Below are 288,358 nucleotides of genomic sequence, written 5' to 3'. Positions count from 1 at the left end.
GGACAGAAGAGGACAGAAGAGGACAGAAGAGGACAGAAGAGGACAGAAGAGGACAGAAGAGGACAGAAGAGGACAGAAGAGGACAGAAGAGGACAGAAGAGGACAGAAGAGGACAGAAGAGGACAGAAGAGGACAGAAGAGGACAGAAGAGGACAGAAGAGGACAGAAGAGGACAGAAGAGGACAGAAGAGGACAGAAGAGGACAGAAGAGGACAGAAGAGGACAGAAGAGGACAGAAGAGGACAGAAGAGGACAGAAGAGGACAGAAGAGGACAGAAGAGGACAGAAGAGGACAGAAGAGGACAGAAGAGGACAGAAGAGGACAGAAGAGGACAGAAGAGGACAGAAGAGGACAGAAGAGGACAGAAGAGGACAGAAGAGGACAGAAGAGGACAGAAGAGGACAGAAGAGGACAGAAGAGGACAGAAGAGGACAGAAGAGGACAGAAGAGGACAGAAGAGGACAGAAGAGGACAGAAGAGGACAGAAGAGGACAGAAGAGGACAGAAGAGGACAGAAGAGGACAGAAGAGGACAGAAGAGGACAGAAGAGGACAGAAGAGGACAGAAGAGGACAGAAGAGGACAGAAGAGGACAGAAGAGGACAGAAGAGGACAGAAGAGGACAGAAGAGGACAGAAGAGGACAGAAGAGGACAGAAGAGGACAGAAGAGGACAGAAGAGGACAGAAGAGGACAGAAGAGGACAGAAGAGGACAGAAGAGGACAGAAGAGGACAGAAGAGGACAGAAGAGGACAGAAGAGGACAGAAGAGGACAGAAGAGGACAGAAGAGGACAGAAGAGGACAGAAGAGGACAGAAGAGGACAGAAGAGGACAGAAGAGGACAGAAGAGGACAGAAGAGGACAGAAGAGGACAGAAGAGGACAGAAGAGGACAGAAGAGGACAGAAGAGGACAGAAGAGGACAGAAGAGGACAGAAGAGGACAGAAGAGGACAGAAGAGGACAGAAGAGGACAGAAGAGGACAGAAGAGGACAGAAGAGGACAGAAGAGGACAGAAGAGGACAGAAGAGGACAGAAGAGGACAGAAGAGGACAGAAGAGGACAGAAGAGGACAGAAGAGGACAGAAGAGGACAGAAGAGGACAGAAGAGGACAGAAGAGGACAGAAGAGGACAGAAGAGGACAGAAGAGGACAGAAGAGGACAGAAGAGGACAGAAGAGGACAGAAGAGGACAGAAGAGGACAGAAGAGGACAGAAGAGGACAGAAGAGGACAGAAGAGGACAGAAGAGGACAGAAGAGGACAGAAGAGGACAGAAGAGGACAGAAGAGGACAGAAGAGGACAGAAGAGGACAGAAGAGGACAGAAGAGGACAGAAGAGGACAGAAGAGGACAGAAGAGGACAGAAGAGGACAGAAGAGGACAGAAGAGGACAGAAGAGGACAGAAGAGGACAGAAGAGGACAGAAGAGGACAGAAGAGGACAGAAGAGGACAGAAGAGGACAGAAGAGGACAGAAGAGGACAGAAGAGGACAGAAGAGGACAGAAGAGGACAGAAGAGGACAGAAGAGGACAGAAGAGGACAGAAGAGGACAGAAGAGGACAGAAGAGGACAGAAGAGGACAGAAGAGGACAGAAGAGGACAGAAGAGGACAGAAGAGGACAGAAGAGGACAGAAGAGGACAGAAGAGGACAGAAGAGGACAGAAGAGGACAGAAGAGGACAGAAGAGGACAGAAGAGGACAGAAGAGGACAGAAGAGGACAGAAGAGGACAGAAGAGGACAGAAGAGGACAGAAGAGGACAGAAGAGGACAGAAGAGGACAGAAGAGGACAGAAGAGGACAGAAGAGGACAGAAGAGGACAGAAGAGGACAGAAGAGGACAGAAGAGGACAGAAGAGGACAGAAGAGGACAGAAGAGGACAGAAGAGGACAGAAGAGGACAGAAGAGGACAGAAGAGGACAGAAGAGGACAGAAGAGGACAGAAGAGGACAGAAGAGGACAGAAGAGGACAGAAGAGGACAGAAGAGGACAGAAGAGGACAGAAGAGGACAGAAGAGGACAGAAGAGGACAGAAGAGGACAGAAGAGGACAGAAGAGGACAGAAGAGGACAGAAGAGGACAGAAGAGGACAGAAGAGGACAGAAGAGGACAGAAGAGGACAGAAGAGGACAGAAGAGGACAGAAGAGGACAGAAGAGGACAGAAGAGGACAGAAGAGGACAGAAGAGGACAGAAGAGGACAGAAGAGGACAGAAGAGGACAGAAGAGGACAGAAGAGGACAGAAGAGGACAGAAGAGGACAGAAGAGGACAGAAGAGGACAGAAGAGGACAGAAGAGGACAGAAGAGGACAGAAGAGGACAGAAGAGGACAGAAGAGGACAGAAGAGGACAGAAGAGGACAGAAGAGGACAGAAGAGGACAGAAGAGGACAGAAGAGGACAGAAGAGGACAGAAGAATCGATCCTACAACATAAAGGAAGAAGCAGAACAACATCTGCCATTACATCAAAAGGTATTTGAGAGGAAAGAGGAACACCATGTGGACCATCCTGCTGGGACCTCTCTGCTGATATCATCATACGGCAATACCGACTGGTAAGTAGAAATCCACCAAAGTAATAATCGCAGGATAGTAGTAATCTAGTGGTAGTATATCAGTATTAGTGTAATTTGAGTAATAATACTAGTGATAATAGTAAGAAAGTAATAAAATAACAGTAGTAATAGTAGTAGGTAGAATAACAGTGTGATCCAGGGTTCTAGGACTGATCGCCTTTTCTCGGGGTCAAGAAGGAATTTTTCCGCTGTGACACAAATTGACTGAAGGTGTCCTGAGGTTTTTGCCTTCTTTTGGATCAACACTGTAGGTATAGGGTAGTATTAGTAGTAATAGGAAAGAAGAATAATACTGTAATAAGATAGCAGGTTATTATTATTAATAATAAATATAAACTAGTTATATCTATAGAAAGAACAAAGAGTAAATAAAAATAATTATAGACGTAGTTCAATCAATACTGTAATATTAAATAGTTATAGAAAAATTAGAGTAGTACTTTAATAAGAAAGCAGGACATAAGACAAAATATATAAAAAAAAATTATATTAAAAACTGTAGAAGTACATTTAGTACAGTAATAGTAATTACATAACTAGTAACATAATTAGGTTTGATCCAGGGTTCTAGGACTGATCGTCTTTTCTCGGGTCAAGAAGGACTTTTTCCCCTGTAACACAAATTGGCTGAAGGTGTCCTGGGGTTTTTTGCCTTCTTCTGGATCAACACTGTAGGTATAGGGCAGTATTAGTAGTGATAGGAAAGAAGAATAATACTGTAATAAGATAGCACAATGTTAATAATAACCATCTCAAATAGTTAGATTTATAAAAACAAATTAAAATAACTCCAGTAGTACAATAATTAGCGTAATATTATATAACTTGTAATATTATTAGGTTTGATCCAGGGTCCTAGGACTGATCGCCTTTTCCATAGGTCAAGAAGGAATTTTTTCCCCTAGGAAACATATTGGCGTTAGGTGTCCTGGGGTTTTTGCCTACTTCTGGATCAACAGCTTTAGGCAAAGGGATTTTAGTAATACCATTATTAGAATCACAAGTATAATAAAAAAAATTGAATTAAATTTTTTTAATTAGTGTTATAACAGTTACAATTAATTGCATTATTGCAATAATAATAAGTAGCAAAAATGGTGGTAATAATAATACAAAAAACTAGTCCCAGTTACTAAGTTAGTGTAGTGTTAGTGTAGGGACCCATCTGAAGAGGTCGCCTTGACGTTGGCAGATGGGCTCGCACAATTTGCTCAAAATGTGCGCTAAGAACCTCATATTTCTATGTACAGGAGATCTAGCAGTAATTCCATTCAGGAGATAGATATCTGTGTACACACACACACACTTTGTTATATAATTTTGTGCAGCACACAGGGCAGGGATACAGGTACAGGGCGAGAGTGTTACAGTGATATTATAACTCGGCCTAAAGGATAAAATGCTGATAACTACAGATCCTGGAAACACATCCGAAACTAGACCTTGTAAGTAACTGGTTCCCAGCTAGTGGTGAGTATGGACAGGGCAGTCTGGTACCAAGATCCGCTCTATAGGACACATTATCATCAGGCAGGTCCTGTCAGGGCTCTTACAAGATCAGCGGCAGAAGTGTGGCTGTATAACACAGTCCTGCTCCTGCCTCAGCCACCGACAGTGGAGCCAACCCGGATCCTGGCAGCTTAATCCACTGTATGACACAGTAGGGGGCTTCCACAGCATTTAGGCACTTTAGACAGGAGAGGGAGGCGCGATCATGGTGCTGATGAGTTTCTATGGCAGCCGAGATCTAACAATGGACCCCATGACGGCCATCTTACTGCTCCTATTAGACCCCGGCTGAGGAAAGGTCTATGAGGACACCGGTCAGACTTATGTCGCCTGCTCTGCACATATTAGAAATGCCTAGGGCTGATTAGTTTGCCATTTGTAAATCTGATCCAGCAGCGCTGGGCTACCACTGACATGATCAGGGCTATTGAGCTCCTAGATTGGGCAGAGGAGCTCAGTCTTCAGCAGGAGCTGGCCGAGGAGAGCGGAGCAACTTGCATGGGGCAGCTGCACAAGAAGTAACTCAAAAGGTGGAGATTTACCCGGAGACGCGGTGCCCGGGCTGTGATCTGCTGTGCAGGCTGCATAGACGATGCCTCCTAGGACCCGAACTTCACCCCTAACAGGCACAGCAGAGCTCGGACCGACAAGTTCTTTTGCATTGGAGGAGAGACCCTTTTCGATATCTGACCAGGTCCCCTGGGCTCCCCACCCTCTGGGACTCGCATCTGTGGTAATTGTGCTAGTGACCCCAAGTACCCAGGGAACCCCTCGAGATTGGTGGCAGGATGAGCCTAACCTCTATAAAGATTTTACTGACCGGGGTGATAAGGACATCTTCCCTTCCAAGTGCCCCTTAAGAGAAACTTCATTATGTAGCAGATCCCACTGTAAAACCCTGGAATGGTATTGTGCTCACAGAACCCCTGGGAAGCACGATGTCAGGGTACCCAACAGGTACATTGCACCTCCAAGGGACATGACCGAATTTGCTATGGCTTTCTTCACCTGGCCCCTCATTTATTGTATTTTAGCTTCCGGGAGGTAGCATTCTTGAGATTCGCAATCCCCAAAAACTGCTGAACTGTCGAGTAATCTGGATCGTGTGCTCACGATTCCGGGCGAAATCCATGACACAGTGATGGCAGGGTGAGATATTGCGTGATCTCCCCGGTGTCGTCTCTGAGGAATCCCTGACGCTGCGCATTAAAAAGAATATTGCACAGTGACAAGATCCTGCTGAGCCACTGAGAGTTCGAATTGACAACCGACACATACGCAGAGTAGCAAGGACTAGCCCAGCCCCTGAAACAGGCATCACTGATGACGCTTCATTCAGGGTGGGGAAAGAGGCAGCAGCAGTGACCGCAGCCTCTGCTCCCTGATCACGTCCGTCTTCATATCCCAGGATGCACTGGGGATTTTCAAACTAAATGTTATCAAACAGGAAGTTGGTAAAAAAAACAAATATATATACACACACACACACACACACCCCAGTTAGATAAATTTAGATTAACTTTTAATTAAAGTATATTAGAAAAGCAATTACCGTATTTTTCGGACTATAAGAAGCACCGGACCATAAGACGCACCTAGGTTTTAGAGGAGGGAAAAAAAAAAAAAAAAAATTAAGCAAAAAATTGTTCATGATGCACTTTTAAGGGGGAGGGGGGGGTCTTCTGGTATAGGGGTAATACCCAATTCTGACAATATCCCCTATCCTGGTATATATGCCCAACCCCCTTCCTTTTATATGTGGCCATCATCCCCGTCCAGGTATGCACGGCACCCCTCATCCCCATCCTGTTTTGTATGGCCCCCTCATCCATACCCTAATATGCATGGTCCCCCTAATCCCCATCAGGCTGCACATAAAAAAAAAAAATAAATAAACACTTATACTCACCTTTCTTCTCTCTCCTCATGTCTGCCCGCACTGATCTCTCCATGTGAGCCGCACGTCACTGCCATGCGCGGCTCACATGGAGAGATCAGCTGCCGGAAGTCACTGCTCCCCACGCCGGGTCTGTGTGCGCGGGGAGCAGTGACTTCACTCTCCTTCATAGCCGGCACACAGCTTGGCCGCGCTGCGGCTCCTGCTGCTGCCGGGCTGTAGCGTGTGCCCGCTTATTAAAAGGCATGAATATTCACCCCCTCCCCACGCCCATGAGCGTGGAGAGAGGTTGAATATTCATGCCCTTTAACAGCGGGCACAGGCGATTCCGGCAGCAGCAGGAGCCGCAGCGCGGCTACACTGTGTGCTGCTATTAAGGAGCAGTGAATATTCATTTTCTTTAGCAGCAGGGACAGTGTAGGCTGCACCGCTGCCTCCTGTGCCCCGCTCCTCCACAGCTACCACTCCCCTCACAACCCACAATCTATAATATAACCGGGGATGCGGGTCTCTGTCCAAAGCCTCGATAGACTGCGCATGCGTGACGCGCAGTCTGGCTCCAGACAGAAGACCGCATCCAGCCGTTACAGGTAAGAGGTGTATGGCGTCAGAGATCGCGGTTGTGTGTAGGCACTGAACGCACACTGCGATCTCCGGCGCCATACTTACCTGACCGGGAAGAGCGTTGCCGCGGCGCCTCTCTTCAGCGGAGACCGGGGGCAGAGTGAGACGTTGGATCGGCGCGTGCGCATAGCGCTATCCGGCGCCATTTTTATGAAGACACATTTACAGTGTGTCTTCAGCAAATTGGCGCCGGTCGGCGCTGTGCTCTGTCGCCGCACTCCTCCCCCGGCCTCCGGCAGAACAGGACGCTGCAGCACTGGAGTACAGAGAAGAAAGGTGAGTATAACTGTTTATTTTTTTGGGGATGTGTGTATAGTGGGGGGGGGGGATTAGGGAAGCCACGCATACCGGGATTGGGGATGAGGGGAGCCACGCATAATGGGATTGGGGATGAGGGGAGCCACGCATACCGGGATAGGGGATGAGGGGAGCCACGCATACCGGGATTGGATGGCGGGGGCAGCACAAATACCAGGAGGGGGGCAGCACATACTAACATGGGAGACCATATACCAATAAAAATGCTCGCCACCCGGGCGTAGAACGGGTTCAATAGATATACACACACACACACACACACCATTCGGACTATAAGACGCACCCCCCCATTTTCCTCCAAAATTTTGGAGGAAAAAAAGTGCGTCTTATAGTCTGAAAAATACGGTAGATTATTAAATTAAATAGAGATTTAGGATTAAATAAGTGTAGGGTACGGACAACCCCTTTAATGTTAATTGAAATCAAAACAGTTCTACGTTGTATTAATAAGGCAGTGATTCCAACTGTATTACCACTGGGAGACCCCCAACTCACACTCCTATTTCCCGAGTGCCTTCCACGCCAAGCTTGGTTATGGAGGCTTTGGATTACCATCCATACTGTTCAGCACAGATCATGCTTCTTATGTCTTCATCGATCCCCCAGAACACAGCCCTGCATTACAGCATCCTTCAGGCTTTGTCCACTTATTTTCTCCAAATTTGTTTGCCGATCAGTGGCAAGAGGCTGTTGAGCTACTCAATCTCCTTGTTCCTTTGGAAAATTGGCACACTCTTGCATATAACAGTAGAGAATGGCCAAATCTTACGGAGACACTGGTAGATCGCAATGAAACATGGAGAGAGCAGATGTTCAGCGGTGAACTTGGAGTCTCCCTCCTCTATGAAGCTTTGCCGTACACATCTGACTTACTCGTGAGGACTTCTCGTAATTCACATGTGCAAAAATAGTTCAATCCACAACTAAAATGCTTGAACCAACTCGTGGAAAACTGGATAAAGATAGATAAAAGGCACATTACCTGTGGGGAGCCCAAGTGTGAAGTAATTGTCAGGTCCAGGATTGAACTGGGCGATGCGATTACTTATGTATTTTGCTGCCCATTCGCTGGCCAGGGCATAGTCATCAAGAATCACCAGCCGCATGATTGTGCCCACAAGCTCTCGCCTGGCAGCATGTGGCTAACAAACTGAAAAGAGAAGCGATACACAAGATAAGAGGTGACAATAATATACAAAAGAGGTAACACAATAATACACAGTCGTCAAGTTTGGAGACTGAAACACATTCTGGCTTTCATAAAGTCAATTTGCATTAACTGTAGATTGTTATGAAGAATGATCAGATGAATTGTTAAAAAAAAAAAAAAAAAGCATATAAATTTTTTCCCAAGGAAATTACTTAACCACAAAACCCCCATTTCCACAGTCATGCTTACTGAATTACAAGAGCAGGCTGGTGCTTCAAATCATGGTCTTCTGATTACCTTCAAGGAAACATGTGCAGTCATCATTGCTTTGCAGGCAAGGACATTGCTGCTTGTAAGATTGCCCCTAGATCAACCATTTATCGGGTCATTAAGAATTTAGTCTGCGGTGCATCATATACGTGCTGTGACGGATCAGCTCTTGGGTAGGTGCAGGTTCACACAGGAATGCAGTCCGCAGGTTCCAAAACAAACTGGTGGTTTATTAAATGTCCATAAACCAACCAGGAAAACAAAACATAACAGCTCTTTCAGCTGCTCGTAAAACTCGGCCCTTCAATCCGGGCCCACTAACTCCCTACACTATGTGTGCTGGAGCCTGCTTCTCCGGGTCCTACATCACCAAAGCTTGGCACTTCGGGGACTCATACCCCCCGTCCACGACCTGTCCGGCAGCAACCTTACATACCCCCCCTCTGCCCAAAGCAGGGGGGGGGCTTGGCACCTTCTGCCACCATACAATAGATACACAAAAGGTATAACGCAGTGTTTCCCAAACCCCATCCTCACAGACCCCACAGGTCATATTTTCAGGATCTCCTTAGTATTACACAGGTGATTGAAGTATCATCAAGGCATCAGGAATTCTCTCACCTGTGTAATACTAAGGAGATTCTGAAAACATGACCTATGGGGGTCCGTGAGGATGGGGTTTGGGAAACACTGCTATAACAGAACAAAACTAAAAATAACCAGTCCATACAGCACGTCATCAGCCGTTTAAATGTAGTGCTTTTCTCGGCCTCCAGCAGACTGAGCACCACATGCAAGGTTTGCTCACCTTGCACAACACACAGCACCACTGAGACAGGCGCAGCTGTCTTAAATCAGGCCTTCCAAGACCTGGACTGGAGGTAAGTGAGCAGCTGTTTTCCCCCCAACTCTTTCAGCTGCTCTTGAAACCCGGCCCTTTAATCCGGGCCCATTAACTCCCTCCCAGCACTATGTGTTCTGGAGCCTGCTTCTCCATGTCCTACATCACCGAAGTTTGGTACTTCGGGGACACATACCTCCCGTCCACGACCTGTCTGGCAGCCACCTTACATTGTGTTGCACTGAGTTAGACCAGAATTGAACCAGAAGATAACTGAAGGTAACTGCACAGCCAGAGTAAAAAATGTTTCTCTTTGTTTTCACTCTCACCCCTATAGTCCTACACGTTCTACTAACCCTTCTCATCCCTACACCTAGTAATGAACTGGTCATCTCTCCCTCCATCTCACCTCCTCCTCAGATCTGTTCCTCAACATACAATCCTCTGTCTCTAAACACAGACACCTCACGCTCTCTCCTGCTGCTCCTCACTGCTGGCGATATCTCTCCAAATCATGGCCCTCCTCACCACATCCCCACAGTCACTTCTACCTCTCATCCACAATCTATCAAATTTCGACAACCTTTCTAACCCTATACCCATTGCCCATCCCCCGCTTCCCCAATCCCACTAACGGGAGCTCTATGGAACGCTCTCTCCATCTGCAACAAACTTTCCTACATCCATGACCTTTTCATTACTAACAAACTTTCCTTCCTTGGCATCAATGGTACCTGACTCACCCCATCTGACATGGCGTCTCCAGCTGCACTTTCATACGTTGGATTCCACCTTTCCCACACCCCATCGGCAAGCATGGCAAAGGAGTTTGTTTTCTCCTGTTAGATAACTGTACTCTGCTGCCCGACTAATCCACCTGTCCCCCCCGCTATTCCCTGGCCTCTCCCCTCTGTCAATCCCTTCGCTGGCTCCCCATTATCCAGAGACTCCAGTTGAAAACCCTAACCATGACATACCAAGCCATCCACAACCTGTCTCCTCCATATAACTGTGACTTAGTGTCCCGCTACATACCTGCACTCAACCTCCGATCCTCACAAGATCTCCTTCTCTACTCCCCTCTTATCTCCTCTTCCCACAATTGCACATAAGATTTCTCCCATGCATCCCCCTACTCTACAACTCTACCCCAATATATCAGACTGTTGCCAACCGTGGAAACCTTCAAAAGGAAGCTGAAGATCCACCTCTTCTGACAAGCCTACAATCTGCAGTAACCACCGGTCCATCATACCACTGCACGACCAGCTCTACCCTCACCTACTGTATCCTCGCCCATTCATTGAAGACTGTAAGCCCTCGCGGGCAGGGTCCTCGCTCCTCCTGTACCAGTCGGTGATTCGTTTTTGTTCAAGATTATTGTACTTGTTTTTTGCTATGTATATCCCTTTTCACATGTAAAGCGCCATGTAATAAATGGCACTATAATAAATAATAACTTAATAGGGGGAGGTTAATTTGCTGTGAAGACTTCAGGACTCCGAAGAAAGTCCAGCAAGTCCCTGTATCACTTCCTACATAGGATTCAGCTATGGAATTGGTTCAACACCAGTGCAGAGCTTGCTCAAGAATGGCAGCAGGCAGGCGTCAGTGCATCTGTACACACCGTGAGGAGAAGGATTTTGGAGGCTGTGCTGGTGTCAAGTAGGGCAGCAAAGAAACCACTTTTCTCCATGAAAAAGATGAAGAACAGGATTATAAAATGCAGTAAACTACAGTGATTGGATTACAGAGGACTGGGGTAAAGTTATTTCCCTGATGAAGGCCCCCTTCAAACTGTTAGGGACATATGGAAGAATGAATGTCCGGAGAAGAAAAGCTGAGTGCTACTTTGAGTCCTGTGTTATGCCAACAGTAAAGCACCCGAGACGAGTCATGTGTGGAGCTATCCATCATCAAAAGGGAGTGGGCTCACTCACAATTTTGCCTAAGAACACAGCAGGAGCATTTTTGGTGATTAACAATGCATATATGAGCATGACGGAGAATATGTCACAAGGCAAAAGTGACAACTAAGTGTCTGGGTAACATTAACATTTTGGGTTCATGGCCAGTAAACTCTCCAGATCTCAATTCGATTGTGGTCACTCCTCAAAAAGCGGGTGGACAAACAGAAATGTATGTAGTGAGCTCCTAGCACTGATTAGACAAAAATTGTCCATCGTCAGTCAGGATTTGTACATAAAGTGACACAAAACAAGATACAAGACATAGGTAAAAAAAAAACTCCATCTTCTTCGTTACGTCAATCCGTGAAAAATGGGACTGCACTCAGATGTCATCTGAGTGCAGTGCGATCTTTTCCAAGGACTCATTAACTTGCATGGCAGAGCGTGATCCGAATATTAGATGAAACTCAAGCATAGTGATTTTTGTCCTCGGACAGACTGTCTATCGGGCCGTGCACATGTCCGATTTTTCTCCTTGGACAAACACTGGTCACAGTGCGATTCAATGTTTTGTCAGATCGCACTCCGACCGAAAACACTGCCATCTGCACCAGCCTTAACATTGCAACGCTAACAATAGTGATCGCAGCAAGGACTGCTGGGAGATTTCAGCTCAGAAGCCTGCAGATCTCTGAACGCAGCTCTAGACTATCACTGGCTGTAACTCAGGATTAGTAATCGATACGTTTTTCGAAAGTTACACAATAAACTATAATAAATTACTCTCATGTGAACACAAATTCTAAAGGAGAACTCTAACACTAAGATATTAACTTAAGGAGGAATTCACACATCCGTGGTGGGATCCGAGGACCCGGCCCGGCTCTCCGGACCTGATCAGTGCCTCATCTATTCCTAGGAGGTAATCACAGATCAGCACTGGTGACCCAGCGGTTGTCAGATCTGAGCTCGGTCCGTGGAGCACAGATGTGTGAATTCAGCCTTACAGAAGTTGTCCCAGAGTAGAAAGTCAGAGCTGTTGTATTACAGCGCCACCCCTGGGCACAGGCTGTGTGTGGCATTACAGCTCAGCACCTGTCACGTCACTAGACCGGAGCTGTAGTACCAGACACAACCTGTGGCCAGGACTGGCGCTCTGTGTTCCTTTTTCTCATGGACAAACCCTGTGCAGAAAAATACAGAATCCAGGAACCTCCAAACATGGCAGACATCGCCAAGTTCTAACAGTGCATAATGGGCAGAGCTCCAGCCATACTGTCAGTGACTGGAAACCTGGTTTATAGTCCAACTGCTGACAGGTGAGAGGCTGCGGCTCCCTGTAATCACCGGCTCTGACCCATCACCGACCATTGCTGCTCTACAGCAGTCTATGAGCCGCTCTCTATAGTGCAGGGGACTAACCACATCCACAGGAAGCCAGGGTGCCCCCCCGGACCGAGACTGCCCCCTGGGAGCTCAGTGTGAGGTGCGCAGTCATCCGCCATGTCTCCCCAATACTCAGCAGCCTCACCACCAACCACTCGCTCTGCAGCCTCCTCCCTGGTAAACGCTAGAATGTATGGGCTCCTTCCAGGTATGACGTCATTTCCGTGGGCGTGTCCTGACTGCATTATGGGCGTGTTCTAGTTTAGCACCAGACGCCATAGATTCATGCAGAAAGTGATACGGTGAAGCTTCAGGAGGAGGTCAGTGCTGGGCTCTGGGGGGGTGCTGCGGGCTTTGGGTGGTCTGGGATGATGATGATTGATGATGATGCACGCGTGTGGGGGCTCTGGGAGCTCTGTGGGGATGCTGCCGGCTGTGGTGGCATGTCTATGTCTATGGCTCTGGTGGGGGCTCTGTGGGCATGCTACGAGCTGGTGGTGGCTCTGGAGGGATGCTGCGGGTCTGTGGGGGATGGTGGGGGCATGCTGTGGGCTGGTGGGGGCTGATGATGCACGCGTGTGGGGACTCTGGGAGCTCTGTGGGGATGCTACGGGCTGTGGTGGCATGTCTATGGCTCTGGTGGGGGCTCTGTGGGCATGCTGCGGGCTGGTGGTGGCTCTGGAGGGATGCTGCGGGCTGGTGGTGGCTCTGGAGGGATGCTGCAGGCTTGTGGGGGCTCTGGAGGGATGCTGCGGGCATGCTGCTGGCTGGTGGGGGCTCTGGAGGGATGCTGCGGGCTCGTGGTGGCTCTGTGGGGGATGGTGGGGGCATGCTGTGGGCTTGTGGCTCTGGGGGCATGCTGCGGGCTCGTGGGTGCTCTATGGGGCTGGTGCGGGTTCTGTGGGAGCATGTTGCGGGCTCTGGAGGTAATCTGCGGGGGGGGGGGGTGATGCACCCGTGTGGGGGCTCTGTGGGGATGCTGCGGGCTGTGGTGGCATGTCTATGGCTCTGGTGGGGGCATGCTGCGGGCTGGTGGTTGCTCTGGAGGGATGCTGCGGGCTCTGGAGGGATGCTGCAGGCTTGTGGGGGCCCTGGGTGCATGCTGCGGGCTCTGAGTGCTCTGTGGGGATGCTGAGGGCATGCTGCGGGCTGGTGGTGGCTCTGGAGGGATGCTGCGGGCTGGTGGTGGCTCTGGAGGGATGCTGCAGGCTTGTGGGGGCTCTGGAGGGATGCTGCGGGCATGCTGCTGGCTGGTGGGGGCTCTGGAGGGATGCTGCGGGCTCGTGGTGGCTCTGTGGGGGATGGTGGGGGCATGCTGTGGGCTTGTGGCTCTGGGGGCATGCTGCGGGCTCGTGGGTGCTCTATGGGGCTGGTGCGGGTTCTGTGGGAGCATGTTGCGGGCTCTGGAGGTAATCTGCGGGGGGGGGGGTGATGCACCCGTGTGGGGGCTCTGTGGGGATGCTGCGGGCTGTGGTGGCATGTCTATGGCTCTGGTGGGGGCATGCTGCGGGCTGGTGGTTGCTCTGGAGGGATGCTGCGGGCTCTGGAGGGATGCTGCAGGCTTGTGGGGGCCCTGGGTGCATGCTGCGGGCTCTGAGTGCTCTGTGGGGATGCTGAGGGCATGCTGCGGGCTCTGGAGGTATTCTGGGGGGGGATGCTGCGGGCTTGGTGATGCACGCTTGTGGGGGGGGGGCGGATGATGCACGCTTGTGGGGGCTCTGGGGGGGATGATGCACGCTTGTGGGGGCTCTGGGGGGGATGATGCACGCTTGTGGGGGCTCTGGGGGGGGATGCTGCGGGCTGTGGTGGCATGTCTATGGCTCTGGTGGGGGCATGCTGCGGGCTGGTGGTTGCTCTGGAGGGAAGCTGCAGGCTTGTGGGGGCTCTGGGTGCATGCTGCGGGCTCTGGAGGTATTCTGGGGGGGATGCTGCGGGCTTGGTGATGCACGCTTGGGGGGGGGGCGGATGATGCACGCTTGGGGGGGGGCGGATGATGCACGCTTGGGGGGGGGGCGGATGATGCACGCTTGGGGGGGGGGGCGGATGATGCACGCTTGGGGGGGGGGCGGATGATGCACGCTTGGGGGGGGGGCGGATGATGCACGCTTGGGGGGGGGGGCGGATGATGCACGCTTGGGGGGGGGGCGGATGATGCACGCTTGGGGGGGCGGATGATGCACGCTTGGGGGGGCGGATGATGCACGCTTGGGGGGGCGGATGATGCACGCTTGGGGGGGCGGATGATGCACGCTTGGGGGGGGCGGATGATGCACGCTTGGGGGGGGCGGATGATGCACGCTTGGGGGGGGCGGATGATGCACGCTTGGGGGGGGCGGATGATGCACGCTTGGGGGGGGCGGATGATGCACGCTTGGGGGGGGCGGATGATGCACGCTTGGGGGGGGCGGATGATGCACGCTTGGGGGGGGCGGATGATGCACGCTTGGGGGGGGCGGATGATGCACGCTTGGGGGGGGGCGGATGATGCACGCTTGGGGGGGCTCTGGGGGGGGGATGATGCACGCGTGTGGGGGCTCTGGGAGCTCCGTGGGCATGCTACGGGCTGGTGGTGGCTCTGGAGGAATGCTGCGGGCTTGTGGGGGCATGCTGCGGGCTGGTGGGGGCTCTGGAGGGATGCTGCGGGCTCGTGGTGGCTCTGGGGGGATGCTGCGGGCTGGTGGGGATGCTGGGGGCATGCTGCGGGCTGTGGTGGCATGTCTATTGCTCTAGTGGGGGCTGTCTAGGCATGCTGCGGGCTGGTGGGGGCTCTGGAGGGATGCTGCGGGCTCGTGGTGGCTCTGGGGGGATGCTGCGGGCTGGTGGGGATGCTGAGGGCATGGTGGGGGCTCTATGGGCATGCTACGGGCTGGTGGGGGCTCTGGAGGGATGCTACGGGCTGGTGGGGATGCTGGGGGCATGCTGCGGGCTGTGGTGGCATGTCTATTGCTCTGGTGGGGGCTGTGTGGGCATGCTGCGGGCTGGTGGTGGCTCTGGAGGAATACTGCGGGTTTGTGGGGACGCTGGGGGCATGCTGCTTGCTCGTGGGGGCTCTGGGGGGGGCAGATGATGCACGCTTGTGGGGGGGCAGACGATGCACGCTTGTGGGGGGGCAGACGATGCACGCTTGTGGGGGGGCAGACGATGCACGCTTGTGGGGGGGCAGACGATGCACGCTTGTGGGGGGGCAGACGATGCACGCTTGTGGGGGGGGGGGCGGACGATGCACGCTTGTGGGGGGGGGGGCGGACGATGCACGCTTGTGGGGGGGGGCGGACGATGCACGCTTGTGGGGGGGGGGCGGACGATGCACGCTTGTGGGGGGGGGGGCGGACGATGCACGCTTGTGTGGGGGGGCGGACGATGCACGCTTGTGTGGGGGGGGCGGACGAGGCACGCTTGTGTGGGGGGGCGGATGAGGCACGCTTGTGTGGGGGGGGCGGACGATGCACGCTTGTGGGGGACGGACGGATGATGCACGCTTGTGGGGGGGGGGGGGCGTCCCAGCAGATGGCCCCCTGCAAACATTATATCCCCCCAGAGACCCCATAAGGAGAGTGTGCCCGCCCCCCTGCAGCCCCCTATTCAGCCCTGGCAGCCGGCAACATCACCATCCCCATGGCCTCATAGCTGAAATCATGGAACTTGTATTCAGCTTCCAAAAAGTCCATCAGCCTCACCTTCCAGGGCTCCTGCCTTTTCGAATAGCTAGATAAGATGATCTCTAATGCCATGGGGAGTAAGAGTATTTTGTTTCTGCAACAGAGGGCCAAATGCCCTCCTCCCAAGAGACGCACAGTCCAGTTTTGGTCCTTTCGGAAATTTTCAGTGTAGAAAAGCAACCAAAAGGACAACACTCCGGCCCACCAGGAAAAGAAGAGACCTTCCTTTAGGCTAGCCCCCTCCTGGCATCAACGAACCCACCAGCGCTGGTCTGCCAGGCCCAGATCTAGAAGATTCCCACCTGGGATGTTTCTCAGGGTGGGCGGCCGTCTCCTTTGGTTCCAGGATGAGAGGCTCTCAGTAGTCAACAACGCTTGGGTCTGAGATGTTGTCGACTACAGCCACAAAATAGATTTTTCCACGCTGCCTTGTTTTCGAGACCAATTTCCCTAAAGACCCCCTTCCCTTATTCCTGGGTTTTTCAAGGCTATTGATTTGCTATCCAAAGCAGCATCATGATCTCAGTTCCAGGACGCTGAGACATCAGACACCGGAGGCAGGCCGAGGGGTCGGGGCAAAGCCAAAGACCTTACCCACAATCCTCCCATAAATGCACTTTTATAAAATTAGAATTATTTCTATACATAATGGTAAAATGTTATTTCTATAATATTTCTACAATTAAACGTTTGAGATTTCTGTGGTAATGGTTATTTTGTTTCTTTTAAACCTGTTCTGAATGTAAATAAAACATTTCTCTGATTAAGTTTCCACATTGTATTTTAGCCTTTCATTTTACTCATAGGGCAGGAAAAGCCCATGATGCACCTGTGTAAACCATATAAAAGGTACTGTAATAACATGGCTTAGACAGGTAACCCACTTTTCAAACAATGAAGTTCACTTGTACAAGCTGCATAGATGAAAACCTGCTTTAGGCTGTGTGCTCACGATGCAGAAATGCTCAGGATTTTATCCTGTGAGTTTCTGCAACTCCCTGGCAGAAAAAAACGCATGCGGATTGTGCATGCGGATCGTCCATGCGGATCGTCCATGCGGATCGTCCATGCGGATCGTCCATGCGGATCGTCCATGCGGATTGTACATGCTGTAAGGCAGCGCTAGTCATCATCCTGGGGAATACTCGCTGCAGCGCGTCAATTAATGCACACCAGCAATGTCTTTCTGGTTTTCACACTTCAGCAGTTTATTATACTTCATAAACCGCAGTTCACACATATAATGTCCACGAGCTCAAGTGGCAGACAGGCCCACTTGGCTTCAGATACAGCCTTCAGCAAGGTAATACTATAGCAATGTCCATATAACAAAGTGTATTACCTTTGTCAGGTTTTAGCTGCTTCAGTCCATTTGGTTCCGCCACCACTGTGGCTCTACAGCTTACCACACGTGGTCTCCAGCCCTTATCCCGTCCAAGGCCACTGGCATCTCTCACACACACAGATCCAGGCTCTGCCCTCCAGGACGCTTATCCTCCAAAGCCTCTGGCTCTCCAAGGCTTACTGGCATCGCTTACACACACAAGGATCCAGGCTTCACCCTCCAGGAGTCCACCAAGCTTCATCAGGCCTCACACGGTGCCACACACACAGGTAACAGGCCTCAGGCCTCAGGCCTCACACCTATCACACCCCTTGCACCCCTGCATACTTCTGTCTCAAATTACCAGGGTTTTTATATCCTATAGAAACAGCCACAGGACCTGTGCTTATCTCACAGTCACATGTCCAGACCTTCTGTTGTGCAAAAGGACCTGTGTGATGTCACAGTCATGTGACCAGTCAGCTGAGGGAGGTACGTGGTCCGTCAAAACACACACTGAACCATTAAAGGGATGCCTGCTGCATCACAATGCGGATTGTACATGCGGATTGTACATGCGTTTTGCTGCCAGGGACAAGCGGAAGTGAAGCGTTCTTCACTTGCATTTCCGCATGCGGGTTGTCAAGCGCTTTCCAAGCGATTTTAGCATCACTTGGAAAGTGTTTGACAACTTGGTCACACTAAATAAATCCATGCAACCGGCATTGATTTATATAGTGTGACCGAAAGAATGTTAAAAAAATAAATATATACTTACCCTCTGATGGCCCCCGGTGTCCTGCTTTCCCTCCGTTCTCCCTTGCCAGCAGCGATACACTGAAGGACCTGCCGACGTCAGCGTCGCGTGACCTGTCACATGACTATAATGTCAGCACAGGTCCTTCAGTACATCGCGAACTGCCGGCATGAGAGGAGGAGTGCAGCGGGGGGCCGCCAGAAGGTAACTATATATTTATTTTTTATTTTATTCTTTTTTTTTTCTTTGCAGTTTTCTATGGTACCCTGGTCCGGAGGAGTCTCCTCTCCTCTATACCTGGGTACCATCCGCACACTAGAACTCATGGAATGCGCATCTACATATACAGTGATGCGTAATCCATACGATCTAATGCAAGTCAATGGGGGCGAAAACGCAGCACTTCCGCAAAATAATTGGTAGTGCTGTGTTTTTTTCCGCAATGATGATCCGCAGAGGAAATTTCCGCAGCATGTGCACAGCACATGCGGATTATCATTGGGGAACATGGCTGGCCTTCTACCATGTGTTTTTTAAGCGTTTCTGCAGCGTTTTTGCTTAAAAAATGCATCGTGGGCACACAGCCTTAAGGGAACCTGTCACCTGTTTTTCCCCATATAAAGTACGACCACCACCTGTATGACCTAGAATGCTGTAAAGAAGTCGGACGGTACTAGATAGTGCCTGCCGTGCCTCAGACCACACGGGAGGACTGTACTAGATAGTGCCTGCCGTGCCTCAGACCACACGAGTGGACGGTACTAGATAGTGCCTGCCGCTCTTCAGACCACACGGGAGGACTGTACTAGATTGTGCCTGCCGTGCTTCAGACCACACGAGAGGACGGTACTAGATTGTGCCTGCCGTGCCTCAGACCACACGAGAGGACGGTACTAGATAGTGCCTGCTGCTCTTCAGACCACACGGGAGGACTGTACTAGATAGTGCCTGCCGTGCTTCAGACCACACGAGTGGACGGTACTAGATTGTGCCTGCCGCTCTTCAGACCACACGAGTGGACGGTACTAGATTGTGCCTGCCGTGCCTCAGACCACACGGGAGGACTGTACTAGATTGTGCCTGCCGTGCCTCAGACCACACGGGAGGACTGTACTAGATTGTGCCTGCCGTGCCTCAGACCACACGGGAGGACTGTACTAGATTGTGCCTGCCGTGCCTCAGACCGCACGGGAGGACGGTACTAGATAGTGCCTGCCGTGCCTCAGACCACACGAGTGGACGGTACTAGATAGTGCCTGCCGTGCTTCAGACCACACGAGTGGACGGTACTAGATTGTGCCTGCCGTGCCTCAGACCACACGGGAGGACGGTACTAGATAGTGCCTGCCGTGCCTCAGACCACACGGGAGGACTGTACTAGATTGTGCCTGCCGTGCCTCAGACCACACGGGAGGACGGTACTAGATAGTGCCTGCCGTGCCTCAGACCACAGGAGAGGACGGTACTAGATTGTGCCTGCCGTGCCTCAGACCACACGAGAGGACGGTACTAGATTGTGCCTGCCGTGCCCCAGACCACACGGGAGGACGGTACTAGATTGTGCCTGCCGCTCTTCAGACCACATGAGAGGATGGTACTAGATTGTGCCTGCCGTGCCTCAGACCGCACGGGAGGACTGTACTAGATTGTGCCTGCCGTTCTTCAGACCACACGGGAGGACGGTACTAGATTGTGCCTGCCGTGCCTCAGACCGCACGGGAGGACGGTACTAGATAGTGCCTGCCGTGCCTCAGACCACACGGGAGGACGGTACTAGATAGAGCCTGCCGCTCTTCAGACCGCACGGGAGGACGGTACTAGATTGTGCCTGCCGTGCCTCAGACCGCACGGGAGGACGGTACTAGATAGTGCCTGCCGCTCTTCAGACCACATGCTGCAGATAAAAAAAAGAAATCAAAATATGACTGAAAGAGCACCACAGCAACAAAATATAGTACACTGATAAACAGTGTTATAATTATATCTATAATATAATCGGCTAAGCGTCCCTCTGTCTGAAGCCTCGATAGACTGCGCATGTGCGACGCGCAGTCTGGCTTTAGACAGAAGAACGCATGGAGCCGTTACAGGTAAGAGGAGTGTATGGCGCCGGAGATCGCGGTATGCCTAGACACTGAATGCATACTTATATACTTACCTGACCGGGAGGAGCGTTGCCGCGGCGCCTCTCTCTTCGCCGTAGACCGGGGCAGGAGTGAGGTGTCGGATCGGCGCATGCGCATAGCGCTATCCAGCGCCATTTTACTGAAGACACATTTGCAGTGTCTCTTCAGCAAAGTGGCGCCGGACAGCGCGGTATGGGCACGCACGTACTCCGGCGCTGCACTCCTCCTCCGGCAGAGCAGGACACAGCAGCGCTGGAGCACAGGGAAAAAAGGTGAGTATAAGTGTTTATTTTTTGTATGTGTGTGCAGCGTGAAAGAGATGAGGGGGCCACACATACCAGGATTGGGGGGTGAGGGACGCCATGCATACCAGGATTGGGGGGTGAGGGACGCCATGCATACCAGGATTGGGGGATGAGGGACGCCATGCATACCAGGATTGGGGGATGAGGGACGCCATGCATACCAGGATTGGGGGATGAGGGACGCCATGCATACCAGGATTGGGGGATGAGGGATGCCATACATACCAGGATTGGGGGGTGAGGGGCCCCATCCATACCAGGATTGGGGGATGAGGGGCCCTATGCATACCAGGATTAGAGGATGAGGGATGCCATACATACCAGGATTGGGGGATGAGGGGTGCCATGCATACCAGGATTGGGGATGAGGGGTGCCACGCATACCAGCATTGGGCAATGAGGGGGGCCACGCATACCAGGATTGGGGGATGAGGGGTACCATGCATACCAGGATTGGGGGATGAGGGGGCCACACATACCAGCATTGGGGGATGAGGGGGGCCACGCATACCAGAATTGGGGTGAGAGGTGCCATGCATCCCAGTATAGGATGATGGGGGCAGCACAAATACCAGGAGGGGGGCAGCACATACCAGCATGGAAGACCATATACCAATAAAGATGCTCGCCACCCGGGTGTAGAACGGATTCAGTAGTGTGAGAGAAAAGAATCCATCTTGTTTCTCTGTGGTATCCATTTTGTTTTCACTCTTATGTAATGGTCATCAGGTAACACTGATGGGCAGTGAGGTTTCACATTACTATTCACTCCCTTAAGGTTACTATTGGTTCATAGGTCAGAGGGAAACATTCCTTTGTCGCTGACCCTATTTAAAGTGCCACATGTGCTAATAAAGCAGAAGTCTTTTCTAGTCACCATACAAGGCTGTGCTGTATTGATTTCCCGAGCGCTCGTAAAACAAATCTTATTAATTTGGAGTTCGGAAGGCGTAGAAGAGAACGTATTTCGCTCACAGTAGCTAGTTTATTTATACGGGGCTGTTCACCGTATCCGGGACAGTTGGAACTAGAGCTGAGAGGATCAATTCTTGGGACGCTGGACAGGAGGCCACGAATCCCTTACCTATAGTGTTGCACGAGCATGCTCGGTTTACCCTTTCACCGTGCACACTCGGGTGCTGCCCGAGTATTTTCGGCGTGCTCGGTATCTATGCTCGGGCCGCTGGGGCTGTTAGACAGCTGTGACACATGCAGGGATTGCCTAACAAACATGCAATCCCTGCATGTGTCACAGCTGTCTAACAGCCGCGACACATGCAGCCGCGGCGGCTCGAGCATAGATGCCGAAAATACTCAGGCAGCACCTGAGCATGCTCTGTGAGAGGGTTAAGAGAACACGCTCATGCGTCACTACTAACCTTACCTCATCCGGCGTGACTTTTGATGAGGCTGGCATGGTGTCATCTGTGCGTCGTGCTTCTTTCACTTGGGATCTATGGATTTATTTTCTGTCCATTCAACTTTCTCATCTTTATGTAGCTTCACTATTTGACATTGGCTTTTTTGTATCTGCAAGGCCGTGTTCACATGTTGAATAAATACTGTATTTTTTTTTTGTTTTCTGCAGATGTCCACACCAAACTACACAATAACAATCTTCTCTGATTATTGCGTACTTGCTGCATTTTTTATGCCTTTTCCCCCTTATTTGATGTTTTTTGGTGCAGATGTGAAGCCGCATTGTTCATTTTTTGTTATAATACAGAATGGCTTTGATTCTGCACTTAAGGTACCTGCAGTCTTTTTACGTGCGTTTTCTCTCTTTTTCCACATAGAAGCCTCTAGACGTAAAATAAACCATAACCGTACAGATCAGCAGCGTCTTTAGACCACAGAGCCGTTTTCATGAAATCACATTCACTTTTCTTGGCCATTTAAATGCTGCAAAATGACTGTTCCAAAAAAGCAGCTGAAAAAACACAGCACTTATGCTACATCTGAACACGGCCTAAATGTGCAAGTGCAGTGGATGTGATTTAATGAAATCTACGCCTGCAGTGAGTCTAAAGACGCTGCTGAACTGTGCGGATTTCATGCATTTTATATATATATATATATATATAAGCCTCTGTGGAGCCTGTAAAAAAAAAAACATTTTTAAGCTCAAAAATCTAAGTTTTTCTGTAGTATTAAAAATGTAGATTCACAGCTTCACCAAAACACATTTTAAGGGGGAAAACTCAAAAGAAACTCAGCAAACACACAATAATAAGATTGTTATTTTGTTGTATGGTGCGGACACCTGCATAAAAAAATGCAGTCTTCATGTTGTGTGAACTTGGCTTTAGTGTTACATTTTATTCAACTTTTTATTTAATTTTTATGGCTTTAATAAAGACTAGCACACCTTTTCATTTTGTGGGATTGAAATTCAGCTGTTATACAGAGCTGAGTGCAGAACACAAAAATATATTTTTATAATTTGCCAGTGTGATAGCGCAAGCTATAGTAGCCCACCTTATCAGTTTTTGGGGGTGAAATTGATTTGTATGCACAGTAAAAAAAATATAATTTTTTTTCTGTTGCTAGCCAGAGTCCACCTAGTCCTTTTGTGGTGGTAAAATTCAGCTGTATGCAGAGACACCTCGTACACGTGCGGCTCTGCTCCACACACCTCGTACACACGCGGCTCCGCTCTGCACACCTCGTACACGCACTGCTCCGCTCCATACACTTTGTACACGCGCAGCTCCGCTCTGCACACCTCGTACACGCACTCCTCCACTCCGTACAGCTCGTACGCGCACGGCTCCGCTCCATACACTTTGTACACGCGCAGCTCCGCTCTGCACACCTCATACATGCACGGCTCCGCTCCGTACAGCTCGTACACGCAGGCTCCGTTCCGTACAACTCGTACACGCGCGGCTCCGCTCCGTACACCTTGTACACGCATGGATCCGCTCCGCTCCACACACCTCATACACGCGTGTCTCTGCTCCATACACCTCGTACACGCGCGGCTATGCTCCGTACATGAGTGGCTCCACTCCGCACACTCGTACACGTGCGGCTCTGCTCCGCACACCTCGTACACGTATGGTTCCGCTCCATACACTTTGTACACGCGCAGCTCCGCTCTGCATACCTCGTACATGCACGGCTCTGCTCCGTACAGCTTGTACACGCGCGGCTCCACTCCATACTGCTCGTACACGCGCGGCTCCGCTCCGTACACTTTGTACACGCACGGATCCGCTCCGCTCCGCACACCTCATACACGCGCAGCTCCGCTCCGTACAACTCGTACATGCGTGTTTCCGCGCCACAAGCCTCGTAACGCACAGCTACGCTCTGCACACCTCGTATACGCGCGGCTCTGCTCCACACACCTCGTACACGTGCGGCTCCGCTCCGTACACCTCGTACACGTGTGGCTCCGCTCCGCACACATCGTACACACGCGGCTCTGCTCCGTACACCTCGTCCACGCGTGGCTCCGCACACCTCATACACGCGCGGCTCCGCTCCGTACACCTTGTACACGCGTGGATCCGCTCCGCACACCTCGTACACGCATGGCTCCGTTCCATACACGTCGTACACGCGCGGCTTCGCTCCTTACACGTCGTACACGCGCGGCTCCGCTCCTCACACCTCGTACACACGCGGCTCTGCACACTCGTACTCGCGTGGCTCTGCTCCGTACACTTCGTACGCGCGTGGCTCCGCACACCTCCTTACACCTCGTACACGTGCAACTCCGCTCTGCACACTCGTACACGCGCTGCTCTGCTCTGTACACCTCGTACACATGCGGCTCTCCTCCGCACACCTTGTACACGCGTGGCTCCGCACCGTACATCTCGTACACGCGCGGCTCCGCTCCAGCTCCGCACACTCGTACACGCGCTGCTCTGCTCAGTACACTTCGTACACCCGCGGCTCCGCTCTGCACATCTTGTACACGCGTGGCTCTGCTCTGCACACATCGTACACGCGTGGCTCTGCTCTGCACACATCGTACACGCGCGGCTCTGCTCCGCACACATCGTACACGCGCGGCTCAGCTCCATACAACTCGTACATGTGCGGCTCCACTCTGTACACCTAGTACACATGCGGCTCCGCTCCGTACACCTCGTACATGCACTGCTCTGCTCTGTACACCTCGTACACGCGTGGCTCCGCACACCTCGTACACGCGCAGCTTCGCTCCGCAGACTCGTAATTGCGCGGCTCTGCTCCATACACCTCGTACACGCGCGACTCCGCTCCGCACACATCATTCAAGCTCAACTCCGCTCCGTACAACTCGTGCAAACTACTCTGTACACCTCGTACACACGCGGCTCCGCTTCGCACACTCCTACACGCGCGACTCCACTCCATACACCTCGTACACGCTCAGCTCCGCTCCGTACAGCTCGTACACGCTCGGCTCCTCTCCGTACAGCTCGTCCACGCGCGGCTCCGCTCCGTACACCTTGTACACGTGCGGATCTGCTCCGCACACTCGTACACGCGCTGCTCTGCTCTGTACACCTCGTACACGCTCGGCTCTGCTCCGTACACCTCGTACACTTGTGGCTCCGCTCTGTACAACGTGGCTTCGCTCCATACATCTTGTACACGCTCGGCTCCGCTCCAGCTCCGCACACATCGTACAAGCGCTGCTCTGCTCTGCACACATCGTACACGCGCGACGCCACTCCGTACACCTTGTACACATGATGATCCGCTCCGCACACTCGTACATTCGCGGCTCTGCTCCGTACACCTCGTACACACGTGGCTTCGCTCCGTACACCTTGTACACATGCGAATCCGCTTCGTACTCCTTGTACACAAGCGGATCCGCTCCGCACACTCGTACACCCGCGGCTCTGCTCCGTACACCTCGTACACATGTGGCTTCACTCTGTACATTTCGTACACGCCACGCTCCGCTCCAGCTCTGCACACTTGTACACGCTCTGCTCTGTACACCTCGAACACGGGCGGCTCCGCACACCTCGTACTTGTGCGGTCTCGCTCCGTACACCTTGTACACGTGCGGCTCCTCTCCAGCTCAGCACACTCGTACACGTGCTGCTCTGCTCTGTACACCTCGAACATGCGCGGCTCCGCTCTGCACACATCGTACACGTGCGACGCCGCTCCGTACGCCTTGTACACGCGCGGCTCAGCTCCGTACAATTCGTACATGTGCGGCTCCGCTCCGTACACCTCGTACACGGGCGGCTCCGCTCCACACACTCGTACACGCGCGGCTCTGCTTCGTACACCTCGTACACGTGCAGCTCTGCTTTGTACACGCGTGACTCTGCTCTGCTCTTACATCTCGTACACACGCGGCTCCGCTCCGCACACTCGTACACGCGCGGCTCCGCTCTGTACATCTCAAACACGCGCGGCTCTGCTCCGTACACTTCGTAAACGCGTGGCTCCGGTCCGTACTCCTCATATAAGCGTGGCTCCGCTCCGTACACCTCGTACATGCGCGGCTCCGCTCCACTCTGAACACTCGTACACGCGCTGCTCTGCTCCGCACACCTTGTACACGCACGTCTACGCTCCGTACACCTCGTACTTGCGCAGCTTTGCTCCGTACACCTCGTACTTGGCGGCGTCTCTCCGTACACCTTTTACACGTGCGGCTCCACTCCGCTCCGCACACATCGTACACGTGCGGTTCCGCTCCGTACACCTCGTACACGCGCTGCTCTGCTCTGCACACCTTGTAAATGCTCGACTCTGCTCCGTACACCTCATACACGTGCGGCTCCGCTCCATACACCTCGTACACGCGTGGCTCCGCTCCTTACACGTCGTACACTCGCTGCTCTGCTCTGTACACCGCGTACACGTGCGGCTCTGCTCTGCACACCTCGTACATGCGCGGCTCCGCTCTGCACACCTCATACACGTGCGGCTCCGCTCCATACACCTCGTACACGTGTGGCTCCGCTCCTTACACATCGTACACTCGCTGCTCTGCTCTGTACTCCTCGTACACGTGCGGCTCTGCTCTGTACACCTCGTACACGCGCGGCTCCGCTCCGCACACTCGTACATGGGCGGCTCCGCTTCGCACACTCGTACACACGCGGCTCTGTTCCGTACACCTCGTACACGCGCGGCTCTGCACCGTACACCTCACACATGCGTGACTGCTCCGAACACCTCGTACACTCGCGGCTCCGCTCCGCACACTCATACACGCGCAGCTCTGCACCTTACATCTCGTACACACGCGGCTCCGCTCCGCACACTCGTACACGCGCGGCTCTGCTCTGTACACTTCGTACACCCGCGGCTCCGCACACTCGTACACGCGCGGCTCCACTCCGCACACTCGTATACGCGCGGCTCTGCTCCGTACACCTCGTACACGCGCGTTTCTGCTCCGTACACTTCGTACACTCGCAGCTCCGCTCCGCACACTCGTACACGCATGGCTCCGCTCCGCACACTCGTACATGCGTGGCTCTGCTCCGTACACCTCGTACATGCGCAGCTCTGCTCCGTACCCCTCATACACGCGTGACTCTGCTCTGTACACCTCGTACACTCGCGGCTCCGCTCCGCACACTCGTACATGCGCGGCTCTGCTCCTTACATCTCGTACACACGCGGCTCCGCTCCGCACACTCGTACACTGGAGACTCTGATCCATACACCTCCTACACGCGTGGCTCCGCTTTGTACACCTCGTACACACGCGGCTCCGCTCCGCACACTCGTACACTGGAGACTCTGCTCCATACACCTCCTACACGCGTGGCTCCGCTTTGAACACCTCGAACACGCGCGGCTCCGCTCCGTACACCTCGTACAAGCGTGGCTCCGCTCCGTACACCTCGTACACGCGCGGCTCTGCTCCTTGCACGTCGTTCACGTGCGGCTCCGCTCCGCACACCTTGTAAACGCGTGGCTTTGCTCCGTACACCTTGTACACGCGCGGATCCGCTCCGCACACTGGTACTAGCGCGGCTCTACTCCGTACACTTCATACACGCGTGGCTCCGCTCTGCACATATCGTACACGCCCGACTCTGCTTCGCACAGCTCGTACACGCGCGGCTCCGCTCGGCACACCTCATACACGCGTGGCTCAGCTCCACACACATCGTACACGTGCGGCTCTGCTCCACACACCTCGTACACGCGTGTTTCTGCTCCACACACCTCGTACACGTGCGGCTCCGCTCCGCACACCTCGTACACGCACGGTTCCGCTCCGTACAGCTCGTACACTTGCTGCTCTGCTCCGTACACCTCATACACGCGTGGCTCCGCTCCGTACACCTCGCACACGCACGGTTCCGCTCCGCACACCTCGTCCACGGGCGGCTCTGCTCCACAACCTCATACACGCTGGGCTCCGCTCTGCACACCTCGTACACGCACGGCTCCTCTCTCTACAGCTCGTACACGCACGGCTCCACTCCTTAAATGTCGTACACGTGCGGCTCCGCACACCTCGTACACACGCGGCTCCGCTCTGTAAACCTCGTAAATGCGTGGCTCCGCTCCGTACACCTCGTAAACTCGCGGCTCCACTCCGTACACCTCATACACGTGCGGCTCCGCTCCGCACACTCGTACACGCGCTGCTCTGATCCATACACCTCGTACACGCGCGGCTCCGATCCGTACGGCTCGTACACGCGTGGCTCCGCTCCGTACAGCTTGTACATGCGCGGCTCCGCTCCGTACACCTTGTACACGTGTGGATCCGCTCCGCAAACTCGTACACACGCTGCTCTGCTCTGTACACCTCGTACACGCGCGGCTCCGCTGTGCACACTCGTACACGTGCGGCTCTGCTCCGTACACCTCGTACATGCACAGCTATGCTCCGTACAGCTAGTACACGTGCGGCTCCGCGCTGTACACCTAGTACAAGCGTGGATCTGCTCCGCACACTCGTACACTCACTGCTCTGCTCTGCTCTGTACACCTCGTACACATGCGGCTCCGCTCCGCACACCTTGTACATGCGCGGCTCTGCTCCGTACACCTAGTACACATGTGGCTCCGCTCCGTACACCTCGTACACGCGTTGCTTCGCTCCGTACATCTCGTACACACGCGGCTCCGCTCCAGCTCTGCACACTCGTACACATGCTGCTCTGCTCTGTACACCTCGTACATGGGTGGCTCTGCTCCGCACACATCGTACACACGCGACGCTGCTCCGTACGCCTTGTACATGTGCGGCTCAACTCCGTACAACTCGTAGAAGCGCGGCTCCGCTCTATACACCTCGTACACGCGCGGCTCTGCTCCGTACACCTCATAGACGCGCAATACCCCTCCGTACACCGCGTACACGTGTGGCTCTGCTCCGTACACCTCGTACACGCGTGACTCCGCTCCGCACACCTTGTACACTTGCGGATCTGCTCCGCACACCTCATACACGCGTGTCTCCGCTCTGCACACCTCGTACACGCACGGCTGTGCTCCACAACTCGTACACGTGCGGCTCCGCTCCGCACACCTCGTACATGCAAGGTTCCGCTCCGTACAGCTCGTACACGCGTGGCTCCGCTCCGTACAGCTCGTACATGCGCGGCTCCGCTCCGTACACCTTGTACACGTGCGGATCTGCTCCGCACACCTCATACACGCGTGTCTCCGCTCTGCACACCTCGTACACGCACGGCTGTGCTCCACAACTCGTACACGTGCGGCTCCGCTCCGCACACCTCGTACACGCGCGGCTCAGCTCCACACACCTCGTACACGCGTGTCTCCGCTCCACACACCTCGTACATGCGCGGCTCCGCTCTGCACATTTCGTACACGCGCGGCTCTGCTGCGCACACTCGTACATGCGCGGATCCGCTCCACACACTCGTACACGCGCTGCCATGCTGTGTACACCTCATACACACACGGCTCCGCTCCACACACCTCATACATGCGCGGCTCCGCTCCGCACACCTTGTACATGCGCGGCTCCGCTCCGCACACCTTGTACACGCGCAACTCCGCTTTGCACACCTCGTACACGCGTGACTCCGCACACTCGTACATGCGCAGCTCTGCTCCGCACATCTCGTACACGCACGGTTCCGCTCCATACACTTTGTACACGCGCAGCTCCGTTCTGCACATCGTACACGCACGGCTCCGCTCCGTACAGCTCGTACACGCGCGGCTCCGCTCCGTACAGCTCGTACACGCGCGGCTCCACTCCGTACACCTTGTACACACACGGATCCGCTCCAGCTCTGCACACTCGTACACATGCTGCTCTGCTCTGTACACCTCGTACATGGGTGGCTCTGCTCCGCACACATCGTACACACACGACGCTGCTCCGTACGCCTTGTACATGTGCGGCTCAACTCCGTACAACTCGTAGAAGCGCGGCTCCGCTCTATACACCTCGTACACGCGCGGCTCTGCTCCGTACACCTCATAGACGCGCAATACCCCTCCGTACACCGCGTACACGTGTGGCTCTGCTCTGTACACCTCGTACACGCGTGTCTCCGCTCTGCACACCTCGTACATGCAAGGTTCCGCTCCGTACAGCTCGTACACGCGTGGCTCCGCTCCGTACACCTTGTACACGTGCGGATCTGCTCCGCACACCTCATACACGCGTGTCTCCGCTCTGCACACCTCGTACACGCACGGCTGTGCTCCACAACTCGTACACGTGCGGCTCCGCTCCGCACACCTCGTACACGCGCGGCTCAGCTCCACACACCTCGTACATGCGTGTCTCCGCTCCACACACCTCGTACATGCGCGGCTCCGCTCTGCACATTTCGTACACGTGCGGCTCTGCTGCGCACACTCGTACATGCGCGGATCCGCTCCACACACTCGTACAGGCGCTGCCATGCTGTGTACACCTCATACACACACGGCTCCGCTCCACACACCTCGTACATGCGCGGCTCCGCTCCGCACCTCGTACTTGTGCGGCTCTGCTCCACATACCCCGTACACGCACGGCTCCGCTCTGCACACCTCGTACACGCTAAGCTCCGCTCACCCTGTAAATGCGTGGATCCGCTCCGCACACTCGTACACGCGCTGCTCTGCTCCGTACACCTCGTACACGTGCGGCCTGCTCCGTACAGCTCGTACACGCGCGGCTTTTCTCTGTACACTTTGTACACGGGCGGATCCGCTCCGCACACCTCGTACACATGCGGCTCCGCTCCATACAACTCATACACGATTGGCTCTGCTCCGTACACCTTGTACACGCATGGTTCCGCTCCATACACTTTCTACACGTGCAGCTCCGCTCTGCACACCTCGTACATGCACGGCTCCGCTCTGTACAGCTCATACACGCGCGGCTCCGCTCTGTACACTTTGTACACGTGTGGATCCGCCCCACTCCGCACACCTTGTACACGATTGGCTCCGCTCCGCACACTCGTACATGTGCGGCTCTGCTCCGCACACCTTGTACACGCGTGGCTCCGCTCCGCACACCTCTTACACGCGCGGCTCTGCTCCACACACCTCGTACACGCGCGGCTCTGCTCCACACACCTCGTACACGTACGGCTCTGCTCTGCACACCTTGTACACACCTGTCTCCACTCCATACACCTCGTACACGCGTGTCTCCGCTCCACACACCTCGTACACGCGCAGCTCCGCTCTGCACACCTCATACATGCTCGGCTCCGCACACTCTTACACGCGCGGCTCCGCTCCGCACACTCGTACACGCGCTGCTCTGCTCCGTACACCTCGTACACGTGCGGCCCGCTCCGTACAGCTCATACACGCGCGGCTTTTCTCTGTACACTTTGAACACGCGCGGATCCGCTCCGCACACTCGTAAATGCGCAGCTCTGCTCCATACACCTCGTACACGCGCGGCTCCGTTTCGCACACATCATACACGCTCGGCTCGGCTCCGTACAACTCGTACACGCGCGTCTCCATTCCGTAAAACTCGTACACGAGCGGCCCCTCTCCGCACACCTCGTACACGCGCGGCTCTGCTCCGTACACGTCGTACACACGCGGCTCCGCTCCGTACACCTCGTACTTGCGCAGTTTCGCTCCGTACACCTCGTACTTGCGCGGCCTCGCTCCGTACACATTGTACACGTGCGGCTCCACTCCGCTCCACACACCTCGGACACGTGCGGCTCCGCTCCGTACACCTCGTACATTCGCGGCTCTGCTCTGCACACCTCGTACACATGCGTCTCCGCTCCTTACACGTCGTACATGCGCTGCTCTGCACACCTCGTAAACGCGCGACTCTGCTCCGCACATCTCGTACACGCGCGTCTCCGCTCCTTACACGTCGTACATGCGCTGCTCTGCTCTGCACACCTCGTACACGCGCGGCTCCGCTCCGCACACCTCGTACACGCTCGACTCCGCTCCGCACACCCCATACATGCGCGGCTTTGCTCTGTACACCTCGTACATGCGCTGCTCTGCTCCGCACACCTCGTACACGCGCGGCTCCGCTCCGCACACCTCGTACATGCGCGGCTCCGCTCCGCACACCTAGTACACGCGCGGCTCCGCTCCGCACACCTCGTACACGCGGGGCTCTGCTCCACACACCTCGTACACGCGCGGCTCCGCTCCGCACACCTCGTACACGCGGGGCTCTGCTCCACACACCTCGTACACGCGCGGCTCCGCTCCGCACACCTCGTACACGCGCGGCTCCGCTCCGCACACCTCGTACACGCGCGGCTCCGCTCCGCACACCTAGTACACGCGCGGCTCCGCTCCGCACACCTAGTACACCCGCGGCTCCGCTCCGCACACCTAGTACACGCGGGGCTCCGCTCCGCACACCTAGTACACGCGCGGCTCCGCTCCGCACACCTAGTACACGCGCGGCTCCGCTCCGCACACCTAGTACACCCGCGGCTCCGCTCCGCACACCTAGTACACGCGCGGCTCTGCTCCGTACACCTCCTACACGCGCGGCTCTGCTCCGTACACCTCCTACACGCGCGGCTCCGCTCTACACACCTCGTACACGCGCGGCTCCGCTCCACACACCTCGTACACGCGCGGCTCCGCTTCATACACCTCGTACATTGTTGAGTTGATCAAAAATGTTGTGACGTTTGGTGTTTTCACGTCAGTTTTGCCCAGCTTCACCAAAATGGGCAGAGTTGGGGCAGGATGGAAGTGTGGCACCACAGCTTGTCTAATTCATAGCGAACTGTGGCTTCCCTTACACCAGAAATCTTACTCCAGTCCGTGACTGGAGTAAGATTTGTGGCAAGGTGCACACACCACTTGTCAGAAGCGCATAATTCATGCTCCACTTAATGAATCTGGACCGTCTGACTCCAGCGCGCTCCCTCATCAAGAGCAGCTTGAATATGGCCAGTCTTAATGAATCCATGTCCTAAGTGCTTCATTAGTTAAGGAATAACCGTTGTTTTCATTTTTGTTTTGTAAATTAATATTACACATGAAAATAAGTAATTTTATAATCTTATCAGAGAAGTCTTCTTTTTCCTGCTGGATTGATCTTTCAGTCTCAATTCGCGGTAACATCTGTAAAATCTGTATTCAGTGAAGACAAACTTTCCTATTAGTGAGATAGATGACAGTTAGTGCTATTAATACTCTTTACAGAAGGAAGGGGAGGAGCTAGCAGAAGGGGGAGGAGCTAGCGGAAGGCACAGACCTTCTGCTGCAAGTTCTCCTGAAACCACAGTTACTTCTCCATGGAAGATTGCAGCTGGTGTTTATACATAGAATCCTAGAACATTAGAATTGGAGGAACCTCCAGGGTCCTAGTGTCCAACCCCTGCTCAATGCAGGATTCACTAAAGCATCTCAGACAAATGTCTGTCCAGCCTCTGTTTGAAGACTTCCATTGAAGGAGAATTCACCGCCTCTCGTGGCAGCCTGTTCCATTGAAAAACGCACCAAATCTGCAGCGTGTGCACACAGCCTTGTTGTTCTTTTGGTCACAGGCAGGTCTTTGCACAGTCCTGAATGATAAGTACAGCACATACACGCTAAGGCTATGTGCACACGTAGCAGATTTACATGCATTTTTTCTGCCAGAGAGGTGTTTTTTCAGCATTTTTTCAGCGTTTTTTCAAGCACTTTTCCAAGTGATTTTGAGCATCACTTGGAAAAGTGCTTGACAAGTTGGTCACACAATATAAATCCATGCAACCGGCAACCGGCATGGATTTATATTGTGTGACCAACTTAGATGCTTTAAATGCTGCATCTATAGTAACAAAAAAAAAGAAGTTAAAAATAAAAAAAACCCTGTATACTCACCTCTCCAGTCTCCTCCCGGCGGCGTTCTCTCTCTTCAGCGTCCTGCGGTATACTGGCAGGACCTGCGGTGACGTCATTTAGTCAGCTGATGGTCACGCGACCATCACCTGACCTCTGACGTCAGTGGTCGCGTGACCATCAGCTGACTAGATGACGTCACCGCAGGTCCTGCCAGTACACCGCTGGACGCCGAGGAGAGAGGATCGCCGCCGGGAGCAGACCGGAGAGGGGAGTATACAGGGTTTTTTATTTTTAACTTATTTATTTCTTTTTTTCACCGCTTGGTAGCCGGGATGAAGAGGAGTTGTAGTCTCTTCTTCATCCTGGGTACCACACGCACCCCGATTACGCTGCAAATTCTCGGCCATTGAATTTAATTGAAACGCAGCAAATCCACATATACCTGCGGGTTTGCTGCTTTTCAATGGCCGCGTAATCGCGGTAGAAATGGTCATGCTGAGTTTTGCAACGCAATGCGAATTCGGCGCGCTAATTAGCGCATCATGTGCACAGCACATCCCAATTCACATTGCTTTGCATGGCAGACGGTTTTACATGGGCACATAGCCTAAGAGCGGGGAGCGGCTCTAGTGTCACCTGCTGGGATGGCACAATCACTGTCAGCAGGATACAGGGGACATTATCAGAAAGGAGGAGATGACGTCTCTTCCCTCTCGCCTATCAGAGAATAGATTGCTGTATACGGGGGGCCTTATCCTCCTCTATTACACAGCACTCAGCTCCTAAAGGGAATGATTTGACCATAATACAATATATTTGAGTGGGGCCAGTGCTCCAGGTTTACCTTCATAATGTTGAATGGAGATTGATCAGTTCCAGTGTGTCTGAACAGGGTCCGAGCCCACATCTCCTGAGCTCAGGCTTTACACTGAGCATCACTGTCACGGAGGTCAGATTAGAAGGGCATGGAGCACGATGTGGATGGTTGCCTCCGTATCCGCCATTACCTGGACTGCTAGCTTTACCTGGACGCTCTGGATCAGCTCCTCCGTCTTGTCGAGACCTCTAAGGGCCTGTTCACACAAGCAGATAAAATATCATTCAGAGTTTCATCCAGAAAAGTGGGAGAATTCTTTCCTCACTTGTCATCCATGTGCAGTCCAGATCTAATCTGGCTTTTTAACCATTTACAGTTTCCAGGGCTACAGGATTGCAATGTATCTGTAAAAAGCAGATTTTTTTCTGTACCCATAGACTTGAATGGGTGAATCTTGTCTGACGGATGAAACGAGGACATGCTGCCATTTTCTTTCTTTATTTTTTGCTCACACACAGATTCGATCAGTGACAAAAAAGAAAAATGACTCCTCTGCACTTTCCCATTGAATCCCATTGGTCTGAGTGCCGTCCATTTGTTCCACAGACAACTTTCCTACTGAAAATACATTCGTGTGAACGAGTCCTAAGAAAGACCTTGTAATTGGTTATTAGATGTTGACTGAAGTTTGGCTCTGAACATGCAGGGCTCTTAAAGACGTTCTCTAATGCTTTAATGCAGATGATTTATGCATAAAATAGGTGGTCTATATCAGATCGTTGTAGGTCCGACTCTTGGCTCCCCACCAATAAGTTGTTTATAGCTCTGGCAACGGCCGGATGTAACTTGTGAACAGAGCGCACCCCAGTGGCCACTGCCTGGTGCTGCAGATCACCTCCGGTACTCCTCAATAGCTGGTCTGCACCCGGCAGCGGCCGCAGTGTACGGAGCGGTTTTGTTCCACTTTGAACATTGCCTGCATCTTGCCAGAGGTGATGACAGCTGATCATCGGGGGGCCGATGGTTGGACCCCCACCTATCTTATATTAATGACCTTTCCAGTGGAGTATAAAAGTGTTAGATAACTCCTTTTAAAATCTTGTTTCCATCCCATTGTCTTATACAGCGTGTATCTGTGTTCTTTCTGTAACCAGATGGGCCTGACCTCTGATGGTTCTTCTAGGCCTCTATTACAGCTCTTACAGCCCCAGCATGCATCATTTGTGCTGGAGAGGAATATGAGGACGCAGGAGCAAATAGAAGAACAATTAGGAAAGCTTGGATTATTAGAAGAGCAAAAAATGCTCATAGTGGAGGTGAGACTATTATTATTTATTTATTTATTTTTCTTAACTTTCATTTTTATATTTTTTTATTTTTAGGACATTTGTTTCCTCTCTTCAGAAAATAACAGTAGATAAGATTGATTAAAGCTTCTGGAAAGGTGTTCAATAACGTCTGATCAGGTGGCTGGTTTGTAATGGTTGTCCCATCTTACCAATCCCTCTCTTCTACCATGAATGTGACATTGTGGGATGAATATATATATATGTATATGTGTATGTGTGAAAAGTTGTTTGCCCCTTCCTGATTTCTCATTCTTTTGCATGTTTGTCATACTTAAATATTTCAGATGTCAAAACAAATTTTAATATTAGACAAAGATAACACAAGTAACCACAAAATACAGTTTTTAAATGAAGATCCTAATTATTAAGGGAAAAAGAAATCCAAACCTACAGGGCCCTGTGTGAAAAAGTGATTGCCCTCTAAACCTAATAACTGGTTGAAGCACCCTCAGCAACAACAACTACAATCAAGTGTTTGGGATAATTGGCAATGAGTCTTTTACAACACTCTGGAGGAATTTTTGCCCACTCATCTTTGCAAAATTGTTGTAATTTAGCCACATTGGAGGGTTTCCGAGCATGAACCGCTTTCTTAAGGTCAGGACTTTGACTAAGCCACTGCAAAGTCTTAATTTTGTTTTCCTTAAGCCATTCAGAGGTGGACTTAATGGTGTGTTTTGGATCATTGTCCTGCTGCATAACCCAAGTGCACTTCAACTTGAGGTCATGAACAGAAGGCCAGACTTTCTCTTTCAGGATTTTTTGGTTAACCAGCAGAATTCTTGGTTCCATTTCCACAGCAAGTCATCCAGGTCCTGAAGCAGTATAACAGTCCCAGACCATCACACTACCGCCACCATATTTTACTGTTGGTATGATGTTCCTTTTTTAAAATGCAGTGTTACTTCTACACCAGATGTAATGGGACATACACCTTTCAAAAAGTTCAACTTTTGTCTTGTCAGTCCACAGAGTATTCTCCCAAAAGTCTTAGCGATCATCAAGATGTTTTCTGCCAAAACTGAGATGAGCCTTTGTTTTTATTGCTCAGCAATGGTTTTCGTCTTGGAACTCTGCTATGCGTGTCATTTTTGCCCAGTCTCTTTCTTATGGTGTAGTCATGAACACTGTCCTTAACTGAGGCAAGTGAGACCTGCAGTTCTCTGGATGTTGTTGTGGGGTCTTTTGTGACCTCTTGGATGAGTCGTTGTTGCGCTCTTGGGGTAATTTTGATCAGCCGGCCATGCCTAGGAAAGTTCACCATTGTTCCATATTTTTGCCTATTGTGGATAATGACTTCCACTGTGATTCACTGGAGTCCCAAATCTTTAGAAATGGGTTTAGAACTTTTTCCAGACTGATAGATCTCAATTACTTTATTTCTCATTTGGTCCTGAATTTCTTTGGATCGCAGCATGATGTCTAGCTTTAGAGGATCTTTTGTTCTACTTCACTTTGTCAGGCATGTCCTATTTAAGTGATTTCTTGATTGAGAACACGTGTGGCAGTAAACAGGGCTGTGTGGGGCTACGGAAATTGAACTCAGCTTCCCAAAGATGTGACAAATCACAGTTAATTTATGTTTTAAGGAGGGAGGGGCATCACTTTTTCACACAGGGCCCTTTAGGTTTGGATTTCCTTTTCCCTTAATCATAAAAACCTTCCTTTTAAAAACTGCATTTTGTGTATACTTGTGCTATCTTTGTCTAACAGGAGTCTGCTGCTGACATTGGTATTGGGGTAATGTCCCCCAATTCTGTTACTATCCTCCATCCTGGTATGTATGGTCCCTCCTTCCTGGTATATGTGGCCCCCATCACATCTTGGTATACGTGACCCTCATCCCCATCCTGGAATGCATGGTACCCCTTGAGCCCCCGGTATTCATGGCACCCCTTTGATCTACCATCCTGGTATGCATGGCACCCCCTGATCCCCATCCTAGTTTTCATGGCACCCCTTGATCCCCCATCCTGGTATACATGGCATCCCTTGATCACCCATCCTGGTATGCATGACACCCCTTGATCTCCCATTCTGGTATGTATGGCACCCCGTGATCACACATCCTGGATATATACAGTAACAGACCAAAAGTTTGGACACACCTTCTCATTTAAAGATTTTTCTGTATTTTCAATGACTATGAAAATTGTACATTCACACTGAAGGCATCAAAACTATGAATTAACACATGGGGAATTATATACTTAACAAAAAAGTGTGAAACAACTGAAAAAATGTCTTATATTCTATGTTCTTCAAAGTAGCCACCTTTTGCTTTGATGACTGCTTTGCACACTCTTGACATTCTCTTGATGAGCTTCAAGAGGTAGTCACCGGAAATGGTTTTCACTTCACAGGTGTGCCCTGTCAGGTTTAAAATGTGGTATTTCTTGCCTTATAAATGGGGTTGGGACCATCAGTTGTGTTGTGCAGAAGTCTGGTGGATACACAGCTGATAGTACAAATTCTATTCAGTAGGATTATGGCAAGAAAAAAAGCAGAAAAACATGTCCCCAGCATGAGACACCCATTCAGGGCCGGCGTAATGGCAAGCAGACTAGGCATCTGCCTGGGGCCTCCAGCCCGTGGCGTGCCTCTATAGGGTCCGTGAGTTCGTCCCCCCACATCGCGCATTGAACTGTATAGGTAGCGGGGGAATGACTGTGCCTGCAGAGTGGAGCTGCTGAGACGCTCTGCAGAGCATGGAGCAGCTGGAGAACGAGGAGAGGTGAGTATTGTATGTATTTGTTTTTTATATGTGGTGACCATAATACTGCAGAACTGGGGGGCTGCATTATACTGTATGGAGTGGCTGAATTATACTCTATGGTTGGGGCCGAATTATACTTTACGAGGACTATGGGTTGGGTTATATTATATGTACTATATGTTTGGCTGCATTATACTATAGGGAGGCTGCATTATACTCTATTAAGGACTGAGGAGAATGCATTATACTATATGAAGGACTATGGGGAGTGCATTATACACTATGAAGGACTATGGAGAGTGCATTATACTATAGGGAGGGCTATGGGGAGTGCATTATACTATAGGGAGGGCTATAGGGAGTGCATTATACTATATGGAGGACTATGAGGTGCATTCCATTATATGGAGGACTATGGGGAGTATATTATACTATATGGAGGGCTATGGGGAGTGTATTATACTATATGGAGGACTATGAGGTGCATTATACTATATGGAGGGCTATGGGGAGTGTATTATACTATATGGAGGACTATGAGGTGCATTATACTATATGGAGGGCTATGGGGAGTGCATTATACTATATGGAGGGCTATGGGGAGTGTATTATACTATATGGAGGACTATGAGGTGCATTATACTATATGGAGGGCTATGGGGAGTGTATTATACTATATGGAGGACTATGAGGTGCATTATACTATATGGAGGGCTATGGGGAGTGCATTATACTATATGGAGGGCTATGGGGAGTGTACTATACTATATGGAGGACTATGAGGTGCGTACTATACTATATGGAGGACTATGAGGTGCATTATACTATATGGAGGGCTATGGGGAATGTATGCACTATATTGAGGAATATGGGCCACATTATACAATATGGAGGGCTGTGGGGCACATTATACAATATGAAAGACTATGGGGAGTGCATTATGCTATATGAAGGACTATGGGGAGTATATTATACTATATGGAGGGCTATGAGGTGCATTATACTATATGGAGGGCTATGAGGTGCATTATACTATATGGAGAACTATGAGGTGCATTAAACTATATAGAGAGCTATGGGGAGTGTATTATACTATTTGGAGGAATATGGGCCACATTATACAATATGGAGGGCTATGGGGAGTGCATTATGCAATATGGAGGACTATGGGGAGTGCATTATACAATATGGAGGGCTGTGGGGCACATTATACAATATGGAGGACTATGGGGAGTATATTATACTATATAGAGGGTTATGGGGAGTGCATTATACAATATGGAGGACTATGGGGAGTATATTATACTATATAGAGGGTTATGGGGAGTGCATTATACTATATGGAGGGCTATCGGGAGTGTATTATACTATATGGAGGACTATGGGGAGTGCATTATACAATATGGAGGGCTATGGGGAGTGCATTATACAATATGGAGGGTTGTGGGGCACATTATACAATATGGAGGACTATGGGGAGTATATTATACTATATAGAGGGTTATGGGGAGTGCATTATACTATATGGAGGGCTATCGAGAGTGTATTATACTATATGGAGGACTGTGGGCCTCATTATACAATATGGGGGGGCTGTGGGGCACATTATAAAATATGGAGGACTATGGCATGTATTATACTAAACAAGCAAAATGCTGCCTATTCATCGAGTAATTGGATTGTTTATGCCAGAACAAAAATCCTTGTTCTCAGCAGCACATTGCCCGGTGTAACCTGCAGATGTGCTGCTGATAACATGATGCTGTATGGGGACAGATTGATCTATTAGTGATTGTTCTGTATCCATCATTCTTCCTCAGCTGGTGTAAAGAGGTCGGGAAACAAGCGTCGAACGGCTTCAGTATTGTGGATTTCGCTCGTTTAGCGGCCTGATCTCAGCGCATGTACATACAAGCTAAATGTTTGTGTGGTGCTGTATGTCAGCATTTGGGACCCCACTTTAAACTTTTCCCCAGGGCCCCACTGTATCTAAAATCAGCCCTGCACCCATTTAAATGGTTCCCGTCCGCTGCACAGACTGGGAGAGAGAGGGGAGACTATTTGTGGCTTATGTAGTGGCGCTCAGTTTTGTGGACATCGGAGGGAAAGTTTTCTTTTAATTTATGAAATTCAATTCATGTGCTAAATTTACAAAAATATTAGTAACAATTCAACTTTATTTTAATCCTTAGGTTATGGGTGAGGATCTTTTGGCAGAAAGAACAGAGGAAGGACAAATGGACACAAAAACCACTCAGACATTGGCCTCTTACATAATGCCGTCTGACGCCGAGTTCAGAGTCAAATGGTTTCAGAAAGCGACCACTTTCCTAATGAGCAGCGAGTAAAGATGATCAGCTCTCCGCCATCACTGACTGTCTGCCAACTGGAGCTTGTCCATCTCTAATCATTCCCGCTCAATGGGGGCCACAATATTTTTACTTCACAGTAATCACTGACATCTTTTCGGAGTATATTGTATACATAGTGATCTTTATACGGCTGGAGCACTTACAGTAGCCAATCAGATGGCATGCAGGTAGCGTTGTGCGAGATCCAGTATGCCGTCCTGCTTCTATCATTAGAGGGTCCTGCTAGAGAACAGCGGCCACACTATTATACTGTGTCCAGAGTTACAGGAGTCTGTCAGATGTGGACTGCTACGTTGCAAAAAATGCTTAATAAGTTCTTTTTTTTCAAACTGGATTGATATGCAAAATATTTTTAATAAAATCATTTTCTTATACTTGCAGGGTTTCTGCTTATTCAGTAATGTTGTAGCTGTTTGCTCTCACGCTGTGGATGATTGTAAATGAATACAGTTTCCTACATAATCATTGCAGCGGATCAGTTAAAAACGGGTGCCGTATGTGTTGTTCCCAGGGCCGGCATCACCACCCGGGCAAGTGCCTGGGCCCTGAGCGAGCAGGGGGCCCACTCACCCTCTGGGACACCAGCGCGCTATGGGGCCCATGAGTCAGCGGGGCCTGATGCCAGCGAATGGGCACTTGCATTGGGCCTTCCCCAGTGCTTTAAACTGTTTGCAATACTTACCTCTCCCTGTTCCTCTGCTGCTCCTCTGTCTTCTGCGTCTTCTTACTCTGTGACATCTCAGGGTAGAGGGCGCAATGACGTCACTACAGAGCGCCCTCTGCTGAGCAGTCCCAGTGCAGAGAGTCGGAAGACGCTGATGAGACAGGCCTGTTTCCAGCAAGGAGCGGTGAGTATTTGATTTTTTTTTTTTATGTTATGAGTATTATATGGGGCTCATTATGTATGGAGTATTATATGGGGCTCATTATCTATTGAACAATATATGGGGCTCATTATGTATGGAGTATTATATGGGGCTCATTATCTATGGAGCATTATATGGGGCCTATTCTTTATGGAGCAATATATTGGGCCCACTATTTAGGGAGCAATATATAGGGCCCATACTGTATGGAGCAATATATGGGGCCCATACTGTATGGAGCAATATTTGGGCTCCATTATTCTGTATGGAGCATTATATGGTACCCATTATGTATGGAGCAATATATGGGGCTCATTTTACTTTATGGAGCAATATATGGGGTCCATTATACTGAATGGAGCAATATATGGGGATCATACTGTATGGAGCATTATATGCGGTCCATTATTCTGTATGGAGCAATATATGGTGCCCATAGTACTGGACGCAGGACCATGTGCTGCCCATAATACTGTATGAAGGACCATGTGGTGTCCATAATACTGTATGGAGGACCATGTGGTGTCCATAATACTGTATGGAGGACCATGTGGTGTCCATAATACTGTATGGAGGACCATGTGGTGCCCATAATACTGTATATGGAGGACCACGTGGTGCCCATAATACTGTATATGGAGGACCACGTGGTGCCCATAATACTGTATATGGAGGACCACGTGGTGCCCATAATACTGTATATGGAGGACCACGTGGTGCCCATAATACTGTATATGGAGGACCACGTGGTGCCCATAATACTGTATATGGAGGACCACGTGGTGCCCATAATACTTTATGTGGAGGACCACATGGTGCCCATAATACTGTATATGGAGGACCACATGGTGCCCATAATACTGTATGGAGGACCACGTGGGGCCCATAATACTGTATATGGAGGACCACGTGGGGCCCATAATACTGTATATGGAGGACCACGTGGTGCCCATAATACTGTATATGGAGGACCACGTGGTGCCCATAATACTGTATATGGAGGACCATGTGGTGCCCATAATACTGTATATGGAGGACCACGTGGTGCCCATAATACTTTATGTGGAGGACCACATGGTGCCCATAATACTGTATATGGAGGACCACATGGTGCCCATAATACTGTATGGAGGACCACGTGGGGCCCATAATACTGTATATGGAGGACCACGTGGGGCCCATAATACTGTATATGGAGGACCACGTGGGGCCCATAATACTGTATATGGAGGACTACGTGGGGCCCATAATACTGTATATGGAGGACCACGTGGGGCCCATAATACTGTATATGGAGGACTACGTGGGGCCCATAATACTGTATAGAGGACTATATTGTCTGGTCTGAACTGTGCGCTGGGAGGATTCGCCGGTTTCTGAGCTGTTGTAGACTTTACAATAGATATCACTCATGTAATGTGAGAAGTCAGTGAAATCTTTAGCATTGTACTAGACCTATATTTCTGTGCATCATGAATCGTGGTAGGTGTGAAAGGGGCCCACTGAGACTTTTGCCCGGGGCCCATGAAATCCTGGAGCCGGCCCTGGTTGTGGCATCTATTTCTTTTTGTACTGTGTGCATGAGTTTTAATGGCGAATTTCTTTCAAAAAACAGTGGGATAAACCGTCATCTGAACTTGTCCCTTAACTTACATTGGTCTGTGAGGTGATCTGAAAGCAGAAAATCCAGTGCTGACTTCTAGAACATTTGGGGTAACTTTCCCGCATTGGTCTCTACATGATCTGTGAATTCAGGGAACTGCTAGATCTGCAGCAGATAAAAGAGGGATTATATCAAAATGCCATCATGCAGACCAGCAAGTGACACATCGCTGGGATAAGGTCCTCTGCCCCGACTTGTTGCTTTTAGATTACATAGCAAAAACCTGATGACAGTTTCCCTGTAATAAAATCCCAGAGCTTCTCCCATGGGAAATCCAGCGGGTGGCAGATACTGGCCTGGAATCCTGCAGATACACAGCACTGCCGTCGCCTATACACTGCATTGTGAAAGGATTTGGCCCCCTTGAACTTTTCTACCTTTCGCCACATTTCTGGCTTCAAACATAAAGATATAAAATTCTATTTTTTGGGGGAAGAATCAACAACAAGTGGGACACAATCGTGAAGTGGAATGAAATTTATTTGCTATTTTAAACTTTTTTAACAAATTAAAAACTGAAAAGTGGGGCGTGCAATATTATTCGGCCCCCTTGAGTTAATACTTTGTAGCGCCACCTTTTGCTGCGATTACAGCTGCAAGTCGCTTGGGGTATGTCTCTATCAGTTTTGCACATCGAGTGGCTGAAATTCTTGCCCATTCTTCCTTGCAAAACAGCTGGAGCTCAGTGAGGTTGGATGGAGGGCGTTTGTGAACAGCAGTTTTCAGCTCTTTCCACAGATTCTCGATTGGGTTCAGGTCTGGACTTTGACTTGGCCATTCTAACACCTGCATATGTTTATTTTTGAACCATTCCATTGTAGATTTTGCTTTATGTTTGGGATCATTGTCTTGTTGGAAGATAAATCTCCGTCCCAGTCTCAGGTCTTTTGCAGACTCCAACAGGTTTTCTTCCAGAATGGTCCTGTATTTGGCTCCATCCATCTTCCCATCAATTTTAACCATTTTCTTTGTCCCTGCTGAAGAAAAGCAGGCCCAAACCAAGATGCTGCCACCACCATGTTCGACAGTGGGGATGGTGTTTTGAGGGTGATGAGCTGTGTTGCTTTTACGCCAAACATATCGTTTTGCATTGTGGCCAAAAAGTTTGATTTTGGTTTCATCTGACCAGAGCACCTTATTCCACATGTTTGGTGTGTCTCCCAGATGGCTTGTGGCAAACTTCAAACGAGACTTTTTATGGATATCTTTGAGAAATGGCTTTCTTCTTGCCATTCTTCCATAAAGCCCAGATTTGTGCAGTGTACAACTGATTGTTGTCCTATGGACAGCCTAACCCACCTCAGCTCTAGATCTCTGCAGTTCATCCAGAGTGATCATGGGCCTTTTGGCTGCATCTCTGATCAGTCTTCTCCTTGTTCGAGATGAAAGTTTAGAGCAGTGTTTCCCATACTCCAGTCCTCACAGACCCCACAGGTCGTGTTTTCAGGATTTCCATAGTATTGCACAGGTGAGAGAATTCCTGATGCCTTGATGATACTTCCATCACCTATGCAATACTAAGGAAATCCTGAAAACACGACCTGTGGGGGTCCGTGATGACTGGAGTTTGGGAAACACTGGTTTAGAGGTACGGCCGGGTCTTGGTAGATTTGCATTAGTCTGATACTCCTTCCATTTCAATATGATCGCTTGCACAGTGCTCCTTGAGATGTTTAAAACTTGGGAAATCTTTTTGTATCCAAATCCTGCTTTGAACTTCGCCACAACAGTATCTCGGACCTGCCTGGTGTGTTCCTTGGTCTTCATGATGCTCTCTGCACTTGAAACAGAACCCTGAGACTATCACACAGCAGGTGCATTTATACAGAGACTTGATTACACACAGGTGGATTCTAGTTATCGTTACCAGTCATTTAGGACAACATTGGATCAGTGGATTCTAGTTATCATTACCAGTCATTTAGGACAACATTGGATCAGTGGATTCTATTTATCATTACCAGTCATTTAGGACAACATTGGATCATTCAGAGATCCTCACTGAACTTCTGGAGTGAGTTTGCTGCACTGAAAGTAAAGGGGCCGAATAATATTGCACTTTTCAGTTTTTATTTTTATTTAAAAGTTTAAAATATCCAATAAATTTCATTCCCACTTGTTAATTCTTCCCAAAAAAAATTCAATTTTATATCTTTATGTTTGAAGCCAGAAATGTGGCAAAAGGTAGAAAAGTTCAAGGGGGCCAAATCCTTTCACAATGCCCTGTATCTACCACTCGCTGACCTCCCTCTGTGAGAAGCTGATGGTTATTAATTATGGAATACAATGTTTTATTATAGCGGTGAGTGCTGCATTCACTTCTTACACTCATTCATGTGGATTTGTCTGATTAGTGACCTGCACCAGCTTATATCATGGGGCTGCTCAAAGTATAAAAATTTACCAAAAAGGTGTGGTCTGTTTATTTTCTTTTGGTTTCCATTTTGTTTTACTTTTTTTTTTTTTTCTTTACGTGGATCTTTCTGTAAAAAATAAATAAAAACTAAAATATAGTCAACCTCTGGTATGCTCTACTACCATGAGATCCCCATAATAAAGGCAGAATTTAATAAAGGGTTACACATTTATCCAAGACATTGAAAGTTATGGTTAAAAAGGTAAAAAGACTTTTCTTTTTTTGCAGCAAAATTGGCTACAATTGCCCAGACAGGTTATATTTGCCCACAGCGTGGGACTGGGGAGACTGGGGCCCACCCTACAGCTAGATGCAGATACCTGTTAGCCTTTATCCCCGTTATAGTGGGACCTCGACTGTAAAACACAGGCGGCTCCTGCACATCTACTGTGCGCACAGCACAACTGGGATGGACAATTACGGTAGTTTGCATTAACACTAGGACTACTGGACTCGTGACCCCGCCTAGAACTACTGAAAGGAGTCATTTTGACTCCTTGCTTGTTTTCGTTTATTTTTAGAGTTTCATTTGTGGTTATTTATTAATAATTATATTTTTTGTAATGTATTATTATTGTGAGATCCAACAGTAATGCTTTTGATTGTTTTTTTTCTGCTTTTCTTATTTTTCTACAGAAAATAACAATAATTATAATAGACGTTTTTCAAACATTTTTTTTTATTCAAGTGCACACATATAAACAACAACTGAAGAACAAAAAGCAGAGAAAATGTAGGTGGAGGAGCATAAAAATGAAAATATGGCGCAGAATTCACCTTCTAAACATTTGGTGTTTCGCATTTTAGGCATTGCCTTTGATTTATGGCAGTACATTGCCCACACAAAGACTTACCACAAGTCTTACAATTTCCGACAGATCTATTTTTCTTGCACTTTTCTTTGATCTGGCAAAATTTTGTTTGAACCATCACGTCTGAGCATGTAGAAACTTGGGACGTGGAACCCTTTTCCCTATCTGTGACATAAGGACCACTCAACTCTCTCACAAGCGTTTGCAAAAATGCCTTGCGTGACATTTTTTGGTGGGTAATCTACTTGAATATTATCCATGCATTTATACCCGCAAAGTCTAAGGCATTTTCAAATGCATGAACAGGCCATCTCCTTGTGCATGTTCGTGTGGTATATTTTCGTGCCATCTGATCCACTACATCTACTCCATATTTTGTTTCATTGTAAAACTTTACCGTTTCTGGAGTTTTTTTAGCGGAATCAGACGCAACAACAACATCTGGATGGACGGAACTCAAAATGACAACATTTTTGTTGGGCTTTCCTTGATATACTGTAAGTGTAAAATTGTCTTCATTTCTAAACACTTTAGTGTTGTACAATTCCTCTTTCATGGATTTTATTTCTTTAGGCACTTCTCGCCTTATCTTGTTCAGTGTTCCCACGATGGTTGTTCCTTTGCTTTTTAGCTGTTTAGCTAATTTTACTGAAGTAAAATAATTATCGGTTGTAACATTGCGACCTTTTTTCAAAAACGGGTCCAATAACTTCATTACCACATGGTCAGCTAAACGGTCCTCAGCACGGCGTGTGTCATCTTTGCCTAGATAAGGGAAGCCATTTGCCAGATATTTGCTCCTCTTATCAACAGCTAGCCAATATTTGTGGCCATATTTATCTGGTTTGGAAGGCATGTACTGCGTGAATGGACACCTAGTTTTGCTTGGGAAGAGTTGCTCATCCACCGTTATGTATGGGCCAGGTTTGTAACACGCAATACAATTTTCAATAAACCTGTCCCACACAGTAGAAAATAGAGCAAACTTGTCCGTTTGTAGTCTCTCCGATCGAGTAGATTTCTCATCAAATCTGAGAAACCTCATAATTTCAACAAAGCGGTCCCTAGACATTGTCGCTTTGCAAAACGGTATTCCCCAGTCATTACACCAAATACTGCTAATCGAGTGACGGTTCGTGCCAGATATTCCACGAGCATAGAATATCGCAATGAATGCATCTAGCTCCTCATCAGATAGAGTTTGTTCCGCATTACACAGTAATACAAGCAGGTAAAACACAAGGAAAATGTGAAAAGTTGACATGTAAATTGAACTACATCTATATGAACATCAGGGTAAATAAGACAGAGTGAAAAAATTATGCACAAAACTTTATAGCAACATTTAGTGACAAAAGGACCTCAAAATATAGTAGGGAGTCAAAATGACTCCCTTCAGTAGTTCTTGGTAAATTTTGAAAAAAACGCGCAAATTTTTCACCAAAATTATTTATTATCACAAAATCTTTTTTCACATCATATTTGAGGAAAAGTCACAGAGGAGAAATAAAAAACGAAAGGAGTCAAAATGACTCCATCAGTAGTTCTAGTGTTAAAGGGCTTCTTTGGTGAAAACAAGTTATCACCGATCCATGGGCTCCTCAGGATTGGTGATAACTTAATGATCGTTTGGGTCCGACCATTGGAAACCGCACTGATCAGAATTGGGAAGTTTTATCCCTGACAGGACACTTTTATCCCCATTTTAAAATGCAGCGGCAGGTGGGAGTCTGACCACAGATCCATTCATTCTCTTTGGGGCTTCCAGAAAAAAACAAGAGCAGCGCTCGCAGCCATTGAGGGAATGAATGGATCAGTGGTGAAGTCGCACATGCTGCTCCAGTCTAGTGGGGATAAAAGCTCCACATTCTACCAATCGGTGCGGGTCCCAGCAGTCAGACCCCCACCAATCAATACCTTATCACTTATCCTTTGGAAAGGTGATTACTTGTTTTCACAGTAGAATTCCTGTAAGTGCATCTTGTTCCAAGTATTTAATCACAAATCTAAATAAAGATTATTCTCCTAATTAATATCAGAGAGAACAATTGACTGCTGTACACAACACAATCCACTTTTTCAAGACCAATAATACCACATTCAAGGGAGAACTAACGTGACACTGTGACCAGACCACATATTACCAGCATAAAGCGACCGAATAATCCCACGTAGAAGGGAGAAATACAGCCACACCGTGACCAGACCACATATTACCACCACATAGTGACCGAATAATACCACATATTGTATAAGGGACAAATATCGCCACACCATGATCAGACCAGATTTTAGCAGCATATAGCGACCAAATTATTCCACATAGAAGGGAGAACTACCGTCACACCGTGAGCAGACCACATATGACCACCACATAGTGACCGAACAATACCTCATACTGTAAAAGGGACAAATATCGCCACACCATGACCAGACCAGATTTTAGCAGCATATAGCGACCAAATTATTCCACATAGAAGGGAGAACTACCGTCACACCGTGAGCAGACCACATATGACCACCACATAGTGACCGAACAATACCTTATACTGTAAAAGGGAGAAATATCGCCACACCATGACCAGACCAGATATTACCAACATAAAGCGACCGAATAATCCCACGTAGAAGAGAGAAATACAGCCACACCGTGACCAGACCACATATTACCACCACATAGTGACCGAACAATACCTCAGACTGTAAAAGGGAGAAATATCGCCACACCATGACCAGACCAGATATTACCAACATATAGCGACCAAATAATTGCACATACAAGGGAGAAATACCACCACACCATGTCCACACCACATAGTGACCAAATAATAACACATACAGGGATAAATACCACACCATGACCGGACCAGATATTACAACATAGTGACCGAATATTACAATACTGATCATTAATGAAATGTCCTCGGACGTACATTCAGTTGAAACCAGTGGGCCCCCTCTACGTCCTGCTCAGGGTCCTGCCAAGGACCCTGGCCCACCGGATAATCGTCCAGTGTCCCGGTGCTCCAGTCAGACCCTGTTTGCCCACCAAACTGATCCATTTAAATGTCTGATTTTAGAGTTTGCATTGTGTTCCTTTTCTTTGCTTATAAAAACATAATAATTATAGTCTATGGACCTTTTCTGATGCTGATGGTTCACAAAAGAAATTTGAGACATGTTTGATTGTAATCTGATTTGCAGATAAAGCTGGCCCATTCAAATGATTGGATTGCCAAAAAAAGATCCATTTGCATCCTTGTTCTGTGTGTTTTTCACTGACTAATGTTAGAAGTTTGTAAATCTTCATCACTTTTTTTCTCTCATCAATAGGTGGCAGAAAATGTCATTTTTCAACATGAGGAGAGAAAACTTCATTCCATCACTTTACCTGATGGGCCCATGTAGGGTCGGACTGGCCTGGTGTGATAAATTCCCGGTGGGCCCCGATGAGAGAGTGAGAGAATTGGTAGCGGAGGCTCTTAAAAAGTGCGGGCCCTTTAAAAGCGCAGCCGAAGGAAATGTAGCGTCGCGCGCGGCGCTCCTACTATTCAGTGGTGACAGCGGGTGACGCGCATAGTCACATGACAGGAGGACGTGATCTTGGTGGGCGGTGACACGCACCGCGCTTTGCTTTCCCGCTGGTGGCTGGCAGTTGTGTGGTGTCAGGTGACACGCTGACGTCACGCTCTCCTCTCCCTGCTCCCCTGCCGGCTTTTGATACGCCGACGCCGCGCTCTGCTCTCCAGTCCCGGCTCCTGCTCCCTTGGAATTGGCCTTGTAACACCGGCTCCCGTCCGGGTATGTAACACCGCACCAGCACCGCGCACCGCCCTCTTCTCTCCTGCTCTCTTGGCCTTTTAAGCCGGCTCCTGGGCTGAGTATGCGGTGACCTGCACTCTGCTCTCTCACCATCACTCTGGAAACAAGGCTGCAGGCCTGGCTACAGCTCTCCCTGCTTCAACTTCAAGTCAAGTGCAATATCCACGTTTTTCTGGGTGAGTGTTCCCAGCATTGGTCATCATCCATATATGGAGGGGTCGCAGGCTGGTCACATGGGGACATGGGGCTGAAGGGGGGACTGGCTGGACCCATGGGAACATGGATGGGGACATGGGGCTGAAGGGGGGCCTGGCTGGACCCATGGTGACATGGATGGGGACATGGTGCTGAAGGGGGGGGCTGGCTGGACCCATGGGGACATGGATGGAGACATGGGGCTGAAGGGGGGGCTGGATGGACCCATGGGGACATGGAGGGGGATATGGGGCTGAAGGGGGGGCTGTCTGGACCCATGGGGACATGGGGCTGAAGGGGGGGCTGGCTGGACCCATGGGGACATGGATGGGAACATGGGGCTGAAGGGGGGGCTGGCTGGACCCATGGGGACATGGAGGGGGACATGGGGCTGAAGGGGGGGCTGGCTGGACCCATGGGGACATGGATGGGGACATGGGGCTGAAGGGGGGGCTGGCTGGACCCATGGGGACATGGATGGGGACATGGGGCTGAAGGGGGGGCTGGCTGGACCCATGGGGACATGGATGGGGACATGGGGCTGAAGGGGGGGCTGGATGGACCCATGGGGACATGGAGGGGGATATGGGGCTGAAGGGGGGGCTGGATGGACCCATGGGCACATGGATGGGGATATGGGGCTGAAGGGGGGGCTGGATGGACCCATGGGCACATGGAGGGGGATATGGGGCTGAAGGGGGGGCTGGATGGACCCATGGGCACATGGAGGGGGATATGGGGCTGAAGGGGGGGCTGGATGGACCCATGGGGACATGGATGGGGACATGGGGCTGAAGGGGGGGCTGGATGGACACATGGGGACATGGATGGGGACATGGGGCTGAAGGGGGGGCTGGATGGACCCATGGGGACATGGATGGGGACATGGGGCTGAAGGGAGGGCTGGCTGGATCCATGGGGACATGGAGGAGGACATGGGGCTGAAGGGGGGGCTGGCTGGACCCATGGGGACATGGAGGGGGACATGGGGCTGAAGGGGGGGCTGGATGGACCCATGGGGACATGGAGGGGGACATGGGGCTGAAGGGGGGGCTGGCTGGACCCATGGGGACATGGAGGGGGACATGGGGCTGAAGGGGGGGCTGGCTGGACCCATGGGGACATGGAGGGGGACATGGGGCTGAAGGGGGGGCTGGCTGGACCCATGGGGACATGGAGGGGGACATGGGGCTGAAGGGGGGGCTGGATGGACCCATGGGGACATGGAGGGGGACATGGGGCTGAAGGGGGGGCTGGATGGACCCATGGGGACATGGAGGGGGACATGGGGCTGAAGGGGGGGCTGGATGGACCCATGGGGACATGGAGGGGGACATGGGGCTGAAGGGGGGGCTGGATGGACCCATGGGGACATGGAGGGGGACATGGGGCTGAAGGGGGGGCTGGATGGACCCATGGGGACATGGAGGGGGACATGGGGCTGAAGGGGGGGCTGGATGGACCCATGGGGACATGGAGGGGGACATGGGGCTGAAGGGGGGGCTGGATGGACCCATGGGGACATGGAGGGGGACATGGGGCTGAAGGGGGGGCTGGATGGACCCATGGGGACATGGAGGGGGACATGGGGCTGAAGGGGGGGCTGGATGGACCCATGGGGACATGGAGGGGGACATGGGGCTGAAGGGGGGGCTGGATGGACCCATGGGGACATGGAGGGGGACATGGGGCTGAAGGGGGGGCTGGATGGACCCATGGGGACATGGAGGGGGACATGGGGCTGAAGGGGGGGCTGGACGGACCCATGGGGACATGGAGGGGGACATGGGGCTGAAGGGGGGGCTGGACGGACCCATGGGGACATGGAGGGGGACATGGGGCTGAAGGGGGGGCTGGACGGACCCATGGGGACATGGAGGGGGACATGGGGCTGAAGGGGGGGCTGGACGGACCCATGGGGACATGGAGGGGGACATGGGGCTGAAGGGGGGGCTGGACGGACCCATGGGGACATGGAGGGGGACATGGGGCTGAAGGGGGGGCTGGACGGACCCATGGGGACATGGAGGGGGACATGGGGCTGAAGGGGGGGCTGGACGGACCCATGGGGACATGGAGGGGGACATGGGGCTGAAGGGGGGGCTGGACGGACCCATGGGGACATGGAGGGGGACATGGGGCTGAAGGGGGGGCTGGACGGACCCATGGGGACATGGAGGGGGACATGGGGCTGAAGGGGGGGCTGGACGGACCCATGGGGACACGGAGGGGGACATGGGGCTGAAGGGGGGGCTGGACGGACCCATGGGGACACGGAGGGGGACATGGGGCTGAAGGGGGGGCTGGACGGACCCATGGGGACACGGAGGGGGACATGGGGCTGAAGGGGGGGCTGGACGGACCCATGGGGACACGGAGGGGGACATGGGGCTGAAGGGGGGGCTGGACGGACCCATGGGGACACGGAGGGGGACATGGGGCTGAAGGGGGGGCTGGACGGACCCATGGGGACACGGAGGGGGACATGGGGCTGAAGGGGGGGCTGGACGGACCCATGGGGACACGGAGGGGGACATGGGGCTGAAGGGGGGGCTGGACGGACCCATGGGGACACGGAGGGGGACATGGGGCTGAAGGGGGGGCTGGACGGACCCATGGGGACACGGAGGGGGACATGGGGCTGAAGGGGGGGCTGGACGGACCCATGGGGACACGGAGGGGGACATGGGGCTGAAGGGGGGGCTGGACGGACCCATGGGGACACGGAGGGGGACATGGGGCTGAAGGGGGGGCTGGACGGACCCATGGGGACACGGAGGGGGACATGGGGCTGAAGGGGGGGCTGGACGGACCCATGGGGACACGGAGGGGGACATGGGGCTGAAGGGGGGGCTGGACGGACCCATGGGGACACGGAGGGGGACATGGGGCTGAAGGGGGGGCTGGACGGACCCATGGGGACACGGAGGGGGACATGGGGCTGAAGGGGGGGCTGGACGGACCCATGGGGACACGGAGGGGGACATGGGGCTGAAGGGGGGGCTGGACGGACCCATGGGGACACGGAGGGGGACATGGGGCTGAAGGGGGGGCTGGACGGACCCATGGGGACACGGAGGGGGACATGGGGCTGAAGGGGGGGCTGGACGGACCCATGGGGACACGGAGGGGGACATGGGGCTGAAGGGGGGGCTGGACGGACCCATGGGGACACGGAGGGGGACATGGGGCTGAAGGGGGGGCTGGACGGACCCATGGGGACACGGAGGGGGACATGGGGCTGAAGGGGGGGCTGGACGGACCCATGGGGACACGGAGGGGGACATGGGGCTGAAGGGGGGGCTGGACGGACCCATGGGGACACGGAGGGGGACATGGGGCTGAAGGGGGGGCTGGACGGACCCATGGGGACACGGAGGGGGACATGGGGCTGAAGGGGGGGCTGGACGGACCCATGGGGACACGGAGGGGGACATGGGGCTGAAGGGGGGGCTGGACGGACCCATGGGGACACGGAGGGGGACATGGGGCTGAAGGGGGGGCTGGACGGACCCATGGGGACACGGAGGGGGACATGGGGCTGAAGGGGGGGCTGGACGGACCCATGGGGACACGGAGGGGGACATGGGGCTGAAGGGGGGGCTGGACGGACCCATGGGGACACGGAGGGGGACATGGGGCTGAAGGGGGGGCTGGACGGACCCATGGGGACACGGAGGGGGACATGGGGCTGAAGGGGGGGCTGGACGGACCCATGGGGACACGGAGGGGGACATGGGGCTGAAGGGGGGGCTGGACGGACCCATGGGGACACGGAGGGGGACATGGGGCTGAAGGGGGGGCTGGACGGACCCATGGGGACACGGAGGGGGACATGGGGCTGAAGGGGGGGCTGGACGGACCCATGGGGACACGGAGGGGGACATGGGGCTGAAGGGGGGGCTGGACGGACCCATGGGGACACGGAGGGGGACATGGGGCTGAAGGGGGGGCTGGACGGACCCATGGGGACACGGAGGGGGACATGGGGCTGAAGGGGGGGCTGGACGGACCCATGGGGACACGGAGGGGGACATGGGGCTGAAGGGGGGGCTGGACGGACCCATGGGGACACGGAGGGGGACATGGGGCTGAAGGGGGGGCTGGACGGACCCATGGGGACACGGAGGGGGACATGGGGCTGAAGGGGGGGCTGGACGGACCCATGGGGACACGGAGGGGGACATGGGGCTGAAGGGGGGGCTGGACGGACCCATGGGGACACGGAGGGGGACATGGGGCTGAAGGGGGGGCTGGACGGACCCATGGGGACACGGAGGGGGACATGGGGCTGAAGGGGGGGCTGGACGGACCCATGGGGACACGGAGGGGGACATGGGGCTGAAGGGGGGGCTGGACGGACCCATGGGGACACGGAGGGGGACATGGGGCTGAAGGGGGGGCTGGACGGACCCATGGGGACACGGAGGGGGACATGGGGCTGAAGGGGGGGCTGGACGGACCCATGGGGACACGGAGGGGGACATGGGGCTGAAGGGGGGGCTGGACGGACCCATGGGGACACGGAGGGGGACATGGGGCTGAAGGGGGGGCTGGACGGACCCATGGGGACACGGAGGGGGACATGGGGCTGAAGGGGGGGCTGGACGGACCCATGGGGACACGGAGGGGGACATGGGGCTGAAGGGGGGGCTGGACGGACCCATGGGGACACGGAGGGGGACATGGGGCTGAAGGGGGGGCTGGACGGACCCATGGGGACACGGAGGGGGACATGGGGCTGAAGGGGGGGCTGGACGGACCCATGGGGACACGGAGGGGGACATGGGGCTGAAGGGGGGGCTGGACGGACCCATGGGGACACGGAGGGGGACATGGGGCTGAAGGGGGGGCTGGACGGACCCATGGGGACACGGAGGGGGACATGGGGCTGAAGGGGGGGCTGGACGGACCCATGGGGACACGGAGGGGGACATGGGGCTGAAGGGGGGGCTGGACGGACCCATGGGGACACGGAGGGGGACATGGGGCTGAAGGGGGGGCTGGACGGACCCATGGGGACACGGAGGGGGACATGGGGCTGAAGGGGGGGCTGGACGGACCCATGGGGACACGGAGGGGGACATGGGGCTGAAGGGGGGGCTGGACGGACCCATGGGGACACGGAGGGGGACATGGGGCTGAAGGGGGGGCTGGACGGACCCATGGGGACACGGAGGGGGACATGGGGCTGAAGGGGGGGCTGGACGGACCCATGGGGACACGGAGGGGGACATGGGGCTGAAGGGGGGGCTGGACGGACCCATGGGGACACGGAGGGGGACATGGGGCTGAAGGGGGGGCTGGACGGACCCATGGGGACACGGAGGGGGACATGGGGCTGAAGGGGGGGCTGGACGGACCCATGGGGACACGGAGGGGGACATGGGGCTGAAGGGGGGGCTGGACGGACCCATGGGGACACGGAGGGGGACATGGGGCTGAAGGGGGGGCTGGACGGACCCATGGGGACACGGAGGGGGACATGGGGCTGAAGGGGGGGCTGGACGGACCCATGGGGACACGGAGGGGGACATGGGGCTGAAGGGGGGGCTGGACGGACCCATGGGGACACGGAGGGGGACATGGGGCTGAAGGGGGGGCTGGACGGACCCATGGGGACACGGAGGGGGACATGGGGCTGAAGGGGGGGCTGGACGGACCCATGGGGACACGGAGGGGGACATGGGGCTGAAGGGGGGGCTGGACGGACCCATGGGGACACGGAGGGGGACATGGGGCTGAAGGGGGGGCTGGACGGACCCATGGGGACACGGAGGGGGACATGGGGCTGAAGGGGGGGCTGGACGGACCCATGGGGACACGGAGGGGGACATGGGGCTGAAGGGGGGGCTGGACGGACCCATGGGGACACGGAGGGGGACATGGGGCTGAAGGGGGGGCTGGACGGACCCATGGGGACACGGAGGGGGACATGGGGCTGAAGGGGGGGCTGGACGGACCCATGGGGACACGGAGGGGGACATGGGGCTGAAGGGGGGGCTGGACGGACCCATGGGGACACGGAGGGGGACATGGGGCTGAAGGGGGGGCTGGACGGACCCATGGGGACACGGAGGGGGACATGGGGCTGAAGGGGGGGCTGGACGGACCCATGGGGACACGGAGGGGGACATGGGGCTGAAGGGGGGGCTGGACGGACCCATGGGGACACGGAGGGGGACATGGGGCTGAAGGGGGGGCTGGACGGACCCATGGGGACACGGAGGGGGACATGGGGCTGAAGGGGGGGCTGGACGGACCCATGGGGACACGGAGGGGGACATGGGGCTGAAGGGGGGGCTGGACGGACCCATGGGGACACGGAGGGGGACATGGGGCTGAAGGGGGGGCTGGACGGACCCATGGGGACACGGAGGGGGACATGGGGCTGAAGGGGGGGCTGGACGGACCCATGGGGACACGGAGGGGGACATGGGGCTGAAGGGGGGGCTGGACGGACCCATGGGGACACGGAGGGGGACATGGGGCTGAAGGGGGGGCTGGACGGACCCATGGGGACACGGAGGGGGACATGGGGCTGAAGGGGGGGCTGGACGGACCCATGGGGACACGGAGGGGGACATGGGGCTGAAGGGGGGGCTGGACGGACCCATGGGGACACGGAGGGGGACATGGGGCTGAAGGGGGGGCTGGACGGACCCATGGGGACACGGAGGGGGACATGGGGCTGAAGGGGGGGCTGGACGGACCCATGGGGACACGGAGGGGGACATGGGGCTGAAGGGGGGGCTGGCTGGACCCATGGGGACACGGAGGGGGACATGGGGCTGAAGGGGGGGCTGGCTGGACCCATGGGGACACGGAGGGGGACATGGGGCTGAAGGGGGGGCTGGCTGGACCCATGGGGACACGGAGGGGGACATGGGGCTGAAGGGGGGGCTGGCTGGACCCATGGGGACACGGAGGGGGACATGGGGCTGAAGGGGGGGCTGGCTGGACCCATGGGGACACGGAGGGGGACATGGGGCTGAAGGGGGGGCTGGCTGGACCCATGGGGACACGGAGGGGGACATGGGGCTGAAGGGGGGGCTGGCTGGACCCATGGGGACACGGAGGGGGACATGGGGCTGAAGGGGGGGCTGGCTGGACCCATGGGGACACGGAGGGGGACATGGGGCTGAAGGGGGGGCTGGCTGGACCCATGGGGACACGGAGGGGGACATGGGGCTGAAGGGGGGGCTGGCTGGACCCATGGGGACACGGAGGGGGACATGGGGCTGAAGGGGGGGCTGGCTGGACCCATGGGGACACGGAGGGGGACATGGGGCTGAAGGGGGGGCTGGCTGGACCCATGGGGACACGGAGGGGGACATGGGGCTGAAGGGGGGGCTGGCTGGACCCATGGGGACACGGAGGGGGACATGGGGCTGAAGGGGGGGCTGGCTGGACCCATGGGGACACGGAGGGGGACATGGGGCTGAAGGGGGGGCTGGCTGGACCCATGGGGACACGGAGGGGGACATGGGGCTGAAGGGGGGGCTGGCTGGACCCATGGGGACACGGAGGGGGACATGGGGCTGAAGGGGGGGCTGGCTGGACCCATGGGGACACGGAGGGGGACATGGGGCTGAAGGGGGGGCTGGCTGGACCCATGGGGACACGGAGGGGGACATGGGGCTGAAGGGGGGGCTGGCTGGACCCATGGGGACACGGAGGGGGACATGGGGCTGAAGGGGGGGCTGGCTGGACCCATGGGGACACGGAGGGGGACATGGGGCTGAAGGGGGGGCTGGCTGGACCCATGGGGACACGGAGGGGGACATGGGGCTGAAGGGGGGGCTGGCTGGACCCATGGGGACACGGAGGGGGACATGGGGCTGAAGGGGGGGCTGGCTGGACCCATGGGGACACGGAGGGGGACATGGGGCTGAAGGGGGGGCTGGCTGGACCCATGGGGACACGGAGGGGGACATGGGGCTGAAGGGGGGGCTGGCTGGACCCATGGGGACACGGAGGGGGACATGGGGCTGAAGGGGGGGCTGGCTGGACCCATGGGGACACGGAGGGGGACATGGGGCTGAAGGGGGGGCTGGCTGGACCCATGGGGACACGGAGGGGGACATGGGGCTGAAGGGGGGGCTGGCTGGACCCATGGGGACACGGAGGGGGACATGGGGCTGAAGGGGGGGCTGGCTGGACCCATGGGGACACGGAGGGGGACATGGGGCTGAAGGGGGGGCTGGCTGGACCCATGGGGACACGGAGGGGGACATGGGGCTGAAGGGGGGGCTGGCTGGACCCATGGGGACACGGAGGGGGACATGGGGCTGAAGGGGGGGCTGGCTGGACCCATGGGGACACGGAGGGGGACATGGGGCTGAAGGGGGGGCTGGCTGGACCCATGGGGACACGGAGGGGGACATGGGGCTGAAGGGGGGGCTGGCTGGACCCATGGGGACACGGAGGGGGACATGGGGCTGAAGGGGGGGCTGGCTGGACCCATGGGGACACGGAGGGGGACATGGGGCTGAAGGGGGGGCTGGCTGGACCCATGGGGACACGGAGGGGGACATGGGGCTGAAGGGGGGGCTGGCTGGACCCATGGGGACACGGAGGGGGACATGGGGCTGAAGGGGGGGCTGGCTGGACCCATGGGGACACGGAGGGGGACATGGGGCTGAAGGGGGGGCTGGCTGGACCCATGGGGACACGGAGGGGGACATGGGGCTGAAGGGGGGGCTGGCTGGACCCATGGGGACACGGAGGGGGACATGGGGCTGAAGGGGGGGCTGGCTGGACCCATGGGGACACGGAGGGGGACATGGGGCTGAAGGGGGGGCTGGCTGGACCCATGGGGACACGGAGGGGGACATGGGGCTGAAGGGGGGGCTGGCTGGACCCATGGGGACACGGAGGGGGACATGGGGCTGAAGGGGGGGCTGGCTGGACCCATGGGGACACGGAGGGGGACATGGGGCTGAAGGGGGGGCTGGCTGGACCCATGGGGACACGGAGGGGGACATGGGGCTGAAGGGGGGGCTGGCTGGACCCATGGGGACACGGAGGGGGACATGGGGCTGTAGGGGGGGCTGGCTGGACCCATGGGGACACGGAGGGGGACATGGGGCTGTAGGGGGGGCTGGCTGGACCCATGGGGACACGGAGGGGGACATGGGGCTGTAGGGGGGGCTGGCTGGACCCATGGGGACACGGAGGGGGACATGGGGCTGTAGGGGGGGCTGGCTGGACCCATGGGGACACGGAGGGGGACATGGGGCTGAAGGGGGGGCTGGCTGGACCCATGGGGACACGGAGGGGGACATGGGGCTGAAGGGGGGGCTGGCTGGACCCATGGGGACACGGAGGGGGACATGGGGCTGAAGGGGGGGCTGGCTGGACCCATGGGGACACGGAGGGGGACATGGGGCTGAAGGGGGGGCTGGCTGGACCCATGGGGACACGGAGGGGGACATGGGGCTGAAGGGGGGGCTGGCTGGACCCATGGGGACACGGAGGGGGACATGGGGCTGAAGGGGGGGCTGGCTGGACCCATGGGGACACGGAGGGGGACATGGGGCTGAAGGGGGGGCTGGCTGGACCCATGGGGACACGGAGGGGGACATGGGGCTGAAGGGGGGGCTGGCTGGACCCATGGGGACACGGAGGGGGACATGGGGCTGAAGGGGGGGCTGGCTGGACCCATGGGGACACGGAGGGGGACATGGGGCTGAAGGGGGGGCTGGCTGGACCCATGGGGACACGGAGGGGGACATGGGGTGGAAGGGGAGGCTGGCTGGACCCATGGGGACATGGAGGGGGACATGGGGTGGAAGGGGAGGCTGGCTGGACCCATGAGGACATGGGGCTGAAGGGGGGGGCTGACTGGACCCATGGTGACATGGATGGGGACATGGGGCTGAAGGGGGGGGGGGCTGACTGGACCCATGGTGACATGGATGGGGACATGGGGCTGAAGGGGGGGGCTGGATGGACCCATGGGGACATGGGGCTGAAGGGGGGGGCTGGCTGGACCCATGGTGACATGGGGCTGAAGGGGGGGGGCTGGCTGGACCCATGGTGACATGGATGGGGACATGGGGCTGAAGGGGGGGGGGGCTGACTGGACCCATGGTGACATGGATGGGGACATGGGGCTGAAGGGGGGGGCTGGATGGACCCATGGGGACATGGGGCTGAAGGGGGGGGCTGGCTGGACCCATGGTGACATGGATGGGGACATGGGGCTGAAGGGGGGGGGCTGGCTGGACCCATGGTGACATGGATGGGGACATGGGGCTGAAGGGGGGGGGGCTGGCTGGACCCATGGTGACATGGATGGGGACATGGGGCTGAAGGGGGGGGGCTGGCTGGACCCATGGGGACATGGATGGGGACATGGGGCTGAAGGGGGGGGGCTGGCTGGACGCATGGGGAGACATATGGATGGAGGTATGGTGCTGAAGGGGGGGGCTGGATGGACGCATGGGAGGACATATGGATGGAGGCACGGGGCTGAAGGGGGGGACTGGATGGACGCATGGGGAGACATATGGATGGAGGCACGGGGCTGAAGGGGGGGCTGGCTGGACGCATGGGGAAACATATGGATGGAGGCACGGGGCTGAAGGGGGGGGCTGGCTGGACGCATGGGGAGGACCCATGGAGGTGAAGGGGGCCAAGTTGGGGACCTGGATGGACACATGGAGGTGAAGGGGGGCAAGCTGGACACATGGGGACCTGGATGGACACATGGAGGTGAAGGGCGGCAAGCTGGACACATGGGGACCTTCATGGACACATGGAGGTAAAGGGCGGCAAGCTGGACACATGGGGACCTGGATGGACACATGGAGGTGAAGGGCAGCAAGCTGGACACATGGGGACCTGGATAGATATATGGGGTGGGGTGGGATGCATATATGAGGTGGACAGGATGGATATCTGAAGGGGGGCGGGCTGGTCACATGGAGGCCCGGATGGATATATGGGAGGGGCAGGCTGGACACATGGAGACCAGAATGGATATATGGGGGGGGTCAGGATGGATAGATGGGGGGGCCACGCTGGACAAGGGACTTTATTACTGTTTAGGGGCCAGATTGAGGAACTTTATTAGTTTATGATGGCGAGTGGGGAACATTATTACTTTAGAGTCCAATTAGGGACATTATTACTTCTGTAATATAGCTTACTTTTTAGGAAACTGTTTTCCATAAGAGGGGACAAAAGGGGGGTCCTGTTACTGTGCAGGGCGCCACTATGTCGCTTTATTTCTTCAACTGGTGTAGTGTAGAAGCCTGGGGAAAAGTGGGAATGTGCTCTAAAAGAGATCAGTTATTGATAACTGTGTGTTATTTTCTGCAGAGATGATTCCTGGCTGGAAGAAGTGATGGCGGACTGTGCCAGATGAAGAAAAGCGAAGATGAAGAACTTCACCTAGAGACATCACTGGTAAGTCAGTGTATTACTGTACACTTACACTATATAGTATATTCAGAGCTCCTGTGTATGTCACTGCTGACCAGTGTATTACCTATATACAGAGCTCCTGTGTATAATGTCACTCGTGATAACTGTATTACCTGTACACTATATGCAGAGCTCCTGTGTATAATGTCACTCGTGATAACTGTATTACCTGTACACTATATGCAGAGCTCCTGTGTATAATGTCACTCGTGATAACTGTATTACCTGTACACTATATGCAGAGCTCCTGTGTATAATGTCACTCGTGATAACTGTATTACCTGTACACTATATGCAGAGCTCCTGTGTATAATGTCACCGGTGATCACTGTATTACCTGTACACTGACACAATATACAGAGATCCTGTTTATAATGTCACTGGGGATCACTGTATTACCTGTACACTGACACGATATACAGAGATCCTGTTTATAATGTCACTGGGGATCACTGTATTACCTGTACACTGACACTATATACAGAGCTCATATGTATAGTGACAGTGTTGTTAGTATTGTGGTTTGTATTCCTGATCAGTATTGTATTATTTGGTCACTATGTGGTGGTAATATGTGGTCTGGTCATGGTGTGGCGATATTTGTCCCTTTTGTATGTGGTATTATTGGTGTTGTTATAGTGGATTATGTTGTGTCATTTGTTCTCGCTGAGATTAACTAGGAAAAGATTTTTTTCCATGAGGCCACGGCTTCACTATCAGCATTTGGTCAGTATTTTTTCTCAGTAGTGAGAGGCAAAAGCAGGAGTGGGTGATAAATCCAGAATTGGTGACTTGTTTCTATTCTACCTTTTCTCTCATTGTTCCTCACCTGGTTTTGGCTCCCACTCCTGAGAATAATCCTGACTGAATACTGATAGTGGGGCTGTGGCCTTAGAGATGGAATACTTGGAGCAGAGCGTCTGAGATGCACTTACAGGGGTTCTCCGGTGAGAACAAGTCATCACCTCTCCACAGGATCAGTGATAACTTATTGATTGGTGGGGTCTGACTACTGGGACCTGCACCGATCGGCAGAATGTGGAGCTTTTCTCCCCATTAGACTGGAGCTCATGTGCGACTCGACCACTGATCCATTCATTCCCTCAGAGGCTGCGAGCGCTGCTCTTTTTTGGAAGCCCCCAAGAGAACGAATGAGGCTGTGGTCAGACGTCCCACCTGTCGCTGCATTTTAAAATGGTGATAAGTGTCCTGTCAGGGATAAAACTTCCCCATTCTTCCAATCAATAAGTGATCACCTATCCTGTGCAGCCCATGAATCTGTGATCACTTGTTTTAACCAAAGTAGCTCTTTCATGCAAACTCCAGAAATTGTCCATCCCTGTTCTAGTCTGTGCACAGTAGATGTGAGGAGCCGCCGGTCACTGCTCCACTATAACAGGGAGAGCAGAGAAAAGAGATCTGCATATTGCTGTAGGTGGCCCCTAGAGTCAATGTCCCCTGTGGGCCCCAGACACCCCAGTCCGACCCTGCTGACATCTGATTAAGGCCTAAGGCCCCGTTCACATGTCAGGTTTTAATCAGTGTTTTTTTTTCTCATTTTCATCTGATTTTGGTCAGTGTGGCAGTTTTTCTCCTCAGTGGGGCATATTTTTTTTATATGTAAAGTAAAAAGCTAAAGGTTTCCTAGCCTCGCTTGCCCGGCCTATAGACCCTGGAGAACAAGCAGTACAGGCAACATGGTTGGTTCTGGCCATTTTTCTGACAGACTCATTGACTTCAATAGATGATCTTTATCTACAAATCGGATGGAAATCGGACCGGTCTCAGTTCTGATTTACAGATCAATCGTCCACAAAAAATAGAGCTGTAAACCTGTCCCCGGTCTATAACGGAGCATATTCTACCTGTTAGAGAAATAACCAGACGTGAAAAGAGCCATGTGCTATTCTTACAGGGAAGGGGCCACCATTTTATGTTTTGTATTAATAATTATGTAATCAATTATTTTTAATACAAAATTAAATATCCCACTTTATTAGTTTTTTATGTATTTATTTTTACATTGGCCACTGGGGGCTGCCATTTTTATTTGGGGGGGTGTGTAAGAAGCGCTCTTACACACCTCATTTACAGCAGCCCTGGCCATAAGAGACAGTAGTCTGTCACCGACTCTATCTCTAACATTACAGGCCGCTCCTCCTGCCTCTAGCTGTGACCTGGGCACGCCCCCTTGGCTGTTCAGGTCGCAGCCGTGGGAGAAGATTGCAGCCATCTTTGTGGAGCCTGCAGTGTAAGCTGTACATTCCCCCTGTCGTCGCACGCACTGCTCAGTCAGAGCGTGCCATGACAGGAGCTGCCGGGGAGGAAATGCCTGGGAGTGGAGGCCCCGAGTGAGTATCTGCGGCGTCGCCGTGCGGTGATCTCAGCCTCTCTGCTGTTATCACTGCCGACATCCTCAGGCAACACAGACACAGCGCTGCGTGGGAACGTGGAAGGTGAGTAGAAGCGTTTATTGTTTTGTTTGTTTTTTTTCCTTTGCATTGAATATATGGGGGCATATACACACAAGGGTGTAGTTGGAGGCATATACCCACCAGGGTGGAGGGGGGGGGCATATACCCACCAGGATGGATGGAAGGGGCATATACCCACCAGGATGTAGGGAGTGTGCATATACCCACCAATGAAGGGGGGCATTTACCCACCAGGATGGATGAAGGGGGCATATATCCACCAGGATGGATGGAGGGGGGGCATATATCCACAAGGATGAAGGTGGGGCTTATGCCGACAAGGATGGAGGGGGGCATATACCCATCAGGATGGATGGAGGGGGGCATATACCCATCAGGATGGATGGAGGGGGGCATATACCCATCAGGATGGATGGAGGGGGGCATATACCCATCAGGATGGATGGAGGGGGCATATACCCACCAGGATGGATGGAGGGGGGGCATATACCCACCAGGATGGATGGAGGGGGGGCATATACCCACCAGGATGGATGTAGGGGGGGCATATACCCACCAGGATGGATGTAGGGGGGGCATATACCCACCAGGATGGATGGAGGGAGGCATATACCCACCAGGATGGATGGAGGGGGGGCATATACCCACCAGGATGGAGGGGGGCATATACCCACCAGGATGGAGAGGCGGCATATACCCACCAGGATGGAGAGGCATATACTCACCAGAATAGAGGGAGGGGGCATATACACCTACCCAGGATGGATGGATGGAGGGGCATATACACCTACCCAGGATTGATGGATGGAGAGGCATATTCACCTGCCAAGGATGGAAGGAGGGGCATATACTCCTACCCAGGATGGATGGATTGATAAAGGGGCATCTACACCTAACGAGGATGGATAGATGATGGAGCATATATACTTACCCAGGATGGAGGGAGGGGCATATACACCTACCCAGGATGGATGGAGGGGCATATACACCTACCCAGGATGGATGGAGGGGCATATACACCTACCCAGGATGGATGGAGGGGCATATACACCTACCCAGGATGGATGGAGGGGCATATACACCTACCTAGGATGGATGGAGGGGCATATACACCTACCCAGGATGGATGGAGGGGCATATACACCTACCCAGGATAGATGGAGGGGCCGATACACCTACCCAGGATGGATTTATGGATGGAGGGGCATCTACACCTACCCAGGATGGATGGATGGAGGGGCATATACACCTACCCAGGATGGATGGATGGAGATACATATACACCTACCCAGGATGGATGGATGGAGGGGCATATACACCTACCCAGGATGGATGGTTGGAGGGGAATATACACCTACGCAGGATGGATGGATGGAGGGGAATATACACAGACCCAGGATGGATGGATGGAGGGGCATCTACACCTACCCAGGGTGGATAGATGGATGGAGGGGCATATACAGCTACCAGAATAGACTACCCAGGATGGATGGATGAAGGGGCATATACACCTACCCATGATGGATGGATAGATGGAGGGGCATATACAGCTACCCAGGATGGATGGATGAAGGGGCATATACAGCTACCCAGGATGGATGGATGGAGGGGCATATACACCTACCCAGGATGGATGGATGGAGGGGCATATACACCTACCCAGGATGGATGGATGGAGGGGCATATACACCTACCCAGGATGGATGGATGGAGGGGCATATACACCTACCCAGGATGGATGGATGGAGGGGCATATACACCTACCCAGGATGGATGGATGGAGGGGCATATACACCTACCCAGGATGGATGGATGGAGGGGGATATACACCTACCCAGGATGGATGGATGGAAGGGTATATACACCTACCCAGGATGGATGGATGGAGGGGCATATACACCTACCCAAGATGGATGGATGGAGGCGCACATACACCTACCCAGGATGGATAGATGGAGGGGTATATACACCTACCCAGGATGGATGGATGGAGGGGCATATTCTCCTACCAAGGATGCATGGAGGGGCATATGCTCCTACCCAGCATGGATGGATGGAGGGTCATCTACACCTAACCAGGATGGATGGAGGGGCATAAACACATACTAGAATAGACTACCCAGGATGGATGGATGGAGGGTCATCTACGCCTACCCAGAATGGATGGATGGAAGGTCATCTACGCCTACCCAGAATGGATGGATGGAGGGGCATATACACCTACCCATGATGGATGGATGGGCCGATACACCTACCCAGGATGGATTGATGGATGGAGGGGCATCTACAACTACCCAGAATTGATGGATGGAGAGGCATATACACCTACCCAGGATGGATGGATGGAGAGGCATATACACCTACCCAGGATGGATGGATGGAGAGGCATATACACCTACCCAGGATGGATGGAGGGGCATATACACCTACCCAGGATGGATGGAGGAAGGGACATATACTGCTACCCAGGATGGATGGATGGAGGGCCATATACACCTACCCAGGATGGATGGACGGGCAAATACACCTACCCAGGATGGATGGAGGGGCCGAAACACCTACCCAGGATGAATTGATGGATGGAGGGGCATCTACAACTACCCAGAATTGATGGATGGAGAGGCATATACACCTACCCAGGATTGATGGATGGATGGAGGGGCATATACACCTACCCAGGATGGATAGATGGAGGGAGGGACATATACTGCTACCCAGGATGGATGGATGGAGGGGCATTTACACCTACTGAGGAAGGATGGAAGGGTATATACACCTACCCAGGATGGATGGATGGAGGGGCATATACACCTACCCAGGATGGATGGATGGAGGGGCATTTACACCTACTGAGGAAGGATGGAAGGGTATATACACCTACCCAGGATGGATGGATGGAGGGGCATATACACCTACCCAGGATTGATGGATGGAGAGGCATATTCACCTACCCAGGATGGATGGATGGAGGGGCATATACACCTACCCAGGATGGATGGATGGAGGGGCATATACACCTACCCAGGATTGATGGATGGAGATGCATATTCACCTACCCAGGATGGATGGATGGATAGGCATATACACCTACCCAGGATTGATGGATGGAGAGGCATATTCACCTACCCAGGATGGATGGATGGAGGGGCATATACACCTACCCAGGATGGATGGAGGGGCATATACACCTATCCAGTATGGATGGGGGGGGCGTATACACCTACCCAGGATGGATGGATGGAGGCGCATATACACCTACCCAGGATGGATGGATGGAGGGGCATATACACCTACCCAGGATGGATGGATGGAGGCGCATATACACCTACCCAGAATGGATGGATGGAGGGGCATATACACCTACCCAGGATGGATGGATGGAGGGGCATATACACCTACCCAGAATGGATGGATGGAGGGGCATATTCTCCTACCAAGGATGGATGGAGGGGCATATACTCCTACCCAGCATGGATGGAGGAAGGGACATATACTGCTACCCAGGATGGATGGAGGGGCATAAACACATACTAGAATAGACTACTCAGCATGGATGGATGGAGGGTCATCTACGCCTACCCAGAATGGATGGATGGAGGGTCATCTACGCCTACCCAGAATGGATGGATGGAGGGTCATCTACGCCTACCCAGAATGGATGGATGGAGGGTCATCTACGCCTACCCAGAATGGATGGATGGAGGGCCATCTACGCCTACCCAGTATGGATGGATGGATGGAGGGGCATAAACACATACTAGAATAGACTACCCAGGATGGATGGAGGGTCATCTACGCCTACCCAGAATGAATGGATGGATGGAGGGTCATCTACACCTACCCATGATGGATGGATGGGCCGAAACACCTACCCAGGATGGATTGATGGATGGAGGGGCATCTACAACTACCCAGAATTGATGGATGGAGAGGCATATACACCTACCCAGGATGGATGGATGGAGAGGCATATACACCTACCCAGGATGGATGGATGGAGAGGCATATACACCTACCCAGGTTGGATGGAGTGAGAAGCATATACACCTACCCAGGTTGGATGAATGGAGAGGCATATACACCTACCCAGGATGGATGGAGGGGCATATACACCTACCCAGGATGGATGGAGGAAGGGACATATACTGCTACCCAGGATGGATGGATGGAGAGGCATATACACCTACCCAGGATGGATGGACGGGCAAATACACCTACCCAGGATGGATGGAGGGGCCGAAACACCTACCCAGGATGGATTGATGGATGGAGGGGCATCTACAACTACCCAGAATTGATGGATGGAGAGGCATATACGCCTACCCAGGATTGATGGATGGAGAGGCATATTCACCTACCCAGGATGGATGGATGGAGGGGCATATACACCTACCCAGGATTGATGGATGGAGGGGCATATACACCTACCCAGGGATTGATGGATGGAGAGGCATATTCACCTACCCAGGATGGATGGATGGAGAGGCATATTCACCTACCCAGGATGGATGGATGGAGGGGCATATACACCTACCCAGGATGGATGGATGGAGGGGCATATACACTTACTCAGGATGGATGGATGGAGGGGCATATACACCTACCCAGGATGGGGACCATATTCCATATACCAGGATGGGGCATATAGAAGGATGAGGGGCATATACTGTAGGGCGTATATGGTGTCATTACGCTTAGGCTCTTTTGATACCTGTGATACGTCTGACCTCATAGTATGTCCCCCCTTTTTACTCTTTTGAAGGAGGTTGTTTTACACTTGAAGCATATATGTGTTACAATCCATAACTAAATCGTGTATATTTTTTTATTCTTCCTCTTTAGTGGTTAACTCTGGAATGAAGCACCGCTTTGTATTCATTTATATGAGATATTTTCATGTGCTGAGTGTCGGCTTATTTGTTACCCCCCCTCTTTTTCTCAGATATGATTGTAATTTGATTTATCATGAGACGATGGATTTTCGTTTTTTATACAGTTCTTCCCATTTTTGTATTGTTTTAGATAAACCTTGATAAAGGCTGAGGCCGAAATGTTGGTCAAACATCTGTATCATGAACAATTTATTGTCTGAATAAATACCTTGATTTGCATCAATATCCATTGTGCCTAAAGGTTTATATATATATAAAATAAGTATTTTTGCATGTGAGTTTTCTTATAATGGTTTTAAATAGAAGACCGTACTGCGATATCATTGAGATACAAATGTTTCTGTTGCGATCCTCAGCTCTACCTGAGAACACAATCTGCGTGGGGGGCATCTGGCCAACATATAGCGGCGGGCACTCTGCAGCAACTCAGCACTGTTGACTTTGGAGGTCCTCTTCATTCCCTGGTGATCAGCGGCTGCATGCATCCCCTAGAACTGGATATGCTAAGACTGTTTGCTGTGGAGCCCTCTAGTTTCGATCAGATAAATGTGGAGGACAGCTCAACATATCTGTCATCATAGACAATCTGTGCCGAATCCGCACCCCTCACTGCTGAGCAGCTACCCTGTCTAGGTGGCAGCACACAGTGCTTTGTGTGTGTCCCATTGTGTTACTAGTGATATAGCAGTATACTAGGGATGCACCAACTCCACATTTTTATTAATATTACTCCAGATATGGACGAAACCCTCCAAGATGCAGGCTTTATTATACTACAGAATTTTGGTGCATCCATAATATATGCTCAAGCACTTTAATAGAAACCTGTTCCACCATGTCCATCCTTCACTGCGCTACTGGTATTTATTTGGAAACACAGGGATATTCCAGGAAAACGTGTTTTATGCTTAATAGAAATAAACTGATAACATTTTCAAAGAATTTCCATTGGTGTTTATCTCATTTTTGTAATTTACCTGTCTGGTTAATTCACATTTTTCATGTTTTTTTGTACAACCAGTTAATGGGGTGGTCTCAGTTTCTTAAAGGGAGTCTGTCACCCCAATACTCAAATCATTTATGGATTTGTATAGGAATCTTGGCCCCTATAAAAAAAAATATACTTTAGGTACAGATGATATTTTTATGCAAAAACAGCATTTACACCCCACGCTTAATTACCATCCTCTGCCCCTTACGATGATTGACAGCACAACCTATATTGAATCCTCATCCCTGCACACACTGACACTGCAGGAGCTGAAAACTCAGTGTCACGAGCTTGTGGGCATCCTCTGATCCCCTTGTCCAGTCTACAGTTGTCTTGTTCAGTGGGCAGAAAAAAGCTTTTACTTAAAAATTGTAAGTCTCGATTTGAGTTTGCCAAAAAACATGTGGGAGACTCCCAAAATATATGGAGGAATGTGCTGTTGTCAGATGAGACCAAAATTGAACTTTTTGGCCACCAAGGTAAACGCTATGTCTGGCACCAAACCAACAGCTCATCACTCCAAGAACACCATCCCCACAGTGAAACATGGTGGTTGCAGTATCATGCTGTGGGTATGTTTTTCTGCAGCAGCCACCTCCATTATCTGAATGCAAGGAAGATTGTGAACTTGTGCAGTAACACTTTGTCATTTCTGCTCCATTCTGTTTTCAAGCACAGGGTTAACAATGCTCTGACTTCATATCCGGCTTCATGGCTTGATCATAGATGCTGGATCCTGATTCCCAAGAAAATCCCACCAACCCAAGATTGTGAAAGAAATGCACAAAACACTTTTAGTGAATGTTAAATAGACCAAATTTTATTACAAATCATATTATTTCATTCAGTGTCTGAAATTTAGAATCAGCCAATTGCTATGAAAAAGACACTGAAAATGGCAAACCTCCGACTCACGAAGAATCATCCGTCAGCACTCAGGAGAGGAAAACCCCCTGTGGAGGAAACCTCTAGGGAACCATGGCTGGAGGACTTGCCCATCCCTCGGGCTTAGAAGGATAGTGCCAACAAGTAACAGCAAATTGTACTAGAATTTGTACATTGTATCATATTTACAGTGAGACATGATATACATCCACTATAGATATGATAGCAGTGACATCACATAGTCACACAAGTTACACATTACATCATCAGAAAACAGACAGTAATGGAGAAGGTCAAAGTAGGTGCCCTGTGCGAGCACCATATGGAGAAGTCTAATGCGACATCTCCAGGCCGTACACATAAAGGTGAAGGCAACTAGTACCGGACGTGAGGGAGATCTGGCTGCAACATCTGTCACCCCATTGATCGCTAGGGTTAGTTTGATCTGGCTGGCTAGGCGATATGGCTGATCTGGCTGGCTAGGCGATATGGCTGATCTGGCTGGCTAGGCAGTATGGCTGATCTGGCTGGCTAGGCGGTATGGCTGATCTGGCTGGCTAGGCGGTATGGCTGATCTGGCTGGCTAGGCCGTATCCCCTTCCTCCCTTACAGGTTGTGGAGTGATGAAGCTCCAGGTCTCCAGACACATCAAGTACGGCGCTTCATACGGCTGAATGACCTGTGGTTCCGGAATCATCTTTTATATCATAGATGTATGTGTTTATGACATCAGCACAGTTGCCGTAGTTACCACAGGTGTTTATTACTGGTGCTTCACTGGCTAGAAAGTCTCTCTCAGTGTTCCAAAGAATTAACCCTTGAATGACTGGCACTGTACATTTGTCCAGAATCCTGTAACATAATCTTGTCACTATGCAGGACCGTTATCAATATTATACGTTAAAATTGCCCTAAACAAAGTCTAATTAGTGAGCGCATCTACAGATTTGATGGGTAACAAGCACAATAATCCCCTTAAGCCCTACTAAATGCATAAATGTCCAATATGAGTACAGAGCAGTCCATACAGAATGGATGATATAGAGGGCAATACAGTTAGATAAAGAAGTAGAAAGCCAAACCAAGTAAATGTCTCCTGAGATCTTGGCTCCTGAGGTCTCAATTGCGCATCTGCTGCCTCAGGCGGCCATTTGTGTAACACAAGCGATCGGAAGATCACAGCTTCTAGTCTGCTAAGGAGACTATTGAAGCATGTAAAAAGGAAAAAAAAAATATTTAAAAGTTTAAATCACCCCCCTTTTACCCCATTCAAAATAAAACAATCAAAAATACACGTTTGGTATCGCCGCATTTAGAATCGCCCGATCTATCAATATATAAAAAGAATGACTTCCATCAGTAAACCGTATAACGAGAAAAAAAACAAAACTCCAGAATTAAGTTGTTTTGGTCGCTGCAGCATTGCATTAAAATGTAATAACAGGCGATCATAACATCATATCTACACCAAAACGGTATCAATAAAAATGTCAGCTCAGTGCGCAAAAAATAACCCCTGACCCGGCTCTAGATCACGAAAAATGGAGACGCTACGGGTCTCGGAAAAATTATTTATTTTTTTTACAAGCTTTGAATTTTGATTTCACCACTTAAATAAAGTAGAAGCTGCACATGTTTGGTAACTATGAACTCGTAATGACCTGGAGAATCATAATGGCCGGTCAGTGTTAGCATTTACTGAACATGGTAAAAAAAAACCTTTTGTGGAATTGCACTTTTTTTGCCATTTCACTGCACTTGGATATTTTTCCCATTTTCCAGTACACAATATGGTAAAATCAATGGTGGTGTTCAAAAGAATAACTCATCCCACAATAAAACAAGCCCTCACATGGCCATATTGACGGAAAAATAAAAAAGTTATGGCTCTGGGAAGAAGGGGAGCAAAAAATGAAAGCGGAAAAACCTGAGGTGATAAAGGGGTTAACTGGAATTTTCTGCCATGGACTCATTGGCAAATCTGACATAGATATTTCTCGCTCCCTTATCAGTGTGGAAACATATATCTTTGGCCTCATTCAGACGTCTGTTTTTCATGTTTGTGTCCTCTCCATATTTGTTACGGATAGATCACATACACAATATAATCTGTGGAGTCGTCCACATGTCATTTTTTTTTGTTGAAAACCGCGTAGTGTCCGTTTTTTATCCTAGTGGTTGATGAAAATTCTCCAGTCAGATCTATGGGTCCATGACATCGCTGACAGCTGCCATTGCCATCCATGTGCTGTCTGTGATAACACTGTTACCATAGTAACATAGTAACATAGTTAGTAAAGCCGAATAAAGACTTGCGTCCATCAAGTTCGACCTGTTAGTTCTGTAATTGCTAAAGTTGATCCAGAGGAGGGCAAAAACCCCAAATGATTTAGCCAATCTTCACCTGAGGAAAAATTCCCTCCCGACTCTGAAACCAGCAGTCAGAATAAATCCCTGTATCAACCTACTATTTTATTTTATTTTTAAGTATATGCTGAAATCTGCCTGGTATCTAGAAATGCATCCAGTCCCCGCTTGAACTGGTGTAGTGAATCCGACATTACCGTCTCCTCACTCAGTGAATTCCATATTCTCACTGCTCTTACCGTAAAGAACCCCTTCCTATGCTGGTGCTGAAACCTTTTCTCTTCCAGTCTTAGTGAATGCCCTCTTGTTACCGTAATATCCCTCCTTTTGAACAACTCCCGGGCAAGATCTCTATACTGTCCCCTAACATATTTGTACACATTTATTATGTCCCCCCTCAACCTTCTCTTTTCCAGGCTGAATAGTCCTAGTTTTGCCAACCTCTCTGGGTATTGCAGTCCCTCCATTCCCTTTATTAATTTTGTTGCCCTCCTTTGTACCTTTTCAAGCTCCTTTATATCCTTTCTATATATTGGGGCCCATAACTGAGCACAGTATTCCAAGTGTGGTCTGACCAGTGCTTTGTACAGTGGAAGAACAATGTTCTCATCCTTTGCAGCTATACCTCTTCTGATACATCCCATTACCCTGTTTGCCCTTACAGCAGCGGCCTGACTTTGGGCACTCCAATTTAGTTTGCTATCAATCAAGATGCCCAAGTCCTTCTCCATCTCTGAATTCCCCAATGATTTCCCATTCAGTGAATACTGGTGACTTCCATTTTTCCTTCCCATATGTATGACCTTACATTTCTCCTCGTTAAACCTCATTTGCCATTTAATGCTCCACCTACCCAGCTTATCCAAATCCCTCTGTAGGTCTGCACTGTCCTCTTTTGTATTAATTGTTTTACATAACTTTGTGTCATCTGCAAATATTGATATTTTACTATTTATCCCGTTGACTATGTCGTTAATAAAGATATTAAATAACATTGGGCCTAGTACAGACCCCTGTGGTACCCCACTAGTGACGCTTACCCAATCTGAGTATATTCCATTTATAACCACCCTCTGCCTTCTATCCTTTAGCCAGTTAGCTACCCACTTGCAGACATTTTCCCCCAGCCCCATCATTCTCATTTTGTATACTAACCTATTATGTGGCACGCTATCGAACGCTTTTGAGAAGTCAAGATACACGACATCCACTGGTTCCCCCTGATCTACTCGAGAGCTAACCTCCTCGTAGAAGTCAATCAGGTTTGTTTGGCAGGAGCGATTCCTCATGAATCCATGTTGGTTCGGGGTTAATAGATTATTAGCATCAAGATGCTCCGTAATTGCCTCTTTAATGAAGCTTTCAAAAATTTTGCCCACAACGGACGTCAGACTCACCGGCCGATAGTTTCCGGCGTCACTTTTCGCTCCCTTTTTGAATATTGGCACTACATTCGCCTGTCGCCAATCAAGTGGCACAGACCCAGTCTCAACAGAGTCCTTAAATATAAGATATAACGGTCTGTCTATCACATTACTTAGTTCCCTTAGTACCCGTGGGTGTATGCCATCAGGTTCTGGTGATTTGTTTATTTTAATGTTACTGAGGCGTTTCTGTACCCCAGCTTGGGTTAGATTTGTCATACTTAGTGGAGGATTAAGCTTGTCACTTCTCATTTCTCCTGTTAGTTCGATTTCCTTTGTGAAAGTTGTCTAAAAAAAATTATTTAATAGATTAGCTTTATCCTCATCTTTCTCTATGATTTTGCCTTCCTCACTTTTTATCGGTCCAATATTATCCGATTTAATCCTTTTACTATTTATATACGTAAAGAACAGTTTGGGATTTGATCTACTTTACCTAGCAATACGTCTCTCTGTTTCCTCCTTTGCTATTTTTATTTGTTTTTTGCAGGTTCTCGTTTTTTCCTTGTAACACATTAGTGCCTCCTTACTGTTTTCCTGTTTTAATCTCTTGAATGCCTCTTTTTTGCTATTTAACGCCCCTTTTACGTTCTTATTCAACCATATTGGTTTCCTCTTATTTTCTGGCCCTTTTGTTCCCATACGGTATATACCTCTCGCACTGAGTATTCAGAATTCTTTTGAAGGTTTCCCATTTACTATTCGCCCTCCTAAAGTTTAATGTTTTTGTTGTTCCCTTATTGATAACCCTACTGAAGGGCATTTTGAAGTCGATAATATTATGGTCGCTATTACCTAGGTGCCCCCCTATCTGTACCTCAGTTATTCTATCAGGCCTATTAGTCAATATTAAGTCCAACACGGCCTTCCATCTCGTTGGTTCCTGCACTAGTTGGGAGAGATAATTATCCTTAATATTTGTCAAGAACCTTTTTCCTTTCTGAGATCTACAGGTTTCTGTTTCCCAGTCAATATCCGGGTAGTTGAATTCCCCCATTACAATCACTTCATTATGTTTTGCTACTTTGTCTATTTGTCCTAATAGCAGATTCTCATTCTCCTCTGTTATATTTGGTGGCTTATAGCAGACCCCCAGTAATATTTTATTATTATTTTTAGTTCCCTCTATCTCTACCCACATGGACTCGACCCCCTCTTCTCCCTCTCCTATATCTTCCCTTAGTCTGGGTTTTAGACATGACTTTACATATAAGCAGACTCCTCCGCCTTTCCCCTGTTTCCGGTCCCTTCTAAATAAACTATAAGCTAATAAATTTACCACCCAGTCGTAGCTATCGTCTAGCCAAGTCTCTGTTATACCTACGATGTCATACCTCTCCTCCGATATAAGCGCCTGCAGCTCATCCGCCTTATTGGTCAGGCTTCTTGCGTTGGTCAGCATGCAAGATAAAACTTTGGGGTTATTTAGCATCCTATTCTTCTCTAACGATCTAACTGTACTATCCCCACCCCCCTCTCCACCCTCATTATATTCACTTCTCCCCTTCCCCCTTGCTTGCCTCACATCCCACCTATTTCCTTGGTTTCCCCCCCCCCGTCTCTAGTTTAAAAACTCCTCCAACCTATTAGCCATCTTCTTCCCCAGCACCGCTGCACCCTCCCCATTGAGGTGCAGCCCGTCCCTACGGTAGAGCCTGTAGCCGACCGCGAAGTCGGCCCAGTTCTCCATGAACCCAAACCCTTCTGCCTTGCACCAACTCTTTAGCCACTTATTCACCTCCCTAACTTCCCGTTGGCGCTCCTGTGTGGCTTGCGGGATTGGTAGTATTTCTGAGAAAACTACCTTGGAGGTCCTTGCCCTAAGCTTCCTACCTAGGTCCCTGAAATCATTTTTAAGGACCCTCCATCTACCACTCACTTTGTCATTGGTGCCGATGTGGACCATGACCGCTGGGTCTTCGCCAGCCCCACCCAGTAACCTGTCAACCCGATCCGCGATGTGCCGGACTCGAGCGCCAGGGAGGCAGCACACCGTTCGGCGATCCCAGTCTTTGTGACAGATTGCCCTGTCTGTCCCCCTAATAATAGAGTCACCCACTACCAGAACCTGTCTTGCCTGCCCTACACTTCCCCCCTCCCCCTCATTACTGGAGCATACACTCCCCCGGCGGTCAGAGGATCTGTCGTGCTCCAATAATGCCGGTTCTGAACCAGCCTTCCTATACTTCTTCCCTCTATCCCTCCTAACTGTTATCCAGCTCCCTGCCTGTTCAGCCTGCACTTCCCCTCTATGCTCCACCCCCAGTATTGACCCATTGAGTGTCTGCTCGGTGAGCAGCAAACTCCGTTCCATGTTGTCGATGCTCCTCAGTACCGCTATCTGAGCACTTAGATCCAGAATTTGGGCTTCCAAGTGCACGATATGCTCACATCTCTCGCAGCAGTATGGATCCTCGAGCGGTTGCTCACGGAATGCATACATTGCGCAAGATGTACACTGCACGGCTGCGGCCAAAATGGACGTCATTCTAAATATGGGGATACAGTCAGTATATATATACAAGCACAAAACACAATTATTTATATATAGGTGTATGGATGGGGATCAATTAGGGATGTGCAAGTGTATCAATTAGATATCAGCGGGGGATCAGTTAAGTATGGACGGGGGATCAATTAAGTATCAAGTATGGACGGGGGAATCAGATAAGTAGGTCAGGTGGATTAATTAAGTAAAAAGTAAAGTAAAGAAAGAATGAAATACAGTCAGCAATTCAGTCCTAAGTCCTCCCTTCCAAACTCCCTGAATCCAAAGTCACTGAAAAACAAGTCACACACTTACTTTCGTTCGCACTTACGCTCCGGACACACGCAGCTCGTTCACACTCGCAAACTAAGAGATTTAAAGAGTTTTTTTTTTTTTTTTTTTTCTTCCTTTTCCAGCAATGTACCCTTCACCTCAATGCACTTCCAAAGGGAAGGAGAAGCTTCTCAATTTATGGCTTTATTTTGCATACAAGAAAAGCTGATGAAATGCTGAAGATAAAAACTGACCACTTTCAGACATTTTTTGCATATACGATAAGTCACTGACATCTGATTAAGGCCTAAGGCCCCGTTCACATGTCAGGTTTTAATCAGTGTTTTTTTCTAATTTTTATCTGATTTCAGTCAGTGTGGCAGTTTTTCTCCTCAGTGGGGCATATTTTTTTATATGTAAAGTAAAAAGCTAAAGGTTTCCTAGCCTTGCTTGCCCGGCCTATAGACACTGGAAAACAGGCAGTACAGGCAACATGGTTGGTTCTGGCCATTTTTTCTGACAGTCTCATTGACTTCAATAGATGATCTTTATCTACAAATCAGATGAAAATCGGACCGGTCTCAGTTCTGATTTACAGATCAATCGTCCACAAAAAATAGAGCTGTAAACCTGTCCCCGGTCTATAACGGAGCATATTCTACCTGTTAGAGAAATAACCAGACGTGAAAAGAGCCATGTGCTATTCTTACAGGGAAGGGGCCACCATTTTATGTTTTGTATTAATAATTATGTAATCAATTATTTTTAATACAAAATTAAGTGTACCACTTTATTAGTTTTTTATGTATTTATTTTTACATTGGCCACTAGGGGCTGCCATTTTTATTTGTGGGGTGTGTAAGAAGCGCTCTTACACACCTCATTTACGGCAGCCCTGGCCATAAGAGACAGTAGTCTGTCACCGACCCTATCTCTAACATTAGAGGCCGCTCCTCCTGCCTCTAGCTGTGACCTGGGCACGCCCCCTTGGCTGTCCAGGTCGCAGCCGTGGGAGGAGATTGCAGCCATCTTTGTGGAGCCTGCAGTGTAAGCTGTACATTCCCCCTGTTGTCGCACGCACTGCTCAGTCAGAGCGTGCCATGACAGGAACTGCCGGGGAGGAAATGCCTAGGAGTGGACGTCCCGAGTGAGTATCTGCGGCGGCGCCGTGCGGTGATCTCAGCTTCTCTGCTGTTATCACCGCCGACATCTTCAGGCAACACAGACACAGCGCTGCGTGGGAACGTGGAAGGTGAGTAGAAGCGTTTATTGTTTTTGTTTTTTTTCCTTTGCATTGAATATATGGGGGCATAAACCCACCAGGATGGAGGAGGAGGCATAAACCCACCAGGATGGAGGAGGAGGCATAAACCCACCAGGATGGAGGAGGCATAAACCCACCAGGATGGAGGAGGAGGCATATACCCACCAGGATGGAGGGGGCATATACCCACCAGGAAGGAGGGGGGACATATACCCACCAGAATGGATGGAGGGGGGTCATATACCCACCATGATGGATGTAGGGGGGGCACATACCCACCAGGATGGATGGAGGAGGGCATATACCCACCAGGATGGAGGGGGGATATACCCACCAGGATGGATGGATGGAGGGGGGCATGTACTGACTGGGATGGATGGAGAGGCATATACACCTAACCAGGATGGATGGAGGTACATATACACTTACCCAGTATGGATGGATGGAGGGGCATATACACCTACCCAGAAAGGATGGATGGAGAGGCATATACATCTAACCAGGATGGATTGAGGGGCATATACACATAGCCAGGATGGATGGATGGAGGGGCATATACACCTACTCAGGATGGATGGAGGGGCATTTACACCTACCCAGGATGGATGGAGAGGCATTTACACCTACTCAGGATGGATGGATGGGCATTTACACCTACCCAGGATGGATGGAGGGGCATATACACCTACCCAGGAAAGATGGAAGGGCAGATACTCCTACCCAGGATGAATGGAGGGGCATATACACCTACCCAGGATGGATGGAGGGGCATATACACCTACTCAGAATGGATGGATGGAGAGGCATATACACCTACCCAGAATGGATGGATGGATGGAGGGGCATGTACACCTACCCAGGACGGATGGAGGGCCATATACACCTACCCAGGATGGATGGATGGAGGGGCATTTACACCTACCCAGGATGGATGGATGGAGGGGCATTTACACCTACCCAGGATGGATGGATGGAGGGGCATTTACACCTTCCCAGGATGGATGGATGGATGGAGGGGCATTTACACCTACCATGGATGGATGGATGCATGGAGGGGCATGTACACCTACCCAGGATAAATGGATGGATGGAAGGGCATGTACACCTACCCAGGATGGATGGATGGATGGAGGGGCATTTACACCTACCCAGGATGGATGGATGGAGGGGCATTTACACCTACACAGGATGGATGGAGGAGCATGTACACCTACCCAGGATAGATGGATGGATGGAGGGGCATGTACACCTACCCAGGAGGGATGGATGGATGGAGGGGCATTCACACCTACCCAGGATGGATGGATGGAGGGGCATTTACACCTACCCAGGATGGATGCATGGAGGAGCATTTACACCTTCCCTGGATGGAGGGGCATTTACTCCTACCATGGATGGATGGATGGATTTAGAGGCATGTACACCTACCCAGGACGGATGGATGGATGGAGGGGCATTTACACCTACCCAGGATGGATGGATGGAGGGGCATTTACACCTACCCAGGATGGATGGATGGATGGAGGGACATTTACACCTACCCAGGATGGATGGATGGATGGAGGGGCATTTACACCTACCCAGGATGGATGGATGGATGAATGGATGGAGGCGCATTTACACCTACCCAGGATGGATGTAGGGGCATTTACACCTACCCAGGAGGGATGGATGGATGAAGGGGCATTTACACCTACCCAGGATGGATGGATGGGCATTTACACCTAGCCAGGATGGATGGATGAAGGGGCATATACATTTACCCAGGATGGATGGATGGATGGATGGAGGGGCATATACACCTACCCAGGAAAGATGGAGGGGCAGATACTCCTACCCAGGATGGATGGAGGGGCATATACACCTACCCAGGATGGATGGATGGAGGGGCATATACACCTACCCAGGATGGATGGCTGGAGGGACATATACACCTACTCAGAATGGATGGATGGAGAGGCATATACACCTACCCAGGATGGATGGATGGATGGAGGGGCATGTACACCTACCTAGGATGGATGGATGGATGGGCATTTAAACCTACCCAGGATGTATGGATGGAGGGGCATTTACACCTACCCAGGATGGATGGAGGGGCATGTACACCTACCCAGGATAGATGGATGGATGGAGGGGCATGTACACCTACCCAGGAGGGATGGATGGAGGGGCATTTACACCTACCCAGGAGGGATGGATGGATGGAGGGGCATTTACACCTACCCAGGATGGATGGATGGAGGGGCATTCACACCTACCCAGGATGGATGGATGGAGGGGCATTTACACCTGCCCAGGATGGATGGATGGAGGAGCATTTGCACCTTCCCTGGATGGACTGGCATTTACACCTACCATGGATGGATAAATGGATTTAGAGGCATGTACACCCACCCAGGATGGATGGATGGAGGGGTATTTACACCTACCCAGGATGGATGGATGGATGGAGGGACATTTACACCTACCCAGGAGGGATGGATGGATGGGGGGGGCATTTACACCTACCCAGGATGGATGTAGGGGCATTTACACCTACCCAGGAGGGATGGATGGATGGAGGGGCATTTACACCTACCCAGGATGGATGGATGAAGGGGCATATACATTTACCCAGGATGGATGGATGGATGGATGGAGGGGCATATACACCTACCCAGGATTGATGGAGGGGCATCTACACCTGCCCAGCATGGATGGATGGAGGGGCATTTACACCCACCCAGGATGGATGGATCGATGGAGGGGCATATACATCTACCCAGGATGGATGGATGGGGGGGGCATATAAACCTTCCCAGCATGGATGGATGGAGGGGCATTTACACCTACCCAGGATGGATGGATGGAGGGGCATTTACACCTACCCAGGATGGATGGATGGAGGGGCATCTACGCCTACCCAGAATGGATGGATCGATGGAGGGTCATATACATCTACCCAGGATGGATGGATGGGTGGGCATATAAACCTACCCAGCATGGATGGATGGATGGAGGGGCATATACACCTACCTAGGATGGATGGATGGAAGGGCATATATACCTACCCAGAATGGATGGATGGAGGGGCATATACACCTAACCAGGATGGGGACCATATACCATATACGAAGATGTGGTCATATACAAGTATGGGGAGGGCATATACTGTGGGGCATATATGGGACCATTACGCTGTAGAGCACTCTATGGGGACATGACGCTGTGGCTCACCATATGTGGCCATTACGCTGTGGCTCACCATATGTGGCCATTACGCTGTGGCTCACCATATGGGGCCATTACGCTGTGGCTCACCATATAGGGCCATTACGCTGTGGGTCACCATATGGGGCCACTGAAGTTCTCCACCGAGGGGGTTAGAAACTCCTATTACAGTTACTGATGATTACTGCACGCCTCCTGTCACACAATTATGTTATAGCCTACTGACTTTGTACTTATATATAAAGATGATAATCATAGTGTCTTTTCAGCAGGGACAGATGTTACAGACTTTGCAGTAACTAATAAAAATGATGCCTTAAAACATTCTCTCATTATTCTGGCATTTAGCAAATATTAAAAATTATGGTAATCCTAATTGACCTAAAACGGGAAAGATTTATTCTGATTTCATGTCAGATATTGAGAAAAACCTGCATATGTGTGTATTTATATAGTGTATGGAAACTTCTGGTTTCAACTCTGTGTGTGTGTATATATATATATATATATATATATATATATATATATATATATACGGTATATACTCGCTATTGGCGAGCATTTTTATTGGTATATCGTCTCCCATGCTGGTATGTGCTGCCCCCCTCCTTGTATTTGTGCTGCCCCCATACTGTACCCACCATCCAATCCTGGTATGCGTGGTACCCCTCATCCCCAATCCTGGTATGCGTGGCACCCCTCACCCCCAATCCTGGTATGCATGGCACCCCTCACCCCCAATCCTGGTATGCGTGGCACCCCTCACCCCCAATCCTGGTATGCGTGGCACCCCTCATCCCTATCCTGGTGTGTATGGTATCCCTCATCCTGGTATGCATGGCACCCTATCCCTCACTCCCAATCCCGGTATGCGTGGCACCACTCATCCCGGCATGCGTGGCACCCCTCACCCCCAATCCCGGTATGCGTGGCAACCCTCACCCCCAATCCCGGTATGTGTGGCACCCCTCATCCTTATCCTGGTATGTATGGTATCCCTCATCCTGGTATGCATGGCACCCCATCCCTCATCCCTATCCTGGTGTGTATGGTATCCCTCATCCTGGTATGCATGGCACCCCATCCCTCATTCCCAATCCCGGTATGCGTGGCACCCCTCATCCCCAATCCCAGTATGCCTGGCACCCCTCATCCCCAATCCCGGTATGCCTGGCACCCCTCACCCCCAATCCCGGTATGCGTGGCACCCCTCACCCCCAATCCCGGTATGCGTGGCACTCCTCACCCCCAATCCCGGTATGCGTGGCACCCCTCATCCCCAATCTCGTTATGCTTGGCACCCCTCATCACGGTATGCGTGGCACCCCTTATCCCTATCCTGGTATCTATGGCACCCCTCATCACTATCCTGGTGTGTATGGTATCCCTCATCCTGGTATGCATGGTACCCCATCCCTCATCCCGGTATGAATGGCACTCCATCCCTAATCCCGGCATGCGTGGCACCCCTCATCCCCAATCCCGGTATGCGTGGCACCCATCATCCCCAATCCCGGCATGCGTGGCACCCCTCATCCCCAATCCCGTCATGCGTGGCACCCCTCATCCCCAATCCCGGCATGCGTGGCACCCTTCATCCCCAATCCTTGTATGTGTGGCACCCATCATCCCCAATCCCGGTATGCGTGGCACCCCTCATCCCCAATCCCGGTATGCGTGGCACCCCTCACCCCCAATCCCGGTATGCGTGGCACCCCTCACCCCCAATCCCGGTATGCATGGCACCCCTCACCCTCAATCCTGGTATGCATGGTCCCCTCACCCCCCAATCCTGGTATGCGTGTTACCCCTCACCCCCCAATCCTGGTATGCGTGGTACCCCTCACCCCCTCCAATCCTGGTATGTGTGGTACCCCTCACACCCCAATCCTGGTATGCGTGGTAGCCCTCACCCCCCAATCCTGTTATGCGTGGTACCCCTCACCCCCTAATCCTGGTATGTATGGCACCCCTCACCCCCCAATCCTGGTATGTGTGGCACCCCTCACCCCCCAATCCTGGTATGTGTGGCACCCCTCACCGCCCAATCCTGGTATGCGTGGTACCCCTCACCCCCCAATCCTGGTATGCGTGGTACCCTTCACCCCCAATCCTGGTATGTGTGGTACCCCTCTCCCCCAATCCTGGTATGCGTGGCACCCCTCACCCCCAATCCCGGTATGCATGGCACTCCTCACCCCCAATCCCGGTATGCGTGGCACCCCTCATCCCCAATCCCGGTATGCGTGGCACCCCTTACCCCCAATCCCGGTATGCGTGGCACCCCTCACCCCCAATCCCGTTATGCTTTGCACCCCTCATCCCGGTATGCGTGGCACCCCTCACCCCCAATCCCGGTATGCGTGGCACTCCTCACCCCCAATCCCGGTATGCGTGGCACCCCTCATCCCCAATCCCGTTATGCTTGGCACCCCTCATCACGGTATGCGTGGCACCCCTTATCCCTATCCTGGTATCTATGGCACCCCTCATCACTATCCTGGTGTGTATGGTATCCCTCATCCTGGTATGCATGGTACCCCATCCCTCATCCCGGTATGAATGGCACTCCATCCCTAATCCCGGCATGCGTGGCACCCCTCATCCCCAATCCCGGTATGCGTGGCACCCATCATCCCCAATCCCGGCATGCGTGGCACCCCTCATCCCCAATCCCGTCATGCGTGGCACCCCTCATCCCCAATCCCGGCATGCGTGGCACCCTTCATCCCCAATCCTTGTATGTGTGGCACCCATCATCCCCAATCCCGGTATGCGTGGCACCCCTCATCCCCAATCCCGGTATGCGTGGCACCCCTCACCCCCAATCCCGGTATGCGTGGCACCCCTCACCCCCAATCCCGGTATGCATGGCACCCCTCACCCTCAATCCTGGTATGCATGGTCCCCTCACCCCCCAATCCTGGTATGCGTGTTACCCCTCACCCCCCAATCCTGGTATGCGTGGTACCCCTCACCCCCTCCAATCCTGGTATGTGTGGTACCCCTCACACCCCAATCCTGGTATGCGTGGTAGCCCTCACCCCCCAATCCTGTTATGCGTGGTACCCCTCACCCCCTAATCCTGGTATGTATGGCACCCCTCACCCCCCAATCCTGGTATGTGTGGCACCCCTCACCCCCCAATCCTGGTATGTGTGGCACCCCTCACCGCCCAATCCTGGTATGCGTGGTACCCCTCACCCCCCAATCCTGGTATGCGTGGTACCCTTCACCCCCAATCCTGGTATGTGTGGTACCCCTCTCCCCCAATCCTGGTATGCGTGGCACCCCTCACCCCCAATCCCGGTATGCATGGCACTCCTCACCCCCAATCCCGGTATGCGTGGCACCCCTCATCCCCAATCCCGGTATGCGTGGCACCCCTTACCCCCAATCCCGGTATGCGTGGCACCCCTCACCCCCAATCCCGTTATGCTTTGCACCCCTCATCCCGGTATGCGTGGCACCCCTCACCCCCAATCCCGGTATGCGTGGCACTCCTCACCCCCAATCCCGGTATGCGTGGCACCCCTCATCCCCAATCCCGTTATGCTTGGCACCCCTCATCACGGTATGCGTGGCACCCCTTATCCCTATCCTGGTATCTATGGCACCCCTCATCACTATCCTGGTGTGTATGGTATCCCTCATCCTGGTATGCATGGTACCCCATCCCTCATCCCGGTATGAATGGCACTCCATCCCTAATCCCGGCATGCGTGGCACCCCTCATCCCCAATCCCGGTATGCGTGGCACCCATCATCCCCAATCCCGGCATGCGTGGCACCCCTCATCCCCAATCCCGTCATGCGTGGCACCCCTCATCCCCAATCCCGGCATGCGTGGCACCCTTCATCCCCAATCCTTGTATGTGTGGCACCCATCATCCCCAATACCGGTATGCGTGGCACCCCTCACCCCCAATCCCGGTATGCGTGGCACCCCTCACCCCCAATCCCGGTATGCATGGCACCCCTCACCCTCAATCCTGGTATGCATGGTCCCCTCACCCCCCAATCCTGGTATGCGTGTTACCCCTCACCCCCCAATCCTGGTATGCGTGGTACCCCTCACCCCCTCCAATCCTGGTATGTGTGGTACCCCTCACACCCCAATCCTGGTATGCTTGGTAGCCCTCACCCCCCAATCCTGTTATGCGTGGTACCCCTCACCCCCTAATCCTGGTATGTATGGCACCCCTCACCCCCCAATCCTGGTATGTGTGGCACCCCTCACCCCCCAATCCTGGTATGTGTGGCACCCCTCACCGCCCAATCCTGGTATGCGTGGTACCCCTCACCCCCCAATCCTGGTATGCGTGGTACCCTTCACCCCCAATCCTGGTATGTGTGGTACCCCTCTCCCCCAATCCTGGTATGCGTGGCACCCCTCACCCCCAATCCCGGTATGCGTGGCACCCCTCATCCCCAATCCCGGTATGCGTGGCACCCCTTACCCCCAATCCCGGTATGCGTGGCACCCCTCACCCCCAATCCCGTTATGCTTTGCACCCCTCATCCCGGTATGCGTGGCACCCCTCATCCCTATCCTGGTATGTATGGCACCCCTCATCACTATCCTGGTGTGTATGGTATCCCTCATCCTGGTATGCATGGTACCCCATCCCTCATCCCGGTATGCATGGCATTCCATCCCTCATCCCCAATCCCGGTATGCGTGGCACACCTCATCCCCAATCCCGGCATGCGTGGCACCCCTCATCCCCAATCCTGGTATGTGTGGTACCCCTCACCCCCCAATCCTGATATATGCATGGTCCCCTCACCCCACAATCCTGTTATGTGTGGCCCCCTCATCCCTTTCACACTGTACACACATACAAAAAAAAAAAAGTTATACTCACCTTTCTTCTCTGTACTCCAGCGCTGCTGCGTCCTCTTCTGCCGGAGGCCGGGGGAGGAGTGCGGCGCCGGAGCACCACGCCGTCCGGTGCCATTTTGCTGAAGACACGCTGTAAATGTGTCTTCAGTAAAATGGCGCCGGATAGCGCAATGCGCACGCGCCGGTCCGACGCCTTCACTCCGCCCCTGGTCTCCAGCGGAGAGAGGCGCCGCGGCAGCGCTCCTCCCGGTCAGGTAAGTATCTAAGTATGGCGCCGGAGATCGCGGTATACGTTCAGTGTCTACGCATGCCGCGAACTCCGGCGCCATACACCTCCTCTTACCTGTAACGGCTGGATGCGTGCTTCTCTCTGGAGCCAGACTGCGCGTCACGCATGCGCAGTCTATCGAGGCTTCAGACAGAGACACGCATCCCGCCTTATATTATAGATATATGTATATATGTAATATATATATATATACAGTACAGACCAAAAGTTTGGACACACCTTCTCGTTTAAAGATTTTTCTGTATTTTATTGACTATGAAAATTGTACATTCACACTGAAGGCATCAAAACTATGAATTAACACACGTCGAATTATATACTTAACAAAAAAGTGTGAAACAACTGAAAATATGTCTTATATTCTAGGTTCTTCAAAGTAGCCACCTTTTGCTTTGATGACTGCTTTGCACACTCTTGGCATTCTCTTGATGAGCTTCAAGAGGTAGTCACCGGAAATGGTTTTCACTTCACAGGTGTGCCCTGTCAGGTTTAATAAGTGGGATTTCTTGCCTTATAAATGGGTTTGGGACCATCAGTTGTGTTGTGCAGAAGTCAGGTGGATACACAGCTGATAGTCCTACTGAATAGACTGTTAGAATTTGTATTATTGCAAGAAAAAAGCAGCTAAGTAAAGAAAAACGAGTGGCCATCATTACTTTAAGAAATGAAGGTCAGTCAGTCCGAAAAATTGGGAAAACTTTGAAAGTGTCCCCAAGTGCAGCTGCAAAAACCATCAAGCGCTACAAAGAAACTGGCTCACATGAGGACCGCCCCAGGAAAGGAAGACCAAGAGTCACCTCTGCTGCTGAGGATAAGTTTATCCGAGTCACCAGCCTCAGAAATCGCAGGTTAACAGCAGCTCAGATTAGAGACCAGGTCAATGCCACACAGAGTTCTAGCAGCAGACACATCTCTTCAACAACTGTTAAGAGGAGACTTTGTGCAGCAGGCCTTCATGGTAAAATAGCTGCTAAGAAACCACTGCTGAGGACAGGCAACAAGCAGAAGAGACTTGTTTGGGCTAAAGAACACAAGGAATGGACATTAGACCAGTGGAAATCTGTGCTTTGGTCCGATGAGTCCAAATTTGAGATCTTTGGTTCCAACCACCGTGTCTTTGTGCGACGCAGAAAAGGTGAACGGATGGACTCTACATGCCTAGTTCCCACCGTGAAGCATGAAGGCGGAGGTGTGATGGTGTGGGGGTGCTTTGCTGGTGACACTGTTGGGGATTTATTCAAAGTTGAAGGCATACTGAACCAGCATGGCTACCACAGCATCTTGCAGCGGCATGCTATTCCATCCGGTTTGCGTTTAGTTGGACCATCATTTATTTTTCAACAGAACAATGACCCCAAACACACCTCCAGGCTGTGTAAGGGCTATTTGACCAAGAAGGAGAGTGATGGGGTGCTACGCCAGGTGACCTGGCCTCCACAGTCACCAGACCTGAACCCAATCGAGATGGTTTGGGGTGAGCTGGACCGCAGAGTGAAGGTAAAAGGGCCAACAAGTGCTAAGCATCTCTGGGAACTCCTTCAAGATTGTTGGAAGACCATTTCCGGTGACTACCTTTTAAAGCTCATCAAGAGAATGCCAAGAGTGTGCAAAGCAGTTATCAAAGCAAAAGGTGGTCACTTTGAAGAACCTAGAATATAAGACATATTTTCAGTTGTTTCACACTTTTTTGTTAAGTATATAATTCCACATGTGGTAATTCATATGTTTGACACCTTCAGTGTGAGTGTACAATTTTCATAGTTATGAAAATACAGAAAAATCTTTAAATGAGAAGGTGTGTCCAAACTTTTGGTCTGTACTGTATATATGTAATTTTGCATGTGAGCTTCCCTATCATAATGTTTTTAAATAGTAGACCATATTACGATATCATTGTGATACAAATGTTTCTGTTGCGATCCTCAGCTCTAATTGAGAACACAATCTGCGTGGGACTGGGCCGAGTGGGGGCATCTGACCAACATTTAGCGGCAGGCCACGTGACTGCTATGGGGCCCGTGAGCCGGGGGTGCCCCATAGCAGTCGTCCCCCTCCTGCACCCCCCACTCCGCTGCTTGATTGCCTCCGTCGCCCGCCAGCACTGTCTTCAGGCATGACTGTGAGCTGTGCGCTGTGTGGCTGTGTCTTGTAGTAATGACACGGCAGAGGCGACGCTACACCTTTAATTGTGCTTGTGTCGCCCCTGCTGTCATTACTAGCAGACCAGCCGCACTGCATGCGGCCATGCCTGAAGACAGAGCTGGTGGGCGACTGCGGCATTCAAGCAGCGGAGCGGGGGTGCAGGAAGGGGAACCTGATGAAGGGAAGCCCCGAGGGGGGCCCCGATGAAGGGAGGCCCCGAGGGGGGCCCCGATGAAGGGAGGCCTCGAGGGGGGCCCTGATGAAGGGGGGCCCTGATGAAGGGAAGCCCCGAGGGGGGCCCGATGAAGGGAGGCCCCGAGGGGTGCCCCAATGAAGGGAGGCCCTGAGGGGGGCCCTGATAAAGCGCCGGTAATTAAGCAGCGCTGGCAGAGCGGGGGGGGGGGCAAGAGGGGGGTCCTGATGAAGTGCCGGCAATCAAACACCGCCGGAGGTTCTCCCTGTGGAGATGCTTGGGGAGCAGTCCAGGCCCCGACGGCGAGTGGGTTCCTCTGATGGTCTAGGGCCTGTGATGCCATCAGACAAGCCAGTGGCCCTGCATAGTTGGACTGGACACAGGACAAGGGGCAGGTGAGTGAGGCTTGTCGCCAGATTCCCCAATCCCCATATTAACCCCTTAACGCCCAATGACAGACACTGCACGGCATGAGCGGGTGTATGTTAACGCTCCTTGCCGTTCAGTGTCCGTCATGGCTTTAAACTCACTGTGTGTAGACACGCAGTGACAGTTAAGTAGTTAAGTACCGACAGCTGTCTATGACAGCTGAGTGGCACGAGAAGGGGTGCAGGGATCCATGCTGTTGGTCCCCGCACCCAGATCGCTGAGATCGGTCAGTCAATCTGACTGACTGATCTCGGCATGATCGCCCAGGAGAGGCTGTAATATCAGCACCTCCTGCATGTTCAGTGCCAAAGCTCAGCGCTGCTGGTGGCTGAGCTCCGCCACTAAACAGCCAGGAGCAGTGTCAGCACCGCCCCTGACTGTTAACCCCCTGAATGCTGCGATTGAGCATGATCGCAGTGTTCAGGAGGCAGGCAGAGGGACGGCAGCTCCCTCTGCCTTCAGATCGGCGCCCCTGCGATGTAATCGCGGGGCTCAATCGTTGCCATGGTGACCCAGGTCACCAAGCTACAGAAAGCTGCTGAAACCATGTTCACAGCATGGTCTCAGGAGCTTTCACTACAGGTATAATGTACTGCAATGCATTATACCTGTGATCATAGGCGGATTATAATGAGGGCAATTTGGGCTACCTCCCGGGGCTCTGGGGTGCCCGGGACCCCGGGGGGTCTATGGCCAGATTGCCCTCATTATAATATGTGCGGTGTCGCGGCACATACCAGCAGTCATAGGCGGGGGGCCCCCGGATCGCTCCCCCAGCAGCGGCGCATGGCCACTGCTTCTTCTTCGGCCGGGCCAGCACTGCACCTGTTAACTTCCCCGTGTTTTCCCGGCCGCGTCACAGATAGGAGACACGGCCCTGTGTGCGGCCGTGTCTGCTAGTGTGACGTCACGCAGTGCGCGCCCTGCACTGCTACTTACCACCGGAGAGGAGCTGGACGACAGGAGCCGGGGGATGGTGAGTGTGTGTGTGTGAGTGTGCAGATATGTGTTTATGCGTGTATGTGTATGTCTGTATATGTTTGTGTGACTGCGTGTGGCCTCCCGCTGTCTCTGGGGGGGGCGCCGTGCGGCCTCCCGCTGTGTATAGATGGTGCCGTGCGGCCTCCCACTGTGTATAGATGGCGCCATGTGGCCTCCAGCTGTGTATAGCTGGCACCGTGCGGCCTCCCGCTGTGTATAGATGGCTATGTGCGGCCTCCCGCTGTATATAGATGGCTACGTGCGGCCTTCTGCTGTGTATAGATGGCACCGTGCGGCCTTCCGCTGTGTATAGATGGCTACGTGTGGCCCCCTGCTGTGTATAGATGGCTACGTGCGGCCTCCTGCTGTGTATAGATGGCTACCTGCGGCCTCCCGCTGTGTATAGATGGCTACCTGCGGCCTCCCGCTGTGTATAGATGGCTTAGTGCGGCCTCCTGCTGTGTATAGATGGTGCCGTGTGGCCTCCCGCTCTGTATAGATGGCACCGTGCGGCCTCTCGCTGTGTATAGATGGAACCGTGCGGCCTCCCGCTGTGTATAGATGACACCATGCGGCCTCCCGCTGTGTATAGATGGCACAGTCCGGCCTCCTGCTGTGTATAGATGGCACCGTGTGGCCTCCTGATGTGTATAGGAGGATTGTGGCAGCTCATATTGTGTATAGGGTCTCATACTGTACATAGGGGATGTCAGCATACTTAAATGTGCTCAATATTAAGTCATACAATTAATGTAAAAAAAATATTATAATTAATATATTAATATTGTGCCAAATTAATTTCACGTGAACTATCACATGATCTATCACAGGGGATCATGTGACATGTCACATGATACATCAGGTGTGTGTGTGTGTGTGTGGGGGTGCCACACCTTCTAAACTGCCCAGGGCCCTTGCTACTCTTAATCCACCCCTGCCTGTGATCAAAGAGAAAAAAAGTGAAAGTCCCATAAAGGGACTAAGTAAAAAAGTTTAAAAAAATTGTAAAAAAAAATATTACAAAATAATAATAATAAAAATATTCACTAAGAAATACACATTTTTATGTAAAAAAAATAAATAAAAAAGTACACATATTTGGTATTTCCGTATCCGGAACAACCCAACCTATAAAAGTGCCACACTAGTTAACCCCTTCAGTGAATGCCGTAACCCCCCCCAAAAAAACGAGGCAAACAATGCTTTATCATCACTGGAAAAAAGCTATCACCGCTGGAAAAAAGTGGAATAAAACGTGATAAAAAAAACAAATATAAATAAAATTGGCACCGTGAAAACGTCATCTTGTCCCGCAAAAAACAAGTCGCCATACAGCCCCATCAGCGGACAAATAAAAAAGTTATAGCTCTCAGAATAAAGCGATGCAAAAAGATATATTTTTTCTATAAAAGTTTTTACTGTGTAAAAGCGCCAAAGCATAAAAAAACGCTATGTGGTACCACTGTAATCGCACCGACCTGAAGCATAACGCTGCCTTATCAATTTTTCCACACGCAGAACAGCATAAAAAAAAAACAATTCCTGAATTGCCGGTTTTTGTTCATTCTCCCTCCCCGAAAATTGGAATAGAAAGCGATCAAAAAATGTCATGTGCCCGAAAATGGTACAAATAAAAACGTCAGCCCGTCCCGCAAAAAAACAGCCCTTACACGACTGTCCTGGAGGAAGATTCCCTATAATGAGGCAGATGGAGGCATTGTGGACGCTGTCTGACCTGTGATCCGGCTGTGTCCGTCTTTTTAGGTCGTCACAGTTTTGTACAGATGGAGCCCAGAGTAACTCTGCTGCCTCATTATAGTGAATGGATCCCCTGGGAGATGTCACCTGAATCACGTCACTCAGAGATTTAGATGGAAACCCCAAAGCAATTGCTCAGCGTACAGCGCCGGATAAATGTGATCCCAAATGCTGTGTAAAATGTTCCCAATAAAAGCTTCAAATCAATCCACAAAAAAAACCTCACTCAGGTCCGTCATCTGTCAATGAAAATATAGGGGGCTTCCACGTTACTGGTAGAACAAAGGCATCCGAAATTCTAATACCCCCCCGCCCTTCTGAGCCCCACAGTGTGCCTAAACCACATATAGCATCCACATGTTTGGCAGGGGTATAATTTCCAAAATGGGGTCATTTGAGGGGGAATTCTGCTCTTCTAGCACTTAGGGGCTCTGTATAAGGAGTCCACAAAGTATTCTAGGAAAATCTGCCCTCCAGGAGGCAAATAGCGCTCCGTCCTTCCTGAGTGTCGCCGTGTGGCTAAGCAGTACTGTACAGCCACATATGAGGTATTGCCACATTCAGCAGAAATTGTAGGACAAATTTTGGTGCCAGTTTTATCCATTATCCCCATTTGAAAATGAGAAATCTGGGGCTAAAACAAAATTTTTGCGGTAAAAATGTAATTATTTTTTCTTCACTGCCCAATGGTATAAAATTCTGTGACACACCTGTGGTGTCAATATGATCACTGCACCCCTAGATGAATTCATTGAGAGGTGTAGTTTGTAAAATGGGGTCACTTACGAGGAATTGTGCTGTTATGGCACCTCAGGGGCTCTCCCAGTGGGTGATGGCACCCTCAAACCATAACAGTAAAATCTGCACTATAATATAGTGCTCCTTCCCTTCTGACCTTTGCACCAGGGTCGGCCTGGCCTGGTGGGAAATTGGGAAATTTTCCGGTGGGCCCCGATATGAGAGTGAGAAAATTGGTGGCGGGGGCCCTTTAAAAGTGCGGACTCTTTAATAGCGTGGCTGAAGCAAATGTAGCGTCGCGCGCATGGCACATTCATTGGTGACAGCGGGACTGCAATGACGTGCATGCAGCATACTTACCACGTGAGTCCGTGACACTAAGAGGATGGAAGTTCTTTCAGGGCGGTGACACGCACCGCGCTCTGCTTTCCCGCTGGCTGGCAGACTGTGGTGTGGTGTCAGGTGACACTGACGCCGCTCTCTTCTGGCCTCTGATACGCCGCGGCAGCGCTCTGCAGTGCTCTCTCTCTGCTCCAGGGCCGGCCTCTGATACGCCGGCGCCACCGAAGCCAACGTCTCGCTCTGCTCTCCCTGCTCCCGGGCTTCTTATATGGTACCATCCCGGCTCCTTATCTGCCCTGGCCCCTTGTAGTAACTCCGGCTCCACTCCGGACCGGGTGGTGGCACCGGCACCGGCGCACCTCCCTCTTCTCTCCTGCTCTGACTCTGGGCTTTTTCATACCTGCTCCGGGGCTGGATATGTGGACGGTGACCTGCAGCACTCTACAGTTCAACTCTCCAACCTGGCCTGGCCTGGAATTGGAAACAAGGCTGCAGGCCTACAGCTCTCACTGCTTCACTTTCAAGTCAAGAGCACTGTGCCAGATATTCAATAAAGATTTTATGGGAGAGTGTTCCTAGCATTGTCCAACAATAATATACTGTAATTTATTTTATACATTATGCCTTGCACTCTCGGCCTCCTATATGAAATGTAGATCATACTCTTGGCCTCTTTATAACATATACAGTCTATATGTCATATAGGAGGCCAAGAGTGCGGTATACATTTTATATGAGGCCTAAAGTGCAGGCCTACATGATGTACAACACACTCGGACTCCTATATAAAGTAAAATATAGGCTATAGGAGGCAGAGAGTGCAGTATAAGTCATATATGGGGTCACCGCCTATATGATCTATATATCGCACTCTCTGCCTCCTATATGAAATATAGATCACACTCTCAGCCTCTTATAAGACATATATAGTCTATAAAGGGTCTTTAGCACATCTGTGTTTCTAGTTCATGTGGTGACAGTTTCCACACGTACCAGAGACACATACACACGTAGACACATTCAAATGAATGCGTCTGTGCACATGTCAGTGTTTCCACGGACCGTGTGTCCGTGGGCAAAACACGCTGACATGTCAGTTTTTTTATACACTGCACTGGCCGAAAAACGTCCCACACACGTGCACACTGATGACACACAGATGACATGGGTGTGTTATCCGTGTGACACATACCGGCGCCTGTGAATAAGCGGTACAGTTCATGCTGTTCCCAGGTGCTTAAGCAATCACTCATCCTTGTCCCTTGCCGGCGCTGCCATCAGCACTAGCAAGGAACAATGTTGAGAGTAGTAGGCTCACCTCCCGATGTCGCCAAAACCAGTAAATATAAGAAAATAAAAACATATTCACCTGGCTTGAGACGACCACACATGCTGAGGAGAATGACTCCCTGCAGCGACCGGGCCCCTACGCTGAGCTCACTGAGTGACAGGGCATCGCTCACTGAGCTCAGCACAGGTCGGGGGCCCGCTCACTGCAACAAGACTAGAAGCAATGGGATGAAACTAAATGGGAGGAGACACAGATTAGATATTAGAAAAAACTTTTTGACAGTTAGGGTGATTAATGAGTGGAACAGGCTGCCACGAGAGGTGGTGAGTTCCCCTTCAATGGACGTCTTCAAACAGAGGCTGGACAGACATCTGTCTGAGATGATTTAGTGAATCCTGCTTTGAGCAGGGGGTTGGACCAGATGACCCAGGAGATCCCCTCCAACTCTACCATTCTATGATTCTATGAAGACTTGGCTAGACGATAGCTACGACTGGGCGGTAAATTTATTAGATTATAGTTTATTTAGAAGGGACCGGAAACAGGGGAAAGGCGGAGGAGTCTGCTTATATGTAAAGTCACGTCTAAAGCCCAGACTAAGGGAAGATATAGGAGAGGGAGAAGAGGGGGTCGAGTCCATGTGGGTAGAGATAGAGGGAACTAAAAATAATAATAAAATATTACTGGGGGTCTGCTATAAGCCACCAAATATAACAGAGGAGAATGAGAATCTGCTATTAGGACAAATAGACAAAGTAGCAAAACATAATGAAGTGATTGTAATGGGGGATTTCAACTACCCGGATATTGACTGGGAAACAGAAACCTGTAGATCTCAGAAAGGAAAAAGGTTCTTGACAAATATTAAGGATAATTATCTCTCCCAACTAGTGCAGGAACCAACGAGAGGGAAGGCCGTGTTGGACTTAATATTGACTAATAGGCCTGATAGAATAACTGAGGTACAGATAGGGGGGCACCTAGGTAATAGCGATCATAATATTATCGATTTCAAAATGCCCTTCAGTAGGGTTATCAATAAGGGAACAACAAAAACATTAAACTTTAGGAGGGCGAAGTTTGATCAGCTGATAGAAAACCTTCAACTTATTGACTGGGACAAAGTTCTTAATCAAAGGAATACGAATAGTAAATGGGAAACCTTCAAAAGAATTCTGAATACTCAGTGCGAGAGATATATACCGTATGGGAATAAAAGGGCCAGAAATAAGAGGAAACCAATATGGTTGAACAAGAACGTAAAAGGGGCGTTAAATAGCAAAAAAGAGGCATTCAAGAGATTAAAACAGGAAAATAGTAAGGAGGCACTAATGTGTTACAAGGAAAAAACGAGAACCTGTAAAAAACAAATAAAAATAGCGAAGGAGGAAACAGAGAGACGTATTGCTAGGGAAAGTAGATCAAATCCCAAACTGTTCTTTACGTATATAAATAGTAAAAGGATTAAATCGGATAATATTGGACCGATAAAAAGTGAGGAAGGCAAAATCATAGAGAAAGATGAGGATAAAGCTAATCTATTAAATAATTTTTTTTCGACAACTTTCACAAAGGAAATAGAACTAACAGGAGAAATGAGAAGTGACAAGCTTAATCCTCCACTAAGTATGACAAATCTAACCCAAGCTGGGGTACAGAAACGCCTCAGTAACATTAAAATAAACAAATCACCAGAACCTGATGGCATACACCCACGGGTACTAAGGGAACTAAGTAATGTGATAGACAGACCGTTATATCTTATATTTAAGGACTCTGTTGAGACTGGGTCTGTACCACTTGATTGGCGACAGGCGAATGTAGTGCCAATATTCAAAAAGGGAGCGAAAAGTGACGCCGGAAACTATCGGCCGGTGAGTCTGACGTCCGTTGTGGGCAAAATTTTTGAAAGCTTCATTAAAGAGGCAATTACGGAGCATCTTGATGCTAATAATCTTTTAACCCCGAACCAACATGGATTCATGAGGAATCGCTCCTGCCAAACAAACCTGATTGACTTCTACGAGGAGGTGAGCTCTCGAGTAGATCAGGGGGAACCAGTGGATGTCGTGTATCTCGACTTCTCAAAAGCGTTCGATAGCGTGCCACATAATAGGTTAGTATACAAAATGAGAATGATGGGGCTGGGGGAAAATGTCTGCAAGTGGGTAGCTAACTGGCTAAAGGATAGAAGGCAGAGGGTGGTTATAAATGGAATATACTCAGATTGGGTAAGCGTCACTAGTGGGGTACCACAGGGGTCTGTACTAGGCCCAATGTTATTTAATATCTTTATTAACGACATAGTCAATGGGATAAATAGTAAAATATCAATATTTGCAGATGACACAAAGTTATGTAAAACAATTAATACAAAAGAGGACAGTGCAGACCTACAGAGGGATTTGGATAAGCTGGGTAGGTGGAGCATTAAATGGCAAATGAGGTTTAACGAGGAGAAATGTAAGGTCATACATATGGGAAGGAAAAATGGAAGTCACCAGTACTCACTGAATGGGAAATCATTGGGGAATTCAGAGATGGAGAAGGACTTGGGCATCTTGATTGATGGCAAACTAAATTGGAGTGCCCAAAGTCAGGCCGCTGCTGTAAGGGCAAACAGGGTAATGGGATGTATCAGAAGAGGTATAGCTGCAAAGGATGAGAACATTGTTCTTCCACTGTACAAAGCACTGGTCAGACCACACTTGGAATACTGTGCTCAGTTATGGGCCCCAATATATAGAAAGGATATAAATGAGCTTGAAAAGGTACAAAGGAGGGCAACAAAGCTAATAAAGGGAATGGAGGGACTGCAATACCCAGAGAGGTTGGCAAAACTAGGACTATTCAGCCTGGAAAAGAGAAGGTTGAGGGGGGACATAATAAATGTGTACAAATATGTTAGGGGACAGTATAGAGACCTTGCCCGGGATTTGTTCAAAAGGAGGGATATTACGGTAACAAGAGGGCACTCACTAAGACTGGAAGAGAAAAGGTTTCAGCACCAGCATAGGAAGGGGTTCTTTACGGTAAGAGCAGTGAGAATATGGAATTCACTGAGTGAGGAGACGGTAATGTCGGATTCACTACACCAGTTCAAGCGGGGACTGGATGCATTTCTAGATACCAGGCAGATTTCAGCATATACTTAAAAATAAAATAGTAAGTTGATACAGGGATTTATTCTGACTGCTGGTTTCAGAGTCGGGAGGGAATTTTTCCTCAGGTGAAGATTGGCCAAATCATTTGGGGTTTTTGCCCTCCTCTGGATCAACTTTAGCAATTACAGAACTAACAGGTCGAACTTGATGGACGCAAGTCTTTATTCAGCTTTACAAACTATGACTATGACTATGACTCATAAACAGTATACATATATATACACACACATATACAGTATACATATATATATACACACACATATACAGTATACATATACACACACATATACAGTATACATATATCCACCCATATACAGTATACATATATACACACACATATACAGTATACATATATACACACACATATACAGTATACATATATACACATATACAGTATACATATATATATACACACATACAGTATACATATACACACATATACAGTATACATATATATACACACATACAGTATACACATACACACACATATACAGTATACATATACACACATAGACAGTATACACATATATACACCCATATACAGTATACATATATATACACACATATACAGTATACATATATATACACCCATATACAGTATACATATATACACACACATATACAGTATACATATATATACACACATACAGTATACATATATACACATATACAGTATACATATATATACACACACATATACAGTATACACATACACACACATATACAGTATACATATATACACCCATATACAGTATACATATATATACACACATATACAGTATACATATATACACACATATACAGTATACATATACACACATATACAGTATACATATACACACATATACAGTATACATATATATATATACACACATACAGTATACATATATACACACATACAGTATACAAATATACACATATACAGTATACATATATATATATACACATATACAGTATACATATATACACCCATAAACAGTATACATATATATACACACATATACAGTATACATATATATACACACACATATACAGTATACATATATATATACACACATACAGTATACATATATACACACATACAGTATACAAATATACACATATACAGTATACATATATATATACACATATACAGTATACATATACACACACATATACAGTATACATATATATACACACATACAGTATACATATATACACCCATATACAGTATACATATACACACATATACAGTATACATATATATACACCCATATACAGTATACATATATACACATATACAGTATACATATATACACACACATATACAGTATACATATATATATACACACATACAGTATACATATATACACACATATACAGTATACATATATACAGCCATATACAGTATACATATATACACACCCATATACAGTATACATATATACACACATATACAGTATACATATATACACACATATACAGTATACATATATACACCCATAAACAGTATACATATATATACACACATATACAGTATACATATATACACATATACAGTATACATATATATACACACACATATACAGTATACATATACATACACATACAGTATACATATATATACACACATAAACAGTATACATATACACACATATACAGTATACATATATATACACATATACAGTATACATATATACACCCATATACAGTATACATATACACACCCATATACAGTATACATATATATACACATATACAGTATACATATATATACACACATATACAGTATACATATATACACCCATATACAGTATACATATACACACCCATATACAGTATACATATATATACACATATACAGTATACATATATATACACACATATACAGTATACATATATACACCCATATACAGTATACATATACACACCCATATACAGTATACATATATATACACATATACAGTATACATATATACACATACAGTATACATATATATACCCATATACAGTGTACATATATACACCCATATACAGTATACATATATATACACACATAAACAGTATACATATACACACATATACAGTATACATATATACACACATACAGTATACATATATATACACACATATACAGTATACATATATACACCCATATACAGTATACATATACACACCCATATACAGTATACATATATATACACATATACAGTATACATATATATACACATACAGTATACATATATATACACACATATACAGTATACATATATATACACCCATATACAGTATACATATACACACCCATATACAGTATACATATATATACACATATACAGTATACATATATACACACATATACAGTATACATATATGTAGCACCCTGAGGACTCGGCTGCTACAGGGGTATTACGCCTCAAGCCAGAGGTGTGGTATTCCACTCCCGGGTAAGGATGGAGTGTGGAACTGAGCTAGTAGGCTGCATGCACTACATACATCCCATTTCCGGGGGACAGAACGACGGTACTCCCACCAGTATATGTGCAGGTACGACAGCGTCTGTCCCTGGCTGGAGTGGGAGGGGGGTGGAACATCCCAGTAGTGTAGGGGCAGATAGGGGGAGTAGTCTGGGTAAAGCTAGGAGCTCATTGGGTGCTGGTCACCTGGGCTCACACATAGAGGGAGTATATAAGGTGGGCACCATCTTAGATCAGGGTCAGTTCAGTCAGGCAAGAGGAGCAGAGCAGAAGAGCTCAGCCAGAAGGGCTGACAGGGAGCTGTGGCTCCGGCTGGGCCCAGCTCCAGAGCAGAGCCTGCAGAGAGAGAGAGAGGAGTAAGAAGGACCCAGAGAGGAAACAAGAAGGGAACCCCAAGATCCCAGAATAAGGACAAAAGGGTGAAGGGTTGGCGGACAAGGGTACCGGATCCCAAGCTGGTGGAGGCCACTAATCCTCAGCCAGAGACCGGAGGTCGTGGTCAAGATTTGCCACGACCCTCACCAAATCCACTAGAAAGGCACACCAAGTATAGGGTCAGGGAACCCAGAGGAGGTTTGACCACCAAGAGACCCGAGGGAGCCGGCCAAAAGTGGATCCCTGGTGGGAACGGCCAGAGGAAGGGAGAGTCAGAAAGGAGCTCAGGACCACGCTCCAGAATTGCCTGGGGGTTGGCCGAGTCCAGGACCTGGTGGACGCAGCACGGCTCGGGTGGTCACTCAAGGCCAGAGTGACTAAAAGGACACCAGTAAGTAAAAACCCTGAACTGCATCTCCCGACTCTAAGTTTTCTTACTGCACCGTCACAACCCCCCATCATCTACACCTGCTGCCCTGAGGCCATACCCCTCCCGTTGGGGGTTATACCATCACTGCTGCACATATACCACCGGCCTCAGCGGACTGCTCTGCAGCGGCGGCTTCAAAGCCGCACTCAATGGGTGGCGTAGTCGACAATCAAGTTAACATCTACTGCCATAGACTGCCACTTAGTTTGACACCCTGGGCACGGACCGGGTCACCGCCACAAGGACTACTACCCCCATCTAGATCCGGCTCCGGGTATCCCAAACAGCACTGGCCCAGGGGGCGCGTCATATATATACACACACATATACAGTATACATATATACACACATATACAGTATACATATACACACATATACAGTATACATATATATATACACACACATATACAGTATACATATATACACATATACAGTATACATATACACACACATATACAGTATACATATATATATACACACACATATACAGTATACATATATACACATATACAGTATACATATACACACATACAGTATACATATACACACACATATACAGTATACATATATATACACACACATATACAGTATACATATATATACAGTACAGACCAAAAGTTTGGACACACCTCATTTAAAGATTTTTCTGCATTTTCATGACTATGAAAATTGTACATTCACACTGAAGGCATCAAAACTATGAATTAACACATGTGGAATTATATAGTTAACAAAAAAGTGTGAAACAACTGAAAATATGTCTTATATTCTAGGTTCTTCAAAGTAGCCACCTTTTGCTTTGATGACTGCTTTGCACACTCTTGGCATTCTCTTGATGAGCTTAAAGAGGTAGTCACCGGAAATGGTCTTCCAACAATCTTGAAGGAGTTCCCAGAGATGCTTAGCACTTGTTGGCCCTTTTGCCTTCACTCTGCGGTCCAGCTCACCCCAAACCATCTCGATTGGGTTCAGGTCGGGTGACTGTGGAGGCCAGGTCATCTGGCGTAGCACCCCATCACTCTCCTTCTTGGTCAAATAGCCCTTACACAGCCTGGAGATGTGTTTGGAACCATTGTCCTGTTGAAAAATAAATGATGGTCCAACTAAACGCAAACCGGGTGGAATAGCATGCCGCTGCAAGATGCTGTGGTAGCCATGCTGGTTCAGTATGCCTTCAATTTTGAATAAATCCCCAACAGTGTCACCAGCAAAGCACCCCCCGACCATCACACCTCCATGCTTCACGGTGGGAACCAGGCATGTAGAGTCCATCCGTTCACCTTTTCTGCGTCGCACAAAGACACAGTGGTTGGAACCAAAGTTCTCAAATTTGGACCCATCAGACCAAAGCACAGATTTCCAATGGTCTAATGTCCATTCCTTGTGTTCTTTAGCCCAAACAAGTCTCTTCTGCTTGTTGCCTGTCCTTAGCAGTGGTTTCCTAGCAGCTATTTTACCATGAAGGCCTGTTGAAAAAAATCTCCTCTTAACAGTTGTTGTAGAGATGTGTCTGCTGCTAGAACTCTGTGTGGCATTGACCTGGTCTCTAATCTGAGCTGCTGTTAACCGGAGATTTCTGAGGCTGGTGACTCAGATAAACTTATTCTCAGAAGCAGAGGTGACTCTTGGACTTCCTTTCCTGGGGCGGTCCTCATGTGAGCCAGTTTCTTTGTAGCACTTGATGGTTTTTGCAACTGCACTTGGGGACACTTTCAAAGTTCGCCCAATTTTTCTGACTGACTGACCTTCATTTCTTAAAGTAATGATGGCCACTCGTTTTTCTTTACTTAGCTGCTTTTTTCTTGCCATAATACAAATTCTAACAGTCTATTCAGTAGGACTATCAGCTGTGTATCCACCAGACTTCTGCACAACACAACTGATGGTCCAAACCCCATTTATAAGGCAAGAAATCCCACTTATTAAACCTGACAGGGCACACCTGTGAAGTGAAAACCATTTCCGGTGACTACCTCTTGAAGCTCATCAAGAGAATGCCAAGAGTGTGCAAAGTAGTCATCAAAGCAAAAGGTGGCTACTTTGAAGAACCTAGAATATAAGACATATTTTCAGCTGTTTCACACTTTTTTGTTAAGTATATAATTCCACATGTGTTAATTCATAGTTTTGATGCCTTCAGTGTGAATGTACAATTTTCAAAGTCATGAAGATACAGAAAAATCTTTAAAAGAGAAGGTGCGTCCAAACTTTTGGTCTGTACTGTATATACACCCATATACAGTATACATATATATATACACACATACAGTATACATATATATACACACCCATATACAGTATACATATATATACACACCCATATACAGTATACATATACACACATATACAGTATACATATATACATACATATACAGTATACATATACACACACATATACAGTATACATATATACACACATATACAGTATACATATACGCATATACAGTGTACATATATACACATATACAGTATACATATATACACCCATAAACAGTATACATATACAGTACAGACCAAAAGTTTGGACACACCTTCTCATTTAAAGATTTTTCTGTATTTTCATGGCTTTGAAAATTGTACATTCACACTGAAGGCATCAAAACTATGAATTAACACATGTGGAATTATATACTTAACTAAAAAGTGTGAAACAACTGAAAATATGTCTTATATTCTAGGTTCTTCAAAGTAGCCACCTTTTGCTTTGATGACTGCTTTGCACACTCTTGGCATTCTCTTGATGAGCTTCAAGAGGTAGTCACCGGAAATGGTTTTCACTTCACAGGTGTGCCCTGTCAGGTTTAATAAGTGGGATTTCTTGCCTTATAAATGGGGTTGGGACCATCAGTTGTGTTCTGCAGAAGTCAGTTGGATACACAGCTGATAGTCCTACTGAATAGACTGTTAGGATTTGTATTATGGCAAGAAAAAAGCAGCTAAGTAAAGAAAAACGAGTGGCCATCATTACTTTAAGAAATGAAGGTCAGTCAGTCCGAAAAATTGGGAAAACTTTGAAAGTGTCCCCAAGAGCAGTTGCAAAAACCATCAAGCACTAAAAAGAAACTGGCTCACATGAGGACCGCCCAAGGAAAGGAAGACCAAGAGTCACCTCTGCTTCTGAGGATAAGTTTATCAGAGTCACCAGCCTCAGAAATCTCAGGTTAACAGCAGCTCATATTAGAGACCAGGTCAATGACACACAGAGTTCTAGCAGCAGACACATCTCTTCAACCACTGTTAAGAGGAGACTTTGTGCAGCAGGCCTTCATGGTATAATAGCTGCTAGGAAACCACTGCTAAGGACAGGCAACAAGCAGAAGAGACTTGTTTGGGCTAAAGAACACAAGGAATGGTCATTAGACCAGTGGAAATCTGTGTTTTGGTCTGATGAGTCCAAATTTGAGATCTTTGGTTCCAACATCCGTGTCTTTGTGCGACGCAGAAAAGGTGAACGGATGGACTCTACATGCCTGGTTCCCACCGTGAAGCATGGAGGAGGAGGTGTGATGGTGTGGGGGTGCTTTGCTGGTGACACTGTTGGGGATTTATTCAAAATTGAAGGCATACTGAACCAGCATGGCTACCACAGCATCTTGCAGCGGCATGCTATTCCATCCGGTTTGCGTTTATTTGGACCATAATTTATTTTTCAACAGGATATTTACCCCAAAGACACCTCCAGGCTGTGTAAGGGCTATTTGACCAAGAAGGAGAGTGATGGGGTGCTACGCCAGTTGACCTGGCCTCCACAGTCACCAGACCTGAACCCAATCGAGATGGTTTGGGGTGAGCTGGACCGCAGAGTGAAGGCAAAAGGGCCAACAAGTGCTAAGCATCTCTGGGAACTCCTTCAAGATTGTTGGAAGACCATTTCCGGTGACTACCTCTTGAAGCTCATCAAGAGAATGCCAAGAGTATGCAAAGCAGTCATCAAAGCAAAAGGTGGCTACTGTGAAGACCCTAGAATATAAGACATATTTTCAGTTGTTTCACACTTTTTTGTTAAGTATATAATTCCACATGTGTTAATTCATAGTTTTGATGCCTTCAGTGTGAATGTACAATTTTCATAGTCAAAAAAATACAGAAAAACCTTTAAATGAGAAGGTGTGTCCAAACTTTTGGTCTGTACTGTATATACACACATATACAGTATACATATATACACACACATATACAGTATACATATATATACACACATACAGTATACATATATACACAAATACAGTATACATATACACACACATATACAGTATACATATATACACCCATATACAGTATACATATATAGACACACATATACAGTATACATATATACACGCATATACAGTATACCTATATACACACATATACAGTATATAGATATATGCACACATCTACAGTATACATATATATACACACATACAGTATACATTATACATATACAGTATACATATATACACACATACAGTATACATATATACACACATATACAGTATACATATATATACACACATATACAGTATACATATACACACACATATACAGTATACATATACACACACATATACAGTATACATATATATACTCACACATATACAGTATACATATACACACATATATACAGTATACATATACACACACATATACAGTATACATGTATACATATATATACACACACATATACAGTATACATATATATACACACATACAGTATACATATATACACACATATACAGTATACATATATACACATATACAGTATACATATATATACACACATATACAGTATACATATATACACATATACAGTATACATATATATACACACATATACAGTATACATATATATACACACCCATAAACAGTATACATATATATACACACATATACAGTATACATATACACACATATACAGTATACATATATATACACACATATACAGTATACACATATATACACACACATATACAGTATACATATATATACACACATACAGTATACATATATATACACACATATACAGTATACATATATACACCCATATACAGTATACATATACACACATATACAGTATACATATACACACATATACAGTATACATATATACACACACATATACAGTATACATATATACACAAATATACAGTATACATATATACACCCATATACAGTATACATATACACACACATATACAGTATACATATACACACACATATACAGTATACATATATACACATATACAGTATACATATATACACACACATATACAGTATACATATATACACACACATACAGTATACATATACACACACATATACAGTATACATATATATACACACACATATACAGTATACATATATATACACACCCATATACAGTATACATATACACACCCATATACAGTATACATATACACACACATATACAGTATACATATATATACACACATACAGTATACATATATACACATATATACAGTATACATATATACACACATACAGTATACATATATATACACACACATATACAGTATACATATATATACACCCATATACAGTATACATATACACACCCATATACAGTATACATATATATACACCCATCTACAGTATACATATACACACCCATATACAGTATACATATACACACACATATACAGTATACATATACACACACATATACAGTATACATATATAGACACATACAGTATACATATATATATATACTCACCCATATACAGTATACATATATATACACACATATACAGTATACATATATACACATATACAGTATACATATATACACATATACAGTATACATATATACACACACATATACAGTATACATATATATACACACATATACAGTATACATATACACACACATATACAGTATACATATATACACATATACAGTATACATATATACACACACATATACAGTATACATATATATACACACATATACAGTATACATATATACACACATATACAGTATACATATATATACACACATACAGTATACAGTATACATACACACACATATACAGTATACATATATACACATATACAGTATACATATATACACATATACAGTATACATATATACACACACATATACAGTATACATATATATACACACATATACAGTATACATATACACACACATATACAGTATACATATATACACATATACAGTATACATATATACACACATATACAGTATACATATATATACACACATACAGTATACATATATATATACACACACATATACAGTATACATATATACACATATACAGTATACATATATACACATATACAGTATACATATACACACATATATACAGTATACATATATACACACATATACAGTATACATATATATACACACATATACAGTATACATATACACACACCCATATACAGTATACATATATACACATATACAGTATACATATATACACACACATATACAGTATACATATATATACACACATATACAGTATACATATACACACACACATATACAGTATACATATACACACATATACAGTATACATATATATACACACACATATACAGTATACATATATATACACACATACAGTATACATATATACACACACATATACAGTATACATATATACACACATACAGTATACATATATACACACACATATACAGTATACATATATATACACACATACAGTATACATATATACACACACATATACAGTATACATATATACACATATACAGTATACATATATACACACATACAGTATACATATATATACACACACATATACAGTATACATATATATACACACACATATACAGTATACATATATACACACATATACAGTATACATATACACACACATACAGTATACATATACACACACACATATACAGTATACATATATACACACATATACAGTGTACATATATACACACATATACAGTATACATATACACATATACAGTATACATATATACACCCGTAAACAGTATACATATATATACACACATATACAGTATACATATATACACACATATACAGTATACATATATACAGACATATACAGTATACATATATACACACAAACAGTATACATATACACACATATACAGTATACATATATATACACACATACAGTATACATATACACACCCATATACAGTATACATATATATACACACATACAGTATACACATATACACACACATATACAGTATACATATATATACACACATATACAGTATACACATATACACACACATATACAGTATACATATATATACACACATACAGTATACATATACACACACATATACAGTATACATATACACACACATATACAGTATACATATATACACCCATATACAGTATACATATATATACACATATACAGTATACATATATACACACATATACAGTATACATATATATACACCCATATACAGTATACACATATATACAGTATACATATACACACACATATACAGTATACATATACACACACATATACAGTATACATATATACAGACATATACAGTATACATATATACACACATAAACAGTATACATATACACCCATATACAGTATACACATATACACACACATATACAGTATACATATACACACACATACAGTATACATATATACACACATATACAGTATACATATATACAGACATATACAGTATACATATATACACACATAAACAGTATACATATACACACATATACAGTATACATATACACACACATATACAGTATACATATATATACACACATACAGTATACATATACACACACATATACAGTATACATATATATACACACACACATACAGTATACATACACACACATACAGTATACATATATACACACATATACAGTATACATATATACAGACATATACAGTATACATATATACACACATAAACAGTATACATATACACACATATATACAGTATACATATATACACACATATACAGTATACATATATACAGACATATACAGTATACATATATACACACAAACAGTATACATATACACACATAAACAGTATACATATACACACATATATACAGTATACATATACACACACATATACAGTATACATATACACACACATATACAGTATACATATATACACACATACAGTATACATATATATACACATATATACAGTATACATATATACACCCATAAACAGTATACATATATATACACACATATACAGTATACATATACACACATATACAGTATACATATACACACACATATACAGTATACATATATACACACATATACCAGTATACATATATACACACATATACAGTATACATATATATACACACATACAGTATACATATATACACACATATACAGTATACATAGACACACACATATACAGTATACATATATATACACACACATATACAGTATACATATATACACATATACAGTATACATATATACACATATACAGTATACATATATACATATACAGTATACATATATATACACACATATACACACATATGCAGTATACATATATACACACATATACAGTATACATATATATACACACATACAGTATACATATATACACACACATATACAGTATACATATATACACACATACAGTATACATATATACACACATATACAGTATACATATATACACATATACAGTATACATATATATACACACACATATACAGTATACATATATACACATATACAGTATACATATATACACACACATATACAGTATACATATATACACACATATACAGTATACATATATATACACACACATATACAGTATACATATATACACACATATACAGTATACATATATATAGACACACATATACAGTATACATATATACACATATACAGTATACATATATATACACACACATACAGTATACATATACACACACATATACAGTATACATATATACACACATACAGTATACATATATACACACACATATACAGTATACATATATACACACATATACAGTATACATATATATACACACACACATATACAGTATACATATATACACACATACAGTATACATATATACACACACATATACAGTATACATATATACACACATATACAGTATACATATATATACACACACATATACAGTATACATATATACACACATATACAGTATACATATATATACACACACATATACAGTATACATATATACACATATACAGTATACATATATATACACACACATACAGTATACATATACACACACATATACAGTATACATATATACACACATACAGTATACATATATACACACACATATACAGTATACATATATACACACATATACAGTATACATATATATACACACACACATATACAGTATACATATATACACATATACAGTATACATATATATACACACACATACAGTATACATATACACACACATATACAGTATACATATATACACACATACAGTATACATATATACACACACATATACAGTATACATATATATACACACATACAGTATACATATATACACACACATATACAGTATACATATATACACACATACAGTATACATATACACACACATATACAGTATACATATATACACATATACAGTATACATATATACACATATACAGTATACATATATACACACATACAGTATACATATACACACATATACAGTATACATATATATATACACACATATACAGTATACATATATATACACACATATACAGTATACATATATATACACACATACAGTATACATATATACACACACATATACAGTATACATATATACACATATACAGTATACCTATATACACACATACAGTATACATATATATATACACACCCATATACAGTATACATATATATACACACATATACAGTATACATATATACACACATATACAGTATACATATACACATATACAGTATACATATATACACCCATATACAGTATACATATATATACACATACAGTATACATATATACACACACATATACAGTATACATATATACACACATACAGTATACATATATACACACATATACAGTATACATATATACACACACCCATATACAGTATATATATATACACCCGTAAACAGTATACATATATATACACACATATACAGTATACATATATACACATATACAGTATACATATACACACATATATACAGTATACATATATACACACATATACAGTATACATATATATACACACATATACAGTATACATATACACACACCCATATACAGTATACATATATACACATATACAGTATACATATATACACACACATATACAGTATACATATATATACACACATATACAGTATACATATATATACACACATATACAGTATACATATACACACATATACAGTATACATATATATACACACACATATACAGTATACATATATATACACACATACAGTATACATATATACACACACATATACAGTATACATATATACACACATACAGTATACATATATACACACACATATACAGTATACATATATATACACACATACAGTATACATATATACACACACATATACAGTATACATATATACACATATACAGTATACATATATACACACATACAGTATACATATATACACACACATATACAGTATACATATATATACACACATACAGTATACATATATACACACACATATACAGTATACATATATACACACATACAGTATACATATACACACACATATACAGTATACATATATACACATATACAGTATACATATATACACATATACAGTATACATATATACACACATACAGTATACATATACACACATATACAGTATACATATATATATACACACATATACAGTATACATATATATACACACATATACAGTATACATATATATACACACATACAGTATACATATATACACACACATATACAGTATACATATATACACATATACAGTATACCTATATACACACATACAGTATACATATATATATACACACCCATATACAGTATACATATATATACACACATATACAGTATACATATATACACACATATACAGTATACATATACACATATACAGTATACATATATACACCCATATACAGTATACATATATATACACATACAGTATACATATATACACACACATATACAGTATACATATATACACACATACAGTATACATATATACACACATATACAGTATACATATATACACACACCCATATACAGTATATATATATACACCCGTAAACAGTATACATATATATACACACATATACAGTATACATATATACACATATACAGTATACATATACACACATATATACAGTATACATATATACACACATATACAGTATACATATATATACACACATATACAGTATACATATACACACACCCATATACAGTATACATATATACACATATACAGTATACATATATACACACACATATACAGTATACATATATATACACACATATACAGTATACATATACACACACACATATACAGTATACATATACACACATATACAGTATACATATATATACACACACATATACAGTATACATATATATACACACATACAGTATACATATATACACACACATATACAGTATACATATATACACACATACAGTATACATATATACACACACATATACAGTATACATATATATACACACATACAGTATACATATATACACACACATATACAGTATACATATATACACATATACAGTATACATATATACACACATACAGTATACATATATATACACACACATATACAGTATACATATATATACACACACATATACAGTATACATATATACACACATATACAGTATACATATACACACACATACAGTATACATATACACACACACATATACAGTATACATATATACACACATATACAGTATACATATATACACATATACAGTATACATATATACACCCGTAAACAGTATACATATATATACACACATATACAGTATACATATATACACACATATACAGTATACATATATACAGACATATACAGTATACATATATACACACAAACAGTATACATATACACACATATACAGTATACATATATATACACACATACAGTATACATATACACACCCATATACAGTATACATATATATACACACATACAGTATACACATATACACACACATATACAGTATACATATATATACACACATATACAGTATACATATATACACACATATACAGTATACATATATATACACACATACAGTATACATATACACACACATATACAGTATACATATACACACACATATACAGTATACATATATACACCCATATACAGTATACATATATATACACATATACAGTATACATATATACACACATATACAGTATACATATATATACACCCATATACAGTATACACATATATACAGTATACATATACACACACATATACAGTATACATATACACACACATATACAGTATACATATATACAGACATATACAGTATACATATATACACACATAAACAGTATACATATACACCCATATACAGTATACACATATACACACACATATACAGTATACATATACACACACATACAGTATACATATATACACACATATACAGTATACATATATACAGACATATACAGTATACATATATACACACATAAACAGTATACATATACACACATATACAGTATACATATACACACACATATACAGTATACATATATATACACACATACAGTATACATATACACACACATATACAGTATACATATATATACACACACACATACAGTATACATACACACACATACAGTATACATATATACACACATATACAGTATACATATATACAGACATATACAGTATACATATATACACACATAAACAGTATACATATACACACATATATACAGTATACATATATACACACATATACAGTATACATATATACAGACATATACAGTATACATATATACACACAAACAGTATACATATACACACATAAACAGTATACATATACACACATATATACAGTATACATATACACACACATATACAGTATACATATACACACACATATACAGTATACATATATACACACATACAGTATACATATATATACACATATATACAGTATACATATATACACCCATAAACAGTATACATATATATACACACATATACAGTATACATATACACACATATACAGTATACATATACACACACATATACAGTATACATATATACACACATATACCAGTATACATATATACACACATATACAGTATACATATATATACACACATACAGTATACATATATACACACATATACAGTATACATAGACACACACATATACAGTATACATATATATACACACACATATACAGTATACATATATACACATATACAGTATACATATATACACATATACAGTATACATATATACATATACAGTATACATATATATACACACATATACACACATATACAGTATACATATATACACACATATACAGTATACATATATATACACACATACAGTATACATATATACACACACATATACAGTATACATATATACACACATACAGTATACATATATACACACATATACAGTATACATATATACACATATACAGTATACATATATATACACACACATATACAGTATACATATATACACATATACAGTATACATATATACACACACATATACAGTATACATATATACACACATATACAGTATACATATATATACACACACATATACAGTATACATATATACACACATATACAGTATACATATATATAGACACACATATACAGTATACATATATACACATATACAGTATACATATATATACACACACATACAGTATACATATACACACACATATACAGTATACATATATACACACATACAGTATACATATATACACACACATATACAGTATACATATATACACACATATACAGTATACATATATATACACACACACATATACAGTATACATATATACACACATACAGTATACATATATACACACACATATACAGTATACATATATACACACATATACAGTATACATATATATACACACACATATACAGTATACATATATACACACATATACAGTATACATATATATACACACACATATACAGTATACATATATACACATATACAGTATACATATATATACACACACATACAGTATACATATACACACACATATACAGTATACATATATACACACATACAGTATACATATATACACACACATATACAGTATACATATATACACACATATACAGTATACATATATATACACACACACATATACAGTATACATATATACACATATACAGTATACATATATATACACACACATACAGTATACATATACACACACATATACAGTATACATATATACACACATACAGTATACATATATACACACACATATACAGTATACATATATATACACACATACAGTATACATATATACACACACATATACAGTATACATATATACACACATACAGTATACATATACACACACATATACAGTATACATATATACACATATACAGTATACATATATACACACATACAGTATACATATACACACATATACAGTATACATATATATATACACACATATACAGTATACATATATATACACACATATACAGTATACATATATATACACACATACAGTATACATATATACACACACATATACAGTATACATATATACACATATACAGTATACCTATATACACACATACAGTATACATATATATATACACACCCATATACAGTATACATATATATACACACATATACAGTATACATATATACACACATATACAGTATACATATACACATATACAGTATACATATATACACCCATATACAGTATACATATATATACACATACAGTATACATATATACACACACATATACAGTATACATATATACACACATACAGTATACATATATACACACATATACAGTATACATATATACACACACCCATATACAGTATATATATATACACCCGTAAACAGTATACATATATATACACACATATACAGTATACATATATACACACATATACAGTATACATATATACAGACATATACAGTATACATATATACACCTGTAAACAGTATACATATATATACACACATATACAGTATACATATATACACACATATACAGTATACATATATACAGACATATACAGTATACATATATACACACACATATACAGTATACATATATATACACACACATATACAGTATACATATACACACACATATACACTATACATATATATATACACATATACAGTATACATATATACACACATAAACAGTATACATATACACACATATACAGTATACATATACACACACATATACAGTATACATATACACACACATATACAGTATACATATATATACACACATACAGTATACATATATACACATAAACAGTATACATATACACACATAAACAGTATACATATACACACATATACAGTATACATATACACACACATATACAGTATACATATACACACACATATACAGTATACATATATACACACATATACAGTATACATATATACAGACATATACAGTATACATATATACACCTGTAAACAGTATACATATATATACACACATATACAGTATACATATATACACACATATACAGTATACATATATACAGACATATACAGTATACATATATACACCTGTAAACAGTATACATATATATACACACATATACAGTATACATATATACACACATATACAGTATACATATATACACACATAAACAGTATACATATACACACATATACAGTATACATATACACACACATATACAGTATACATATACACACACATATACAGTATACATATATACACACCCATATACAGTATACATATATACACACCCATATACAGTATACATATATACACACACATATAGTATACATATATACACCCACATATACAGTATACATATATACACACATATACAGTATACATATATACACACATAAACAGTATACATATACACACACATATACAGTATACATATATACAGTATATATATACACCCATATACAGTATACATATATACACACATATACCAGTATACATATATATATACACATATACATTATACATATATACACACATATACAGTATACACATATACACACACATATACAGTATACATATACACACACATATACAGTATACATATATACACACATATACAGTATACATATATACAGACATATACAGTATACATATATACACACATAAACAGTATACATATACACACATAAACAGTATACATATACACACATATATACAGTATACATATACACACATAAACAGTATACATATACACACATATATACAGTATACATATACACACATATACAGTATACATATATATACACACATATACAGTATACACATATACACATATATACAGTATACATATATACACACATATACAGTATACACATACACACCCATATACAGTATACATATATATACACACATACAGTATACATATATACACACACATAAACAGTATACATATACACACATAAACAGTATACATATACACACACATATACAGTATACATATACACACACATATACAGTATACATATACACACACATATACAGTATACATATATATACACAAATACAGTATACATATATATACACATATATACAGTATACATATATACACCCATAAACAGTATACATATATATACACACATATACAGTATACATATACACACACATATACAGTATACATATATATACACATATACAGTATACATATACACACACATATACAGTGTACATATATATACACACATACAGTATACATATACACACACATATACAGTATACATATACACACACATATACAGTATACATATATATACACACATACAGTATACATATATATACACATATATACAGTATACATATATACACCCATAAACAGTATACATATATATACACACATATACAGTATACATATACACACACATATACAGTGTACATATACACACACATATACAGTATACATATACACACACATATACAGTATACATATATGTACACAAATACAGTATACATATATATACACACACATATACAGTATACATATATACACACATACAGTATACATATATATACACACACATATACAGTATACATATATATACACACACATATACAGTATACATATATACACACATACAGTATACATATATATATACACCCATATACAGTATACATATATATACACACATATACAGTATACATATATACACCCATATACAGTATACATATATACACACATATACAGTATACATATATACACACATACAGTATACATATATATATACACCCATATACAGTATACATGTACACACACATATACAGTATACATATATACACACACATATACAGTATACATATATACACACATATACAGTATACATATATACACACATATACAGTATACATATATATACACACATATACAGTATACATATATACACCCATATACAGTATACATATACACACACATATACAGTATACATATATACACACACATACAGTATACATATATATATACACCCATATACAGTATACATATACACACACATATACAGTATACATATATACACAAATACAGTATACATATATATACACACACATATACAGTATACATATATATACACACATACAGTATACATATATATATATACACACCCATATACAGTATACATATATATACACACATATACAGTATACATATATACACACATACAGTATACATATATATATACACCCATATACAGTATACATATACACACACATACAGTATACATATATACACATATATACAGTATACATATATATACACACATATACAGTATACATATATATACACACCCATATACAGTATACATATATATACACACATATACAGTATACATATATACACACATACAGTATACATATATATATATACACCCATATACAGTATACATATACACACACATACAGTATACATATATACACATATATACAGTATACATATATACACACATATACAGTATACATATATATACACACCCATATACAGTATACATATATATACACACATATACAGTATACATATATACACACATACAGTATACATATATACACACATATACAGTATACATATACACACATATACAGTATACATATATATACACACATATACAGTATATATATACACCCATATACAGTATACATATACACACACATATACAGTATACATATATATACACACATATACAGTATACATATATACACACATACAGTATACATATATATATACACCCATATACAGTATACATGTACACACACATATACAGTATACATATATACACACATACAGTATACATATATATATACACCCATATACAGTATACATATACACACACATATACAGTATACATATATACACACATACAGTATACATATATATACACCCATATACAGTATACATATATATACACACATATACAGTATACATATATACACACATACAGTATACATATATATATACACCCATATACAGTATACATATACACACACATATACAGTATACATATATATACACACATATACAGTATACATATATACACACATACAGTATACATATATATATACACCCATATACAGTATACATGTACACACACATATACAGTATACATATATACACACATACAGTATACATATATATACACCCATATACAGTATACATATACACACACATATACAGTATACATATATACACACACATATACAGTATACACATATACAGTATACATATACAGTATACATATATATACACGCATATACATTATACATACACATATGTATACACCACAAGAATTCTGTTTGGTCCCCCTAAAGTATTAAGAAGTAGTTCAGGCACCAAGAATAATGAGCTTCACATGTGTGGATTAAAGATCTCTTTTGCCAGCCTTTTCTGACTATTTAAGACCCTCCCCAAACTTGTGAACAGCACTCAGACATGGTCAACATGGGAAAGACAAAGGAGCATTCCAAGGCCATCAGAGACAAGATCGTGGAGGGTCACAAGGCTGGCAAGGGGTACAAAACCCTTTCCAAGGAGTTGGGCCTACCTGTCTCCACTGTTGGGAGCATCATCCGTAAGTGGAAGGCTTATGGAACTACTGTTAGCCTTCCACGGCCAAGACAGCCTTTGAAAGTGTCCTCCCGTGCCGAGGCCAGGCTTGTCCGAAGAGTCAAGGCTAACCCAAGGACAACAAGGAAGGAGCTCCGGGAAGATCTCATGGCAGTGGGGACATTGGTTTCAGTCAATACCATAAGTAACGTACTCCACCGCAATGGTCTCCGTTCCAGACGAGCCCGTAAGGTACCTTTACTTTCAAAGCGTCATGTCAAGGCTCGTCTACAGTTTGCTCATGATCACTTGGAGGACTCTGAGACAGACTGGTTCAAGGTTCTATGGTCTGATGAGACCAAGATCGAGATCTTTGGTGCCAACCACACACGTGACGTTTGGAGACTGGATGGCACTGCATGCGAACCCAAGAATACCATCCCTACAGTCAAGCATGGTGGTGGCAGCATCATGCTGTGGGGCTGTTTCTCTGCCAAGGGGCCTGGCCATCTGGTCCGCATCCATGGGAAGATGGATAGCACGGCCTACCTGGAGATTTTGGCCAAGAACCTCCGCTCCCCCATCAAGGATCTTAAGATGGGTCGTAATTTCATCTTCCAACAAGACAACGACCCAAAGCACACAGCCAAGAAAACCAAGGCCTGGTTCAATAGGGAAAAAGTCAAGGTGTTGGAGTGGCCTAGTCAGTCTCCTGACCTTAACCCAATTGAAAACTTGTGGAAGGAGCTCAAGAATAAAGTCCACATGAGACACCCAAAGAACCTAGATAACTTGGAGAAGATCTGCATGGAGCAGTGGGCCAAGATAACTCCACAGACCTGTGCCGGCCTGATCAGGTCTTATAAAAGACGATTATTAGCTGTAATTGCAAACAAGGGTTATTCCACAAAATATTAAACATAGGGGTTGAATAATAATTGACCCACACTTTTATGTTTAAAATTTAATAAAATTCAACTGAGCAACATAACTTTTTGGTTTGTAAGATTTATGCTTCTGTTCATAAAACCTAATCTCGTTTGCAGTTTGAAGGCTCTAACTTATTTGCATCTTATCAAACCAGCTAAACCTGCAGGGGGTTGAATACTACTTGTAGGCACTGTATATACGTGCACAGATATACAGTATACATATATATACACACATATACAATATACATATATACACACATACAGTATACATATATATACACACACATATACAGTATACATATATACACCCATATACAGTATACATATATACACCCATATACAGTATACATATATACACACCCATATACAGTATACATATACACACACCCATATACAGTATACATATATACACCCATATACAGTATACATATATATACATCCATATACAGTATACATATATACACCCATATACAGTATACATATATACACACATATACAGTATACATATACACACACCCATATACAGTATACATATATACACCCATATACAGTATACATATACACACACCCATATACAGTATACATATATACACCCATATACAGTATACATATATATACATCCATATACAGTATACATATATACACCCATATACAGTATACATATATACACACATATACAGTATACATATATATACACACACACACATATACAGTATACATATATACACCCATATACAGTATACACATATACAGTATACATATATACACATATACTCACACATATACAGTATACATATACACACACATATACAGTATACACATATACACACATATACAGTATACATATATACACCCATATACAGTATACATATATACACACACATACAGTATACATGTATATACACACACATATACAGTATACATATATACACCCATATACAGTATACATATACACACACATATACAGTATACATATACACACACATATACAGTATACACATATATACACCCATATACAGTATACATATACACACACACATATACAGTATACATATATATACACCCATATACAGTATACATATACACACACACATATACAGTATACATATATATATATACACACATACAGTATACATATACACACACATATACAGTATACACATATACACACATATACAGTATACATATACACACACATATACAGTATACATATATACACACACATATACAGTATACATATATATATACATACATATACACACAGTATATATACAGTACATATATACACCCATATACAGTCTGAGACAAATAGTAATTTTTCCAAAGTTTACTGCTTCATTTTTTGTAATGGCAATTTGCATATACTCCTGAATGTCAAAGAGTGATCAGATTAACAGCAATTACTGTACTTGCAAAGTCAATATTTGCCCAGAAAATGAACTTTAACCCCCAAAACACATTTCAGCATCATTGCAGTCCTGCCTTAAAAGGAGCAGCTAACATCGTTTTAGTGATTGATCCATTAACACAGGTGTGGGTGTTGATGAGGACAGGGCTGGCGATCAATCAGTCATGATTAAGTAAGAATGACATCACTGGACACTTTAAAAGGAGGCTGGTTCTTGGTATCATTGTTTCTCTTCAGTTAACCATGGTTATCTCTAAAGAAACACGTGCAGCCATCATTGCACTGCACAAAAATGGCCTAACAGGGAAGAGTATCGCAGCTACAAAGATTGCACCTCAGTCAACAATCTATCGCATCATCAAGAACTTCAAGGAGAGAGCTTCCATTGTTGTCAAAAAGGCTCCAGGGCGCCCAAGAAAGACCAGCAAGCGCCAGGACCGTATCTTAAAACTGTTTTAGCTGCGGGATCGGACTACCAGCAGTGCCGAGCTTGCTCAGGAATGGCAGCAGGCTGGTGTGAGTGCTTCTGCACGCACTGTGAGGCGGAGACTCTTTGAGCAAGGGCTGGTTTCAAGGAGGGCAGCAAAGAAGCCACTTCTCTCCAGAAAAAACATCAGGGACCGACTGATATTCTGCAAAACGTACAGGGAGTGGACTGCTGAGGACTGGGGCAAAGTCATTTTCTCTGATGAATCCCCTTTTCGATTGTTTGGGACATCTGGAAAACAGCTTATTCGGAGAAGAAGAGGTGAGCGCTACCACTAGTCTTGTCTCATGCCAACTGTAAAGCATCCTGAAACCATTCATGTGTGGGGTTGCTTCTCAGCCAAGGGAATCGGCTCACTCACAGTCTTGCCTAAAAACACAGCCATGAATAAAGAATGGTACCAGAATGTCCTCCAAGAGCAACTTCTTCCAACCGTCCAAGAGCAGTTTGGCGCCCAACAATGCCTTTTCCAGCATGATGGAGCACCTTGCCATAAAGCAAAGGTGATAACTAAATGGCTCATAGAACAAAACATAGAGATTTTGGGTCCATGGCCTGGAAACTCCCCAGATCTTAATCCCATTGAGAACTTGTGGTCAATCATCAAGAGACGGGTGGACAAACAAAAACCAACAAATTCTGGCAAAATGCAAGCATTGATTATGCAAGAATGGACTGCTATCAGTCAGGATTTGGTCCAAAAGTTGATTGAGAGCATGCCAGGGAGAATTACAGAGGTCTTGAAGAAGAAGGGGCAACACTGCAAATATTGACTTACTGCATTAACTCATTCTAACTGTCAATATAACCTATTGGTACTCATAATATGATTGCAATTATATTTCTGTATGTGACATAAACATCAGACAAACACTAATAAAAACCAGAGGCCAGCAGATCATGTGAAAATATAATTTTGGTGTCATTCTCAAAACTTTTGGCCATGACTGTACAGTATACATATACACACACATATACAGTATACATACAGTACAGACCAAAAGTTTGGACACACCTTCTCATTTAAAGATTTTTCTGTATTTTCATGACTTTGAAAATTGTACATTCACACTGAAGGCATCAAAACTATGAATTAACACATGTGGAATTATATACTTAACAAAAAAGTGTGAAACAACTGAAAATATGTCTTATATTCTAGGTTCTTCAAAGTAGCCACCTTTTGCTTTGATGACTGCTTTGCACACTCTTGGCATTCTCTTGATGAGCTTCAAGAGGTAGTCACCGGAAATGGTTTTCACTTCACAGGTGTGCCCTGTCAGGTTTAATAAGTGGAATTTTTTGCCTTATCGATGGGGTTGGGACCATCAGTTGTGTTGTGCAGAAGTCAGTTGGATACACAGCTGATAGTCCTACTGAATAGACTGTTAGAATTTGTATTATGGCAAGAAAAAAGCAGCTAAGTAAAGAAAAATGAGTGGCCATCATTACTTTAAGAAATGAAGGTCAGTCAGTCCGAAAAATTGGGCAAACTTTGAAAGTGTCCCCAAGTGCAGTTGCAAAAACCATCAAGCGCTACAAAGAAACTGGCTCATGTAAGGACTGCCCCAGGAAAGGAAGACCAAGAGTCACCTCTGCTTCTGAGGATAAGTTTATCCGAGTCACCAGCCTCAGAAATCGCAGGTTAACAGCAGCTCAGATTAGAGACCAGGTCAATGCCACACAGAGTTCTAGCAGCAGACACATCTCTTCAACAACTGTTAAGAGGAGACTTTGTGCAGCAGGCCTTCATGGTAAAATAGCTGCTAGGAAACCACTGCTAAGGACAGGCAACAAGCAGAAGAGACTTGTTTGGGCTAAAGAACACAAGGATTGGACATTAGACCAGTGGAAATCTGTGCTTTGGTCTGATGAGTCCAAATTTGAGATCTTTGGTTCCAACCATCGTGTCTTTGTGCGACGCAGAAAAGGTGAACGGATGGACTCTACATGCCTGGTTCCCACCGTGAAGCATGGAGGAGGAGGTGTGATGGTGTGGGGGTGCTTTGCTGGTGACACTGTTGGGGATTTATTCAAAATGGAAGGCATACTGAACCAGCATGGCTACCACAGCATCTTGCAGCGGCATGCTATTCCATCCGGTTTGCGTTTAGTTGGACCATCATTTATTTTTCAACAGGACAATGACCCCAAACACACCTCCAGGCTGTGTAAGGGCTATTTGACCAAGAAGGAGAGTGATGGGGTGCTACGTCAGATGACCTGGCCTCCACAGTCACCAGACCTGAACCCAATCGAGATGGTTTGGGGTGAGCTGGACCGCAGAGTGAAGGCAAAAGGGCCAACAAGCGCTAAGCAACTCTGGGAACTCCTTCAAGATTGTTGGAAGACCATTTCTGGTGACTACTTCTTGAAGCTCATCAAGAGAATGCCAGGAGTGTGCAAAGCAGTCATCAAAGCAAAAGGTGGCTACTGTGAAGACCCTAGAATATAAGACATATTTTCAGTTGTTTCACACTTTTTTGTTAAGTATATAATTCCACATGTGTTAATTCATAGTTTTGATGCCTTCAGTGTGAATGTACAATTTTCAAAGTCATGAAAATACAGAAAAATCTTTAAATGAGAAGGTGTGTCCAAACTTTTGGTCTGTACTGTATATACACACATATACAGTATACATATACACACATATACAGTATACATATATACACACATATACAGTATACACATACACACACATATACAGTATACATATATACACCCATATACAGTATACACATATACAGTATACATATATATATACATGCATATACAGTATACATATATATACATACATATACACACATATACAGTATACATATACACACATATACAGTATACATATATCATGTCATGCAGTGCTTGTCTCATTGCTGTAATTTCCTGCTGTTGCCACCTGGTGGACAGAATTGGTCAGTACACGCTGAGAATGCTCACATGGTGGGGGAGGGGCAGCTTATATATGTATATACAGTCACAATGCAGTTATGGTTATGTTCACACAGTGTTTTTTTAAATGTTTTTTTCACATTATAAAACTCAGAGTTGTCAGGAAAAGCATTGCCTGTATTTTTGATGTATGCCTCACACTAAATACATTTTTGAAGATTTTTTTTTAATCTTCCATCCTATACTCGGGCACTGGCTGTATATTGTTGTGGCCCCGGGACTTGCTTAGATCCGCTGGGTGGCATTGCCAGCTACATTGCAGTAAATGGGTGACCTGAAATCCCACATTCATCCTGTGACCAGTTAGGGACTGTTTTTTCTTAAAGAAGGGTCTCGAGTTATTAATCCCAGACAATCCATTAATGGAGTTTCCAGTAGTATAATAATGATGATTTATCCTGGGGATGGGTTATCAATATCAGATTGGTGGGCTCCGACACGCGGCACTGGCTCTACCCATCAGTTGTTTGCAACGCTCAGATGTAAATAGTTTGAAGATCTGAACATCACTGCTCCATTCACTGTACTGTGGGTCCTGCAAGTCAGCTAATATTCATGTAATAGGAGCTGATCTGCAGCACCAGGGAGCAGCCACTACACAGTGACCAGAGCTGTGATGTTCAGCTCCTCAACAATGTTTACATCTGACCTCTGCCGGAGTTTCAAACAACTGAGTAGTTGAGGTGCCACGTGCCGGACCCCCACAAATCTGATATTAATGAGCTAACCAGGGGATAGGCCATCAATATGTTTGTCCTGGAAATTCCCTTTAAGGCCCACCTGCACATACTGCGTATATAATGTATATATGGCAAAGAGTGGGAAGGGGTTAATCACAGGCTCATAAAACGGACAAACAACACTAATATTGGTTCTATCTTTACACATTTGGGGTAGCCCTTAAGAGGGCCGTTGGGTCAAAGAGAGAGAGAGAAGAGAGAGGGGAGGGAGAGATACCGGGAGATACCAAGAGAGAGAAAAAAAAGAGAGACCCAACCAGTGCAAGGCTAAGCCGGGCAGGCGGCAGCGGCTATTTATACCCACTGCTGATCTCTGATTGGTGGAAAATCTGGGTGTGGCTGCTCTCTGATTGGTGGAAAATCTGGGTGTGGCTGCTCTGTGATTGGTCAGCATTATGACCTCACAGTGGCGATGACTCATACCTCCTGGGTGGTTCTTCTGGGCGGTTCTGTTTTCTGACTGGTGGAAATTCTAATCAGCATTATGACCTCACAGTGGTCGTGACTCATGTTTCATGGACTGTTCTATCTGGGTGACCTGAAACATGCTGATCTCTGATTGGGGGAAATTCAAGTCATCTTCATGACATCACAATCAGCATGTTATTACTGCTGAGATGTTCAGTTTTTTCCTAAATTTCCTACGTTTTGTCCTAATTTATTAGCACATATATACCACTCATTCCTACAATCAAAGGATCAGGAAACCACTCTGAAATCGATATCCTACAATTTACCCCAACAGCAAAATAACAACTATAAACAAAATACCAAAATATATATCAGATTATTAATGACTAGTGTTGAGCATTCCGATACTGAAATATCGGGTATCGGCCGATATTCGCGGTATCGGAATTCTGATACTTAATTCCGATACTTTTAGAATATCGAATACCGGAATCGGAAGTTCCCATAATGCCTGCGCTCTGCAGTGTCTCTGAAGGATGACAAGCTGGATGGCAGCGCTCAGCTGCGATCCAGCCTGTCATCAGAATGCCATCCTAACGTGAGAGAATTCTCCTGATTGTTTAAAAGCCGGCGGGCGGTAAAAAGCCGCCGGCTTTTAAACAATCACACAGCCCCACACTCGCTTCCCCGCAGCCTCCCACCCCGATCCTCCGCTCCCCTCGCCACCTCCCATCCCGATCGTAAGTTAGGACCGGGCGTGGAGCGCAGCACCAAGGAGCGGGGAGCGAAGGACCCGGGCGGGGAAGCTGGCAGTGAAAAGACTTCACCGCCGGCTTTCCCGTTCTGTGCTGCGCTTTCCCGCCAGTTATTTCAAATGAACAGCTGAGGTATCAGGTGATGCTGATCAGCTGTTCATTTGAAGTAGCCGCGGTGCCCTCAGAGGGTTCATGTGAGTTCATGCTTCACTGCATTGCATGAACTCACATGAACTTTCCCACGGTCGCACAGGTCAGCCTCACCTCCCAGACCGGTCATGATTGGTGTGTGTGGGTGTCTGTGCGATGTCTGCGGGTGTGTGCGGGGTGTCTGTGCGATGTGTGCGGGTGTGCGTGGTGTGTGTGCGGTGTGTGTGCGATGTCTCCGGGTGTGTGCGGGGTGTCTGTGCGATATGTGCGGGTGTGCGCGGTGTCTGTGCGATGTGTGCGGGTGTGTGCGTGCAGGCAAACATAGGCCGATGTGACACTACTACTCCCATCGGCCTATGTCTGTCCCCCGTCCACTTGTGCCAGCAGGATCTGCTTGATGGGAGCAGTACTTCCCATCAGCCTGATCCTGCTATTTAAACTACCCCATATGTTATTTTGGCCCTATACATGTTTTATTTTTTTTTTGTTTTTAGTCCCCAATAAATTTTAAATACATTTCATTGGTGGCCAGTGGTTACCTAAAATAAATTAGTTTATACATTACCTGTCCCCGCCGATCGTCACCTAAAATAAAGTAAAAAATAAAAAACTACACCTATACTCACCTAGACACCTAATTCCCCGAAGCCATCGATCTCCTGTAATAAAATTTAAAATAATAAACCACAACCTTATCCTTACCCCTCCGTAGTAGTCCACGAGTGTCCCACGAAGATCTCCAGTTTAGAGCAGCCACATAGAATGTGACCGCTCTGAACCGCCGCTGCCGCTAGAATGACGGGGCCGTAAAGCAGCCCCGTCATTGCATAAGCGGGTTCGCCGAAGTTCAGGCAGCGCTGCTCCGGTTAGCTGCTTTACGGCCCCGCTGTACCGTGAGAAATTCCCACGGTACAGCAGTGCCGTAAAGGAGGTCACCGGAGCTGCGCTGACTGAATGCACTCCGGTGACCTCAGTCAGTGGTTCCCGCTGCCGGGAGCGGACGTGTTCCCGGCAGTGTGAGCTTACAGCAGCCATGCACAGCTGTCACCATCTCCAGATGTGACAGCTGTGCATGGGAGATCAGCGCAGGAACGTGGACAGGTAACTATTTTTTTTTTTAGTAAACTAAGAATTAAATAAAATGGTGTGTTTTATTTCAAATAAATTATTTTTTTTCTGGGTGTAGTGTGTGTTTGATTTTTAACACTTTGTAGGTTAGTAATGGGGGTGTCTTATAGACGCCCATCATTACTAACCTGGGCTTCATGGCAGCTGGCGCTGACATGAACCCCACCACTATTACCCCCTGCCACCGCACCAGGGCAGCGTGGAAGAGCGAGGCCAAGTGCCAGAATTGGTGCATCCTATGGATGTGCCATTTCTGGGGCGGCTGACGGCTGGTGTTTCTAGCCTGGGAGGGGGCCAATATTCATGGCACCCTTCCTGGGTTATTAATATCAGCCCCCAGCTGTCTGCCTAGCCTTTGCTAGCTATTAAAATAGGGGGGACCCTACATCACTTTTTTGGGGGGTCTCCCATTTTAATAGCTAGTAAAGGCTAGGTATTCAGCTGGGGGCTGATATTAGTAGCCTGGGAAGCTCCGTGGGTATTACCCCCTTCCCAGGCTTCAAACATCTGCCCCAGCCGTCTGCTTAACCTCCGCTAGAGACTAAAATTATGGGGGATCCCACGCCAATTTTATTTTTAATAAATCCTTTATTTTAACACTAAATGACACTTGAGGGGTTAATAAAGATGCAGTCCCTAAATTAATATTTATTTTTTAATTAGTTTTTCCCAAAAATTCTGACGTGGGCTTTGCCATATTTTTGTATGCCAGCCAGGTACAGCATCCAGGGACGGGCTGCCCCCAACTCCCAGCTGCCTATTTGTACCTGGCCGAACACAACAATATAGGGAAGCCCTTTTTTTTTTAATTATTTCATGAAATAATTAAAAAAAAATTGATGTGGGGCTTCGCCCTATATTTGTGTCCAGCCAGGTACAGCAGGCAGGAACGGGCTGCCCCCAACCACCAGCTGCCTATTTGTACCTGGCCGGACACAACAATATAGGGAAGCCCTTTTTTTTTAAATTATTTCATGAAATAATTAAAAAAAAATTGATGTGGGGCTTCGCCCTATATTTGTGTCCAGCCAGGTACAGCAGGCAGGAACGGGCTGCCCCCAACCACCAGCTGCCTATTTGTACCTGGCCGGACACAACAATATAGGGAAGCCCTTTTTTTTTTAATTATTTCATGAAATAATTTAAAAAAAATTGACGTGGGGCTTCGCCCTGTTTTTGTATCCAGCCAGGTACAACTAGGCAGCTGGGGGCTGGAATCCGCAGCGCTGGGAGGCCCAAGCTTTCTGGGCCACCCCCGCTGCAAATTGCAGTCCGCAGCCACCCCGGAAAATGGCGCGTTCATAGAAGTGCCATCTTCTGGCGCTGTACCCAACTCATCCAGGGCCCTGGTGCGGTGGCTCACTGGGTAATAAAGGGGTTAGGGCCAGCTTGGCATTATCAGCTGGCCCTAAGCCCGAAATTCATGGGGTCACGCCAATATTAGACATGACCACCATGAATTTCTAGTAAAGTATTTAAAAGAAACACAACACCCAGAAAAAAGTCCTTTAATTGAAATAAACACACAATTCTTTATTGTTCTAAATTAAACCATACTTACCATTACGCCCATTCCAGCTGAAGCCAACGATCTCCTGCAATAAAAGAAAAATAATAAAGCAACCTCATCCTTACCTTTCCATGGTTCCCACGACAGCTTCAGCTCTGCTACATCGAGATGACAGGCTGGACCGCAGCAGAACGCTGCCATCCAGCCTGTCATCCCGCGGACACTGAGAAGTGCAGGCTTGCTTGCGCTCCTCAGTGTCTCGCTGTGACGGCATAAAGATGAGCCGAGGTCATGTCCAATGAACTCGGCTCACCTCATGCACGTGACGCGCCCCTGGGCCTGAGTCACGCAGCGTTGCGCACACGGGAGCCTACCCGGAGCCGGATCTGATAGGGGTAGTAGTCTCGTGGCGGTGATCCGGTCCGTGCCCAGGGAGTCAGACTAAGTGGCAGTCTATTAGCAGTAGATGTTGGATGACTACGCCACCCGTTGAATGCAGCTATGGAGCTGCCGCTGCAGGGCAGACCGCTGAGGCCGGTGGAAGGATGGTGCAGCGTGGATGGTATAACCCCCAACGGGAGGGGTATGGCCTCAGGGCAGCCGACGTGGATGATGGGGGAAGCAGGAACCACTCAGAGACGATGCGGTGTAGTTCAGGGTCTTTACTGGTGACAAAGATAGACCCTCCCGGAGTACTTGCTAGCGATCGGGGCCTGGTCAGTCCTTGAGCAGATGGGATCTCCCCTGGCCAGGCGGAGTTGTAGGCCTTCCCAACTAACTGTACTCTTCTGGCTACCTTGCTAGAGGCGGGTAAAAGTAGCCCACGTCCCTGAGTGTACCGTGTGGTGCTCACCCGTATGGCCGGTGACTCGGGGCCTTCTAATGGCTTCCGCTCCACGATGGCGGTGCTGGTCCCACGCGTGTGACCGTGCCTTCGGGTTTCTGGGCCAGAGGACCTGCAATCCCCTGCCGGTCGGTTTCTGCTGCTGGGTAAAGATTAGTCCCCACAGCCTCGGACTCCGGGTCCGGTGATACTTCTCAGTCAGGGCGAGCTCTGCAGCTGCCAGCCCCTGACTCCTTGTAGCACTGCTCCCACAGAGCTCCTGTTGTTTCTTCCTATGCTGCTTCTCTTCTCTACTCTTGTTCTGTCTTAACCCTGCCTCAGCCCCAGGTTTATATAGGGGAAGTTCTTCCCCTCCCAGGACTGGGCAGGAGGTGTGGCATGCATAAGATCCCTGACCAAGAGACCTCCCACCTGCTCTCAGACATAATATTGCTATTATTGTGGAGACCAGACCCCTGGGGTGCCACATTCCCCCCTAGTGAAATTTAGTACTCCGGGACTAAACATATTTTACAAAAACATAACAGGGTATAACAACAACAATAAAATACAATAAGGAAACACATAAAGATGGTCACGGTGTGTCCGCAACCGGGTGCAGTCTTTGAAGAAAACAAAGGTGTCCATTTCACCAAAACAGGGAGACGTAACCAGGTAGGGGTCTGTCCTGCCCCGAGTCCTTAACAGTCTTTAGTCCGTCCTGGGTTACGCTCCAACTATACACAAAGGATTCCCGGTAAATCCACCAAAGACTCCTGTAAATGACTAGAAACACAAAATTATACACAAGCAACAATAACAGGTAAACATTAATGAAACAGCTTAAACACTTAGATCCTCCACCGTACGGGCAACTGGCCTCTAGTGACCCTAGTGGACCTACGGAGCTGGCTGTCTGGCCCTGAACTACAGGGTGTAGGAGCTGTCAAGGGTAAACTGGGCAGCCGTCTACGGACCCTTTGGCTCACTAGGGGTATGGCAGGCTCACTATAAGCAGAGGGTTGATCCTCCTGATCTGCTTGTATGGAGTCTTCTGCCTCCTGGACCGGCTGTTCTTCCAGTTCTACCGGTTGCTCCGTAAGTACTTGGGATGCTGGTTGGAGGAACGTGAGGACGGGTACCACAACTGCACCATTGACTTGAGTCCAGGACCGAGGGAAGTCTCCGAGCACAGTACTAACCATATCTTCCCTTTCCTCTACGGGTCGAGGGTCTTCTTGTTCCTCTTCAGGGTTCCGTAGCTGTTCGGGACACTTCTTCAGGTGATCCCGGGATACAATGGTTGTGGTTTCCCCTCCGTCTTTGCTGATGGTACAGACCTTCGGGTTGTCGTGGCTTGAGGGCAGTACGGTGTACGGGTCCTTCTCCCACTGGTCGTCCAACTTGTGGAGCCGTCTTTTCCTCTTCAAGACCTGCTCTCCGGGCACCAGGGAAACAGCGGGAGCATACTGGTTGTAAGTTTTCTCTTGTCTTTCCCTAGCTTGACAGAGACTACGCTCCACGCTCTCCTGTACTTTCCGGTACTGCTGCTGCCTCTCTGTATCCCAGTCTGCTTCTGGTGAAGTGTCCTCGGGTGTCAGGACTCCCATCTCCAGGTCAACAGGTAGCTTACCAGGTCTTGCCCTCATCAGGTAAGCCGGGGTACAGTTGGTGGAACCTACCGGGATGTGGTTGTATAGGTCCACTAGGTCGGGCAGCCTCTCGGGCCACAGACTGCGTTCTTCCAGGGGCAATGTTTTCAGAAGATCTATCACCACCTGGTTCATTTTCTCACAAAGTCCATTAGTTTGCGGGTGATAGGGTGTCGTCCTTATCTTCCGGCAGCCATAAAGAGTGCAGAATTCTTGGAAGACCTCCGCTTCAAAGGCAGGTCCCTGGTCCGTCAACACTTGGTCCGGGTACCCGTGTGGACGGCAGAAATGCTGCTGGAAGGCTCTAGCTGCTGTTCGAGCTGTTAAGTCCTTGACGGGGACGACAACCAAGAACCGGGAGTAGTGATCCACGATGGTTAGTGCGTAGACGTAGCCACTTCTGCTTGGGGTCAGTTTTACATGATCCAAGGCTACCAGTTCCAACGGCTGCCGGGTGACGATGGACTGCAGGGGAGTCTTCTGGCTGGCACGGTCCTTCCTTCTTAGGTTGCACGGGCCACAGTCTCTGCACCACCTCTCGATGGTTCCTCTCATGCCTACCCAATGGAACCTACCCTACGTCCGGTAGATTTGGCATCCTGGACAGGGCGTCCGCGTTGGTATTGGAGCGTCCTGCCCGGTATTTGATTGTAAACTCATAGTTGGACAAGCGGGCCATCCATCTCTGCTCTAGGGCACCGAGTCTTGCTGTGTCCAGGTGTGTCAACGGGTTGTTATCCGTGTACACGGTGAACCGGGAAGAAGCGAGGTAGTGCTTAAAGCGTTCGGTGACTGCCCACACCACTTCCAGGAACTCTAGCTTAAATGAGCTGTAATTTTCAGGGTTTCTTTCGGTGGGTCGCAGTTTTCGGCTGGCGTAAGCAATTACCCATTCTTTCCCCTGCTGAATCTGGGACAGTACGGCTCCTAGCCCGATGTTACTGGCGTCGGTGTAGAGGATAAAGGGCTGGCTATAATCAGGGTATGCCAGGATTTCATCCCCCGTGAGGGCCATTTTCAGCTGGCGGAAGGACTCTTCTTCTAGCTTCTCCCATCTGAAGGGTGGCTTCTGGTTCTTGGCCTTCCTGGAGTGGCCTATCAGGAGGTCCTGCATAGGAGCTGCCTTTTTGGTGAAACCGGGAATAAACCTTCGGTAGTAGCCTACCAACCCGAGGAACTGCCTCACTTCCTTTACGCTGGAGGGGCTTGGCCATTCCTTAATTGCGGTGATCTTATCAGGGTCGGGAGCCACTCCGTCAGCACTCACCACGTGTCCCAGGTACTGCACCTTTGGCTTCAGGAGGTGACACTTAGAGGGTTTCACCTTCAGGCCATAACTTGCCAGGGCTTCGAACACTTCCGCCAGGTGTTTCAGGTGGTCCTCATAAGTCTTGGAATATACGATGACATCGTCCAGGTACAACAGGACCGTCTCGAAGTTTCTGTGTCCCAGACAGCACTCCATTAATCGTTGGAAGGTTCCTGGTGCATTGCAGAGTCCGAACGGCATACAGGTAAACTCGCTAAGTCCCATCGGGGTGGTGAATGCGGTCTTCTCCCGGTCCGCCTCTGCTACAGGAACCTGCCAGTACCCGCTAGTGAGATCCAAGGTAGAGAAGAAGTTAGCAGATTTTAAAGCAGCCAAAGACTCCTCTATCCTTGGTAAGGGGTACGCATCCTTGTGTGTGATACGGTTGATTTTCCGGTAATCTACACACATTCTCATGGTGTTGTCTTTCTTTTTGACTAAGACTAGTGGGGCTGCCCAGGGGCTACAGCTATCCTTGATTACCCCAGCCTCCTTCATGTCTCTAAGCATCCCCTTGGCGTGTTGGTAGTGTGCAGGGGGTACGGGTCGATACCTCTCTTTTATGGGAGGATGATCTCCCGTGGGGATGTGGTGTTCTACCCCCTTGACTCGCCTGAAGTCTAACGGGTGTTTACTGAACACTCTCTCGTACTCTTGAACCACCCGATAGACTCCCTGTTTCTGATGGGAGGGAGTGGAGTCAGTACCCAAATGTAGTTGCTGACACCAATCCTCCATTATTTTCTTAGAGCCGTTACCTTCCTCCGGGTGAGATGGAGGCAAGGGTTCCACAGACTGTATAGAGTTTTGGTTGATGGTATATAATTTGGCTAGCGTGGCATACCGGGGTAGGTACACTTCCCTCTTCCCGATATTTATTATGCGAACGGGCACCCTCCCATGGCGTACATCAACCACCCCCCGGGCTGTCAAAATGGTGGGCCTACTGTCTGAATAGACTGGTTCTACCATTGCCTGGTAATCTCTACCTCTCAGACCAATAGCTGCCCGGCACCAAATCATCATTTCACTTTTCGGGGGCATGGCAATAGGGAAAGGGTCACACATTCTTACGCTACCAATCTCACCGCCGGAGAGTTCCACCTGTTGCCGTCGCATCAGTGCCCGGATCTCTTTCTGGAGCACTCGCTGCTGGCCGGAGATGGCGTTCTTGGCAACCTGCTGTAAAATGAAAATCACCTCTGCAAGACAATTTTCAATCACATTAGTTCCTAGAGTTATCTTTGGGTGACTCTCGCGCTTGTCAATGTCTACAATGATCAGTCCCTGTGCTGCCAGTTCGACTCTACCGATTTTAATGGTCATCTCTTTAAATCCGATCTGCGGCACGGGTTGACCATTGCTGGCGATGATACTCAAGTCGTCATCAGGGTAGCGGGTTATATCCGAGTCATTCCAGTACTGCTTGAAGAGCACGTACGGGATGTTGGTGACCTGTGACCCGGTGTCCAGTAGGGCACTCATAGGAATGCCATCCAGTACCACAGGCAAGACTGGACGTCCTCCCACATATTTGTCGCGCCAGTTCGATGGGCCTGGTGATCTTTTTCCTGGGGGTTGGCCCTCTACCCCAGGTTGTGCCAGTTTAAAGGACAGTACCTTGCCATATGTCCGGGTTGATTGCAGCGGCGGCAGATGGGTTGTCCGTCCTCGTTGTATCGGTCGCTGGGTCTTCCTCTGGCCGGTGGGGTCCTCCTTGGTCGGCGCCACGGGATGTCCTCCGGTCCGGATGCCAGCTGGATCTTCCCTGGAGTAGAAACCTGTAAAGACTGCACAGTTCGGGTTAGCGCAGCAACGCTTTTAGCTAGCTCTTGGACCTGATGGTGCAGGTCTGGAGCCGGGTCATTGTTCAAAGCCTGCGCATCAGCCCCCACAGGCCCTGCCGACAAGGGCGCCGCCTCCTGGTGGTAAGTGATAGCTGGGCGCCTGTGGGTCACAACGCCACCCGGTGCCGGTTCTCGGAGCACCCGGATGGCTCTGTCCTTGAACTGTGCAAAGTCCAGATGAGGATCCTGTAAGGCTATGGCCCGCAACTGGGTTCGGTGGACATTGCAATATAGTCCCTCTATAAATTGTTCGGTCAACAGCCTGTCCTCGTTTCCCACGCTGTCAGGGTCGGTTTGCTTAATGGCTCTCAGGGCCTCTTGTAGGTTTAGTGCATAGTCCCTTATACTCTCATGTGCTCGCTGCTTGCACCCATAGAATCTAAGCTTAATCTCGGCTGAGGTGCGGGTATCAAAGGTGTCCCTCAGCCGGGTTAGTATCCCTGTGACAGTCCTCCTCCCAGGTGGCCAGGACTTTACCTCCCTTTGGGCTGCCCCGGTTAGTTGGGCCACCAGGATGCTCACTTTTTGCTCTTCTGTGAGGGGGTACACCTGGAAGAGGCTATCCAGCTTTTCTCTAAAGTCATTCAGGGTATGTGACTCCCCTGAGTATTGGGGTAGCCAGGCTGCTCCCGGGATATAGGGCATGGTGAAAGGCATGACTGCAGCAGCGGTGGCGCTGGCGGGGGTCGAGGCAGTGAAGCTCTCCTCCGTATCCGACATCTTCCTCCCCCCTAGTGGACCGTGGCCTACCTTGCGATGATCCTCTTCCGTAGGCCGCGGCTCCGCAGTGGATCGTCAGGGTTGAGGACCTTCCGTCGCGCTCCTGTGACGTCGGCGTCTGCTGGGCTCCTTCCAGGACCTTACGCAACGTCCGGACGTGAGGCGGGGCTTCAGTTCTTGCGGGCTTTTCGGAGTCCACGCCCCTCTTCTTCCAGCGCGGCGTCCTCAAGATGGTGTCCAACGGCGGGAAAACTCCACGGATGGCGGGAAGAAGGCAGAAGATGGCGCCGGATGGCGGGAAAACTTCGCGGATGGCGGGAAGAAGGTAGAAGATGGCGCCGGATGGCGGGAATCTTCACCACTGGTAAGTTTGAACAGTCTTTTTCAGGCACGCAGTACCCGGTGGTTGCGGGCACGAGATCCTGCCGACTACGCCAAAAGTTGACGCGCCCCTGGGCCTGAGTCGCGCAGCGTTGCGCACGCGGGAGCCTACCCGGAGCCGGATCTGATAGGGGTAGTAGTCTCGTGGCGGTGATCCGGTCCGTGCCCAGGGAGTCAGACTAAGTGGCAGTCTATTAGCAGTAGATGTTGGATGACTACGCCACCCGTTGAATGCAGCTATGGAGCTGCCGCTGCAGGGCAGACCGCTGAGGCCGGTGGAAGGATGGTGCAGCGTGGATGGTATAACCCCCAACGGGAGGGGTATGGCCTCAGGGCAGCCGACGTGGATGATGGGGGAAGCAGGAACCACTCAGAGACGATGCAGTGTAGTTCAGGGTCTTTACTGGTGACAAAGATAGACCCTCCCGGAGTACTTGCTAGCGATCGGGGCCTGGTCAGTCCTTGAGCAGATGGGATCTCCCCTGGCCAGGCGGAGTTGTAGGCCTTCCCAACTAACTGTACTCTTCTGGCTACCTTGCTAGAGGCGGGTAAAAGTAGCCCACGTCCCTGAGTGTACCGTGTGGTGCTCACCCGTATGGCCGGTGACTCGGGGCCTTCTAATGGCTTCCGCTCCACGATGGCGGTGCTGGTCTCACGCGTGTGACCGTGCCTTCGGGTTTCTGGGCCAGAGGACCTGCAATCCCCTGCCGGTCGGTTTCTGCTGCTGGGTAAAGATTAGTCCCCACAGCCTCGGACTCCGGGTCCGGTGATACTACTCAATCAGGGCGAGCTCTGCAGCTGCCAGCCCCTGACTCCTTGTAGCACTGGTCCCACAGAGCTCCTGTTGTTTCTTCCTATGCTGCTTCTCTTCTCTACTCTTGTTCTGTCTTAACCCTGCCTCAGCCCCAGGTTTATATAGGGGAAGTTCTTCCCCTCCCAGGACTGGGCAGGAGGTGTGGCATGCATAAGATCCCTGACCAAGAGACCTCCCACCTGCTCTCAGACATAATATTGCTATTATTGTGGAGACCAGACCCCTGGGGTGCCACACACGTCACTGACAGCGTGGGAGTATTCTAAGTGCTGAGTGCAGGAGAATTTTCCCACGCTGTCAGTGACGTGCATGAGGTGAGCCGAGTTCATTGGACATGACCTCGGCTCATCTTTATGCCGTCACAGTGAGACACTGAGGAGCGCAAGCAAGCCTGCACTTCTCAGTGTCCGCGGGATGACAGGCTGGATGGCAGCGTTCTGCTGCGGTCCAGCCTGTCATCTCGATGTAGCAGAGCTGAAGCTGTCGTGGGAACCATGGAAAGGTAAGGATGATGTTGCTTTATTATTTTTCTTTTATTGCAGGAGATCGTTGGCTTCAGCTGGAATGGACGTGATGGTAAGTAGAGTTTAATTTAGAACAATAAAGAATTGTGTGTTTATTTCAATTAAAGGACTTTATTCTGGGTGTTTGTGTTTTTTTTTAACTTTGACTATGGGGTTAGTAATGGGGGTGTCTTATAGACGCCTCTCCATTACTAACCTGGGTTTGATGTCAGCTGGCATTATAAGCTGACATCAACCCCAACCCTATTACCCCACTTCTACCGCTACAGGGCAGTGGGAAGAGCGAGGCTAAATGCCAGAAATGGCGCATCCTATGGATGCGCCATTTCTGGGGTGGCTGACGGCTGGTGTTTCTAGCCTGGGAGGGGGCCAATATTCATGGCACCCTTCCTGGGCTATTAATATCAGCCCCCAGCTGTCTGCCTAGCCTTTGCTAGCTATTAAATTAGGGGGGACCCCACGTCATTTTTTTGGGGGGTCCCCCATTTTAATAGCTAGTAAAGGCTAGGTATTCAGCTGGGGGCTGATATTAGTAGCCTGGGAATCTCCGTGGGTATTACCCCCTTCCCAGGCTTTAAACATCTGCCTCAGCCGTCTGCTTAACCTCCGCTAGAGCCTAAAATTACGGGGAACCCCACGCCAATTTTTTTTTAAATAAATCCTTTATTTTAACACTAAATGACAATTACAGTAATCAACACTGTCACTGTACTTCATATATATGTGACTGACATGTTTCTATTTATCTAATCTATGTGTGATTCTCTATTCCTTCTATTCTAAATTGTTCGGTACCGCTGCTGAATTGCCGGCCGGCTTTTTTAAAGAGATAGTGCATGAAAACACTATTATTTTTTTTAATAAATCCTTTACACTAAATGACAAGTACAGTAAGCAACACTGTCACAGTACTTCATATATATTTGACTGACATGTTTCTATCTATCTAATCTATGTGTGAAGCTCTATTCTTTCTGTTGTAAATTGTCGGGTACCGGTGTATGCCGCTGCTGAATTGCCGGCTTTTCGCGTAATACATTCAACATTATTCTTAGTTGTTTTACTTCATGTAGAATTAACCTGCAAGGAAAGAAAGGGTTTATTTTCATTCCGATATTTGTGTCCCATTGACTTGCATTGGTTTCCGGTATCGGAATCAGCGATATCCGATACTTTTTGGGTATCGGTCCGATCCAATCCGATACGATATTTCTTGATATCGGAAGGTATCGCTCAACACTATTAATGAGGAAATAAAAGACACAATCACATAAAAATAGTTTTTAGAAAGGTGTAGAAAAAATGCTGTAAAGTAAGAACGCTTCAAAAATAGAAATGTTAATGATTTTTTTTAATCAATTAACAAAATACAAAGTGAATGAACAAACGAAAAATCTAGATCCAATTAATATTTAGTGTGACCAACTTTTCACTTTAAAACAGCATCAATTATTCCAGGTACACCTGCGCAAAGTCAGGGATTTTGTAATAATACAGTCAGGTGTCTGGTCATACACCATGGCAAGACTGAGCACGAATACACAAGGAAGTTATACTACATCAGCAAGTCTCTAAGGCACAAATTTCAAAGCAGATTGAGGGTTCAAGATGTGTCATTCAAGCACTTATGAAGAAGCAAGAAAATGTGCAACGTTGGGGTCAGTAGATGCAGTGGTCGGCCAAGGAAACTTAGTGCAGCAGATGTATGACACATTATGGTTACTTTCCTTCAAAAGCGGAAGATGTCCAGCAGTGCCATCAGCTCAGAACTGGCAGCAACCAGTGGGACTCACCTTCACTCATCTACTGTTCAGAGAAGACTGGCCAGAAGTGGTCTTCATAGCAGAATTGTGGCGAAAAAGCCATATCTTCCACATCAAAACAAGGCCAAGTGACTCAACTATGCATTAAAACAGAGGAACCAGGGTGTAGAAAATTGGCAGGATGTGCTCTGGACGGTTGAGTCAAAATATGAAAATGTTGTTAATACAGAAGAGATTTTGTTCACTAAAGGGCTGGAGAGCAGTACAATAATGAGTGTCTGTGGGCAATAGTGATGCATAAGCACGGTGGAGGGTCCTGTAAGTTTGGGGCTGCATTTCAGCAAATGGAAGTGGGAATTGGGTTAGAATTATTGGTTCCCTCAATGCTGAGATATAGAGGCAGATACTTATCCATCATGCAAATTCATCATGGAGGTGTCTGATTGGATCCAAATGTTTTCTTCAGCAGAACAACAACCCCAAACGTACAGCCAATGTCATTAAGAATTATCTTCAATGTAAAGAACAAGGAGTCCTGGAAATGATCTGGTCCCACCCAGTGGAGTAATTGGAGTCTGATAGGCCCCCACCTGCATGTTGGTCAGATGTATGGGCCCTTGTAGCGTTCTGGATCCTATAAAGATATATGTGTTCTCTCCCTATGTAGCAATGTCCCCCATCCTGGCTCCTTCTTGTAATAATCTCCCACATGCTGGGCCTTATGCTATAACATTTTCCCCCACCTGTGCCCCTGTCTGGTAATGTCCCCATTCTGGCATCATTTCCTTCATTCTGGTTTAATGTCCCCATCCTGGTATAGTGTCCGCATTCTGATATAATGTCCCCATTTTGGTATAATGTCTCTAACCTGGTATAATATCCCCCATGCTGGTGTAATGCTCCCAATTCTGCTATAATGTCCCCAAAGCTTGTATAATGCCCCACATCCTGGTATAGTATGTCCAGTTGTGGCATAATGTCCCCCATGCTGCTATAATATCCCTCATACTGATATAATATCATCATTGTGATATAGTGTCCCCCATCCTGGTATAACATTATCATTGTGATATTATGTCCCCATTCTGATATAGTGTTACCCATCCGGGTATGGTGTACCCCATTCTGGTATAGTGTCCCTTATTCTGGTATAATGTCCCCAATTCTGGTATAATTTCCCCATTCTGATATAATGTCCCCATTCTGATTTAATGTCCCCCTTCCTGGTATATTGTCCCCATTCTGATATATTGTCCCCATTCTGATATAGTGTCCTTCATCTTGGTAAAATGTCCCCATACTAGTATAGTGTCCCCATTCTGGTATAATGCCCCCCATCCTGGTTTAAAGACCATCATACTGGTTTAATGTCCCTCGCCCTGGTTTAAAGTCCCCAATCCTGGTACAATACACTCCATTCTGTTACAGTGTCTCACATTCTGACATAATGACCTAATTCTGATATAATGTCCCCATTCTGGTATAATGTACCCATTCTGGCATAATGTCCCCCATCCTGATATGGTATCTACTGAGCTGCCATCCTGGGGATGGGTTATCAATATCAGATCGGTGGGCTCCGACACACGGCAGTGGATCTGCCCATCAGTTGTTTGCAAAGCTCAGATGTAAATAGTTTGAAGATCTGAACATCACTGCTCCATTCACTGTACTGTGGGTCCTGCAAGTCAGCTAATATTCATGTAATAGGAGCTGATCTGCAGCACCAGGTATCAGCCACTACACAGTGACCAGATCTGTGATGTTCAGCTCCTCAACAATGTTTACATCTGACCTCTGCCAGAGTTTCAAACAACTGAGTAGTGGAGGTCCCACGTGCCGGACCCCCACAAATCTGATATTAATGAGCTAATCAGGGGATAGGCCATCAATATGTTTGTGTAGCACCCTGAGGACTCGGCTGCTACAGGGGTATTACACCTCAAGCCAGAGGTGTGGTATTCCACTCCCGGGTAAGGATGGAGTGTGGAACTGAGCTCAGTAGGCTGCATGCACTACATACATCCCATTTCCGGGGGACAGATCGACGGTACTCCCACCAGTATATGTGCAGGTACGACAGTGTCTGTCCCTGGCTGGAGTGGGAGGGGGGTGGAAAATCCCAGTAGTGTAGGGGCAGATAGGGGGAGTAGTCTGGGTAAGGCTAGGAGCTCATTGGGTGCTGGTCACCTGAGCTCACACATAGAGGGAGTATATAAGGTGGGCACCATCTTAGAACAGGGTCAGTCAGTCTAGAGAGAAGTCCAGGAGAGCCTGCAGAGAGAAGAGAGAGAGGAGAAAGGAAGGACCCAGAGAGAGGACAGAAGAAGGAACCCCAAGATCCCAGAATACAGACAGAAGGGTGAAGGGTTGGCACGCAAGGGTACCGGATCCCAAGCTGGCAGAGGCCAAAGCACACCTTAGCCAGGAACCGGAGGTCGTGGGCAGGATCTGCCACGACCCTCACCAAATCCACTAGGAAGGCACACCGAGCATAGGGTCAGGGGACCCAGAAGGGGTCCAACCAACAAGAGACCCGAGGGAGCCGGACATAAGTGGATCCCTGGTGGGAACGGCCAGTAGAAAGGAAAGTCAGAAAGGAGCTCAGGACCACGCTCCAGAATTGCTTGGGGGTTGGCCGAGTCCAGGACCTAGTGGACGCAGCACGGCTCGGGTGGTCACTCAAGGCCAGAGTGACCACAAGAACATCAGTAAGTAAAAACCCCTGAACTGCACAGCCCGACTCTGAGTCTTCTTGCTTAGCTCTCCTGCACCTTCACAACCACCATCCTCTACATCTGACCCCCTGAGGCTATACCCCTCCCGTTGGGGGTTATATTACCACAGCTGCACACATACCACCAGCCTCAGCGGACCCTTCTGCAGCGGCGGCCTTTTGACCGCAAATCAACGGGTGGCGTAGTCGACACTAAGAACATCTAACAACATCTGCAAAGACTGCCACACACTGAGTTTGACACCCTGGGCACGGACCGGGTCGCCGCCACTCGGAGACTACAACCCCCATCTGATCCGGCTCCGGGTATCCCCAAACAGCACTGGCCCAGGGGGCGCGTCAACTTTGGCGTAGTCGGCAGGATTTCATGCCCGCAACAACCGGGTACTGCGTGCCTGAAGAAAAGTTCACATTTACCTCAAAAAGAAGTCTCCCGCCGATTCCAGAGGGTCCCCGCCATCGGACGCCATCACGGATCGTTTCCCGCCGGTTGCCCGCCATCTGCAGCTTTTTCCCGCCATCCACGGAGTTTCCCGCCACTGGGAGACGATTCCCGCCATTTTGAGAAGATTTCCCGCCTTGGAAGAGTGGACGCCATTATGGGCGTGCCAGAGGGTGGCAAGAGGCCACCTCCCATCGTGGGCCAGGTCCAAGAATGGCGCCAAAAGCGGAAACCGCCCCCACTAACAGAGACTGTGATGATAGAAGTGTCCATCAGCGTGAGGGAACTGCCCCTGAAACTGACAATCACCAAGTTGCCCCGGGACCATCCCCAAAGGGGGCGGAGACAGAACAAAAGTAAGAAGATGGGTGCAGCCTGGAGGAGTCTGGAGAGAGCGCACCCGGAGATGAGAAGTCTGGAGAGGAGTCCAGAGAAGTCGCACCCGGAGATGGAGGGAGAGTCAGGCAGCACCGACCCTGTGGTCAGGAGCCTGCTGCAAGCAACCACCCCACTAGGCCTGGTGGAGATTCTGGCACAGCTCCCCCGAGACCGGGAGTGTGCACAGACAGCGCTGGAGGGCCTCGCACGGAGTATGGCCCGGGTGCAGCGAGAGACGCTGACGGAGTGGAGCAGGGAGATGGCCCAGCAGGCTGGAACCCGCCAGCGAAGCACGCCACCCGAGACGAGGAGACAGACCGCCTCTGAGGATGGTGCAGGAGGAGTGAAGGCCGGAGACGGCGCTGAGGAGGGAGCTGAACAGACGGAGGCAGGTAAAGGGGACGTCACTACCCCGAGCCGAGAAACCGTGAGCCTGCCCCAGCTCCCCGTCGCAGAGCCCGAAATTCCCCCTGCCGTGCCCGTCGCTGCACCGTCACCGCTCCAGACAAGGCCTCAAGTAGAAGCCGCGGCCGCGACCCCTGTGACGTCACGCGCCCCAACCCTGAGCGCGACAAAGCAGGAAACACCACCGGCCTGGTCGCAAGGTCTAGTACCCCCGGGCGCCGCAAGTCCAACAGCGCCCCCTACCTCCACGGAGCCACCGGCCTGGTCGCAGGGCCGAGTAACCCCGGGCGCCGCCGTCCTTACGGTGCCCTTTTCCTTTAGGGTGCCCCAAGTCTGGTCGCAAGGCCTGGTCAACCCGGGCGCCGCTGTCACCATCGCGCCCTCAACATCTAGAGTGCCGCACCTGGGTGAAGATTTGTTCGCCCAGCACACTTGCCCGGATGGGCAGCCCTTTATATGGCCACCGGAGTATTACGAACTACAGCTCCAAAAGGAAAGGCCCCTGTGCGAGCCCCTGATTCCGGTTCCGAAGCCCGTCAGGAGGACCCCGCTCTCGCTGGAGGAGGCGCAGTTCGAGTGGGACCCCACCGGAGGAGACCTCATGGGGTTCACCCAAGAAACTCGGGCGGCCGCAGCTGAACTTGCGGAGTGCTGCCGGCAGCAGTTAGAGGTCTTCGACCGGGAGCGGAGAGAGAGGCGGGTCCGAGAGCAGCGGCTGCAGATACAGAGCGCAGAGCAGAAGAGCCGGACCCGGAGGAACCCCCGTGCAGCTCATGGTCCCCATGCCACCGGGACTGTGATTAAATTCCACCTGCAGCACGGTTGGGGTTTCATCAGGGATCATCACACCCCCGGCGACGTCTTTGTCACCCGCAGAGACGTAGAAAGCCATCTGCCGGAGGGACACAGAGGTCGTGACCTATACGTAGGGGATGAGGTCACATTCACCCGGCACAAGTGTGCCAAAGGACCCTACGCCCTTCATGTACACCGGCTGACGGAGGAGGAGCTGCGGTGTGAGGAGGAGCAAGAGGACCCGGACGGGTCTGAAGAATACAGGGAAGGAGCAGGAGGACGCCGTCATTAAAGTACGGTATCGTGAAACTGTATATAGTTACCCGTAAGGGTATATGCCATGCTGATTTAAATATGTTCCCCGTTGGGACAAGAGTGAACTGAAACCCGTGTGTCCCTATTCCCACTGACCGAGGACTGAGAGCGGTCATCCTTTCCTGATACCTGGCCGAGGACTGAGAGCGGCCATTTCCCCTTGTATATAGTTGCGCTTTCTAAGGCGCCCCCTACTGGTTTTATAGGAAACTACAAGAGACTGTCGCACTTTACCCGGTCACAAGTTGCACCGTGGCCGGAGGAACAAGAAAGTTTACAAGAATGTTTATTATGAAAAAGTTTTTATGCTGATATATATATATATATGATGTTTTCTATGTTTATGTTGTTATGAAAAAAATTTGTATGTTTTTGTATGTTTTTGCTCTTTTACAGCCCGAGGACGTGCTGTGATTTACCAGGGGGGAATGTAGCACCCTGAGGACTCGGCTGCTACAGGGGTATTACACCTCAAGCCAGAGGTGTGGTATTCCACTCCCGGGTAAGGATGGAGTGTGGAACTGAGCTCAGTAGGCTGCATGCACTACATACATCCCATTTCCGGGGGACAGATCGACGGTACTCCCACCAGTATATGTGCAGGTACGACAGTGTCTGTCCCTGGCTGGAGTGGGAGGGGGGTGGAAAATCCCAGTAGTGTAGGGGCAGATAGGGGGAGTAGTCTGGGTAAGGCTAGGAGCTCATTGGGTGCTGGTCACCTGAGCTCACACATAGAGGGAGTATATAAGGTGGGCACCATCTTAGAACAGGGTCAGTCAGTCTAGAGAGAAGTCCAGGAGAGCCTGAAGAGAGAGAGGAGAAAGGAAGGACCCAGAGAGAGGACAGAAGAAGGAACCCCAAGATCCCAGAATACAGACAGAAGGGTGAAGGGTTGGCACGCAAGGGTACCGGATCCCAAGCTGGCAGAGGCCAAAGCACACCTTAGCCAGGAACCGGAGGTCGTGGGCAGGATCTGCCACGACCCTCACCAAATCCACTAGGAAGGCACACCGAGCATAGGGTCAGGGGACCCAGAAGGGGTCCAACCAACAAGAGACCCGAGGGAGCCGGACATAAGTGGATCCCTGGTGGGAACGGCCAGTAGAAAGGAAAGTCAGAAAGGAGCTCAGGACCACGCTCCAGAATTGCTTGGGGGTTGGCCGAGTCCAGGACCTGGTGGACGCAGCACGGCTCGGGTGGTCACTCAAGGCCAGAGTGACCACAAGAACATCAGTAAGTAAAAACCCCTGAACTGCACAGCCCGACTCTGAGTCTTCTTGCTTAGCTCTCCTGCACCTTCACAACCACCATCCTCTACATCTGACCCCCTGAGCCTATACCCCTCCCGTTGGGGGTTATACTACCACAGCTGCACACATACCACCAGCCTCAGCGGACCCTTCTGCAGCGGCGGCCTTTTGACCGCAAATCAACGGGTGGCGTAGTCGACACTAAGAACATCTAACAACATCTGCAAAGACTGCCACACACTGAGTTTGACACCCTGGGCACGGACCGGGTCGCCGCCACTCGGAGACTACAACCCCCATCTGATCCGGCTCCGGGTATCCCCAAACAGCACTGGCCCAGGGGGCGCGTCATTTGTCCTGGAAATTCCCTTTAAGGCCCACCTACACATACTATGTATATAATATATATATATATATATATATATATATATATATATGGCAAAGAGTGGGAAGGGGTTAATCACAGGCTCATAAAACGGACAAACAACACAAATATTGGTTCTATCTTTTACACATTTGGGGTAGCCCTTAAGAGGGCCGTTGGGTCAAAGAGAGAGAGAGAAGAGAGAGGGGAGGGAGAGATACCGGGAGATACCAAGAGAGAGAGAAAAAAAGAGAGACCCAACCAGTGCAAGGCTAAGCCGGGCAGGCGGCAGCGGCTATTTATACCCACTGCTGATCTCTGATTGGTGGAAAATCTGGGTGTGGCTGCTCTCTGATTGGTGGAAAATCTGGGTGTGGCTGCTCTGTGATTGGTCAGCATTATGACCTCACAGTGGCGATGACTCATACCTCCTGGGTGGTTCTTCTGGGCGGTTCTGTTTTTTGACTGGTGGAAATTCTAATCAGCATTATGACCTCACAGTGGCCGTGATTCATGTTTCATGGACTGTTCTATCTGGGTGACCTGAAACATGCTGATCTCTGATTGGTGGAAATTCAAGTCATCTTCATGACATCACAATCAGCGTGTTATTACTGCTGAGTAGTGTTGAGCGAGCACTAAAATGCTCGGGTGCTCGAAGCTCGGGCCGAGCTCGCCGTGATACTCGGGTGCTCGACCCGAGCAACGAGCCCAATGTTAGTCTATGGGAGACTCGAGCATTTTTGCGGTGGCACCCCCGGCAGTCTTTTAAAAGCCTAACAAGTGCCCAAAACGATAGTGACAGTGCTCAAATGACATGGGAACAGCATGGGGATCGCCCCAGGAAGTATTTCTGTCCCCCAGGTCTCTGCTGTCAACAACGTGGTCAGAGGTATTAAGCCACTTTTACGGGCTCACAATAAAACGTTCAAAAACGAAAGTGAAACGTTAAGGAACATCCTTTCCAGGGAAAAGACTTGTGTATAAGTTAAAATAAATGACCAAAAACAAAAATACTCCTCCACACCTTCGGCTATGTTCACAAGTAGCATTTTTTATGCGTTTTTGCACTTTTGTATTGCTTTCAACTATGACAAATGCATTCACCGAGAAATGTCATTTTAACATTTTACAACCTTATCTGGCCATGTGCTGTGTGACACATGCATAAAGTGCTGAAAAGACATGGGAACAGCATGGGGAAGACCCCTGGAAGCATCTCTGACTCCCAGGTCACTGTCTAGAAGTGTGCCCATCATAAGTGATCCTTGCCGCATCAGAAGATGCAGACTTGCAACTATCCCCATGCAAGTTCTAGTCCCAGGGCAGTGTTCAATTGTACCTCCCCCATTCCTTGCAATACAAGCGCAAGTATGCAGCCTGCCACCCACCCACCCCCAGGCTGCAATACCATACTGCTTGCTTGCTTGAACTTGAAATTGGGCCTTTTAGGCATGTGGAGGCGGAATCTGGCCACCACGTCATGGCTGTGTTGGCGGCCTGGAATCCATACTCAGTCCCCAGCCGCCCGGCGGCCGGGTGTCCATACTCGGTCCCCAGCCGCCCCGCGGCCGGGTGTCCACACACGGTCCCCAGCCGCCTGGGGGCAGCCGGGTGTCCATAAACGGTCCCCAGCCACCCCTATTTCTCCTTGGAACATCCCCCCACACACTTTTCTTAGCACGGCCTGCTTTAGGCAGCATTGGACGAGCCCACCAGAGAACCAGACTCCTCCGGTGGGCCCTGACTTCTCCATCGGTGGAGTTGAGAGTGCCAAGGTGAGGAGCATGATGATGATGACAGAAGTTAGCATCTGCTATGTTTTCTTTTAATGCAAGTGTAAGTGTGCAGCCTGCCACCCACCCACCCCCAGACTGCAATTCCATACTGCTAGCTTGCACTTAAAATGGGGCCTTTTAGTTTGGAGGAGGCCGAAGCTGGCCACTACCTCATGGCTGCTTCGGCAGCGAGGTATCCATACTCAGTCCCCAGCCGCCCCTATTTGTCCTGGTGTGCCTTATACATAAGATTAAGCGCGTATACCAAAACATTACCCGTGCCCTCCCCAGTGCATTTAGTGGGAAGGAGAGCCTATTCCGCTGTAGTGTGTGCATGCCAAACCCCTGTTCATGGTACATGCGAAGATGCCTCCCACCTTGCACCTGTCGTTGCAGACTTGCAACTATCCCCATTCAAGTCCTTGTCCCAGGGCAGTGTTCAATTGTACCTCTCCCATTCCTTGCAATGCAAGCGCAAGTATGCAGCCTGCCACCCACCCACCCCCAGGCTGCAATACCATACTGCTTGCTTGCTTGAACTTGAAATTGGGCCTTTTAGGCATGTGGAGGCGGAATCTGGCCACCACGTCATGGCTGTGTTGGCGGCCTGGAATCCATACTCAGTCCCCAGCCGCCCGGCGGCCGGGTGTCCATACTCGGTCCCCAGCCGCCCCGCGGCCGGGTGTCCACACACGGTCCCCAGCCGCCTGGGGGCAGCCGGGTGTCCATAAACGGTCCCCAGCCGCCCCTATTTCTCCTTGGAACATCCCCCCACACACTTTTCTTAGCCCGGCCTGCTTTAGGCAGCATTGGACGAGCCCGCCAGAGAACCAGACTCCTCCGGTGGGCCCTGACTTCTCCATCGGTGGAGTTGAGAGTGCCAAGGTGAGGAGCATAATGATGATGACAGAAGTTAGCATCTGCTATGTTTTCTTTTAATGCAAGTGTAAGTGTGCAGCCTGCCACCCAACCACCCCCAGACTGCAATTCCATACTGCTAGCTTGCACTTAAAATGGGGCCTTTTAGTTTGGAGGAGGCCGAAGCTGGCCACTATCTCATGGCTGCTTCGGCAGCGAGGTATCCATACTCAGTCCCCAGCCGCCCCTATTTGTCCTGGTGTGCCTTATACATAAGATTAAGCGCGTATACCAAAACATTACCCGTGCCCTCCCCAGTGCATTTAGTGGGAAGGAGAGCCTATTCTGCTGTAGTGTGTGCATGCCAAACCCCTGTTCATGGTACATGCGAAGATGCCTCCCACCTTGCACCTGTCGTTGCAGACTTGCAACTATCCCCATTCAAGTCCTTGTCCCAGGGCAGTGTTCAATTGTACCTCTCCCATTCCTTGCAATGCAAGCGCAAGTATGCAGCCTGCCACCCACCCACCCCCAGGCTGCAATACCATACTGCTTGCTTGCTTGCACTTTAAATTGGGCCTTTTAGGCATGTGGAGGCGGAATCTGGCCACCACGCCATGGCTGTGTCGGCGGCCTGGTATCCATACTCAGTCCCCAGCCGCCTGGTGGCCGGGTGTCCCTGCTTGCTCCCCAGCCTCCAGGGGGTGGCCGGGTGTCCATACTCGGTCCCCAGCCACCCCTATTTGTCCCGGTAACCTTTCCCACACTTTTCTTAGCCTGGCCTGCTTTAGGGCAGCATTGGCCGAGCCCACCGGACTATCAGACTCCTCCGGTGGGCCCTGGCTTCTCCATCAGGGGAGTTGAGAGTGCCAAGGTGAGGAGCATGATGAGGATGATAGAAGTTAGCATCTGCTTTGTTTTGTTGTAATGCAAGCGCATGTATGTAGCAGCGGCTAGACCTGAGGTGGTCAGCTTTTTGGCGCATATCCTACCTCCTCCGAAGATTGCTGGATGTTTTCCTGCTACTTTCCAAGTTCTATGACTCCCATTAAAACAAAGCTTCAGGTGATAAATGATGGATGAGGTAGTGGCAAAGGAGAAAGAGCAGGAGGAACAGGGACCATTCACATCAATATCAGGCCAGTCAACCAGATATGTCTTGTAGGATATGTTTCTGTAACAAAAGGAGCGGTTCGGCTACACAGTTATAGGGCATACAGTGTGTGCAATACCTACCAAAAATTTCGAGGCACTCCAATGCCCCTTGGAAATGACATGGAGGTCAGAGGGCGTTAACTAAACCTTTTTTTCCATTTATAGCAACTGGGTCTCCTGTGCACTGTTGGCCTAAGCAGTGAATGGAAGGCTTTCCAAAAATTATGAGGAGCTGCAATGCCCCTTACAAGAGCCATGTGTGGCACCCCAGGGGTCTGGTCACCACAGTAATAGAGACATTACGTCGGAGAGCAAGTGGGAGGTTTCCTGGTCAGGATCCCTTAAACATGCAACATCCTCCTGCCCCAGTCCTGGGAGGGGAGAATTCTGCCCTTATAAACTGGATCTGGGGCGGGGTTGAGTGAGTCAGAGCACAGTCAGAGTCAGAGTGAGAGCAAGGGAAAGTAACAGCAAGGAGTTCTGTAGGAGCTAGGAGCTAAAGACAAGGGGCTGGAAGCTGAGCAGAGCTCGCCCTGGCAGAAGACAATAGGAACCGGACACAGGAGTCCGAGGCTGTGAGGACTTATATATCCAGCAGCAGGAACCAACCGGCAGGGGATTTTAGGTCCTCTGGCCATAGAAGCCCGGAGGCTCAGTCACAAGCAAGGGACCAGCACCGCCGTCGTGGAGCGGAGGCTAACAGAAGGCCCCAAGTCACCAGCCATACGGGTGAGCACTACACGGTGCACGCAGGGACGTGGGGTACTTCTACCCGCTTACAGCAAGGTAGCCAGGAAGAGTGCAGACAGACGGGGAGGCCTACAACTCCACCTGGCCAGGGGAACTCCTGCTTGCTCACAGACTGACCAGGCCTCTTATGCTAGCCAGTACTCCCGGGAGGGTCTACCTTATAATCATCAGTAAAGACCCTGAACTGCACTGCAAAGACTCTGAGTCGTTCCTGCTGCGGTCGTGCACCATCACCCCCATCATCCACACTCACTGCCCTGAGGCTATACTCCTCCCGTGGGGAGTTATCCCATTCTCTGCTGCGCACACAACACCAGCCTCAGCGGTCTGCCTCGCAGCGGTGGTACTCCCTGACCGCAATCCACGGGTGGCGCAGTCGGACAATTAACCTCAAAACCTAAGAAAGACTGCCACTGGTTTGAGCAGCCTGAGCCACGGGACCGGGTCACCACCACGGAGACTACAGACCCCAGAGACCCGGCACCGGGTATCCCACACACGTGTACACACGGCCCAGGGGGCGCGTCACATGCAGTACAGCATATTGCAAACATAAGTCTCATTATTGGGGAGTGGGTCTCCCATAGTATTTGCTTATGCTTTCCAAGTAAAAGCTGCCAAAAATTAGGACGGAGCAACTTGCAATGCCCCTTACAAGAGCCATGCAGTACAGCATATTACAAACATAAGTCCCATTATTGGGGAGTGGGTGTCCCATAGTATTTGCTTATGCCTTGCAAGCAAAAGCTGCCAAAAATAAGGACGGAGGAACTTGCAATGCTGGCACCCTGGTGGTATAGTGGTGGTGGAGGCTGAGGATAAGGAGAAGAAGATAAAACAGCCGAAACGAGGAAGCGTATACCCATGTGTGGGTGTGAAGCGGTGCATGTGAATACACCTCCCGAAATAACACAGTGGATTTGACTTTATGTTACTCTGCTGTCATTTGGTGGTGATGAGAAGTCTGGCCCAATCCAGCCCTTCTTCATTTTGATAAGGGTCAGCTTGTCAGCATTGTCAATTGACAGGCGAGTGCGCTTATCAGTTATAATTCCCCCAGCGGCACTAAAAACACGCTCCGATAACACGCTAGCGGCAGGGCAGGCCAGGACCTCAAGGCGTACAGAGCGAGTTCATTCCAAGTGTCCAGCTTGTAAACCCAATAATTAAAAGGCACAGAGGAATCACGGAGGACGCTGGTACGGTCGGCAAGGTACTCCCTCACCATCTTTTGAAACTTTCCACTCCTTGTGAGAGTACCCCGCGCCTCAGGGCCTGTAAGCTGGGCGGGTGTCAGAAAACTGTCCCAGAACATTGACAGTGTTCCCCTGCCTCTGCTGGATTGGAGTTGCATCTCTCTCGCCTGTACGCCTTGGTTGGGCTACGAACTGTGACCTCTGCCGCTAGCGTGTTCAGATGGGAATTTTTTTAAGAGTTCTGCAGCAAGGGCCTTCTGGTACTGCCCCATTTTTGTAGACCTCTCCACCACAGGAATAAGAGACTGAAAGTTCTCCTTGTAGCGGGGGTCCACAAGTGTCACCAACGAGTAATGACTGTCACCCAACATTTTGACAACGCGAGGGTCACGGTTAAGGCAGCGTAACATAAAGTCAGCCATGAATGCCAGACTGGTAACGGGCAAGATTTCCGTGTCCTCACCAAGATGACGACTGACCATGCTCTCCTCCTCCTCCTCCTCTTCCTCCTCCCCCCTGTCCTCAGGCCACCCACGCTGAACCGACGGTATGACACTTGTACAGGTACTACCGTCTACAACGCATGATAGCAGCTCCTGTTCTTCCCCCTCCTCCTCCTACTCTCCCTCATTGTCCCCCAATGCACGTTGGGATGAGATGAGGCTGGGCTGTGTGTAATCGCCCGCTACGGCTTCTTGATCCATCTCATCATACTCTGGCTGCAATGCCTCCTCTTTAATTCTCTGCAGAGAGCGTTGCAAAAGACAGACAAGTGGGATGCTGACACTAATGATGGCGTTGTCGCCACTCACCATCTTGGTGGCCTCCTCAAAGTTTGTCAGGATGGTACATATGTCAAACATCCAGGTCCACTCCTGAGGTCTTATGTGTGGAGTCTGACCTGAATATCGACGGCCTTGTTGCAGCTTGTACTCCACAACTGCTCTCTTCTGCTCACAAATCCTTTGCAACATGTGGAGGGTAGAGTTCCAACGTGTGGGGACATCACACACCAGTCGGTGTGCCGGAAGCTGCAAACGCTGCTGCAACACAGCAAGGGCGGCGGAAGCTGTAGCCGACTTGCGAAAATGAGCTGACAGGCGGCGTACTTTCACGAGCAGATCTGGCAACTCGGGGTACGATTTAAGAAACCGCTGAGCCACGAGGTTAAGCACATGAGACAGGCATGGTACGTGTGTGATCTCACCTCGCCTCAGAGCCGCCACCAGGTTACAGCCATTGTCACACACGACCATGCCGGGATGTAGGTTCAGCGGTCTCAGCCACAGATCTGCCTGCTCTTTCACAGCTGTCCACAACTCACAAGCAGTGTGAGGTTTATCACCTAAGCTTATGAGTTTCAGCACAGCCTGTTGCCGCTTGGCGGAGGCAGTACTGCAATGCTTCCAGCTTGTAACTGATGTGGTGATATCTGAGAGGGAGGCTGAACATGAGGAGGAGGAGGATGCGCAGGAGCTGTACACTGTGGGGGCAACTCTGACTGACACAGGGCCCGCAATCCTCGGTGTGGGGAGGATGTGTTCCGTCCCAAGGTCCGACTGGGTCCCGGCTTCCACTATGTTTACCCAGTGTGCCGTCAGAGAGATGTACCGTCCCTGGCCACAAGCACTTGTCCACGTGTCCGTTGTCAGGTGGACTCTCCCAGTAACTGCGTTGTTGAGGGCACGGCAGATGCTTTGGGACACGTGCTTGTGTAGTGCGGGGATGGCACACCGGGCAAAATAGCGTCGGCTGGGGACCGAGTACCGAGGGACGGCCACCGCCATAAGATTGCGGAAGGATTCCGTCTCCACCAGCCTAAAAGGCAGCATTTCCAACGCAAGCAGTCGTGAAATGTGCGAATTTAGGACTGTGGCCTGTGGGGCGTTAGCTGCGAATTTCCGCTTTCGTTCAAAGGTCTGGGATATGGACAATTGAACACTGCGGTGGGACGTGGACGTGGACGTTGATGCTGTTTCTTGAGAAACTGCCATAACAAGTGAAGACTGAGAGGAGGGGGCATCTTTACATGCAGTATGGACAGGGGATTGCCTTGCACACACAACAGGGGGTTCTATTGCACGCACAACAGTGGAAGAAGCAGTGGTGACACCCGCTGACACTGGTCGTGGACCCTGGGTTTCGCTCCACAAAGTCAGGCGCTTTGCTGCCATGTGCCTGATCATGCTGGTGGTGGTCAGGCTGGTAGTTTTGTCACCCCTGCTTATGCTGGCATGGCAGGTGGAACATATGGCCTTTTTGGGGTTATCAGCAGAGTCTTTAAAAAAATTCCAGACTCTGGAAGACCTACCCCTTGTACTGGCAACGTCCCTCGTGTTGGTGTTATGGGGAATGGTTGCCTGCCTTCTGTCTGCGGCCACCACACTGCTTCTTCCTGCCTGTTGGGGTACTCTGCCTCCCTCCCCCTGTGTGCTGCTGGCCTCACTCTGCATGTCCTCCTTCCACGTTGGGTCAGTTACTAGATCATCCACCACCTCCTCCTCTTCCACTTGCGCACCACGATCCTCCTCCTCACTTCCTGTCAATTGTGTCTCGTCATCGTCCACCTCTTGTGACAGATTGCCAACGTCGACTACCTGTGGCCGTGGCTTTTCAAATATTTGGGCATCGCAACATGGGATCTCCTCTTCCACCACTTCAAGCGTATCAAGCGAGGGGCCCAAATATGGAAATGGACCAGTGAACAGCTCTTCAGAGTGTCCAAGTGTGGGATCACTTGCTGTCTGACGACACTCGGCATGGTGGGAGGAAGGAGCATCAGGGTGAGGAGGAGTATGCAGTCAAGACTCACGGCTACTAAGAGTTGACCGTGTGGAAGACAGACCGGAGGTGGTGGTGCCCAGGTAACTGTAAGTATTATCTGCTATCCAATTAATAACCTGTTCACACTGATCAGTTCTCAATACTGGTGTTGTTCTGTGCTTCCCTAGTAATTCGGTCAAGAAGTGGGAGCGAGAAGATGTGGCTGTTGGTTGTGGCACATTTTCACCTTGGCCACGTCCCCGTCCTCTGCACGAACCATCACCAGAACGTCCACTTCCACGTCCCTTGCCACGCGCCTTGCCCATTGTAAATGAAGTAAAATAGCTTACACTTGCACTATCAATGGAAAAAGGGTAATAAAGAGTAGATTAGAACCATGGAAGAGGAAAACCACAGTTATTGTTTACTGGGGTATACCACACTTTTTTAAATAGAGATATTTGCGGCTGAACAGTGAGTGACACACTCAAACTGCTTTTTTTTTAGATACCAAAGGCCCAAAACTGGATAGTACAGCGATTTGACCCGTGGAACTGCGAAACCACACTGGGATGTCGGGCCTACACAAGACTATTTTCAACAGATATATTTTTGTGTCACAACAGTCAGGAGACACTACTGTTTTTCTTTACGGAAAAAACTACCAAAAGCTGAATAATAGAGATTTTTTATTGTGGGATGGCAAAACCACAGTTATTGTTTACTGGGGTATACCACACTTTTTAAATAGAGATATTTGCGGCTGAACAGTGAGCAACACACTCAAACTGCTTTTTTTTAGATACCAAAGGCCCAAAACTGGATGGTACAGCGATTTGACCCGTGGAACTGCGAAACCACACTGGGATGTCGGGCCTACACAAGACTATTTTCAACAGATATATTTTTGTGTCACAACAGTCAGGAGACACTACTGTTTTTCTTTACGGAAAAAGCTACCAAAAGCTGAATAATAGAGATTTTTTACTGTGGGATGGCAAAACCACAGTTATTGTTTACTGGGGTATACCACACTTTTTTAAATAGATATATTTGCGGCTGAACAGTGAGCGACACACTCAAACTGCTTTTTTTTTAGATACCAAAGGCCCAAAACTGGATAGTACAGCGATTTGACCCGTGGAACTGCGAAACCACACTGGGATGTCGGGCCTACACAAGACTATTTTCAACAGATATATTTTTGTGTCACAACAGTCAGGAGACACTACTGTTTTTCTTTACGGAAAATATACCAAAACCTGAAGAATAGAGATTTTTTACCGTGGGATGGCAAAACCACAGTTATTGTTTACTGGGTTATACCAGACTTTTTTAAATATATAGATTTGCAGCTGAACAGTGAGCGACACACTCAAACTGTTTTTTTTTTTAGATACAAATGGCCCAAAATGGATAATACAGAGGTTTGAACCGTGGAAGTGCAAAACAACACTTCTGTTTCTCTAGCCTACACCAGACTATTTTCAACAGTTATATTTGTGTCTGAAAAATCAGAGACACGCTTTTTTTTTGGGGGGGACGACACACCAAAAGGTTAATAAGACGGGTATTTGTACAGTGTGAAGGAGGAAAAAAAAAGGAGGATTTAGATGAAAAAAGGATTTTTCCTGGCCCCCGACACCTGGTGCTAAGTCCAGCAATTTCGGCAACAGGAGCACACAGGACTGTAATGCAGCGTTTGCTGGTATAACCACTGTGTCTCCTATACAGCCTGCCTGCCTGGTATCTGGGATGGATATTAGTCCTGAAAAGGACTGTTTGTTTGTTCTGGCAGCCTTTACAGACCCTACACTAACTATTTCGCAGTTTATATCTCTCCCTAAATCAGCAGCGCTGTCCCTACACTGTCTAATCTGGAGCGACTGTGTCCAAGATGGCGGCGCCCGGTTTTAAATACTCGAGGTGACGCTGTGCGGCCAGCCAATCACTGTAATGCCCACAACCAACATGGCTGCAGCATTACAGTGACTGGCTGGCAATCCCTGCATGTTCATTGGCTCTGTAAAGAGCGCCAAACATGCAGGGCGGAGACCCGAGCTCCCGCCCGAGTAACCCGGAAATGCTCGGTGCTCGCCGAACATCCCGAGTAGCGTGATGCTCGGGCGAGTACCGAGCAGTGTCGAGCATGTTCGCTCAACACTACTGCTGAGATGTTCAGTTTTTTCCTAAATTTCCTACGTTTTGTACTAATTTATTAGCACATATATACCACTCATTCCTACAATCAAAGGATCAGGAAACCACTCTGAAATCAATATCCTACAATTTACCCCAACAGCAAAAAAACAACTATACACAAAATACCAAAAGATATATCAGATTATTAATGAGCAAATAAAAGACACAATCACATAAAAATAGTTTTTAGAAAGGTGTAGAAAAAATGCTGTAAAGTAAGAACGCTTCAAAAATAGAAATGTTAATGATTTATTTAATCAATTAACAAAATACAAAGTGAATGAACAAACGAAAAATCTAGATCCAATTAATATTTGGTGTGACCAACTTTTCACTTTAAAACAGCATCAATTATTCCAGGTACACCTGCGCAAAGTCAGGGATTTTGTAATAATACAGTCAGGTGTCTGGTCATACACCATGGCAAGACTGAGCAAGAATACAGAAGGAAGTTATACTATATCAGGAAGGTCTCTAAGGCACAAATTTCAAAGAAGGTTGAGGGTTCAAGATGTGTCATTCAAGCACTTATGAAGAAGCACAAGAAATTGTGCAACGTTGAGGTCGGTAGATGCAGTGGTCGGCCAAGGAAACTTAGTGCAGCAGATGTATGGCACATTATGGTTACTTTCCTTCAAAAGCGGAAGATGTCCAGCAGTGCCATCAGCTCAGAACTGGCAGCAACCAGTGGGACTCAGCTTCACTCATCTACTGTTCAGAGAAGACTGGCCAGAAGTGGTCTTTATAGCAGAATTGTGGCGAAAAAGCCATATCTTCCACATCAAAACAAGGCCAAGTGACTCAACTATGCATTAAAACAGAGGAACCAGGGTGTAGAAAATTGGCAGGATGTGCTCTGGAAGGTTGAGTCCAAACATGAAAAATGTTGTTATTACAGAAGAGATTTTGTTCCCTAAAGGGCTGGAGAGCAGTACAATAATGAGTGTCTGTGGGCAATAGTGATACATAAGCACGGTGGAGGGTCCTGTAAGTTTGGGGCTGCATTTCAGAAAATGGAAGTTGGAATTGGGTTAGAATTATTGGTTCCCTCAATGCTGAGATATAGAGGCAGATACTTATCCATCATGCAATATCATCAGGGAGGTGTCTGATTGGATCCAAATGTTTTCTTCAGCAGAACAACAACCCCAAACGTACAGCCAATGTCATTAAGAATTATCTTCAATGTAAAGAACAAGGAGTCCTGGAAATGATATGGTCCCACCCAGTGGAGTAACTAGAGTCTGATAGGGCCCCACCTGCATGTTGGTCAGATGTATGGGCCCTTGTAGCGTTCTGGATCCTATAAAGATACAGTATATGTGTTCTTTCCCTATGTAGCAATGTCCCCCATCCTGGCTCCTTCTTGTAATAATCTCCCACATGCTGGGCCTTATGCTATAACATTTTCCCCCACCTGTGCCCCTGTCTGGTAATGTCCCCATTCTGGCATCATTTCCTTCATTCTGGTTTAATGTCCCCATCCTGGTATAGTGTCCCCATTCTGATATAATGTCCCCATTTTGGTATAATGTCTCTAACCTGGTATAATATCCCCATGCTGGTGTAATGCTCCCAATTCTGCTATAATGTCCCCAAAACTGGTATAATGCCCCACATCCTGGTATAGTATCTCCAGTTCTGGCATTATGTCCCCTATGTTGCTATAATATACCCCATACTGGTATAATATCATCGTTGTGATATAATGTCCCCCATCCTGGTATAACATCATCATTGTGATATAATGTCCCCATTCTGATATAGTGTCACCCATCCGGGTATGGTGTACCCCATTCTGGTATAGTGTCCCTTATTCTGGTATAATGTCCCCAATTCTGGTATAATTTCCCCATTCTGATATAATGTCCCCATTCTGATTTAATGTCCCCCTTCCTGGTATGTTGTCCCCCTTCCGATATATTGTCCCTATTCTGATATAGTGTCCTTCATCTTGGTAAAATGTCCCCATACTAGAATAGTGTCCCCATTCTCGTATAATGTCCCCATCCTGGTATAATGCCCCCCCATCCTGGTTTAATGACCATCATACTGGTTTAATGTCCCTCGCCCTGGTTTAATGTCCCCCATCCTTGTACAATGCACTCCATTCTGTTACAGTGTCTCACATTCTGGCATAATGACCTAATTCTGATACAATGTCCCCATTCTGGTATAATGTACCCATTCTGGCATAATGTCCCCCATCCTGGTATGGTATCTACTGAGCTGCCATCCTGGGGATGGGTTATCAATATCAGATCGGTGGGCTCCGACACGCGGCCCTGGCTCTACCCATCACTTGTTTGCAACGCTCAGATGTAAATAGTTTGAAGATCTGAACATCACTGCTCCATTCACTGTACTGTGGGTCCTGCAAGTCAGCTAATATTCATGTAATAGGAGCTGATCTGCAGCACCAGGTAGCAGCCACTACACAGTGACCAGAGCTGTGATGTTCAGCTCCACAACAATGTTTACATCTGACCTCTGCCAGAGTTTCAAACAACTGAGTAGTTGAGGTGCCACGTGCCGGACCCCCACAAATCTGATATTAATGAGCTAACCAGGGGATAGGCCAACAATATGTTTGTCCTGGAAATTGCGTTTAAGGCCCACCTGCACATACTACGTATATAATATATATATATGGCAAAGAGTGGGAAGGGGTTAATCACAGGCCCATAAAACGGACAAACAACACAAATATTGGTTCTATCTTTTACACATTTGGGGTAGCCCTTAAGAGGGCCGTTGGGTCAAAGAGAGACAGAGAGAGGGGAGGGAGAGATACCGGGAGATACCAAGAGAGAGAAAAAAAGAGAGACCCAACCAGTGCAAGGCTAAGCCGGGCAGGTGGTAGCGGCTATTTATACCCACTGCTGATCTCTGATTGGTGGAAAATCTGGGTGTGGCTGCTCTCTGATTGGTGGAAAATCTGGGTGTGGCTGCTCTGTGATTGGTCAGCATTATGACCTCACAGTGGCGATGACTCATACCTCCTGGGTGGTTCTTCTGGGCGGTTCTGTTTTCTGACTGGTGGAAATTCTAATCAGCATTATGACCTCACAGTGGCCGTGACTCATGTTTCATGGACTGTTCTATCTGGGTGACCTGAAACATGCTGATCTCTGATTGGTGGAAATTCAAGTCATCTTCATGACATCACAATCAGCATGTTATTACTGCTGAGATGTTCAGTTTTTTCCTAAATTTCTTACGTTTTGTCCTAATTTATTACCACATATATACCACTCATTCCTACAATCAAAGGATCAGGAACCCACTCTGGAATCAATATCCTACAATTTACCCCAACAACAAAAAAACAACTATACACAAAATACCAAAAGATATATCAGATTATTAATGAGCAAATAAAAGACACTATCACATAAAAATAATTTTTAGAAAGGTGTAGAAAAAATGCTGTAAAGTAAGAACGCTTCAAAAATAGAAATGTTAATGATTTATTTAATCAATTAACAAAATACAAGTGAATGAACAAACGAAAAATCTAGATCCAATTAATATTTGGTGTGACCAACTTTTCACTTTAAAACAGCATCAATTATTCCAGGTACACCTGCGCAAAGTCAGGGATTTTGTAATAATACAGTCAGGTGTCTGGTCATACACTATGGCAAGACTGAGCAAGAATACACAAGGAAGTTATACTACATCAGCAAGGTCACTAAGGCACAAATTTCAAAGCGGATTGAGGGTTCAAGATGTGTCATTCAAGCACTTATGAAGAAGCACAAGAAATTGTGCAACGTTGAGGTCAGTAGATGCAGTGGTCTGCCAAGGAAACTTAGTGCAGCAGATGTATGACACATTATGGTTACTTTCCTTCAAAAGCGGAAGATGTCCAGCAGTGCCATCAGCTCAGAACTGGCAGCAACCAGTGGGACTCAGCTTCACTCATCTACTGTTCAGAGAAGACTGGCCAGAAGTTCTCTTCATAGCAGAATTGTGGTGAAAAAGCCAAATCTTCCACATCAAAACAAGGCCAAGTGATTCAACTATGCATTAAAACAGAGGAACCAGGGTGTAGAACATTGGCAGGATGTGCTCTGGACGGTTGAGTCCAAATATGAAAAATGTTGTTATTACAGAAGAGATTTTGTTCACTAAAGGGCTGGAGAGCAGTACAATAATGAGTGTCTGTGGGCAATAGTGATCCATAAGCACGGTGGAGGGTCCTGTAAGTTTGGGGCTGCATTTCAGCAAATGGAAGTGGGAATTGGGTTAGAATTATTGGTTCCCTCAATGCTGAGATATAGAGGCAGATACTTATCCATCATGCAATATCATCAGGGAGGTGTCTGATTGGATCCAAATGTTTTCTTCAGCAGAACAACAACCCCAAACGTACAGCCAATGTCATTAAGAATTATCTTCAATGTAAAGAACAAGGAGTCCTGGAAATGATATGGTCCCACCCAGTGGAGTAACGAGAGTCTGATAGGGCCCCACCTGCATGTTGGTCAGATGTATGGGCCCTTGTAGCGTTCTGGATCCTATAAAGATACAGTATATGTGTTCTTTCCCTATGTAGCAATGTCCCCCATCCTGGCTCCTTCTTGTAATAATCTCCCACATGCTGGGCCTTATGCTATAACATTTTCCCCCACCTGTGCCCCTGTCTGGTAATGTCCCCATTCTGGCATCATTTCCTTCATTCTGGTTTAATGTCCCCATCCTGGTATAGTGTCCCCATTCTGATATAATGTCCCCATTTTGGTATAATGTCTCTAACCTGGTATAATATCCCCATGCTGGTGTAATGCTCCCAATTCTGCTATAATGTCCCCAAAACTGGTATAATGCCACACATCCTGGTATAGTATCTCCAGTTCTGGCATTATGTCCCCTATGTTGCTATAATATACCCCATACTGGTATAATATCATCGTTGTGATATAATGTCCCCCATCCTGGTATAACATCATCATTGTGATATAATGTCCCCATTCTGATATAGTGTCACCCATCCGGGTATGGTGTACCCCATTCTGGTATAGTGTCCCTTATTCTGGTATAATGTCCCCAATTCTGGTATAATTTCCCCATTCTGATATAATGTCCCCATTCTGATTTAATGTCCCCCTTCCTGGTATGTTGTCCCCCTTCCGATATATTGTCCCTATTCTGATATAGTGTCCTTCATCTTGGTAAAATGTCCCCATACTAGAATAGTGTCCCCATTCTGGTATAATGTCCCCATCCTGGTATAATGCCCCCCCATCCTGGTTTAATGACCATCATACTGGTTTAATGTCCCTCGCCCTGGTTTAATGTCCCCCATCCTGGTACAATGCACTCCATTCTGTTACAGTGTCTCACATTCTGGCATAATGACCTAATTCTGATACAATGTCCCCATTCTGGTATAATGTACCCATTCTGGCATAATGTCCCCCATCCTGGTATGGTATCTACTGAGCTGCCATCCTGGGGATGGGTTATCAATATCAGATCGGTGGGCTCCGACACGCGGCCCTGGCTCTACCCATCACTTGTTTGCAACGCTCAGATGTAAATAGTTTGAAGATCTGAACATCACTGCTCCATTCACTGTACTGTGGGTCCTGCAAGTCAGCTAATATTCATGTAATAGGAGCTGATCTGCAGCACCAGGTAGCAGCCACTACACAGTGACCAGAGCTGTGATGTTCAGCTCCACAACAATGTTTACATCTGACCTCTGCCAGAGTTTCAAACAACTGAGTAGTTGAGGTGCCACGTGCCGGACCCCCACAAATCTGATATTAATGAGCTAACCAGGGGATAGGCCAACAATATGTTTGTCCTGGAAATTCCGTTTAAGGCCCACCTGCACATACTACGTATATAATATATATATATGGCAAAGAGTGGGAAGGGGTTAATCACAGGCCCATAAAACGGACAAACAACACAAATATTGGTTCTATCTTTTACACATTTGGGGTAGCCCTTAAGAGGGCCGTTGGGTCAAAGAGAGACAGAGAGAGAAGAGAGAGGGGAGGGAGAGATACCGGGAGATACCAAGAGAGAGAAAAAAAGAGAGACCCAACCAGTGCAAGGCTAAGCCGGGCAGGTGGTAGCGGCTATTTATACCCACTGCTGATCTCTGATTGGTGGAAAATCTGGGTGTGGCTGCTCTCTGATTGGTGGAAAATCTGGGTGTGGCTGCTCTGTGATTGGTCAGCATTATGACCTCACAGTGGCGATGACTCATACCTCCTGGGTGGTTCTTCTGGGCGGTTCTGTTTTCTGACTGGTGGAAATTCTAATCAGCATTATGACCTCACAGTGGCCGTGACTCATGTTTCATGGACTGTTCTATCTGGGTGACCTGAAACATGCTGATCTCTGATTGGTGGAAATTCAAGTCATCTTCATGACATCACAATCAGCATGTTATTACTGCTGAGATGTTCAGTTTTTTCCTAAATTTCCTACGTTTTGTCCTAATTTATTACCACATATATACCACTCATTCCTACAATCAAAGGATCAGGAACCCACTCTGGAATCAATATCCTACAATTTACCCCAACAACAAAAAAACAACTATACACAAAATACCAAAAGATATATCAGATTATTAATGAGCAAATAAAAGACACTATCACATAAAAATAATTTTTAGAAAGGTGTAGAAAAAATGCTGTAAAGTAAGAACGCTTCAAAAATAGAAATGTTAATGATTTATTTAATCAATTAACAAAATACAAGTGAATGAACAAACGAAAAATCTAGATCCAATTAATATTTGGTGTGACCAACTTTTCACTTTAAAACAGCATCAATTATTCCAGGTACACCTGCGCAAAGTCAGGGATTTTGTAATAATACAGTCAGGTGTCTGGTCATACACTATGGCAAGACTGAGCAAGAATACACAAGGAAGTTATACTACATCAGCAAGGTCACTAAGGCACAAATTTCAAAGCGGATTGAGGGTTCAAGATGTGTCATTCAAGCACTTATGAAGAAGCACAAGAAATTGTGCAACGTTCAGTTCAGTAGATGCAGTGGTCTGCCAAGGAAACTTAGTGCAGCAGATGTATGACACATTATGGTTACTTTCCTTCAAAAGCGGAAGATGTCCAGCAGTGCCATCAGCTCAGAACTGGCAGCAACCAGTGGGACTCAGCTTCACTCATCTACTGTTCAGAGAAGACTGGCCAGAAGTTCTCTTCATAGCAGAATTGTGGTGAAAAAGCCAAATCTTCCACATCAAAACAAGGCCAAGTGATTCAACTATGCATTAAAACAGAGGAACCAGGGTGTAGAACATTGGCAGGATGTGCTCTGGACGGTTGAGTCCAAATATGAAAAATGTTGTTATTACAGAAGAGATTTTGTTCACTAAAGGGCTGGAGAGCAGTACAATAATGAGTGTCTGTAGGCAATAGTGATCCATAAGCACGGTGGAGGGTCCTGTAAGTTTGGGGCTGCATTTCAGCCAATGGAAGTGGGAATTGGGTTAGAATTATTGGTTCCCTCAATGCTGAGATATAGAGGCAGATACTTATCCATCATGCAATATCATCAGGGAGGTGTCTGATTGGATCCAAATGTTTTCTTCAGCAGAACAACAACCCCAAACGTACAGCCAATGTCATTAAGAATTATCTTCAATGAAAAGAACAAGGAGTCCTGGAAATGATATGGTCCCACCCATTGGAGTAACTAGAGTCTGATAGGCCCCCACCTGCATATTGGTCAGATGTATGGGCCCTTGTAGCGTTCTGGATCCTATAAAGATACAGTATATGTGTTCTCTCCCTATGTAGCAATGTCCCCCATCCTGGCTCTATCTTGTAATAATCTCCCACATGCTGGGCCTTATGCTATAACATTTTCCCCCACCTGTGCCCCTGTCTGGTAATGTCCCCATTCTGGCATCATTTCCTTCATTCTGGTTTAATGTCCCCATCCTGGTATAGTGTCCCCATTCTGATATAATGTCCCCATTTTGGTATAATGTCTCTAACCTGGTATAATATCCCCATACTGGTGTAATGCTCCCAATTCTGCTATAATGTCCCCAAAGCTGGTATAATGCCCCACATCCTGGTATAGTATCTCCAGTTCTGGCATTATGTCCCCCATGTTGCTATAATATACCCCACACTGGTATAATATCATCGTTGTGATATAATGTCCCCCATCCTGGTATAACATCATCATTGTGATATAATGTCCCCATTCTGATATAGTGTCACCCATCCGGGTATGGTGTACCCCATTCTGGTATAGTGTCCCTTATTCTGGTATAATGTCCCCAATTCTGGTATAATTTCCCCATTCTGACATAATGTCCCCATTCTGATTTAATGTCCCCCTTCCTGGTATGTTGTCCCCCTTCCGATACATTGTCCCCATTCTGATATAGTGTCCTTCATCTTGGTAAAATGTCCCCATACTAGAATAGTGTCCCCATTCTGGTATAATGTCCCCATCCTGGTATAATGCCCCCCATCCTGGTTTAATGACCATCATACTGGTTTAATGTCCCTCGCCCTGGTTTAATGTCCCCCATCCTTGTACAATGCACTCCATTCTGTTACAGTGTCTCACATTCTGGCATAATGACCTAATTCTGATACAATGTCCCCATTCTGGTATAATGTACCCATTCTGGCATAATGTCCCCCATCCTGGTATGGTATCTACTGAGCTGCCATCCTGGGGATGGGTTATCAATATCAGATCGGTGGGCTCCGACACGCGGCACTGGCTCTACCCATCACTTGTTTGCAACGCTCAGATGTAAATAGTTTGAAGATCTGAACATCACTGCTCCATTCACTGTACTGTGGGTCCTGCAAGTCAGCTAATATTCATGTAATAGGAGCTGATCTGCAGCACCAGGTAGCAGCCACTACACAGTGACCAGAGCTGTGATGTTCAGCTCCACAACAATGTTTACATCTGACCTCTGCCAGAGTTTCGAACAACTGAGTAGTTGAGGTACCACGTGCCGGACCCCCACAAATCTGATATTAATGAGCTAACCAGGGGATAGGCCATCAATATGTTTGTCCTGGAAATTCCATTTAAGGCCCACCTGCACATACTACGTATATAATATATATATAGCAAAGAGTGGGAAGGGGTTAATCACAAGCTCATAAAACGGACAAACAACACAAATATTGGTTCTATCTTTTACACATTTGGGGTAGCCCTTAAGAGGGCCGTTGGGTCAAAGAGAGAGAGAGAGAAGAGAGAGGGGAGGGAGAGATACCGGGAGATACCAAGAGAGAGAAAAAAAGAGAGACCCAACCAGTGCAAAGCTAAGCGGGCAGGTGGTAGCGGCTATTTATACCCACTGCTGATCTCTGATTGGTGGAAAATCTGGGTGTGGCTGCTCTCTGATTGGTGGAAAATCTGGGTGTGGCTGCTCTGTGATTGGTCAGCATTATGACCTCACAGTGGCGATGACTCATACCTCCTGGGTGGTTCTTCTGGGCGGTTCTGTTTTCTGACTGGTGGAAATTCTAATCAGCATTATGACCTCACAGTGGCCGTGACTCATGTTTCATGGACTGTTCTATCTGGGTGACCTGAAACATGCTGATCTCTGATTGGTGGAAATTCAAGTCATCTTCATGACATCACAATCAGCATGTTATTACTGCTGAGATGTTCAGTTTTTTCCTAAATTTCCTATGTTTTGTCCTAATTTATTAGCACATATATACCACTCATTCCTACAATCAAAGGATCAGGAAACCACTCTGAAATCAATATCCTACAATTTACCCCAACAGCAAAAAAACAACTATACGCAAAATACCAAAAGATATATCAGATTATTAATGAGCAAATAAAAGACACTATCACATAAAAATAATTTTTAGAAAGGTGTAGAAAAAATGCTGTAAAGTAAGAACGCTTCAAAAATAGAAATGTTAATGATTTATTTAATCAATTAACAAAATACAAAGTGAATGAACAAACGAAAAATCTAGATCCAATTAATATTTGGTGTGACCAACTTTTCACTTTAAAACAGCATCAATTATTCCAGGTACACCTGCGCAAAGTCAGGGATTTTGTAATAATACAGTCAGGTGTCTGGTCATACACCATGGCAAGACTGAGCAAGAATACACAAGGGAGTTATACTACATCAGCAAGGTCTCTAAGGCACAAATTTCAAAGCAGATTGAGGGTTCAAGATGTGTCATTCAAGCACTTATGAAGAAGCACAAGAAAATGTGCAACGTTAAGGTCAGTAGATGCAGTGGTCGGCCAAGGAAACTTAGTGCAGCAGATGTATGACACATTATGGTTACTTTCCTTCAAAAGCGGAAGATGTCCAGCAGTGCCATCAGCTCAGAACTGGCAGCAACCAGTGGGACTCAGCTTCACTCATCTACTGTTCAGAGAAGACTGGCCAGAAGTGGTCTTCATAGCAGAATTGTGGTGAAAAAGCCATATCTTCCACATCAAAACAAGGCCAAGTGACTCAACTATGCATTAAAACAGAGGAACCAGGGTGTAGAAAATTGGCAGGATGTGCTCTGGACGGTTGAGTCCAAATATGAAAAATGTTGTTATTACAGAAGAGATTTTGTTCACTGAAGGGCTGGAGAGCAGTACAATAATGAGTGTCTGTGGGCAATAGTGATCCATAAGCACGGTGGAGGGTCCTGTAAGTTTGGGGCTGCATTTCAGCAAATGGAAGTGGCAATTGGGTTAGAATTATTGGTTCCCTCAATGCTGAGATATAGAGGCAGATACTTATCCATCATGCAATATCATCAGGGAGGTGTCTGATTGGATCCAAATGTTTCTTTAGCAGAACAACAACCCCAAACGTACAGCCAATGTCATTAAGAATTATCTTCAATGTAAAGAACAAGGAGTCCTGGAAATGATCTGGTCCCACCCAGTGGAGTAACTAGAGTCTGATAGGGCCCCACCTGCATGTTGGTCAGATGTATGGGCCCTTGTAGCGTTCTGGATCCTATAAAGATACAGTATATGTGTTCTCTCCCTATGTAGCAATGTCCCCCATCCTGGCTCCTTCTTGTAATAATCTCCCACATGCTGGGCCTTATGCTATAACATTTTCCCCCACCTATGCCCCTGTCTGGTAATGTCCCCATTCTGGCATCATTTCCTTCATTCTGGTTTAATGTCCCCATCCTGGTATAGTGTCCCCATTGTGATATGATGTCCCCATTTTGGTATAATGTCTCTAAGCTGGTATAATATCCCCCATGCTGGTGTAATGCTCCCAATTCTGCTATAATGTCCCCAAACCTGGTATAATGCCCCACATCCTGGTATAGTATCTCCAGTTCTGGCATAATGTCCCCCATGGTGCTATGATATCCACCATACTGGTATAATATTATCATTGTGATATAATGTCCCCCATCCTGGTATAACATCATCATTGTGATATAATGTCTCCATTCTGATATAGTGTCACCCATCCGGGTATGGTGTACCCCATTCTGGTATAGTGTCCCTTATTCTGGTATAATGTCCCCAATTCTGGTATAATTTCCCCATTCTGATATAATGTCCCCATTCTGATTTAATGTCCCCCTTCCTGGTATATTGTCCCCATTCTGATGTATTGTCCCCAATCTGATATAGTGTCCTTCATCTTGGTAAAATTTCCCCATACTAGAATAGTGTCCGCATTCTGGTATAATGTCCCCATCCTGGTATGATGCCCCCCATCCTGGTTTAATGACCATCATACTGGTTTAATCTCCGTCGCCCTGGTTTAATGTCCCCATCCTGGTGCAATGCACTCCATTCTGTTACAGTGTCTCACATTCTGGCATAATGACCTAGTTCTGATATAATGTCCCCATTCTGGTATAATGTCCCCCAGGGGCGTACATAGGAATCATGGGGCCCCATAGCAGAAGCTCTAAATGGGCCCCCTACCCCCCACAAAAAAATGTAAATAATTGTCGGGGTCACAGAAGATCAGATCTCACAACTTTTCATCCTTTACATAGTAATTTTCCTCCTGCTGAAGTCCTAGATCCCTCTTTCATTGCCCCATAAAGTGTGATGCCAACAAAAGTGCCCCCAAACACAGTGTGATACCCCCATGGTGAATTCCTCCACTTGCGCAGTATAATGACCCTACTGTACCCCACCTCAACTCCCAGGGCAAAGTATGCTGACCCCAACATAGTATGATCCCCCAACTGTGACCTCCTAGAGCTAGAAAGAATGGTACATAATAAGGGAGGGTGTTATACATAATAAAAGAGGAAACTATATAACTAAGGATGGCGCTATACATAATAAGTGAGTACACTATATACTAAGTGACTGTGCCATACATAATAAGGCTACATTCCTGCATCTGTGTGCAGTGTCGGTGTGCTGCCCTGTTTTACTGATGCATTGAGCATGTCCTATTCTAATCCTCAAAATCAGATCAGAACAGGACATTCTCTGACCCTCTTAGATCTCATTCTCAGATCCGTGATTTTCATGGATGTGTGAATGGATCTATAAAACTCTACGAGTCCGTGAACCATCCGATAAAAAAATCTGGCAGCACACGGACATTTCACAAAAATGTGAGAGTACAGCCTAAGGGATTTTACAGATAACATTATCACTCCAAGTCACACAGTGCAGATACAGAATACTATTTACATCCAGGCACTTACCGCAGACGTGTCATCTGATCAGAGTCGGTTTCTGCTTCTTCTTCTTCATCTGGTCAGACCTTCATGTCGACATCTCCCAGCCACGACTCGTCTTGTCACGATGATCTCCAGCCTAGAAAATAACAAGGTCACATATTGTATGTATACATGTGTCTCCCCCGCTCTGCGTCCTCGAATACAGATATGTAACCCCCCCATTAATATACTATTAACCACCTAGTATTCAAAATATAAAGTGATAAGCAGCACTGTGCCCCCCATTAACTATAATCTCCACCAGCCAATAATATAAATTATTCAGTCTATGTGACTCTCCCCAATTAACTGTAAGGCTATATGCACACGGAAAACATACAAGGCTTCACAGTACAAGCAAAGTGAAACCCCCATAATTGCTCTCTCCCACCACCTCCATCATTGCTCTGTCCCAGCATCTCTATCATTGGTCTGTCCCAGCCCTCCTGTCATTGCTCTCTCCCAGCACCCCCATCATTGCTCTCTCCCAGCACCCCATCATTGCTCTCTCCCAGCACCCTCATCATTGCTCTCTCCCAGCACCCTCATCATTGCTCGCTACCAGCACCCCGATCATTGCTCTCTCCCAGCACCCCGATTATTGCTCTCTCCCAGCACCCTCATCATTGCTCTCTCCCAGCACCCTCATCATTGCTCTCTCCCAGCACCCCGATCATTGCTCTCTCCCAGCACCCCGATCATTGCTCTCTCCCAGCACCCCCGTCATTGCTCTCTCCCAGCACTCCCGTCATTGCTCTCTCCCAGCACCCTCATCATTGCTCTCTCCCAGCACCCTCATCATTGCTCTTTCCCAGCACCCTCATCATTGCTCTCTCCCAGCACCCTCATCATTGCTCTGTCCCAGCACCTCCATCATTGCTCTGTCCCAGCACCCCGATCATTGCTGTGTCCCAGCACCCCAATCATTGCTCTCTCCCAGCACCCCCATCATTGCTCTCTCCCAGCACCCCGTCATTGCTCTCTTCCAGCACCCCCGTCATTGCTCTCTCCCAGCACCCCCGTCATTGATCTCTCCCAGCACCTCCATCATTACTCTCTCCCAGCACCCCCATCATTGCTCTGTCCCAGCACCCCCGTCATTGCTCTCTCCTAGCATCCCCGTCATTGCTCTGTCCCAGCACCCCATCATTGCTCTTACTGAGCACCCCGTCATTGCTCTCTCACAGCAAACCCCGTCATTGCTCTCTCACAGCACCATCATTGCTGTCACAGCACCCCCATCATTGCTCTCTCCCAGCACTCCCATCATTGCTCTCTCCCAGCAACCCGTCATTGCTCTCTCCTTCCCCACATCCCTATCATTGCTCGCCCCAGCCCCACTATCCCCATCATTGCTTTCCCCAGCCCCACTATCCCCATCATTGTTCACTGCTCTCCCCATCTCCACCATCCCCATCATTGCTCTCCCCAGCCCCCCCATCCCCACCATTGCTCTCCCCAGCCCCATCACCATATTTGCTCTCCCCAGCCCCACCAATCCCATCATTGCTCTCTCCAGCCCCATCATTTCTATCCCCAGCCCCACCATCCCTATCATTGCTCTCCCCAGCCCCATCATTGCTCTCCCAAGCCCCATCATTGCTCTCCCCAGCCCCATCCTTGCTCTCCTTAACCCCATCATTGCTCTCCCCAGCCCCATGAGCCCCATTATTGCTCTTCGCAGCCCCATCATTCCTCTCCCCAGCCCCATCATTCCTCTCCCCAACCCCATAAGCCCCATTATTGCTCTGCCCAGCCCCACCATCCCATAATTTCTCTCCCCAGACCCATTATTGCCCTCCCCAGCCCCACCATCCCATAATTTCTCTCCCCAGACCCATTATTTCTCTCCTCAGCCCCACCATCCCATCATTGCTCTCCCCACCTCCCCTCCCCAGCGGTAAAAAAAACCCAAAAAAACAACAACTTACCTCATCTCGCTCCCCTGCAGCATTCTCCTGGTTGCCGGCAGCTTCCTACCTAACCCAGGCGCACGCAGCATGATGACATCATCAAGCTGCGCGCTCCTAGGTCAGGGAGGAAGCAGAGGAGGAATCCCTTCAGCGCCGCTGCCATTCTCCTCCTGTCAGCAGCGGAGCTGCAGGGATCGCTCCCTGCCCGCCGCTGGCAGGGAGCAGCTGCACTGGCGGCCCCCCCGGCGCAGCTGCACCGGCAGCGGTATGTCCGCCCCTGGACTGCTATGGGGCGCCCAGGGGCCCCATAGCAGTCACATGGCCTGCCGCCATTGGCGGTACGCCACTGATGTCCCCCATCTTGGTATGGTATCTACTGAGCTGCCATCCTGGGGATGGGTTTTCAATATCAGATCGGTGGGCTCCGACACGCAGCACTAGCTCTACCCATCAGTTGTTTGCAACGCTCAGATGTAAATAGTTTGAAGATCTGAACATCACTGCTCCATTCACTGTACTGTGGGTCCTGCAAGTCAGCTAATATTCATGTAATAGGAGCTGATCTGCAGCACCAGGTAGCAGCTACTACACAGTGACCAGAGCTGTGATGTTCAGCTTCTCAACAATGTTTACATCTGACCTCTGCCAGAGTTTCAAACAACTAAGTAGTTGAGGTGCCACATGCCGGACCCCCACAAATCTGATATTAATCAGCTAACCAGGGGATAGGCCATCAATATGTTTGTCCTGGAAATTCCCTTTAAGGCCCACCTGCACATACTACGTATATAATATATATATATGGCAAAGAGTGGGAAGGGGTTAATCACAGGCACATAAAACGGACAAACAACACAAATATTGGTTCTATCTTTTACATATTTGGGGTAGCCCTTAAGAGGGCCGTTGGGTCAAAGAGATAGAGAGAGAGAAGAGAGAGGGGAGGGAGAGATACCGGGAGATACCAAGAGAGAGAAAAAGGAGAGGCCCAACCAGTGCAAGGCTAAGCCGGGCAGATGGCAGTGGCTATTTATACCCACTGCTGATCTCTGATTGGTGGAAAATCTGGGTGTGGCTGCTCTCTGATTGGTGGGAAATCTGGGTGTGGCTGCTCTGTGATTGGTCAGCATTATGACCTCACAGTGGCGAATACTCATACCTCCTGGGTGGTTCTTCTGGGCGGTTCTGTTTTCTGACTGGTGGAAATTCTAATCAGCATTATGACCTCACAGTGGCCGTGACTCATGTTTCATGGACTGTTCTATCTTGGTGACCTGAAACATACTGATCTCTGATTGGTGGAAATTCAAGTCATCTTCATGACATCACAATCAGCATGTTATTACTGCTGAGATGTTCAGCTTTTTCCTAAATTTCCTGCATTTTGTCCTAATTTATTAGCACATATATACCACTCATTCCTACAATCAAAGGATCAGGAAACCACTCTGAAATCAATATCCTACAATTTACCCCAACAGCAAAAAAACAACTATACACAAAATACCAAAAGATATATCAGATTATTAATGAGCAAATAAAAGACACAATCACATAAAAATAATTTTTAGAAAGGTGCAGAAAAAATGCTGTAAAGTAAGAACGCTTCAAAAATAGAAATGTTAATGATTTATTTAATCAATTAACAAAATACAAGTGAATGAACAAACGAAAAATCTAGATCCAATCAATATTTGGTGTGACCCAACTTTTCACTTTAAAACAGCATCAATTCTTCTAGGTACACCTGCGCAAAGTCAGGGATTTTGTAATAATACAGTCAGGTGTCTGGTCATACACCATGGCAAGACTGAGCAAGAATACACAAGGAAGTTATACTACATCAGCAAGGTCTCTAAGGCACAAATGTCAAAGCAGATTGAGGGTTCAAGATGTGTCATTCAAGCACTTATGAAGAAGCACAAGAAAATGTGCAACGTTGAGGTCAGTAGATGTAGTGGTCGGCCAAGGAAACTTAGTGCAGCAGATGTATGACACATTATGGTTACTTTCCTTCAAAAGTGGAAGATGTCCAGCAGTGCCATCAGCTCAGAACTGGGAGCAACCAGTGGGACTCAGCTTCACTCATCTACTGTTCAGAGAAGACTGGCCAGAAATGGTCTTCATAGCAGAATTGTGGCGAAAAAGCCATATCTTCCACATCAAAACAAGGCCAAGTGACTCAACTATGCATTAAAACAGAGGAACCAGGGTGTAGAAAATTGGCAGGATGTGCTCTGGACGGTTGAGTCAAAATATGAAAAATGTTGTTATTACAGAAGAGATTTTGTTCACTGAAGGGCTGGAGAGCAGTACAATAATGAGTGTCTGTGGGCAATAGTGATCCATAAGCACGGTGGAGGGTCCTGTAAGTTTGGTGCTGCATTTCAGCAAATGGAGGTGGAAATTGGGTCAGAATTATTGGTTCCCTCAGTGCTGAGATATAGAGGCAGATACTTATCCACCATGCAATATCATCAGGGAGGTGTCTGATTGGATCCAAATGTTTTCTTCAGCAGAACAACAATCCCAAACGTACAGCCAATGTCATTAAGAATTATCTTCAATGTAAAGAACAAGGAGTCCTGGAAATGATCTGGTCCCATCCAGTGGAGTAACTAGAGTCTGATAGGCCCCCACCTGCATGTTGGTCAGATGTATGGGCCCTTGTAGCGTTCTGGATCCTATAAATATATATGTGTTGTAACAGGTCTAGGAGGTGGAACCTCTGAGCAACTATACAAGGGGGCAGTCCTTGTAAGGAAGCGGGTGGCTCCCAGGGACGGCGGGCAGGTAGTCACGGCTAGTGACGGGGACAGTCTCTGGGTAGAAGGGCAGGAGGTGACGGCAGGTGACGGGGACAGTCTCTGGGTAGAAGGGCAGGAGGTCACGGCAAGTGACGGGGACAGTCTCTGGGTAGAAGGGCGAGTGGTCACGGCAAGTGACGGCAGAACCTCCAGGTAGGCTAGCAGGCAGGTAGCAGGTGGACGCTCCCAGGTGAGCGGGCAAGAGTCTCTGGACAGGCCGGTGGTCACAGCAAGTGACGGCTCCAGGTAGGCTAGCAGGCAGGTAGCAGATGAGCGCTCCCAGGAGAACAGGCAAGAGTCTCTGGACAGGCAGGTGGTCACGGCACGTGACGGCAGAGCCTCCAGGTAGGCTAGCAGGCAGGTAGCAGGTGAGCGCTCCCAGGTGAGCGGGCAAGAGTCTCTGGACAGGCAGGTGGTCGCAGCACGTGACGGCGGAGCCTCCAGGTAGGCTAACAGGCAGGTAGCAGATGAGCGCTCCCAGGTGAGTGGGCAAGAGTCTCTGGACAGGCAGGTGGTCACAGCACGTGACGGCGGAGCCTCCAGGTAGGCTAGCAGACAGGTAGTAGGTGAGCGCTCCCAGGTGAGCGGGCAGACTGATCCATAGACAGACTGGCAGGGCTGGTAGGCAGACTGTCGGACCGCAGATAGATAAGTATCAGGCAGGAATCTGGCAGGTGACTGGCAGGTAACTGGCAGGTAACTGGTAACAGGACCTGAGGGCTGAAGCAGAGTTGAAAGGCTTTGCAACAACATTGCTCGGGCACCTCCAGTTTGGAGGAGGTGCTTTATATATGGTGAGGTCCTCCGGCCATTGGCCGGGGACTCCTTAGGACGGCTCGCGCGGCCCCTTAAAGAGAGGGGGAGCGCGCGCGCGCGCCCTAAGCACAGAGCCCGGGAAGCAGCGCGTGCTGCCAGCAGAGCGGGAGGAAGCCGCCGGGCACGGAGCGGAGATGTGAGGGGAAAGGCGTCCCTGCCTAGCAGGGGGCAGGGACGCCGATGCTACATGTGTTCTCTCCCTATATAGTAATGTCCCCCATCCTGGCTCCTTCTTGTAATAATCTCCCACATGCTGGGCCTTATGCTATAACATTTTACCCCACCTGTGCCCCTGTCTGGTAATGTCCCCATTCTGGCATAATTTCCTTCATTCTGATTTAATGTCCCCATCCTGGTATAGTGTCCCCATTCTGACATTATGTCCCCATTTTGGTATAATGTCTCTAACCTGGTATAATATCCCCCATGCTGGTGTAATGCTCTCAATTCTGCTATAATGTCCCCAAAGCTGGTATAATGCCCCACATCCTGGTATAGTATCTCTAGTTCTGGCATAATGTCCCCATGCTGCTATAATATTCCCCATACTGGTATAATTTCATCATTGTGATATAATGTCCCCCATCCTGGTATAACATTATCATTGTGATATATTGTCCCCATTCTGATATAGTGTCACCCATCCGGGTATGGTGTACCCCATTCTGGTATAGTGTCCCTTATTCTGGTATAATGTCCCCAATTCTGGTATAATTTCCCCATTCTGATATAATGTCCCCATTCTGATTTAATGTCCCCCTTCCTGGTATATTACATAGTAACATAGTTTTTAAGGTTGAAGGAAGACTAAGTCCATTTAGTTCAACCCATAGCCTAACATGTTGATCCAGAGGATGGCAAAAAAAAACCATGTGGCAAACACTAAGCTCCACATTGGGGAAAAAAATTCCTTCCCGACTCCATACGACAATCAGACTAGTTCCCTGGATCAACGCCCTATCAAGGAATCTAGCATTTATAACCTGTAATATTATACTTTTCAAGAAAGGCATCCACGCCCTTCTTAAATTTTAACAGTGAATCACTCATTACAACATCATGCGGCAGAGAGTTCCATAGTCTCACTGCTCTTACAGTAAAGAATCCCGTCTGTGATTATGATTAAACCTTCTTTCCTCCAGACGTAGAAGATGCCCCCTTGTCCCCGTCTCAGGCCTCAGAGTAAAAAGATCAGTAGAAAGGTCTTTGTACTGTCCCCTCATATACTTGTACATAGTAATACGATCACCCCTAAGCCTTCTCTTTTCCACAGTAAATAACCCCAAGTGTAATAACCTGTCTTGGTATTGCAGACCCCCCAGTCCTCTAATAGCCTGTCTTGGTATTGCAGACCCCCCAGTCCTCTAATAGCCTGTCTTGGTATTGCAGACCCCCCAGTCCTCTAATAGCCTTGGTCGCTCTTCTCTGCACCCTCTCTAGTTCAACTATGTCTTTCTTATACACCGGAGACCAGAACTGTACACAGTATTCTAAGTGTGGTCGCACTAATGACTTGTATAGAGGTAAAATTATGTTCTCCTCATGAGCATCTATGCCTCTTTTAATGCATCCCGTAATTTTATTTCCCTTCGCAGCAGCAGCCTGACACTGGCCACTAAACGTGAGCTTGTCGTCCACCAATACACCCAGGTCTTTTTCAGTTACAGTTTTGCACAGTGTTTTACAATTAAGCATATAATTATACATTTTATTTCCTCTGCCCAAGTGCATTACCTTACATTTATCCCCATTAAAGCTCATTTGCCATTTATCAGCCCAAGCTTCTAGTTTACATAGATCCTCCTCTAATATAAAATTGTCCTCCTCTGTATTGATTACCCTACAGAGTTTAGTGTCATCTGCAAATATTGAAATATTACTCTGTATGCCCCCTACAAGGTCATTAATAAATATGTTAAAAAGAAGGGGGCCCAATACTGACCCCTGTGGTACCCCACTGTTAACTGAGACCCAGTCTGAGTGTTTTCCATTAATAACCACCCTTTGTTTCCTATCATTGAGCCAGTTCTTAACCCACATACATATATTTTCCCCTATCTCCATTGTTCTCATTTTATGTATCAACCTTTTATGTGGAACCGTATCAAAAGCTTTTGAAAAGTCCATATACACAACATCCACTGCATTTCCTTGGTCCAGTCCAGAACTTGCCTCCTCATAAAAACTGATCAGATTAGTTTGACAGGAACGGTCCCTCGTAAACCCATGTTGATATTGGGTCATGAGGTTATTCTTCTTCAGATACTCTATTATAGCATCTCTTAGGAAACCCTCCAGGATTTTACCCACAGTAGAGGTTAAGCTTACTGGCCTACAATTTCCAAGTTCAGTTTTTGTCCCCTTTTTGAATATTGGCACCACATTTGCTATACGCCAGTCCTGTGGTACAGACCCTGTTATTATGGAATCTTTAAAGATTAAAAATAATGGTCTATCTATGACTTTACTTAATTCCTGCAGTACTCGCGGGTGTATCCCATCCAGGCCCGGGGATTTGTCAACTTTAGTGATTTTTAGACGCCGCCGTACTTCCTGCTGGGTTAAGCAAGTGACATTTAATGGAGAATTTTTGTTATCAGTAATCATGTTTTCTGTTATGCGATTTTCTTGTGTAAATACGGTTGAAAAAAAATCATTTAGCATATTGGATTTTTCCTCATCCTCATCTACCATTTCACCCAGACTATTTTTAAGGGGGCCAACACTATCATTTTTTAGTTTTTTACTATTTATGTAGTTAAAGAATATTTTGGGGTTATTTTTACTTTCTCTGGCAATGATTCTCTCTGCCTCAATCTTTGCTGCCTTGATTTGTTTTTTACATCATTTATTTAATTTTCTATATTTATTTAATGCCTCATCACTACCTACTTGCTTTAGTTCCCTAAATGCTTTCTTTTTGTCACTTATTGCGCCCCTTACAGCTCTATTTAGCCATAGTGGTTTCCTCCTATTTCTAGCATGTTTATTCCCAAAGGGTATATATTGTGCACAGGTCCTATTCAGGATGTTAATAAATGTCTCCCATTTGCTTTGTGTAGCTTTATGTCTCAGGATATCATCCCAGTTTATTTCACTAAGATCATCTCTCAACCGTTGGAAATTTGCCTTCCTGAAGTTTAGTGTCCTTATAACCCCTCTACTACACATCTTATTAAAGGTTACATGAAAATGTAGTATTTTGTGATCACTATTACCCAAGTGACCCCCAACTCATATATTTGATATGCGGTCTGGCCTATTGGTTTATATTAGGTCTAGCAGTGCCCCCCTTCTTGTTGGGTCCTGAACCAGTTGTGAAAGGTAATTGTTTCTCATAGTTGTCAAAAACCTATTACCTTTGCTTGAACTACATGTTTCTGTCCCCCAATATATTTCAGGGTAGTTTAAGTCTCCCATAATAATGACTTCTCCTTGAGTCGTTGCTTCATCTATTTACTTTACGAGGACATTCTCCGCTACTTCCATTATTTTTGGAGACTTATAACAAACCCCTATCAGTAATTTATTTTTTTTTCCCCCTCCCCTTATCTACACCCACAGGGACTCTACATTTTCATTAGATTCACCTATATCCTCCCGCAAGATGGGTTTTAAAGATGATTTTACATATAAACACTAGTGTTGAGCCACCCCCGTAGTGTTCGAGTTCGGTTCGGTTCGTCGAACACCCGTGTGTTCGCCGAACTGTTCGTCGAACTGTTCGTCGAACACCTTCGAACACCGTTAAAACCAATGGCAGGCAAACAAAAACACATAGAAACACATAGAAAACACCTTCAAAGGTGTCCAAAAGCTGACAAACTGCTCAGAAGACATAACTAACACATGGAAAAGTGACAAGTACATATAGTCATGCGAAAATAAAAGAGGTGGAGGAGTAAAAGGAGGGGGAGACACAGATATAGGCATGTCATGCCCTTCTAAAATCCAAAAAGTGAGAAGCCGACACGGCCAGTCCGCTCCTGCCCGTGCCACCTCCGTGTCGCCGGGTTTGTGCCAGAGCCGCGGTGAACCCTGACGGCCAGCCCCCCTCTCCCAATACTGGTGCCTGTCCGCTGGTGGGTCGAGCGAGCCCCCCTGTGGTGGAGGCAGCTCTAAGCTTTTTAATTTAAATTGTCTCTCTAATTTGAATGAATACACTTTAAATCCATTTACAAGGATCTATTGGAGGGCAAGTCTCATGCCAGCAGCCGCGGTAATTCCAGCTCCAGTAGCGTCCACTAAAGCTGCTGCAGTTAAAAAGCTTTTATAAGGATCGAGCTCGGCTGTCCACCGCAAGGCATCCTACTGCCAGTCCCAGCCCCTATGCCTTGGGGTGCCTCCTGATGCTCTTCACTAAGTATCCCATGGTCCCGAAGCATTTCCTTTGAAAAAATTAAGTGTCTAAACTACAGGTGGTGTAGCTTGCTTAACAGCCGGGATAATCCGCTGACTAGCAGACACTGCTACTAGGCACAAAGTATTTCCTGGGCTAGATGCAGTTAAAAATTTGTAATTAGATACTCTCGTTGGATGCTGAGAAAGCATTCCATAGAGTCTCCTGGCACGCCATATATGATTCTCTTAAAAAGCTTGGGGTAGGGGTCTAGGGGACCCTTTTATAGCCAAAATCACGGCCCTGTATCGCAATACGTCACCTAGGCTGAAGATAAATGGAACTGTAGCACCCTGAGGGCTCGGTTGCTACAGACGTATTGCACCTCACCCAGAGGTGTGATATCTCACTCTCACGTAAGGATGGAGTGTGGATCAGGACCCGACACCTGCATGCATTACACCACATTGCCGTGGGGCAGGGCGACCAATATGCCCCTGAGATGGGCACGACAGTCCCTGTCCCTGGCTGGAGTGGGGGGAGGGAACACTGAGGAAGGGGAACCCTGTAGTGCAGGAGCAGGGAGGAAGCAGTTCCTGGGTGCATTGAGAAGGGAGTATAAAAGGTGGGCACCATCTTAGTTCAGTGCAGAGAAGTCTGAGCAGAAGTGGCAGGGAGCAGGGGCTCTGCATGAGCTCTGCTCCGGAGGCGGGCCTAGTAACAGAGGCCCAGGCCTGGAAGAGGGAGAAGGAAGGAAGAGGAGCGGAGAAGGCTCCAGGAACGAGGAATGAAGGGATCCCAGGGGTGCGGACGGGCGAGTCGCCACCGCACGCCCGAATCCACCTGCGTGGAGGGGTCAGGCCAAAGGGGGAGACCGGTCCCCGAACTAGTGGAGGCAGGAAACGACCCTCAGCTAGAAACCGGAGGCTCTGACATTTTATGTGGCGCAGCCCCTCGCTACACCCGCTAGGAAGGCACCACATAGGGTCAGGGAAACTGGCGCCAAGTTTACCAAGAGGAGGCCCGAGGCAGCCGGACAGAAGTGTTGGTAAGAAAGGCCAGACAAAGGACACACAAAGGGGGTCCTGTGAAGTGCTCCAAAGTTATCTGGGAGTTGTCTGAGCCCCTCACCTGGTGAGCACAGTACGACGTGGGCAGCCGTTACCTGCAGACGTGGTCTGGATAATAAGAACTGTGAGTAAAGGCCCTGGACTGCATCACTGACTCCGTGTCGTTACTGCTGCTGCCCTGCACCATCACCCCCATCCTCCGCATACACTGCCCTGAGGCTATACTCCTCCCGTGGGGAGTTATGCTACGCTCTGCTGCACCCACAACACCAGCCTCAGCGGTCTGCCCTGTAGCGGCGGTTCACTCTGACCGCAATCCGCGGGTGGCGTAGTCGGACATTTAAACATCAAAACCACATAAATAGTTCCGCCACTGGTTTGACCGCCCTGAGCCACGGAACCGGGTCGCCGCCACGAAGACTACAACCACCAGCATCCACCAAAAAGGGTCCGGCTCCGGGTGTCCCAAGGCCCAGGGGGTGCGTCAGAACATTTTCATCACCTTTCACAATCACCAATGGGACAAGGCAGGGATGTCCTCTGTCCCCTCTCTTATACATCCTAGTGACGGAGCACCTGCTCTCATCAATTCGCCATAACCCCAATATTAGGTGGATTGAGGTGGGAGGCACTGAGTACAAGTGCTCTCTATTTGCTGATGATGTCCTAGTATATATCACTCAATCACATATATCCATCCATGCTGTTATGGCTGAAATAGATCACTTTGTTACATGGTAAAATTTTAAAATCAATGCAGCGAAGTCTGAGGCCCTCGATGTCTCCCTCCCCAAATCCATATAGGATTCCATCCAGTCCAACTTTCCCTTTGCCTGGCCCTCACAGGGTATCAAATACTTAGGAATTCCTATTCATAGAGACCTCTCCCATCTATGTTATCTTAATTTTGGGCCCTTTATTGAACAATTCCATACAGACCACGGTTGGCAAGTTAGAACTGTAAGATTCACTACGTGAACCACTGGTGTTTTGTGGAAAAGCACATGTACACTGCGTTCCAAATTATTATGCAAAAAGTGTTTAGGAGTGATAAGGGAAGAATTTGTTTGTTTGTCAGTTAAACTCATTGATGGTGATGTGTGTCAGGGCTCTTTATATCACTGTAAGCAATTGCAGACACCTGTGCTAATTAGTTTGGCAGGTGTGTCCAATGAAAGGCAAGACTACTTAAGAAGGCTCTCTCACATTATTAAGCAGCCTACATTTTCTGCCAAAATGGGAAAGAAAAAGGATGTGTCGGCTGCTGAGAAGCAACAAATTGTGGAGTGTTTAGGTCAAGGCATGACTACAATCAACATTGTGCGATGATCAGGATGAAGTGTCTTGGCAATCAAGAAGTATGTAGCTGATTCACAGTACACACGTGTGCGTGCTGATAAGGGCAAATTGAGGACTCTTTCCTACAGGCAATTACGTCAGGTTAAAAGAGCAGCGGCAAGAAAGCCTTGTCATAGCAGCAGACAAGTTTTTGAAGCTGCTGGTGCCTCCAACGTCCCCCGAACAACAAGATGCAGGGTCCTTCAGAGGTTTGCAGCTGTGCATACGCCATCCTGTCGACCTCCTCTATCCACTTCACACAAGCAGAAACGGCTCCAGTGGGCCAAACATTACATGAAGACTGATTTCAAAACTGTTTTGTTCACGGATGAGTGCCGTGCAGCGCTCGATGGTCCAGATGGATGGAGTGGAGGATGGCTGGTTGATGGACACCCCACGCAAACACGGCTACAGCGCCAACAAGGAGGAGGTGGAGTAATGTTTTGGGCTGGAATCATGGGGAGAGAGATTGTCGGCCCCTTTAGGATCCCTGAAGGTGCTAAAGATGAACTCCATAATGTATGTGGATTTTCTCAAACAGCACTTCCTGCCATGGTTCAAGAAGAAGAACCGTGTATTTCACAGCAAGATCATTTTTCTGCATGATAATGCACCATCTCATGCTGCACATAAAACATCTGCATCTCTGGCTGATATGGGCATAAAAGGGGACAAACTTATGGTGTGACCCCCATGCTCCACTGACCTCTACCCCATTCAGAACCTTTGGAGCATCATTAAAAGGAGTGTCTATGATGGCGGGAGGCAGTTCACATCTAAGCAACAGCTCTGGGAGGGTATTCTGTCCTCATGCAAAACAATTGAAGCAGAAACCATCCAAAACCTGACAAATTCAATGGACGAGAGAGTTCAGAAGCTCCTTTCGAACAAGGGGTCCTATGTGAAAATGTAACATCACCTACAATAAAGTTTTGAGTTGAAAACTGTTTGATTTCAGTTTCTAACAACCTGCTAATGCTTATAATTTCAAAAATGACCATTTTTTTGGTCTTTATTAAAATGAAAAGGTTGATCGAAAAGTTTGGGGGATCTAAGAGTGTGGCAACCCAGTAGTCATGATTACTTCGAATTCTGACAATATGAGGGTCATGCTGCAGGTAGTGCAGCAAGAAGGCACTTATGTGTCTTGCGCATCTCGGAGCCCCAAAATTATTTTCCGGGCTAGATGCAGCTAAAAATTATTTTTAATTTTAAATCTGGTGGAGCTTATTATAGATGGCCTAATAGGATCAGTGCTGCACACTGCTACAAAGCCCAAATTATTTTCCAGTCAAGATACAGATAAACATGATTAGTAATTTGAAAGCTTAAAACGGTTGGTAGGGTGATTTTAACCAATCATCAAGCTTTTACTCTCCCCAGGATGACACAGGGGTAGAAAAGTCGTTTCGGATCCATGATTTGTTCATCTTTATGAACGTGAGTCTGTCTACATTATCAGTGGAGAGCCGCGTGCGCTTATCTGTCAGCACACCACCAGCAGCGCTGAACACACGTTCAGACAGAACACTGGCTGCGGGGCATGACAAGATCTCCAAGGCGTAAGTGGCTAGCTCCGGCCATTTATCCAGATTGGAAGCCCAAAAAGAGCAAGGGTCCAGTGACACAGTCGTGGCTTCAATGTTTACTTGGAGATACTCCTGTACCATCGTCTCTAGGCGTTGACTATGTGTCAGACTTCTTGTCTCCTGTGGCCTTGCAAAGGATGGGCTAAAAAAGTGGTGAAATGATTCCGCAAAATTGATGTTACCAGCAGATACTGTGGTTCTGTTACGGTTTGAGTGCTGAACACTTGACGGTCCCACGGTTGGCAAGTTGGAACTGTGAGATTCAGTACGTGCACCACTGGTATTTTGTGGAAAAGCACATGTAAGATTCTGCAACAGTCTCTGCTGATATTCCTGCATGCATGCATCCCTTTCTATGGCAGGAATAATTTCTGCAAATTTACTTTTGTACCGGGGATCTAACAGTGTGGCAACCCAGTAGTCAGGATTATTTCTAATTCTCACAATTCGAGGGTCATGTTGCAGGTAGTGCAGCAAGAAGGCACTCATGTGTGTTGCGCATCCAGGAGCACCAAGTCCCTGTTGTGTTGGTGGCGAGGTAACAATCATGCTTCCTTCCTCTGTCCTCTCCCCCCAACCTAGCACAACAGAAATGTGATCAAGGTCTCCCTCATCTAATGAGTCTTCCATCAGTTCGTCCTCCACTTCTTCCTGGGCTCCTGCACATTCCTCACTAGTTTGGCTGCTACCATGCGCCCTGGTAAAACCATCTCCCCCACCCTCACATGCCTGCCGCCTTGGTGCTGCCGACCGTCTGGACCTTGCAGATGTTAGCCCTTCCGCATACAACTCCTCCTCCTCTACTTCCTCCACCTCCTCTTGTGCCACCACCTGACTCCGAATTCTGTTTAACATGTGCTCCAGCATGTAAATCACCGAATAGTCATGCTGATAATGGCATCGTCAGCACTAAACATCTTCGTCGCCATTTCAAAACTGTGCAGAAGGGTGCATAGGTCCCTGATCTGAGACCACTCCTCCAGCGTGATTTGCCCCACCTCTGAATCTCGTTGGCCCAGGCTATACGTCAGAACATATTGCATCAGGGCTTGTCGGTGCTGCCACAGTCGCTGCAACATGTGCAGAGTTGAATTCCACCGGGTAGGCACATCGCATTTTAGCCGATGAAGTGGCAGGCCCAACGACTTCTGTAGAGATGTAAGTCGCTGAGCTGCGGGATGCGAACGGCGGAAGTGAGCACACAGCGACCGTGCCCTCTGCAGAAGGCCATCTAGTCTGGGATAGTGGGCTAAAAATTGCTGGACAACCAGGTTCAACACGTGAGCCATACAAGGCACGTGTGTGACATTGCCCCGGCGAAGGGCCGCACCCAGGTTTGCAGCATTGTCGCACATGGCCTTCCCTGGTTTCAGGTCCAGTGGAGACAACCATTCATGAAATTGGTTCTCCAGAGCTGACCACAACTCCTCAGCTGTGTGACTCACATTTCCCAGACATTTCAATGTAAAAACCGCCTGATGACGTTGAGCCCTACTGCCAGCATAGTAAGGAGGTGTGCAGGATCCCTTCTGCGCAGTTAGAAAGCTTGTGGCATGACCAGACAGGCTTTGGGTGCAGGTGGAAGACCGAGAGGAGGTTGAGGAGGCAGAAGCAGTGGAGGAACTTTGACATAAAGAGGATTGACGCACAACTCGTGGGGACGGCAAGACTTGGACAGCAGCCCCTTGTCCTGCTGTCACCATAGTTACCCAGTGCCCAGTCAGCGACATGTAACGCCCCTGTCCATGCCTACTCGTCCAAGTGTCTGTGGTGAAATGCACCCTGTCACACACAGAGTTTCTCAAAGAAGCGGTGATGTTGTGTGCGACATGCTGGTGGAGCGCAGGCACACCTTTCTTTGAGAAGTAGTGCCGACTGGGCATCTGGTACTGGGGCACTGCGACGGACATAAGGTCTCGAAAATCCTCTGTGTCCACCAGGCGGAAAGGCAGCATTTCTGTAGCCAAGAGCTTGCAGATGGTGAAATTCAACCTCTTAGCTTTCTCATGGCTAGGAGGAAATGGTCTTTTACTTGTTCACATCTGAGGGACCGAGGGCTGGCTATTGTGCTTAGACGGGGTTGATAAGGGTGTCCCCGGCAAACTGCCGGTCTGTGAGGAAGATGCAGGCGGACATGTTAGGTTGCCTTGATCCAAAGGTGGTGCTATCGATGTCGGACAGCGCTCAACACCAGCTGGTGTTCCCACCTCCAAAGAAAATGATGACCTGCCAATCACGCTGGCTGTTGCGGGTAAAGAGGTGGCAGGTCTGCGCCCCAAAACAGGTGTGACTGCTGTCCCCCCAGTCACAGAGGATGAAGAGGCCGCGGATGCACAAGATATGGCAGACGGTGGTTGGCCCGGCCGGCTAGGCCGCATTGTAGCACACTGAGCTTCCCACTGCAACTTATGCTTCATGTCCATGTGCCGGTTCATGCATGAAGTACTCAAACTATGTATTTTTTGGCCTCTACTTAGCTTTTGCTGACAAATGTTACAGATAACACGAGTTGGGTCATCTTTATCGATCTGAAAAAATGCCCAGGCTATGCAAGGCTTAGCACCCATGCGACCTGAAGAGCCACCACGACTTGTGGTGAGAGGCAGAGTTGTGTTTGAGGATGCAGTTGTTGACGTGCTTCCAGTACTACGTCTCTGTCCAGGAAGGCGCAACCTGACCTCGTCGTCACTAGCATCTTCCTCCACCTCCTCTGCTGACCTCATCTCTTGGCTGACTGTGGGTTGACAGTAAGTGGGATCTCCAACCTCATCATCATCACCCTGTGTGTTATCACACCCGTCGTCCTCAGAGCCAACCTGTTCCTGCCCTGACAAAAAACTAAAGTTGTCGCTCCAATCAGGTATTTGAGTCTTATCATCGTCTTCCTCATTGTCTCCACCAACAGGAGTTACAGTTTGGGAATGAGGGTCTACATTATGGTCAGAACCTTCTGCGTCTGGTCCTGGATCCGACTCATAAAGATTCTGGGCATCAGTGCAGATCATTTCCTCGTCTGGATTCACAGAAGCGCTGGAGTCGACCTCTGATTCCCAGGCTATAGTATGAGTAAACAGCTCTGCAGACTCAACCATCTGTTCTACCTCATACTCAGACGGGCAGCTGGAGATTTGGGAGCTGTGAGGAAGCAAGTGCGATTTGGGTGACACCTTTGAGGACTGGAGTATTTGTGATGTTGAAGTTGATGTGGAGGAGAGCCCACTTAAAGGAGCACTTGATATCCGTTGAAGCACCTGCTGTTTTTGTGCCTCATCTGGAATTTGTAGCGATTGGCGTGGCCGTAAGAAAGGGATCTTATCACATTGTCCGCTAAAAGAAGTAGACATTTTAGTTTGGCTGGAAGATGGTCTTTCTTCTGCAGATGTTACTGTTGCTTTAACACCTACCCCACGGACACAACCTTTTTTCCCCTTCCCAACACGCCTATTCCCCTTTCCACCAGCAGCAGGCCTTTTTCCACTCATTTTGGTGGTTAACTAATTCACAACTCTGGAGTTGTTTGCACAAAAAAACAATGGATGGTAACCGAGCAGAGCTGAGTGGCCAAACTGTGGTATTAGGCCAAAACTATTGGCTGGGTTAGATGCAGAAAAAAATTATATTCAATTTGCAACCTGATGGAGGTCAGTATAGATGGACTAATACAACAAGTCCCACACACAGCTAGAAGTCCAATATTTTTTCAGAGGTAGATGCAGAAAAAAATATATTCAGTTTGCAACCTGATGGAGGTCAGTATAGATGGACTAATACAACAAGTCCCACACACAGCTAGAAGCCCAAATATTTTTTCCGAGGTACTGTAGATGCAGATAAAAATTATTTTTAATTTGCAACCTGATGGAGGTCAGTATAGATGGAATAATAGAGAAAGTCCGACACACTGCTAGAAGGCCAAATATTTTTTCAGAGCTAGATGCAGAAAAAAATTAGATTCAGTTTGCAACCTGATGGAGGTCAGTATAGATGGACTAATAGAGAAAGTCCCACACACTGCTAGAAGGCCAAATATTTTTTCAGAGCTAGATGCATACAAAAAATTATTTTGAATTTGCAACCTGATGGAGGTCAGTATAGGTGGACTAATAGAACAAGTCCCACACACTGCTAGAAGGCCAAATATTTTTTCAGAGCTAGATGCAGAAAAAAATTATATTCAGTTTGCAACCTGATGGAGGTCTGTATAGATGGATTAATAGAACAAGACCCACACACAGCTAGAAGCCCAATATTTTTTCAGAGGTAGATGCAGAAAAAAATATATTCAGTTTGCAACCTGATTGAGGTCAGTATAGATGGACTAACAGAGAAAGTCCCACACACTACTAGAAGGCCAAATATTTTTTCAGAGCTAGATGCAGAAAAAAATTATATTCAGTTTGCAACCTGATGGAGGTCTGTATAGATGGATTAATAGAACAAGACCCACACACAGCTAGAAGCCCAATATTTTTTCAGAGGTAGATGCAGAAAAAAATATATTCAGTTTGCAACCTGATGGAGGTCAGTATAGATGGACTAACAGAGAAAGTCCCACACACTACTAGAAGGCCAAATATTTTTTCAGAGCTAGATGCAGAAAAAAATTATATTCAGTTTGCAACCTGATGGAGGTCTGTATAGATGGATTAATAGAACAAGACCCACACACAGCTAGAAGCCCAATATTTTTTCAGAGGTAGATGCAGAAAAAAATATATTCAGTTTGCAACCTGATGGAGGTCAGTATAGATGGACTAATACAACAAGTCCCACACACAGCTAGAAGCCCAAATATTTTTTCAGAGGTACTGTAGATGCAGATAAAAATTATTTTGAATTTGCAACCTGATGGAGGTCAGTATAGATAGACTAATAGAGAAAGTCCGACACACTGCTAGAAGGCCAAATATTTTTTCAGAGCTAGATGCAGAAAAAAATTAGATTCAGTTTGCAACCTGATGGAGGTCAGTATAGATGGACTAATAGAGAAAGTCCCACACACTGCTAGAAGGCCAAATATTTTTTCAGAGCTAGATGCATACAAAAAATTATTTTGAATTTGCAACCTGATGGAGGTCAGTATAGATGGACTAATAGAACAAGTCCCACACACTGCTAGAAGGCCAAATATTTTTTCAGAGCTAGATGCAGAAAAAAATTATATTCAGTTTGCAACCTGATGGAGGTCTGTATAGATGGATTAATAGAACAAGACCCACACACAGCTAGAAGCCCAATATTTTTTCAGAGGTAGATGCAGAAAAAAATATATTCAGTTTGCAACCTGATGGAGGTCAGTATAGATGGACTAACAGAGAAAGTCCCACACACTACTAGAAGGCCAAATATTTTTTCAGAGCTAGATGCAGAAAAAAATTATATTCAGTTTGCAACCTGATGGAGGTCTGTATAGATGGATTAATAGAACAAGACCCACACACAGCTAGAAGCCCAGTATTTTTTCAGAGGTAGATGCAGAAAAAAATATATTCAGTTTGCAACCTGATGGAGTTCAGTATAGATGGACTAATACAACAAGTCCCACACACAGCTAGAAGCCCAAATATTTTTTCAGAGGTACTGTAGATGCAGATAAAAATTATTTTTAATTTGCAACCTGTTGGAGGTCAGTATAGATGGACTAATAGAGAAAGTCCGACACACTGCTAAAAGGCCAAATATTTTTTCAGAGCTAGATGCAGAAAAAAATTAGATTCAGTTTGCAACCTGATGGAGGTCAGTATAGATGGGCTAATAGAGAAAGTCCCACACACTGCTAGAAGGCCAAATATTTTTTCAGAGCTAGATGCATACAAAAAATTATTTTGAATTTGCAACCTGATGGAGGTCAGTATAGGTGGACTAATAGAACAAGTCCCACACACTGCTAGAAGGCCAAATATTTTTTCAGAGCTAGATGCAGAAAAAAATTATATTCAGTTTGCAACCTGATGGAGGTCTGTATAGATGGATTAATAGAACAAGACCCACACACAGCTAGAAGCCCAATATTTTTTCAGAGGTAGATGCAGAAAAAAATATATTCAGTTTGCAACCTGATGGAAGTCAGTATAGATGGACTAATACAACAAGTCCCACACACAGCTAGAAGCCCAATATTTTTTCAGAGGTAGATGCAGAAAAAAATATATTCAGTTTGCAACCTGATGGAGGTCAGTATAGATGGACTAATACAACAAGTCCCACACACAGCTAGAAGCCCAAATATTTTTTCAGAGGTACTGTAGATGCAGATAAAAATTATTTTTAATTTGCAACCTGATGGAGGTCAGTATAGATGGACTAATAGAGAAAGTCCGACACACTACTAGAAGGCCAAATATTTTTTCAGAGCTAGATGCAGAAAAAAATTATATTCAGTTTGCAACCTGATGGAGGTCAGTATAGATGGATTAATAGAACAAGACCCACACACAGCTAGAAGCCCAATATTTTTTCAGAGGTAGATGCAGAAAAAAATATATTCAGTTTGCAACCTGATGGAGGTCAGTATAGATGGACTAATAGAATGATGCTATGCCCAAAAGATTTTACTTCACTAGGTGCAGTAAAAAAATTGGTATTCTATACACAGGTGGTATATCTTGCAACACAGATAGGCTACTCCACTGACTAACACACTCTGCAATAGGCCAAAAAGGATTAGCTTTGCTAGATTCAGCCAAATGCTGTGAAAAAAACTTGCACAGCACTGGCACAGACCTGCCTGGCAAAAACTGATAGGAACTGATGTAACCTAGTCCTGAAAAGGACTCCAATTACAATTAGTCTTTACTCCCACAACCTATCTATTTAAGAGCACAGACCTGCCTGATAAAAGTCGTAGGAAATGCTGTAACCTAGTCCTTAAAAGGACTGCAATCACAACTATTCCCTACTCCCAAGCTATCTGTAGATTTGTGCGAAAATTGGCTTGAAATTAACAAGGTATAGTGCACACAGCAACAGCGGTGCCCTCTAACACGCAGCTGCAGCAGTGAGAAAATGGTGGCGACGGGGAAAATGGCTTGGTCTTATAGGGCAAGGACATGTGACATACACTGCCAATGACACATGCCCTTGCTTGTGTGAAAAAAAGCACTTCGCTCCGTGTGTGCGCTGCTGATAGGCTGACAGATTGCACCTCCCCACTGTAAATGCGGGAAAGAGAAAAAAAAATGGAGATCTTCATTGTTCCTGCAGAGATCCATCCCCTGCCCCTCCCCCCACCCCGCTGTACACTCAAACTGCGTATTAACATTAATTTTCATCATTACTGAGAAAAAATCCAGTTATGATTTTGGTGCACGAACAGTTATCGAACATAACCTCGAACAGCCGAATTTTTCTCAAATTGTTCGTGTTCGCCGAACGGCTCGAACACCGCCCAAAACAGCTCGAATTTGAGATTGGCGAACAGTTCGAGTAGAACAACGCTCATCTCTAATAAACACACACCCCCCCTCGCTTGTTTGTAATGTCATTTCTGAACAGACTATAGCCCTGTAAATTAACTGCCCAGTCATGGCTCTCGTCAAGCCACGTCTCAGATATCCCTACCATGCCATAATTATTTTCCAGCAAAATTAATTCTAATTCCTCCATTTTGTTGGTGAGGCTTCTGGCATTAGTGTACATGCATTTTATGTATCTCTCTGTACCTCTATTCCTTCTTACTTTATTGACTGTTCTAACCCCACCCCCAATTTCTTTATTTGTGCCCAGGTCACTATCTGCACTATCTTCCCCACCTATAAAATGAATACCCTCCCCCCCAATCCCTAGTTTAAACACTCCTCCAACCTTCTAGCCATTTTCTCCTCCAGCACAGCTGCACCCTCCCCATTGAGGTGCAGCCGGTCCCTAGCGTAGAGTCTGTAGTCAACTGAGAAGTCGGCCCAGTTCTCCAGGAACCCAAATCCCTCCTTCCTACACCAGTTCTTGAGCCACTTATTTATCTCCCTAATCTCCCGTTGCCTCTCTGGCGTGGCACGTGGTACCGGTAGTATTTCAGAGAATACCACCTTGGAGGTCCTTGCTTTCAGCTTGCAGCCTAATTCCCTGAAATCATCTTTAAGGACCTTCCACCTACCTCTAACTTTGTCATTTGTGCCAATGTGCACCATGACTGCTGGGTCCTCACCAGCCCCTCCCAGTAATCTGTCATCCCGATCAGCGATGTGCCGGACTCGAGCGCCAGGTAGGCAGCACACTGTTCGATGATCCCTGTCTTTGTGACAGATTGCCCTATCTTTTCCCCTAATAATTGAGTCCGCCACTACCAGCACCTGCCTGGCCTGCCCTGCTCTCCTATTTCCCTCTTTACTGGAGCTGACACTCCTCTGACTTTCAGGGGACATGCCTTGCTGCAGCAGTGCTACCCCTGGACCGTCACTCCCCTCATCTGCCAACTTTGCAAACTTATTGGGGTGTGCCAGATCAGGACTAGCCTCCCTGGCACTCTTCCCTCTACCCCCCCTTCTAACTGTCACCCAACTAACAGCCTCACTGTCCTGCAGCTCCCGACTACCACCCTCCCCCACATCTACCCCAGTGAGCTACTGCTCAGTGAGCAGCAGACTCCTTTCCATATTGTCAATGGATCTCAGTGTTGCCAGCTGCTCATTTAGATCCAGTATCTGGGCTTCCAAACGCACAACGTGCACACATCTCACACAGCAATAAGCAACCCCGACCGGCTGTTTAAGGAATGCATACATGTGGCAAGATGTACACTGGATAGCATTGTCAATAATGGAGCTCATTTCCTAATGGGGATTGCAATAGACAGAATGTTAAGTAAAAAGAAAAGTAAAAAGTTAATAAAATACAGACAGCAATTCAGTCCAAAGTCCTCCCTTCCAAACTCGCTGAATCCAAAGTCACTGAAAAACAAGTCACACACTTACTTTCGTTCGCACTTACGCTCCGGTCCCACTCAGCTCGTTCACACTCGCCAACTAAGAGATTTAAAGAGTTTTTTTTTTTTCCCCTTTTCCAGCAATGCACCCTACAGCTCAATGCACTTCCAAAGGACTGGATGCCCAACTAGCTGCCCCTTATAAACCCTTAATTATGACCCCTCTCCCTTAATTAACAGCTTGTGAGTATAGCTACACCTCAGGATTTTAGTGCAATGTAGTTAACCCTTAAATACACAGGTAGTAAACTAAGAAGCTGTAAAACTGTAGTGAGAAAATAGGTTTTAAAAAGCCCAATTAAACTAAACAGGTAGAAAAGCACTCAGCAGGTCACAATGCAGCAACTCACCGCAATTCACACAGGTATTTTCTGCAGGATTCCCAAATACCTCTTCACTGAAAAACAAGTCACACACTTACTTTCGTTCGCACTTACGCTCCAGTCCCACTCAGCTCGTTCACATTCGCAAACTAAGAGATTTAAAGAGTCTTTTTTTTTTCCCCTTTTCCAGAAATGCACCCTACAGCTCAATGCACTTCCAAAAGGGTATTGTATGATTTTTACATAATTAAATTTTATTTTATTGAATGAAATAAGTATTTGATCACCTACAAACCAGCAAGAATTCTGGTTCTCCCAAACCTGTTAGTTTTTCTTTAAGAAGCCCTCCTACTCTGCACTTATTACCTGTATTAACTGCATCAGTTTGAACTCATTACCTGTATAAAAGACACCAGTCCACACAATCAATCACACTCCAACCTCTCCACCATGGCCAAGAGCAAAGAGCTATCTAAGGACACCGGGGACTAAATTGTAGACCTGCACAAGGCCATCCCAGTGCTAAAGGAGAATAGGCAAGCAGCTTAGTGAGAAGTCAACAACTGTTGGCACAATTATTAGAAAATGGAAGAAACACATGATGACTGTCAATCTTCCTTCGTCTGGGGCTCCATGCAAGATCTTGCCTTGTGGGGTAAGGATGATTCTGAGAAAGGTCAGGAATCAGCCCAAAACTACAAAGGAGGACCTGGTCAATAATGTAAAGAGAGCTGGGACCACAGTCTCAAGCATTACCGTTAGTACCACTACACCGTAATGAATTAAAATCCTGCAGGGCACGCACGGCTCCCCTGCTCACGCCAGCACATGTCCAGGCCCATTTGATGTTCGCCAATGATTATCTGCATGATCCAGAGGAGGCATGGGAGAAGGTCATGTGGTCAGATGAGATCCAAATAGAACCTCTTGGTATCAACTCCACTGCACCGCATTGAATGGAGGATGGATGGGGTCATGTTTCACGAGATTTTGGTTAACAACTTCCTTCCCTCAATAAGAGCATTGAAGATGGGTCATGGTTGGTTCTTCCAGCATGACAATGACCCGAAGCACACAGCCAGGGCAACTAAGGAGTGGCTCCATAAGAAGCATTTCAGTGTCCTGGAGTGGCCTATACAGTCTCCAGAACTAAATCCAATAGAAAATCTTTGGAGGGAGTTGAAACTCAATGTTGCCCAGCTACAACCCCGAAACCTGAAAGATCTGGAGAAGATCTGTATGGAGGAGTGGGCCAAAATCCCTGCTGCAGTGCGTGCAAACCTGGTCAAGAACTACAGGAATCGTCTGACCTCTGTAATTGCAAACAAAGGTTTCTGTACCAAATATTAAGTTCTGCTTTTCTTATGTATCAAATACTTATTGAATGCAATAAAATGCAAATTAATTATCTAAAAATCATACAATGAGATTTTCTGGATTTTACTTTTAGATTCTGTCTCTCACAGGTGAAGTGTACCTACGAAAAAAATTACGGACCTCTCCATTCTTTGTAGGTGGGAAAACTTGCAAAATCGACAGTGTATTAACTACTTATTTTCCCTACTGTATGTACAGTATATGTATATATATATATATATATATCTGTAAGGAGGCGGTGTTCACACCGTGCAGTAACTGAGGCAGTGACCCAAGCAAGTCCAACATAAGCAGCTTTTATTCAGCAACTCACGGGTAAACAGAAAGTCCTCCGGTTCGCAGCCGGGTTAACATAAGTCCTTAAACAATGGTCGCCGTGGGCAACGGCCGGTCCGGGCCGCTCAGAGCCTGACGGGTGCAGAGCCTTCCCAGGCGTGGGTTCAGCTACACACAGGCCCGCCAAGCTTTCCTGCTATGCGCCTAGCAGGTCCCAACACTGAACACCACTAACCTTAATGCAGGGTTTTAAAGGACCTGTGGCAAGAGCCACTGGAAAACCCGGGTTGGAGGGAGGAGGCCACCCCCACTGCCTTCTTGTAGCCTCCTCCAAGAAATGAAGGCCCTGCCGGGTTTTACTTAATCTGCCTTAGCCAGATAGCCTGACCAGGTCAATGCTCACCTTCATTCCTGCATTGCAGGTGTGTCTGTGACTGCAATGCACATCAATGGGTTTCATAGGTCTCTGTACACATTCTGGGGGATATATAACGGCCGTCATATAAGATCCCAGTCACTGCCTCACATATGGTAAAAGTTGTTTCGTGGAATATATGTATTATATATATACACTGCTCAAAAAAATAAAGGAAACACTTAAACAACAGAATATAACTCCAAGTAAATGAAACTTCTGTGAAATCAAACTGTCCACTTAGGAACCAACACGGATTGATAATCAATTTCACATGCTGTTGTGCAAATGGAATAGAGAATAGATGGAAATTATTGGCAATTATCAAGACACCCTCAATAAAGGAGTGGTTCTGCAGGTGGGGACCACAGACCGCATCTCAGTACCAATGCTTTCTGGCTGATGTTTTGGTCACTTTTGAATGTTGGTTGTGCTTTCACACTCGTGGTAGCATGAGACGGACTCTACAACCCACAGAAGTTGCTCAGGTAGTGCAGCTCATCCAGGATGGCACATCAATGCGAGCTGTGGAAAGAAGGTTTGCTGTGTCTGTCAGCGTAGTGTCCAGAGGCTGGAGGCGCTACCAGGAGACAGGCCAGTACACCAGGAGATGTGGAGGGGGCTGTAGGAGGGCAACAACCCAGCAGCAGGACTGCTACCTCCACCTTTGTGCAAGGAGGAACAGGAGGAGCACTGCCAGAACCCTGCCAAATGACCTCCAGCAGGCCATAAATGTGCATGTGTGGCACACTGAGGACTCGGCTGCTACAGGGGTATTACGCCTCAAGCCAGAGGTGTGGTATTCCACTCCCGGGTAAGGATGGAGTGTGGAACTGAGCTAGTAGGCTGCATGCACTACATACATCCCATTTCCGGGGGACAGAACGACGGTACTCCCACCAGTATATGTGCAGGTACGACAGCGTCTGTCCCTGGCTGGAGTGGGAGGGGGGTGGAACATCCCAGTAGTGTAGGGGCAGATAGGGGGAGTAGTCTGGGTAAAGCTAGGAGCTCATTGGGTGCTGGTCACCTGAGCTCACACATAGAGGGAGTATATAAGGTGGGCACCATCTTAGAACAGGGTTCAGTCAGGCAAGAGGAGCAGAGCAGAAGAGCTCAGCCAGAAGGGCTGACAGGGAGCTGTGCCTCCGGCTGGGCCCAGCTCCAGAGCAGAGCCTGCAGAGAGAGAGAGAGGAGTAAGAAGGACCCAGAGAGGAAACAAGAAGGGAACCCCAAGATCCCAGAATAAGGACAAAAGGGTGAAGGGTTGGCGGACAAGGGTACCGGATCCCAAGCTGGTGGAGGCCACTAATCCTCAGCCAGAGACCGGAGGTCGTGGTCAAGATTTGCCACGACCCTCACCAAATCCACTAGAAAGGCACACCAAGTATAGGGTCAGGGAACCTAGAGGAGGTTTGACCACCAAGAGACCCGAGGGAGCCGGCCAAAAGTGGATCCCTGGTGGGAACGGCCAGAGAAAGGGAGAGTCAGAAAGGAGCTCAGGACCACGCTCCAGAATTGCCTGGGGGTTGGCCGAGTCCAGGACCTGGTGGACGCAGCACGGCTCGGGTGGTCACTCAAGGCCAGAGTGACTAAAAGAACACCAGTAAGTAAAAACCCTGAACTGCATCTCCCGACTCTGAGTCTTCATACTGCACCGTCACAACCCCCATCATCTACACCTGCTGCCCTGAGGCCATACCCCTCCCGTTGGGGGTCATACCATCACTGCTGCACATATACCACCGGCCTCAGCGGACTGCTCTGCAGCGGCGGCTTCAAAGCCGCACTCAACGGGTGGCGTAGTCGACAATCAAGTTAACATCTACTGCCACTTAGTTTGACACCCTGGGCACGGACCGGGTCACCGCCACAAGGACCACTACCCCCATCTAGATCCGGCTCCGGGTATCCCAAACAGCACTGGCCCAGGGGGCGCGTCAACTCTGGCGCAGTCGGCAGGATTACGTGCCCGCAACCACCGGGCACTGCGTGCCTGAAGAAAAGTTCACATTTACCTCAAAAAGAAGTCTCCCGCCGGTTCCGGAGGGTCCCCGCCATCGGACGCCATCACGGGTCGTCTCCCGCCGGTTGCCCGCCATCTGCAGCTTTTTCCCGCCATCCACGGAGTTTCCCGCCACTGGGAGACGATTCCCGCCATTTCAGAAGATTTCCCGCCCTGGCAGAGCGGACGCCATTATGGGCGTGCCAGAGGGTGGCAAGAGGCCACCTCCCATCGTGGGCCAGGTCAAGGAATGGCGCCAAAAGCGGAAACCGCCCCCACCAGCAGAGACTGTGATGCTAGAGATGTCTATCAGCGTGGGGGGGCTGCCCCTGGAACTGACAATCACCAAGTTGCCCCGGGACCACCCTCAATGTGGGCGGATACAGAACAAAAGAGAGAAGATGGGTGCAGCCTGGAGGAGTCTGGAGAGGAGTCTGGAGAGGAGTCTGGAGAAGTCGCACCCGGAGATGGAGGGAGAGGCAGGCAGCACCGACCCTGTGGTCAGGAGCCTGTTGCAAGCGACAACCCCACAAGACCTGGTGGAGATCCTGGCACAGCTTCCCCGAGACCGGGAGTGTGCGCAGACCGCGCTGGAGCGCCTCGCACGGAGGATGGCCCAGGTGCAGCGAGAAACGCTGACGGAGTGGAGCAGAGAGATGGCCCTGCAGGCTGGAACCCGCCAGCGGAGCACGCCACCCGAGACGAGGAGTCAGACCACCTCTGAGGATGGTGCAGGAGGAATCAAGGCCGGAGACGACGCCGAGGAAGGAGCTAAAGAAACGGAGGCAGGTAAAGGGGACGTCACTACCCCGAGCCGAGAAGCCGTGAGCCTGCCCCAGCTCCCCGTCGCAGAGCCCGAAATTTCCCCTGCCGTGCCCGTCGTTGCACCGTCACCGCTCCCGACTAGGCCTCAAACAGAAGCCGCGGCCACGCCCCCTGTGACGTCACGCGCCTCAACCCTGAGCGCGGCCAAGCAGGAGACGCCACCGGCCTGGTCGCAAGGCCGAGTGCCCCCGGGCGCCGCAGTGCCAACAGCGCCCTCTACCTTCACTGAGCCACCGGCCTGGTCGCTGGGCCAAGTAACCCCGGGCGCCGCCGTCTTCACGGTGCCCTTTACATTCAGGGTGCCCCAAGCCTGGTCGCAAGGCCTGGTGAGCCCGGGCGCCGCTACCACCACCGCGCCCTCAACGTCCACAGCGCCACACCTGGGTGAAGACCTATTTGCCCAGCACACTTGCCCGGATGGGCAGCCCCCTGTGTGGCCACCGGAGTACCACCAGCCCCGACTCCGGAAAGAAAGACCCCTGTGCGAGCCCCTGATCCCGGCTCCGGCGCCCGTCAAGATAACCCTACTCTCGTTAGAGGAGGCGCAGTTTGAGTGGGACCCCGCAGGAGGAGACCTCATCGGGTTCACTCAGGAGACCCGGGCGGCCGCAGCTGAGCGTGCGGAGCGCTGCCACCAGCAGTTGGAAGTCCTTGACCGAGAACGGAGAGAGAGGCGGGTCCGTGAGCAGCGGCTGCAAATAAAAAGTGCAGAACAAAAGAGCCGGACCCGAAGGAACCCCTGTGCAGCCCACGGTCCCCGTGCCACCGGGACTGTAATTAAATTCCAGTTGCAGCACGGTTGGGGCTCCATCAGAGATCATCACACCCCCGGCGACGTCTTCGTGACCAGAAGAGATGTCGAGTCCCACCTACCGGAGGGACACGGAGGTCGTGACCTGTACCTGGGTGATGAGGTCACCTTTACCCGGCACCAATGTGCCAAAGGACCCTATGCCCCTCATGTGCACCGGCTGACAGAGGAAGAGCTGAGGTGTCAGGAGGAGCAAGAGGATCCGGACGGGTCTGAAGAGTACAGGGAGGAAGCATCAGGAGGACGCCGTTACTAGAGCACGGTAAAGAGAACTGTATAAAGTTACCCGTCGGGGTACAAGAACTGCTGCTGATTTAAATATGTTCCCCGTTGGGACAAGTGTAAACTGTTACCCGTATGTCCCTTATTCCCACTGACCGAGGACTGAGAGCGGTCATTCTTTCCTTAATCCCACTGGTCGAGGACTGAGAGCGGCCATACCTCCCCTTGTATATAGTTGCGCTTTCTAAGGCGCCCTCTACTGGTTTTATAGGAAAGCTGTGTTTTTCTTGAAGAGACTGTTGCACTTTACCCGGTCACAAGTTGCACCGTGGCCGGAGGAACAAGAATGTTTACTATGAAAAGTTTTATATGAAAAGTTTTATGCTGATGATATACATAGTGTTTTATATGTTTATGATGTTTTTGAAAAAATTTGTATGTTTGTGGATGTTTTTATTCCTTTACAGCCCGAGGACGTGCTGTGGTTTACCGGGGGGGAATGTGGCACCCTGAGGACTCGGCTGCTACAGGGGTATTACGCCTCAAGCCAGAGGTGTGGTATTCCACTCCCGGGTAAGGATGGAGTGTGGAACTGAGCTAGTAGGCTGCATGCACTACATACATCCCATTTCCGGGGGACAGAACGACGGTACTCCCACCAGTATATGTGCAGGTACGACAGCGTCTGTCCCTGGCTGGAGTGGGAGGGGGGTGGAACATCCCAGTAGTGTAGGGGCAGATAGGGGGAGTAGTCTGGGTAAAGCTAGGAGCTCATTGGGTGCTGGTCACCTGAGCTCACACATAGAGGGAGTATATAAGGTGGGCACCATCTTAGAACAGGGTTCAGTCAGGCAAGAGGAGCAGAGCAGAAGAGCTCAGCCAGAAGGGCTGACAGGGAGCTGTGGCTCCGGCTGGGCCCAGCTCCAGAGCAGAGCCTGCAGAGAGAGAGAGAGGAGTAAGAAGGACCCAGAGAGGAAACAAGAAGGGAACCCCAAGATCCCAGAATAAGGACAAAAGGGTGAAGGGTTGGCGGACAAGGGTACCGGATCCCAAGCTGGTGGAGGCCACTAATCCTCAGCCAGAGACTGGAGGTCGTGGTCAAGATTTGCCACGACCCTCACCAAATCCACTAGAAAGGCACACCAAGTATAGGGTCAGGGAACCCAGAGGAGGTTTGACCACCAAGAGACCCGAGGGAGCCGGCCAAAAGTGGATCCCTGGTGGGAACGGCCAGAGAAAGGGAGAGTCAGAAAGGAGCTCAGGACCACGCTCCAGAATTGCCTGGGGGTTGGCCGAGTCCAGGACCTGGTGGACGCAGCACGGCTCGGGTGGTCACTCAAGGCCAGAGTGACTAAAAGAACACCAGTAAGTAAAAACCCTGAACTGCATCTCCCGACTCTGAGTCTTCATACTGCACCGTCACAACCCTCATCATCTACACCTGCTGCCCTGAGGCCATACCCCTCCCGTTGGGGGTCATACCATCACTGCTGCACATATACCACCGGCCTCAGCGGACTGCTCTGCAGCGGCGGCTTCAAAGCCGCACTCAACGGGTGGCGTAGTCGACAATCAAGTTAACATCTACTGCCATAGACTGCCACTTAGTTTGACACCCTGGACACGGACCGGGTCACCGCCACAAGGACCACTACCCCCATCTAGATCCGGCTCCGGGTATCCCAAACAGCACTGGCCCAGGGGGCGCGTCACATGTGTCTGCCCAAACGGTTAGAAACCAACTCCATGAGGGTGGTATGAGGGCCTGACGTCCACAGATGGGGCTTGTGCTCACAGCTCAAAACTGTGCAGGACGCTTGGCATTTGCCACAGAACACCAGGATTGGCAAAGTCGCCACTGGCGCCCTGTGCTCTTCACAGATGAAAGCAGGTTCACACTGACCACATGTGACAGAGTCTGGAGAAGGCGTGGAGAACGATCTGCAGCCTGCAACATCCTTCAGCATGACCGGTTGGGCAGTGGGTCAGTAATGGTGTGGGGTGGCATTTCTTTGGATCACAGCCCTCCATGTGGTCGCCAGCGGTAGCCTGACTGCCATTAGGTATCGAGATGAGATCCTCAGACCCCTTGTGAGACCATATGCTGGTGCGGTTGGCCTTGGGTTCCTCCTAATGCAGGACAATGCCAGACCTCATGTGACTGGAGTGTGTCAGCAGTTCCTGCAAGATGAAGGCATTGAAGCTATGGACTGGCCCGTCCATTCCCCAGACCTGAATCCGATTGAGCACATCTGGGACATCATGTCTCTCTCCATCCACCAACGTCAAGTTGCACCACAGACTGTCCAGGAGTTGGCGGATGCTTTAGTCCAGGTCTGGGAGGAGATGCCACAGGAGACCATCCGCAACCTCATCAGGAGCATGCCCAGGCGTTGTAGGGAGGTCATACAGGCACGTGGAGGCAGCACACAACACTGAGCCTCATTTTGACTTGTTTTAAGGACATTACATCAAAGTTGGATCAGCCTGTAGTGTGTTTTTCCACTATAATTTTGGGGGTGACTCCAAATCCAGGCCTCCATTGGTTAATAAATTTGATTTCCAATGATGATTTTTGTGTGATTTTGTTGTCAGCACATTCAACTTTGTACAGAACAAAGTATTCAATGAGAATATTTCATTCATTCATTCATTCATTCATTCAAATCTAGGATGTGTTATTTGAGTGTTCCCTTTATGTTGTTGAGCAGTGTATATCTATCTATATAATTGTCTTATCCCATCTGTCTGTCTGTCTTTCTGTCTGTCTATCTGTCCTGGAAATCCCGCGTCGCTGATTGGTCCGGCCGCGGCCAATCAGCGACGCGGCATTTCAGAAAAACATGGCGGCCGTTAGCGGCTCATGTGAGGCACGGAGGTCAGCGGCGATGCAGCCGGGAGATGCAGCCGTATGCTCGCAGCATAAGTCCCCCGACCGCAGGCGCCGCTGACCTACATGCGGCTATCGTCGGAAGATCAGCGGCTACGGCCGCTTATCTCCCAAGGACAAGTGTGACGCCCCTCCCCTCCCCTCCTCTCCCCTCCTTTCCACTCCTCTCCCCTCCCCTGTCCTCTCGATGCGGCGTCATACTTACCCCTCCCCTCCACTCTCCTCTCCTCTCGTCCCCCCCCCACTCGATCAGGACCCCGGCGTCATACTTACCCCTCCCCGTGCCTCCGCTGCAGCTCTGTGATGTCTCAGATCAGAGGGCGCAGTGACGTCTTTACACCGCGCTCTCTCCTGACCGATCACAGCGGACAGAGTGAAGATGCCGGCTACTCTGGAGTCCAGAGAAGCAGCTGAGAAGGGAGGTGAGTATTGGATTTTTTTTTTTTGTATGGGGCAATAGGGGACCTGCATGGGGCACTATGGGGGTATGGGGGTATGGGACATCCTGCATGGGGTATTATATGGGGGGAGAGGTGACATCCTACATTTGGCATTATATGGGCGAGAGGTGACATCCTACATGGGCCATTATATGGGGGGAGAGGTGACATCCTACATGGGGCATTATATGGGGGAGAGGTGACATCCTACATGGGGCATTATATGGGGGGAGAGGTGACATCCTGCATGGGGTATTATATAGGGGGATGTGACAGCCTGCATGGGGCATTATATGGGGGGAGGGGTGACATCCTGCATGGGGCATTACATGGGGAGAGAGGTGACATCCTACATGGGGCATTATATGGGGGAGAGGTGACATCCTGCATGGGGCATTATATGGGGGGAGAGGTGACATCCTACATGGGGCATTATATAGGGGAGAGGCATTCTTCATGGGGCATTATATGGGGGAGAAGTGACATCCTACATGGGATATTATATAGGGGGGATGTGACATTCTGCATGGGGCACTATAGTGGGATGTGACTTCCTGCATGGGGCATCATATAGGGGGGATGTGACATCCTGCATGGGGTATTATATACGGGGGATGTGACTTCCTGCATGGGGCATTATGAAGGAGGAACGGGAGACATATGCTAGAATACCCGATGCTTTAGAATCGGGCCACCATCTAGTGTATAATATATGTCTATGCACAGGTGCATCTCACTAAGTTAGAATATCATTAAAAAGTTAATTTATTTCAGTTCTTCAATAAAAAAAAGTGAAACTCATATAGAGTTATTACAAACAGTGATCTATTTCACGTGTTTATTTCTGTTAATGTTGCTGATTATGGCTTACAGCCAATGAAAACACAAAAGTCATTATCTCAGTAAATTAAAATAATTAACAAAAACACCTGCAAAGGCTTCCTACGTGTTTAAAAAAGTCCCTTAGTCTGTTTCACTAGGCTTCACAATCATGGGGAAGACTGCTGACTTGACAGATGTCCAGAAGGCAGTCAGTGACACACTCCACAAGGTCCCAGATTTCCAATTTTCATTTGGAAATCCACGTCTCAGAGTCTGGAGGAAGAGTGGAGAGGTACACAATCCAAGCTGCTTGAGGTCTAGTGTGAAGTTTCCACAATCGGTGATGGTTTGGGGAGCCATGTCATCTGCTGGTGTAGGTCCACTGTGTTTTATCAAGACCAAAGTCAGCGCAGCTGTCTACCAGGAAATTGTTGAGCACTTCATGCTTCCCTCTGCCGACAAGCTTTTTGGAGATGGAAATTTATTCTCCAGCAGGACTTGGCCCCTGTCCACACTGCCAGAAGCACCAATACCTGGTTTACAAACAACAGTATCACTGTGCTTGATTGGCAGCAAACTCTCCTGACCTTAACCCCATAGAGAATCTATTATAGAGAATCTATGGGGTATTGTCAAGAGGAAGATGAGAGACACCAGACCCAACAATGCAGACGAGCTGAAGGCTGCTATCAAAGCAACCCGGGCTTCCATAACACCTCAGCAGTGCCACAGGCTGATCGCCTCCATGCCACATTGCCGCATTGATGCAGTAATTGATGCAAAAGGAGCCCCGACCAAGTATTGAGTGCATTTACTGAACATACATTTCAGTCGGACAACATTTCGGATTTCAAAAACATTTTCAATCTGTTGTTACAAAGTATTCTAATTTACTGAGATAATGACTTTGTGTTTCCATTGGCTGTAAGCCATAATCATCAACATTAACAGAAATAAACACTTGACATAGATCACTCTGTCTGTAATGACTCTATATAATATATGAGTTTCACTTTTTGTATTGAAGAAATAAAATAAATTAATTTTTTGATGATATTCTAATTTAGTGAGATGCACCTGTGTAGACAGTGGTGTGGAATAAGTGTTTGCCCCCTTCCTGATTTCTTATTCTTTTTCATGTTTGTCAAACTTAAATGTTTCAGATCACAAAAACTAATTGAAATATTAGACAAAGATAACACAAGTAACCACAAAATGCATTTTTTAAATGAAGATCTTTATTAAGGGAAAAAGAAATCGAAACCTACAGGGCCCTGTGGGGAAAAAAGTGATTGCCCCCTAAACCTAATAACTGGTTGGGCCAGCCTTAGCAGCAACAACTGCAATAAAGTGTTTGCGATAACTGGCAGTAAGTCTTTTACAATGCTCTGGAGGAATTTTGGCCCATTCATCATCGCAACATAGTTGTAATTCAGCCACATTGGAGGGTTTCTGAGCATGAATCACCTTTTTAAGATCATGCCACAGCATCTCAATCGGATTAAGGCCAGGACTTTGACTAGGCCACTCCAAAGTCTTAATTTTGTTTTTCTTAAGCCACTCAGAGCTGGTCTTGTGGGTGTGTTTTGAATCATTGTCCTACTGCATAACCCAAGTGCGCTTCAGCTTGAGGTCATGAACAGATGGCCGGATATTCTCCTTCAGGATTTTTTGGTAGACAGCAGAATTCATGGTTCTATTTACCACAGCATATCTCCCAGGTCCTGAAGAAGCAAAACAGCCCCAGACCATCACACTACCAGCAGAAATTCTGAAATGCTGCGTTACTTCTACTCCAGATGTAATGGGACATACATCTTCCAAAATGTTCAACTTTTGTCTCGTCAGTCCAAAGAATATTCTCCCAAAAGTCTTGGCGATCATCAAGATGTTTTCTGCCAAAACTGAGACGAACCTTTATGTTCTTTTTGCTCAGCAGTGGTTTTTGTCTTGGAACTCTACCATGCATGCCATTTTTGCCAAGTCTCTTTCTTATGGTGGAGTCATGAACACTGACCTTAACTGAGGCAAGTGAGGCCTGCAGTTCTTTGGATGCTGTTGGGGGGGCTTTTGTGACCTCTTAGATGAGTCGTCACTGCGCTCTTGGGATAATTTTGGTTGGCCGACCACTCCTGGGAAGGTTCACCGCTGTTCCATGTTTTCACCATTTGTGGATAATGGCTCTCACTGTTGTTTGCTGGAGTCCCAAAGCTTTAGAAATTACTTTATAACCTTTTCCAGACTGATACATGTAAATTACTTTGTTTCTCATTTGTTCCTGAATTTGTTTGGATCGCAGCATGATGTCTAGCTTTTGAGGATTTTTTGGTCTACTTCACTTTGTCAGGCAGGTCCTATTTAAGTAGCTTCTTGATTGAGAACAGTTGTGGCAGTAATCAGGCCTGTGTGTGGCTAGGGAAATTGAACTCAGCTTCCCAAAGATGTGTTAAACCACAGTTAATTTATGTTTTAAGTGGGTGGGGGGGGCAATCACTTTTACACACAGGGCCTTGTAGGTTTGGATTTCATTTTCTCTTAATAATAAAGACCATAATTTAAAAACTGCATTTTGTATTTACTTTCAAAATAGTTTTGTGATTTGAAACATTTAAGTGTGACAAACATGCAAAAGAATAAGAAATCAGGAAGGGGGCAAACACTTTTCATACACACACTGCTCAGTACCACTTCTCTTGTCCTGTATACGGTATACATATATATGTTATATTACAGTGCTCAGCAATAATGAGTATCCCCCCCCGTGAAAGAAAGATATTAATTATTATGTCACTGAATACAAGAACAATTTCCAAATGTTGACAAGACTGAGTTTCTTAGAACATGTTTTTGACCCATAACATGAAAATAAGGTTAATAATTTAACTTTAATTACAAAATTATTATTATTTATTATTATAGCGCCTGATACAGGAGGAGCGAGGACCCTGCCCCCGAGGGCTCACAATCTACAGATCTTCAGTTTTACTCAAATTAGTTGTTGCAAAAATGAGTACACCCTACATTAAATACTATTACTATTTTGTATGACCCCCATGATTTTTAAGGATCGCACCAAATCTTCTAGGCCTGGAATGAACAAGTTGATGACATGTTGCACCATGTTTTTCCATTCTTCACAAACTCACTTTTTAGAGCCTGGATGATGGATGGAGAGTGATGACTACTTGTCTCTTCAGAATTCCTCTTAGGTGTTCGGTTGGGTTCAGATCAGAAGACATAATTGGCCACTAAATCACTTTCACCCTGTTCTTCAGAAATACAACAGATGTGTGTTTTGGATAATTGTCATGTTGGAAATGTGCACGTCTACCAAGGGCACAGAGTGATGGTAGTATCTTCTCTTTCAATATAGAGCAGTACATCTGTGAATTCATGACACCGTCAATGAGATGTAGCTTCCCAACACCAGCAGCACTCATGCAGCCCCACATATAGACACTGAGACCGTCATGTTTCACTGTAGACACCATGTATTTTACAAAATTCATTTTTCTAAATGCATGGTGCACACCAGGATATAAAGAAGCACTCCAAGCTATTTTTCCTAATCCATCCTAAATATCTATGTAAAGTATTGTTAGCACTTCAATCTTCTCTCCCTCACCGCCCCCCCAATACACATGTATGACTGATTCGGCCGAGCGTGCATGTGCTTTCTTTAGGATAATCAGCCTCTCTAACCAAAATCAGCAGTTTCAGATAAATTAGCTTTAATGTGAATGGGCACAAGAGAAATGGACTTTTTTTCTGAGATGAATCTTAATTTTCTACCGTACATTATTTTATATATTTTTCATTCACCTATGGGGTCTATGTACAGGGGGAGCCTGGTGCCGAATGGCCCCATCCCCTGCTCATGCCGTATATGTACAGTATAAGATGATTTATAAGGAGCAGACTCACAAGCTGAGCCCGCTCTATATCCACTGGGTGCCGGCTGTTCTACACCTGCTACAATTCAAGCTAGCTCAGTTTAACCCCTTAGACTCCAAAGTGACCAGCAACTAAGCAGTTAGACAGGAGGCCTCTGTCATCTCCACCAGGTTGCTTAATAGCTGACGGGGGCCAATGAGAGATTCCAATTCGGACCTTTGCTATTGGGTCTGAGGGTCTCTATGTACGCCCCTGTATGACCTGATTATTTTCCTGTGGGTTAAGTAGGTGGACTAACAAGATCTGTGTCCTCCCAGTATTCTTCTCTCTGCATATCATACCATAAGTATCCATCTTCATACATGCCATTTTCTGAAAATCATATTTATCTGTTTTCTTTAAACAAATGAATGGGAAATTTGTATTAAAGTAACTGATCGGCTGCAGTGGTCACCCAATGGCCTTTGCTAGAAGAGGAAGCCAGGAGATTGGCGGGGGACACTGGCAGCAGTACCGAGGAGCAGCTGGGGTCTGTAGGCGGGTTTGTGTTTTGCTTTATTTCAGGACCACCGTGAGAAACCGGTTCTGCAGTGGCTGAGGTTTCTATAGGGAATAATGCGCACATTAATATAAATGATAAAATGATTATTATTCCCAGGTGTCTATTATTCTTACAATGTATGCATGTCATTTGTTTTGTTGTATGTGTGTATATAGAGGACATATAACAGATTGGACAGTCAGCCATTATGACAGCGCGTTGTTGGTCTCACATGTGATGTCACAGTGACATAGAATGCTGTGAGGTTATACAATCTCTGCGCACGGTGACATCAGCGCCATTTTCAGAGTTGATGTATTTGCGGAGACTCCACTTTGGTCTTGGAAGCACGAGCTAGATTGTTCTGTACGTCTAGTATTTACTTCCACAGCTTCTTACTGTTATTTGGGCGCTATAACATCTGCGCCATCAGAGAACTTAGTTCTATTACATTTCACCATCTCAGCCCCGGGTAACCAAGCCATGACTTCCCGGGAGCTTCATCAGCTAAATGCTGACAACTACACATGGATGAGCCGACCTGAAAATCAGGGTAAGTGACAGAATATTCCGCTTTATAGGGGCTTTTCTGAGAGTTTTCCCTGGGGTAAGATGTTTTATAACACACAGTATGTCCTCCACCCTCCATTCATATTCCTTGGGGCCGATCAGGGCCAGTTTTGGACAAAGTGGGACCATTGGAAAAAGTTAAAACTGGAGCCCCAAATGCTAACATATTTGCACCCCTGCTTTGTGATGTCTTAAGAGAAGGGATACTGAAACTGAGCAGGATTATGTAGTCCAAAGATGAAATAATTTTTGCTTCTCTCCCTGAATCTCGAAGCATCAGCTGGTTCTATCCCTTTGGCCAAAAAGTGTTTTTTTTTAAATTTAGCATAATAATAGTAATCTTTTTCTTTATAGGTCAGGCCATAATCCTCCACCATCGATTAAGATCTTCTCAAAGCGATGAGAGAAGGCTAATCAGCAATGATGGACATCAGGCAGACCCCACTGCCGTCACCACGAGTGGGAGATGGGCCAGAGCTCCTCTGCAGCAGACAGCACAAGAGAGCAGGGAAAGAAGCCGCTCGCCACTAAGACCGGTCCCTGCAGAACCCTCCAGACCTAGGGAGCTTCCAGCGCCAAGCCGATCTGCTGTACAGCTACACCAGGACAACCGTCTGGTTGACCCTATCATTCAGCTGCAGGGAATGGGAATGGTGACATCTCGGCCACAGATGCAGCCACCATCCCCACCTGCACAGTATAATCTGGTTAATATTCTGCAGCGAAGGCAAGCTCTGCGAGCTAGGAACTTTCCAACATGGAATATAAAATCTCAGGAGGAGGCCGAATCTTGTGCCATCTGTATAATGGATTATGAGATTGGAGAGGAAGTCGTAGTTCTGCCATGCAGTCATTCCTACCATCACGGTTGCATCTCTACATGGCTCCACTCCAACCCTCGCTGCCCCCTATGCCGTAGTCACTGCTTCCTTTGAAGCTTCAGAACATCTTAAAGATTCAAGGAATGAGATAAGATTGTGGCAGTGATACTGGAAGAGACCATGAGTCCATTCAGCTGCTATCTAATGGCAGCAGTGTTGTCAGTGCTGCTCCCCTGGACTCCATTGCCTGATTGTTCTGTTAGGGCTTACCTGGTGAGGTGGGTTCACTAAGTCAAGGTGAGCACAAGGACTGAAGGCGATGGCACATGGTACAGACACGGATGTCGCCATACATTGCATCCACTGGCAAAATATTCATTCAAATAAATATCATTTGTCATCTTTATGTCCGGCTGTTACTCTTTACTGCATAGAATTAGGTTACACATCTGAATATTGGGTACGGTGCTGGGTTCTGTTGGACTGTAAAGGTATGTGCACACAATGTCATATACAGGCAGATTCTGCCTGAAACCCGCCTGAAAAATAACTCGATAAACGGCAAATAGAATGAATATATACACAGCAAAGTCAAAACGCCTTGCTGAGAATATGTCCCGTCTTTTGTCACTTCTTTTAACCACTTCAGATTTCAACAGCAGTGAAGAGGCTAAAAGACGTGACCGGGCCATTCTTCAGACGGAGCCACTATCTTAGGTATAAAAGTAAAGAAAAAGGACATTGACAGCAAAGCCGCCACAGAAATGACAAGAAAGACGGCAAAGAAGTCGCTTCAGGAAACACGCCGCTTTGTTTTCCTGAAGTGTCATCTGCTTCAAAAATGATGCGGATATTTTGGCTTCTAAAAAATGTTGTTTGATGGGTCACACAACATTTCAGGTGGGTCAGTAGACATACCCCCTGTATTTTGTACACCTTATTTGGAGGACGGCCTGCATCTTCTATACTTATATAGTGGACCTCAGGTCGCTGTACAGGGGTTTGCACCCAATATTTCACGGTGCAGCTGTTACTGTCTATTCCTACCTATCTATATACTGTCGTTGTCTTACGGTGCGTCACTGCCATGCACCGTCCATGACGGGCTGGCCGACGTCAGCTGCCGGCCTCTGATTGGCCTTTGGAATGGATTGTAGTGCAGGGAGCCAGTTGGTCTCGGAGACACATCCCACCTATAGCTTTTTATATACAGTATGAACCCCCTATAGCTTGTTATATACAGTATGAGCCCCCATAGCTGGTTATATACAGTATGAGCCCCCCTATGGCTTCTTACATACAGTACGAGACCCCCATAGCTGGTTATATACAGTATGAGCCCCCATAGCTGGTTATATACAGTATGAGCCCCCTCTAGCTTGTTATATACAGTATGAGCCCCCATACCGTGTTATATACAGTATGAGCCCCACTATGGCTTCTTACTTACAGTATGAGACCCCCATAGCTGGTTATATACAGTATGAGCCCCCCTATGGCTTCTTACATACAGTATGAGACCCCCATAGCTGGTAATATACAGTATGAGCCCCCATAGCTGGTTATATACAGTATGAGCCCCCCATAGCTTGTTATATACAGCATGAGCCCCCATAGCGTGTTATATACAGTATGAGCCCCCCTATAGCGTGTTATATACAGTATGAGCCCCCATAGCTGGTTATATACAGTATGAGCCCCCATAGCTGGTTATATGCAGTATGAGCCTCCATAGCTGGTTATATACAGTATGAGCCCCCCACAGCTGGTTATATACAGTATGAGCCGCCATAGCTGGTTATATACAGTATGAGCCCCCATAGCTGGTTATATACAGTATGAGCCCCCCACAGCTGCTTATATACAATATGAGCACCCCATAGCTGGTTATATACAATATGAGCCCCCCTATAGCTTCTTACATACAGTATGAGCCCCCCATAGCTGGTAATATACAGTATGAGCCCCCATAGCTGGTTATATACAGTATGAGCCCCCCACAGCTGCTTATATACAATATGAGCACCCCATAGCTGGTTATATACAATATGAGCCGCCCATAGCTGGTTATATTTAGTATGAGCCCCCATAGATGGATATATATATAGTTAAAAAAATAAACACAACACATACTCACCTTGCTCCCGTACCCCAGACGCTGTGCTCCAGATGGTACCCGGGGCCATTCCTGCTCTGCCTGACGTCATGAGGCAGGGCGGGCCCAGCATCTGCGCGCGATGGTGACAATATGCGGCCGCTGCGGGCGGCTGGGTCGTGACATGAGTGGGAAAACAGACGCGCCCGGCCGCCCGCTCTGTGTATGCTGAGTCCGCTCTGCCTGACTTCATGCGGCAGGGGGGGCTCAGCATCATTCAAGCCGCCTGCTGCCGCGCGCCCGCAGCGGTAACTTAAATAACACATGGGATTGCCAATTATAATGGGGGAAATTCATAGACCTCCCGGAGCCTCAGGCGAGTTCCAGTTATGTATCACCACATATGAGAACTCTCAGGTAAGGTGGGCTGCATTGTAAACCATGTAATCGTATGTGCACATGGCAAGTACCTGGATCACTAAGTACGGTAATCCCCAAACAGATACCTGCGTCACTCCCGTGCTCTCCATGCAAATGCCTGGATGACGACCTCAATCTCTGCTCCACACACAATTATACAGGAGAACTTCAGCTCTATTTATGGGCCTGTAATGGAGAATTTTTTACCTTAGGGAGACAAAAAAAAACAAAACTCAAAAGTAACGTGCAGACAATATGACCCGCCCCTGCTGACAAATTCACCCGCCCTTGCTGACAAATTGACCTGCCCCTCCTGACAAATTGACCTGCCCCTGCTGACAAATTGACCCGCCCCTGCTGACAAATTGACCCGCCCCTGCTGACAAATTGACCCGCCCCTCCTGACAAATTGACCTGCCCCTGCTGACAAATTGACCCGCCCCTCCTGACAAATTGACCTGCCCCTCCTGACAAATTGACCTGCGCCTGCTGAATATTTAGGCATTGGAGGGCGGGTGCATAAGACGGCAGGGGGCGGCGCCACCATGAAGGAGTTAAAAAACTAATATTAATTTCCCCCTGCTTCACCACTGGACCAAATATCAGTATCATGGTTTCTGTTTGGAGAGGATGGGAGGGGAAAGATGGTGGAGGTTCAGGAGTCGCCCGTGTGCTGCATGGGCGGAGGAGCACTGAGTATCTCTCTGCTACCGCAGGAAACAATGAATCCTAGAGGACAGGTAAAGGACCTGTGAGGACGTCATGCCCATGTGACTCATATAGGAGGAGCCATCCTCCCATGCAAGTTTGCAGGAAGTGAAGTGGGGGGTTCATGGTGTGTAGGCTGTATATGGGGGGTGCAGTCTGTATGAGGAGTACATGGAGTTTAGGCTGTATATGGGAGGTACATGGAGTGCAGGTTGTATATGGGGGGTGCAGGCTGTATATGTGGGTACATGGCGTGCAGGCTGTATATGGGGGGTATATGGAGTGCAGGCTGTATATGGGGGGTGCAGGCTGTATGAGGAGTACATGGAGTTTAGGCTGTATATGGGAGGTACATGGAGTGCAGGTTGTATATGGGGGGGTGCAGGCTGTATATGTGGGTACATGGCGTGCAGGCTGTATATGGGGGGTACATGGAGTGCAGGCTGTATATGGGGGGTGCAGTCTGTATGAGGGGTACATGGAGTTTAGGCTGTATATGGGAGGTACATGGAGTGCAGGTTGTATATGGGGGGTGCAGGCTGTATATGTGGGTACATGGCGTGCAGGCTGTATATGGGGGGTACATGGAGTGCAGGCTGTATATGGGGGGTGCAGTCTGTATGAGGGGTACATGGAGTTTAGGCTGTATATGGGAGGTACATGGAGTGCAGGTTGTATATGGGGGGGTGCAGGCTGTATATGTGGGTACATGGCGTGCAGGCTGTATATGGGGGGTACATGGAGTGCAGGCTGTATATGGGGGGTGCAGGCTGTATGAAGGGTACATGGAGTTTAGGCTGTATATGGGAGGTACATGGAGTGCAGGTTGTATATGGGGGGTGCAGGCTGTATATGTGGGTACATGGCGTGCAGGCTGTATATGGGGGGTACATGGAGTGCAGGCTGTATATGGGGGATGCAGGCTGTATATGGAGGTACATGGTGTGCAGGCTGTATATGGGGGGTGCAGGCTGTATATGGGGGTACATGGTGTGCAGGCTGTATATGGGGCGTGCAGGCTGTATGAGGGGTACATGGGTTGCAGGCTGTATATGGGGGGTGCAGGCTGTATGAGGGGTACATGGAGTTTAGGCTGTATATGGGAGGTACATGGAGTGCAGGTTGTATATGGGGGGGTGCAGGCTGTATATGTGGGTACATGGAGTGCAGGCTGTATATGGGGGGTGCAGGCTGTATATGGGGGGTACATGGAGTGCAGGCTGTATATGGGGGTGCAGGCTGTATATGGGGGTACATGGTGTACAGGCTGTATATGGGGGGTGCAGGCTGTATATGGGGGTACATGGTGTGCAGGCTATATATGGGGCGTGCAGGCTGTATGAGGGGTACATGGGGTGCAGGCTGTATATGGGGGGTGCAGGCTGTATATGGGGGTACATGGTGTGCAGGCTGTATATGGGGGGTGCAGGCTGTATGAGGGGTACATGGGGTGCAGGCTGTATATGAGGGGTTGATCACTCCCTGAGGAAGCTGAGTGACTGAGCGGGAGGCGGCGGCAGCAGCATCGACAGCATGAACCCGTGTTAGTAATTTTCCCTATTTATTTAATGAGGACTTATACCACTTATGCCATAGCCTCTTCACATTCATTTGCCACTGTTGCTTCAGTAAGGCTAAGTGCCCACGATGCAGAAATGCTGCTGATTTTTTCTGCATTTCCCTGGCAGCAAAAACGCATGCGGATTTTACATGCGTTTTTCCTGCCATGTAGAAGCGTTTGTCAAGCGTTTTTACATGCATTTTCGCATGCGGGTTATCAAGCGCTTTTCCAAGCGATTTAGCATCACTTGGAAAAGTGCTTGACAACTTGGTCACGCTATATATATATATATATATATATATATATATATATATATATATATAAATTGGCATGGATTTATACAGTGTGACCAAGTTAATAGTTAAAAAAAGAATAAAAATGTAAAAATAAAAAACATTATACTCACCTTCTGATGGCCGCCAGTCTCCTTCTCCGGTGCGTCCAGTGTCTTGGCGGCTAGCGATGGTGTAAAAAGACCTTCCATGCCGACGTCAGCGGTCGCGTGACCTGTCACATGACTAAATGACGCCATGGAAGGTCCTTTTACATCATCGCGAGCCACCGGGGAACCAGGACGCACCGGAGAGAAGACCGCGGGCCATCAGAAGGTGAGTATAATTTTTTTATTATTTTAAATTCTTTTTTTTTTTACAGGTACTATGGTACCCGGGTCTGGATGAGAGTCTCCTCTTCTCCAGACCTGGGTACCATCTGCACATTGAATCGCTTCATGTAGTCATGGGGATATTATGCGATTCAATGCAAGTCAATGGCGGCAATAACGCCACGTTTCCGCAAAAATAATGGACATGCTGCAGATTTTTCCGCAATGATAATGTAGCACCCCGAGGACTCGGCTGCTACAGGGGTATTGCACCTCGAACCAGAGGTGTGGTATTCCACTCCCGGGTAAGGATGGAGTGTGGGACTGAGCTCAGATAGCTGCATGCACTACACTCATCCCATTTCCGGGGGACAGAACTACGGTACTCCCACCAGTTAGATGTGCAGGTACGACAGCGTCTGTCCCTGGCTGGAGTGGGAGGGGGGGAGGAACATCCCAGTAGTGTAAGGGCAGATAGGGGAGGGACTCTGGGCATAGAGGTAGGAGCCCATTGGGTGCTAGTCACCTGGGCTCACACATAGAGGGAGTATATATGGTGGGCACCATCTAGAGACAGGGTCGAGTTCAGAGGAGGAGCAGAGCAGAGGAGCTCAGCCAGGAGGGCTGACAGGGAGCTGTGGCTCCAGCTGGGCCCAGCTCCAGGGCCAGGCCTGTAGTGGAGAGGAGGAGGAAGAAAGGCCCAGAGACGCAGGACAAGAGGGAACCCTGAGATCCCAGAAGTAAACCAGAAGAGTGAAGGGTTGGCGGAAACGGGTACCGGAACCCAAACTGGCAGAGGCTAATGATCCTTAGCCAGGAACCGGAGGTCGTGGTCAAGTTTTGCCACGACCCTCACCATATCCACCAGGAAGGCTTACCACGAATAGGGTCAGGAAAGCCAGAAAAGGTTTTGCCACCAAGAGGCCCGAGGGAGCCGGACAAAGGTGGATCCCTGGTGGGGACGGCCAGCAGAGAGAGAGAGAGAAGGGAGCTCAGTACCACGCTCCGGAACTGCCTGGGGGTTAGCCGAGTCCCGCACCTGGTGAACGCAGTACGGCTCGGGTGGTCACTCCCGGCCGAAGTGACTGAAGCAACATCTGTGAGTAAAAACCCTGAAACTGCATCATACGTTTCTGAGTCTCCTTGCTGCACCATCACTACCTCCATCATTCACGTCTGCTGCCCTGAGGCCATACCCCTCCCGTTGGGGGTTATACCATCTACGCTGCACAATCATATCACCGGCCTCAGCGGACTGTCCTGCAGCGGCAGCCCCATAGCTGCATTCAACGGGTGGCGTAGTCGTACAACATCTACTGTCCAAAACACTGCCCCCCAGCTTGACTCCCTGGGCACGGACCGGGTCACCGCCACGAGACTACTACCCCCATCTGATCCGGCTCCGGGTAAGCCCCCGTGCGCGCGATGCCGCACGACACAGCAAGCCCAGGGGCGCGTCAATAACCACAGCGGAAATTTCCGCCGCATGTGCACAGCACATGCGGATTGTCATTGGGGACCATGGGGCACGTATAACCAAGTGTTTTTTAAGTGTTTTTGCTGCAGAAATTCAGCGACAAAAATGATTGAAAAACGGATAGTGGGCACGCAGCCTTACTCTTTATCTTCTCTATTTACTTACCGTAGGTCCACACTACGACCTCTTTATACTTAAGTGTTATTTGTGCTTAAGTAAATCTTACTCTGCACTTAATAATAATGATAATTTTTATTTTTATAGCACCAACATATTCTGCAGCAAAAACAACTACCTGCGCATCCAGTAAAAGACCTGGATGCGCAGGTAGTTTTTTCTTCTATCCTTCCAGTAGACGGGCATGGCGTCAGGAGATGGAACAGGATCCTTGATGTGAACAACTGGCTGAGACGATGGTGCAGACAACAAGGATTTGGATTCCTGGACCACGGTGTGAATTACCTCTATGACGGACTCCTTGCCAGAGACGGACTACACCTCAACAAACCCGGGAAACACACATTCGCCAGGAGACTCTCAACACTCATCAGGAGGGCGTTAAACTAGAAGAAGAGGGGATGGGAAGAAAAACGCCGGACACGAACATGAAGCCAGAGAACATACTAATGAAAGATATGAAGTGCGACAAAGAAGTTCCAAGACAAGATACTTGGAAGGGAGGTAAGAAAATTTCTAATACAATCCACAGGGAGAAGATTGGAACAAAACAAAATCGTGTCAACTGCGTGCTAGCAAATGCCAGAAGCCTGACAAACAAGATGGATGAACTGGAAGCAGAAATATCTACAGGTAACTATGACATAGTGGGAATAACCGAGACATGGTTAGATGAAAGCTATGACTGGGCAGTTAACTTACAGGGTTACAGTCTGTTTAGAAGAGATCGAAGAAATCGGAAAGGGGGTGGAGTCTGTCTATATGTAAAGACGTGTCTAAAGCCTACAATACGGGAGGATGTATGGGAGGGAAATGAGGAGGTCGAGTCCTTATGGGTGGAGATACATGGGGCAAAAAACAATAATAAAATTATCATAGGAGTCTGTTATAAACCACCAAATATAGCAGAAGCCACGGAAAGTCTATTAATGAGACAAATAGACGAAGTAGCAAAAAATAATGAGGTGATTATTATGGGGGACTTCAGCTACCCCGATATAGACTGGGAAACCGAAAGCTGTAGATCTCAGAAAGGAAACAGGTTTCTGTCAATTATCAAAGACAATTATTTGTCACAACTTGTGCAGGAGCCAACTAGAGGGACGGCCCTTTTAGACTTAATATTAACTAACAGGCCAGACAGAATAACTGAGGTGCAGGTCGGGGGGCACCTGGGAAATAGTGACCACAACATTATACAATTCCACATGTGCTTCAGTAGGGTGCCCAGCAAGGGACTCACAAAAACACTGAACTTCAGGAGGGCAAAGTTTGATCAGCTAAGAGATGCCCTTCACCTTATAGACTGGGATAGTATCTTCAGCAATAGGAGCACGGATAGAAAATGGGAAATTTTCAAAACAGTCCTACATAGTCACTGTAGAAGGTACATACCTTATGGGAATAAAAGGGCTAGGAATAGGAGGAAGCCAATGTGGCTAAATAAGGAAGTCAAGAGGGCAATGAAAAACAAAAAAAGGGCTTTCGGTAAACTTAAACAAGAAGGCAGCGAGGAAGCGCTAATATCTTATAGGGAAAAAAACAAAATCTGTAAGAAACAAATAAGAATAGCAAAAGAGGAGACAGAGAGACTAATTGCCAAGGAAAGTAAAACGAATCCCAAACTGTTCTTTAACTATATAAACAGTAAAAGGATTAAAACTGATGGAGTTGGCCCATTGAAAAATAACCTGGGTAAAATCATAGAGGGCGATGAGGGTAAAGCAAACCTACTCAATAGCTTCTTCTCCACTGTTTTCACAAAAGAAAACAATTTATCGGAGGAAATGCAGAGTGATAAAGTAAACCCTCCGCTAAATATCACCCACCTAACCCAGGAGGAAGTTCAGAAACGCCTAAATAATATCAAAATAGACAAGTCACCAGGCCCAGATGACATACACCCCCGGGTACTAAAAGAATTAAGTAATGTGATAGACAGACCGCTGTATGTTATATTCAAGCACTCTTTATGGACAGGGACTGTCCCACTAGACTGGCGCCAAGCAAATGTGGCACCAATATTCAAAAAGGGGTCTGAAAGTGACCATGGGAACTATAGACCAGTCAGCTTAACGTCTGTTGTGGGTAAATTGTTTGAAGGATTTCTTAGAGATGCGATTGTAGAATATCTTAATGATAATAACTGTCTAACTCCATATCAACATGGATTCATGAGGGATCGCTCCTGCCAAACAAACCTGATCGCCTTCTACGAGGAGGTGAGCTCGCAGCTGGACCGGGGAGAGTCAGTGGATGTTGTATACCTTGACTTCTCCAAAGCGTTTGATACCGTGCCACACAAAAGGTTGGTATATAAAATGAGAATGCTTGGTCTGGGGGATAATGTGTGCAAGTGGGTAAATAGCTGGCTGAGTGATAGAAAGCAGAGGGTGGTTATCAATGGAGTAAGCTCAGGGTGTGTCAGGGTTACTAGCGGGGGGCCTCAAGGGTCTGTCTTGGGCCCTATATTATTTAATATATTTATTAATGATCTAGTGGAAGGGTTGCATAGTAAAATAGCAATATTTGCAGATGATACTAAACTTTGTAAAGTAGTTAATACAGATGAGGATAGGGCACAGCTACAGGAGGATTTAGATAAATTGGGGAGTTGGGCCAAAAAATGGCAAATGGGGTTCAATGACGATAAATGTAAGGTCATGCACATGGGAAAGAAAAACAGCAGTCACCCATACATATTAAATGGGAAACCGTTGGGGAAATCTGACATGGAGAAGGACCTGGGCGTCTTGGTTAACAGCAAATTAAATTGGAGTGCCCAGTGTCAGGCAGCAGCTGCGAAGGCAAATAGAGTCATGGCATGCATCAGAAGAGGAATAGGGGCATATGATGAGAACATTGTTCTTCCTCTGTATAAAGCGCTGGTAAGGCCGCACTTAGAATATTGTGCACAGTTCTGTGCTCAGGAAAGACATATTGGAGCTAGAGAGGGTACAAAGGAGGGCGACTAAGGTAATAAAGGGAATGGAGGGACTAGAATACCCAGAGAGGTTGTCAAAATTAGGCCTATTTACGTTGGAAAAGAGAAGGCTTAGGGGAGACCTCATAAACATGTATAAATACATCAGGAGGCAGTACAGAGATCTCTCCCATGACCTGTTTATACCAAGGATGGTGACAAAGACGAGGGGGCACACTATGCGTCTGGATGAAAGGAGGTTCCTGCACCAGCATAGAAGGGGATTCTTTACGGTCAGAGCCGTGAGACTCTGGAACTCTCTGGGAGAGGAAGTAGTGATGTCCAACTCACTTAATGAGTTCAAGAGAGGCCTGGACGCCTTTCTTGAGAACAATAAAATTATATCTTATGCTTAGTGATAGTTAACTAATCCAGATTGGAGTCGGGAAGTGAATTTTTCCTCAATGATGTAAATTGGCCTATACCGCATGGGGTTTTTTTGCCTTCCCCTTGATTAACGCTGCGGAATAGCTGCAGTGCACAAGAAATAGGCTGAACTGGATGGACGCTTGACTTTTTTCGGCCTTATAAACTATGTAACTATGTATCTTCAATGTAAAGAACAATGAGTCCTGGAAATGATCTGGTCCCACCCAGTGGAGTAACTAGAGTCTGATAGGCCCCCACCTGCATGATGGTCAGATGTATGGGCCCTTGTAGCGTTCTGGATCCTATAAAGATACAGTATATGTGTTCTCTCCCTATGTAGTAATGTCCCCCATCCTGGCTCCTTCTTGTAATAATCTCCCACATGCTGGGCCTTATGTTATAACATTTTCCCCCACCTGTGCCCCTGTCTTGTAATGTCCCCATTCTGGCATCATTTCCTTCATTCTTGTTTAATGTCCCCATCCTGGTATAGTGTCCCCATTCTGATATAATGTCCCCATTTTGGTATAATGTCTCTAACCTGGTATAATATCCCCCATGCTGGTGTAATGCTCCCAATTCTGCTATAATGTCCCCAAAGCTGGTATAATGCCCCACATCCTGGTATAGTATCTCCAGTTCTGGCATAATGTCCCCCATGCTGCTATAATATCCCCCATACTGATATAATATCATCATTGTGATATAATGTCCCCCATCCTGGTATAACATCATCATTGTGATATAATGTCCCCATTCTGATATAGTGTCACCCATCCCGGGTATGGTGTACCCCATTCTGGTATAGTGTCCCTTATTCTGGTATAATGTCCCCAATTCTGGTATAATTTCCCTATTCTGATATAATGTCCCCATTCTGATTTAATGTCCCCCTTCCTGGTATATTGTCCCCATTCTGATATATTGTCCCCATTCTGATATAGTGTCCTTCATCTTGGTAAAATGTCCCCATACTAGTATAGTGTCCCCATTCTGGTATATTGTCCCCATTCTGATATATTGTCCCCATTCTGATATAGTGTCCTTCATCTTGGTAAAATGTCCCCATACTAGTATAGTGTCCCCATTCTGGTATAATGTCCCCATCCTGGTATATGCCCCCCATCCTGGTTTAATAACCATCATACTGGTTTAATGTCCCTCGCCCTGGTTTAATGTCCCCCATCCTGGTACAATGCACTCCATTCTGTTACCATGTCTCACATTCTGGCATAATGACCTACTTCTGATATAATGTCCCCATTCTGGTATAATGTACCCATTCTGGCATAATGTCTCCCATCCTGGTATGGTATCTACTGAGCTGCCATCCTGGGGATAGGTTATAAATATCAGATCGGTGGGCTCCGACACGCGGCACTGGCTCTACCCATCAGTTGTTTGCAACGCTCAGATGTAAATAGTTTGAAGATCTGAACATCACTGCTCCATTCACTGTACTGTGTGTCCTGCAAGTCAGCTAATATTCATGTAATAGGAGCTGATCTGCAGCACCAAGTAGCAGCCACTACACAGTGACCAGAGCTGTGATGTTCAGCTCCTCAACAATGTTTATGACTCGCCCCCTGGGCCGTGTGGCACCCGGAACCGGGCTTTAGTGCGATGATGGGGGTAGTAGTGGCAACCCGATCCCGTGGCTCAGGGTGGTCAGACCAAATGCTGTGGCAGTCTATTTATAGATTTGAATGTCCGACTACGCCACCCGTGGATTGCGGTCAGGGATAACCGCCGCTGCAAGGCAGACCGCTGAGGCTGGTGTTGGTGTGCAGCAGAGGGATAGGACAACTCCCCACGGGAAGAGTATAGCCTCAGGGCAGTGTAAGAGGATGCTGGGGGTGATGGTGCAGGCGCAGCATAAATAACACAGAGTCCAATGATGCAGTTCAGGGTTTTACTCACAGTTGTTATCCATGCCATTTCTGTCAGCAGTGACTGCCCAAGCCGTGCTGCGTCTACCAGGTGAGGGGCTCGGTCAACCCCCAGACAATTCAGGAGTACGGCACAGGACCCCCTTCTGTCTTTTCTCTGGCCTCTCGTGCCCCACCAGTGACCAAACTTCTGTCCAGCTGCCGCGGATCTTTGCGGGCAAACGTTGGCCCCCGTTTCCCGCTATCCTATATGGCGCCTTCCTAGCAGGTTTGGTGGAGGGTCGCACCAATAGATGATCACGACCCCTGTCTGAGGGATAATTTACCTCCACCAACTTGGGAATCCGGTACCCTTCCACGACCTGACCCTTCACCCGATATAATGCGGGTTTGCAATGGTTGCTGTCCGTTCTGCTCTCTCTTAGGGTCCCTTCTGCCTCCTTGTTTCTGGAGCCTTTCTACTCCTCTGTCTCTCCTCTTTCCTTCCTTCTCCTTCTTCTCTTCTCCTCTCTGGCTCTGGCCTTCACCCCAGGCCTGCCTTCTGAGCAGAGCTCCTACAGAGCCTCTGCTCCCTGTCACCTCTCCACTGTACTGAACTGACCCGACTCCTCAACTAAGATGGCTCCCACCTTTTATCTGCCTCTGTGTACGAGCTCAGGTGACCAGCACCCAATGAGCTCCTTCCTATGCTCCAGAAACCATCCCCTTCTGCTCCTACATCACGGGGTTCTCTCCCCCCTCCCCACTCCAGCCAGGGACATGGTCAGTTGTATGCAGCTACTGAGCCCTGGTCCACACTCCATCCTTACCTGGGAGTGGAATATCAGACCTCTGGTTGAGGTGCAATACCCCTGTAGCAACCGAACCCTCGGGGCGCTACATTCCCCCCTGGTAAACCACAGCACGTCCTCGGGCTGGAAAAGAGCAAAAACATTTTATTTACAAGACATGCAAAACTTTTTAAAAATTTTTTACATTAGAAAACGGCCGGCATTATTCAACTTCCCTTCATGGGAAACACTTTCTTTTTACCAGACATTTTACTGCATTTTTAATATTACCCGAACTCTTTTGTCATATATCATATAAAACATTTTCAATACTATGTGACTCTTTTAGCAGCATATAAAACTTTTCATATAAGTAAACTCTCTTCTTCACTAGCCACTTTGCAACTTGCGACCAGGTGTCCATTTTTCTATTAAGTGCAAAACTTCAGCAACTTTCAAACATGAGGGACGCTTTGTCCAGAGGTAGACGTTGCCGTACTTTTATAAAACCAATAGGGGGCGCTTTAAGAAGCGCAACTATTTACAGGGATTGGCCGCTCCCAGTCCTCGGCCGGATGGGGAAGGGGAATGGCTGCTCTCAGTCCTCAGCCAGGTGGGGAAGAGGGATGGCTGCTCTCAGTCCTCAGCCAGGTGACTTGAGGGTTCATTTTGAACGGGCTACAGTCCCAACGGGGGAAACAAAAACAGTTCCTTGTACACATTTGCTCATCAGTAACGGTATCCTCCTGATGCTCCTCCTTCTTCCTCGTACTGATCTTCAGACCCATCCGGGTCCTCTTGATATTCGGGTTCTGGTTCAGGGTGCTGCTCCTCTCTTACCCTCTGGACATGAAGGGCATACCATCCCTTTAGGCCTCGGTGTCAGGTGTAGGACACCAAGTCTCCTGGAAACAGATCCCGTTCCAGGTGGCCTTCTGGCAGGTGGCTCTCCACATCTCTCCGGGTAAAGAAACACATCCGTGTCCGTGGTTGAGTCTCGGATGAAACCCCATCCCTGCTCCTGCTGGAACTTTACTACGGTCCCGATGATTCTGGGACCTCACGCAGCCTGGGGGTCCTGCCGGACGCGCATCTTCTGCTCCGCGCTTCGGGCCTGCAGCTGTTCCTGTCTCTGTCGTCGTGTACGCCTCTCCTGCTCGAACTGCGCCACCTGGCGGCGACAGAACTCCCGTCTGCGGGCTGCGGCCGCCCGCGTCTCCTGCGAGAACCCCATGAGGTCTTCTCCTGTCGGGTCCCACTCATATTGGACCTCCTCGACCGGGAGCTGGGGAACTTCAACAGGCCGTGGGTCAGGCAGGAGTGAAAGCAGAGGAGCTCCGGCCTCCGCGGGCAGGCTTTCCCGAAGACTAGGGTGGATCCACCCAGGTGGTGGAGGGACTGGCTCTCCATCCGGACCGGACAGTTGGGCATACAGGTCCGCGCCCAGGGGTGGTGGTTTCGAGACCGGGGGCGCACGCGGTTGGGAGGCGCCTAGGGTGGTCAGGCCTTACGACCGGGCCTGGAGCGGGCCGCTTCCTACCACGTCCGGGGTCAGAGGGCACGACGGGGGGCGTGGTTCAGCGGCGGTCCTCGCGGCTTGCGGTCCAGGTGTTTGCGGCGGGAGCGTGGAAGCTGCAGCAGCTCCCGGGACTTCTGGCTCCGCGGCGGGATCCAGAGGTAAGGCTACGGTGTCAGGACCCGGGGCCGGGGCGTCCGCTTTACTTGCCTCCTCTGCAGCATCGGCCTCCGGTCTCCTCTCTCCGTCCTCGGGGGCAGGCGCGCTGCCGAGTGCTGACAGTGCCTCTTGCTGCCGGGCCGCTACTCGCCAGGCCACTTCCTCTCTCCACCCAGCGACGACGTCCCTCTGCGCTCGGACCATCCTCCGGTCCAGCTCCTCCAGTGCAGTCCGCAGGAACTCAGGGTCTTCTGCAGGGAGCTGAGCCATCAGCTCCATGAGGCTGTAAGGGGACGCCTCGGCCTGCAGCAGGCCGCTTGCCAGTGTTCTGGAGTTGACGCTCCTCTCCATCTCCGGGTGTGGTCTGGCGAGACTGATCCAAACCACACCCTGCCCCTCGGTTTTCTTCTCTTTCTGCCCCTGTTGGGGGTGGTCCTGGGGCAATCTGCTGACAATCACTCTCAGGGGCAGCCCCCCCACTTTGATGGACATCTCTACAGCCGCACTCATGGCTGTTGGGGGTGGGCTCCTTCTTTGGCGCTATTCTGGGACCTGGCCCACGATGGGAGGTGACTTCCTGTTGTCTTTTGGCGCGCACATTATGGCGTCAGTTCTTCTGGGGCGGGCGCCATTTTTAATACAGTGAAACAGTCTCTTTTCAGGCACGCAATACCCGCTGGTGGCGGGTTGGTCACGATCCTGCTGACTACGCCAAAAGCTCACTCGCCCCCTGGGCCGTGGGGCACCCGGAACCGGGCTTTAGTGCGATGATGGGGGTAGTAGTGGCAACCCGTTGCCGTGGCTCAGGGTGGTCAGACCAAATGCTGTGGCAGTCTATTTATAGATTTGAATGTCCGACTACGCCACCCGTGGATTGCGGTCAGGGATAACCGCCGCTGCAAGGCAGACCACTGAGGCTGGTGTTGGTGTGCAGCAGAGGGATAGGACAACTCCCCACGGGAAGAGTATAGCCTCAGGGCAGTGTAAGAGGATGCTGGGGGTGATGGTGCAGGCGCAGCATAAATAACACAAAGTCCAATAATGCAGTCCAGGGTTTTACTCGCAGTTGTTATCCATGTCATTTCTGTCAGCAGTGACTGCCCAAGCCGTTCTGTATCCACCAGGTGAGGGGCTCGGTCAACCCCCAGACAATTCAGGAGTATGGCACAGGACCCCCTTCTGTCCTTTCTCTGGCCTCTCGTGCCCCACCAGTGACCAAACTTTTGTCCAGCTGCCGCGGATCTTTGCGGGCAAACGTTGGCCCCCGTTTCCCGCTATCCTATATGGTGCCTTCCTAGCAGGTTTGGCGGGGGGTTGCACCAATAGATGATCACGACCCCCGGTTTTTGTCTGAGGGATAATTTACCTCCACCAACTTGGGAATCCGGTACCCTTCCACGACCTGACCCTTCACCCAATATAACGCGGGTTTGCAACGGTTGCTGTCCGTTCTGCTCTCTCTAAGGGTCCCTTCTGCCTCCTTGTTTCTGGAGCCTTTCTACTCCTCTGTCTCTCCTCTTTCCTTCCTTCTCCTTCTTCTCTTCTCCTCTCTGGCTCCGGCCTTCACCCCAGGCCTGCCTTCTGAGCAGAGCTCCTACAGAGCCTCTGCTCCCTGTCACCTCTCCACTGTACTGAACTGACCCGACTCCTCAACTAACATGGCTCCCACCTTTTATCTGCTTCTGTGTATGAGCTCAGGTGACCAGCACCCAATGAGCTCCTTCCTATGCTCCAGAAACCGTCCCCTTCTGCTCCTACATCACTGGGTTCTCTCCCCCCTCCCCACTCCTGCCAGGGACATGGTCAGTTGTGCCTGCAATTATATGGGAGCACCGTCGAACTGTCCCCCGGAAATGGGGTGAGTGTGTGTATGCAGATACTGGGCCCTGGTCCATACTCCATCCTTACCTGGGAGTGGAATATCACACCTCTGGTTGAGGTGCAATACCCCTGTAGCAACCGAACCCTCGGGGCGCTACATTTACATCTGACCTCTGCCAGAGTTTCAAACAACTGAGTAGTGGAGGTGCCACATGCCGGACCCCCACAAATCAGATATTAATGAGCTAACCAGGGGATAGGCCATCAATATGTTTGTCCTGGAAATTCCCTTTAAGGCCCACCTGCACATACTATGTATATAATATATATATATATGGCAAAGAGTGGGAAGGGGTTAATCACAGGCTCATAAAACGGACAAACAACACAAATATTGGTTCTATCTTTTACACATTTGGGGTAGCCCTTAAGAGGGCCGTTGGGTCAAAGAGAGAGAGAGGGGAGGGAGAGATACCAAGAGAGAGAAAAAAAGAGAGACCCATCAAGTGCAAGGCTAAGCCTGGCAGGCGGCAGCGGCTATTTATACCCACTGCTGATCTCTTATTGGTGGAAAATCTGGGCGTGGCTGCTCTCTGATTGGTGGAAAATCTGGGTGTGGCTGCTCTGTGATTGTTCAGCATTATGACCTCACAGTGGCGATGACTCATACCTCCTGGGTGGTTCTTCTGGGCGGTTCTGTTTTCTGACTGGTGGAAATTCTAATCAGCATTATGACCTCACAGTGGCCGTGACTCATGTTTCATGGACTGTTCTATCTGGGTGACCTGAAACATGCTGATCTCTGATTGGTGGAAATTCCAGTCATCTTCATGACATCACAATCAGCATGTTATTACTGCTGAGATGTTCAGTTTTTTCCTAAATTTCCTATGTTTTGTCCTAATTTATTAGCACATATATACCACTCATTCCTACAATAAAAGGATCAGGAAACCACTCTGAAATCAATATCCTACAATTTACCCCAACAGCAAAATAACAACTATACACAAAATACCAAAAGATATATCAGATTATTAATGAGCAAATAAAAGACACAATAACATAAAAATAATTTTTAGAAAGCTGTAGAAAAAATGCTGTAAAGTAAGAACGCTTCAAAAATAGAAATGTTAATGATTTATTTAATCAATTAACAAAATACAAGTGAATGAACAAACGAAAAATCTAGATCCAATCAATATTTGGTGTGACCAACTGTTCACTTTAAAACAGCATCAAGTCTTCTAGGTGCACCTGCGCAAAGTCAGGGATTTTGTAATAATACAGTCAGGTGTCTGGTCATACACCATGGTAAGACTGAGCAAGAATACACAAGGAAGTTATACTACATCAGCAAGGTCTCTAAGGCACAAATTTCAAAGCAGATTGAGGGTTCAAGATGTGTCATTCAAGCACTTATGAAGAAGCACAAGAAAATGTGCAACGTTGAGGTTAGTAGATGCAGTGGTCGGCCAAGGAAACTTAGTGCAGCAGATGTATGACACATTATGGTTACTTTCCTTCAAAAGCAGAAGATGTCCAGCAGTGCCATCAGCTCAGAACTGGCAGCAACCTGTGGGACTCAGCTTCACTCATCTACTGTTCAGAGAAGACTGGCCAGAAGTGGTCTTCATAGCAGAATTGTGGCGAAAAAGCCATATCTTCCACATCAAAACAAGGCCAAGTGACTCAACTTATGCATTAAAACAGAGGAACCAGGGTGTAGAAAATTGGCAGGATGTGCTCTGGACGGTTGAGTCAAAATATGAAAAATGTTGTTATTACAGAAGAGATTTTGTTCACTGAAGGGCTGGAGAGCAGTACAATAATGAGTGTCTGTGGGCAATAGTGATGCATAAGCACGGTGGAGGGTCCTGTAAGATAGGGGCTGCATTTCCGCAAATGGAGGTGGAAATTGGGTCAGAATTATTGGTTCCCTCAATGCTGAGATATAGAGGCAGATACTTATCCATCATGCAATATTATGAAGGAGGTGTCTGATTGGATCCAAATGTTTTCTTCAGCAGAACAACAACCCCAAACTTACAGCCAATGTCATTAAGAATTATCTTCAATGTAAAGAACAAGGAGTCCTGGAAATGATCTGGTCCCACCCAGTGGAGTAACTAGAGTCTGATAGGCCCCCACCTGCATGTTGGTCAGATGTACAGTACAGACCAAAAGTTTGGACACACCTTCTCATTTAATGATTTTTCTGTATTTTCATGACTATGAAACTTGTACATTCTCACTGAAGGCATCAAAACTATGAATTAACACATGTGGAATTATATACTTAACAAAAAAGTGTGAAACAACTGAAAATATGTCTTATATTCTAGGTTCTTCAATGTAGCCAACTTTTGCTTTGATGACTGCTTTGCACACTCTTGGCATTCTCTTGATGAGCTTCAAGAGGTAGTCACCGGAAATGGTTTTCACTTCACAGGTGTGCCCTGTCAGGTTTAATAAGTGGGATTTCTTGCCTTATAAATGGGGTTGGGACCATCAGTTGTGTTGTGCAGAAGTCGGGCGGATACACAGCTGATAGTCCTACTGAATAGACTGTTAGAATTTGTATTATGGCAAGAAAAAAGCAGCTAAGTAAAGAAAAACGAGTGGCCATCATTACTTTAAGAAATGAAGGTCAGTCAGTCCGAAAAATTGGGCAAACTTTGAAAGTGTCCCCAAGTGCAGTTGCAAAAACCATCAAGTGCTAAAAAGAAACTGGCTCACATGAGGACCGCCCCAGGAAAGGAAGACCAAGAGTCACCTCTGCTTCTGAGGATAAGTTTATCCGAGTCACCAGCCTCAGAAATCGCAGGTTAACAGCAGCTCAGATTAGAGACCAGGTCAATGCCACACAGAGTTCTAGCAGCTGACACATCTCTACAACAACTGTTAAGAGAAGACTTTGTGCAGCAGGCCTTCATGGTAAAATAGCTGCTGGGAAACCACTGCTAAGGACAGGCAACAAGCAGAAGAGACTTATTTGGGCTAAAGAACACAAGAAATGGACATTAGACCAGTGGAAATCTGAGCTTTGGTCTGATGAGTCCAAATTTGAGATCGTTGGTTCCAACCAAGCAGTCATCAAAGCAAAAGTTGGCTACTTTGAAGAACCTAGAATATAAGACATATTTTCAGTGGTTTCACACTTTTTTGTTAAGTATATAATTCCACATGTGTTAATTCATAGTTTTGATGCCTTCAGTGTGAATGTACAATTTTCATAGTCCTGAAAATACAGAAAAATCTTTAAATGAGAAGTTGTGTCCAAACTTTTGGTCTGTACTGTATATGCAAGCTTTCAGAGCACAGAGGCTCCTTCTTCAGGCAATATTACAAATGAATTGATAACATTTGTAATCCTGCCTGAAGAAGGAGCCTGTGTGCTCTGTAAGTTTGCATATATATATATATTTTCTGGTTAGCCAATAGAGGTATCACTCCAAGAATACTTTTGCCATTTTTGGGCATAAAAGTATTTACATCAATTTGTACTGTACATCACAATTAGGGGATAATAATTGCGTATGGACATAATGGCCAACGATAGATAAGTTCCTGTCAGGGTGAGGGGCAGCATCCTATCACAACATATAGTTGCCCTGAGACATCTGAATGCATCGGCTTTCCTTTATGCCATTCATCAAACATGTCGTATATTTTGTGTATAGCGAGTCACAAGCCTCGCACTGCTCTGCGTCTTATCATTTGGTTCTATGAGCTGCAGTAAAACGTGACGTATATTCCAGGTGCTGACGATAACAATGCCGGTGCAGCCAGCATAGCGGTGGGCTCAGAAGATCAGCTTTGGAAAATGTTCCTCTTTACTCTGTCGCCTCATTGGGGGACACAGGACCATGGGTGTTATGCTGCTGTCCACTAGGAGGCGACACTAGGTTTAATCTGAAAAAGATTAACGGTGGCTCCTCCTCTGCAGTATACACCCCTGGACAGCATCAGTCATCTTCAGTTTTTGCTTAGTGTCGCAAGGAGGCACACCTAAAGATTTTTACTCCATTTTTTTCCGATTTTTTTTCTTTTTTCAACGGAATTACAGATGGAGATAAGTGGGTCTCCGGAGAGACTCCCGGCATGGCTCCTTCCTCTGCCCCCTTCTAGGGGTGCACAGTTGAAGTCGAGACGTCTCCCTACCATGTCGCTCCTTCCCAATCCCTCAGGTGTTGGTTCGAAGTCGAGAACCCCCTCCTTCCCCAGTTCCTTTTGGTCTCTGGGTTGAGGTCGAGGCGAGAATTACAGCCCCCTGACGGTGACGACAGCCCCCTGACGGTGACGGCAGCACCCTCCCTAATCCCCCTCTGGTAGGGTCTGTGCAGGCAGCAATATACAGCTCCCAGTAGCTGATGCTCTGCACCAACTTCCAGGAATCACAGCTCTGCTGCAGACTCCTGCTGGGGCCGGGGGACAGTGCAGGCAGATAGGCATCAGAGACAAAGGCTACTCTTAGCTCTGTCTCTCTGCTGGCACCAGCACTCTGGTGCCTCAGGGGGACCCTTTAAGGGCCCCCCTTAAGCTAATACCCCCACCGCCTTCACTGCCATTAAAACCGGGGGGGTCCGGTTCAGATCCGGCACCACCCCAGACTACTGCGCCGGCCTGGAGCCCTTTTGGGCATAGATTATAAATTTAGACCGCGGCTCCGGCCTAGCCGAAGCTGCCGCCCCCCGGGCCGGAGGACCAATATGACACTACACAGTGTCATAGAAGGGGCGGAGATGAACTGAAAGGGTGTGCTTTCCAGCATACTGCCGCCCCTTTCAGCGCTCCACCCACCTTCTTCTCCGCACTCCGGTGGCCATTATCTACTGAAGGAGCGTTAACCCTTCAGTTACCGGTCGGCAGCTAGTCTCCGGGGGGCACAGGATCGCGGATGTAAGCGGCGCTGGACTTCAAGAGGCACACTGGTGGGTTAAGATCACAGCTGGAGTCTCTCACTCGGCTGTGAATTCTATAAGCTTCTCTGCATTGCTGGCCCCCTCTGCATAGCCACCCCTGTATACTATTCCGGGCTCAAAGTCCAAGAGAACCAGGCAGGATTGCTATTATGCACTCTGTACAGCCTGCAGTAATACTCTCCCTAATGGCAGCACGTATCCACATTGCCAGGACTGCAGGCAGACTGCTGCGCCAGAGCCCCATGAAGCACTTGCCAATACTTCGGTGCCTAATACCACACCGGAATGGGTCACTCAGATGTCGCAATCTATGATGCAGTCTATAGATAACCTCACATCCACATTGCTTCAGGCTTTGCAGACTCATGCCTCGGCTATGAACATTACTCAGCAAAGGGAGAGTTCCAATCGGGGACATGATGGCACGGTCACATCCACGTCTAGATCAGGACACAAGCGAACTCACAGGTTACGTTCATTTGCGTCATCCCATACCCACACGGTCGTCCCCTTCCAGTGAGAGACACCGTACTCCCAGCTCATCTAGACTGTCCCCTGACAGGGACAGGCAACGTAGATCCAAACAGCCATCCCTGACCAGAGAAGGCCTCTGCTCCGGTTCTCCCAGCAGGAGACGCCTTAGTGATACTCAGGATTCGGAAGATATCTGTGATTCCGACTCAGACAAGGAAACCGAAGGGTCCCTAATTCCTATTCCCCCTGGCAATACAGTGCTAGTTGATGATTTAATCTCATCCATCCATCGGGTGCTGGACATCTCCGATCCACCCCTGGAGACACCAGGACAAAAGATTTCCTTTGAAGGAGTCCTGAAACCGCCTAAGGTCTTCTTTGACCACCCAGAGTTTAATGCGATCCTTAAAAAGCAGTTCTCACAACCTGAGAAAAAGTTTATTAATCGCAAATATCTGGAGGCGCGGTACCCCTTTCCACAGGAGGTCACCAAACAGTGGACAGCTCCACCTGAAGTGGATCCCCCAGTCTCCAGACTAGCAGCACAGACACTCCTTTCACTGCCAGATAGCTCAACCCTCAGGGACACAGCCGACCGGCAGGTGGAACGCATGTCTCGTTCAATTTTCGAGGTCGCAGGGGCCTCCCTGGCTCCCGCGTTCGCCTCAGTTTGGGCTGCCAAGGCAATCTTGGCCTGGGCCTCCAAAATGTACAAACTGGCCTACAAGCATCTTCCCCTGAACTGTCGGACCAAGCGGCTCAAATAGCAGTTGTGGAAGATTGCATGCTCCATGCAGCTCTGGATTCTGCAAGGGGTGCAGCCGGGATAGCATCAAACGCCATCACGATTCGGCGTATCCTCTGGCTGCAGGAATGGAAAGCTGATGCAGCTTCAAAGAAGTCCCTCACACACCTCCCATACCTCAGTGGTCGGCTTTTCGGTGAACAGTTGAACACAATGATATCCAACGCCACCGGGGGTAAGAGTACCTCTCTCCCCCAACTAAAGCCCAAACATACACTTACAAAAAGCGCAATCAAGCACGATACCGATCCTTTCGGAACTCTTCCGGCTGGTCCGTCTCGCGACCAGCACAGAATAACAACCGTGCTCCACGCAGGGACAACTCGAGGTCGACGCAAAAGTCGGACAAGACCTGGCAATCAAGGGCAAGCCAGTCAAAATTTAAAAGAGGAAAATCTCTTATCTCCTCCTCATCATGACTCATGAACTCCGGAAGACACCCCACCTGTAGGCGGCCGTCTTTTGCTCTTTCACCAAGTCTGGCTGCCTATTACAGAGTACAGGTGGGTCAAGGAACTAGTGTCTTCAGGATACAAAATAGAGTTCACTTCCAACCCGCCAAACAGATTCTTTCTGTCTGTTCCCCCAAAACCCCCAGCCAAGGCTCGTGCCTTCCACCATGCGGTTTCCTCGCTTCTTCAAGCAGGTGTCATAGTATCGGTCCCCACGGCCAAACACTTCCAAGGGTTCTACTCAAATTTATTCGTAATCCCCAAAAAAGGAGGCAGCGTACGGCCCATATTGGACCTAAAACAGCTCAACAAATATGTACGGGTACGTTATTTTCGCATGGAGTCCCTTCGGTCCATCATTGCGTCCATGGAGAAGGGAGAATTTCTCGCCTCCATAGACATTCAAGATGCATACCTACATATACCAATTACGCCCGCTCATCAGAGGTTCGCAATCAACCAGGAACACTAGCAGTTCGTGGCTCTCCAGTTCGGACTCGCCACGGCTCCCAGAGTGTTTACCAAGGTCATGGCAGTCACCATGGACATCCTGCACTCCAGAGGCATAATAGTCGTTCCATCTCTGGACGATCTCCTCATCAAGGCTCCCACCTTCAAGGACTGCGAAATCAGCGTCTCAATCACAATCGACATTCTGAGTCGTTTGGGCTGGTTAGTCAACTTAAAAAAGTCATCACCAACCCCGAGTCAGTCTCTGACCTTCTTGGGAATGTTATTCAACACCCTCAAGGGTCTGGTACTCCTACCCAAGGAAAAAGCACTGCCTCTCCGTATAGGAGTCCGCACCCTACTTCGCAAACCCCCTTGGTCTCTCCGGTTTGCCATGAGAGTCCTTTTTGTAGGATGGTGGCGGCAATAGAAGCGGTCCCATTTGCCCAGCTTCACCTCAGGCCTCTCCAACTAGCCATCCTCAAGTCATGGGACAGGAATCCTTTTTCTCTCGACAGGGAGTTTCAGTTGACATCGTCAACCAGGAGATCCCTGCACTGGTGGCTCAAGCCAACCTCACTAACAAAAGGAAAATCCTTTCTCACGGGTCAATGGAAAGTTCTGACCACCGACGCGAGCCTGACGGGTTGGGGTACGGTACACCTACACCACAGAGCACAGGGCAAGTGGTCCCCAACAGAAGCGACCATGCCCATCAACATCTTGGAAATTCGTGCCATTCTCCTGGAGTTGAGAGCCTTCTATCATTTATTGGCAGCTCTCACATCAGAGTACTGTCGGACAATGCCATAGCTGTGGCATATGTAAATCACCAAGGGGGGACCCGCAGTGCCCAGGCGATGCGAGAAGTGACACACATTCTCCACTGGGCGGAAGACACAGGTTCTGTTCTCTCTGCGGTCCACATTCCGGTTGTGGACAACTGGGAAGCAGACTTCCTCAGCCGGCAAGGAATGGACTCGGGAGAGTGGTCTCTCCATCCAGAAGTTTTTCACCAGATCTGCCATCGCTGGGGGACTCCGGACGTGGACCTAATGGCATCCCACTTCAATGCCAAAGTCTCCAACTTCATGACCAGAACACACGACCCGCGGTCGCTGGGAGCTGACGCCCTGGTTCAGGACTGGATTCAGTTCCAGCTCCTGTACATCTTTCCACCTCTTCACCTGATATCCAGAATGGTGAGGAAGATCAAGCAAGAAGGAGTTCCAACCATTCTCATCGCACCAGACTGGCCCAGACGTACGTGGTGCGCTGACATCGTGCAGCTTACAGCAGACGTCCCCTGGCGTCTCCCCAACTGCCCGGATCTTCTGTCACAAGGCCCGTTCTACCACCAGAACTCAGGGGCCCTCAATTTGACGGCATGGCCTTTGAGACCTGGGTTTTAACCCAGTCAGGGTTCTCGCCTGACGTCATCAAAACCATGATCAGAGCACGAAAGCCAAACTCTGCAAAGATTTATTACCGTACCTGGAAAGCTTTCTTTACCTGGTGCGATTCTCTTGACCAGACCCCATTCCCTTATTCCCTCCCCAGGATACTTGGGCTTCTCCAATCGGGTCTGGAGGCCAAACTGTCTCTGGGCTCTCTTAAGAGCCAGGTGTCAGCTCTCTCTGTGCTCTTTCAGACGCGCATTGCTAACAAGCCGCAAGTAAATACATTTCTTCAGGGGGTTTCCCGATTGGTTCCTCCCTACAGACGGCCACTATAAACTTTGGATCTCAACCTGGTGCTGACAGCATTGCAGGAAACACCTTTTGAACCCCTTAGGGAAGTCTCACTCCGCCTTCTATCCCAGAAAGTGGTTTTCCTAGTGGCAATCACCTCGCTACGTAGGGTGTCTGAACTCACAGCACTCTCCTGCAGACAACCCTTCCTGGCTTTTTACCAGGACAAGGTAGTTCTCCATACGGTTCCATCCTTCCTTCCGAAGGTTGTGTCCAACTTCCACCTCAATGAGTAAATTTCACTGCCATCCCTCTGTCTGGCCCCGGTTCATAGAGTGGAAAAGGCTCTGCATACACTTGACCTTGTCAGGGCATTACGTATCTATGTGTCTAGGACTGCTCTGATTCTCTTTTCCTTCTTCTGGAAGGTGGCTGCAAGGGTCTACCAGCTTCCAAAGCTACCCTTGCCAAGTGGATCAAATCCACCATACAAGAGGCGTACCGCCTCAAAAATTCTCCTCTTCCAGCAGGTATTACGGCACACTCTACTCGTGCGGTAGGGGCCTCCTGGGCCATTCGGCACCAGGCTTCAGCGCAGCAAGTGTGTAAGGCAGCCACCTGGACTAGTCTACACACGTTTACCAAGCACTACAGGGTTCACACCCAATCCTCGGCAGACGCGAGCCTGGGTAGACCTATCCTGCAGGCGGCAGTGCCCCAATTATACGGGCCTGTCTACACAAAATTCGTCCATTGCTTCCCACCCAGGGACTGCTTTGGGACGTCCCATGGTCCTGTGTCCCCCAATGAGGCGACAGAGTAAAGGAGATTTTTGTGAACTCACCGTAAAATCTCTTTCTCTTAGCCTCTAATTGGGGAACACAGCTCCCACCCTGTTGCCCGTCTTTGGCCGTTGTTACGTTGAGTTCTCATATTGGTGTTTTTCTTGAGCTCGTTCATAGTTGCCTTCTTATAGGCATGGTTATGTTATCCATGTTACGTTCCTCCTACTGCTTTTGCACAAAACTGAAGATGGCTGACGCCGTCCAGGGGTGTATACTGCGAAGGAAGAGCCACCATTAATCTTTTTCAGATTAAGCATAGTGTCGCCTCCTAGTGGACAGCAGCATAACACCCATGGTCCTGTGTCCCCCAATTAGAGGCTAAGAGAAAGAGATTTTACGGTGAGTACACAAAAATCTCCTTATATAGATCCAGTGGATCCTACTTACATTCGCTGCTGTTTACATTGTATGGTTACAAGTCTATTTACACTTCAATATGACTCCAGAATAAATTTTTGTCTTTCTTATACTTGCCATATATTTTTCCCAAGGAAGGGGTTTAGGTATTGTGCTTTTTTTTTTCTTTTTTATTTCTACTGTAATATTTCATAATATCTGTGAATAAGTCTTGAAAATAATTTGCATTGAAAAGGTTAAGATCCTCTGAATCTACAGGGATTTTTAGGAATTAAAAATCTACAGCAGTAAATCTGCAGCAGAATTTACATTTTGCACCATGTCTGGATTTAGTAGCAGCTGCCCCTTTAAATGGAATATGTCAGCAGGTTTTTGCTACCCCATTTGAGAGCAGCATAATCCGAGGCCCTGATTCCAACGATGTATCACTTACTGGGCTGCTTGGTGTTATTTTGATAAAATTGCAGGCTTTTTTTCTCATGCAGATCTCTGAATGCTGAGCTCTGTATAATAACCCCACCCACACCACTGATTGGCCGCTTTCTGTGTACACTGTATATAAACTGCCAATCAGTGGTGGGGGGCGTGGTTGGACTACCTGGCTGCAGGTTTACTAGTCCTCTAGTGATAATCTTCTGCTAATAAAAGTGTGATTTTTATCAAAACTACAACCAGCAGCCCTGTAAGTGAGACGTCCCTAGAATCAGGGTCTTTGTCTCTACATCATGCTGCTCTCAACAACAACCAATATATAGTACATCCGACAAGGGGTCAATGTGTTAAAAAAGACCTTTATTATAATAATTTGGGTACATGGCGGCAAAGAAAAGAGCACACACACATATATATAGTAATACCATATAATAGTGAGGAGGTATAATGTAAATATTTGAATTGCAGAGACACCAGGGCTAAATAGTAGTAGCTCCAATTGTGCTAATGCATACTGATAGTATATCCTAGGTCACATAGTAAAAGGATATAATCCCAAATAATAAAAGCCAATATAGGCATTCCCAAGATAATGACCTTTTGGTATATACATATCAAGGGATGTATTATATCCAAGTAGGTTAATTCCCAAGTAACAATAATGTTGTATTGGATTCATTCATACCTGGTATATATTGTCTGCACGTCTTGCAATAGCTCTGGGCTCGGTGGTCCTACTCCTAGTGTGGCGCTCACCCCATCACGCTGCTCTCAGAATAGCCAAGAAAAACCTGCTGACAGATTCCCTTTACAAATAGCTGAAATGGCTCCTAGATACCAGAGAAGGAAAACGTTATTAAAACGGTTTTGTTTCCTAAATAGGAAAGCAAATTAAACACCACTGGATAATGTGGTGTGTGAAACCGTCCATTGGATTGCTGTTTCGGGTGGGCTCAGGAGCAGAGGCCCCCATCCTACACAGCTGACATCTTGCTGTAACAGCAGCGGCCAGAGCGAAGCGTCAATCACTGCTGTTTAACCATTTATATGCCATCAATCACTGATGGCAAGTTAAATAGCGCAATCACCGGTACGCTATGCAATGTTACTAGAATTTTTTTTTTACTTTTCCATTTCCTTGAATTACTTGTTGTGATTTGCGGATCCATTGACTGGCCACGTGGAAGGGCTGCAGCCGATCATTCATGTCCGTAGCAGATACACATTTACGTGTGTAAATAGGCCCTTATAGAAATCAATCAATAGAACGTATACCTGGATATCCAGGTTTATCCTTTGCATACATTTAAAGAGGTATAAGTCATGGCATATTACTAGGATGTCATTCTTGGGGGTCTGACAGCCTAATTTAGAAAGAAGTGGATGCATTATTTTTTTCACGCTCCCAATTTAACAATTTGAGTACAGTTGGATCTATTGTTTTTTTTATTTTTTGCACTATGGGTGGGTGGTTGGGAGCACAGCTGTGCAGGAAAAAAAAAGCTTACAGGTTCTCAATTCCTTCATTCTTGGGATCGGTGGCGGAACCACAGGTCGGACCATCGCCAATCAAGATATTATATCCCTTCACACTCATCATTGCTCCCAATTAACAATTTGAGTACGTGCATTTTTTTAGGGTATTTTTTTTAGGGTATTTTTGCGCAATGGGTGGGAGCACAACTGTGCAGGAAAAAAAGCTAATAGGTTCCCCATTTCTTCATTCTCAGAATCAGTGGATGGAACATCGCCAATCACAATATTATATCCTTCACACTAATCCTTGCTCCCAATTATCAATTTGAGTACGGTTATACCTATTGTTTTTTTAGGTTTTTTTTTTTGCACTGTGGGCGGTTGGGAGCACAGCTGTGCAGGAAAAAAAAAACTGATAGATTCCCCATTCCTTCATTCTCAGGATCAGTGGTGGAACCAGAGGGTGGATCATCTCCAATCAAAATATTATATTATTCACACTAATCATTGCTCCTAGTTAACAATTTGAGTACCCATTGTGTTTTTTTAGGGTTTTTTTTTTTTTTTGCACTATGGGTGCAAGTTATAGTAATATGTGTCACCGTAAAAAAAAAAACTAATAGTGTCTCCTGATTGTTCAGACACAAATATATCTGTTGAAAATAGTCTGGTATACACCAGTAAATTATAACTGTGGTTTTGCTGTTCCACGGTAAAAAATCTCTATTATCCTGCTTTTGGCATTTTTTGCCGCAAAGAAAAACAGTAGTAGTGTCTCCTGATTGTTCAGACACAAATATATCTGTTGAAAATAGTCTGGTATACACCAGTAAATTATAACTGTGGTTTTGCTGTTCCACGGTAAAAATCTCTATTATCCTGATCTTGGCATTTTTTGCCGTAAAAAAAAAAACTAATAGTGTCTCCCTGATTTTTCAGACACAAATATATCTGTTGAAAATAGTCTGGTGTGGGCCCAAGAAATACAAGTGTGGTTTTGTAGTTCCACGGGTCAAATCTTTGTATTATCCACTTTTGGGCCATTTTTACCTAAAAATAAATAGTTTGAGTGTGTCGCTCATTTTTCAGCCGCAAATATATCTATTTAAAATTTTCTGGTATACCCCAGTAAACAATAACTGTGGTTTTGCCATTCCACGGTAAAAAATCTCTATTATTCACCTTTTGATATTTTTTCCGTAAAGAAAAACAGTAAAAGTTTCTCCCTGATTGTTCAGATTGTTTAAAAGAGTCGGGTGTAGGCCAGAGAAATAGAACTGTGGTTTTCCTCTTCCACGGTTCTAATCTACTTTATTACCCTTTTTCCATTGATAGTGCGAGTGTAAGCTATTTTACTTACTTTACAATGGGCAAGGCGCGTGGCAAGGGACATGGAAGTGGACGTTCTGGTGATGGTGCATGCAGAGGACGGGGCCGTGGCCAAGGTGAAAATGTGCCACAACCAACAGCCATATCTTCTCGCTCCCACTTCTTGACCGAATTACTAGGGAAGCACAGAACAACACCAGTATTGCGAACTGATCAGTGTGAACAGGTTATTAATTGGATAGCAGATAATACTTCCAGTTACCTGGGCACCACCACTTCCGGTCTGTCTTCCACACGGTCAACTCTTAGTAGCCGTGAGTCTCGACCGCATACTCCTCCTCACCCTGATGCTCCTCCCTCCCACCATGCCGAGTGTCGTCAGACAGCAACTGATCCCACACTTGGACTCTCTGAAGAGCTGTTCACTGCTCCATTTCCAGATTTGTGCCCCTCGCCTGCTCCGCTTGAAGTGGTGGAAGAGGAGATCCCATGTAGAGATGCCCAAATATTTGAACAGCCACGGCCACAGGAAGTCAATGCTGGCAATTTGTCACAAGAGGTGGACGATGACGAGACACAGTTGCCAGGAAGTGAGGAGGAGGATTGTGGTGCGCAAGTGGAAGAGGAGGAGGTGCTGGATGATCTAGTAACTGACCCAACGTGGCAGGAGGACATGCAGAGCGAGGCCAGCAGCACACAGGCAGGAAGAAGCAGTGTGGTGGCCGCACACATGGGTATACGCTTCCTCATTTCGGCTGTTTTATGTTCTTCTCCTTATCCTCAGCCTCCACCACCACTATACCACCAGGGTGACCGTGGTCTGTGTTGCCATTATTGAAAGTTCCTCCGTCCTTATTTTTGTCAGCTTTTGCTTGGAAGGCATAAGCAAAGACTGTGGGAGACCCACTCCCCAATAATGGGAATAATATTTTTAAAATGCTGTACTGTATGGCTCTTGTAAGGGGCATTAAAAGTGTCTTGTTAAGCTACTGCGACCTCCACCACTTTTCCGAGGGGCATTCAGACCGTCTTGTTAAGCTACTGCGATCTCCACCACTTTTCCGAGGGGCATTAAAACCGTCTTGTTAAGCTACTGGGACCTCCACGTCTCTTCCAAGGGGCATTCAAACCGTCTTGTTAAGCTACTGGGACCTCCACCACTTTTCTGAGGGGCATTAAAAGTGTCTTATTAAGCTACTGGTACCTCCACCACTTTTCCGAGGGGCATTAAAAACGTCTTGTTAAGCTAGTGGGACCTCCACGTCTCTTCCAAGGGGCATTCAAACTGTCTTGTTAAGCTACTTCGACCTCCACCACTTTTTCGAGGGGCATTAAAAGCGTCTTATTAAGCTACTGGGACCTCCACCACTTTTCCGAGAAGCATTAAAACCGTCTTGTTAAGCTACTGGGACCTCCACGTCTCTTCCAAGGGGCATTCAAACCGTCTTCTTAAGCTACTGGGACCTCCACGTCTCTTCCAAGGGGCATTCAAACCGTCTTGATAAGATACTGCGACCTCCACCACTTTTCCAAGGGGCATTAAAACCATCTTGTTAAGCTACTGGGACCTCCACGTCTCTTCCAAGGGGCATTCAAACCATCTTGTTAAGCTACTGGGACCTCCACCAGTTATTTGAGGGGCATTAAAAGCGTCTTGTTAAGCTGCTGTGACCTCCACCACTTCTTCGAGGGGCATTAAAACCGTCTTGTTAAGCTACTGGGACCTCCACGTCTCTTCCAAGGGGCATTCAAAATGTCTTGTTAAGCTACTGCGACCTCCACCACTTTTTCGAGGGGCATTAAAAGCGTCTTATTAAGCTATTGGGACCTCCACCACTTTTCTGAGGAGCATTAAAACCGTCTTGTTAAGCTACTGGGACCTCCACGTCTCTTCCAAGGGGCATTCAAACAGTCTAGTTAAGCTACTGGGACCTCCACGTCTCTTCCAAGGGGCATTCAAAGCGTCCTGTTAAGCTACTGGGACCTCCACCACTTTCCCGAGGGGCATTAAAAGCATCTTGTTAAGCTACTGGGACCTCCACCACTTTTCCGAGGAACATTAAAACCATCTTGTTAAGCTACTGTGACCTCCACGTCTCTTCCAAGGGGCATTCTAACCGTCTTGTTAAGCTACTGCGACCTCCACCACTTTTGCAAGGGGCATTAAAACCGACTTGTTAAGCTACTGGGACCTCCACCACTTTTCCGAGGGGCATTAAAACAGTCTTGTTAAGCTACTGGGACCTCCAAGTCTCTTCCAAGGGGCATTCAAACCGTCTTGTTAAGCTACTGGTACCTCCGCTTCTCTTCTCAGGGGCATTAAATAGCTGAAATGGCTCCTAGATACCAGAGAAGGAAAACGTTATTAAAACGGTTTTGTTTCCTAAATAGGAAAGCAAATTAAACACCACTGGATAATGTGGTGTGTGAAACCGTCCATTGGATTGCTGTTTCGGGTGGGCTCAGGAGCAGAGGCCCCCATCCTACACAGCTGACATCTTGCTGTAACAGCAGCGGCCAGAGCGAAGCGTCAATCACTGCTGTTTAACCATTTATATGCCATCAATCACTGATGGCAAGTTAAATAGCGCAATCACCGGTACGCTATGCAATGTTACTAGAATTTTTTTTTTACTTTTCCATTTCCTTGAATTACTTGTTGTGATTTGCGGATCCATTGACTGGCCACGTGGAAGGGCTGCAGCCGATCATTCATGTCCGTAGCAGATACACATTTACGTGTGGAAATAGGCCCTTATAGAATTCAATCAATAGAACGTATACCTGGATATCCAGGTTTATCCTTTGCATACATTTAAAGAGGTATAAGTCATGGCATATTACTAGGATGTCATTCTTGGGGGTCTGACAGCCTAATTTAGAAAGAAGTGGATGCATTATTTTTTTCACGCTCCCAATTTAACAATTTGAGTACAGTTGGATCTATTGTTTTTTTTATTTTTTGCACTATGGGTGGGTGGTTGGGAGCACAGCTGTGCAGGAAAAAAAAAGCTTACAGGTTCTCAATTCCTTCATTCTTGGGATCGGTGGCGGAACCACAGGTCGGACCATCGCCAATCAAGATATTATATCCCTTCACACTCATCATTGCTCCCAATTAACAATTTGAGTACGTGCATTTTTTTAGGGTATTTTTTTTAGGGTATTTTTGCGCAATGGGTGGGAGCACAACTGTGCAGGAAAAAAAGCTAATAGGTTCCCCATTTCTTCATTCTCAGAATCAGTGGATGGAACATCGCCAATCACAATATTATATCCTTCACACTAATCCTTGCTCCCAATTATCAATTTGAGTACGGTTATACCTATTGTTTTTTTAGGTTTTTTTTTTTGCACTGTGGGCGGTTGGGAGCACAGCTGTGCAGGAAAAAAAAAACTGATAGATTCCCCATTCCTTCATTCTCAGGATCAGTGGTGGAACCAGAGGGTGGATCATCTCCAATCAAAATATTATATTATTCACACTAATCATTGCTCCTAGTTAACAATTTGAGTACCCATTGTGTTTTTTTAGGGTTTTTTTTTTTTTTGCACTATGGGTGCAAGTTATAGTAATATGTGTCACCGTAAAAAAAAAAACTAATAGTGTCTCCTGATTGTTCAGACACAAATATATCTGTTGAAAATAGTCTGGTATACACCAGTAAATTATAACTGTGGTTTTGCTGTTCCACGGTAAAAAATCTCTATTATCCTGCTTTTGGCATTTTTTGCCGCAAAGAAAAACAGTAGTAGTGTCTCCTGATTGTTCAGACACAAATATATCTGTTGAAAATAGTCTGGTATACACCAGTAAATTATAACTGTGGTTTTGCTGTTCCACGGTAAAAATCTCTATTATCCTGATCTTGGCATTTTTTGCCGTAAAAAAAAAAACTAATAGTGTCTCCCTGATTTTTCAGACACAAATATATCTGTTGAAAATAGTCTGGTGTGGGCCCAAGAAATACAAGTGTGGTTTTGTAGTTCCACGGGTCAAATCTTTGTATTATCCACTTTTGGGCCATTTTTACCTAAAAATAAATAGTTTGAGTGTGTCGCTCATTTTTCAGCCGCAAATATATCTATTTAAAATTTTCTGGTATACCCCAGTAAACAATAACTGTGGTTTTGCCATTCCACGGTAAAAAATCTCTATTATTCACCTTTTGATATTTTTTCCGTAAAGAAAAACAGTAAAAGTTTCTCCCTGATTGTTCAGATTGTTTAAAAGAGTCGGGTGTAGGCCAGAGAAATAGAACTGTGGTTTTCCTCTTCCACGGTTCTAATCTACTTTATTACCCTTTTTCCATTGATAGTGCGAGTGTAAGCTATTTTACTTACTTTACAATGGGCAAGGCGCGTGGCAAGGGACATGGAAGTGGACGTTCTGGTGATGGTGCATGCAGAGGACGGGGCCGTGGCCAAGGTGAAAATGTGCCACAACCAACAGCCATATCTTCTCGCTCCCACTTCTTGACCGAATTACTAGGGAAGCACAGAACAACACCAGTATTGCGAACTGATCAGTGTGAACAGGTTATTAATTGGATAGCAGATAATACTTCCAGTTACCTGGGCACCACCACTTCCGGTCTGTCTTCCACACGGTCAACTCTTAGTAGCCGTGAGTCTCGACCGCATACTCCTCCTCACCCTGATGCTCCTCCCTCCCACCATGCCGAGTGTCGTCAGACAGCAACTGATCCCACACTTGGACTCTCTGAAGAGCTGTTCACTGCTCCATTTCCAGATTTGTGCCCCTCGCCTGCTCCGCTTGAAGTGGTGGAAGAGGAGATCCCATGTAGAGATGCCCAAATATTTGAACAGCCACAGCCACAGGAAGTCAATGCTGGCAATTTGTCACAAGAGGTGGACGATGACGAGACACAGTTGCCAGGAAGTGAGGAGGAGGATTGTGGTGCGCAAGTGGAAGAGGAGGAGGTGCTGGATGATCTAGTAACTGACCCAACGTGGCAGGAGGACATGCAGAGCGAGGCCAGCAGCACACAGGCAGGAAGAAGCAGTGTGGTGGCCGCACACATGGGTATACGCTTCCTCATTTCGGCTGTTTTATGTTCTTCTCCTTATCCTCAGCCTCCACCACCACTATACCACCAGGGTGACCGTGGTCCGTGTTGCCATTATTGAAAGTTCCTCCGTCCTTATTTTTGTCAGCTTTTGCTTGGAAGGCATAAGCAAAGACTGTGGGAGACCCACTCCCCAATAATGGGAATAATATTTTTAAAATGCTGTACTGTATGGCTCTTGTAAGGGGCATTAAAAGTGTCTTGTTAAGCTACTGCGACCTCCACCACTTTTCCGAGGGGCATTCAGACCGTCTTGTTAAGCTACTGCGATCTCCACCACTTTTCCGAGGGGCATTAAAACCGTCTTGTTAAGCTACTGGGACCTCCACGTCTCTTCCAAGGGGCATTCAAACCGTCTTGTTAAGCTACTGGGACCTCCACCACTTTTCTGAGGGGCATTAAAAGTGTCTTATTAAGCTACTGGTACCTCCACCACTTTTCCGAGGGGCATTAAAAACGTCTTGTTAAGCTAGTGGGACCTCCACGTCTCTTCCAAGGGGCATTCAAACTGTCTTGTTAAGCTACTTTGACCTCCACCACTTTTTCGAGGGGCATTAAAAGCGTCTTATTAAGCTACTGGGACCTCCACCACTTTTCCGAGAAGCATTAAAACCGTCTTGTTAAGCTACTGGGACCTCCACGTCTCTTCCAAGGGGCATTCAAACCGTCTTCTTAAGCTACTGGGACCTCCACGTCTCTTCCAAGGGGCATTCAAACCGTCTTGTTAAGATACTGCGACCTCCACCACTTTTCCAAGGGGCATTAAAACCATCTTGTTAAGCTACTGGGACCTCCACGTCTCTTCCAAGGGGCATTCAAACCATCTTGTTAAGCTACTGGGACCTCCACCAGTTATTTGAGGGGCATTAAAAGCGTCTTGTTAAGCTGCTGTGACCTCCACCACTTCTTCGAGGGGCATTAAAACCGTCTTGTTAAGCTACTGGGACCTCCACGTCTCTTCCAAGGGGCATTCAAAATGTCTTGTTAAGCTACTGCGACCTCCACCACTTTTTCGAGGGGCATTAAAAGCGTCTTATTAAGCTATTGGGACCTCCACCACTTTTCTGAGGAGCATTAAAACCGTCTTGTTAAGCTACTGGGACCTCCACGTCTCTTCCAAGGGGCATTCAAACAGTCTAGTTAAGCTACTGGGACCTCCACGTCTCTTCCAAGGGGCATTCAAAGCGTCCTGTTAAGCTACTGGGACCTCCACCACTTTTCCGAGGGGCATTAAAAGCATCTTGTTAAGCTACTGGGACCTCCACCACTTTTCCGAGGAACATTAAAACCATCTTGTTAAGCTACTGTGACCTCCACGTCTCTTCCAAGGGGCATTCTAACCGTCTTGTTAAGCTACTGCGACCTCCACCACTTTTGCAAGGGGCATTAAAACCGACTTGTTAAGCTACTGGGACCTCCACCACTTTTCCGAGGGGCATTAAAACAGTCTTGTTAAGCTACTGGGACCTCCAAGTCTCTTCCAAGGGGCATTCAAACCGTCTTGTTAAGCTACTGGTACCTCCGCTTCTCTTCTCAGGGGCATTAAAAGTGACTTATTAAGCTACTGGGACCTCCACAAATTTTCCCAGGAGCATTAAAACCGTCTTGTTAAGCTACTGGGACCTCCACGTCTCTTCCAAGGGGCATTCAAACCGTCTTGTTAAGCTACTGGGACCTCCACGTCTCTACCAAGGGGCATTCAAACCGTCTTGTTAAGCTACTGCGACCACCACTTTTTCGAGGGGCAGTAAAAGCATCTTATTAAGCTACTGGGACCTCCACCACTTTTCCGAGAAGCATTAAAACCGTTTTGTTAAGCTACTGGGACCTCCACGTCTCTTCCAAGGGGCATTCAAACCGTCTTGTTAAGCTACTGGGACCTCCACGTCTCTTCCAAGGGGCATTCAAACCAACTTGTTAAGCTACTGGGACCTCCATGTCTCTACTGAGAGGCATTAAGAGCATCTTGTTAAGCTACTGTGACCTCCACAACTTTTCCGAGGGGCATTAAAACCATCTTGTTAAGCTACTGGGACCTCCACGTCTCTTCCAAGGGGCATTCAAACCGTCTTGTTAAGCTACTGGGACCTCCACCTCTTATCTGAGGGGCATTGAAGCGTCTTGTTAAGCTACTGGGACCTCCACCACTTTTTCGAGGGGCATTAAAACCGTCTTGTTAAGCTACTGGGACCTCCACGTCTCTTCCGAGGGGCATTCAAGCCATCTTGTTAAGCTACTGGGACCTCCACGTCTCTTCCAAGGGGCATTCAAACCGTCTTGTTAAGCAACTGCGCCCTCAACGTCTCTACCAAGGGGCATTCAAACCGTCTTGTTGAGCTACTGCGACCTCCACCACTTTTTCGAGGGGCAGTAAAAGCGTCTTATTAAGCTACTGGGACCTCCACCACTTTTCCGAGGGGCATTAAAACCATCTTGTTAAGCTACTGGGACCTCCACGTCTCTTCCAAGGGGCATTCAAACCGTCTTGTTAAGCTACTGGGACCTCCACGTCTCTTCCAAGGGGCATTCAACCCATCTTGTTAAGCTACTGGGACCTCCACGTCTCTTCTGAGAGGCATTAAAAGCATCTTGTTAAGCTACTGTGACCTCCACAACTTTTCCGAGGGGCATTAAAACCATCTTGTTAAGCTACTGGGACCTCCACGTCTCTTCCAAGGGGCATTCAAACCATCTTGTTAAGCTACTGGGACCTCCACCACTTATCTGAGGGGCATTAAAAGCATCTTGTTAAGCTGCTGTGACCTCCACCACTTTTTCAAGGGGCATTAAAACCGTCTTGTTAAGCTACTGGGACCTCCACGTCTCTTCCGAGGGGCATTCAAACCGTCTTGTTAAGCTACTGGGACCTCCACTTCTCTTCTCAGGGGCATTAAAAGCGACTTGTTAAGCTACTGTGACCTCCACTACTTTTCCGAGGGGCATTAAAACCGTCTTGTTAAGCTTTAAGCTTCTGGGACCTCCACGTCTCTTCCGAGGGGCTTTCAAACCGTCTTGTTAAGCTACTAGGACCTCCACGTCTCTACCAAGGGGCATTCAAACCGTCTTGTTAAGCTTCTGCGACCTCCACCACTTTTTCGAGGGGCAGTAAAAGCGTCTTATTAAGCTACTGGGACCTCCACCACTTTTCTGGGAAGCATTAAAACCATCTTGTTAAGCTACTGGGACCTCCACGTCTCTTCCAAGGGGCATTCAAACCGTCTTGTTAAGCTACTGGGACCTCCAAGTCTCTTCCAAGGGGCATTCAAACCATCTTGTTAAGCTACTGGGAACTCCACGTCTCTTCTGATAGGCATTAAAAGCATCTTGTTAAGCTACTGGGACCTCCACAACTTTTCCGATGGGCATTAAAACCATCTTGTTAAGCTACTGGGACCTACACGTCTCTTCCAAGGGGCAATCAAACCGTCTTGTTAAGCTACTGGGACCTCCACCACTTATCTGAGGGGCATTAAAAGTGTATTGTTAAGCTGCTGTGACATCCACCACTTTTTCGAGGGGCAATAAAACTGTCTTGTTAAGCTACTGGGACCTCCACGTCTCTTCCGAGGGGCATTCAAACCGTCTTGTTAAGCTACTGGCACCTCCACGTCTCTTCCAAGGGGCATTCAAACCGTCTTGTTAAGCTACTGCGACCTTCACGTCTCTACCAAGGGGCATTCAAACCGTCTTGTTAAGCTACTGCGACCTCCACCACTTTTTCGAGGGGCAGTAAAAGCGTCTTATTAAGCTACTGGGATCTCCACCACTTTTCTGAGAAGCATTAAAACCGTCTTGTTAAGCTACTGGGACCTACACGTCTCTTCCAAGGGGCATTCAAACCGTCTTGTTAAGCTACTGGGACCTCCACTTCTCTTCTCAGGGGCATTAAAAGCGACTTGTTAAGCTACTGTGACCTCCACCACTTTTCCGAGGGGCATTAAAACCGTATTGTTAAGCTACTGGGACCTCCACGTCTCTTCCAAGGGGCATTCAAACCGTCTTGTTAAGCTACTGGGACCTCCACCTCTCTACCAAGGGGCATTCAAACCGTCTTGTTAAGCTACTGCGACCTCCACCACTTTTTCGAGGGGCAGTAAAAGCATCTTATTAAGCTACTGGGACCTCCACCACTTTTCCGAGAAGCATTAAAACCGTTTTGTTAAGCTACTGGGACCTCCACGTCTCTTCCAAGGGGCATTCAAACCGTCTTGTTAAGCTACTGGGACCTCCACGTCTCTTCCAAGGGGCATTCAAACCAACTTGTTAAGCTACTGGGACCTCCATGTCTCTACTGAGAGGCATTAAGAGCATCTTGTTAAGCTACTGTGACCTCCACAACTTTTCCGAGGGGCATTAAAACCATCTTGTTAAGCTACTGGGACCTCCACGTCTCTTCCAAGGGGCATTCAAACCGTCTTGTTAAGCTACTGGGACCTCCACCTCTTATCTGAGGGGCATTAAAGCGTCTTGTTAAGCTACTGGGACCTCCACCACTTTTTCGAGGGGCATTAAAACCGTCTTGTTAAGCTACTGGGACCTCCACGTCTCTTCCGAGGGGCATTCAAGCCATCTTGTTAAGCTACTGGGACCTCCACGTCTCTTCCAAGGGGCATTCAAACCGTCTTGTTAAGCAACTGCGCCCTCAACGTCTCTACCAAGGGGCATTCAAACCGTCTTGTTGAGCTACTGCGACCTCCACCACTTTTTCGAGGGGCAGTAAAAGCGTCTTATTAAGCTACTGGGACCTCCACCACTTTTCCGAGGGGCATTAAAACCATCTTGTTAAGCTACTGGGACCTCCACGTCTCTTCCAAGGGGCATTCAAACCGTCTTGTTAAGCTACTGGGACCTCCACGTCTCTTCCAAGGGGCATTCAACCCATCTTGTTAAGCTACTGGGCCCTCCACGTCTCTTCTGAGAGGCATTAAAAGCATCTTGTTAAGCTACTGTGACCTCCACAACTTTTCCGAGGGGCATTAAAACCATCTTGTTAAGCTACTGGGACCTCCACGTCTCTTCCAAGGGGCATTCAAACCATCTTGTTAAGCTACTGGGACCTCCACCACTTATCTGAGGGGCATTAAAAGCATCTTGTTAAGCTGCTGTGACCTCCACCACTTTTTCAAGGGGCATTAAAACCGTCTTGTTAAGCTACTGGGACCTCCACGTCTCTTCCGAGGGGCATTCAAACCGTCTTGTTAAGCTACTGGGACCTCCACTTCTCTTCTCAGGGGCATTAAAAGCGACTTGTTAAGCTACTGTGACCTCCACTACTTTTCCGAGGGGCATTAAAACCGTCTTGTTAAGCTTCTGGGACCTCCACGTCTCTTCCGAGGGGCTTTCAAACCGTCTTGTTAAGCTACTAGGACCTCCACGTCTCTACCAAGGGGCATTCAAACCGTCTTGTTAAGCTTCTGCGACCTCCACCACTTTTTCGAGGGGCAGTAAAAGCGTCTTATTAAGCTACTGGGACCTCCACCACTTTTCTGGGAAGCATTAAAACCATCTTGTTAAGCTACTGGGACCTCCACGTCTCTTCCAAGGGGCATTCAAACCGTCTTGTTAAGCTACTGGGACCTCCAAGTCTCTTCCAAGGGGCATTCAAAACATCTTGTTAAGCTACTGGGAACTCCACGTCTCTTCTGATAGGCATTAAAAGCATCTTGTTAAGCTACTGGGACCTCCACAACTTTTCCGATGGGCATTAAAACCATCTTGTTAAGCTACTGGGACCTACACGTCTCTTCCAAGGGGCAATCAAACCGTCTTGTTAAGCTACTGGGACCTCCACCACTTATCTGAGGGGCATTAAAAGTGTATTGTTAAGCTGCTGTGACATCCACCACTTTTTCGAGGGGCAATAAAACTGTCTTGTTAAGCTACTGGGACCTCCACGTCTCTTCCGAGGGGCATTCAAACCGTCTTGTTAAGCTACTGGCACCTCCACGTCTCTTCCAAGGGGCATTCAAACCGTCTTGTTAAGCTACTGCGACCTTCACGTCTCTACCAAGGGGCATTCAAACCGTCTTGTTAAGCTACTGCGACCTCCACCACTTTTTCGAGGGGCAGTAAAAGCGTCTTATTAAGCTACTGGGACCTCCACCACTTTTCTGAGAAGCATTAAAACCGTCTTGTTAAGCTACTGGGACCTCCACGTCTCTTCCAAGGGGCATTCAAACCGTCTTGTTAAGCTACTGGGACCTCCACTTCTCTTCTCAGGGGCATTAAAAGCGACTTGTTAAGCTACTGTGACCTCCACCACTTTTCCGAGGGGCATTAAAACCGTATTGTTAAGCTACTGAGACCTCCACGTCTCTTCCAAGGGGCATTCAAACCGTCTTGTTAAGCTACTGGGACCTCCACCTCTCTACCAAGGGGCATTCAAACCGTCTTGTTAAGCTACTGCGACCTCCACCACTTTTTCGAGGGGCAGTAAAAGCATCTTATTAAGCTACTGGGACCTCCACCACTTTTCCGAGAAGCATTAAAACCGTCTTGTTAAGCTACTGGGACCTCCACGTCTCTTCCAAGGGGCATTCAAACCGTCTTGTTAAGCTACTGGGACCTCCACGTCTCTTCCGAGATGCATTCAAACCATCTTGTTAAGCTACTGGGACCTCCACGTCTCTTCTTATAGGCATTAAAAGCATCTTTTTAAGCTACTGTGACCTCCACAACTTTTCCGAGGGGCATTAAAACCATCTTGTTAAGCTACTGGGACCTCCACGTCTCTTCCAAGGGGCATTCAAACCGTCTTGTTAAGCTACTGGGACCTCCACCACTTATCTGAGGGGCACTAAAAGCGTCTTGTTAAGCTGCTGTGACCTCCACCACTTTTTCGAGGGGCAATAAAACCGTCTTGTTAAGCTACTGGGACCTCCACGTCTCTTCCGAGGGGCATTCAAACCGTCTTGTTAAGCTACTGGGACCTCCACGTCTCTTCCAAGGGGCATTCAAACCGTCTTGTTAATCTACTGCAACCTCCACGTCTCTACCAAGGGGCATTCAAACCGTCTTGTTAAGCTACTGCGACCTCCACCACTTTTTCGAGGGGCAGTAAAAGCGTCTTATTAAGCTACTGGGACCTCCACCACTTTTCCGAGAAGCATTAAAACCGTCTTGTTAAGCTACTGGGACCTCCACGTCTCTTCCAAGGGGCATTCAAACCGTCTTGCTAAGCTGCTGGGACCTCCACGTCTCTTCCAAGGGGCATTCAAACCATCTTGTAAAGCTACTGGGACCTCCACGTCTCTTCTGAGAAGCATTAAAAGCATCTTGTTAAGCTACTGTGACCTCCACAACTTTTCCGAGGGGCATTAAAACCATCTTGTTAAGCTACTGGGACCTCCACGTCTCTTCCAAGGGGCATTCAAACCGTCTTGTTAAGCTACTGGGACCTCCACCACTTATCTGAGGGGCATTAGAAGCGTCTTCTTAAGCGGCTGTGACCTCCACCACTTTTTCGAGGGGCATTAAAACCATCTTGTTAAGCTACTGGGACCTCCACGTCTCTTCCGAGGGGCATTCAAACTGTCTTGTTAAGCTACTGGGACCTCCACGTCTCTTCCAAGGGGCATTCAAACCGTCTTGTTAAGCTACTGCGACCTCCACCACTTTTCCCAAGGGGCATTAAAACCATCTTGTTAAGCTACTGGGACCTCCACCACTTTTCCGATGGGCATTAAAAGCATCTTGTTAAGCTACTGGGACCTCCACCACTTTTCTGAGGAGCATGAAAACCGTCTTGTTAAGCTACTGGGACCTCCACTTCTCTTCCAAGGGGCATTCAAACCGTCTTGTTAAGCTACTGGGACCTCCACCACTTTTCCGAGGGACATTAAAACCATCTTGCTAAGATACTGGGACCTCCACGTCTCTTCCGAGGGGCATTCAAACCATCTTGTTAAGCTACTAGGACCTCCACGTCTCTTCCAAGGGGCATTCAAACCGTCTTGTTAAGCTACTTGGACCTCCACGTCTCTTCCGAGGGGCATTAAAAGCATCTTGTTAAGCTACTGTGACCTCCACCACTTTTCCGAGGAGCATTAAAACCGTCTTGTTAAGCTACTGGGACCTCCACGTCTCTTCCAAGGGGCATTCAAACCGTCTTGTTAAGCTACTGGGACCTCCACGTCTCTACCAAGGTGCATTCAAACCGTCTTGTTAAGCTACTGCGACCTCCACCACTTTTTCGAGGGGCAGTAAAAGCGTCTTATTAAGCTACTGGGACCTCCACCACTTTTCCGAGAAGAATTAAAACCGTCTTGTTAAGCTACTGGGACCTCCACGTCTTTTCCAAGGGGCATTCAAACCGTCTTGTTAAGCTACTGGGACCTCCACGTCTCTTCCGAGGGGCATTCAAACCATCTTGTTAAGCTACTGGGACCTCCACTTCTCTTCTGATAGGCATTAAAAGCATCTTGTTAAGCTACTGTGACCTCCACAACTTTTCCGAGGGGCATTAAAACCATCTTTTTAAGCTACTGGGACCTCCACGTCTCTTCCAAGGGGCATTCAAACTGTCTTGTTAAGCTACTGGGACCTCCACCACTTATCTGAGGGGCACTAAAAGCGTCTTGTTAAGCTGCTGTGACCTCCACCACTTTTTCGAGGGGCAATAAAACCGTCTTGTTAAGCTACTGGGACCTCCACGTCTCTTCCGAGGGGCATTCAAACCGTCTTGTTAAGCTACTGGGACCTCCACGTCTCTACCAAGGGGCATTCAAACCGTCTTGTTAAGCTACTGCGACCTCGACCACTTTTTCGAGGGGCAGTAAAAGCGTCTTATTAAGCTACTGGGACCTCCACCACTTTTCCGAGAAGCATTAAAACCGTCTTGTTAAGCTACAGGGACCTCCATGTCTCTTCCAAGGGGCATTCAAACCGTCTTGCTAAGCTGCAGGGACCTCCACGTCTCTTCCAAGGGGCATTCAAACCATCTTGTTAAGCTACTGGGACCTCCACGTCTCTTCTGAGAGGCATTAAAAGCATCTTGTTAAGCTACTGTGACCTCCACAACTTTTCCGAGGGGCATTAAAACCATCTTGTTAAGCTACTGGGACCTTCACGTCTCTTCCAAGGGGCATTCAAACCGTCTTGTTAAGCTACTGGGACCTCCACCACTTATCTGAGGGGCATTAGAAGCGTCTTCTTAAGCGGCTGTGACCTCCACCACTTTTTCGAGGGGCATTAAAACCATCTTGTTAAGCTACTGGGACCTCCACGTCTCTTCCGAGGGGCATTCAAACTGTCTTGTTAAGCTACTGGGACCTCCACGTCTCTTCCAAGGGGCATTCAAACCGTCTTGTTAAGCTACTGCGACCTCCACCAGTTTTCCAAGGGGCATTAAAACCGTCTTGTTAAGCTACTGGGACCTCCACCACTTTTCCGATGGGCATTAAAAGCATCTTGTTAAGCTACTCGGACCTCCACCACTTTTCTGAGGAGCATGAAAACCGTCTTGTTAAGCTACTGGGACCTCCACTTCTCTTCCAAGGAGCATTCAAACCGTCTTGTTAAGCTACTGGGACCTCCACCACTTTTCCGAGGGACATTAAAACCATCTTGTTAAGATACTGGGACCTCCACGTCTCCTCCGAGGGGCATTCAAACCGTCTTGTTAAGCTACTGGGACCTCCATGTCTCTTCCAAGGGGCATTCAAACCGTCTTGTTAAGCTACTTGGACCTCCACGTCTCTTCCGAGGGGCATTAAAAGCGTCTTGTTAAGCTACTGTGACCTCCACCACTTTTCCGAGGAGCATTAAAACCGTCTTGTTAAGCTACTGGGACCTCCTCGTCTCTTCCAAGGGGCATTCAAACCGTCTTGTTAAGCTACTGGGACCTCCACGTCTCTTCTGAGGGGCATTTATAGCGTCTTGTTAAGCTACTGTGACCTCCACCACTTTTCCGAGGGGCATTTAAACCGGCCAGTTAAGCTACTGGGACCTCCACGTCTCTTCCAAGGAGCATTCAAACAGTCTTGCTAAGCTACTGGGGCCTCTACCACGTTTCTGAGGGGCATTAAAATCATCTTGTTAAGCTACTGGGACCTCCACCACTTTTCTGAGGAGCATTAAAACCGTCTTGTTAAGCTGCTGGGACCTCCATGTCTCTTCTGAGGGGCGTTAATAGCATCTTGTTAAGCTACTGAGACCTCCACGTCTCTTCCAAGGGGCATTCAAACCATATTGTTAAGCTACTGTGACCTCCACGTCTCTTCCAAGGGGCATTCAACCCATCTTGTTAAGCTACTGGGACCTCCACGTCTCTTCTGAGAGGCATTAAAAGCATCTTGTTAAGCTACTGTGACCTCCACAACTTTTCCGAGGGGCATTAAAACCATATTGTTAAGCTACTGGGACCTCCACGTCTCTTCCAAGGGGCATTCAAACCGTCTTGTTAAGCTACTGGGACCTCCACCACTTATCTGAGGGGCATTAAAAGCATCTTGTTAAGCTGCTGTGACCTCCACCGCTTTTTCAAGGGGCATTAAAACCGTCTTGTTAAGCTACTGGGACCTCCACGTCTCTTCCGAGGGGCATTCAAACCGTCTTGTTAAGCTACTGGGACCTCCACTTCTCTTCTCAGGGGCATTAAAAGCGACTTGTTAAGCTACTGTGACCTCCACTACTTTTCCGAGGGGCATTAAAACCGTCTTGTTAAGCTTCTGGGACCTCCACGTCTCTTCCAAGGGGCTTTCAAACCGTCTTGTTAAGCTACTAGGACCTCCACGTCTCTACCAAGGGGCATTCAAACCGTCTTGTTAAGCTTCTGCGACCTCCACCACTTTTTCGAGGGGCAGTAAAAGCGTCTTATTAAGCTACTGGGACCTCCACCACTTTTCTGGGAAGCATTAAAACCATCTTGTTAAGCTACTGGGACCTCCACGTCTCTTCCAAGGGGCATTCAAACCGTCTTGTTAAGCTACTGCGACCTCCACCACTTTTCCAAGGGGCATTAAAACCATCTTGTTAAGCTACTAGGATCTCCACGTTTCTTCTGAGGGGCATTAAAATTGTCTTCTTAAGCTACTGTGACCTCCACCACTTTTCCGAGGGTCATTAAAACCGTCTTGTTAAGCTACTGGGACCTCCACATCTCTTTTGAGGGGCATTAAAAGCATCTTGTTAAGCTACTGGGACCTCCACAACTTTTCCGATGGGCATTAAAACCATCTTGTTAAGCTACTGGGACCTACACGTCTCTTCCAAGGGGCAATCAAACCGTCTTGTTAAGCTACTGGGACCTCCACCACTTATCTGAGGGGCATTAAAAGTGTCTTGTTAAGCTGCTGTGACCTCCACCACTTTTTCGAGGGGCAATAAAACTGTCTTGTTAAGCTACTGGGACCTCCACGTCTCTTCCGAGGGGCATTCAAACTGTCTTGTTAAGCTACTGGGACCTCCACATCTCTTCCAAGGGGCATTCAAACCGTCTTGTTAAGCTACTGCGACCTCCACGTCTCTACCAAGGGGCATTCAAACCGTCTTGTTAAGCTACTGCGACCTCCACCACTTTTTCGAGGGGCAGTAAAAGCGTCTTATTAAGCTACTGGGACCTCCACCACTTTTCTGAGAAGCATTAAAACCATCTTGTTAAGCTACTGGGACCTCCACGTCTCTTCCAAGGGGCATTCAAACCGTCTTGTTAAGCTACTGGGACCTCCACTTCTCTTCTCAGGGGCATTAAAAGCGACTTGTTAAGCTACTGTGACCTCCACCACTTTTCCGAGGAGCATTAAAACCGTCTTGTTAAGCTACTGGGACCTCCTTGTCTCTTCCAAGGGGCATTCAAACCGTCTTGTTAAGCTACTGGGACCTCCTTGTCTCTTCCAAGGGGCATTCAAACCGTCTTGTTAAGCTACTGGGACCTCCACGTCTCTTCTGAGGGGCATTTATAGCGTCTTGTTAAGCTACTGTGACCTCCACCACTTTTCCGAGGGGCATTTAAACCAGCCAGTTAAGCTACTGGGACCTCCACGTCTCTGCCAAGGAGCATTCAAACAGTCTTGCTAAGCTACTGGGACCTCTACCACGTTTCTGAGGGGCATTAAAATCATCTTGTTAAGCTACTTGGACCTCCACCACTTTTCTGAGGAGCATTAAAACCGTCTTGTTAAGCTGCTGGGACCTCCATGTCTCTTCTGAGGGGCGTTAATAGCGTCTTGTTAAGCTACTGCGACCTCCACGTCTCTTCCAAGGGGCATTCAAACCATATTGTTAAGCTACTGTGACCTCCACGTCTCTTCCAAGGGGCATTCAAACCGTCTTGTTAAGCTACTGCGACCTCCACCACTTTTCCAAGGGGCATTAAAACCATCTTGTTAAGCTACTAGGATCTCCACGTTTCTTCTGAGGGGCATTAAAATCGTCTTCTTAAGCTACTGTGACCTCCACCACTTTTCCGAGGGGCATTAAAACCATCTTGTTAAGCTACTGGGACCTCCACATCTCTTTTGAGGGGCATTAAAAGCATCTTGTTAAGCTACTGGGACCTCCACAACTTTTCCGATGGGCATTAAAACCATCTTGTTAAGCTACTGGGACCTACACGTCTCTTCCAAGGGGCAATCAAACCGTCTTGTTAAGCTACTGGGACCTCCACCACTTATCTGAGGGGCATTAAAAGTGTCTTGTTAAGCTGCTGTGACCTCCACCACTTTTTCGAGGGGCAATAAAACTGTCTTGTTAAGCTACTGGGACCTCCACGTCTCTTCCGAGGGGCATTCAAACCGTCTTGTTAAGCTACTGGGACCTCCACGTCTCTTCCAAGGGGCATTCAAACCGTCTTGTTAAGCTACTGCGACCTCCACGTCTCTACCAAGGGGCATTCAAACCGTCTTGTTAAGCTACTGCGACCTCCACCACTTTTTCGAGGGGCAGTAAAAGCGTCTTATTAAGCTACTGGGACCTCCACCACTTTTCTGAGAAGCATTAAAACCGTCTTGTTAAGCTACTGGGACCTCCACGTCTCTTCCAAGGGGCATTCAAACCGTCTTGTTAAGCTACTGGGACCTCCACTTCTCTTCTCAGGGGCATTAAAAGCGACTTGTTAAGCTACTGTGACCTCCACCACTTTTCCGAGGGGCATTAAAACCGTATTGTTAAGCTACTGGGACCTCCACGTCTCTTCCAAGGGGCATTCAAACCGTCTTGTTAAGCTACTGGGACCTCCACGTCTCTACCAAGGTGCATTCAAACCGTCTTGTTAAGCTACTGCGACCTCCACCACTTTTTCGAGGGGCAGTAAAAGCGTCTTATTAAGCTACTGGGACCTCCACCACTTTTCCGAGAAGAATTAAAACCGTCTTGTTAAGCTACTGGGACCTCCACGTCTTTTCCAAGGGGCATTCAAACCGTCTTGTTAAGCTACTGGGACCTCCACGTCTCTTCCGAGGGGCATTCAAACCATCTTGTTAAGCTACTGGGACCTCCACTTCTCTTCTGATAGGCATTAAAAGCATCTTGTTAAGCTACTGTGACCTCCACAACTTTTCCGAGGGGCATTAAAACCATCTTTTTAAGCTACTGGGACCTCCACGTCTCTTCCAAGGGGCATTCAAACTGTCTTGTTAAGCTACTGGGACCTCCACCACTTATCTGAGGGGCACTAAAAGCGTCTTGTTAAGCTGCTGTGACCTCCACCACTTTTTCGAGGGGCAATAAAACCGTCTTGTTAAGCTACTGGGACCTCCACGTCTCTTCCGAGGGGCATTCAAACCGTCTTGTTAAGCTACTGGGACCTCCACGTCTCTACCAAGGGGCATTCAAACCGTCTTGTTAAGCTACTGCGACCTCGACCACTTTTTCGAGGGGCAGTAAAAGCGTCTTATTAAGCTACTGGGACCTCCACCACTTTTCCGAGAAGCATTAAAACCGTCTTGTTAAGCTACAGGGACCTCCATGTCTCTTCCATGGGGCATTCAAACCGTCTTGCTAAGCTGCAGGGACCTCCACGTCTCTTCCAAGGGGCATTCAAACCATCTTGTTAAGCTACTGGGACCTCCACGTCTCTTCTGAGAGGCATTAAAAGCATCTTGTTAAGCTACTGTGACCTCCACAACTTTTCCGAGGGGCATTAAAACCATCTTGTTAAGCTACTGGGACCTTCACGTCTCTTCCAAGGGGCATTCAAACCGTCTTGTTAAGCTACTGGGACCTCCACCACTTATCTGAGGGGCATTAGAAGCGTCTTCTTAAGCGGCTGTGACCTCCACCACTTTTTCGAGGGGCATTAAAACCATCTTGTTAAGCTACTGGGACCTCCACGTCTCTTCCGAGGGGCATTCAAACTGTCTTGTTAAGCTACTGGGACCTCCACGTCTCTTCCAAGGGGCATTCAAACCGTCTTGTTAAGCTACTGCGACCTCCACCAGTTTTCCAAGGGGCATTAAAACCGTCTTGTTAAGCTACTGGGACCTCCACCACTTTTCCGATGGGCATTAAAAGCATCTTGTTAAGCTACTCGGACCTCCACCACTTTTCTGAGAAGCATGAAAACCGTCTTGTTAAGCTACTGGGACCTCCACTTCTCTTCCAAGGAGCATTCAAACCGTCTTGTTAAGCTACTGGGACCTCCACCACTTTTCCGAGGGACATTAAAACCATCTTGTTAAGATACTGGGACCTCCACGTCTCCTCCGAGGGGCATTCAAACCGTCTTGTTAAGCTACTGGGACCTCCATGTCTCTTCCAAGGGGCATTCAAACCGTCTTGTTAAGCTACTTGGACCTCCACGTCTCTTCCGAGGGGCATTAAAAGCGTCTTGTTAAGCTACTGTGACCTCCACCACTTTTCCGAGGAGCATTAAAACCGTCTTGTTAAGCTACTGGGACCTCCTCGTCTCTTCCAAGGGGCATTCAAACCGTCTTCTTAAGCTACTGGGACCTCCACGTCTCTTCTGAGGGGCATTTATAGCGTCTTGTTAAGCTACTGTGACCTCCACCACTTTTCCGAGGGGCGTTTAAACCGGCCAGTTAAGCTACTGGGACCTCCACGTCTCTTCCAAGGAGCATTCAAACAGTCTTGCTAAGCTACTGGGGCCTCTACCACGTTTCTGAGGGGCATTAAAATCATCTTGTTAAGCTACTGGGACCTCCACCACTTTTCTGAGGAGCATTAAAACCGTCTTGTTAAGCTGCTGGGACCTCCATGTCTCTTCTGAGGGGCGTTAATAGCATCTTGTTAAGCTACTGAGACCTCCACGTCTCTTCCAAGGGGCATTCAAACCATATTGTTAAGCTACTGTGACCTCCACGTCTCTTCCAAGGGGCATTCAACCCATCTTGTTAAGCTACTGGGACCTCCACGTCTCTTCTGAGAGGCATTAAAAGCATCTTGTTAAGCTACTGTGACCTCCACAACTTTTCCGAGGGGCATTAAAACCATATTGTTAAGCTACTGGGACCTCCACGTCTCTTCCAAGGGGCATTCAAACCGTCTTGTTAAGCTACTGGGACCTCCACCACTTATCTGAGGGGCATTAAAAGCATCTTGTTAAGCTGCTGTGACCTCCACCGCTTTTTCAAGGGGCATTAAAACCGTCTTGTTAAGCTACTGGGACCTCCACGTCTCTTCCGAGGGGCATTCAAACCGTCTTGTTAAGCTACTGGGACCTCCACTTCTCTTCTCAGGGGCATTAAAAGCGACTTGTTAAGCTACTGTGACCTCCACTACTTTTCCGAGGGGCATTAAAACCGTCTTGTTAAGCTTCTGGGACCTCCACGTCTCTTCCAAGGGGCTTTCAAACCGTCTTGTTAAGCTACTAGGACCTCCACGTCTCTACCAAGGGGCATTCAAACCGTCTTGTTAAGCTTCTGCGACCTCCACCACTTTTTCGAGGGGCAGTAAAAGCGTCTTATTAAGCTACTGGGACCTCCACCACTTTTCTGGGAAGCATTAAAACCATCTTGTTAAGCTACTGGGACCTCCACGTCTCTTCCAAGGGGCATTCAAACCGTCTTGTTAAGCTACTGCGACCTCCACCACTTTTCCAAGGGGCATTAAAACCATCTTGTTAAGCTACTAGGATCTCCACGTTTCTTCTGAGGGGCATTAAAATCGTCTTCTTAAGCTACTGTGACCTCCACCACTTTTCCGAGGGTCATTAAAACCGTCTTGTTAAGCTACTGGGACCTCCACATCTCTTTTGAGGGGCATTAAAAGCATCTTGTTAAGCTACTGGGACCTCCACAACTTTTCCGATGGGCATTAAAACCATCTTGTTAAGCTACTGGGACCTACACGTCTCTTCCAAGGGGCAATCAAACCGTCTTGTTAAGCTACTGGGACCTCCACCACTTATCTGAGGGGCATTAAAAGTGTCTTGTTAAGCTGCTGTGACCTCCACCACTTTTTCGAGGGGCAATAAAACTGTCTTGTTAAGCTACTGGGACCTCCACGTCTCTTCCGAGGGGCATTCAAACTGTCTTGTTAAGCTACTGGGACCTCCACATCTCTTCCAAGGGGCATTCAAACCGTCTTGTTAAGCTACTGCGACCTCCACGTCTCTACCAAGGGGCATTCAAACCGTCTTGTTAAGCTACTGCGACCTCCACCACTTTTTCGAGGGGCAGTAAAAGCGTCTTATTAAGCTACTGGGACCTCCACCACTTTTCTGAGAAGCATTAAAACCATCTTGTTAAGCTACTGGGACCTCCACGTCTCTTCCAAGGGGCATTCAAACCGTCTTGTTAAGCTACTGGGACCTCCACTTCTCTTCTCAGGGGCATTAAAAGCGACTTGTTAAGCTACTGTGACCTCCACCACTTTTCCGAGGGGCATTAAAACCGTATTGTTAAGCTACTGGGACCTCCACGTCTCTTCCAAGGGGCATTCAAACCGTCTTGTTAAGCTTCTGGGACCTCCACGTCTCTACCAAGGTGCATTCAAACCGTCTTGTTAAGCTGCTGCGACCTCCACCACTTTTTCGAGGGGCACTAAAAGCGTCTTATTAAGCTACTGGGACCTCCACCACTTTTCCGAGAAGCATTAAAACCGTCTTGTTAAGCTACTGGGACCTCCACGTCTCTTCCAAGGGGCATTCAAACCGTCTTGTTAAGCTACTGGGACCTCCACGTCTCTTCGGAGGGGCATTCAAACCATCTTGTTAAGCTACTGGGACCTCCACGTCTCTTCTGATAGGCATTAAAAGCATCTTGTTAAGATACTGTGACCTCCACAACTTTTCCGAGGGGCATTAAAACCATCTTGTTAAGCTACTGGGACCTCCACGTCTCTTCCAAGGGGCATTCAAACCGTCTTGTTAAGCTACTGGGACCTCCACCACTTATCTGAGGGGCACTAAAAGCGTCTTGTTAAGCTGCTGTGACCTCCACCACTTTTTCGAGGGGCAATAAAACCGTCTTGTTAAGCTACTGGGACCTCCACGTCTCTTCCAAGGGGCATTCAAACCGTCTTGTTAATCTATAGCAACCTCCACGTCTCTACCAAGGGGCATTCAAACCGTCTTGTTAAGCTACTGCGACCTCCACCACTTTTTCGAGGGGCAGTAAAAGCGTCTGATTAAGCTACTGGGACCTCCACCACTTTTCCGAGAAGCATTAAAACCGTCTTGTTAAGCTACTGGGACCTCCATGTCTCTTCCAAGGGGCATTCAAACCGTCTTGCTAAGCTGCTGGGACCTCCACGTCTCTTCCAAGGGGCATTCAAACCATCTTGTTAAGCTACTGGGACCTCCACGTCTCTTCTGAGAGGCATTAAAAGCATCTTGTTAAGCTACTGTGACCTCCACAACTTTTCCGAGGGGCATTAAAACCATCTTGTTAAGCTACTGGGACCTCAATGTCTCTTCCAAGGGGCATTCAAACCGTCTTTTTAAGCTACTGGGACCTCCACCACTTATCTGAGGGGCATTAGAAGCGTCTTCTTAAGCGGCTGTGACCTCCACCACTTTTTCGAGGGGCATTAAAACCATCTTGTTAAGCTACTGGGACCTCCACGTCTCTTCCGAGGGGCATTCAAACTGTCTTGTTAAGCTACTGGGACCTCCACATCTCTTCCAAGGGGCATTCAAACCGTCTTGTTAAGCTACTGCGACCTCCAACAGTTTTCCAAGGGGCATTAAAACCGTCTTGTTAAGCTACTGGGACCTCCACCACTTTTCCGATGGGCATTAAAAGCATCTTGTTAAGCTACTGGGACCTCCACCACTTTTCTGAGGAGCATGAAAACCGTCTTGTTAAGCTACTGGGACCTCCACTTCTCTTCCAAAGGGCATTCAAACCGTCTTGTTAAGCTGCTGGGACCTCCACCACTTTTCTGAGGAACATTAAAACCATCTTGCTAAGATACTGGGACCTCCACGTCTCTTCCGAGGGGCATTCAAACCGTCTTGTTAAGCTACTGGGACCTCCACGTCTCTTCCGAGGGGCATTCAAACCGTCTTGTTAAGCTACTGGGACCTCCACGTCTCTTCCAAGGGGCATTCAAACCGTCTTTTTAAGCTACTTGGACCTCCACGTCTCTTCCGAGGGGCATTAAAAGCGTCTTGTTAAGCTACTGTGACCTCCACCACTTTTCCGAGGAGCATTAAAACCATCTTATTAAGCTACTGGGACCTCCTCGTCTCTTCCAAGGGGCATTCAAACCGTCTTGTTAAGCTACTGGGACCTCCACGTCTCTTCCGAGGGGCATTCAAACTGTCTTGTTAAGCTACTGGGACCTCCACGTCTCTTCCAAGGGGCATTCAAACCGTCTTGTTAAGCTACTGCGACCTCCACCAGTTTTCCAAGGGGCATTAAAACCGTCTTGTTAAGCTACTGGGACCTCCACCACTTTTCCGATGGGCATTAAAAGCATCTTGTTAAGCTACTGGGACCTCCACCACTTTTCTGAGGAGCATGAAAACCGTCTTGTTAAGCTACTGGGACCTCCACTTCTCTTCCAAGGGGCATTCAAACCGTCTTGTTAAGCTACTGGGACCTCCACCACTTTTCCGAGGGACATTAAAACCATCTTGTTAAGATACTGGGACCTCCACGTCTCTTCCGAGGGGCATTCAAACCGTCTTGTTAAGCTACTGGGACCTCCACGTCTCTTCCAAGGGGCATTCAAACCGTCTTGTTAAGCTACTTGGACCTCCACGTCTCTTCCGAGGGGCATTAAAAGCGTCTTGTTAAGCTACTGTGACCTCCACCACTTTTCCGAGGAGCATTAAAACCGTCTTGTTAAGCTACTGGGACCTCCTCGTCTTTTCCAAGGGGCATTCAAACCGTCTTGTTAAGCTACTGGGACCTCCACGTCTCTTCTGAGGGGCATTTATAGCGTCTTGTTAAGCTACTGTGACCTCCACCACTTTTCCGAGGGGCATTTAAACCGGCCAGTTAAGCTACTGGGACCTCCACGTCTCTTCCAAGGAGCATTCAAACAGTCTTGCTAAGCTACTGGGGCCTCTACCACGTTTCTGAGGGGCATTAAAATCATCTTGTTAAGCTACTGGGACCTCCACCACTTTTCTGAGGAGCATTAAAACCGTCTTGTTAAGCTGCTGGGACCTCCATGTCTCTTCTGAGGGGCGTTAATAGCATCTTGTTAAGCTACTGAGACCTCCACGTCTCTTCCAAGGGGCATTCAAACCATATTGTTAAGCTACTGTGACCTCCACGTCTCTTCCAAGGGGCATTCAACCCATCTTGTTAAGCTACTGGGACCTCCACGTCTCTTCTGAGAGGCATTAAAAGCATCTTGTTAAGCTACTGTGACCTCCACAACTTTTCCGAGGGGCATTAAAACCATCTTGTTAAGCTACTGGGACCTCCACGTCTCTTCCAAGGGGCATTCAAACCATCTTGTTAAGCTACTGGGACCTCCACCACTTATCTGAGGGGCATTAAAAGCATCTTGTTAAGCTGCTGTGACCTCCACCGCTTTTTCAAGGGGCATTAAAACCGTCTTGTTAAGCTACTGGGACCTCCACGTCTCTTCCGAGGGGCATTCAAACCGTCTTGTTAAGCTACTGGGACCTCCACTTCTCTTCTCAGGGGCATTAAAAGCGACTTGTTAAGCTACTGTGACCTCCACTACTTTTCCGAGGGGCATTAAAACCGTCTTGTTAAGCTTCTGGGACCTCCACGTCTCTTCCAAGGGGCTTTCAAACCGTTTTGTTAAGCTACTAGGACCTCCACGTCTCTACCAAGGGGCATTCAAACCGTCTTGTTAAGCTTCTGCGACCTCCACCACTTTTTCGAGGGGCAGTAAAAGCGTCTTATTAAGCTACTGGGACCTCCACCACTTTTCTGGGAAGCATTAAAACCATCTTGTTAAGCTACTGGGACCTCCACGTCTCTTCCAAGGGGCATTCAAACCGTCTTGTTAAGCTACTGCGACCTCCACCACTTTTCCAAGGGGCATTAAAGCCATCTTGTTAAGCTACTAGGATCTCCACGTTTCTTCTGAGGGGCATTAAAATCGTCTTCTTAAGCTACTGTGACCTCCACCACTTTTCCGAGGGGCATTAAAACCGTCTTGTTAAGCTACTGGGACCTCCACATCTCTTTTGAGGGGCATTAAAAGCATCTTGTTAAGCTACTGGGACCTCCACAACTTTTCCGATGGGCATTAAAACCATCTTGTTAAGCTACTGGGACCTACACGTCTCTTCCAAGGGGCAATCAAACCGTCTTGTTAAGCTACTGGGACCTCCACCACTTATCTGAGGGGCATTAAAAGTGTCTTGTTAAGCTGCTGTGACCTCCACCACTTTTTCGAGGGGCAATAAAACTGTCTTGTTAAGCTACTGGGACCTCCACGTCTCTTCCGAGGGGCATTCAAACTGTCTTGTTAAGCTACTGGGACCTCCACATCTCTTCCAAGGGGCATTCAAACCGTCTTTTTAAGCTACTGCGACCTCCACGTCTCTACCAAGGGGCATTCAAACCATCTTGTTAAGCTACTGCGACCTCCACCACTTTTTCGAGGGGCAGTAAAAGTGTCTTATTAAGCTACTGGGACCTCCACCACTTTTCTGAGAAGCATTAAAACCATCTTGTTAAGCTACTGGGACCTCCACGTCTCTTCCAAGGGGCATTTAAACCGTCTTGTTAAGCTACTGGGACCTCCACTTCTCTTCTCAGGGGCATTAAAAGCGACTTGTTAAGCTACTGTGACCTCCACCACTTTTCCGAGGGGCATTAAAACCGTATTGTTAAGCTACTGGGACCTCCACGTCTCTTCCAAGGGGCATTCAAACCGTCTTGTTAAGCTTCTGGGACCTCCACGTCTCTACCAAGGTGCATTCAAACCGTCTTGTTAAGCTGCTGCGACCTCCACCACTTTTTCGAGGGGCAGTAAAAGCGTCTTATTAAGCTACTGGGACCTCCACCACTTTTCCGAGAAGCATTAAAACCGTCTTGTTAAGCTACTGGGACCTCCACGTCTCTTCCAAGGGGCATTCAAACCGTCTTGTTAAGCTACTGGGACCTCCACGTCTCTTCCGAGGGGCATTCAAACCATCTTGTTAAGCTACTGGGACCTCCACGTCTCTTCTGATAGGCATTAAAAGCATCTTGTTAAGCTACTGTGACCTCCACAACTTTTCCGAGGGGCATTAAAACCATCTTGTTAAGCTACTGGGACCTCCACGTCTCTTCCAAGGGGCATTCAAACCGTCTTGTTAAGCTACTGGGACCTCCACCACTTATCTGAGGGGCACTAAAAGCGTCTTGTTAAGCTGCTGTGACCTCCACCACTTTTTCGAGGGGCAATAAAACCGTCTTGTTAAGCTACTGGGACCTCCACGTCTCTTCCAAGGGGCATTCAAACCGTCTTGTTAATCTACTGCAACCTCCACGTCTCTACCAAGGGGCATTCAAACCGTCTTGTTAAGCTACTGCGACCTCCACCACTTTTTCGAGGGGCAGTAAAAGCGTCTGATTAAGCTACTGGGACCTCCACCACTTTTCCGAGAAGCATTAAAACCGTCTTGTTAAGCTACTGGGACCTCCATGTCTCTTCCAAGGGGCAGTCAAACCGTCTTGCTAAGCTGCTGGGACCTCCACGTCTCTTCCAAGGGGCATTCAAACCATCTTGTTAAGCTACTGGGACCTCCACGTCTCTTCTGAGAGGCATTAAAAGCATCTTGTTAAGCTACTGTGACCTCCACAACTTTTCCGAGGGGCATTAAAACCATCTTGTTAAGCTACTGGGACCTCCATGTCTCTTCCAAGGGGCATTCAAACCGTCTTGTTAAGCTACTGGGACCTCCACCACTTATCTGAGGGGCATTAGAAGCGTCTTCTTAAGCGGCTGTGACCTCCACCACTTTTTCGAGGGGCATTAAAACCATCTTGTTAAGCTACTGGGACCTCCACGTCTCTTCCGAGGGGCATTCAAACTGTCTTGTTAAGCTACTGGGACCTCCACATCTCTTCCAAGGGGCATTCAAACCGTCTTGTTAAGCTACTGCGACCTCCAACAGTTCCAAGGGGCATTAAAACCATCTTGTTAAGCTACTGGGACCTCCACCACTTTTCCGATGGGCATTAAAAGCATCTTGTTAAGCTACTGGGACCTCCACCACTTTTCTGAGGAGCATGAAAACCGTCTTGTTAAGCTACTGGGACCTCCACTTCTCTTCCAAAGGGCATTCAAACCGTCTTGTTAAGCTGCTGGGACCTCCACCACTTTTCCGAGGAACATTAAAACCATCTTGCTAAGATACTGGGACCTCCACGTCTCTTCCGAGGGGCATTCAAACCGTCTTTTTAAGCTACTGGGACCTCAACGTCTCTTCCGAGGGGCATTCAAACCGTCTTGTTAAGCTACTGGGACCTCCACGTCTCTTCCAAGGGGCATTCAAACCGTCTTGTTAAGCTACTTGGACCTCCACGTCTCTTCCGAGGGGCATTAAAAGCGTCTTGTTAAGCTACTGTGACCTCCACCACTTTTCCGAGGAGCATTAAAACCGTCTTGTTAAGCTACTGGGACCTCCTCGTCTCTTCCAAGGCTCATTCAAACCGTCTTGTTAAGCTACTGGGACCTCCATGTCTCTTCTGAGGGGCATTTATAGCGTCTTGTTAAGCTACTGTGACCTCCACCACTTTTCCGAAGGGCATTTAAACCGGCCAGTTAAGCTACTGGGACCTCCACGTCTCTTCCAAGGAGCATTCAAACAGTCTTGCTAAGCTACTGGGACCTCTACCACGTTTCTGATGGGCATTAAAATCATCTTGTTAAGCTACTGGGACCTCCACCACTTTTCTGAGGAGCATTAAAACCGTCTTGTTAAGCTGCTGGGACCTCCATGTCTCTTCTGAGGGACGTTAATAGCGTCTTGTTAAGCTACTGCGACCTCCACGTCTCTTCCAAGGGGCATTCAAACCATATTGTTAAGCTACTGTGACCTCCACGTCTCTTCCAAGGGGCATTCAAACCGTCTTGTTAAGCTACTGCGACCTCCACCACTTTTCCAAGGGGCATTAAAACCATCTTGTTAAGCTACTAGGATCTCCACGTTTCTTCTGAGGGGCATTAAAATCGTCCTCTTAAGCTACTGTGACCTCCACCACTTTTCCGAGGGGCATTAAAACCGTCTTGTTAAGCTACTGGGACCTCCACATCTCTTTTCAGGGGCATTAAAAGTGTCTTGTTAAACCACTCTGAACTCCACAACTCTTCCAAGGGGCATTGATATGTTGTTTTTAATTAACTCTAACCTCCACGACTCTTTGAACGGGCATTTCATTTCCTCTTAATTTTTGGCTGCTTTTTCTTGGAAGGCATAAGCAAATACTATGGGAGACCCACTCCCCAATAATGGGAATAATGTTTGTAATATGCTGTACTGCATGGCTCTTGTAAGGGGCACTGCACGTTCCTCCGTCCTAATTTTTGGCAGCTTTTGCTTGGAAGGCATAAGCAAAGACTATGGGAGACCCACTCCCCAATAATGGGAATAATGTTTGTAATATGCTGTACTGCATGGCTCTTGTAAGGGGCATTGCAAGCTCCTTCGTCCTAATTTTTGGCAGCTTTTGCTTGGAAGGCATAAGCAAAGACTATGGAGACACACTCCCCAATAATGGGAATAATGTTTGGAATATGCTGTACTGCATGGCTCTTGTAAGGGGCATTGCAAGCTCCTTCGTCCTAATTTTTGGCAGCTTTTGCTTGGAAGGCATAAGCAAAGACTATGGGAGACACACTCCCCAATAATGGGAATAATGTTTGGAATATGCTGTACTGCATGGCTCTTGTAAGGGGCATTGCAAGTTTCTCCATCCTAATTTTTGGCAGCTTTTGCTTGGAAGGCATAAGCTATGACTATGGGATACACAATCCCCAATAATGGGAATAATGTTTGTACTATGCTGTACTGTATGGCTCTTGGAAAGGGCATTAAAAGCCCCTTTTCCGAGGGGCATTCAAACCGTCTGGTTAAGCTACTGGGACCTCCACGTCTTTTCCGAGGGGCATTAAAACCATCTTGTTAAGCTACTGTGACCTCCACGTCTCTTCAAAGGGACATTAAAACAGTCTTCTTAAGCCACTCTGAACTCCACAGCTCTTCCTAGGGGCATTGAAATGTTGTTTTTAATTACCTCTAACCTCCACGACTCTTCCAACGGACATTGCATTTCCTCCTAATTTTAGTCAGCTTTTGCTTTTCAATGCAAAGGCGAAAACTAAGGGAAACCCACTCCCCAATAGTGGGTAGAAGGTTTTTAGTATGCTGTAATCCACGTCTGTTTCAAGGGGCATTGCAGTTCCTCATAATTTTTGGAAAGCCTTCCATTCACTGTTTAGGCCAACAGTGTACAGGAGACCCAGTTGATATAAATGGAAAAAACGGTTTAGTTAAGGCCCTCTGACCTCCATGTCATTTCCAAGGTACATTGGAGTGCCTCGAAATTTTTGGTAGGCATTGCACTCACTGTATGCCCTATAACTGTGTAGCCAAACCGCTCCTTTTGTTGCAGAAACATATCCTACAAGACATATGTGGTTGACTGGCCTGATATTGATGTGAATGGTCCCTGTTCCTCCTTCTCTTTCTCCTTTGCCACCACCTCATCCATCATTCATCACCTGAAGCTTTGTTTTAATGGAGTCATAGAACTGGGATAGTAGCAGGAAAACATCCAGCAATCCTCGGAGGAGGTAGGATATGCGCCAAAACGCTGACCACCTCAGGCCTAGCCGCTACTACATACATACGCTTGCATTCCAAGAAAACAAAGCAGATGCTAACTTGTATCATCATCATCATGGTCCTCACCTTGGCACTCTCAACTCCCCTGATGGAGAAGCCAGGGACCACCGGAGGAGTCTGGTTCTCTGGTGGGCTCGTCCAATGCTGCCCTAAAGCAGGCCGGGCTAAGAAAAGTGTGTGAGGGGATGTTCCAAGGAGAAATAGGGGCGGCTGGGGACCGTTTATGGACACCCGGCTGCCCCCAGGCGGCTGGGGACTGAGTATGGACACCCGGCCGTCCCCTGGTGGTTGGGGACCGAGTGTGGACACCCCGCCGCCGGGCGGCTGGGGACTGAGTATGGATACCAGGCCGCCAACGCTGCCATGACATGGTGGCCAGATTCCGCCTCCACATGCCTAAAAGGCCCAAGTTCAAGTGCAAGCAAGCAGTATGGTATTGCAGCCTGGGGGTGGGTGGGTGGTTGGCTGCATTTTTGCGCTTGCATTGCAAGGAATGGGGGAGGTACAATTGAACCCTGCCCTGGGACAAGAACTTGCACGGGGATAGTTGCAAGTCTGCATCTTCTGATGCGGCAAGGATGACTTCTGATGGGCACACTTTTAGGCAGTGACCGGGGAGTCAGAGATGCTTCCAGGGGTCTTTCCCATGCTGTCCCCATGTCTTTTCAGCACTGTATGCATGTGTCACACAGCACATGGCCAGATAAGGTTGTAAAATGTTAAAATGACATTTCCCGGTGAATGCATTTGTCACGGTTGAAGCAATACAAAAGTGCAAAAACGCATTAAAAATGCTACTTGTGAACATAGCCCAAGGTGTGGAGGAGTATTTTTTTTTTTGGTTATTCATTTTACCTTATACACAAGTCTTTACTCTGGAAAGGAACTTCCTTAACATATTTCACAGGAAAGCAGTTTCAGTTTAGTTTTTGAACGTTTTATTGTGAGCCCTTAAAAGTGGCTTAATACCTCTGACCATGTTGTTGACAGCAGTGACCTGGGGGTCAGAAATGCTTCCTGGGGCGATCCCCTTGCTGTCCCCATGTCATTTGAGCACTGTCACTATCGTTTTGGGCACTTGTTAGGCTTTTAAAAGACAGCCGGGGATGCCGCCGCAAAAATGCTCGGGTCTCCCATAGACTAACATTGGGCTCGTGGCTCAGGTCGAGCAACCGAGTATCATGGCGAGCTCGGCCCGAGCTTCGAGCACCCAAGCATTTTAGTGCTCGCTCTTCACTACTAAATACCCTTCATTATTTATTATTTTTGCACTTTGCGATTTACCCATTTACTTCCAGTTACTTGGGTATTTTGCTTGCCTTTGGTTTTTCTTTGTCTAGTGGCCTTGTGTGAACATGCATTTACATTTTGCATGCAATTTATGTTTCAGTTCAGACTTCTAGGTTTTTTCTTTGTAGTGTGCTTTAGTACATATTAGGGTGTGGCCACCCTTTGTCTGAGCTGAAATGTTTATTCTGCCTCAGGTCTATGCTTCTACTAGGGGGTCAGTCTCTCTGCCCTTATCCATATGTACGTCACTTGACAAATGGTAAGGTTTTAGTATTAGAGTTAGGACTGTCCCATAAGGGTTGTCGTGATGTGCGGGATAGCTTTTGCATTATTTTTATCAAAATTATGTTAACTAAATACCCTTCATTATTTATTATTTTTGCACTTTGCGATTTACCCATTCACTTCCGGTTACTTGGGTATTTTGCTTGTCTTTGGTTTTTCTTTGTCTAGTGGCCTTGTGTGAACATGCATTTACATTTTGCATGCACATCAATTTGTGTTTCAGTTCAGACTTCTAGGTTTTTTCTTTATATGCTATATATGCTGTATGTGCGGGAAGGGAGCTTGTTTGTACACTGCTTGCTATGTGTGGGGGAGGGAAGCTGTCGGACAAAGAGGGGTCCTGCAAACATCCAACTAATGGCCCCCCATATATATTACAGGAAGGTAGGTCAAACCCAAGGATTTTTGCTGGAGCAGCCGACCATGTGCTGTGTATGGGGCCATCTCCCCCACACATATAACCACATTCATGTATATGGGGGAGTCGGGATGTGTTGTGTGGACAAGCGTCCGGTCTAAAGCTAACTAGTGTATGGGCATCTGAGACTAAGGCAAGTTATCATCCAGAAAGTCTTTCTCCAGCCTGCTGAAAAAATGCCGGATAGAGAAAGGCTTTTATCACCTAAGCCAGATCTCACTGGAGGGGAAGCAAGAAGAAAAAAGGAGAAATGTAAAATAAGACACAAGTCCAGACAGTTGTCATCCAAAACTTTATCTGGTATCGACCAAGAAAATTACAATCAGTAAAAGTATAATCCACATTTAGGAAAAACACAGATGAGCTGCGGGACCATCGCTTCTTCTTCTGGGACTTTTTGGCGGACAGGTTGCTCTGCTGTCGGAGGCCTTTCTTGTTCTTGGACTTCTCCTTCATGTGGATTCTGAAGACTAGGAGGCTCCTGAGGGTCCATCTCTCCTGCCGGCAGCTCAGAGTGACTTGGAGATATGTTTACTTCAGTCCAGGAAAGCAAGAGAGGAAAAAGATGAATGTGATGTAATAACAAGACAAACCTAAAAAAAACATGTATAAAAAATCATGTAACTGCAAACTGCGCAAAAATGACCCCAATAACGTAAGTGCTGTAGTATTAAAGAATCTGCAAAACGAGTGGTGTGAAAAGACCTGGGACTTGTCAGAAATATGTAATGTTTTGTCTAAAATGACAAAAAAAAAAAAAGATTCAAGGGATGAGCAGCATTTTATAACAGGTAAAAAATATACAAATTTGTGACAAGTGACCGGTATTAAGTATTGTGGATGATAACCAGACGTTTATTTCAAATGAAGAGTTTAATGAACGTCTTGTATTTGGCCAATTGGAACCTTCCCGGAAATGTCTGCGCCGGTGATAAAATCTACTTACTAATAGAGTTCCTGACTGGACACAAAGAACTGCAGCTCATGGAGGAATGAAGCTTCTTTCCTTCTCAGCCAAGAACTTCTTATATCAGTCCCGTACGGCCTCTATCATGTCCTGATATCTAGCAGAAAGAGAAAAAATCAATTATAAACTAAATAAAATTTATTAAAGAAAAAAAAACCTCCTGCAAACATGAAGCATTTGTAGCAAAGCACAGCCATTATTTACACAGCACAATTGTTTTACTTTATTCTATATTAGTGGCCGCTCTGTGCAAAAACTTGTGGGAAATTACTGCAGCACTAATATTGTCCGTCCAGAGAGCACCCAAGTATTCCCCAATTTCTGACTCTACCGCCCGATTGCCCTCACAAGCACAATGCTGCACCGCTGTCACCTGCCTGGTACAGGCTCTTTTATAGGGTCCTTTCAGCTGTTGTTCACCAAGATGTGAAGTAATCCGAGTACAGGGTTTCCCATGTCTGAGTGCAGGGGTGGAGAGCAGAGAGGATCAGACAGAGACAGGCCCATACACAGACTGCTGGTATATAGAGGACAAATCTCGCTGAACAGCAGCTACAAGAAGCTTCTGGATGGGGGCAGTGGGGGTGAGACAGCACTTCAGCAACGTGTTTGGGAGAGAAGTAAGAAAATAAGCAAATGAAGAAAATTTATAAAGTTCACAAGTCTGCAATGTGAGGAGGATAATTACATGAAGAAAACCCTCTAGGTGCAGCGTCCGCAACCGGAAAACCGCCCCAAGGTCCACCTGTGTCATCAGCGCCCCCCTGCTGGACCCCTAATCAGTTGTACTGCAGACTCAGATGATTGATAGTGACACTAGGTCAGCTCTTTCCCTATGGCGGCACTAGCTGACCATCCTGTGGATAGGACAGGTGCCGGATCATTCAGTCCTTTCCCTCTTCCCCAACGTGAAGCAAACATCCCTCTGACCAGACAAACATCCCCCTGACCAGACAAACATCCCCCTGACCAGACAAACATCCCCCTGACCAGGCAAACATCCCTCTGACCAGGCAAACATCCCCCTGACCAGGCAAACATCCCTCTGACCAGGCAAACATCCCCCTGACCAGGCAAACATCCCTCTGACCAGGCAAAAATACAACCCCTTATTTTCTTTCCCATTTTACTTCCTTTATTAATTTCTCCTCCAACATTACTGACAACTCCAAGTTCAATAGTTTGATAGTCTCATCTCCTGCTTTTGTATGTGGAGGAGACAATAAACAGCCATATACATCCTAAACCTGTCACAAGGACTTTCTCTGTAACTCCATACTCTCAGCTGTCCCCCTGTAACAATCCACCTTTTTCTCTTTCTCGCTCATACATTTCAGACACTTTATTAACATGTTAATCATATTTCCAAACTTACTGCATTCCACTTCATCTGATCATACATCACCGTTTAAAAGAATCACAATCACTTACTTGTCTGCTGCTGTAATTCTTGGATTGTTTTCTTGCTGTTACTTGGTCTTATTTTGCTTTTTTGCTGTCCTTAAACCACCATCTGCCGCACAGTGTCCACATCTTGTTCCACCGGGTCGCTCTTTTGATCCCTGCAACAACAGACACTATGCGAGTATGACTTCACAAGTGACATTTCCAAGTCCCTTTACCATTGTGGTGCCAATGGATTACCCCTTTTCTCATTATCATGCCCTCGAAGCACACCATTTCCCGCTAGCATGCCACCGTAGCACACCTTTTCCCGTTAGTATGCCACCGGGCACACCTATTCCCGTTAGCATGCCATCGGAGCACACCTATTCCCGTTAGCATGCCACCGGAGCACACCTTTACCATTAGCATGTGACCGGAGCACACCTTTACCGTTAGCATGCCACTGGAGCACACCTTTACCATTAGCATGCCACCGGAGCACACCTTTTCCTGTTAGCATGCCACCGGAGCTCCCCTTTTCCCGTTAGCATGCCACCGGAGCACGCCACTTTCCCGTTAGCATGCCACCGGAGCACAACGTTTCCCGTTGGCTTGCCACCGGAGCACGCCACTTTCCCGTTGGCTTGCCACCGCAGCACGCCACTTTCCCGTTGGCTTGCCACCGGAGCACGCCTCTTTCCCGTTGGCTTGCCACCGGAGCACGCCACTTTCCCGTTGGCTTGCCACCGGGCACACCTATTCCCGTTAGCATGCCATCGGAGCACACCTATTCCCGTTAGCATGCCACCGGAGCACACCTTTACCATTAGCATGTGACCGGAGCACACCTTTACCGTTAGCATGCCACTGGAGCACACCTTTACCATTAGCATGCCACCGGAGCACACCTTTACCGTTAGCATGCCACTGGAGCACACCTTTTCCCGTTAGCATGCCACCGGAGCACCCCTTTTCCCGTTAGCATGCCACCGGAGCACACCTTTTCCCGTTAGCATGCCACCGGAGCACAACGTTTCCCGTTGGCTTGCCACCGGAGCACGCCACTTTCCCGTTGGTTCGCCACCGCAGCACGCCACTTTCCCGTTGGCTTGCCACCGGAGCACGCCACTTTCCCATTGGCTTGCCACCGGGGCACGCCTCTTTCCCGTTGGCTTGCCACCGGAGCACGGCACTTTCCCGTTGGCTTGCCACCGGAGCACGCCACTTTCCCGTTGGCTTGCCACCGGAGCACGCCACTTTCCCGTTGGCTTGCCACCGGAGCACGCCACTTTCCCGTTGGCTTGCCACCGGAGCACGCCACTTTCCCATTGGCTTGCCACCGGAGCACGCCACTTTCCCGTTGGCTTGCCACCGGAGCACGCCACAGTCCCGTTGGCTTGCCACGGTAGCACGCCTCTTTCCCGTTGGCTTGCCACCGGAGCGCGCCACTTTCCCGTTGGCTTGCCACCGGAGCACGCCACTTTCCCGTTGCCTTGCCACCGGAGCGTGCCACTTTCCCGTTGGCTTGCCACCGGAGCGCGCCACTTTCCCGTTGCCTTGCCACCGGAGCGCGCCACTTTCCCGTTGGCTTGCCACCGGAGCACGCCACTTTCCCGTTGGCTTGCTACCGTAGCACGCCACTTTCCCGTTGGCTTGCCACCGGAGCACGCCACTTTCCCGTTGGCTTGCCACCGGAGCACGCCACTTTCCCGTTGGCTTGCCACCGGAGCACGCCACAGTCCCGTTGGCTTGCCACCGGAGCACGCCACTTTCCCGTTGGCTTGCCACCGGAGCACGCCACTTTCCCGTTGGCTTGCCACCGGAGCACGCCACTGTCCCGTTGGCTTGCCACCGGAGCACGCCACAGTCCCGTTGGCTTGCTACCGGAGCACGCCACTTTCCCGTTGGCTTGCCACCGGAGCATGCCACTTTCCCGTTGGCTTGCCACCGGAGCACGCCACTTTCCCGTTGGCTTGCCACCGGAGCATGCCACTTTCCCGTTGGTTTGCCACCGGAGCACGCCACTTCCCCGTTGGCTTGCCACCGGAGCACGCCACTTCCCCGTTGGCTTGCCATCGGAGCACGCCACTTTCCCGTTGGCTTGCCACCGAAGCACGCCACTTTCCCGTTGGCTTGCCACCGGAGCACGCCACTTTCCCGTTGGCTTGCCACCGGAGCACGCCACTTTCCCGTTGGCTTGCCACCGGAGCACGCCACTTTCCCGTTGGCTTGCCACCGGAGCATGCCACTTTCCCGTTGGCTTGCCACCGGAGCACGCCACTTTCCCGTTGGCTTGCCACCGAAGCACGCCACTTTCCCGTTGGCTTGCCACCGGAGCACACCACTTTCCCGCTGGCTTGCCACCGGAGCACACCATCATCCATTTAATAAAATGGGCCACACTTAGCTTTTTCTTTTATATAATGGGCCCATATAGTTTTTCATTAAATATATTGGGCCCCACATAACCTTACATTTAATATATATAATCGTCTTATCATGTCTGTCTGTCTGTCCTTCTGTCCAGGAAGTCCTGCGTCGCTGATTGGTCCGACCGTGGTCAATCAGCGACGTGGGATTTCAGAAAAAGATGGCGGCCATTAGCGGCTCATCTGCCGCATGGAGGTCAGCGGCGATGCAGCCGGGAGATGACCGGCGCTAGCCGGTCAACTTCCGGCTCGCAGCAGAAGTACCCCGACCGGCGGCGCCACTGACCTCATTGCGGCTACCATCGGGAAATCAGCGGTTAGGGCTGCTGATCTTCCGACGGCAAGTGTGAAGGGAGGACCGGGGAGCGGCGCCACCGGTTGGGATACTTCTGCTGCGAGCAGCCGGTCATCTCCCGGCTGCTCGCAGCGGAAGTACCCGCACAGGCAGCGCCGCTCCCCTGTCCTCACTAATACGATTCGGCGGCCGCGACCAATCAGCGATATTGGCTCCAAATTTAAACACCGCTCTGCACAGAGGTCAGTGGCGATGCAGCCGGTCATCTCCCAGCTGCTCGCAGCAGAAGTACCCCGACCGGCGGCGCCGCTGACCTCCATGCGGCTACCGTCGCTGGATCAGTGGCTAGGGCCGCTTATCTCCCGACGGCAAGTGTGAAGGGAGGACCGGGGAGTGGCGCCGCCGGCTGGGATACTTCTGCTGCGAGCAGCCGGTCATCTCCCGGCTGCTCACAGTGGAAGTACCCGCTCCCCGTTTCTCACTAATACGATTCGCTGATTGGTCGCGGCCGCCGGCCGTGACCAATCACCGATATTGGCTCCAAATTTAAACACCGCTCTGCACAGAGGTCAGTGGCGATGCAGCCGGTCATCTCCCAGCTGCTCGCAGCAGAAGTACCCCGACCGGCGGCGCCGCTGACCTCCATGCGGCTACCGTCGCTAGATCAGTGGCTAGGGCCGCTTATCTCCCGACGGCAAGTGTGAAGGGAGGACCGGGGAGTGGCGCCGCCGGTTGGGATACTTCTGCTGCGAGCAGCCGGTCATCTCCCGGCTGCTCACAGTGGAAGTACCCGCTCCCCGGTTCTCACTAATACGATTCGCTGATTGGTCGCAGCCGCCGGCCGTGACCAATCACCGGTTTTGGCGCCAAATTTAAACATGCTCTCCGGTCCTCACTAACACAGTTCGCTGATTGGTCGCGGCCGGCCGCATACATATTCTAGAATACCCGATGAGTTAGAATCGGGCCACCATCTAGTTTAATATAATGGGCCACAAATTGCCTTCTAGTTATTACAAGAGGTCCTGCATAGTCTTCCATTTATTTTAATAGGCCCCATATAACCTTTCAGCATCTGAAACAACAGATACTGAAAGCCTGTGCTAGCATTTCTTCTGTGGTGTTGCTATCAGTGTGTCAAGAGTGGGAGAAGAGGGTTGCATTGACAATCCAACACAATGGGCAGTACTTTGAACACATTTTATAAGTGGTCATAAACTTGTAAAAAATTCATGAAAGAATAAAGTTATGTTAAAACCAAGCACACCATTGTATTTTCTTATGAAATTCTCAATGAGTTTGATGTGTCACATGACCCTCTTCCCATTGAAAAAAATAAAGTTAGATCCAAAATGGCCGACTTCAAAATGGCCGCCATAGTCACCACCCATCTGGAAAAGTTTCTCCCTCCCATATACTAATGTGCCATAAACAGGAAGTTGACATCACTAACCATTCCCATTTAATTTAGTTGTATCCATATAAATAGCCCACCCTGTATTATTACCATTTTTATTATTGCTGTACATACTGTAGCTTTTCATTTAATTTATTGGGCCCCATATAGGCTTCCATTTAATATAATGGGCCCCACATAGCCTTCCATTTAATATAATGGGCCCCACATAGCCTTCCATTTAATTTAATGGGGTCCACATAGCCTTCCATTTAATTCAATGGGGTCCACATAGCCTTCCATTTAATTTAATGGGGCCCACATATGTTTTTATTTAATATAAAGAGCCCCACATAAGCCCCTAATTAATATAATGGGCCCCACCTTGCTTTCCATATAAAATAATGGGTCCCACATAGCCCTCCCTTTTGTTATCATGAGCCTTACATATCACACCATTTCCCGATGGTCTGCCACCGAAGTACACAATTGGCTGCTGGGGTGCCACTGGAACACACTCTTTACAGTTGGGGTGCCAACAGAGCACACCTTTCACCATTAGCATGCCACCGGAGTACACTTTTTGCCACTGGCATGCCACTGAAGCACACCCTTTACCATTGGAGTACCATCGGACACACCCTTTACCGTTGGCGTGCCATCGGAGAACTCTATTTCCCGTAGCCCTACCAGAGGGGCCCAATATGTGACCTTTTTTGCTTACCACCGGGGCACCCATCTTGAGCTTTTTAGCTTCCACCGGGGTGCACTCTTTGGCCTTTTAGCTTACCACCGGGGCACCCAACTTGGGCTTTTTAACTGCGACCGGGGTACACTCTGACCATTTTGCTTACCACCGGGGCACTCTTAGGCTTTTTTAGCCTGCCACCGGAATGCACTTTTTGGCCTTATTGCTTACCACTGGGGCGCACTCTAGGGCTTTTTAGCCTGCCACCAGGGTGCATTCTTTGGCCCCTATTGCTTACCACTGGGGCGCATTCTAGGGCTGCTCAGTCTGCCACCAGGGTCTACTCTTTGGCCTTTTTGCCATTGGTGTGCCACCAGAGCACACCCTATGACGTTGGAGTGCCACCGGAGCACACCCTTTACCTTTGGAGTGCCACCGGAACACATAATTTGCCATTGGAAAAAGTATAATGGACCCCCACATAGAATTCTATAAAGTATAATGGCCCCCACATAGCCCTCTATATAGTATAATGAGCCGCACATTGCCTTCCATGTACTATAATTTAATTTATTGGGCTCCACATAGCTTTTCATTTAATTTATTGAACCCCACATAACCTTCAATTTAATATAATAGGCCGCACTGGACTCCATTTAATATATTGGACCTGACATAGCCTTCCATTTAATAAAATGGGGCCAAAATATCCCTCTATTTAATATAATGGGCACCAAAAAGCCTTCCATGTTTTATATTGGGCACCACATAGCCCTCTTTTTAATACAATTGGCCCCACTTAACCTTCCATTTAAAATATTGGGCCCCACATAGCTTTACATTTAATTTACTGGGCTCCATATAGGCTTCCATTTAATATAATGGGCCCCACATAACCCTCCATTTAATATAATGGTCCCCACATTGCCTTCCATTTATTATAATGGAGGCAAGATACATCTCTATTTAATATAATGGACAAAACATAGGCTTCCATTTAATATAATTGGCGCTACATAGCCCTTTATTTGATAAATGTGCCTCACATAGCCCTCCATATAATATTATGGGCCCCGCAACGCTTTCCATTTAATTTAATAGGCCTCACATAGCCCTCAATTTAATACAGAGGGCCCCACAAAACCTTCCAGATAACATAGTGGGCCCCAATATAGCTTTCTTTTTAATGTATTGGTCCCCACATAGCCCTCTATTTAATATAATGGGCTCCACATAGCCTTCCATTTAATATCATGTGCCCCACATAGAATTTATCATAATTAAATGGGCACCGCATAGCCTTCCATTAAATATAATGGAACACACATAGTCATCCATTTAATATAATGGGCCCCATATAGTCATACATTTATTATAATGGGCCATACGTAGCTCTCTCTTTAATATAATGGGCCCCACATAGCCATCCATTTAATATAATGGGCCCTACGTAGATGTCCCTTTAAGATAACGGGCCCCACATAGCTTTCCCTTTAATATAATGGGCCCCACACAGCTTTCTCTTTAATATAATGGGCCCCACACAGCTTTCTCTTTAATATAATGGGCCCCACATAGCTTTCCCTTTAATATAATGGGCCCCACACAGCTTTCCCTTTAATATAATGGGCCCCACATAGCTTTCTCTTTAATATAATGGGCCCCACATAGCTTTCCCTTTAATATAATGGGCCCCACATAGCTTTCCCTTTAATATAATGGGCCCCACACAGCTTTCTCTTTAATATAATGGGCCCCACATAGCTTTCTCTTTAATATAATGGGCCCCACATAGCTTTCTCTTTAATATAATGGGCCCCACACAGCTTTCTCTTTAATATAATGGGCCCCACACAGCTTTCTCTTTAATATAATGGGCCCCACATAGCTTTCTCTTTAATATAATGGGCCCCACATAGCTTTCTCTTTAATATAATGGGCCCCACATAGCTTTCCCTTTAATATAATGGGCACCACATAGCTTTCTCTTTAACATAATTTGCCCCACATAGCTTTCTCTTTAACATAATGGGCCCCACATAGCTTTCTCTTTAATATAATGGGCCCCACATAGCTTTCTCTTTAATATAATGGGCCCCACATAGCTTTCTCTTTAATATAATGGGCCCCACATAGCTTTCTCTTTAATATAATAGGCCCCACATAGCTTTCTCTTTAATATAATGGGCCCCACATAGCTTTCCCTTTAATATAATGGGCACCACATAGCTTTATCTTTAATATATTGGGCCCCACATAGCTTTCCCCTTAATATAATTGGCCCCACATAGCTTTCCCTTTAATATAATTGGCCCCACATAGCTTTCCCTTTAATATAATGGGCACCACATAGATTTTATTATTATATAATGGGCCCCACATATCCGTCCCTTTAATATTATGGACCCCACATAGATTTATTATAATATAATGGGCCCCACATAGATTTATTATAATATAATGGGCCCCATCTAACCCTCCAGTTTATACACTGCAGTCGCTCTCTTTCTTCTCTTCTTTACCTAGTCCAGTCTTTCGTGACGACTTCCCGCCATGATTCGTCTTTGCAGTTTGCTGTCCAGGTTTCGGCTGCTCCGCACTTTTCAGCAGATCACCGCACTCCTGAAAAACAAAAATGTTACAAATATAAGGGACTTAAATAAATAATGCCGCCCACTGTGCCACCAAATGCAAATATGTGCCACACTGTGCCCATGAGTATATCATTCACCGCAATGAAGTCTGCTCCACTGAGAATATAAATCAGTTACTAGCTTGTGCCCCCGTTATAAATAGTGTTGAGCGAGCACTAAAATGCTCGGGTGCTCGAAGCTCGGCCCGAGCTCGCCGTGATACTCGAGTGCTCGACCCGAGCAACGAGCCCATGTTAGTCTATGGGAGACCCGAGCATTTTTGCGGCGGCACCCCCGGCAGTCTGTAGAAAGCCTAAAAAGTGCCCAAAATGATAGTGACAGTGCTCAGATGACATGGGGACAGCATGGGGATCGCCCCAGGAAGCATTTATGACCCCCAAGTCACTGTTGTCAACTATGTGTTCAGAGGCACTTTTACAGGCTCATAAGAAAACGTTCAAAAACGAAAGTGAAACTTTTTTCCTGTGAAATATGTTAAGGAACATCCTTTCCAGGGTAAAGACTTGTGTATAAGGTAAAATAAATAACCAAAAACAAAAATACTCCTCCACACCTTGGGCTATGTTCACAAGTAGCATTTTTTATGCGTTTTTGCACTTTTGTATTGCTTTCAACTGTGACAAATGCATTCACCGGGAAATGTAATTTTAACATTTTACAACCTTATCTGGCCATGTGCTGTGTGACACATGCATACAGTGCTGAAAAGACATGGGAACAGCATGGGGAAGCATCTCTGACTCCCAGGTCACTGCCTAAAAGTGTGCCCATCAGAAGTGATCCTTGCCGCATCAGAAGATGCAGACTTGCAACTATCCCCGTGCAAGTCCTTGTCCCAGGGCAGTGTTCAATTGTACCTCCCCCATTCCTTGCAATGCAAGCGCAAATATGCAGCTAACCACCCACCCACCCCCAGGCTGCAATACCATACTGCTAGCTTGCACTTGAAATGGGGCCTTTTAGTTTTGAGGAGGCCGAAGCTGGCCACTACCTCATGGCTGCTTCGGCAGCGAGGTATCCATACTCAGTCCCCAGCCGCCCGGCGGCCGGGTGTCCACACTCGGTCCCCAGCCGCCCCGCGGCTGGGTGTCCACACCTGGTCCCCAGCTGCCTGGGGCGGCGGGGTGTCCATAGACGGTCCCCAGCCACCCCGATTTCTCCGCGGAACATCCCCACACACTTTTCTTAGACTGGCCTGCTTTAGGGCAGCATTGGACGAGCCCACTAGAGAACCCGACTCCATCAGGGGAGGTGAGAGTGTCAAGGTGAGGAGCATGATGATGATAGAAGTTAGCATCTGCATTGTTCTGTTGGAATGCAAGCATAAGTGTGCAACCTGCCACCAACCCACCCTCAGGCTGCAATACCATACTGCTAGCTTGCGTGCACTTGAAATTGGGCCTTTTAGGCATGTGGAGGCCGAAGCTGGCCACTACCTCATGGCTGCTTCGGCAGCGAGGTATCCATACTCAGTCCCCAGCCGCCCGGCGGCTGGGGGTCCACGCTCGGTCCCCAGCCGCTAGGGGGCGGCCGGGTGTCCACACTCGGTCCCCAGCCGCCCCGCGGCCAGGTGTCCATAAACTGTCCCCAGCCGCCCCGATTTCACCGCGGAACATCCCCACACACTTTTCTTAGACTGGCCTGCTTTAGGGCAGCATTGGACGAGCCCACCAGAGAACCCGACTTCTCCGATGGGCCCTGGCTTCTCTATCAGGGGAGTTGAGAGTGCCAAGGTGAGGAGCATGATGAGGATGATAGAAGTTAGCATCTGCTTTGTTTTCAAGGAATGCAAGCGCATGTATGTAGTAGCGGCTAGGCCTGAGGTGGTCAGCGTTTTGGTGCATATCCTACCTCCTCTGAGGATTGCTGGATGTTTTCCTGCTACTATCCAAGTTCTATGACTCTCGTTAAAACAAAGCTTCAAGTGATAAATGATGGATGAGGTAGTGGCAAAGGAGAAAGAGCAGGAGGAACAGGGACCATTCACATCAATATCAGGCCAGTCAACCACATATGTCTTGTAGGATATGTTTCTGTAACAAAAGGAGCGGTTTGGCTACACAGTTATAGGGCATACAGTGAGTGCAATGCCTACCAAAACTTTTGAGGCACTTGGAAATGACATGGAGGTCAGAGGGCCTTAACTAAACCTTTTTTTCCATTTATAGCAACTGGGTCTCCTGTGCACTGTTGGCCTAAGCAGTGAATGGAAGGCTTTCCAAAAATTATGAGGAACTGCAATGCCCCTTGAAACAGACGTGGATTACAGCGTACTAAAATCCTTCTACCCATTATTGGGGAGTGTGTCTCCCTTAGTTTTCACCTTTGCATTGAAAAGCAAAAGCTGACTAAAATTAGGAGGAAATGCAATGCCCGTTGGAAGAGTCGTGGAGATTAGAGGTAAGGTAATTAAAAACAACATTTCAATGCCCCTTGGAAGAGCTGTGGAGTTCAGAGTGGCTTAAGAAGACGCTTTTAATGCCCCTTTGAAGAGACGTGGAGGTCACAGTAGCTTAACAAGACGGTTTTAATGCCCCTTACAAGAGCCATACAGTACAGCATCTTAAAAACATTATTCCCATTAATGGGGAGTGGGTCTCCCATAGTATTTGCTTATGCCTTCCAAGCAAAAGCTTCCAAAAAATTATGAGGAAATGCAATGCCCGTTCAAAGAGTTGTGGAGGTCCCAGTAGCTTAACAAGACGCTTTTAATGCCCCTCAGAAGAGACGAGGAGGACAGAGTGGTATAACAAGACGCTTTTAATGCCCCTTACAAGACACGTGGAGGTCAGAGTGGTATAACAAGACGCTTTTAATGCCCCTCAGAAGAGACATGGAGGTCAGAGTGGTATAACAAGATGGTTTTAATGCCCCTCAGAAGAGACGTGGAGGTCAGAGTGGTATAACAAGATGGTTTTAATGCCCCTCAGAAGAGACGTGGAGGTCAGAGTGGTATAACAAGACGGTTTCAATGCCCCTTACAAGACACGTGGAGGTCAGAGTGGTATAACAAGACGGTTTTAATGCCCCTTACAAGAGACGTGGAGGTCAGAGTGGTATAACAAGACTCTTTTAATGGCCCTCAGAAGAGACGTGGAGGTCAGAGTGGTATAACAAGACGCTTTTAATGCCCCTTACAAGAGACGCTCATTATTCTGGCATTTGGCAAATATTAAAAATTATGGTAATCCTAATTGACCTTAAATGGGAAAGGTTTATTCTGATTTCATGTCAGATATTGAGAAAAACCTGCAGATGTGTCTATTTATACAGTGTATGGAAACTTCTGATTTCAACTGTATATATATATATATATATATATATATATATATATATATATATAATATATATACACGGCGAAGCTCACACACAACACCCACAGCAGAGGAACTGGCTGCACACACACCTGCTCCTGTCAGTGCTGTGAGCGGCCCTCATATCGCTGCTGGCTCCGCCCCTCATATTGCTGCTGGCTCCGCCCCTCATATCGCTGCTGGCTCCGCCCCTCATGTTGCTGCTGGCTCTGCCCCTCACATCGCTGCTGGCTCCGCCCCTCGTGTCGCTGTTGGCTCAGCCCCTCATATCGCTGCTGGCTCTGCCCCTCACATCGCTGCTGGCTCCGCCTCTCATATCGCTGCTGGCTCCGCCCCTCATATCGCTGTTGGCTCCGCTCCTCATATCGCTGCTGGCTCCGCCCCTCACATCGCTGCTGGCTCCGCCCATCAGCCGCTCGCAGTCCTCAGCAATATGGAGACATCCGCACTGATCAGAATCCTCGGGGGCGTGGCCTGTCACTGTAGTCACACAAAGGTTGTCATGGAGATCTCAAGGGAAGGCAGGTGGGCGGGGCTTAGAGCAGGAAGTAGAAGCCGTGCAGTGTGATTGGCTCCTTACCTTCTGCCAGTAATGGAGCAGATATATGGCTCCTATATAATGGAGGGGGCTCAGGAGGGGTTCCCCACCCAAAAGGTCAGGGGATAAATAATACTGGACATGAGCGAGGGCAGGAGGACATTATTCTATATTGTAAGAAATCTGATTTCTTCTTTCCTCACAGTTTTTCCTGTGCAAGGCCACATGTATTGTGCGATAATCTGTGAATATGGGGGGATCTGCTCCTCACATCCACATCAATCCCCCCACGTCTGAGCTCTCCCTTACAGGGGTCTTCTGCTCTGCACATTGATGCCGTATCCATGGAGATGACATCATGGCCGGTACATGCGGATCTCCCCGATGGGACCCTCATGTATCTGGAGGACGAGGCACTGCTGCTCCTCGGGGAGAGGGGGCACAATTCCTGTACACATGATACAGGGGCTTCTGACATCTCTGGGCTGAGAATAATGCTGGCAGCGCGCAGTCTACATGATGTGAGGATTACAAGTCTGCAGTCACAGAGAGTCACACAGATGACTGCAGGCCTTCAGCTTCACACCGGACAATCCCTTTAAATACATGTATATTGCTCTAAAAAGACTTTTTACTATTTTGCTTCATGTAACATTTGCTCTGTTCGGCCTTTACCAGCTTTTTGTTTCCCAGCAGCACATTGATGGCTGCAGAATGAGTTAATTTGAGATTCAGTCAGTGAGCTCCTTATGATGTGGAGTTTCCAGCGCTTTTATTTCTGCCATGATTTATGACTGAATCAGAGATCAGCCCAACTTTCATGCTGGTCTGTGAACATAATCAGCACAGAGAAGGTCAGAATGAGCTCACTGATAAATTCTCAGTGAGCTCATTCTGCAACTAGCAATGCAAAGGAAATAAAAAAGCCAAATTGTTTATGAAACGTTATTGAAAAAATATTTGTATGTATATATTTAGCCCAAAATGTCTGAGTGTCCATATCCTTAGTACCAGCACAGCTGAGGATTTGGTACAATCAGGGGCGTACATAGGAATCATGGGGCCCCAAAGCAGAAGTTCTAATTGGGCCCCCCCCAAAAAAAATTTAAAAATGTAAATAATTGTCGGAGTCACAGAAGAGCAGATCTCACAATCTTCCAACCTTTACATAGTAATTTTCCTCCTGCTGAAGTCCTAGATCCCTTTTTCATTGCCCATAAAGTGTGGTGCCAACAAAAGTGCCCCCCAAACACGGTATGATACCCCCATGGTGAATTCCTCCATATGCGCAGTATAATGACCCCACTGTACCCGACCTCAACTCCCAGGGTAAAGTATGATGACACCAACACAGTATGATCCCCCAACTGCCCCACACCTCTCCACACTCACATAGAGTATAATGCACTCGCCATGGTCCTCCACACAGTATAAGACTCTCGCCATGGTTCTCCACACAGTATAAGGCACTCGCCATGGTCCTCCACGCAGTATAATGCACTCCCTCGTGGTCCTCCACGCAGTATAATGCACTCCCTCGTGGTCCTCCATGCAGTATAATGCACTCCCACGTGGTCCTCCACACAGTACAATGCACTCCCCGTGGTCCTCCACACAGTATAATGCACTCCCCCATGGTCCTCCACACAGTACAATGCACTCCCCCATGGTCCTTCACACAGTACAATGCACTCCCCCATGGTCCTCCACACAGTACAATGCACTCCCCCATGGTCCTCCACACAGTACAATGCACTCCCCCATGGTCCTCCACACAGTATAAGACACTCGCCATGGTTCTCCACTCAGTATAATGCATTCCCCCATGGTCCTGTACGCAGTATAATGCAGCCCCCCATAGGGTAAAATGCAGCCCCCCCCACCACACCCGTAGGGTAAAATGCAGCCCCAGTCCTCCAGTATTATCAGT

General features: G+C 47.7%; 1 long non-coding RNA gene across 1 annotated transcript; it reads left to right on the top strand.

Moving 5' to 3' along the window:
- The first annotated feature begins 50,541 nt into the window (after positions 1 to 50,541).
- On the top strand, positions 50,542 to 211,001 carry LOC141182970 (uncharacterized). The gene is made up of 3 exons (XR_012257991.1): positions 50,542 to 50,862; positions 62,210 to 62,296; positions 210,259 to 211,001. It is a non-coding gene; the product is annotated as an uncharacterized lncRNA (long non-coding RNA).
- Positions 211,002 to 288,358: the final 77,357 nt, after the last annotated feature.

This window comes from Phyllobates terribilis, unplaced genomic scaffold, assembly GCF_046119375.1.
Source record: "Phyllobates terribilis strain yellow unplaced genomic scaffold, ASM4611937v1 Scaffold_38__1_contigs__length_12584779, whole genome shotgun sequence".
NCBI classification, from domain to species: domain Eukaryota; kingdom Metazoa; phylum Chordata; class Amphibia; order Anura; family Dendrobatidae; genus Phyllobates; species Phyllobates terribilis.
Note: the sequence above shows the minus strand (reverse complement) of the source record. Positions and strands in the feature narration are given on the sequence as shown.